We start from the raw sequence: 246810 nt of genomic DNA, 5'->3' as shown, positions 1-246810 counted from the left end.
GGACTGAACCATGGAAACCCGCCCAGCAGAGGAGGCTGCACCAGTCTCAAATGTGGATCCCATTCTTGCGGCACTTTCCGAACAAGCCACCGCTATTCATCAGCATGACCAAACTTAATCGGAAATTCTTTGCCTCTTGAATCCCTACTCTCAGACTACAATGGCCCAGGTAGTTACACCACCGTCCGTTCCCTTGTCAACACCTGAACCCAAGTTGCCCCCTACCCAGCGCTTTGATGGCAGGGGATTCATTACTCAAAGCACTTTGATCTTTCAACTACAACCCAGTTGTTTTCCTACTGACTGCAGTAAGGTGGCATATATAATCACACTCCTCACGGGCAAGGCTCTGGATTGGGCTTCAGCTTTGTGAGATAAGAAGTCCCCTGTAACCACTAATCTCCAGCTCTTCCTAGCAGAGATGAAGAGAGTGTTCCTCCATTCAGCGGACAGTGGAGAGGCAGGACGCCGTCTCCTAAGACTATCTCAGGGTTCCTGCAGTGCTGCTGAGTTTGCCATTGAGTTCCGTATTCTGGCCACCGAGAGTGGGTGGGGCGAATCTGCACTTAGAGCAATCTTTCACAATGCATTGTCTCCCAAGCTCAAGGATGAACTGGCTTTCAGAGACTCCCCATCAGACCTTGAGTCCCTCATTGGTTTAGCCATTCGGGTGGACAACCGCCTTAAGGAGTGGCAGACCGAGAGAGAGCAGGACACAATTATGACCCTTCATGACAATGTTGTTTATCCCAAACTGGATCCTGAGGAACCCATGCAATTAGGGGCTACTAAGATCTCGCTCTCTGAAAGAACCCGACAAATGAAGGAGAGGTGCTGCATTTATTGTGGGAAGCCGAGTCATTTTCGGGCAACATGCCCAGAGTTGTCGGGAAAAGTCAGATCTCGTTCCGGTGTAAGGGCCCCGGGGCGAGAGTAGGTGTAATTCCCTGTCCCATTTTCTCTGGTTTGACCATCCAGGCAGTCATCTCTCTCAAACAACCCCACAAGGTGGAGATCTTCATTGACTCAGGTAAAACAGGAAACTTTATGGACCTCAAGTGTGCTCAAGATCTTTCCTGTGATCTCCTACCCCTGCAAACCCCCCTTAAAGTCTCAGCATTAGACAGCAATCTGCTAGGCTTAGGCCACATCCACCAGTGCACCACAGCACTCCAAGTGACAATTGGAGATCATGAAGAAAACCTTCAGTTTCACATCATTCATTCCCCCAAGATCCCCATAATCCTGGGACACCCCTGGTTAGTAACCCATAACCCACTTATTAATTGGTCTAAAGTAGTTATGGTAAGTTGGAGATGTAAGGGCTCCAGTTTGAACACCATGTTTGGTCAGTCAACCAAGGGTTCCACCCTCTGCCATTGCCCTCTTCCCCTTGAGACTCAGCCAGAACCCCCCAGGCACACCGAGGCCATCCCCCTAAACATCATGACTATTCCCAAGCCACAGATTGTTCCCAAGTCGCTCAATACTCCCCCCGAGTTATCCCGAGTTCCCCCCGAATACTCTGACTTAGCTGAGGTCTTCAGTAAGACTCGAGCAGCCTCACTGCCCCCTCACAGGCCGTATGATTGCCCCATTGATCTATTACCTGGAACCTGCCCACACCGTGAAAAGTTGTTTTCGCTCTCTGGGCCTGAAGGAGCTGCTATGGAGAAGTATGTACATGAGTCCCTAGATAGTGGTTTTATCCGCCCCTCCACGTCACCAGCATTCTTCTTTGTTGATAAGAAAGATGGCTCCCTTAGACCCTGCATTGAATACAGAGGTCTCAACAGCATTACAGTCAAGAATCGCTACCCTCTTCCCCTAATGACAACAGCCTTCGAGATCCTACAAGGAGCTACCATCTTTACCAAGCTGGATCTCTGTAGTGCATACCATCTAGTCAGGATCAGGCAAGGGGATGAGTGGAAGACAGCGTTTAACACTCCCACTGGCCACTATGAGTACCAAGTTATGCCCTTTGGATTAGCCAACGCGCCAGCTGTCTTCCAGTCATTTATTAATGATGTACTTCGAGAGATGCTTAACATCTTTGTTTTCGTCTATTTGGACGACATTCTCATCTTCTCTCATAACCCCGAGGAACATGTGAAACATGTTCGGAAGGTACTGATCGAACTTCTCAAACATGGGCTTTTCGTGAAGCTAGAGAAGAGTGAGTTTCATGTCTCCTCCTTCTCTTTCCTTGGATTCATTGTTTCAAAGGGCAGCTTACAGATGGTTTCCAGCAAGACTAGGGCAGTGCTGGACTGGCCGCAGCCCACCTCTATCAAAGAGGTGCAGCGCTTCCTAGGGTTTGCAAATTTTTATAGGAGGTTTATAAGGAACTTCAGTTCTATTGCCGAACCACTAACTTCCCCGACCAAGAAGGCGAATACCCCTTTCACCTGGAACGATAAGGCCAGTACAGCCTTTAACACCCTCAAACAAAGATTCACTTCAGCACCTATCCTCACTTTACCAGATCCTGATTTGCCTTTTATCCTGGAGGTGGATGCATCAGATATAGGGGTTGGAGCAGTCCTATTCCAAAGAAGTAAAGCAGACAACAAACGTCACCCATGTGCCTTCTATTCCCATAGACTTACGCCGACTCAGGCCAACTATGACATTGGAAACGGCGAACTACTGGCTATTAAATTAGCTTTGGAGGAGTGGAGGCACTGGCTTGAGGAAGCATCTCACCCCTTCCTCATTTGGACTGATCACCAGAACCTCACTTACATACAAAATGCCAAGAGATTGAATGCTAGACAAGCTAGATGTCACTGTTCTTTAACCGTTTCAAATTCACACTTTCCTTCCGCCAGGGTCCAAAAATATCAAGCCTGACGCTCTCTCAAGACAGTTTGAACCTTCTGAGAAGCCATGCTGCCCCGAACCCATCGTGCCTGACTCCAGAATTGTGGCTCCAATACTGTGGGATCTGGAGTCCTCAATCAGAAAGGCACATCAACATCACCCTGATCCAGGTAATGGACCATCTGGGAGCTTACTTGTCCCTAACTCTATGCGTTCTGATGTCTTACAGTGGGCACATTCCTCCTCCCCCTCAGGACACCCTGGTATTAACAGAACCTACAAATTGATTTTAAGGAAGTTCTGGTGGCCAATGATGAGAAAAGATGTGCAAAAGTTTGTTTCTAGTTGCCCCACCTGTGCTCAGAGCAAAGAACCCCGAACTCGACCCCAGGGACTTCTTCACCCACTATCCATCCCGAGTCGCCCCTGGTCCGATATTTCTCTTGATTTTATTACAGGATTGCCTCCGTCTCAGGGAAATACGGTAATCCTTGTGATGGTGGACAGGTTCTCTAAGATGTGTCACTTGTTACCATTACCAAAGCTTCCCACTGCGAACCAGACAGCTGAACTGCTAATGAGACATGTCTTTAAGATGCATGGCTTTCTGCAGGATATAGTCTCTGATAGGGGTCCCCAGTTCTCATCCAGGTTCTGGAAAGCTTTTGGGCGGCTCATTGGCTCATCGATCAGTCTGTCCTCTGGCTACCACCCCTAGTCTAATGGGCAGACAGAAAGGGTAAACCAGGAAATAGAAAAGACGCTAAGGTGCCTGGCAGGAGACAATCAATTCCAGCTGGACCTCCCATTTAGTTAGGGTAGAATTTGCTCACAATACTTTACATCACTCTTCCATTAACATGTCTCCTTGTAAATGTGTCTATGGCTTTCCTCCTCTTCTGTTTCCTGGTCAGGAACCACAGGTGGAAGTGCCAGCTGCCACCCGGTTTATTCACCGTTGCCGGCGTTCCTGGCAATAAGCTCGTACTTCTTTGAGAAGGGCTGTCCACAATCAGCAGAAACAGGCCAACAGATATCGCCGAACTGGCCAAAGAGTATGGCTCTCGACCCGAAACCTTCCTTTGCGGGTAGAGTCAGTAAGTTGGCTCCACGCTATATGGGTCCTTTTAAGATTATTAAGAAGATCAATCCTGTATCCTACCGGCTTCTAATACCCAGTGCCCTGAAAATACATCCGACATTTCATGTTTCTCAGCTAAAACCTGTTCTTTGCTCCACCCTGCATCCCAACAGAGCACCCACACCTGCTTTACGCATGGTTGATGGCCACCCGGCTTTCACTGTCCGCAGACTACTTAAGTGTCGCCAGGTACGAAGGAGGACACAGTACTTGGTCGACTGGGATGAGTTTGGTCCAGAGGAGCGCACCTGGGTCTCAGCTAAAGACATTTTGGACCCTTCCCTCATCAAAGAATTCCACCAGGCACAAAGAGAGCACCAAGGGAATGTCAGGAGACGTTCTTAGAGGAGGGGCTGCTGTAATATCTCAGCATTTTATCACATCCTCCAACCCACCAGGGGGCGCACAAATTGCCCTATACTCCTCAACATTAGATGGCAGTAGTGACTCTTGTTCCTCTAAACTCTTCTGTAATCAGCGTAATCACCACCACCTGTTCTTTGCTCTACATAAGACTGCTTTGTATCCTGCTCTATGTTCAGTCCTGAACCCAACCTCTTGCTGCCTCGTCCAGTTTCCAGTTAAGTTGTTTTCAAGACTTTTTTTGCTTGTTCTCAAGACTTTTTTGCTTGATATTTTGCTGTTTGATTGTTATGAGACCCTCGTGTCTATTTTATTTTGTATGTATTTTCAGGAAGCTCGGCTTTCCTATTTTTGTTGTACTTTTTCAACCCTGGCTGTAGAGAGATATTATCTCTCCTTTTTGTCAAATTCACCTCAGTAAAGACTATATTATTTTTTTGAAATTCATTAGTTGTGGACTAACTTTGTTCCTCCTCTGCTCTTAGGTGATCAGTTGCAGACTTAGCTCATCTAGTAAGACCTACTGCTAACCACACCGTAGACCCGGGTTCGATCCCCACTCAGATCATTACACCAATAGTGGCAAAGAGCACTTCCAGCGGACTTGCACCTCCAATTAAATGGATCTGGCCCATGGGTAAAACATTCCTTTGCGGTTGCGGAAGCTAGAAATTGACTACCCCACTCTGAGAAATGCGTAAGACCTGACATGCAAGTGAAAGTAAGAAAATTGTTCTGCCATATTCCAACTTTATTAAGGGCCATTTTGCCAAATTTTCCATAAAATCACCCAAATTCAATAAAATACTTGTGTCTATGGCTGAAGGAGATGAGATAGACTCTCTGTCACAAAAGAGGTAAGCTGTCAAGGCTGTACTTTGATTCTGAAAAAAGGGAGAACATCTCTTCGTCCGATCTTAGATCTAGGGATGTAAACAAGTTCTTAGGAGTATACTCATTCAAAATGCTGACCCACTAGTTGCTTTGTCGATTGATTTGCCCAAACAACTGGTTCATAATGATTAATCTGTCAGCTGCACATGTGTGGAAGCTGCTCTTTTAAGAAATACAAATATTGCCTTACACAGATGATTATCTGATATGCTTCTCATCGCAAGCAATCATAGATGCAGACACAGTATTAATCCGTTTATGCAATTTGGAGTTCAAAATAATGAGAAAAAATGTTTAGAGCCCTCTTAGTGCTCAGAATATCTGGGGCTCAGATTTAACTCCCTTTCCCATCTCATCACACTGACACAGAAGAGAATCATGACTTTCACACAATGTGTCTCCAGTTTTTAGAAGGTGAGAGTGATCCCGTTCAGGGTATGCCTACAAATGCTGGGCCTAATGGCATCAGTAAGTTTGGTAGTTTATTTGGGACTTCTCAGAATGAGAGATTTTCAGCGATGGGCTTCACATCTATGACTATGCTCAACAGGCACGTGCACACATAGAGCTCAACCTGTGCGGTGCACATGCCCTTTTTAGTCTTGGATAGAAAGTGCCCTTCCAAAATTATCTTAAGTGGCCCCCCGACAAACCCCGCATCACCCATGGGTGTGGATGCTTTAGCCCAGCAAAGGCCAAATGTACTACTATACACTTTTCCTCCACTGACCTTAATTTCCCCCACTTTAGTGAGAGTGAGGGAAATGGGCCTTTCACTGATACTAAAAGCCCCTATCCAGGCAGTGCGTTGCTGAAATATTGCATATGCTGTCAGGTCAGCCGTGATCAGAGCCTTATCCACTCGCACACGCAGTGGCAAGGTTTTAAAAAATGGTGTGAACTGAGTCATATTTTCCTATTCTAGTGTTCAGTTAGGGACATATTATGTTTTTTCCAGGATTTCAACCTTTCTTTTTCTACTTTAAAGGTGTATTTAGCAGCTATTTCTGTTTGTCACGTTGGCTTTAGTAATGAATCTGCAGGTCGGCACCCTTTGATAAGTTGCTTCATGAAGGGAGCACGCCGTAAGAGGCAGACGTTGTAGACGATGGTGCCAGGAAGCTCAGGTGGTGGCGTCCCTTCAGGGAGCTCAGGCGGCGGCCATTCAGAAAGCTCAGACGGGGGCGGCGGCTCTGGCAGTGGTGGAGGCTCTGGCAGATCTGGCAGTACTGGTGGCAGTGGCTTTGGCAGCAGCTCTGGCAGTGGTAGCGGCTCTGGCAATGGCATCGGTTCTGGCAGTACTGGCGGCCGTGGCTCTGGCAGCAGCTCTGGCAGTGGCAGCGGATCTGGCAGCGACTGAGGATCTGGCACTTGCCGTTCGGGGAGTAAGAGGCGGCGGTGACCGATCCGCAAGCTCAGGCGGTGACGGCCGATCAGGAAATTCTGGCGGCGGAGATGAACAGTGACGAGGTACTAATGGCAATTTTGTGAGAGGGTGATATTGTGGATTCATTGAGAATCAGGGCAAACTCTAATAAATTGTAAAGAGAACCCCAAGGACCATAACGGGTGAGGGTGGTCTTTAAAGGTTCGTTCAGTCCACAACAGAAAATCTCAATCAACACAAAATCGGGGAAATCTGTTAACTTTGTCAGGGTTAACAAATCCTTTATATGACCCTCGAGGGCAAGGTCACATTGGTGTGTTCTCATAAGCCAGATAGCTGGGTCCATTTTCAAAAAGCTGCTTCCAGAGTGGGGTACAGGGAAAAATAAATGCCGCTGGATCCTAATGTGGTTTGTTGTTCTGTTACCATCCGGTGTAATGTTCAGAAGAAAAGCACAAAGAGCGGATCCAAATGCAGCATTTAAACATTTAATGAAAGAACTATGACAAAACAAGACAAACTAAAATAAAGCAAAACAAACCAGGAACACACAGACATCATGGGAGCAACTTAAACAACAGACAATTAGAGGGGCAAACAAACTAAATTATATAGTCCTGGTGATCATTGGGAATGAGCTGCAGCTGTGAATGTGTGTGCGTGAGAGTGTCTGGATGACGGTCAGCTGGAGCAGGTGTTGATTGGTGCATTGAATTCTGGTCATGGTAGTTTATGTGGTGTGTGTAGTTCATGTGAATTTTTACCAATGATCTCTGGATGCTGGATCGTGACAGTGACACCAGGTCTGTGGTCTGTCCATATTAGTCTGTCATTGGAGAGCATGTGGAGTCATAAAAAAAAGAAGCAGGGTCTTCTCATAGGATACGAAAACTCAGCTATGAATAATGAGAAACCGATGCATCATCATTCCACTAGCAGATGCGTGCTACGTCACCATTTTTGATCCTGTCCCAATAATTATTTTAATTATGCTACTCCACTGACACGCACATCTATGCTGAGTCTTGTTTCTCTGTAGTGAGCATCACATAAGCGTTTATTCAATTGTCTGCTGTGTTTAAACCCTTGATTGTTTTATTGTTTCTGTTTGTTTTGCCACCTGCCTCAACCATTCGCCTGTTTACCGTTTTACCCCGTGTCAACAAGCTTGGCCCCCCTTTGGCCCCCCTAAATTTAGACGCGTATTTTTGTGTCAAAACGCCTTGGAGAAGCGAGATCAACCATCGGTGGCTCGCTCTCTCTGCTTTCGCGCGCTTTCTTTCTCTCTCTCTCTCTCTCTCGTTCTACCTCTGTCTGTCTGTCAGTGACGGTGCTGCGCACAGTTCCCCGCATTTGTCAGAAGTTAACCCCCAAATTGAAACAGGTAATAAAACGATTCAACTTCAGTCATGCTCATGTTGTGAAACACTATCAAAATGTCCACTGTTTATGATATTAGGCTTCTGTTTTCAATAACGATTTCAAAACTTTTATTATAGGAAGTGCTCGGCTTTGCAGAGGCTATTATTAATCAGAAATTGACTGTACATAGTTTTACATTGGGAAATGCAGTCTTGAACTTACAAACGGCAAGTACAGGAGAACAGATGAAACAGTGATCCAGTTTAGTTTTCAGTCACGCTCATGTAAAAGTCATATTCAACTTGTTTAGTTTTGCCTTCTTCATTAGTTTTTGATTTCAGCCGTGACATAAAGCACGAGTCATCAGGACATGATTTATTACAACACGTTTTTAAACATAATAGTTTAACTAACCAATTTTTATAATAACTACTTTTTACCTTTCCCAAAGTGACAGTGCACGATATTTTACTTGTTATTTAGCAAGATAGTTGTATACAGACAATGTCCCTTTAAGTATTCTAGTCTTTGATTCAGATTAAAGTGTAATTTAAAGACTTCATTAGGTTATGTTAACTAGGATAGTTGGAATGATTGGTCAAGCTATTGTATAACTGGTTTGTTGTGTAGATGATCAATAAAATAAACAGTAATTCTTTCTTAAAGAAGCTAATAACACTGACTTAAAATAGTTTATTAAAAATTTAAAACTACTTTTATTAAAAAAATAAACTATAAGAAGTAACACTTATTATGACTCCAGATTAATTATTTGTGTTATAGGAAATACTGTGAAAATCTCCTTGGTTTGATTTAGATCACTTGAGAAACATAATTTTAAATTATTGGGAGGGCAAAAAAAAATTGACTTTAACTGCATCTGTTAAAGTTTACAGGTGTAAAAATGTGCCTTGCTGTACTTGAATGTTAGAAATGTGTTATCCTACAATACAAAGTTACTTGTCAAATAAGTGGGTAGCACAAACGCCTCACAGCAAGAAGGTTGCTGGTTCGAGTGCCGGCTAGGTCAGTTGGAATTTCTGTGTTGAGTTTGTTTGTTCTTTCCGTGTTGCTGTGGGTTTCCTCTGGGTGCTCAAGTTTCCCCCACAGTCCAAAAACATGTGCTATAGGTGAATTTGTTAAATTGTCCAAGTGTATGAGTGTATGGGTGTTTCCCAGTGATGGGTTGCAGCTGGAAGGTCATCCGCTGCGTAAAACATATGCTGGATAAGTTGGTGGTTCATTCTGCTGTGGCGACCCCAGATTAATAAAGGGACTAAGCCGAAAAGAAAGTGAATAAATGAATGTTTATGAAGACTGCAGAGTGATGCATGAAAAATGACTGAATAATTGTTTTAATAGTTTGTGATGTATGATAAAGTGTGCCCCCTAAAAGTAGAAGTGGCCCCTGCCCGGCCCCCCCAGTTACTCTGGTCCAGAACCGCCACTGTGTAACAGTGAGATTAATTGTAAATTCAAATATATTTGGTTATGTCCACTTTCATGAACTCAGCTGTGGCTGGATGCCTGATAATCTGTCATCCATTTTTTTTTACAAATAATTTGGCTGTTTTACACTAGTGTATCTGCATACACTGTCACTGGAACAAATCTTTACTAACCAAAAGTGTTTGCGACATCAGGGTTGTCTGTCTCTTAAGAAACCAGACATGCCACTTTTGTTTTTAAAATATCTGTAAAGTAATTAAGAACTTTAAAGATTGGATCAGTGAACCTCACATGCTGACATGACAATTTTCATGTTTCATTAAAGTCTATTTGGACTATCTGATGGACACTTATTTGGACTGATTTATTGTTAGGTTACATTTTTGTTGTGCCTTAAGAGTTTGACTGTTAAAGAAAAAACTTTTGTAACTTATTTTATACATTTGGTATGGAAATGGTATTGTTCAGGAATCATTATCCAATTTAAAATATTGTATAGTTTTCAAACATTTCTGAATGATACCCAGACAGATGTCACACACCTTTGTAAAATCTAAAGTCAATCTTTATTGCATTTTATTCCATAGGTGACAGGTAAAATAATGATAAAAGCCCCCTTTTGTGGGTAAAGTGCCAAATTAAGATCACAGTATCTGTGGAAATAAACAATAGTTATGGATAGATAACTGTGTTATGGTTACTAGTGGTGTGAAAGTTCCTCTTCTGAAGATTTTCTTCTGCCATAGTCTGGTCAAAGGTAGAGATAAAAACATTTCAAGTGCATTTGTAAAGTAAAATATTTAAATAAAAGATATATGTTCACCCTTTGTAAAAATATAAAGGGGTAACAAGAACAAATTTAATGGTAAAAATTAAGGAACAATTTGACAGAGCTCTAAGCACAAACCCACACACAATTATAAGAAAGCTTTTGCACATAGAAAACACAGCAGTAAGTTTTCTAATGTATAAATGGTTTTACAGCTGGTTGGTCAAATATACCCCTGAGACAATCTTTATACCCCTTCATGAAAATAAATAATAATAATAACAGAAAAAAAAACTGAAAGAAAGATAAAATGACAGATATATGAAATATAAAATAAATATAGTAAATACAGTCCCTGACAAGGTAAATGTTAAGTTATAAAAAAGCAGATGTGCTTAACATATAAACTTTGTTATTACATGCAAGATGCATGCTGATATTAACTGTAAGAAATAAACAAATTCAAGAAATTGGTATGTAATTTCTATTTGCTGTTAATTGCAAAAAATCTACATCATTTTTAAACAGCAAGTACATAGCCAAGGCCCAGAACAATGCTGTTATGGAGATGGTCACTGTGAGTCCACCGTGTCTAGTGCTGAACCGTCCTAGCCTGGAAAACCTGCCATACCCTGTGGAGAACAGAACTAATGGGTCAGATAGCCCTGAACATTGCACTGCTGCTGTAGCTACCATTGTTTGGGAAATCATACGTGATTTAACCATATAAAATGTTTTTATAGCCAATCCAGGCTGCAAACCTTTTGAATTACCACTTTAATGTTTTAAATATAAAGGCAATTTTATTTAATTTTAGTACTTTGTTCATGTGTTGCTAACATTGTACTAATTTTTCCAATAGCAAGCAAATAATTTTATAAATAAAATTTATTGTTTACCCTGTCTGTGGTGAAAGGTTTGTTGGTATGGGTAAGATTAAGGTTGTGTTTTGGTGTAAGGGGTGAATCAACAATGTAATTATAAATGTAAAATATAGAAATTTTCGATGCACATTCATGGAGAGGCAGAGAAAGAGACTATTTGTTAAGTTTTCAAAGGTTTAATTCAAACAAAAATGTTCCCTCAATTGGTTCTAAGCCTTTAAAGGTTTATTCATTCTGTTGGACACTACAGAGGATATTTTGAAGGAAGCTGAAAAATGTTAACCATTGATTTTATAGTATGAAAAGTATTTTAACCAGTTCTGTGATTATCTTTGGTTTCAAACTGCGTTAAAGTTTACCCATCATTTGTTTCTTTGTGTTTTTTTCTGGTTTCAGCAAAATGATGTAACACTTTGGAGCAAATATGCAAAATAGTAAACCAAAACTTGAAACTAAAATGGCAAAGATCTCCACAGCTACTGTATACTTTCCAGGAGAACTTACATATGCTGGAATAAATGTAAGCCAGACAGCACAGAATATGAGCATACTAAATGTAATGAACTTCGCTTCGTTAAAGTTATCCGGGAGTTTTCGAGCAAGAAAAGCTAAAACAAAACACAAGGTTGATAGCAAACCAGTATAACCCAGAACAGCCCAGAAACCGAATGCTGAACCTAAGTTACATTCAAGGATGATCTTTTCTCTGTAATAGCTCAAATTCATATATGGGTAAGGAGGAGATAATGTTAACCAAAGCAAACAGACAATAACCTGTACTAATGTTAAGGAAACAACACTGAGTCTTTGTTGAAGAGGCCCAAACCATTTCATGACATTACTGCCTGGAAGTGTAGCTCGGAATGCCATCAACACCACTATTGTTTTCCCCAGAACACAGGAAATACAGAGGATAAACGTGATCCCAAATGCTGTGTGACGCAACATACAGGACCACTGAGTGGGACGACCAATGAATGTGAGTGAACAGAGAAAACACAGTGAGAGTGAGAAGAGCAGCAAAAAGCTCAGCTCTGAGTTGTTGGCTCTGACAATAGGTGTTTCTTTATGAAGATAGAACAGACAAGTTACCATTACTGTTAATAGCAACCCAATGAAAGAGACAATACAAAGAATTATCCCCATGATTTCTGCATATGAAAGGAATTCAACCACTTTTAATATACATCTGTCTTTCTTTTCATTTGACCAGTACTCCAAATCACATGAAAAGCAGTCACTAGAATCTGTGAAAGAATTTTCAGAAAAGATTATTGGAATATAGAGTGGATCAGGAATCATGTGGCCTGTGTGCATACTTTATAATACTTTTATCACAGTTATTTCACTTGTATAATTTTACCTGTGCTGTTACTGATTTCTCCCTCTGCACATGGAATACAGTCATAACAGCAGACAGGGCGTCCTTTTTGTACAGCCTTTCTAGTTCCTGGGAGACAGCTCTCAGTGCACACGGACAATGGTAACTACAATAAAATATAAGTAAAAAGTCAATAAATTGTCCAAATTTGCCGGATGCCTTCATGGAAAAATTATAATATTGATGTACCAATCCACTTTTCCCTGCCCACAGCATGATTTCCTGATTGACTTGTAGACGTTGCTTTGAAGGCAGTGAGCTGTCATAGATGCCCACATGCTTAAACTGCAGACTTCCATCCTCAGCAGTCTGCCAATTCACAAGGTCATATCTTGCCACTGGATCTCCACTTGCATCAAAGAAGATGTTCTCACCTGTTTTTATTGTGAAACTCAGATTTCTCATATACTGCAATACCTGACAGTAAAGGTCAGAAACATAATTGTTTTATTTATTACTACAGTATTCATGTAATTATTTATTCATGTATTTATGCATTCATTCATTGCCTTTTGTGGTGTGGGTAGCTCTCTTTTGCTGTTGTTGGGGGCTTTTACATCTTTAAAAACATTATGCAGTGTGTGTGCAACTGCATACACTGCAGCATACGCTTTGTGTTCTATCCGTAGCTCTGATACATCAGTATATTCATTCTTCAACTCTCCAAGTTTCTCAGAACCAGTACATAGAGCACTGTCACTGTTGCTGAAAGAACACTGAAAAGCTGTTTCCCAAAATTCTTTTAAAAGCTTGTTTTTTGGTTCTTGATCTGGGTGCACATTTACCAGGAACTCTTTTAAACCTACAAGTTTGGCATTTACAATGGCAAAGCCCACAGCTCCAGAAAGGAAACTGTATTCCTTTGTTTCTGCAAGATTTCGAGATGTTATCCAAGATTCACTGCCAACCCACTGCAGTCCTGTGATGTTGTTTTCTGCAATTACTTTTACAAGGGGAGCAAAATCTCCGAATGAAATAAAGGCTACCACCACCTTGGATGTGCCCTTTTTGATCACTTCCACTGTCTTTCGAAACTGTTCTTGTGGATCAGTTCTTAATATGGCCTCTGAGTACTCAATGCAAATCCCTTCTTGTTTTGCTGCATCCTCGAATGCTGTGATGCCATTATTACCATAGTCACTGCGACTCCTGACTGTCCCAACCCAGGTCCAGCCAAAGTGCTTGACAAGCTGAGCCAGTGCTCTGCTTTGGTAATAGTCACTCGGTATAGTTCTGAAGAAGGAGGGATATCTTTTCCTGTTACTCAGACATGCACATGTTGCAAAATGACTGATCTGCAAGAAGAAGAAAAGAAAAATAAATTATACAAAAAAAAAAAAAAACTGTAAATCCTCAATTTTTTCTACCTTCCCCACATACATATATTTTAGGTGTATGCTTCAGTAGTTTGTCATGTACATTGGCTACTTGCTATCATGCTGATGTAAAATATGATGTCTTACAACGGGTATGTTAAATGGACCAACTAAAGCAGCCAAGGCCGTTGTGGGACTGGATGATGATTCTCCAACTATAGCCTGAACAGCAGGTGGCTGAGAGCAGGATGTATCACTCAAAGTATTTTCATAGCCATTTATTAAAGCCATGCCTGAGACAAGAGTCGGAGAAATTGCATTACAGGCATCATAGATTTTATAACCCAAAGTAACTCCAGGTAACAACTGTGTGTTGTTATTTATTTCCTCAATAGCAAAAATAAATGTCTGGGCAAATTTAAATTCACGCAAGTTTAACCTGTGAAATTAAAGTGAGTCATTTAAAACTGCAAAAAATAATAATAAATTAATTCTAAAAAATGTTTTGTTGTTTGATTTAATTTAATTATTAATACCATCATACAGACCTGACACATGTTGTTGGCTCTGGTTTGGAAGTAAAAGGATACAGCCTTAGCAAAGCATTCCTATGAATTGAGAAAATTGCTCCAATGTTGATATCTCTTTCTGCAGACAGTACAGGCAAAGCAGATTGACCTACCAGATCACATATTTGCACTGTTGCTGGAAGAAAGTGACCATGTAATAACAGTAGAAGTAGCAGCAGTGACAGAGTATTTGCCATGCCAAGTGTAAACATGAACAGCAGATCCTCTGAGGCAAAACTGAAATAGTGTTGCATTTTATTGTTAAAGTGCCCTGTGGGACTGGAATAGAGAATCATGTAATGTTTGAGTTTGACCATTTCAACAAGCTTTAATCACAGAAAAGAAACAAAAAACATACCTCTGTGCACATAGCAATACTAAAAACATTTTGAGTATATACAAATCTTTTTGTTTTTTTCTCATAAATTATTAAGTTATGTTATGGGATGTGCATTTACTTGTTTGAGCTGCTCAATTGCATGATGATCAAAGCCGTTGTGCAGCAAATGTGCTGATTTGGTGGTAACATATCAGTTAATGACATGGTTTGATGCAACATCAAAGTAAGTCACAAACATCTTTTTCTATTAAATTCATGGACAGTATTGTGTAAAATAAAAAATACAGACAAACATGGTGTTTTGTGGAGATTGAAACTTACAATGTAATGGATTCGGATTCCTGCCCAGCATAGATCAATGTTTATCCTTTTTCACATTACTTTATTAATATGATTATTTGAATAAGTATTTAGGTTTGAAATGATTTTGACTAATGAATCAAGTTAATACATAGTTTATTATAAAATAAGAATGTTCAGTGCATTTATCTGTCTAGTTTAACTATTTTCAGTAGCCACCAAACTAGGTCAGAGGTCATGGAGACCTCGAGTGGAACTGAAGGGCTTAATAATTGAAAACATCTATTTTCCTATTTGTAAAATTATGTGTTAATACTGTCTAAAGTGATTTTGATATTATTGTTATTATGTGTATATTCTGTTTTGATTGATTTATCTTTTTATTCAAGATAGACTTTGTGTAGTAAGAATATAGTAGTCTGAATGCTGTTTATACACTCAAAAAAATTTTGTTGAATGAACATGATTTAATCGTGGCACTCTTTATGCATCTAATCCAAGTGTGCCGCAAGCCTGCGTTTGAGTGAAGGTCTCGGCCGTTAGATCGCCCCCTGGGGGCTGGCTGCAGTACAAGTCATAAAGCCCGCCTCCTCCGTGTTAATGAAGGAGGCTTGAGCCCAAATAAAAAAAAATATTACACTTGCAATAAAATGTCCCGAAAGATAGTTCTGGTCGATTAAGGCACTGGTTATTGTGCTGAAATAGGTGCAGATCTTCATTTTTGTAAACAGTTTGTTTTTAGCAGTAATTTAATGCTGGGCGTGTCATCGTGATTGACAGCTGTGATTGAGTTTCTCAAAGCGCGGCGTCTGAGCTTCGGCAGGAGACTGAAGTAGACTGAAATGTTATTATTCGATTTCTGTGTTATTTTACCATGACAAAATGAGTTCAGCAGTAAACTATAGTTTCTGACATACATGATCCTGGTGGAACACTGTTTATTCGCTAAGGTCAGGGCTTTTTTCGGGCTTTATTAGTTTGCTGATACACGCCTAGCCACCCAGATAGCAAAACACAGTTCCGGCTAGATTCTCGCCTGCCGGAGACTTATCTCTTAGAGCTCAGACTGACTAATGTTACCTCTGCTGGACCTACTCCGGATGCCTGGACTCACTACCCAATTCCAGCCCGAGTCAATCGAGCCAGATGCGGTGGCCGAGCGAGCAGGCGCTGACGCATGCGAGCCGGAATCAGCCCGCGACGCCGCGAGTAAGTTATGCAATGCGGCCTGGAGCTGGCGCGATTGAATATATAAAACCCTCATATTTGTTAACGTTATTACATCCATTTGTGTTGATATGACAGCAAACGCATGCTGAGAAGTTCGGGGGGCGTGGTTGATTTTACATAAAGCGTTTGGTTGGAAGCCCGACTCTGCTCATTTTCGCGGCTCCTCCTCTGGCTCCATCAGACAATCCTTCTGCGCATGTCAAGGCTCCAATTTCAGCAGTCTTTTGCGACAGTTTGTGCCCGTCAAGCAGGCGTTTTGCCCTCAAGGCGTTCAATGGGAAAAAGGGCTGTCGCGTCGTCCATATTTTTTACAGTCATTGATCTAATCCAATCAAGTAAACCTGAACTGCTTTGAACATGTTGTATGAACACAAAGCACATTTGTAGATAAAAAATGGTTTTAATATGTCAGTCTAACTTCTTTGCAACTAATTGACTCAAAATGTTTGTATTGTGTTATTCTAATTAAAATGATTAGCTTACCCAATTCACCTGTACCACATTACTTTGGACTGTGGGGGAAACCGGAGCACCCCGAGGAAACCCACGCGAAGGCATGGAGAACATACAAACTCCACACAGAAACACCAACTGAGCCGAGGTTCTAACCATCGACCCAGCGACCTTCTTGCTGTGTGGTGAACGTGCTACCCACTGCGCCACTGCCTCGCCCTGTTGTTTAAATTACATTTTTTAAATTACAATACTATGAAGCAAGATTTAAAATTAAATAATTCAACACAAAAAGGACAGAAAACATGTTATATATATATATATATATATATATATATATATATATATATATAATTTCTTTTGTGACACCAATCACATTTAATTATATTCTGATACAAAATGTTATATAATATCCAAAATTGTAATATGTAATATAAAATAACCAACAAAATAACCTTGGCTCTTAAGAAAACTAATCCCCAAGCAATACCTGTAGGACGTTAACATCATTTTTTTTACCAATTGAGTTTAAACAGCTTTCTTCACTTTAGTACTCCTATTCAAATGTAAAAGTATAAAATGTATAGGAAACATATAGCCAACAACATAACATGCATAACATTCAAGCTCTTGGGAAAACCAATTCCCAAACTGTGCCGAAAACACGCGGTGATACTTCTTGTTGTTTTCGTATGGTGACATCCAAACGCACTACCGCCACCTACTGATATGCGTGAAGTGACTCTCCAGAGTGAGAGTTGTCGATTTGAAGCGTCTCAGTCTCATTGAATCAACATGTTCTGATCAAATTCATTTGATTATTTCTTGATTCAGTTTCAAATAACATGAATTAATCATTTAACATACGTAAACTTGATTTGTTTTTTTCAATCTGACAAATTTTTATTTTGTAAATCCAATACATGCCTAGTTGATTTTTTTGAGTGTACCAGTTTTAAACTTGTTTGATAAGACAGCTGAGAGTACGAAGAAACAACCTTGGGTTTTTATAACAGATTACACAGTCTCTTGTGTGTGTATATGTATTGTGAGTGTTAAAGCTGGCTTCTGCTGATGAAACTGAAAAAAAATCTAAAGTAAACTTTATTTATCTGAATCTCTGACTCTGGCTCTTTGTCATCTGATAGAATGGTTATTCTTTGAATTGAAACTGTAAATTATCCCTACAAATGTAAATAATTCTACGTTATATTCAGGAAGCCTGACATGCAAGCAAAAACTGTGGTGTACCATGTTCTTTAAATGAAAACGCTTTTGAAATTACACTAAAAGAAGAGAGTATATATAGTTTTGCTTGATTTAATTGCTTCTTGTCCTTGTGTCCTTCACTCAAACCATGAAGGAGTGTAGCCAGGGCTTAATTTGTACCAGAACAAGCCAGATCCGGCACCTCTAAAAACTGATCTGGCACCTCATTTTACTGATCTCCCTCCTCATGCACCATTGAAAAAAATGCTCTGCAGAATTGTAGCTTGCATAAACTTAATTTTAAAAACTCATATAATTAATCACAATATCAATAACTTAGAATGTAACTTAATATTTAAAATAGCTGTAAACATGCAAAAAAATCTGTGCTTAATTTGAAATGTAAAACAATGGCTAAAATACAGATATAAGAAATTATTTTAAACATAGTACACCAACAATGTCCAAAACAAAACAGGCTAAAATTATAAGCTGTAGATGATAGCAAGGGTTCAAATACACCTGTTGACAAAAAAGATGAACCAATCTGTGATGAACAGAAAAAGTTGATCAGGGTCGTGCACAGGGGGGTGGCCCGGTGGGTGGAGTTACTGCCCCTCTGCACTCATTGACTGAGGTCCCCTTCTCAACAGACACTTGCTCAATCGCCCCCCTAACAGCCATTTTTAATGCAAGCTATTTTTTTTTTTTATTATGCTTGAGCATCTTCTTTCTCCTAGGTGCTAATGTGCTTTTATCTTCTTAGTCACGCTCGTGGCGATTTCAGGGCCAGGTGATTACCAGACCTGTTTACTTGTCCCAAAAACGCCTATTGCCAGCTGTTTTATTCCCTGACCGAGGCCCCCCTCAACACAGATGCGCTGGCTCACAGCTAGCCACTGGGCATGCGCAAATACGCGTTTCCCCCAGTGAGCTTAATTGCACAGACGCTGTGCAAAGTCAGAGAGGACAAGCAGCAGGTCTTGTTTGTTGCGCCTCTCTGACCCAACCCTATTCTCTCCCTGGGACGGAGCACCCTCTGGCACCCGCGCACAGATCTCTGGAACCTCCAAATGTGGTCCAGAGCGTGGAAGACTTAGGTGACTTACCGGCGTCAGTACATAACACCATCACTCAGGCTTGAGCACCCTCTACGAGTCATGCCTACGATCTGAAATGGAGTTTATTCTCTGAGTGGTGCGCTTCTCACTGAGAAGTCTCCTGAACTTGCCCCCCTCTTATGCCCTTTTGGGATCTCTCTGCAGTCCTGTCTCTTAATATTCTGTCAATGAAAATGAAGACAGCTCTGCTGATTGTGTTGGCATCGTTCAAGCGAATCTGGGATTTGGTGGCATTTTCAGTCAGCAAATCGTGCCTGGATTTTGTGCTGGCTTACTCTCACGCCATTCTGATACCCGATCCTGAGACCTCTTTTAACAGATATCTGCAGGCTGTCAACACCCAACACATTCGCCAGGCTTTATATCTTCTAGTGGAGCCTGTTCCCTCCTCATTATTGGGTAACCCCAATCAATCGGGAGATAATTAAGTTCGGTGTCAACAAAAACTTACTGTTCCATGCTAGATAACCAGGACATACATGTGCCATACATACATACATACATTTTTATTTTACTAGTGATTTTTCCCACTCAGGTAAACCCTAGAGCAGGGGTGCTCAATCCTGTTCCTGGAGATCTACCTTCCTTTCAGATTTCAGTTGTTACCCATATCAAACACACCTGCCTGTAATTATCAAGTGGTGTTCAGGTCCTAATTAATTGGTTCAGGTGTGTTTGATATGGGTAGCAACTGAAATCTGCAGGAGGGTAGATCTCCAGGAACAGGATTGAGCACAACTGCCCTAGAGAATTCCTCCGAGGCCCCCAGCACTCGACTCAGCAGAGTTGTCGAGTACCTGGCTCAGTGTAATGTCTGGTATGTGTCACAATCAAAAAAAAATCTTAGAGGATCCAATTGCAAGTGTACACAGGAAAAACACCAGAGTCATTTTTCAGAGTTATATTTTTTTTACTCAAAAGTAGTTGTTTTTGGTCTATTTTGAGTGTTCAGAGTAAAATGTGTCAGTAGAGTGGGAGCAAAATTACAGAGTATTTTTTAACAATCCTGCCAGAGTCCCCGTGCACCATTAAGGAACAATGAAAACAGCATAAAATTTGTGGACATTTCATAAATTAAATTTATATGGGAAATACACCACATTATAATTTAAAAGAGACTACAGTCATACTGCCAGCTGTGAAATGTTACCTATAATGAAGACCTATTTACAGTCAGATTTATAAATGAAAGTCATTCTCTTCAAATTTGAGTTGAACTTTATAGACGCTCCCTAAACATACATAGTCTATATAGGTTAAATGTATTGTTTTAGGTTTGGCAAAACGGCGAAAAACTTTTAAAGTTTGCAGCACAGATGACAACAAAAGTATGTTCTAATAAAATTGTATCCACATGACGGAAAACGTGTGAAGGACGTGACGTTTGTAACTCCTCCCTAAACTGCCCAGCTTGAGAAGTTTCTATTCTCCGCCATAACTTCGTCACGGTCTTTGATCGGACCTGCTTTCGGAGGAAACGTACGCTCCTGCTGGATATAAAGTAAGTAAGGTTACAATGTCTTAATATTCATTTTAATAGTATCTGTATATACATGTTTTTCCGTTTTGGATATATTTTTCAACTATGGCAGGATGTGTGGAGCGCCTTTTCAACGGTCATCGGACGTTCAAATGTTTGCAGGGAACCTAAGACCTAAGGCTTGTTAAAACTAAGATAAATCTTGAGAAATTGCTAGTTACTAGTTAGGTGCCTATCAAAAGTTTGTCCACTAACGTTAAACTAAATGATGAGCTGCTCGAGATGTGGGCCACATGTAATTGACTCTATGAAGAGCCAACGTTATGATAAAGCTAACTTAGCATTAAAAGAATCGATTAAAGCCATTTGTACGTTACGTCATGTGTTCGAACTAAGAATAATCTTGAATAAAAATCTGCTTATAGATTATAAACATGAGTTGATACCAGTGAAAAAAGTTAGGTGCCTATTAAATATTTGTCCGCTAACTTGAAACTTGACTTGAAATTTAACATGCAGCTCGACTTGTGGGCCACATGTACTTGACTCTATAAAGAGTCAACGTTGTTAACGTTAGCCGTTAATAAATAGATGACGGTGCTTTTATGCGTTAGAAATAAAAGTATTGTTAATCCTAAATAAATATCTGCCAATATTAAGTTTAATTGTTAATTGATATCAATGAAACCAGCTTACGTAGGTGCCTATCAAATGTTTGTCCATTACATTAATGTAAATCTAACGTTGGGAGATGGAAGGTTCGAGTTGTGGGCCACATGTATTTTACTCTATAGAGAGTTAATGTTAAGTTACATTAACGTTAGTCGCTGATTTCATTGCATTCTAAATTCAGAACGTGGATGTTTCAATTTAAAATTCACCTTTTTGTAAACACTAATGATATGAAAATTGATAAACTTCAATGTAGTTTGCATGTAGTTTAATCTGGCCTTTTATTATTGAAATGTTAAGTATTTAAAAGAACAATATTTTACCATAACTTACATTTAGCAAAGTAAAAAATATGGTTGGGGGATTAAAAAAAAAGTTTGAAATGGGTTGTTACAGTAATTAAATGTTCATTTTATATAGTGTACGGGTTAGCTTATAAACATTCTATATACTGTATATGTAACTATTTGATTAATTCCTGAAAATAAAAGACTTTAGTTTATTTTTGTTAATTTCTTATTTTTAAAATTGCATCCATCATTAAAAAAATATAAAAGCACAGTCAAACTATAAGTCATATTTTGTGAAGCAATAATGAGCAATCTTTTCATCTGACCATGTTGTTCTTCATCTTATCCCCTTATGTTTAACATCATCTTTCTGGTCCCTTTAGGATGCAAACCAACGTTGTCAAAGTGAAGTTTAGAGAAATGAAGAAATATGTGTTTTCTTCAGATCCTTTCACATTTGAGACATTTTTGGAATGTGGTAAGATATAACAAACTTTCACATTGTTTACATTAATATGTTTTCACTGAAAATTATTTGTTATAATAATACAGGGTGTCCGCAGAAGTTTTTAAAATTCTTAAATCTTATAGTATAAAAATAAGATCTTAATTAGTCTTAAAATGTCTTAAATCTGTGTTTCAGAGGACTTAAAAATGCAATCAAGCCGACCCCATAAGCAAGATTTGGTTTCTTTTTGAAATATGCTTAAATCTTACAATCTATTATAACACATAACAACAGGTGGAACCAAAGTTCATTTATAGTCTTTGGCAGAACCCAATAAAATACACTCTCGCTGGGATTCTATTTATGTAATTAAAGTTTGCTGGAATTTTGCCTATATAAACAGTTTGCTGGAGTTTCACTCTATAATAGCTTATAACAGCTGTAGTAACGTGTACATTAACAAATAAAGAAAGAGATGCACCAAGGTCTGGACTCTGGGATTTTTTTGCATGAGCTTGACTGATGGCAGCGCTTAGTGTTGTTATAGAAACACCTGCAGACACTTACAGCCACGTATAATGTGTCTATGGTGCTAATAATGCAGTTTGGTGAAACACATGTAACATTTAGGATAGTCAATTAAGTTATTCATTAGTTAAGGATGCTGCATGCTTTTTTCTGTCGCAAATTCTGCACCATAAAGTTGGTCTTAAATTTCATTCTGCGTGGTATTAAAAATTTGTGTTAAAAATAACTTTTAAAAACCTGCAGGTACCCTGTAATATTTGTATAATCTTATAATATGTAAATATGACTTTTACTTACTTTAACTTTACTGCCCTTTGTCTATTTGCCAATTGTGTGTCTTTAGTTTCCAAGAAATTTGATCTTCCAACAATGGACATTAAAGTCTTTGATGACACAAAGACAGAAGTTGACGAGGAAGCATTTGAGCATCTGCTGACATGACCAGACATTGGAGTCCTAGAAATTGTCATCCCAGCAAGTCTGGATGGTAAATTTATTGTCATGCTTATCAAGTTTTGTTTATTATCAGCAATGATCACTATTTCTGTTTTGCATAATCTAATATATCTTTTGGACCAACTGTCAGTATCTGTAAAGTATACCATCAGAGTAGTAAGAACATATAATGAGACCACTTTTTTTACAGATACTTTAAGCTCAAGCTCACTAGGAGAAACTGAGTGCACATCAGAGTCTGATGACACAGCAATGCTAAGCCCTCCACAAAAAAAACAAGCTAAAGACCGTCATCTTGGCCAAGTAGGAGTTACACATTTTGCCTCTGATTTAAATGTATTTATATGATGATTAACAAGTGAAGATATTAAGCTAAAATATATACTTCTCAGTTGTTAATTTCTTGTATTTGCTCAAAATCACATTCGCCCTCAAGATGATTTCAGGATATTCTTAGGAACAGCCCTGGAGTAGAGAAAGTCATCAATGAATACTCTCGTACCAGAAGTCTGTCAGATTCACGAAGATGTGACATGGTCAAAATATTAGTTGCGCATTTGACAAATGAACATGGGTAAGTTTTTTATAAGGTAATTTATAAATAGATGTTTATGGTGTTTGTGTTATAATTGGTTTGTTTATGTTTGTGTGTAGAACAAGACCTTCTCAACGTTTGAAGGAAGAATATGCAAAGGGAATCATCTCCCTATTCCCACTTTTAGCTGACCCCATGAGTAAGCGTGGTTATGTAAGTATTTGTTACTTGTCAGTCTTTTAAATTACAGGAGGAGTATATACCTTTTTATTACAAAGTAAACATGATCTATTTTTATAATGATCTATGTATAACTACTTGATCTGTGTATTGTTCTGGCTATAGGAGCATTATTACAATGCTGAAGATGGAAGTGGATACCTGGCTTGGAGAATCAAAACATTGCAGAAATACACATCTGGTGGGAGGTTGAAAAAGCCTCAAGAACCACAAACAGGTACTAGATCTAGAGCTACATGATTCATGGTTTTGTAGATTTTTCATTTTAGTTCAAAATATTTACCCCAGGTAAATATGACATAATACTATTTCCTTCAATCAAATTTAAAGAAATGTAATGAAAAACAACATAATGTGTACATAGGAGAGCAACACTGCAGCCATCAATCTAACTAAATAAGGCAGGTGTGAAAGCACCTTTAAACTAAGCATTCTAAAGCGTATTTTACAAGCAAGGATTCTTACACAGCAACTGTCTTTACAAAAGACGACAGAAGTTTTTAATTTAAATAAAAATAATGTCAGTATTATTAGCCTCCTTAAGAAATATTTACTTAATATTTTTATATACACAAATCAGTTACAAAATCATTTGACTAATTATTTCAACTTTAACTGATTAAGTCTAAATTCCACTTTAATCTGAACAAATAACTATAAAATACTTAAAGGGACTTTGTCTGAATACAACTGTCTTGCAAAATTCGGTACCCAACCCTAGTTATAATATGTTGGCTGTTGGTTAAAATGTACAATTTTGCATAGACTTGGGCTAGTGGACTTAAATATACTTAAATTACGATTGTGTTTGTGACCTGTCTTTGAAATGTTCCTGTGTTCCAAACAAATAGGTCTATTTTTAAGTCATAGTGTGAATGAGTACAAATTGTAATTGCAGTTCTTCTTGGATGCAAGCAGGTTTGAGATAATCAGCAATGCTGGGCAAGTACTATTGAAAGAAAACAAACGGGAGATGTACTTTTCATTTATTTTATTTTGTCCTAAACACTTTTAGGTGGGCCAACAGCTGACAGAGATCCCTTAAGCCTTAAATCAGGGATGTCCTAACTCGGTTCTGAAGGGCCGGTGTCCTGGAGAGTTCAGATTTAACCCTAATCATACACAACTGAACCAGCTAATCAAGCTCTTACTAGATATACTAGAAACTTCCTGGCAGATGCGGTGAAGCAAGTTGGAGTTAAATTCAGGAGAACACTGGCCCACCAGGCCTGAGTTTGGACACCCCTGCCTTAAATTATTTAGGAGAATGTTACACATTTATAAGTCATCATCATAGTATTTCATTGATAGTTACGACCCTTTGTGCATGGATAACTCATATGCAACATAGACTTGCAATAGTTAAACGATCACAATTAAAATCACCGGTTTTTGTAATATTTCTTTCCAAAACTTTTTTCAAGAGCCTAGTACAGAGCTTACAGATTTAAAGTTCATTTTTGTTTTTTTGTTTTCATTTGAGACCATGAAATACAAAATCCTGACTGTAAATCAGGAATGCCTGAGCTTCATGGCTGGTGTCTTGTAGCGTTTAGCTCCAATCCTAAGTAGACACACCAGAATCAGCTAATCAAGGTCTTACTTGTCATACTAGAAGCTTCTAGGTAGGTGTGTTAAGGCTACTCCTGGACGAAGTTTGAGCACCCCTGTTGCAGATAAAGATCAATTATGTCACCTCATTTCAATATCTTTACATTTTTTTCCCTTAATTTATCAACATATCTGTACTCACGACATAATCATGAATCTGCTGTTAATACTGAGGGTATAATGTATGGAGTACAATCTTAAAAAGAAAATAAAAATAAAAATTTCCTATTAAGTTACTCATCCACAGGTCATCCAATATGTAGGTTTCTTTTTTTCTTCAGTCTAACATAAAGATGTTCAGCTAAATCTGTAGTCCATGATGATTCATGTAGTGGCAGACAATGGGAATTTGTTTTTCTGATTAAAACTAAACTCATGCAAATGATTGAAAATCAATAGCCATGACTCGTGATGATACACTGAGATTGTGTGAAGCTAAACAATCAGTCTGTGTAATAATATTTACAATATTATTAGCTTTAATCCACAACATGGTCAAACAGATATTGGCCATGTGCAAATGTAGTCAGCTTGAAGTTCTGTCACTTTGATTATGTGAAAATGTGAGCCAATATCCATCAACAAACTGCATCACCTGACCTCACGGCATCATGCGTCCTCATGCTTTTGCAATCAAAAGTGACAGAACTTTAAACTTATACATTTACACATGGCCTATATCTGTTTTACCAGGCTGTCGATTAAAGATAAGATTTTAATGTTACATTTTTTACATGGACTAATGTATCACTTCACAAGACCTCATTGTGTCATTAGGAGCCAAGGCTATTAATTTGAAATGGTTTATATGTGTTTATTTTTATTCTGAAAAACCTATCTCCATTGACTTTCATTATGTGAATCACCATGGAACACAGATTTATCTAAAAAATATTTTTTATGTTCTATTGAAGAAAAAAGACACCTATATCTTGGATGTCCTGTGGGTGAGTAAATAAAATGAAATTTTAATTTTTGGGTATATATAAATATTTGGGTATATTTAGTCTCATCTATCTAAAAACCAATCTTAAAAGCCCTAAAAACAATTTATTTGTTTTCTGTTTCTTCAGGTTGGGACAGTGATATGTCGTCGATCCTGTTATTAGTTCATCTCTTGCCACCCTCCAGCCAAGGTGGCAAAAAACCAGGCAAAATCTCAGCAAGACAGGCCTGTGATTGTCTTGTGAAATTCATCAAGGTAAAGATACTGATACAACTGAATAAATTACACTTTCTGTTAGTTCTATAATTTTTAACTTGTCTATTCTTAAAGAACACCCATCCTCCAAATTGTTGTTAATTTTAATATGTGGCACAAACATATTAACAATCTGATGGAGTTCTTGAAAGTATCTATACAGAAACTCTAGTTAAAGTGTTTGTTCATGCTATATTTTTACTTTTTCAGTTAAATCAAATTAATACTTGTATTTTATTCTTCCAGACTGGTACCAGTATTCAAGGACACTTGGATAGCATCAAAGAGAGTCTCCAGCCATATCTTCTTGCTGTTGGGCCATGCCTGCATGGCATCTAATTCGCTGGCCTGCGTTGATGAGCTTTTTAAAGCTCACTTTGTCTTTGGCACCTCATACTGCAAGGAACTCACCAATCTGTATTGCTTTCTGCAAACCACTGTCTATGATATAGATGTCGAAACCACCAAGGTGAATCCCAGAGTGGCTGAGTTAAGAGCCAGAATGCTCCAGTAAGCAGATGATTTGTTTCATTTGTAAAAAGAAGCATGCTAATGCCAATGGCCTAATAAAGCACTTTAAGTTAGTTCATGGTCTTTGCCCAGGAAAAAGACTAAAGTTAAAATGTGGTCAAAGTCGTTGTTTACATGTTTACCATAGTTTTTCTGGATTACGAAAGCATCTTAGCAGGTGTTGTGATCTACCAAACCCAAGTTCCAGTTCTCAGCCTGAAGGCCTAAAAAGGAATATAGTTAACAGTTGTGCAACTGTTGTTGCTGAACTTAAAGTGGCTGGTGTCGCAGAGACAACTATTAACTATGTTGTTAATGCTTTGGAAGAAGTAATTCGAGACATTCATAATGAAACTCAAGAAACTCTGAAAAACAGCCTATCTATAGAACAGCCTTTAAAAAGCATTGTTGAGTCACAGATTGATCAGTGTTTTGAAAATATCCAAAATCCATTTGTTGCATTAAACACTGAGAGAAAGAGAATGCAGTACTTTTCAGACAAATGGGGAAAAATAGATCCTGTTGAATATGTTCTTGGAACAAGATTTGCTACACGGCGTAACAAAACAACTGGGACTTATTCTTAAACAATTGTCAAGGATAAATTGGTTTATTTACCAATTCTTAAGACTTTACAGTCCATTTATAAGAACCCTAACATTAAAGATATGATTGCAAGAGATTCAGAACAAAAAACAAATTTTCTTTATGACATACAAGATGGAGAATTCTTTAAGAATCATCTCCTTTTCTCAAAACAAAGACATGCAATTCAAATCCAGCTTTTTTTTGATGAGTTTGAATGCTCAAACCCGCTTGGATCGAAACGGGGTATACATAAGTTAGGAGCCATCTATTTTACTCTCAGAAATATTTCCCCAAAATACAACTCAAGTTTACTAAATATTCATTTAGTAACTTTATTGCATGCACAAGATATCAAAACATGGGTTTGATAAAATACTAGAGCCTCTTGTCAAGGATATTTCATCACTGGAAACTAATGGAATTCAGATTCCTTTATTTTATCATGCCGTTTATGGAACCATTGTCCAAGTTACTGGTGACAACCTTGGTATTCATTCATTGTTTGGTTTTGTGGAATCATTCAGTGCTAGGTACTGTTGCCACTTTTGCCTGCTAGAGAAAGAACACTTTCAGACAGTGTTTTGTGAAGATAGTCCAAAAATTTCAGTGCGAACTAAAGAACTTCATTCAGAGCATTGTGAGAGAATGCAAAGCAATCCCAGTCTACCTTATGTAATGGGAGTAAAAAGGTCTTGCCTTTTAAATTCTTTAGAATATTTTCACACTACTGCTAATTTCTCAGTTGATATTATGCACGACATATTAGAGGGGGTTGCGCAATATGAGATGAAGTTACTCATTCAGCACTTGATTGACAATTACACCACATCAGCAGAAGTACAGAGAAGAATTCAGAGTTTTAATTATGGCTTCTTGGAACAAAACAACAAACATCCTGGTGTGGAATTAAAAGAGTCTTCCAATGACCTGGGCTTAAATGCCATTCAGAGCTGGTGTTTACTGCGCTACTTACCCATTATGTTTGGAGATCTTGTGTGTCCTAATGATCAGCACTGGTATTTGTTTATTTTATTGCTTCAGATCATCAACATTGTATTTTCTTCAGTTATATCCAGTGGAATAACCATTTATTTGAAGCATCTGATTTCGGAGCACCACAGTTTATTTAAGCATTTGTTTCCTGATCGGAACTTGTTGCCAAAGCGTCATTTTATGGTGCACTACCCCACTTGTATGCAGAAAATTGGACCAGTGTTACATTGTTGGTTTATGTGCTACGAAGGAAAACATAATGTTTTCAAAAAGCAGTTAAAAAACTTTAAAAACATAACAAAAACATTGGCAAAGAAACACCAGTGCCAAATGGCATATATTTGGCAAACATTTGATCCAAATTATGTGAAATTAGGTCCTGATAAAATGGTTCCCCTGAATGAAATGGAAGTTAGTGTTGAGATGGCTGAGAAACTTAATGTTCCTTTGTGGACTAAGGTCCTAAGTGTGAAATGGGTCAAGTTCTGTGGAAATACTTATCGCTCAGGTTTAGCAGTTTGCGTTAAATTTCAAAATGACATGCCTGTTTTTCATGCAATTCAGAATGTTGTTACCAGAGATGAGCGAATACTATTTATTACAACTGCACTGGAAACATCATGTTTAGTTGAACCTGTTCATGCCTACAAAGTTGCACAAACCATAGAAACGTGTTATGTTTTGGAGCTCAATGACATTTTGCAACACAAGCCGTTTGACATTGTAATGTCTTATGGTGGTGATTTTGATTTGTTTATTGTACCATATACTTTTATTTGATTTTTTTTGTTTGTTTTTCCGGGGTTGTCACGATACTGAAATTTAGTACCAATCGATCTGAAATTTTAAAAATGTCCTTTTCCCACTAACATTTGTTCACTGTTAGTTCAAGTGCTGATTTGCCATTGTGTATATGTGCTCAACAGAAATGAATTTTGATTGGCCGTGAAGGTCATCAATTCACCGAACTCACCGCTGTTTACTCAGTGTAACCACAGATACAGGGACACTGGAGCATTTCAAAGTCTTGTCGATCAGGTTTGTCTATAATCTGATATATGAATGATCCACTAATGAAAATGCTCCAGTGTCCCTGTGTCTGTGGTTACACTCAGTAAACAGCAGTGAGTTTGGTAAACTGATGACCTTCAGGGCCAATCACAGTCATTTCTGTTGAGCACATGAACAAAATGGCAAATCATCTGTGTTAATCACAGAATTAGAGGTAAAATAAATGTACTCAAATTGAACAGTACTAGAGACAGGTTAACTACAGAAAAAACAAACAAGCAAACATCTTAATGCTGATTTATACTTTTGTCTGGCGCCACATCGCACATCTCACGAAACAGACGAAGCTTTTATACTTGCTCGCTATGCACCGATTTCCTCTGTTTGTGGACAAAACTGACAAAAATGCTCAAATATAATACGCTGCGCATGTGTAAAATTTTCACACGCTTTCAAATATGCACTGCTCTAGCAAAATGTCTTGTGCGCTCTTAGTACTCTGCTCCTTCCTCCTTTCATGCTTTTTGATATGATTTATATTAGTACACTATTTATTACCAATAACCAAAATACTAAAATATACTTGCATATTACATTTTTAATATAATAAACCATAACTTTTTTGCCTGTATATGAGAAATTTCCAGTTTCAAACACAGAAAGTAGTTTTATTTTAAAAACATTTATTAAACATCCAAAAGGTGCATTATACTAATCAATTAAATAAAAAATATAACTAACACAAGCAGCCAGTGTTTTGAGGGCTCACGAGCAATTTTGTCCACAAACACAGCGAACCTCCGCAAACACAGCGATGACGTCACATTCGCCGCGTGCACAGAGTCAATAACAGAAAGCTTATTGACTATTGCATGTTGACCCTTATTTGAAGTTGTAATACCACAAATTACAATTGGACTAGTGAAATAAAGAACTACAACACCACGAAAACCTAGCAACAACAACAAAAAATAATTTAAATGACCATTAGATGTAGCTTCACATGGACATCGGAAAAATAAGATAGGTGCATAAATATTTAAGACCTAGAACAGCGAATTTAAGACTTTTTAAGGCCTTAAATTTCGATGTTCAAATTTTTTACTTTTTAAGACCCCGCGGAAACCCTGTATTTAGACAATTTAAAAATACTGTCGTTTTAAGAAATAATATGTTAATATTCAGTGAGATTTTGCTTTAAGTGAGTTTTTTTATTACGTTTGCTTATTATGCTTCTTGATTTAAGAATGTGTAGGTAATTGGACTAAAGCAGCAACTCTAATAAGGAAAAGCTTTTTTGCAATGTTTGTGTGTGCATTTGTGTGTGGATTAAGAACAACATCACACAAGTCATATTATTCATTCATTCATTCATTCATTCATTTTCTTTTAGGCTTGGTCCCATTATTACAATTCATATTACATAATTCAAAACATGTTTCATTTATGTTTTTATAAGACTCTTGGGGGTCCTTTACCTATCAAATGTTTTTTAGAATTCTTGTCTGGTTTTAATAAAATAACATAGCATTTAGGAATAAATATGCAGAACAAAAGTCCATAAGTGGAGGCTAAAATAGCAAAAATCTCCACTGCCACAGTGAATTTTCCAGGCGAACTAACATAAGCTGGTATGAAAGCAACCCAAACTGCACAGAATATGAGCATACTAAATGTGATGAATTTGGCTTCATTAAAGTTATCAGGGAGTTTTCGTGCCAGGAAAGCCAAAAAGAAACAGAGAATAGCAAGTAGCCCAACATAACCTAACACAGCCCAAAAACCTAATACTGATCCAACATTACACTCTAGAATGATCTTTTCTTTAAAGTATTTCACATTTTTAAAAGGAAATGGGGGTGATATTGTTAACCAAAGCACACAAATAAGGACTTGAATAAGAGTAAAGGCAAGAACACTGAGTCTCTGTTGAGGAGGACCAAACCATTTCATGACATTACTTCCTGGAAGTGTAGCTTTGAAGGCCATTAACACCACTATTGTTTTCCCCAGAACACAGGAAATACAGAGGACAAAAGTGATTCCAAATGCTGTGTGTCTCAACATACAAGACCACTCAGTGGGGCGACCAATGAAAGTGAGGGAACAGAGAAAACACAGCATCAGTGAAAAGAGAAGCAAGAAGCTCAGTTCTGAATTGTTGGCTTTCACTATTGGTGTATTTTTGTACTTGAAAAATATGACTGCAATTAGCATTGTTAAAAATGCACCAGCCACTGAAATAGTTGTGAGCAAAAGCCCCATGATCTCCTCATAAGACAGAAATTCAGTTTGCTTCCTAATACACTGATCCTTTTGTAGATTTGACCAAAAGTCTTGATGACACCGAAGACATGTTACTGAATCTGTTAATGGATAAAAACATGAATGCCAATTAATGGTCATGGTTAAGATCACGGTTTCGGTTTTATTCAGTTTTCATTGTAAAAAATCCCTATTTCAACACTTCGAAATCCCAGCTTTATAAGCTAACATTAACAGTATAAAAAATAAGTTATTCTCAAGCCCATGTGATAAAAAAATAAAGGAAAAAGGCAGCTTGACCTTATTAATAGATGCATTGTTTTAAAGAGATATGCCTATGTGTAATTTTGGGTGAAATGTATTGTCAGTGAGTACTTTCACTTTACACTCTTAACTGACAATTAAATATGGGTATTCTGAGGTGATGTTACATACATCAGATACTGTTTACGTATTGTGTCTTTTGCATGCATAAGTTTGTTGTTTCAAATGGAAATGTGTGACTTGTTGCATCATGTGGCTGTAATGAACTTGTGGTGAGTGAGTGGCTTTGATGAGGGACAGGCAAGAGAGAGAGAGAGGCACACACACGAGGTATCCATCTGATACACAGTTGAAGTCAGAATTATTAGCCCCCCTTTGAGATTTATTATTTGTTTTTTGTTTTTTTATATTTCCCAAATGATGTTCAACAGAGCAAGGAAATTTTCACAGTATGTTTGATAATATTTTTTCTTCTGGAGAAAGTCTTATTTGTTTTATTTCTGCAAGAATAAAAACAGTTAACAGTTTTTTTAAACACTAGTTAAATGTCAAAATAATTAGCTTCTTTTAGCTCTATTTTTTCATACAATATCTTGCCCACTTGTGTATTTATTTTTAATTTTTCAAACATTTCACAAGTGATGTTTAACATTGCAAGAAATTTTACTTCTTGAGAAAGTATTATTTGTTTTATTTCGGCTTGAATAAAAGCATTTTTAAACTTAACAAAAACATTTTAAGGTCAATATTATTTGCCCCCTTAAGCAATATTTTTTTTCTTCGTTTTTATGACTTACCTAATGACCCTAACTTGCCTAATTAACCTAGTTACACCTTTAAATTAAATACTTTAAGCTGAATACTAGTATCTTGGAAAAAAATCTAGTAAAATATTATGTACTGTCATCATGGCAAAGGGTAAAAAAAAATCAGTTATTTGAAATTGGTTATTTAATCTGTTATGTTTAGAAATGTGCTGAAAAAAAATCTTTCCCTTAAACAGAAATTGCAGAAAGAAAACATTAAGGGAGGTAATATTTTAGAAGGGGTGATAATACTAATTTTTTTAACTGTATGTGTGTTTGTGTTGTTTTATTTTTTATGGGTTTTGTGATTTAAATGTTACCTGTTGTATTACTGATCTCTCCCTCTGTGCACGAAATGCAGTCATAACAGCATATAGGTTTTCCTTTCTTAACAGCTTTTCTAGTACCATGGGGGCAGCTCTCACTGCACACAGACACTGGAACCTGTGACAGATTTATTAATGCATGTATGTATGTATATATATATATATATATATATATATATATATATATATATATATATATATATATATATATATATATGAACGCTTGTTGTATGTATGTAAATAAACAACTGTTTTTCACCTTTGTTGAATTAATTGCCCAGAAAATGGATGACATATTGACAGCTAAACGATCCATCCCCATAAAAGAAGCATCATAAAACCCAACAGTCACAAATTCGTAATGTTGTTTTGTACTTTGCTGCCAGTTAATGATATCATATTTTGCCACTGGATCGCCATTCTCATCAAAGTAAACCTCCTCACCATCTTTGGTTTTGAAATGTACCTTTCTAATGTGCTTCAGAAACTATTCAGTGAGAGAGAGAAAGAACGTGAACATCAACAAGTGTTTAATATATTTAGCAGTCATAGCAACAACAACAAAAATGCAACTTATTTTGTTTGAAATAATGAAGTATTAGTATAGTAATTAAAGAGTGTTACCCACAGTTACAGGATCAGGCTGTTTCTTTAAGGCACATTTGTCTTTGCAGCCTAGAAGTTCATGAAGTGCATGAGCAACAGCATACACTCCTTTGTACACATTACTGAAAATAGGCATGAGCGACATATCTGTGAATAGGTTTTCTACTTGTGACAACTCTTCCTTGCCTGTACATGCATTTATGGAAACTGAAGTATCCTTGTTGGAATATTTACACTGAAACAGGGCTTCCCAGAACTCAGAAAAAATTGCACCACCAGAAGACTTTAGTGGTGTTATATTTAAAATGAATTCTTGTAGACCTGTCACTTTTGTTTTGGGTATAGCCAGACCAACAGCTCCTTGTAAAATGTGATGTGTATCCATGCTGGCAATGACTGAATCAGAGATCCAGGCTTCAGTGCCTACCCACTGGTATCCAGTAATATTATATTCAACAAATTTATGCAGCAGCACCTCCAAGTCCCAGTGAGCAAGAAATCCTACAATAACTCGTGAAGTAGAGCTTTTAATCTGTTCAATTATCCTCATTACTTTATCTTCAGTATATGTTCTGAAAAATGGGAGAGAATATTCCAAACAGATTCCCATCTGTTCAGCCACCTTAGTAAAAGTTGCCATCCCACTGTTGCCATAATCATCATCTGTTCTTAAGGCTCCAACCCAGGTCCAGCCAAAGTGTCTAACCAGTTCTGCCAGTGCTCTGCTCTGGTAGTGGTCACTTGCAATAGTTCGAAGAAATGAAGGATACTTCACCTTGTCACTAAGACACTCACAGGTGGCATAGTGACTGATCTAAGACGTTAATTTACAAAGAAGAAGCAAAAAAACAATATATTTAATTATAACATGCAGTGTTTAATTAATTCAATAATATGCAGTATTTTCAGCTTCAAAATATCTTCATTAGTGTACAACAGAATAAAATTCACAAAAAAATAAAAATAAAAAATTCAAAGCACATTGCACATTGTGAAAAAATACATTACAGCTTATTTTTATATAATGGATACCAATGGAAGCTTGAATGGCCCGATACTCTTTGTTATTGCCATGCAAGCTGATGAAGTTGTGTCCCCTAAAATGGCTTGAACTTCAGCATGCTTTGTGCAGGGCCCTTCAACAGATATTTTCTCATGCCCATTTGCAAGGGCCATAGCGGCTCGAACCCCAACTGCCACTGAGCCACATGTGTCATAGATCTTGTAGCCTAATGAGACCCCGGGTAGCAAAGTGGAACTGTTATTAATTTCCTCTATGGCAAAAAGCATTGATTGTGCATACTGGAAGTCTCTGAAATTAAGACTGGTTAAAAACAAAGCAAAAGTATTAAAAAACTGTGGACTATTCATGTAACATTAAACATGTACAAAAGCTTCAACTGATTTACTTACCTGATGCATTTTAGTGGAGGTGGCACAAAGGTGTATGTCAGCTGCCTGACTTCCCAGCTGCTATGGAAAGAGAAAACACCTCCAACTATGATGTCCCCATCTTTCCATAATTCAGGGAGTACTGGCTCTCCTTGTAGTGTACAGGTAGTTTCATTAGCTTTAGAAAAAGTCATGATGGCTATCACCATATGCAGCAGTGCAACTAGTGGCTCCATACACCTAATAAAACTATCATATGACAAATATACCTTGCTCTGGTATTTCAGATAATAGAATGCATCAGAGGTCTTTATAGGGATCTTATAGTCCTTAGGGAAATGACATAGGCCATAGTAATGCGAAGGAGGTCCCACATTTTGACCGACTGATGACACAAAATAATATGAATAAAATAAAACATTGTTTTAAAATATGTTTTAAGCTTTGCTGATCCAAAGTTAAACTGTTTTGAAGGTTTGAAGCAATAGCAAAGTAAATGTCTGTAAAGGTGTGATTGACAGATTGATAATGGAGCGGAGTTGCAGATTTAGTTCATACAACACTGGAAAACCCCTGTTTGATCGCTGTGCTTTTTTCCTCACATTACCTGTAACAAATGCTGCAGGTGAGTGGTCATTCACAAAAACTGGCCTAAGCTGCAATCAGTGATGGGCAGGAAAAACTTCTGAAGCCACTTGAAAAAGTACAATAGTCATGTATATATATATATATATATATATATATATATATATATATATATATATATATATATATATATATATATATATATATATATGTGTGTGTGTGTGTGTGTGTGTGTGTGTGTGTGTGTGTGTGTGTACTATTAATCACATTTAAAAGACTAAAACTTGTAATTTTGGCTATTCAAATGCAAAATTAATACAAAAGCAAGACAAAAACTATTTAAATTCAAAATATAATTGTTTATTAGAATTTGTGTTTAACTTGTAACACAGATTTCTTCATGTAAACAACAAACCCACAATAAACCATCAAGATCCTGGCTTGACAGCCATATTTATTACAGAAATTAAAACAGGCATGTTAGTGCCATTTGAATTTCAAACAATCAATGCCAATAAAGAAAAAAAAAATATTTCCAAGTTAAACTCTAAGTGGACTGCAAAAAAAATGCCAAAATACAGGCATTGCAGACATGGAAAATGGAAAGTTATAATAATAATAATAATAATAATAGTAATAATAATAATAAAGTATTGAATACAGACAGTTGTACTCATTGTAAAGTTGTATTGCTGTGAGTTGAGAATATTAATTATAAAGTAGAAACTATTTTTCTCAGTCCTTTACATTCATGTATTTGCTAAGACTAGGAGTATCCCGCAAATGCACTCTCCACCGCATCACTCCTAGCTCTTCAGGTAAGTCACACGCAATTCAATTCAATTCAGCTTTATTTGTATAGCGCTTTTACAATATAGATTGTGTCAAAGCAGCTTCACATAAATGGTCATAGTAACTGGAACAGTGTGGTTCAGGTTTTAGTGTTTTAGTTCAGTTCAGTTTAGCTCAGTTCAGTGTGATTTAATCATTACTGAGAGTTCAAACACTGAAGAGCCAATTCATCGATGCGTAGCTCTACCAATCCTGAACCATGCGAGGCAGTGGCGACAGCGGAGAGGGAAAAAAAACTTCACCTGATGGGAGTGAAGAAAAAAAACCTTGAGGGAACCAGACTCAGTTGGGCACGACCATTTTAATTTCTCCGCTGGCCAAAAGTCTTGTGCAGAGCTTCATTCGCTGTGGTTAAGGCTGGAAGATGGCCTCAGCGAAGGCTCGTCTGTCCCTGGAACGTCGCTGGAATCAGACTCATGTTCTCCACTCCCCACGACCATCAGCGCAGCAGCAGCTCAGGATATGGCCTGGTCCCCGATATGGAATCCTTGGGATCATCACGTCGCTGGTCTTGGATCCAATCAGTGACTCCGCATAATCTGAGGACCTCGGGATGAGTATCCCCAGGTGAAAATAGAGAATAAAGAGAATAATTAGCGTAGCTGCTGTTCATAGTGTATATAAGCAAGATGCAGAAGCCAGTGTGGAACCCGCTAGTTGATGCATTGAGTGTATGCTTTACTAAACAGATAGGTCTTTAATCTAGTTTTGAACTGGGAGAGTGTGTCTGAGCCTCGGACGTTATCAGGAAGGCTATTCCAGAGTGTAGGAGCCATGAAAGAGAAGGCTCGACCTCCTTTACTTGATTTTGCTATTCTAGGTACTACCAGAAGCCCTGAGTTTTGAGATCTTAAAGAGCAAGTTGGTTTGTAGCGAGACAGAAGGTTGGCTAGATAAACAGGAGCTAGATTATTTAGAGCTTTATAGGTGAGAAGTAATATTTTAAATTCAATACGAAACTTAACAGGCAGCCAGTGTGAGGAGGATAAAATTGGGGTTATATGATCGTATTTTCTAGACCTGGTCAGAACTCTGGCTGCTGCATTTTGTACTAATTGAAGTTTGTTAATAGAGGATGCTGAGCAGCCAGCAAATAGAGCATTACAGTAATCCAGTCTCGAAGTCATAAAAGCATGGACTAGCTTTTCTGCATCTGAGATGGATAGCATATTTCGTAATTTAGCGATATTTCTCAGATGAAAGAAGGCAGTTTTTGTGACATGGGATATATGGTTTTTAAAAGTTAGATTGCTGTCTAATATGACACCCAGATCTTTTATAGTAGAGCTAAAACTAACTTTGTATCCCTCTAATTGTAAATTGAGTTGCGAGATCAATTGAGTTGCAAGATCACTCTCCCCCACCGCTCTTCAGTTACGTCGCATGCGCACAGGCCTCTACTTAGATTCGTCGCTCACTCAAGCCCTGACACCCCTCAACGGGCCTGACAGACACACACACACACACAGACAGACACACACACAACACGCTTGAGCGACTCCCTACTGATTGAACACGCATGATCGCGTTGCTAAATGCTAGTTGCTAAAACCAAGCCATAGATATATACATTAGATATCGCATAGCGACCCTGAGCATGCGTCAATAGTGCCGCCACATTGGTACAGTGCTCCCAGGACGAGTGTCATTCAACCGCATTAGTCATGAAGGTGTTATTACGTGAAGATGTGGGACTAGCACTGTCTACATGTGTAGTAACGAGCAAACAAAGAAAACAAAGTACAAAGGCAGAACATTTTATAGGTAATATTAAGGTTTTTTTTCTGTTTTTGTATGTTCTGAACTTTTGTGCTAATCAGGTAACGTTATTGATGATAACAGTCACTTACTGCATTCACCATACGGCAAAGCAGCTTCAACTCGCACTAAACACTCGGCTTATGCTAGTTTTGTTGAATAAAATCAGCAAACAATGCAAAAGAAATATGACAACGAGATGCTGCGCTGCCAGAAACTTGTATTATTGTCCGCTAACGTTAGTGAAAGAGTCGTTCGGGAGATTCATTCACAAACGAATCACTCCCTCCGTCAGTATGAGAAGTGAAAGCAGGAGAGGAGGTGTGTTTCAGGACACGAATTAAGTTAGATTAAATTTAACAGGGAGGGTGAATAGTACATTTCTGTAATTAGAAAAAAATTACATACTAACATCCAGGAAAACTCCCGATCATAGATATATGTGTATATCTCTGGCTTTGGATGGCCACAGTCCTCCACTGTACCTTGGTCCCGCATTCATTTCAAAGGAGCGGTACCCTGTAGCAAGATGGCGGCGCTATTGACGCATTCCATCCAATAGACAACAATAGGCCAGGCGACATTTAGTGTACATATCTATGAAACTAAGCGTTCTTACGTATGCCTATATTTCACAAGGATTTTGACACAACAACGTGAAGTAAACGCTTTTGTTGCGTTTAATGAGGAAACACGTTAAACTTAATGAAACATTGGAGGGCTCATGCTGAAAGGCAGAGTCTTTGACAGCTCGCGACTTCACCAGAGACTTTCTGAGAACATTTACATGAGACACCAATTCTCTGATTTTAATATGATTAAGATAATACTCTTATTAAGAGTCCACTGTGTAAGCAGCGATTTGATTACCTCAAAGGAACACCAAGTCACGAAATTCTGAGGTTTTTCTTTCCGTTCACCATGCGGTATCAAATTACATTAAAACAAAAGTCGAAATTTCAAAATGAAACATCCCAACTTGCATGAAACTCTGGAGAGCCTGGTGATGCCACATTAATTGTTTTAAACTAAAACTTGCCTTCAAAAACTGCTTCCTTGATCTTATACATATTTCTTTGGATGTTGAACACACGTCTACCACAATAGGAAGTAAAAAAAAAAAAACCCTGCAACTGCGTTAATTGCGTAATTTTTTTTTTATTTTAATGTGTTAATTATTTAAAACTGATTGCATGCGTTAACGCACTAATTTTGTCAGCACTAATATATATATATATATATATATATATATATATATATATATATATATATATATATATATATATATATATATATATATATAGGGGTGTAACGATACACAAAAGGCACGGTTCGGTTCGGTTCACGGTTTTGGAGCCTCGGTTCGGTACGGTTCGGTTTCTGTTTGCTGTGGGGTTAGGGTTGATGTCATGTTAACAGCAATGCTAAGGGACAATTTACTTAATAAAAAGAACATCTTAACTTTTTCTTTATTAACTTTGTCATCGCATTTTTAGTACAGTCAGGATACCCGAGTAAACAACTAGAATTAAATAAATACCTCCAATATAGACTAGTCAGAAAAAAAACTATTCTCTTTAGTGCAGCCATCTTAACTAAGTAAACTAAAATTAAATAAATAACTGCAGTGTAGACTAGTGAAAGATCTTCTTCAAAAACACCATAATATCCACATTCTCCGATGAGAGACTTGATCTCTGTGCAGACACAGACGCTCATTTTTGATTATATGGTTTCATTTAGATAGATAGGTTTCCGTTTAAATTGACGAAAAATATACATATAATGTGTTTGTAAAGTGTTTTTTCATGACATATTCACCAGTAAAATATATTGCGGTTGTGTCTGAAACTAATGTTAGGGTTGTAGCCGGCTGTATGTTTGCCTCCCGATCTCTCTCTCTCTCCCGCTCCCTCTATGCCGGTCATTTATGTAGGTCCGCCTACATGACAGCTGATGCCTGTCATTTCTGTAGGTCCGCCTTTTTGACAGCTGATTGGTCAGGAGACCGATCTATCATCATTTGGTGACGCAGCGCGGGAATGTAAAAAGCATGTCAAGAAGAGCGGGAGAGAGAGCGCTTTTTCCTTTGATCTCGTTTTTCGTGTATTTTTCTGACATGATTATGATTTTCGTTGTTTTTGCTTAACTTTCGTTTGGGTAAAATTATTTTGCATTACTTTTGCCCACTTTAAGAAATTTTGTGAGGTTTGTACATTTTTATTTCAATTGATTCGTATATTATCCGCTCCTTCCCGACAATATAGCTGTATCTCCTCAAGTTCAGTCTTAGTGTAAGGTGGATAGGGAAATGTCATACGATTTCCATTTTGCAAACACGTAGAAAATGTCATCAGGTAAGAGGTGAAGGTCATCTTTGTTTATTTTATTCAGTATATGGAAGAATGCGGCACACGGCGCTGAAGACCTTTTTTTCCTTTTCATCAGTTTTAGCGAGGTAAGAGGGGTTATTCATGAGTTAGAATTGTTTTATTATATTTATTTCTTTTGTTTGTCTTCACTATCACCCCCTTACACCCTCACATTGTGAAATTACCACACTTTTTAAATGTTTTTCCCTACAAGTAAGTTTCGTGAAACAGTTGAGACAGACAGGCAGGCGCTTTGTCTACGACACGAATTCTATTCCTGTACTCAACTGGAAAACCAAAATGTTTCCACACAGATGACTTAAATGTGTCTGGGGGATCTGCAATCTCAGTACTATGTGAAGCAGCCATCCTGCGTCCAGTAGTAACGAGTGTGATGCTTACTCAAGTCACATGACATATTATGCACTAAAATACTAACTTTAGAATATAATATTTAGAACAAATCCTCATCATTACTAAAACAATTTAATCAAATATGATATTAAAGATGTGTTTAAATAAGTTCAATTAGTTAAAGACAAGTGATGTCAACCTCAACAATGGGCAGCAGGGGGCGTGAGAGTACCGCGGTACGCCACGAGAGTTTTGCGATACGTATCGTGGTTGGTGTATCGCGATATTTCGGTTCGGTTTTAATATCGTTACACCCCTAATATATATATATATATATATATATATATATATATATATATATATATATATATATTATTTTTTTTTTTTAGTGCGTTAACGCACGTGATTAATTTGAATGCAAATAACCCAGTTGCAATCTTTTTATTTCCTGTTGTGGCCGATGTGTGTTTAACGTGCAAAGAAATATGGATAAGATCACCAGGCTATCCATAGTTTCCTCCAGAGTTAATTTCGGGTGTTTCATTTCTTCATTTCATTTTATATTTTAACTGCAGTTCAGCAATTCACTTTCATTCATAAACATGTTGTTCATGCTCCCTGACAATTATTGGATGAAAATATGAAGTAACAGCTGCTGGAGTGCTGGTTTAATGGAATTTGAAACCGGTGGGTGGGGAACGGAAAATAAAACCTATGCATTTTGAGACTCAGGTTGTCCTTTAAGGCAATCAAAAATCGCTGTTTAGATAGTAGACTCTTAGGGTGCTTTCACATATGAAGTTCGCTACATTTGATCAGGACCAAGGGCAATAAATGATACATTGAAGCATTTTCTGCCGTCTTTGGGTCATTTTCACACCACACTGCTGGCTTTGGTCCGAACCAGATGAAAAGAACAAAAATACACTCATCTGACAAAATCCACATCACTCATTGGCAGTGGCGGCTGGTCAATAGGGGGCGCTGGGGCGCCGCCCCCCCTTCAAGTTAGCCTACTTTAATATGTTAATATTTATTATCACAAATATTAACAAAATAAATTGATTTAATGATAACACTCTACAGTTAGTCATACTAACATTTATTGAAAATAAAAAAAATGTATGAACAATATTTTTTCATATGTGTGCGGGGCGCCGGACTAATGAGTGTCTATGTAGATACACGAACTTTTGCAATACATGTGATATGACAAAAAGCTCTAATTGGCCCGTTTTAAATTGTCCTTGGGGCGCAGCACTCTGCGCCCCGAACCCGCCCATTTATGTTGTCAGAACGAATCATATTTGTTTTTATATGGTTGGCCTTATGTGATTGGACCATTCCCACTTGGACCTTTCACTTAGCAAGCAGCTCCTCAGTTAACTGACGACTATTAATCATAGTGGAAGCAAGTGCAATTTCTCGAAATGAAGGAAAATTCCGTTGTATCTTTGCAAAGATATCCATTCACAAGGCGTTTGGATGAAGAAAAAAAAAGAATCAAGGAGCTTGGACCAGATCGACCTTCCTTGCAAATTCAACAGCAGTCAAGTGATCGTGGGCGCGCGTACACTCGGGGCTTTTCCAGCACTTGTTATGACAAACGGAGCTGGCTGGCAGGTTGTGATGTAAGTCATGCCTTTTACTGTTTCCCGTGTTTGCTGTTTCAAAGTCCTGGCACCGAAACGTTGTGGAAAACAACAGGGGTTCGCGATTTAAAACACCTTTCTGAAAAGTGCAAGCGTCATGAAAGTAGCCGAAGCCATCTTGACAACGCTATGAGGCTCCAGTTTTTTGGGAAGCTTAGCATTGCCCAACAGCTAGATGAGGGCTACAGGATTGGCATTAGAAGGCACAATGAAGAGGTTAGGAAAAATAGACACATCCTGTCTAGAATAATAGACTGTGTTAAATTTTTTGGTGCGTTTGAGCTGGCTTTGCGTGGCCATGATGAGAGCGAGAGCTCGGATAACCCCGGTATCTTCCGTGGCCTGGTCGATTTTGTTGCTTCCCTTGACGGAGTTTTAAAAGAGCACCTCGACAATGCCACTGTGTTTAAGGGAACTTCAAAAACCGTGCAGAACGAGCTGTTGGACTGTATGTTGTCTGTTGTGAGGGAACACATAATTGAAGAGGCACAGAGCAGCAAATTTCTCTCAATCCAGGCCGACGAGACCACCGATATTTCCACACAGTGTCAACTTGTGCTTGTGTTGCGGTACATTGACTCAAAAAACAACGTACAGGAGAGATTTTTTGAGTTTATTCCTCTGCGTTCAAGTACAGCTGATTCCATCTCCACAGTACTTAAAGAACGTCTTTCTGTCATCCTTCCTGGGGATCAAAAGAATAAACTCATCTCGCAAGCGTATGATAGAGCCAGCGTGATGAGGGGTGCCACGGCAGGTGTTCAAAAAAAAATCCAAGATGTGTACCCAAATGCCCATTACATCCACTGCTATGCACATCAACTCAACCTAATAATGCAACAGGCCACTTCTAACATTTCCAAAGTGAGAATTTTTTTTTCTGACCTTGGAGGATTTTCCAGCTTTTTTTCAAGTTCACCCAAACGCACAGACGTCCTTGATAAAGTAGTGGCCCATAGACTACCAACATCAAGCAATGTTAGGTGGAATTTCCACAGCCGTGCCATCAATACAGTGTTTGAGCACAGATAGGACCTCATGCGCTGTTTTCAAACATATCGAGACTCGGGGGACTTTGACCCTGTTGCTGTCAGAGAGGCAGGAGCCTTTGCCATGCTGCTGGAGAATCAGGATTTTAATTTTTTCTTGCGACTTTTCCACAACATCATGCCACATGTGGACATCCTTTATGCCAAACTCCAGAAGAAGGACATCGATTCAGTCCACATCAGGGGGAGCATCCAGCAATTCCAGCAGGACATACAGAAGATCAGGTAGTTGCTGTTTTTTTTGTTTTGGATTTATTATGATTATTACTAATATTATTATTATTATTATTATTCATACACTTTCTTATTCCTTTACAGAAATTCTCTCCATTCCCTGGTTGACCAATGCAGTGAAGGTGGTTTTCAACAGAAGAGGCGGCGGTCCCTCAGTCCAGAGGTTCATGAACAGATAGCAGCAGAAGTGAGTTTTTATTTTAATCAAAATAAGTCATTACAAACAAGCTAAACTGTATTGTTTAATTACCTTCTATGGGAACTTGTAAATATCCTTTTCATTGATTTTAAGATAAAAATAATAATAGAGCAATTCCCTTCAAATGTTAACCTTTTCATGAAAAAAATTAAGTTCTCAACAAAATACCGAAACTGTTTCTGTGTTTTTTGTTTGTGTGTGTGTGTGTAAGCAAGTATTTTACAGTTCTTTAGACATACTCAAATGTCTCTGTCAATGTTTTTAAATTTTTTTATTTATTTACCCAAGTCACATAAAAGGCAATTTCACATCCGTCACACTCATAATACAGAGGTGTCAAATCCATAACTAAGCTTTTTCCTCATAAATGAAAAATTATCAAATAAAATCAATCATGTTTGTTTTATAGAAGAAAAAAAACCCTTAACCTCCTGCTTAGCATTATTTTGGGGGGTTTTGCAGTTTAACAGACAGAATTTCTATTAGGCCTGTTGTATACTGCAAACTCACAGACTTCTTTTAGTTACATCCATAACTCCTTTGTTTATTTTCCTCTTTTAAAGTACAAAACATGTTTACAGATTGATATTAAGCTGATCTTATAGCTACGTGGTCAGTAGTTTTGGAAAATATAAACAGATATTTCAATATAATGTTAACATACTTTCTCTGTGAATTTATGTTTTGAGTTTTTACTGCAAATGCCACATCCATAATGCTGGAACTGCTCAATAATAATTTGAGGAGTAATAATATTGTAGTCACCAAAACATTTACTCAGAGATAGTAAATGAAACAATACAGTTTAATTTGTTGCAAGCACACTGGCTTGTTTATATGATACAATGACCAGGTCTTTTTCAAATAGGAGTCTTTAAGTGTCTCATTATAGAAGCATTATATAAAAATAGTTGATAAGAATTTTGAATCTAAGTGTTGTTGATTTATAAGCTGGGAATAGTGGGCTGTATAAAACTATGATAAATGTAAATGCATTTTTATGACTAGGTGATCTTCTTAAACGTATATACTCTTTAAACTATTATCTAAAATGATTTGTTATTCTTCAGTTTCTTCTAGAGGAGCTTGACATGTTTACTAAGAATGAATGTGTTTATGAGGTTTTGAGAAAGTATGAATTTAACCACTACAACTGGTCTGCCTTTATAACTCAACCTGGTTATTTTAATGTAGCAGTTGAAATTGACACATAATTACATCATTTTTGTCTTTATCCTTTAGGTCTGTGATACCATACTCACACACACACTGGAGCGGTTCTCCTTCACAGACCACCTCGTTAGTGCCACATTGCTGCAGGCAGACAGGTTTGAGCAGTATACAGTAGCTTTTCCAGAAGATGCACTTAGCAGGACTCTGAAAGCCTATTCTGTGCTCGATGGAAGTAAGCTAAAGACAGAGCTCAGTCTCATCTACTCCAAGGATGAGTTCAGAGCCTGTTGTGGTGCTTTGGACCTACTCCAGCTGTTTATGGAGAACAATCTTGAGGAAGTCTTTTCAGAGACTGTAACTTTCCTAAAGATTCTGGTAACTATGCCTATGACCACAGCAGAAGCTGAGAGGTGCTTCTCAACTTTGAAAAGAATAAAAACTTTTCTGAGAAACAGCATGACCCAAGAGAGGCTGAATGCATTGGCCATGCTGTCAATAGAGAAGAGACTAGTGACTGAGATGACTGACTTCAACCAAAAGGTCATTGAGAAATTTGCAAGCCAGAAAGAAAGGAGAGCAAAATTTATTTTCAAGTAGTGCTACTGGCCAGTGATTAGGCAACATCTATGTGTGTCTGTGCATGTGTTTATTGATTACTTCATTACTGATAATAAACCTAAATTGAACTAAAATTTTCTGATTTATGAAGCATTTGTTGTATGCTTTAGTCATATTTTTGTTTTTTCATACATCACCTGATAAATGGCTTTTACACTGTTGCATTACCAACCGTTAGGTCAGTTCTGGTGTTTGCGCCCCCCCACATTTTTTTAGCACCAGCCGCCACTGCTCATTGGCCAGATGATGTTGAACATAATTCCTAAACTGCTTATCGATTGGTCAGAATTTATGTGCCGGAAAATGTCAATGAACTCCTCCAAGTAAACAAAATGTCAGGCAAAAAATGTTGCTTTTTACTATTTAGGGAAGACTGTTCTGACTGATTGTATCCCTGGCCATAGTATACTACATAGTTTGCATACATCACTTTAGAAAAACTATACATTTTAAGAATGAAGCACGGCTGCGGCTGGAAAACAATGTTTTAATGCATCGCACGTCACTTCAGAAGAAGCCGTGAATTAATTTGACTAAACTGCGACATGGTCATCTTGCGGAAATATTACCAACGATCCATCAGGTAACACTTTCCCTCTTTCGGTTGGTAAAGCGCTGTCAATAAATATTTTTCTCCGTATCCCATAATGCACAGCGCATCGTCCTACAGCAGCTGGATTAGTCCAAAAGGGGCAGTACTTTTTTTCGGTTGGGCCTATTTTAGTACGAATCATATTCTCACCGCAAACTAACTGCTACAGGGTTCGTTTGAAAGCGTACCGAGACCACCTCTTCCAGCACGTCTCGGTACGCTTTATTGGTCCGCTTTTGGTGCGCACATGAGTATGATTGCTGCATTCACACCTGCCCAAACGAACCGCACCAAGAGGGAAAACGAACTCTAGTGTGATGCAAACAAACTAAATTTGGCAGGTGTGAAAGCCCCCTTACCCATTACCGTAATCATCGAAGTATTGGTGTCCATATTATTGTACTCAGTAAAAGTGCCAGATGATGTCACAAGCTGTCAAAGACAGCCCATTTATCTGCCTTTAAGTTGATTCCAGCACCCTCAAATGTTTCATGGTAACACTTTACAATAACAGTAAATAAATAATGATGTATTAATATGTAAACTAAACATTACTTTATTATGAATTAATGACGAGTTAAGGTATGCACTAATCATGAATTAACTTTTTCTAGAACATGAGTTCATGTGTAAATAATGACTACCTTAATTACTTTTTAGTACATGCTGTTAATTAATGTATTAATTAACATTTAAGTTTAAGCTAAATGTAACCAACATGAACTCATGAGCTGTTAATGTATAATTATGTCATGACTTTACTCAGAGGGGCACATTACTATTAACTCATCCTTAACTACTCATGAACTCCTGTTCATGTTGATGTTGACAGAACACTTTTCTATTGTTGTTTAGTGTAAACTCACTAGTTGGACGTGCATAAGGAGTTCATGAGTAGTTAAGAATCGGTTAATGATGATGTGCCCCTCCAAGTGAAGTCACAACATAATTATACATTAACATATCATGAGTTCATCATGGTAAATTAGGCATAAACTAGTGTGGTAACATTCATGTACTAAAAAGTAATTAAGGTAGCCATCATTCACACATGAACTCATGTGAATCATGTTGTAGTTAAAGTTAATTCATGATTAGTGCATACCTTAACTCATCATTAATTCATTAAAAAAATATGTTTTGTGTACATATTAATACATCATTATTCATGTACTATTGTAAAATGTTACCTGTTTCATTAAGTTTGACGCGTTTCCCCTCTACACGCAACTTTTGTAAATCGCCTGCTTCATGTTGCTGTGTCAGAATCCCTGCTTGTAATATACAGCCTTACTTTAGAATACTTAGGTTAAGCAAATTTGATGAATGCAATCGTGCGTATTGATGAATCTGCCACTTCTCTACAATCGCTGAAAAATGTATTAGTAATACTAAACTTTCCTTCTGCCCTAATGATATCATCCACCCTGAATTTATAAAACAAATCATTCACACTGTTGACCAAAACTTGACTTCCTTTTTCAATAAGTGCCTCTCTACTGGCTCTTTTCCCAATGAACTTAAAATGGCCACTGTCACTCCTCTTTTCAAAAAGCCTTCACTGGATCCCTATATTCTGAATAATTTTCGCCCTATGTCTGTCTTACCATTCTAAGATTTTAGAAAAAATTAAACTCGATCAACTGCAATCGTTTTTAAAAAGCAACTATATCACTGAAATTTTTCAGTCGGCGTTTAAAATGGCTCATAGCACTGAAACAGCCCTCCTCAGAGTGTTGATCACTCTTTTCTGCTGTCCAGATTAGAGTCAGTTGTGGGCTTGAAAGGCATAGTCCTTAAGTGGTTTAAGTCTTTTCTTTCTGAAAGAAAGTTTTCAGTTAAATTAGGTTTCTCATCCTCATTTGCTGATCTCACTTGTGGCCTCCCTCAAGGCTCAGGCTTAGCTCCCTCACTATTTTTCATTATATATGCTTTCGCTAGGGGCCATTCTAAGAAGTCATGGGGTGGCTTTCCATTTTAATGCTGATGACACCCAGGTTCACTTAGCTATAAAGAGGGATGACCCTCTCGCACTTAGTACCTTACTAAGTTGCTTAAGCCTAGTTCACACTACAGGATTTTAAACATCAGCAGATCGCTGTGCCGTTCACACTACATGACTTGACTTTGTGTCTTAATCTCTTTGGTGTTCACACTAGGCAACACTCTGTGAATGATCCACAAGAGGGGGGTCACACACTACATGATCTGACAACAACTCATTCCCCAACAGCTCATTCAAGCTACCAAACCACAGCCCATGAAATTTTGAGGGAGGAGTCATCAGAAAAAGCTGAACACTACTGGCTGCTTGTGTGCTGATTACATCACTGACAGCGTTTCAAGCTTTGGAGAAATCATTTAAAAACATTGTCAAATCAGCTGATTTATCAGTGGATTAATCACTCATCTGCAAGGTTCGAGTGGATAGATACACAGAGAGTTTTTAATTTTTGTAATTGTATAACTCTTTGAAATAAAACTAACAAATAACACCCTGCCGTTTTCTAACTATCAGTGTATTTCTTTCTGACATTGTTGTATATATTTTTTTATTACAAAACAATAAAGAACTGAGCATTTCTGCCTTAAATTACCATATTGGTCAAAATGACTGCATGCATGTCTGATACGTTTCGTGACTTTAAATATGTGTGCTTTTTTTTGCCAAGCAACTTCCTGCTAACATAACCAAAACTTTCTGATGTCAAAAACATCAATTTACTTCAGATATCTTTCAAAACAGCATATTCTGTGATGCGAAATAGCTCCTGTTTGAAAGTGAAAATGAAAGCCAAGACCTTTGCATGTTCTAGTATCTTAACCACATATTTATAGGCTGTATTACCAAAAAAAATTATACTTTTAGGGTAATGGTGTCATTAAATATGATCCCAGACATTCAAAGCTTAATTTTAATATCTCAATAATAGCTTTGAATGTAAATATGTTGTGACAATATGGCGTTTTATATGAGAACGGTCAGAATGAGCAGTATGGTAATTCTAATAGTTACAGAATTCTAGTTCCACTGTTAATATACCCTACTCTCATGTCTGTGTTAACACAAAATGAAGCGAGGGCGTTGATGCCCATTCTGACCAATCACAGATGTTTCTGTTGAGCTCCTGAGCACACAGGCATTCAGCTCATGCTGATATGCTCTCTCATTGGCTGCAGCTCCTCACTACATCGGACCACACGTGGGGTTGAGTTGGCCGACTGCTCTGGAATATTTAGCATGCTAAATGTTGGATTTCCGTCTGCGAGGTGTCGGCGACACGTCAGCGAGCCTCGTTGATGCGTTGTTCAGTAGTTCACACATAAATCACAGCCCGATCTGTCGGCGAGCTCGTTAACTTACAAATCGGGCTCAAATCAGGCTTAAAATCTTCTAGTGTGAACTAGGCTTTAAATGAGATCAAAATCTGGATGTCCCCCATTTTTTATCATTAAATGAGAATAAAACAGAGGTGATTGTCTTTAGCCCTACTGATAACGTTCAGGCCTCTTGCCTAGATTTGGGCAGCTTATCTGCCTTCAGATCGCCCCGTGTCCGCAATCTGGGTGTCATCTTTGATAAGTCTTGAAACTCGGCAAACAAATCAATTGGCTCCAGTTTTTTATCAACTACATCTGCTGTCTAAAGTTAAACACTTTTTAAATCCCATCACTCTTAGAGATGGCTGCCCACGCATTCATTACATCACGGTTAGTGTACTGCAGTGCACTTTACTGTGGCATGTTAAAATCCCAGGTTTCTCGCCTTCAGTTGGTCCAAAATGCTGCTGCTATAGATTTTTTTTTTTTTTAATTATTATTATTATTATTATTTTGCGCTTTGCAAATTTATGTTTGCTTTTTTGGCAAAACTTTTTATGGGGCTGTGCTTACCAGTGATTCATTCTTATTGGCTCTTGAGATTTTGATTGGCAGTTTGTTGAACTAAAAGTGTTGTTTCAATGCTTGCAAAACATCCAAATAAGAGGTCTTGAGAATTGTGTACAAAGATATTATGTCCAGCTATAGGAAGGCTCTAAAATTTGGCAGGGCTGAGCACTTCTGTAAACTGATAGAAAATAACCGTAACAATCCTAGATTTTTAATTGATACTGCTGCTAAACTAACATATTATCAGTCATCATCAGAACAAATTTCCCAGTGATGGGATGCAGCTAGAAAGGCATCCAGTGAATAAAACATATGCTGGATAAGTTGGCGTTTCATTCATCAGACTAACGCCTGTTTCACACCGCAAGCGTCAGCGGCGCGTGAGCAGAGCGTGAGCAGCGCGTATGTCGAGCAGTAGCAGTACGCAGGCTTTGCCTTTCACACTAGCTGCGTCTGCAGCGCGCAGCTCTTCGGCAGCTGCTGCTGAGATTAACCTATCTGTCTATTCTATCTAGTTACCCATGTCTCTCTATATACAAATACACTTTTTAAACTTTTCATCTGCACCAAGGCCCCTCCTATGCTGTTTCATCAACCTGCAAATGTTTATTTTACAAATTTTATAGATCAAATAGTACTGTATGCTTCTCAAGAGAAGTGTCTACAGTCAGAAGACAATCGCCTGTGATATCATGTCATTTGTTTTTTGATTATCAGGTTGCTGTAGACCTAGTTATAATCATATTTATACAATATAGTTATAATGATATTTATACATGATCAAACTAGTGTTACTTTCTCCGCTTCAGTGATGTCCAGCGGCAGAATAAAAGCTCGTTAATTCATGCTCGTGCAGATGATGAGACGGACAAAAGTAATTAATGCATGCCATTCTTTTACTTATTTTCGTGTTGTCAGATTCACAGTGCAAACAGCTCCCGGTAGGAATAATTCGAGTGAACATATAACAAAGCCGATTAAAACTTTCTTGCTCTGCTCAGCTGCACAGAACACAGCGAGCTCACATAATCCAGCATGCGTGTCGCACTACACTACCCACAATACACTTCGCTATGGACTACAAATCCCGTAAATATTCTATTTCCCCTCTCCTACAACACTAGTGTGCAACTTAAGCAAAACTGATACTAAAATTGTTTTACATTCGGTTTTGTAGTTCGGGCCTAAATAAATGTTTGTTGCCGTTTTTCATCGTTTTAAGTTAATTTGAATGACTATATATAAACCATTTGACATTATTAACGCATTTATTGGGTAAAATTGCTACTTTTTACTGTCATTCAATGTGTTTTGGTCATTATCAATGCACTGTCACTTTAATTGAGCGTGAGCAGCGCGTCAAAAATAGACCCAGCGCCGAAACTATCGCTGCACTGCTGCTTCGGCGACGCTCACGCCTCGCACTGACGTGCTGCTGCTGCGTGCGGTATGAAAGCTCTAATCTGTTAACATGGACGCCGAAAACACACGCGCTGCTCACGCTCTGCTCACGCGCCGCTGACACTTGCGGTGTGAAACAGGCGTTAGCCTCTTTAAAATGAATGAATGAATCAGAACAAATTGACCCACGGCAAATTATTAATGATGAATTTATGATTTTTTTTAGTAATAAAATAGTCAGATTCAGACAGAAAATAGAAAATATTAAAGAAGATGTTCTGCACCATCTTATAATTTAGATTCATTAAATATTCCACTAAATCAAAATAATGTACAGTGCTTCAAGATCATAGGACAGGAAGAGCTAGATAAACTTATGAATATGTCTAAACCAGCTAATATGTATGTTAGACTCAATTCCAACAAAATTACTGAAAGTGTTGCTACCTGAAGTAAGAGAACCTCATCTTAATGTTGCCAACTCCTCTTTATCTTTAGTTTAACATTAGGCCATGTTCAAAATTCTTTCAAGCTAGCTGTATTTAAGCCTAATATTAAGAAACCACAACTGGATCCTAGCAACTAAGCTTATTATAGGCCTATTTCAAATCTTCCAATTATGTCTTCAATAGTTGAAAAAGCTGTTTCTGCGCAATTACGCTTCATTTTACAGATGAATGAAGCTTAATATGAGATGTTTTTGAAGTGTTTCTGTCACAGTATGGAAACTGTAATAGTAAAAGTAACCAAATATTTACCCTTAGCTGCTGACCAAGACTGCATCTTGTTACTACTTTTACAGACCTGAGTTCTGCTTACGACACTATTGATCATGATATTCTCATAGGTTGCATTGTTTCCTCTAGGTTTACATTTTTTGTTTTTGGGGAATGGGGGTGGGGGGTGCAGTACTTTTTTAGTCGGCAGTATTGAGTTCTTGTTTAATGTTAACTTCTCCCCTCTCTCCATCCGCTCCGCCACATGTGTGTAGACTAGTCAACATATTTATTTCATTTGAACTTCATTTATATTTTATTTCACTTTTTTCATTATGGTCTTGCATATGCTATAAATAAAACACTCGCAACTAAGCAGTTGGCTTGCTAAATGGTTTACTTCAGTTTATTTAAAGAAATCAGCTGATAATATGGAGTTTGTACCTAGTGGGTCTACGCATCCTATTGATTGAGTTTACTATAGAAAGATCATAATCAATCCAAATACATGACATGTATTTTTAGACATGGCTTGTATTTAACAATTTATTTTAAATTAATTGACATGTATCTTACAAAATTTTTATATAAACATCAGATTAAACTAGTGCTGGGTGATAAAATGGTATCAAATTTATTGATGGTACGCCATTGGAAATAATGATTAAAAATAACAATTTAAGCTTAGGGATTGTGCAAGTTTTTCTTATTTTTATTTTCAAGGCATGCTAATTTTCCAGGCTCACATCTTATATTTTCAGATTGACTCAAGCGGACTGAGATTCGTGTAAGTAAAACCAATCAATCAGCTTCAGACTTTGTATGGAATATACACATTTTAGTAATAATGGTAGAGCAAAAATAACTCAAACAAACAAAGAGCCCTAACACTCCAGTACTGTTTCATTTTTATCAATAAGTAAAACATGTATTAGACCTGCAGCAACGGTGTGTCCATTTTTCATCATCTAAAAAAAATGGTTAATGGTCGCCTAGGTACCACAGATGCCAGGAAAGCACATTGAAGCACATTGAAAATGGCAAAGCTCATGCTTTTTCACGTGCTTTTAGATGCAATTTGTTAATGGACTCGGGTTGAGTTTCATCATCGCCACCTCAGGTCATAATAACACTCGTGAAAATGAGTGCCTTGGCTAGTAACAGTAAGGAGAAGAATAATAAAGCCAGAGTGGCTTTATGGTTTCTTTTCTTGTGCATCCCAGCCACTAGCACCCCATCTAAAAGAAATTTTAGCATCATGTACTGTACTCTAGCACTATTTAAACCAGAGAGAGTTTAACCAATTTGTCTTTTTTGCTCAAAATTTGTATTGTTGTAATATGTATTTGAATATTGAAGGTTGGTTCCTTTAATTGAAAGCTCAATCAAGAGTTTAGGGTTTACTGTATTATTGTTATTGACACCTTACAGATGTTGATCTACCTTAAAGTTTGCCTACCATTGGATACTCTTTGTAACATTTTATTTATCAAATTAAAACTCTCTTTTACATTTATGTTTATTTTATTTATTTTCTTTTTGGCTTAGTCCTTTTATTAATCAGGGGTTGCCAAAGCAGATTGAGATGCCTATTTTATTATAAGATGTATCTAAATGGATTGTTAAAAAGTATTCAATAATCCTCAATACAGAATGATATGAAATATACAGTGAAATATATATATATATATATATATATATATATATATATATATATATATATATATATATATATATATGTATATATATATATTTTTTTTTTTGATCGTGCACCCAGCCTTAGATTAAACGTTAGACACATTTTCCTGGTGTGATTTTGATACAAGAATACAAGAATGCCTTCATTACACTATTCTGCAAGATCAATGGCTTAAAATTCCTCTGGCAACTCTTAAGTACTTGTATCGGTTACTCCTAAGATAAATAGATACTGTAGTAGTCGCAAAATGAGGCCCTACATTATACTAATGAATTAATGTGGTATCAGTTTCATTGTCCAATCACTGTATCATATTAAATGTTCACATCCATATCCAAAAGTGTAGGTCACAAGAAATGTCAATGACATATTTTTATACATGTAAAGCATTAAAATAATAAGTGTAAAGCATACAATTTTACTTATTAATATATAATAATAGTAATTTAAATCAAAAAACCCTTGAAGACACTTTACCCATGATTTTTTTCTTAGAGTTCAAGTCTGGTTTTAGTAAAATAATGTAGCATTTAGGAATGAATATACAAAAGAGCATTCCATAACTTGATGCTAAAATAGCAAATATCTCCACGGCTACAGTGAATTTTCCTGGGGAACTGATATAAGCTGGAATAAAAGTGATCCATACAGCACAGAATATGAGCATACTGAATGTGATGAATTTGGCTTCATTAAAGTTATCAGGCAGCTTGCGGGCAAGAAAAGCTAGAATAAAACATAAGATAGCCAGAAAGCCAATATAACTGAGTACAGCCCAGAAGCCAACAGCTGAACCTGAATCACACTCAAGAATTATTTTGTCTTTATAATTGTTTGTAGTTTTGTTGGGAAATGGAGGTGACATTGTTAACCAAAGCATGCAAATTAGCAATTGTATAAAAGTAAAGACAAAAACACTTAATCTCTGTTGAGGAGGTCCAAACCATTTCATGACATTACTTCCTGGCAGTGTAGCCCTGAATGCCATTAAAACAACTAATGTTTTACCTAGAACACAGGAAATGCAGAGCACAAAAGTGATCCCAAATGCTGTGTGACGCAACATACAGGACCATTCAGTGGGCTGACCGATGAAAGTAAGAGAACACAGAAAACACAAAGTGAGCGAGAAAAGCAGCAGGAAGCTCAGCTCTGAGTTGTTGGCTCTGACAATTGGTGTGTGTCTGTGGTAGAAAAAAATCAGCCCTACTGTGATTGTGAGACATCCACCACACATAGAAAATGTTACAAGTATATTACCCATTACTTCATTAAATGTCAGGAATTCAATGTTTTTGAGGACACATTGTGTTCTATTCCCATTTGATTTGTACTCAAGAGGGCATGGTATGCATGTAACTGCATCTGAAAGCACAGAAAGATTCAAGAGAAAAACAACTTACTTTCAAGACAACGAAAAACCACACAGATTTCAGGTTATCAACACAGCAAAATGACAAGTGTCACTTTTGATAAAAGATGCCTATTCGTCTCACTTGTGGTGTTGCTGAACTCTCCATCTGCACAGTCAATGCAGTCGAAGCAGCAAATAGGTTTTCCTTTCACAAAAGCTTGTCGAGTGCCTGGAAGGCAAGTCTCACTGCACACAGACAGAGGCACCTACACACAAAATCACATACATACAATTATGTTTTGAGAGGAACTATAGAAAAATATAGGTTTATGGGAGATTACTAGTTTACTTCCTTCCTTAATAACTCACTTTTTTCTGGTTTCCTGCCCAGATTGCCTCAATATCATCTCTCATTTGAATCTCTTGTCCCTCTGGCTTGGATGCGTCATACAAGCCAATGGATTCAAATGTTATTATTCCTTCATAGCTCATCTGCCAATTAACCAGTGTGTAACGTGCAACTGGGTCACCATGTTTGTCAAAGTGAACATTTTCTCCATTTTTGGTCGTAAAGTTCACCTGAGTTAGATAATACAGCACCTGCATAAAACAGTTTCCACCTGAATACCCATAGCCTTTGAATAACAGAGAATGACTTTTAGTAGTACACACCTGCCAAGGCTGTATTTTCCCTTTCTCTGCACATGTTTTTTTGTGGAATGGCCCCTTCCCTTTCTCACAAGTCAGCAGTTCTTCAACAGCATGAGCAACGGCGTAGACTGCATTGTAGACATTGTTTAAAAGACTAGCATCAGACACATCTGTAAAACGTGTATTTATATTTGCTAAGGACTCCTGCCCATTGCATATCTTGGAGGCATTGTGTGTTTGTGAATTTAAAGTGCAGTCAAACACACTTTCCCAAAGTTCAACCAGTCCTGTGTTGCCTGGTCTCAAAGAAGGCTGGCTACCTGTAATAAACTCCTTTAACCCAGGAATATAAGCGTTTGGCACAGCAAAACCTATTGCCCCCCCAACCACAGCATAGTTAATCGCAGTTGCTAGAAATCTGTACGTGATCCAACCCTCACTTCCAACCCACTGATAACCAGTTACATTTTGGTAATAAAGCTCTTTAATCAGCATGTCCAAATCGTTGCCATCTGCAAAAGCCACTATGACTTTAGATGTTGATTTTTTAATTATGTCTGTAACCTCCAAAATCTTCTCTCTTGAATTTGTTCTGTAAATGGACACAGAGTATTCGACACAGATACCCTCTTTCTCAGCTGCTTCTAGAAAAGTGGCCATTCCATTGTTACCATAATCTCCCATGCTTCTTACAGCTCCAACCCACTTCCAGCCAAAATAGGTGACCAGTTTAACCAGTGCTCTGCTCTGGTAGTAATCACTTGGAATGGTCCTGAAGAAAGATGGATATTGCTGTCTATTACTGAGACATGCACAGGTTGCTGAATGGCTAAGCTGAAAAAGACAAAATAAATGTTTTAAATCACTGTAATATTTGAAAAATGATTCCTGACTCACACTAGAGTAACAGTAGACACAAAACAATGTGATTCTGATGTATGCAGATACAATTAGTCAGTTTTTAAAAATAGAGTAATCTAAAATCTAATCTAAAATCTAAAAAATGTATCTAAAATGTGCAGTGCTAAATTTAAGAATAAAGCAATAATAATTTATGTTATTAACACTGACTTACCACTGGAATTTTAAATGGACCAATAGTCCTTGCGATGTCTATGGTGGATGTTGATGTAGTTTCTCCAATCACAGCTTGCACAGCAGATGGACTTGCACAGCTTTTTTTAGTCTCCATTTGCCCATTCATCAGAGTTAATGATGCTCCAACAGAGAGAGGGATACTTGGGCAAGAGTCATAAATGCGGTAGCCAAGTATAAAGCCAGGAAGTAGGTCAGTTCTATTGTTTATTTCCTCAATGGCAAAAATCATTGTGATTGCATATTGCAGTTCCCCAGGATCAAGTCTGAAAAGGAAGTTTTCACAAAGATGTATTTTTTTAGGATTATATTGGCAACCTTTAAAAACAACACTTCGTTTTTGAGTAGTATGAAATAACACAGCCACAACTTTACCCATTGCATCTGATGTTTCCTGGATTAGTTCTGAGTGTTGGATTTACTCCAACTGGATTTTGGTGGAATGAAAAAACACCCCCAATAGAGACATTACCTTCTTTTGAGAAATAAAGGAGTTCATCTGTCATATAAGCTTCGCATTCTGGTTCTGCAGCACTCAGAGTACAGGCAATAGTCGTCAAAATGGTTGCAAGCAACAGCATGACTCTGTAGTATGTGAAAATATATTTCTGAAGTTGAGGTTGTCAAGAGAAAATGCTTTATATGTATAAATTGACTGTGCTTCACACAACATGTTTACCCTTTCCAACCAATAATAAATGCAATTAGGATGAGTGACAGAAAAACTGTCCAATAACCATTCTTTTGCTTGGGTTCAATCTCAAGCCTCCTTTTTAATTTACTGGTTAAGAAAACACTAAGAAAGAATTGTGAATATTTGTAAAGTTAAGTTGTACAATCTTAACTAATCAAATTGTGTAGCTGGCCTTTAAATTAATATAGTTTTGCTTTTGATAGAAGGTTATTAAATAAGTTTGCTTTTCCATAAGACTACACTTATAGCATGTGAATGGTGCCTGTGGTGCAATACTAAATATACAGTTTGTTAGAATTTCTAGCTCCCTTTTGATTTTTTTCTTTTTTAAATATTTCCTAAGTGATGTTTAACAGAGCAGGGAAATTTTCACAGTATGTCAGATAATATTTTTTTCTTCTAGAGAAAGTCTTATTTGTTTTATTTTGGCTGGAATAAAAGCTGTTTTCAGTTTTTATAAAGCCATTTTAAGGAACAAAATTATTAGCCCTTTTAAGCTAACTTTTTTATAGTCTAATGAACAAACCGCCATTATACAATAACTTGCCTACTTACCCTAACCTGCCTGGTTAATCTAATTAACCTAGTTAAGCCTTTAAATGTCACTTTAATTTGTATAGAAGTGTCTTGAAAAATATCTAGTAAAATATTATTTACTGTCATCATGGCAAAGATAAAATAAATCAGTTATTAAAAATTAGTTATTAAAACTATTTTGATTAGAAATGTGTTGTGTCTTCTCTCCTTTAAACAGAAATTAGGGGGGGGGGGAATAAACAGGGTGCTAATAATTCTGACTTCAACTGTATATGAATTGATATGAGCTTTTAATTATATGTAATGGGCTACTTGAACAGCGAGTGTTTTTCAGCCACCAACTGGTTCCGGTGAAAGGTTTATCAGACTTTTTTTTTTTCATAAGGTTCCTTTTACAGTATCAATAATTTAATTTAACCCTGTTATAAAAAATCCACTGGTTAACACCAAGTCAATCTACAGCATTTGTCACAACACTTCTCCCATTAAAGTCAAAAACAAAGAAATTACTCCTGCCATGTGAACTGTTTTTAGTGAAAATTTGCAAAATAAGCATTTTTTTCATATTACACTCTAAGAGCCCTTGTCTTTTAAAAGCTTTGTGCCATAAAAACTATTTAGTATGTTATTAATTATTTTTACACACGCATGGTCTACTAAATGGTTGAATTGACACTTTATGGTAAACAGAGAGAAAAGTAAGTCTAATGTTTTCATATGATGCATTTCTGCAGTCAGAATAGACTGTTTGCTGAGAAATATTAACTTTTTAACAATAACAGGATATGACACATGCTTATTATTTATTTCTGTAAATACTAGATCATTTACAATAGATAATTACCTAAGTATATATGTTTTCAACACTTTCTGAATTTGTATTGAGTAAATATAATGAATTTATAGAACTAACGTGTGGAAACCATAATTATCAGTCAGTTGCCTCTTAAATGACAAATGTTGAGGTACTAGCTTTAGTAGAATTGTGAGATATATATTTGTTATTTGATATAAATGAGATTTGTTTGTTCTTGCAAGATTACATTCTTCAAGCTTTTACCAGAAAAGATCTTTACTGATGAGAACATTCAGCAGGTTTACTCATACATTTTCTCTCTCTCTCTCCCTCTCTCTCTCTCTCTCTCTCTCTCTCTCTCTCCCTCTCTCTCTATCTCTCATATACACACACACACACGTTTTCATTCAAAAGTGCACATTTAATTTATGTGCAAAAGACGTTTGAATTAAGCAGCATTTCCATCCAACGAGTCAAAGAAGACAAAATCGTCACTTCCTGATTAACTGGCACCAAATATCAACAGTAAAAACTGAATTTTCTGTAGTAGAAGCTTTGTGATTCTTTTCTTCATTTAAAGGTTCAGTATGTAAGTTTGACACCCAGTGGTTAAACTAGGAATTGCATGCCTGATTTCTAGATCAGGCAAGCACAGGTTTCTAGATTGACAGGAGCGAACCTGACTATCTAGCCTAAAGGCTAATTTAAGTTGTGTTCTAAATAAAAGCAATGGCATGGAATAGAAGGAACATTTTCCATGAAAAAGGGAGTTTTTGCTCTAATCAACACATGAAATTTATATTTTCATGACTGTGATCACTGTGATCATTATAAACTGCGATCACCTCATGTGCTTTATTCAGTGTTAAATGCTAATAATGCAAGTTTTAATGCAATTTTACACAAGTAATATCCTACAACTGAAAGCAGCAGCAGAGCTGCTAATAAAATTAAATAAAATAAAAAATTAAATAAATTAAATAAAATTAAATAAAATTAACCATTTAAAATTGAACTTCAGAACTGTGACTGCAAGCAAAGTTAACATATACTGTATCAGTGATTCAGCATGTACATTTAATAATGTTAAAGAGATTTAATATGTATTAGCAGACCTATAGCCAGCATACTGAAAGGGCTGGTTCTTTTTGCAGTTATTCTCCTCAATTTCTATTAAATTATGAGATTCAAATGCTGCATTTTAGTCACATTTTAAGCACTAATCTTTGCTGTTTACAATTAGGTTAAACAGTTCAAATGGCACAATAGATTTTGCTGCAATAATATTTGAATCGTCAGATGTGGGTGGCTATAGACATGTCAAACAAGGAGAGTCACCTACAATTCTCTTTAGTATTAATGCCGCACATTGAAGTGGATGTGAGATGCATATAGCATTGTTTGTAATCCATTTTACTGCTTTTTGGTGATTGTCTGACTGTAATTTCATCCTCTTCGCTACTCGATAGTCAAGACAAGGGCCATCTTGGACCATGTTTACATCCGTTAGGTCATCTTATTGGTCTAGCAGGAAGCACGTGACGCAAAGCGACGCAAATCTCTCACCATCAAAAAACGATTACATGAGGATGGGACTGTTGCCAGCTTTAAACACTTGTAAAAAAAAAATAACTGCAGAATCATACACAGAGAACTGTGTATCCAACCTTCAATACAACCTTCAATTAAACTCCATATCAATTGATCCATTTTTTTTTTAAATAAAAAGAATGTAGTGCCCCATGTGTGGGAACGGAATGAAAAGAAAAGGTGCTTCACCTTACGGCCTAACAAGGGTATAATAGTTTTGGATTTTTCATTAGTTTTAGTTTCTATTTCGTTTTGACATTTTATGTTTAAATTCAGTTAGTTTTAGTGTTTTTGGTTTTAGAGGTAGATTTCTTAGTTTTTATTAGTTTCTATATTTTAAAAATGTCTTAGTTTTAGTTTAGTTTTTATTAGTTTTAGTATTAGTTTCAGTTTTTTTCTAAATGAGGATATTTGTTAGGTACAAGATTCAAAATCAACAGTATAAATATTGTATAATAACAACTCAGCCACACAATTTTTTAAACATGTATTCAGAGAACAAATGAACACTATCATTTACCACAACCATCTACCCATCCTCAAGTTAGACACACAGTAGTGATGGACAGGGCCGGATTAACCTTTGGGCATTATGGGCACAGGCCCAGGGGCCCGTCTGCACTTAGATTTTGTCTACTTTTCATCACAAGAAAGACAAGTGGGAATCATTGATAAGTGTGTGTATTATGGAGGACTCCAATTCCTAGAACCGGATTGGAGAGGTGTTATCCAAATCATGTGCATTATAAGTTTGTAGAAGTTATACATTAAAAATACCTTAAATATAAATTTTAGTACTGCTTTAGTGAACTTGAACAAGTATATTAAAATGCATTAATTTCCCCTAGTTGTTTTAGTACTTTTTTTTTCAAAGTGTGAAATAAGTAAAATCTTTGTAAAATCTTTGTAAACTAGAAATATGTGTAGTGTGTATCAATTATTTTAAAAATGTGGGCAATATATTATAAATTAATTTTATTTAACAAATATTATATTATCTTATTTTTTAATTTAACTATGGGGTGCGGCAATAGGGGGCCTTCAAGACATTGTCCCCAGGGGCCTCTAAATTATTAATCCAGGCCTGGTGATGGGAAGTTCAGATTTTTAACTCGTATGTTAGGACTCAACATTATGTAGTCAGCAATAGTAATTTCAGTCAATTAAAATGATCAGAAAAGTGTTACAGTAAAGTTTTGCAACCCAACTGCATCATGATTCACTTATTTAAAATCCATTACGATTGTCTGTTATGAAATAAACTTACGTTTTTCAACAGATCCTCTCATTTAAGCCCTCGGTTTACCCATTACCGGGCACAAACGTGTTAAAGTAATACTTTTAAGTCTCTTTATTTATTGCGTTCACCGTGCTGCTGTCATGTCCACTCATTGTTTTTGTCGCGGGAGCAACAGCGAGGATGACTGGAGGAGAGCCGGCTTAATCTGGCCAATGGCAGCAGCAGACACTGAGGTGCGAAAGGGTCAAACACAAACACCCACGCGCGGATTATATTTTCTTCTAAAAGGCTTACAGTAAGATTATGTATTAAATACATTTACAAACATGAAAACGAAGGAGGTTTTTGCTATCATTTTAGTTAGTTTCAGTTAGTTTTGTATGTACTTTACAGTTTTAGTTAGTTCTAGTTTTTGAAAAAACTCTTGTTTTTATTTTTATTTCAGTTAACAACTATTATTTTTACATTTTAGTTTTCGTTTTTTCGTTAGTTTTCGTTAACTATAATAATAATTAACCTTGTGGCCTAACAGTTTTGAGAATATCGGCTGTACCCTGAGAAAGTCCCAAAGCAACTGAGAATATTATAAAAAGTAATTAAAAGGTAGCCTACAATCAGTTATTTAACATCTAATAACATAAATATTGTAATACACTCATTTACATTTAAAAAATAAACTTTTTTTTATTTTAGAAACATTTCAACAAATAGGCATACATGATTCAGGCAGCGGAACAGTAACGTGGCAGACACAAATGTCACATTCGGCAGATGCAGAAGTCACGCTCAGTGAGACGAGTGCACGTTGCAGTCTCATGTTAATGACCCCTTGCGAAAGCCATAAGAGTAGAGCCGCTGATTGGTTATCAGTTGTCTAAAACTGCGTTCACATGGGAAATTTACACATGAAGGCTGCCACACCAGCATGGTTGCACACTTCACATTTTTGATTCATTTTATGATTCATTTACAAAACATGTCAGCGTCAACACGTCGCAGCTGACAACAGCCAATCACATTACTTTTCCAGTGTTACATAAATGCAATTAGCTAGCATCTGCTCAAACTTATTTGCATGGTGTGATCAAACTGGCTAACACCTGTTTTTAGGTTAACTTAAATTTGATGTGAATAATTAATGCTGACATCAGAAAAATAACATTTAAATAAATTTCAGTAATCCATGGGCAGCTTTATTCAATTAAACACTTTCTGTTGTAAAAGTGCCTTGTAGTTCATGTCAAAAACCACATAATCTGCGCAGCATGTCTAGTCAATATCAATCAAAAATCATCAGTAATGAGTGCAGTAGTGCAGTAATCAGCTATGGGAGTCTAATCAGTGAAGATTTGGAGCAGGTGTGTTTGTGTGTGTGTGTGTGTTGCATGATTGAATACGTAGTTCATAAATTGCTGATTTGTAGTCCTTTAGCGATCTGCAGCTACTAGATCGCTGGTGATCATGACAGAGCCCCAACCTCCAAGGAGCGAATTCCAGACGCTCCTAACACAGTTTAGGCAGGGGGTGAAGAGAAGGCGGAACAGGGGGAGGGATGGAGAGCCACGACCATGCGGTTGAGGAGTACTTGGTGTGTGGAGCTGCGGAGGCCCAGGAGCATGGAGCTATGTCTGGGGGCTTTGATTCAGCAGGCATTAGCGGGTCAAACACCCACAGTGGGTCAGGAGTGTTTGGTTTAGGAGGCACTGGCATGTCATTAACCCACAGTGGGTCAGGAGGCTCTGGTTCGAGAGGCACCGGCAGTTCATCAAACCCCAGTGGGTCAGGAGGCTTAGGTTCTGAAAGCACTGGCAGTTCTTTAAACCCCAGTGGGTCAGGAGGCTCTGGGAGGTCACACGACTTTAGGAAATCGCATGGCTCTGGCAGTCATTCGTGGAACTCAGGCAGCAGCAACCAATCAGGAAACTCAGACAACGGCGGCGGCCATTCGGGAAGCTCAGGCCGCGGCCATTCAAGTAGCTCAGGCGGCGGCCATTCAGGAAGCTCAGGTGGTGGCCATTCAGGAAGCTCAAGCAGCGTCAGCCATTCGGGAAGCTCAGGTGGCAGCCATTCAGGAAATTCAGGCAGTGGCGGCCATTGGGGAAGCTCAGGCGGTGGCAGCAGCAGCTCAGGCAACGGTCGCTCTGGTAGCTTTGGCAGTACTGGCAGTAGTGGCTCTGGCAGCGGCGGTGGCTCTAGTAGCTCTGGTGGTGGCAGCTCTGGTAGCACTGACGGTGGCGGCGGAGAATCTGGGAGCTCTGTAGGAACTGGCAACTCTTGAGGTGGCGGTGGCAGCTCTGGCAGTAACAGATCTGGTCATGGCAGCAACTCTGGCAACTCAGGTGATGGTGGTCATTCTGGTGGCTCAGGTGATGGCATTTCAGGAACAGGAACAAGAACTATGGCAAGAACAGACTCGGAACAGGAAGCCATCTTGTGAGCTGGTGGCAGACTGCGCTTACCATTGTGTGAGCTGGAGGGCTAGTTGTGGCCACTTTTTGAGCTGGAGGCGGCCATCTTGTGAGCTGGAGGACTGGAGGCGGCCATCTTGTGAGCTGGAGGTGGCCATTTTGTTAACTGGAGGCGGCCATCAGGCTGTGGTCTAGGCTGATGGACAGGGTACAGAAGTACAGGTGATGCCAGCATTTTGGTGTTAATGGAGGGAAGAACAGGGAAGCCCCGTTGCTGGCGGGTCTTGCTGTCTATTGTTGGAAAGTTGGGTGGAGTGACGGTAAGTTTAAAAAGGAAAAGCTCCTTCTCTAAAGCTAAATCTAGCTAATTATTTGAATTTGGTACCTCTTTTCAATGGGTTTTAAGGCACTCTAAGAGTGAAGTGATATTGAGTACACTCTGCTAATCCTGTGCGGTCTGACTGGTAAAGTTATGGAATGTTATTTTTCTTTATCACCTGCAGAAAGCCACATTCATAAGAATGTTAAGTTGGTAGTTTTAAAGGTTTATGACTGTCTCTGAAAGGTATCAGCAGCAGTTTTAATCAAACCAAAAACAGGTTGAATTGGGTAGAGACTTAACTTTGCTTCTAATTCCTGTATGTGTTAGAGGATGTTATGACATTGTAATGTGAAGAAGGTTTCCCATGCAACGCTACTGGCCGATAAGTGAAAACACATTTATAAGTCTTATGTAGATGGGTTCATTTGTAAATGCCCTTCTGCAGTAGTGAATGCCCCATCTGTTCCTCTAACCCAAATAAACCATTTTGTTAATAGTCCATCACTTAGGCTACGTTCACACTGCAGGCAAATGTGGCCCGAATATGATTTTTTCCCTCTCATGTGACTCAGGTGATGACAGTGTGAACAGCCCAAACTGCATGGAATCTGATCTTTTTAGTTCAGATTTGTGCCACTTTCATATGTAGTCTTAAATAACTCACCAAACAGAGATAAACCAACTCCGGCTTCACAGTTCAGTCTGTGGCTGCTCATTTACCCTTTATGAGTTCACTACTCTACTGGTCAAAGCGCCACGCACAGCAGATATCATAAATCACAAATGATCAGTGTTTTCAATCACAACCCTACTGAAAAAAACAGCTTAAACCAGTCTAGGCTGGTTGGCTGGTTTTAGCTGGTCAGCCAGGTTGGTTTTAGAGGGGTTTTGGCCATTTCCAGGCTGGTTTCCAGCCATTTTCAGCCTGGTCTTAGCTGGTCAGGCTGGGAGATGACCAGCTAAAACCAGCTTGACCAGCCTTGCCAGACTGGGAGCCTAGCCAAAACCAGCTATGTCCAGCTTAAACCAGGCTGGTCAAGCTGGTTTTTGCTGGATTCAGCTGGTCATTTTCCAGCCTGACCAGCTAAGACCAGGCTGGAAATGGCTGGAAACCAGCCTGGAAATGGCCAAAATCCCTCTAAAACCAGGCTTGTCAACCAGCTAAAACCAGCCAACCAGCCTAAGCTGGTTTAAGCTGGATTTTTTTAGCAGGGAAGAGACTTATTTTAGGTTTCAAATGCCGAAATTCAAAAATTTAAAAAAATGAAATGGATAATAATAATATGAGCATGATCTGACATTGAGGTTACTTTTATACAGTATACATATTGTGTGCATAATTAAGACATTTTGTGCTCTCTGTAATGTACTTTTGTGCATGCGGGTCAGTTTAGTTCAGTTAGTGTGAACAGCCATGCAAAAAAATCAGATCTGAGAAAAAGTTAACTCCATTTAAAACTACTGTTTGGAGAAAGGACATTGCAATTTCAGCTATCCAGTACTTAAATCAAGAGGTTTAATGCTTGTATAGGTGGGGGAGCCTATGGATTTATATTGTTTTATTAATCTGTTATACATCCTTACTTTAGGGCTGCATGGTGGAGCAGTGGGTAGCACAATTGCCTCACAGCAAGAAGGTCACTGGTTTGAGCCTCTGCTGGGTCAGTTGGCGTTTCTGTGTAGGTTCTGTTCTCCCCGTGTTGGCTTGGTGCTCTTGTTTCCCCCATAAGTCCAAAGACATCACTATAGGTGAATTGGATAAGCTAAAATTGTCCATAGTGGATGTGTGTGAATGAGTGTGTATGGATGTGATGGGTTGCAGCTGCATATATGCAACATATGCTGGATAAGTTAGCGGTTCATACCGTTGTGGTGACCCCAGGTTAAAAAAGGGAGTAAGCCGAAAAGAAAATAAATGAACATCCTTTTTTTTGGTAGAAATCCCCAGCGGATTGTAGTAAGAGTTTTCTTTTTTAGTAACATATATTAAATGTATGAAACTGTGTTCTTTTTTTTTAAGGGGGAGGGTGTCACAGCTGCTGCTTTTTGCTGCTCGTCTACCATGTCTGTGCTCCTTCTACAGGTATGCTGCAGGGGTGTAATCAGTTTGATTGAGCACTATATCCTATATCAACAGTTTTTGCTTGGAAGGCAGTGAGAATTTACTCTTTGATTGTTCCTGGGTTAGGATGAAGACCAGAGACTTGTGGGGTTGTTGCAGGGGTTTGACAGCCTAATGTTTGGTTCACAGTGGTTGAAAATAAACGTTATGTGTTGCACTTTAACAACACATTTCCATTCTCTTCATGCAGCATGGAGATCATTAATAGTTACCTTCACAACCAAACTCTCGTGTCTTGAGCATTCTTGTTTATAGTTGCACTGACACCATGCAGCATAAATTAGCAGTGTAAATTCAGTGGGTGAGCTTTTATTTTCAGACTTCATAATTAGTCACTATAAATTTTTCTTAATCCATGTGAAAATATGACAAAGTTTATGACGTCAACATTCTAATATGTTAATTATAAGTGAGGTCCCCAGTGTCCTCTTATTTGACATTTCCTATCCATTCTTGATTACACTCCATTAGCCAGCTGCTGTAACTCCAAAAGGCCTCATTTATACATTTGGACTTGTCCTCTTTCAGTTCACTAGACAGGGTAGGGTAGGTACAAATATGTCTCACCAGAAAGAGGTCTAAACAACATTTTCATTCCCATATTAGTTACGTATTTTATTTATTACAACTGATAATAGCTATGCAGAGCATATATATAAATTTGGTATGTGTTTATGTCTATTATGAATAATAATTAGACTTTTTGGTCAATTAAACCATTTTAAACAGTTTTGTAGTATATTAACATGTTTATGTTTTGCATATTTCAAGCTTTACAATAGTAGAAAGCAGTAGCAATAAAACAAAATGTTTTCTTCACATTTTATGTTTCCAGAATGACTGCAGCAATGTCTAAATCATGATTCCCTGTATAGTACTTGAAACAGCATGAGTTTATTGTGATTTACTGTTTATAAATTTAAGTTTTGCCCATGATATGTTTCCTTGTGTTTTGTTCTGGCTTGAATATGATAATGTAGCATTTTGGTGTAAATATACAGAACAGCAAACCAAAAGTAGAAGCTAAAATGGCAAATATTTCAACAGCTACTGTAAGTTTTCCAGGAGAACTGATATATGCTGGTATAAATGTGATCCAAACAGCACAGAATATGACCATACTGAATGTAATAAATTTGGCTTCGTTGAAATTATCGGGCAGTTTTCTAGCCAGAAAAGCCAAAAAGAAACACAACACCGATAACAATCCAATATAACCCAGCACAGCCCAGAAACCTATAGCCGAACCTAAATCACATTCAAGTATAACTTTATCTAATGAATACATGCTATTTTTATATGGCATTGGACGGGCCAGTGCCAGCCACAGGATACATATCATCACCTGAAAAACAGTGCAACAGAAAACACTAATTCTTTGTAAAGGTAATGAACAATGAGGAAGCCCTGAACCAGGCACTGTGGTCTTGAAGGCCATTACCACGGCTATTGTTCTTGTCAGAACACAAGACATACAAAGAGCGAAAGTGACCCCAAATGATGAATGACGCAACATACAGGACCCCTCAGTGGGCCGACCAATGAAAGTAAGTGAACAGAGAAAGCACAGAGACAATGAAAAAAGCAACAAAAAGCTCAGTTCTGTATTGCTGGCCTTCACAAGAGGTGTGTCTATAAATTTGTAAAACACTATCGCAACTGCAATTGTTAAAGTAACCCCAGTTAATGAGAATGCAGTCAAAAGAATTCCCATGTTTTCCTCAAATGAAAGGAATTCCACCTTTTTGAGAACACAGATGCTGTGGTTTTTATTTGACCAGTATTCTAATGGACATTTGATGCATTCAGCTGAATCTAAAAATACAAAAATAAAGAGATGAATAGCAAATAAAAAAAAAAATACATATCATAATACATGCATCATTCTCTAGTATGGCATTGAGGAAATATTAAAAACACTATTAGTTGTGCACCACATCAAATGTAAAACTTGACATTAAATGGTGTTTGTGTTTTTATGAATCAAGTTACTGGTTGTCTCACCAGTAGTATTGCTAATTTCTCCAGCTGGGCACTGCAAACATTCAAAGCAGCATACTGGTCTTCCTTTTATCACAGCTTGCCTGAATCCTGGCTGGCAGCTCTCAGTGCACACTGAGATTGGTTTCTGTCATGTTTACACATTCTTACTTTGTTGGACAACTTTTTTTTATTTTTTTTATTTGTGTTGACTTCAACATAATGCATTTACTATGTACATACCGTGGGACTGTCTCCTGCCCAAATTATATCGAACGAATTAATGACAAACTGCTGTTCACTGGATAGCGAGGCATCATATTGTCCTACAGTGATGAACTTTGTTTCCCCTGCTCCATTTTTCTGCCAGTTTACTAGCTCATATTTTGCCATAGGATCCCCATTTTTGTCAAAGTACACTGTCTCACCTGAGTCCATTGTGAAATTGACATTTTGAAGTGAATGCAGGACCTGTGATTTCATTATTATAGTTCTATTTACTTTGTTAAAATGTGTTAGATATTTCATAGTATTCTAAATATTTACAAGAATTACTTACTTGGCTGGAAACCAATAAATCCACATCTCCACATGTTATGTTTTCATTTCCACCATTTGAGTTTTTGCAAGTTATTGTGTTATGCAGTGCATAAGCGATAGCATAGACTGCCTTATAAACATTATTTGAAATCCTTAGCTCAGAAACGTCTGTGAACGCATTACTAACATTGGTTAGATTTTCAGATCCATCACAAAATGTTGCATGCTCAGAATTAGGGCAGACTGTAGGAGAGAGACAACAACCAAACACCATCTCCCAAAATTCCCCAAGAAGAGCATTTGAAAGGTTCTGGGATGGACCAACTTTAAGTAGGAATTCTTTCAGGCCGGGAATTTTTGACTTGATAATTGTAAAGCCAATTGCACCACCAAGGATGTTTAAAGTTCTTTCAGTTGCCAAGTAACTTGATGTAATCCAAGATTCACTGCCAACCCACTGTAGTCCAACGACATTTTGCCTGATAAGCTCTTCCAACAACACATCCATTTCACCCTGTGCCAGAAATGCCATGAGAACTTTAGCAGTGCCTTTTTTTATTACTTCAACAACCTTGGCAATCTTGTCTTTGGAATTTGTCCTTGATATGGCCTCTGAATACTCAATACACACTCCTTCTTTCTCAGCTACCTCTACAAATGTTGCCATGCCATTGTTTCCATAGTCATTGTCACTTCTTACTGCTCCAATCCAGGTCCACCCGAAGTGTTTCACTAACTGTGCCAGTGCTCTGCTCTGGTAGTAATCACTTGGAATAGTTCTGAAGAAAGATGGAAACTGCTTTCTACTGCTCAGGCAGGCACAAGTAGCAAAATGGCTAATCTGACAAACAGAGCATATCAATTATTTGTATTATATATATATATATATATATATATATATATATATATATATATATATATATATATATATATATATATATATATATATAGACACAGAGAGAGAGAGAGAGAACGAGAGAGATTTCTACCATACAACACACATAAATTACCACGGGAATGTTGAATGGCCCTGCTGCTCTAGACAGTACAATAGTTGTGGAAGACTCAGATTCTCCAATAATGGCTTTAACTGCTGGTTTTCCAGAGCAGGTATGTTCTGCTGTCAGCTCCTGGCCATTTATCAAAGCCATTGATGACCTCATAGAGGCTAATGTGGAACCACAGCTGTCAAATATTTGGTATCCAATTGAAATGTTTGGAAGTAGGCTTCTCTTGCTGTTAATTTCTTCAATTGCAAAGATCATGGTTTGAGCAAAGTGGAGTTCTCTCAAATTCAGGCTAATTCGAGAGAAAGAGATCATTGAAAGTGCAAAGATTCTTTGTGTAAACATGTAACGATGACTAATGTAATATTTTACTAAATTAATTCTAATACATATTAAACATGTATTACATACGTTTACTGCATATAATCATTTTCATAACACTGTTACATTTATAAAAAAGAAGATAAGTAACAGACCTGGTGCACATTAGATGATGAGGTTTTTCTGTAAATGATGGTATTATTAAATTTATTTTGTTGTGTATTGAAAAAGCCCCTCCAATGATAATATCTCCATCCTGGGAGAGTAGAGGGTTCTCTGGTTTGCCTATCATATTGCAATTTGACTCTACCTCCTTGGCTTTAATGCTGCAGAGCAGTAAAAATCCAAAACCAAACATGACAGTGACTCAGAGTGCCCGCCCTTACTCTTTTTGATGGTGATGTGATTGTTTATATAGTGTTTGTCAGACGCAACATTCATTATTAACATAACTATGTAATGTTTTTTTTTTTTCTCAGAATCTGTAAGTCCTCCGCAGTGTCAGAATAATTGCATGAATAACTGAATTGCATGTAAATTTTCTTGTTTATCTTTTTTTTTTTCTTGCATACATATAGAAGGTCCAAAAACAGTAAAACCAGAAATCTTGTTTTTACTTTTTATAAATGAAGTTTATTATGAGAAAAGAAAGCACACAATATTTAAAGATATAACAAACATTATATTATACAAATTAACAAACAGCAATCATTCACTGAAAAACACTGAAGATTGATTCCATGTTGACAGCCCATTTAACGTTGGTGTTCCAGTGTTGCTTCTCTATTTGGAAAAAGTCTCTATGATCCAATGTAAAATACAAAAAAAATCTAAATTGTAAAATTATATTATTACAAAGTATGCAAACCACTGCAATATTAGTGTGCGAATGTAAGCCACTCACACACGCATATATATATACATATATTTGTTTTTATTTTTTTCTCTCTTCTTAGGTTTACTTGCTAATTTTCAGGGCTCAGAAGAGCAGAATGAACTGCCATCCTACCCAGCATATTATGCAGCGGAAGCCCTTGCAGCTGCAGCCCAGTACTGGAAAACACCTATACATATTCACACACACATACACACTATGGCCAATTTAGTTCATCCAATTAATCTATTACCCCACATCTTTGAACTGTGGTGGAAACCGAAGCACCTAGAATAAACCCACATCAACATGGGGAGAAACTACACATAAATGTCAACTGACCCAGCCGGAACTGGACCAGCGACCTTCAGTGCCACTATATTCAGTGCCATATATTCATTCATTAATTTCATTTTCTTGTCTGCTTAGTCACTTTTATTAATCTGGGGTCGCCACAGCGGAATGAACCGCCAACTTATCCAGCAAGTTTTTATGCAGTATAAAAGTATATTTATATTTTTAAAGACTTACTTTATCTTCCCCATTATATGTTGTTTTGTATTTTGTTCATTTTTGAACAGAATTATATAACATTTTGGCACAAATATACAAAATAGTAGACCAAAGCTTGAGGCCAATATGGCAAATATCTCCACAGCAACAGTAAATTTCCCAGGAGAACTAACATAAGCCGGAATAAATGTGATCCATACAGCACAGAATATAAGCATACTAAAGGTGATGAATTTGGCTTCATTGAAGTTATCAGGGAGCTTACGTGCTAGAAAAGCCAAAATGAAACATAAGATAGCCAGAAGGCCAATGTAAAATAAAACTGCAGAAAAACATATTGTAGCACCCAGACTGCATTCAAGAATGATCTTTTCCTTATAATACTTCATATTTTTGTAGGGAAATGGAGGTGATATTATCAACCAAAGCACACAGATGATAACCTGTATGAGTGTAAAGGCAAGAACACTAAGTCTTTGTTGTACAGGCCCAAACCATTTCATTATATTGCTTCCTGGAAGTGTAGCTTTGAAGGCCATTAACACCACTATTGTTTTCCCTAAAACACAGGAGATGCAGAGGACAAAAGTGATCCCAAATGTTGTGTGTCGCAACATACAGGACCACTCAGTTGGGCGACCAATGAAAGTAAGTGAACAGAGGAAACACAGAGTCAGTGAGAAGAGCAGCAGGAAGCTCAACTCTGAGTTGTTGGCTTTTACTATGGGAGTATCTTTCTTGTTGTAAAAGAGAATGGCCACCAGCATAGTTAATCCTACTCCAAACAGTGAGAAAAAGACTAACACTACACCCATAACTTCTGTGAATGACAAAAACTCTACAGATTTGAACACACATTTATTTTTCTCAGTGTTAGACCAGTATTCCAATGGACACTGCTTGCAGTTAACTGAATCTGGAAGGAAAGTTGGTTGTTGTGGTTAAGAGGAAAGAAAAAAAAAATATTTATTTATGAAGTCCTTTGATTAAAAACTGCATCTTAACGAATAGAAAAAGAACACAAAAAGAACAACTAATACATTTTATTGGAAACTTTGAGATAATCTGAGTATTACCTGTCTCGTTACTGATTTCTCCCTCTGCACATGGTATACAGTCATAACAGCAGACAGGTCTTCCTTTCTGTGCAGCCTTCCTGGTGCCTGGAGGACAGCTCTCACTGCACACAGACTTTGGCTTCTACATTCAAAAAATATATTATACAGATAATGTTATTAAATGAATGCAGTGACATCATTGCGGCTATTATGTGTGTTAAAAAGGATGATCATTCTTTCTTTTTTACTCAACAATGATCCAGTCTCTAATTTTAAAATTATTTATATTACTTGAGCTTCTTTAAGAAACAAGATATTGCCATTCACCTTTAACTTTCCCCCAGCCCAGATTATGTTTTCAGTTTTAACAACAAAACGCTTGTCAGGGGGCAATGAAGCATCATAGTATCCCACTGGTTTAAATTGTATTAATCCATCAGAGTCCTGCTGCCAGTTCACAACCTCATATTGGGCAATTGTGGCACCAGTACTGTCAAACCATACACGATCCCCAAATTTTATTGTAAAATTGACCTTCTTTAGAGCCTCAACCATCTAATAAAAAAACACGTTTAATTTTAATAAATTGTAAAACATAAATGTGTCTCATTAACATTTATATCTTTTTTTTACCTGGTACGGTTGTATTGTGAGGTTTTTTTGACAACCTTTTTTTTCTTTGCAGTTGAGCAGACTGTGCAATGAATGAGCTACAGCATAAACTGCTTTGTAGACATTGCTAGCATATCTCTGCTCAGGCACATCTTCATTGTCATTTTTCAGCACAAGAAGGTCCTTATAACTACTGCAGTTAACTTTTAATTGAGAAGAATTCACTATTAAGCATGGAAAAGCTGAGTCCCAGAATGATTTTATAACATAATCTAAAAAACCCTCAGTATCAATTTTTCTCACTGCAAACCCCAGTGACCCTCCAAGAATATGAAAACTGTTTGGAGTGATCAAACTCTTTGCAGTTGTCCATGCTTCCACACCAATTACTTGAAAGCCTGAAATGTTCTGAATGCTTAGTTCCTCAAGTAGATTGACCATCTCAACACGAGATAGAAATGCAATGATTATTTTTGTGGTGCTTCTTTTCATAGTCTCAACGACTTTTTGAAGCTTTTCCGGCTCTGTTCGGTAGAATTTAACAGAGTACTCCACACAAATCCCTTCCTCTTGTGCTGTTTTAAGAAATATGGCCATTCCATTGTTTCCATAGTCATTATCACTGTTCACAGCTCCCACCCAAGACCACCCAAAGTATTTTACAATGTATGCAAGTGCTCTGCTCTGGTGATAATCACTAGCAATGGTCCTGAAGAATGATGGGTAATCTCTTCTATTGCTGAGACATTCGCATGTGGCTGAGTGACTTATCTAAAAAAGAAAACCCCCAATACATTAGACTAATTTATTAATCAATAAGTATTGTCAAGCATAATAATCTTTGATCCTTACCACTGGAATTTTGAAAGGTCCTGTAGTTCTGGACAGAATCACTGTGGCAGAAGACTCAGTTTCTCCTATGATAGCATGTATTGGATATTGTCCATTGCATATGTTTCCTTTTGGAAACTCCTGATCATTCATCAGTGACATGGTTGCACTAATAGAAGATAGTCTTGAACCACAGCTATCATAAATTTTGTAACCAATTGAAACATTAGGAAGCAAACTTTCACTTCTGTTAATCTCCTCAATGGCAAAGATCATAATTTGAGCCATCCGGAAATCTCTTAGATTAACACTGTCACAATATTTCAGATGTTATGTTGATTTATAAGCATGAATTCAACATACTAAGCATAATATGCAGTAAATTATGTTAATATTGAGTACTTATTCTGGAATGTTCTTGAAATCATTTCCCAAATACAATGTTACAAACCTGGAGCATGACAGAAGCTGGGGTTTTTGTGTAAATTCCAATGAAGGTAATATTTCTACACTGCGGATTGAAAAAATACCCCCAATAGTTACGTCTCCAACTTTTGAAAACAACGCATACTTGGGATCTCCCATTTTTTGACAAATAGTGTCTTCTGCCTTTGTAAAAGGTTCATTAAAAAGCAAAAATATAGAAAGCAAGATAAGCATCCTGATCGAGTTGCACTGCGAATGTCAAATGCGTTGAAATGATAGAGCAGATGTCCTTTTATTGACAAAATTAATATGGATGAATATCTGAGAGTGTAAGCAATGATGTCATGGAGCAGGAAAGGACTGATGTCATGTAACAGTAGAAAATAGTCAGACAAATTTGATGGTGGGATGGTTTCAATCTATTATCAAGGTATTAATTGCTAACTATTATATATGTTGGAATACACAGTATTATTTAATAAGTTGTTTATTTATACAGTGACTTTAAAGCTGGTTTTCCACTATCGTGCTAAACCGTTCTTTATGCTGAACCGTTCCATTCGGTGCCAAACCGAGCCAGACAGCACAGATATGGTTTCATTTTCCAGTGTCAGTAGTTGCCTGGGTAACGCAATGTAAACGGCTCACTTTGTTTAATTAAATTTAAATAAAAGCTGAAACTAGAAGCGAAAGTCACAGTACCGTATTCATCTAAAGGTCATATTGCACGGCTCTGGGCAAATTTTTTTTGCAGGGAAAATTACTAAAATGTAATGTGATGATTGGAAATGATTGGAGGGGAAACAAATAATATATTTCAAATCCCCTAAACAATTATAATGCAACAATAATAGTGAATTTGTATTAGTGGAAGAAATATATTTTTGGACAGGCCATCTCAAAAGTGAGCAGGTACTTTCACTAATAAAAAATATAGCATTTATTTGACTTTTAACAATCAATTAAACTACACAGCGGTTTTTATCAGAAGTCGATAAGGATATAAAATATACTACGTTTTGATTGTAAAATATAACCATTTGAAAGGTGGCTGTTATTTCTTTCAGTATACAAACATTAAATAACAAATGCTTCAAGTTAAATAAAAAATGAATATGAAACAACATAGCATATCAGGCTATAAAGCACAATTATATTTAGAATTTTATATTTGAATTTTTGTTATTTGATTTTTGTTTATTTTTTTTGTCTTTACAATTAACGAATGAGCTATAAAGAAATTCCTGCTTGAACTTTTAGAAAATATATTAAGCAGCCATCCAGTGTATATTAATGATCACAGAGAACAGAAAACATCAACACAGAATCATGTTACATGGCCCCATAAATGTCCAACTTATATTTAACTTACTCATAATGGCCTATACCTAAATGTTAAAAATTGTTCGTTTAATTTTTGTAAAACATTTGTCAAAGCATGTTGATATTTTTGGAGTAAAACACTACCGACATTTAAGAATCTATATTTATTTTAATTTTTCATTAATTTAACTTGTTTATTGGTGCATACATAGACTATAATTTAAATCATACAACAGTACCTTGGACAGCTTTCACACAGAAGTCCAAAAAAATGAAAAGATTTGACTTCTATGGTGACAGACGGCCGACATTTACAACACGTCGTAACTGTCCTTCAGGTGGTATAGCCAGCATTAAATTACAAAGCTCTAATAAAATACTATTTTTAAAATAAATGCATCGTAGTTTAGGTGATGCACTGGCGTAGTAAATAGTATGTTGCCTCACAGAATGTCACTGGATCGCTGGTTCGATCATAGGCTCAGTTGGTGTTTCTTTGTGGAGTTTGCATGTTCTCCCTGCATTCGCGTGGGTTTCCTCCGGGTGCTCCGGTTTCCCCCACAGTCCAAAGACATGCAGTACAGGTGAATTGGGTGGGCTAAATTGTCTGTAGTGTGTGAGTGTGTGTGAATATGTGTGTGGATGTTTCCTAGAGATGGGTTGCGGCTGGAAGGGCATTCTCTGCGTAAAAATGTGCTGGAATAGTTGGCGGTTCATTCCACTGTAGTGAACCCAGATTAATAAAAGAACTAAGCTGACAAGAAAATGAATAAATGAATGTAGTGTAGTTTACTTGTGAATGTCTGATGACTAGCGTGCTTCCGCTGAGCCAGCTGTCGTAGGTTGGCAACAGAGCCGCGACGTCAATTACTTTAACTGATGAAGCCCAATGCAGCAAAGGATTTTGTTTTGTTTTGTTTTCAAAATGTGATGTACGGTAGCTACACGTAACAGTATAGCTTGTTCATGTGTTTTTTTGCTTTATGTACAGTGAAATTAAATGTCTGGACTTCTGCTGGGAAATGTCTTTAGGGCTTGTTTAAAGAGGACATATGCATAAAGCACTCGTATAAGATGTGACTAGTATTCCACTGAAAATGATTTCATCTTATACACTGGAAATTAAAATGCTGTTACTTTAGTGATTTTTTTTATGTAAGTGAGATTAATTTAATGTGAGAAGTCAGTACAGTTGACAACCAGTAGGCTTACACACATGCACAGTGCAATGTTCACATACACGTTTTAAGAATGGTGTCGGGAGGGAAAAATGGTCTATTATTCGCTAAACTTATTAAAAGAGAAAAAAAAATATTATGAACAGAATGGATGAAAGAAAGGTGCACATGCAGCAATGATCTATTTAAGGTGTTTGAGGAAATGCAGCTTTAAACCTTCACTAGAACAATAGAACAAATCAAAAATAGATGGGTGCTTCTGAAAACTGCATTCTTCTGGGCAACACTGGTTCTTGGCATTGGCACAAGTGACCAACGGTTTGGTTATAGCAGCCCAGCCATGTATATTGCATCGTGGAGCCCCTGATGAACAGTTTTGGTGGAAAAAGGAGAGTTGAGGTGCACATTTAATCCTGCAGTAGCTTTCTGGCAGTAATATGTTTTTTGTTTTGAATATAGTTCGGGTTAGCACTGAACATGGATGTGGTTCATCCTTCTTGGTGGTATGCTGGCATTACCCTGGATACTGTGGCTCTTTATACATCACAAAGACTTGCTGTCTTGGTCAATGATGTGCATGAGAAAAGCGCACAAACAATTTGTCCTCTTTTAAACTCTGAAATGTCACCCATAATGTTGTGTTCACTGCAATATTTTAAGCAAAACTATGCTATTACCTTGTTAATTAATCCTTCATACTCTGTTCTTACTGTTGGAGTGAGCAATCAATGAAGGTTTGGAACCATATTCTTATTTTATAATCAGAGATGGCAAAAGTACACACATCCTTTACTTAAGTAGAAGTAAGGTACTCATGTTTAAAATGACTGGTAAAAGTAGAAATTCTGACTGCACTTTTGTACTAAAGTAAAAGTAAAGTACAGCCTCAAAAATGTACAGAAAAAAAGAAAAAGTACCTATTTTAACCACAGTCCAAAGATATGCGGTATCTGTGTATAATAGGTATTAGGTAACTAAATTGTAAGTAGTCTATAAATGTTCGTGTGTGAATGGGTGTTTCCCAATACTGGGTTGCATCTTTAAGGCTGTTGTGAAAAACATGCTGGAAAAATTGGAGGTTCATTCTGCTGTGGCGACCCCTGATAAATGTCCAATTTTTATGTAAAATATTTATTGCTAATTTTATGAAAGTAGCCAAGCAGCATCAAACCCTGCAATAAATCCTAACAACATTGCTCAAAAAGTTGGTTCATGTATCATCATCCTGACACAAACTCACAGTGTTTATCATGTAGTTTTGTGCCTGCAAAATGACTGCATGCAAACAATTTTTTTGCATTAGGCTAAAGCTGCTTTATTTTCTTTAAAAAGTAGCTCTCATACATAACCCATTATTTCATTGTGGTTTTTTCCAGTTATTGTGGTTATTTTATTTAACGAATAAACATTAATTGTGTTAAAGTTTTTCCTCAGTCACCTTAGTCCAAATTGAAATTCTCAAAACTACCTGTTCAATCTTCAGATCATCATTAAGTCACTTGTGCACAGCAGAAAAGCAAAGTCTCATTATGAACATGTCACAAATGCTTTTGCACATCCATGCAAATGATTATGTGCATTTCTCTCCTGTTTCCTATCAGTTGCTCATGTCATGTAGTCATGTCAATAGTCTCACTCCCCACAACATTTAATAATTTGTTCATCGATTAAGTCTTTACATGAAAAATGGCTGACCAGGTTGTCATAGTATTTTGTCTTAATGACTTTTTTATACATCATCTTTAGACTTTTTCTAATTTAGGTCTAAATCGAGGTTGTCCTATGTTCACATTTTTATTTTGTTTATTCTTTGTGCTGTGCAGTGCTGTTGTTTTCCTTATATATGTATGTGTGTGTGTGTGTGTGTGTGTGTGTGTGTGTGTGTGTGTGTGTGTGTGTGTGTATCTATTATAATAAACTTTCCAATATCTAGATTTATTTGATTTTTTGTTTTTGTTTTCATATTTAGTATGATCTTTTGGATAATATTCATTTGTTTCTGTTTGGAACAGCTGAACTTAACAATGAGGTGCCTCAGTTTTATTGATTTTATTGATCAAAATAGAACTGACTTAGATTGAAGTTGGTTCAATTTAAAAATTAAACAAAAAAAGCTTAGATGTAGCTGAGCTACTTTTGACATGTGAATCCATTCCTGGAAAAAAAAAATATATTACATGCAAACAAATAAGGGTAAAATAATGCTAAAGTCTGATAATGATCCATAAAAATGATCTTATACAGCTTAAAAGGGACAGTTTATCCAAAATGTATTTACTCATTCACTCACTTGTAACAGGCATGTTTTACTTTTTCTTTTATGTTGAACAGAAAAAAAGGTTATTTTGAAGATAGCTGAAAACCTGTATCTATTGACTTCCATAGTATTTGTGTTCCCCTTCGGATATGGAACTTCTATGCTATTGGTGGATTTGAACTATAAATCCACGAATGGGAGGTTTCGGTTTAGAAAGCCAATTGTCTGAAAGAGTATGGAACGGCCCAATGAAATGCCAATGAATTGGCAGCGTAAGCTTGCGCACCTGGAACTTATTGCCAATTATCTCCGCATATAAGCACAGGTGGAGCAAGCACACGCTATCCTTTTCGCTTCAGAGACTTCACAGCCTTCTGATTGAGTCGATGAGGGTTCCTCCTGCTTTCTACAGCAATTCGAGCGAACGAGAATTCTCCCGGTCTCGAGTGGGTACACGCGGCGGCAGACGGTCGAGCTGGGATTCTCCCTTGCCTGGCATTCTTTGGGTCCGGTCCTCCAGAGCGGTGCGTATAAGTTGCTTATTTTCTAAAAGAGCAATACAGTCGTGCAGCACGTCCTTTTCAGCATGGCGCTCCGACTGTGCGTTTCTGGATGCGGTATTTTCTGTCTTCTGATGATGGGCACGATCACTGCATTGCATGTTTGGGGGTCCAACATGTTAATGCGGTGCTCGCGGGCAGTCCATGTCGTCATTGCGATGCCATCACTGTTGCGCAATTAAGATCGCAGCCAGCCCTTGCAAAGGGGCGAACCACCCCAGCTGTCCCCTGCTCTGCAGCGGGCACTCGGGCAGATCTGAGGGTTTCAGCGGGAGATAATCCGTCGCCCACGGGCTTGCGGACCTCCAGCTCCTCCAAGCGCTCCATACAAGCTTCAGGTGGGGGAAGCGATCCGTCTAACCAGATAGTAGCCCTTACGCTCGATGACACCGGAGATCAGACGACCGACTAGATGGGTGCTACGTAGAGGAACAGAGGGTGAAGCCTTCGAAGCCTCTCGTCCCCTTCTTCCCGGAGATGCACAGTAGGCTCACGCAGTCTTGGGGGGCACTTTTTTCTGCCCATGATGCGTGTCCCTCCGCCCTCACCACTCTTGACGGTGGAGTGGCCTGGGGGTATTTGGCGATTCCTCAGGTTTAGCGCGCTATTGAGGTCAATCTTTGTCCGTGTGGCACCTCTTCTTGGCGGGGTCCGCCTCGTCTCCCGTCCAAAGCCTGTTGGTTATCTGCCTCCCTCGGAGCTAGAGCTTACATGGCTGCGGGCCAGGTCGCTTCCGCCTTGCACGCGATGGCCACCTACCAGTGCTACCAAGCACAGGCGCTGCCCGAGCTGGGCGAGGGTGGGTCCAACCCAGGCTTGTGAGCTTCGTACCGCATCCGACTATGCTCTTCGAACCACTAAGTCCGCTGCGTGTGCGTTGGGGAGGACGATGTCCACATAAGTGGTCCAGGAGCGCCACCTCTGGCTAAACTTGGCTGATATGTGCGAAGTCATCAAAGTCCGCTTTCTTGACTCCCCCATATCCCAAGGATCATATCACCCAGGAATTCAAGGCGGTGAGAGAGCAGTCTGAGGCGATGGGTAATGTCACCGCTCCGCCCGCCGTACCATACATATCTCCTGCTCCTCGCCGACGGCGCCCACCTACGAGAGCTGCACCGACCCCGCACACGCCTCTGGCGAACCGAGCGTGTCGAGCACCTCGGAAGCAGGCAGCCCCCCTGCCCAGAGTGCCGCTAAGTCCGGTAACGACCGCGAAGCATCCCTGGGACAGGTCATCTGGAGAAGAGGAAACTTGCTCTTTCCCCGCTGGAGGGCGGGGCCCCATTTCCAACGGCACTTTTTACTGCAATGAAAACATGAATGAAAGAGCACTTTTCCACTTCCCCGTATGTGACAGCCCGAAATCTGCCAGTCTGAAACACTATGCTTTCTAGCTCGCAGGTTCGGTGCGTTTCGCCAGTGGCTCACGAGCGCTGGGAGGACGGTCTCCTTTCTCCCACCCCTCGAGCATCCCCTCCGGAGTTTGGTTGCGGGGTGAGAGTAGATCTCTCGCCTCCAGCTCTTCCGCAGGACCCTCGCACTTCCCGGATCAGCACACCCACTCCACGCTGCCCCACTGTGGGTATGTCAGCGATTGTAGCAATGAGTCCATTAGCAAGGGCTCTGCCTGCCTGGTAAGTGCGGGCCAGCCCTTCGCGGTGGCTCATATGCACATTCAGACTCGGCTATGCGATTCAGTTCTGAAATGGCCTCCCAAGTTCAGGGGTGTGTATTCACCTGGGTCAGCCCCGTGTCCGCCCCTGTCTTGCGAGAGGAGATTGCTGTCCTCCTGGCGAAGGATGCAATCGAGCCGCTCCCTCCAGCCGAGATGGAGAGCGGGTTTTACAGCCCGCACTTCATCGTGCCCAAAAAGAGCGGTGGGTCACGGCCAATCTTAGATCTGCGCTTTTTGAACCGCTGTCTGCCCAGGCTGCAGTTCAGAATGCTCACGCAGAAGCGCATCCGCAGCAGTGCGTTCGTCCCCTGGATTGGCTTGCAGCATAGACCTGAAGGACGCGTATTTCCATGTCTCCACTCTTCTCCGCCACCGTCAGTTCTGCGGTTTGCGCTTGAAGGTCGAGCTTGGCAATACAAAAGTCTTTCCCTTCGGGCTCTCTCTGTCTCTGCGGGTCCTCACCAAGCTTGCGGAGGGTGCCTTAGCACCCCTTCGGCTTGGGGGCATCCGCATACTCAATTATCTCGGTCACTGGCTGATTTTAGCCCAATCTCTGAGCAATTGATTATGCACAGAGACAAGGTGCTCCGGCACCTCCACCTGTTGGGGCTTCAGGTCAACCGAAAAAGGAGAAAACTCGCCCCCATGCAGACGATCTCTTTTCTCGGGCTGGAGCTGGACCGGAGAGCGCGCACAGCTGATGCTGAACTGTCTGAGAGAGCTCGGCAGCAAAATAGTGGTCCCACTGAAATTATTTCAGAGGCTCCTGGGGCATATGGCATCCGCAGCCGCTTCACGTCGCTCGGATTACTCCATATGAGACCACTCCAGCACTGGCATACGATCGAGTCCCCAGACGCGCATGACACGCGCGCACACCGAGTCTCTGTACTGCACTGTGTCGCCGCGCCCTCAGCCCTTGGAACGACCCCTCGTTCCTACAGGCCGGAGTGCCTCTAGGACAGGCGTCCAGTCATGTTGTTGTTCAACAGATGCTTCCAGCACGGGCTGGGGGGCTGTGCGTTGCGGGCATGCAGCTGCGGGCCTGTGGAAAGGAACTCAGTTGCATTGGCATATTGCCTGGAGCTGTTGGCAGTGTTCCTTGCTCTCCACTGTTTTTTTCAGGTGCTGGAGCAGCAACACGTGCTGGTCAGGATGGACAGCACGGCGGCGGTGGCGTTTACCAACCGCATGGGGGGTATTCGCTCTCGCCGCATTTCTCAGCTCACCCGCAGTCTGCTCCTCTGGAGTCACCCGCGGCTGAAATCGCTGTGCGCCATTCACATTTCAGGCAAGCTCAACCGTGCAGCCGATGCGCTCTCACGGCAGCCTTACGTCCTGGAGAATGGACACTCCACCCCGAGTCTGTTCAGCTGATATGGGCGCGATTCGGGGAAGCCCAGATAGTTCTGTTTGCTTACCTCGAGAACGCTCATTGCCAGTTGTTCTTTTCCCTGACCGAGGGCTCTCTCAGCACGGATGCACTGGCTCTCAGCTGGCCTCGGGGCATGCGCAATACGCGTTTTCCCCAGTGACCCTGCTCGTGCAGTTACTGTGCAAGATCAGGGAGGACGAGGAACAGGTTGCTGGTTGCGCCCCTCTGGCCCAACCGGACCTGGATGTCTGAGCTCTCCCTCCTCGCGATGGCCCTCCCCTGGCAGATCCCTTTGAGAGAGCACCTACTCTCTCAGGGACAGGCACAATCTGGCACCCTCGCTCCCATCTTTGGTACCTCCACGGGTGGTCCTTAGACGCGAGGAAGACTTAGGTAACCTACCGATTGCGGTGGTTAATACCGTCACTCGGGCTAGAGCCCCCTCCTCGTGTTCGCCTATGCCCTGAAGTGGAGTCTATTCACTGAATGATGCGTCTCTTGCTGAGAAGACCCCCGAAAATTGCCAGATCAGCGTTGTGCTTTCTTACGCCAAGAGAAGCTGGAGAGCAGGCTGTAGCCCTCCACACTCAAGGTTACGTGGCTGCCATCTCCTCTCTTATGACGCGGTGGCTGGCAGCACCGTGGGAACGCATAACCTCATCATCCGGTCCCTCAGAGGCGCTAGGCGAACTAATCCACCCCGCCCCTCTCTCATGCCCTCTTAGGATCTTGTCCTTGTTCACACGAGCCTGCGTCAGATCCCTTCGATTCTCGACTCAGTATCTTTAAGATTTCTGTCCCTGAAGACAGCTCTGCTGGTCACGTTAATATAGATTAGAGGGTCCAGGAATTTTGGTCAGTGACTCGTGCCTGTAATTCGGGCTGGCTTACTCTCACGTTCCTGAGACCCCGCCCAGGATATGTGCCAAGGTTCCTACCACTCCGTTTTAATACCAGGTAGTGAGGCTGCAAGCACTGCCCCCGGAGGAGGCAGACCCAGCCTGACTTATCCAGTTAACGCTTTGCGTTTTATCTGGACCACACTCAGAGCTTAGATCATCTGAGCAGCTCTTCGTCTGTTATGCGGTCGGCAGCAGGGAAGTGCCGTATCGAAACAGAGTTGGCCCATTGGTTAGTGCATGCTATCTCTCTCGCTTATCAAAGCCAAGGTGAGCCGTGTCCCCAGAGAGTGCGTGCACACTCCACTCTGAGCTTCGCATCCTCTTGGGCGCGTGCACGCGGCGCCTTTCTAACAGACATCTGTAGAGCTGCGGGCTGGGCGACACCTAATACATTTGCAAGGATTTACAATCTGCGAGAGGAGCCGGTTTCCTCAAGGGTATTAGGTAACCCTTGGTGATTGAGGAAACAATTCGGTTTGGTGTTGAAACACGCTTGCTGCGCCATTCTCCCTAACACGGAGATACGTGCAACTTTTTATCTGTCAGTAAAGTTCCCCGTCAGGTGAGCCCTGCAGATTCCTCCAAGGCCCCCAGCACTGACTCAGCGGAGGATTCACTTGATGGCCCACTACGTTGTAGGTCTGCCCGCTGGTCAGCCCGCGTTTTGGGTATAGGTGCGCGCTATGCGTGATCCCCACTAGGCGATCCCATATGCTTATTCAGCCACGGTGCAATCCCCTTAGGTGTGCTTGCTCCACCTGTGCTTATATGAGGAGATAATTGGCAATAAGTTGCAGGTCCGCAAGCTTACGCTGCCAATTCATTGGCATTTCATTGGCCCGTTTTATACTCTTTCAGACAATTGGCTTTCTGAACCGAAACCTCCCATTCGTGGATTTATAGTTCAAATCCACCAATAGCATTTAGTAACCAGAGCGTTTCCTACTATGATAGTCAATGATTACATGTTAAAATAAACTTATCAAGGGTTGCAACCGCTTGAGTATGAACATCTTTTGAAACAAAAGCACAAAAGCAGAATTACAATTACTTCTAGGGTTATTTTGGTAACTGTAAAATAAAAGTAATACAAAAGTATTGTAACACATTACATTTTAGAGATAGTACAATTGTAAATGTAACAACTTAAAGTAAAAGGACAGTAACCAGTAATGTATAACATTACATTTTTACTCTCTCTCCATTTCTCTCTCTCTCTCTCTCTCTCTCTCTCTCTCTCTCTCTCTCTCTGTGTGTGTGTGTGTGTGTGTGTGTGTGTGTGTGTGTGTGTGTGTGTGTGTGTGTGTGTGTATGTAAAAATAAATTAATATGGAATAATACAACATGGCTAAAGGTGGAAAGGTTTAGAATTCTTTATTTATCTCACCAAGCAATCAAACAACATTAAAACACTGTAACATTGGAATAGTTGTAGCATTTAGTTGTTTTTTCCCATTATGTGTTGCTTTGTATTTTGTTCAGGCTTACACAAAATAATATAACATTTAGGAGCAAAAATGCAAAATAGTAAACCAATGCTTGATGCCAAAATGGCAAATATTTCCACAGCTACCGTTAATTTACCAGGAGAACTGAAATAAGCTGGGATAAATGTGATCCATACAGCACAGAATATGAGCATACTGAATGTGATGAATTTGGCTTCATTAAAGTTATCAGGCAGCTTCCGAGCTAGAAAAGCTAGAATGAAGCACAAGGCAGCCAGTAGGCCTATATAACCAAGCACAGCCCAGAAACCTACAATGGAACCCAGACTACACTCAAGAATGATCTTTTCTTTATAATATTTCATATTTCTGTAGGGAAATGGAGGTGATATAGTTAGCCAAAGCACACAGATAATTACCTGTATAAATGTAAAGACAAGAACACTGAGTCTTTGTTGTACAGGCCCAAACCATTTCATGACATTACTTCCTGGATGTGTAGCCTTGAAGGCCATTAACACAACTATTGTTTTTCCCAGAACACACGAGATACAGAGGACAAATGTGATCCCAAATGCTGTGTGACGCAACATACAGGACCACTCAGTGGGGCGACCAATGAAAGTAATTGAACAGAGGAAACACAGAATCAATGAGAAGAGCAGCAGGAAGCTCAACTCCGAGTTGTTGGCTCTTACTATGGGAGTATCCTTCTTGTTGTAAAACAGAATGGCCACCAGTGTTGTTAATCCTACTCCAAACAGTGAAACAAAAAGTAACAATACACCCATAACTTCTGTAAATGATAGAAACTCTACAGCCTTTAGCACACATTTATTTTTTTTATCATTAGACCAGTATTCCCCTGGACACTGCTTGCAGTTATTTGAATCTAGAAAGGAAGTTATAAATGTTAGCATTGAAGAAAAGTTGTGTACTATAAATGTAAAACATAAGTAGGAAAAGAAGCAGACTACCTGTATCAGTACTGATTTCGCCTTCTGCACATGGAATACAGTCATAACAGCAGGCAGGTCTTCCTTTCTGTGAAGCTTTCCTAGTGCCTGGAGGACAGCTCTCGCTGCACACAGATCTTGGCTTCTGAAATGGAAACATGTTTGTTTATTTTAAGTTTTCTTTGCTCATTTTAAACTAACACTGTTCTCTAAGCAGGCTATTTACCTCCAACATTCCTCCAGCCCAGATTATATTTTCAGTATTGAGCAAAAAACGCTGGTTAGGGGGCAATGAGGCATCATAGTATCCCACAGTTTTAAACTGGAATGATTCATCAGAGATGCGTTGCCAATTCACAACTTCATATTGGGCTACTGTGGAACCAGTACTGTCAAACCACACACGATCTCCAAACTTTACAGAGAAATTTACTTTCTTCAGAGCCTCAACTACCTAATGAAAACGAGTAAATATAATATGTTAAATTGTTTTTGAGACATTTTAACACAATAATATTTCAGTTTCTGCTTTTCTTGGTTTTATCCTTACCTGCTGTGGTTGTATTGTCATGCCTTTCTCACACTTTACTCGTTCTTTGCACTTTAGTAGACTATGCAATGAATAAGCTACTGCGTAAACTGCTTCATAGACGTTGCTTGAATATCTGTGTTCAGTCACATCTTCCTTGTAATTTTTCAGCATGAGTAAATCATTATATCTGCTACAACTTGATGCATAATTAGAAGCATTTGGCTTGGTTTGTGAGCATTGGAAGTGTTTTTCCCAAAATGTTTTTAATGCAAAATCCGAAAACCCTTCAATATACATTTTTCTCATAGCAAACCCCAGTGACCCTCCCAGCACATGAAAACTTTTTGGAGTGATATAATTCTCTGAAGTTATCCATGATTTCACACCAATCATTTGAAGGCCTGTAATGTTCTGAACACTTAATTGATCAATAAGTAAGCCCATTTCAAGAAATGAAACAAATGCTACAATCACTTTTGCAGTGCCTTTTTTCATTGTCTCTACCACTTTCTGAAGTTTTTCTTGTTCTGTTCGATAAAATTTTACAGAGTATTCCATGCAAATCCCTTCTTCCTGGGCAATTTTCTGAAATATGGACATTCCATAGTTTCCATAGTCATTGTCACTGCTTACAGCACCCAACCAAGTCCATCCTAAGTGCTTGACTATATGCACTAAGGCTCTACTCTGATGGTAATCACTAGCAGTAGTCCTGAAGAATGAAGGGTAATCATTCCTATTACTTAGGCATTCACATGAAGCTGAATGACTTATCTGTGGGGATTAAAAACCACAACAGCAAGAGTGAAACAGTCATCAGTAATTGTGTCAAACATTTCTGGTATTGCTATTTACCACTGGAATTTTAAAAGGTCCTGTAGTTCTGGTGAGAATCACTGTGGCAGAGGACTCTGAATCTCCTATAATAGCTTGTATTGGAGTTTGCCCTTTGCATCCATCTTCAGCATCAAATCCCTGACTATTCATTAATCCCATAATTGCACTCATGGTAGACAGTCTTGAACCACATGTATCATAGACTTGATAACCGATAGTTACATTTGGGAGCAAACTTTCACTTTTGTTAATCTCCTCAATTGCAAAGATCATAATCTCTGCCAGTCGAAAATCTCTTAGATTTACACTGTGAAATTAAGCATTAATCAGACATTAACAAAATTAACTGCTTGTTCAGTTGTATATATCCATGCTTAAACATAAACACACACACACACATGCATATTCTTTCAACATTAGCATGTTATTTAATTTAGTGATCAGTATATGCAATTAACAAACCTTGAACATGATATAGGCTGAGGTTTTCGAGTAAATTTTAAAGAAGTTAAAGTCTCTGTGCTGTGTATTGGAAAAAGTGCTCCAATGGTTATGTCTCCATTCTTTGAAATCAGAGGGTAAGTAGAGTCTCCCATTATCCGGCACTGGGTGTTTCCTGCTTTTGTATGAAGCTGGTGGAAAAGCAGCAATATATAAATAAACAGAAGCATCTTAAAGGACTAGACCCACAGTAAATATCAAATGCAAATAATCAGATGCTGCATTTGTGCCTTAATAGACACAGCTTTTTTTTTTTTTTTTTTGGTTGAATGATCGAGGGCAAAACAAATAACCTCATTGGGTCAAGACAGATCAAGTAGGAGTGGATTAAAGTTAAATAAATTTGATCATTTGAGGTTGTAAAACAATATTTTTGTTTTTTAATCAAACATTCTATGCATTTTATATATATATATATATATATATATATATATATATATATATATATATATATATATATTCATTCATTCATTCATTTATTTTCTTGTCAGCTTAGTCCCTTTATTAATCTGGGGTTGCCACGGCAGAATGAACCACCAACCTATCCAGCAAGTTTTTACGCAGCGGATGCCCTTCCAGCCACAAACCATCTCTGGGAAACATCCACACACACACACACATTCACACACCACAGACAATTTAGCCTACCTAATTCACCTGTACCGCATGTCTTTGGACTGTGGGGGAAACCGGAGTACCCGGAGGAAACCCACGTGAACGCAGGAAGAACATGCAAACTCCACACAGGAAAGCCAACTGAACTGAGGTTCGAACCAGTGACCCAGCGACCTTCTTGCTGTGAGGCGACAGCACTACCTACTGCGCCACTGCCTCGCGCATATATATATATATATATATATATATATATATATATATATATATATATATATATATATATATATATATATATATATATATATATATATATATATATATATATATTAGTGCTGTCAATTGATTAAAAAAATTAACTAATTAATCGCACTCTTTTTTTGCTGAGGAGCAAAAACACAAATGTCATGATATCTTATGCGATTGTCTTCTGACCGAGTGCATCTTAAAATACATGACTGACACCTCATAATAGAGCGTGAGAAGCAAACATTCTTTATAATTTGTAAAATAAAGACTTGCAGCCTAAGGAAACAGCATAGGAATTTGCAGGGGGCCGTGGTGCAGATTAAAAGTTTTAAAAAAGTATATTTATATGGACAGATTGGTAACTAGATAGAATAGACAGGAATATGTTGATATGTGCCCCACTGCAGAGTGCAGATGCAAAAGCCTGCTCTCCCGCGGCGCGAACCCGCGCGTAAAAAAGAGGCGTGACTCTCAGCTATTTTGACAAATACACACCTACGTTACACAGAGCCCAACATGGAAGTTTGTGATTGGGTCAACCCAATGTCAATAAAGAAAAGAACCAATGGGCTGCAGATTATGTCACACGGCTGCTCTGTCCGGAAAAGAAGCATCTTACTTTCAGAGCGTGACAGCTCACAGCACCGTCAATCACTGAGGCAGAAAAACATGACAGTCTGCTAAGTGTTTTATGGGCCAATCAGATCATAAGAAAGATGATCAGCCCGGCCCAAAAAGTACGTCGAAACAGCAGGAAACTGCCCGGCGTCTGCCCCTGGCCACAACAAGAAAAAAAAAATGCGTTAATTGCGTTAAAAAAACGCGTTAATTATTTCAAATTAAACGCATGCGTTGAGCGCTAATTATACATATATATATATATATATATATATATATATATATATATATATATATATATATATATATATATATATATATATATTTTAGTGCTGTCAATCTATTAAAAAAGATTAACTACTTAATCACTTTTTTTTTATTAATCACGATTAATCACTTTTAAAAGACTGAAACTTGTAATTTTAGCTATTTAAATGAAAAATTAATTTAGGGGGCGCATGTACAGAAAGTATGGAGTAGTCGAGTTTTTTTGAGCTGCTCTCTGATAACATTGAATTTGAAATATAACTCCATCTTTCATGTCTTTATTCCATTTAATAACTATCGTCAGATTTTGGATTTTTTCTTAATAGTTGGAAGTAGGATTTAATTTATTTTCTTAACTTTTTTGGTGTCTTTGCTGACTTTTCCTGATTCATTGTGTATATATATATATATATATATATATATATATATATATATATATATATATATATATATATATATATACAGTTGAAGTTAGAATAATTAGCCCCCCTTTGAATTTTTTTTTTCCTTTTTTATATATTTTCCCAAATTATGTTTCAAAAGTTCCCACTTAGATATCCTTAACATTTATAGCAGGTTTGGCATGCTGTCCCGGGAGAGAACTCTGAGCTCGGAGATATTTGAGCCCAGGGCTCCTGCCCGGTCATTAAGCATATCAGAGGATCCAAGATCAGGTAGGTCTCGATAGTTCCCCCTTTAGAAATGAGATAAAAAGGAGGAGAAGGGGTGGTAGGGGGGATTTTTCCGAAATTAATATAGGGAAAAAGCCAGATAGTGATCCATTTATAGTAAGCTAGGATCACTCGGATTGGATTATTACTGATTACAAATGAGTGGCCAGCTGTGCTCAATCATATCATGTGCTTCTCTCGAAATTAGTTTGTGAAACTTCACTTCAAGTGTTCCCACTTAGAAAAGCTTAGCATTTATATCAGGTTTGGCATGCTGTCCCGGGAGAGAACCCTGAGCTCGGAGATATTTGAGCCTAGGGCTCCCGCCTGGTCAATAAGCATATCAGATGATCCAAGATTAGGTAGGTCTCGATAGTTCCCCTAAAAATGCTTTTAACTCAGGACAGCAGCCGAGTATTTCGAAGAATTCCCCCCAAAAAGCTAGAAAGTTTTTTACTATATCCGGCTGCTGGATATAGTGATTAAGGAAAGAAAGAAAGAGTAGGGGGCTCCAGATGGAGCAAAGTTTGAAACAGACTCTTGTTGGAGCCTGAGCTGGGGAGGGGCTTGGGGAGATTAGTAAAGGGGGGCCAGAAGGGGTGGGCGGGGTTGGCTCATTAAGAGTCAAGAAAAAATGTTCGAGGAACACTCCAAACAGAGATAGAGCTGGGAAGTGACAGCGCTATATATAAATATATATGTATATTATATATATATGGGTAATCTAAGGCTTGGAGGGGGTGATCTGGAGACTCCTTTGAGTCAGAATAGGCGCAGCCAGAGTTGGGGGCAGCAATTATTTTACTTTGCCGTCTCAAGCAGAAATCGTGAAGAGTGATTTAGGCGGTGGAGATTTCTGTTAGAGGGTGAGCAGCAAGTTTGGCAAGACTCCTGCTGGAGTCGATGGTTGAGGAACACTCCGACTGGAGATAGAGCGGGGAGTGACAGCGCTATATATACTGTGTGGGTCGGCGCCCGGGGAACAGGGCAAGCTGGCCTTCTCTAGCAGGAGTATTTGGCCGGTGAAGACTCCTGTTAGAGGGTGATGATATGAGTTAGGTGCTCGAGGAACACTCCGTGAGGAGATGGTGCGGGGAGTGACAGCGCTATTATAAATATATATCTGTGTACATGCGTTTGAAATGAAAGTGTGGGTGAGGGGAGGTTGAATATATAGATGAAATGACCCTTGCGTGCCTGGTCTGTTTTACTTTGTTTAATGAGGAAGGAAAAAGTTCTCTCATCTAACAAAGTAAGTTCTGAGATGGTAGGGTGAATGTTTGGATTAAATTTGGAAACTATGTTAATTTCAGAGCATCTAAGAAATAAAAAAAAAAGACAGATTAAACATGACGTCAAGAGTGAGGTCTGTATTTGTGGAAATGTAACCTTTGCGGAAAGTGGAAATGCATTTGGAGAGGACTCTTTGTGTAATGGGTAGCCTAGGGTCTGGGGAGGAGGGATGTACTTTCAGGATGCCTTTAATAAGAAAGCCTGTTTGGGAGTTGGAAACAGAGTCTGCTGGGGAGGCGTATTTCAATTTATGAAAGAAATTAATCCCGCTTAAGTAACTCTTAATGGTGCTAGCTTGAATGTTTTTGGAAGTGTGTAGGTATGTGATAAAGGATGTGATGGTGAGGAGGGAAAAATTGGGAAAAGGTGTGTTGTATTGGGTGTGGAAATGTTTTAATGCATTCCATGCTGGGAGGTAAGACTGAAGAGTTCAAGGGGCTACTGCTTCTTAAATGAGGGAGATGGATGCTTGGTGTAAGTTGTGCATAGGGTGATTGAGGGCAATATCATCTTTGAATATGGAGGGATGGGTGTAGGATAAGGATCCGCTTCTGGGGCCAACTGCCGAAATCTCTGGAAAGAAAAATGAGAAAGAGAGTCAGCAATTTGATTTTTGAAACCAGGTACATGTTTTGCAGTTATAATGAACTGTTTTTTAGCAGATGTCCAAACTAGACGATAAATGTAAGGCATTGAAGTAGGGGAATGAGAACATCCTTTGTTAACACATTGTACAACTGCTTCGTTATCACTATGAATTAGAATGCTAGAAGCAGACCATTCGTCACCCCACATGATAGTAGCGGCCACTAGGGGGTATAATTCGAAAAGAGCTGATGATTAAGAGGGCAAAGGGATTTCTAGCATTTGCGGGGGCCATGGAGAAGCGAACCAACGGCTCTGATAATATCCTCCGAAACCTACTCAGGGGGCAGCGTCAGTGAAAAGATGGATGTCTATGGGAGCGGAAACCAAATCACTATAGAAAAACGTGCAGCCATTCCAGCACTTAAGTGTAGGGGATCAACCTACGTTTTAATATCGATCAGGGATTAATTAGCTCATTTCAATGAATCGGATCCTAAAGATTCGAATCATTGATTTGACTCAAATGAGTCAGATTGAATCCGATCAAAAGATTCACACTTTATCTACCATTTGTCCCGCAAATAGAAGACATCGTATCTTACCAATCTTGTTAATATTATTTACGTGGCCAACGATAATAACATAACACAGTATTGGATGATCTTTTAGCAAGGTAACAAGATCTACAGCTCGAGGCAATGACTTAGAAGCACATAAACAAGAACACAGTTCTTACAAAATGAGTACAAAGATTTATTGAGCTACACTACGATACATGAAACTAACTACGTAATAAGCAAACAACAAACAAACGCACACACACACACACATTCACACATACACACAGAGGCAGTTCAGAGGATGCAGAATGAGTTGACAACGTCCCAAATTAATTCTAATACTTCTTACAAGATCTTAGAATAACACCTGAGAAACCACAAAAGCAGAGATATGGCTTATCTTTAACTGCTTAAGATCAATCTGCACAAGATCAGCAAGAGACAACATTAGTTTGTTACTTGCGCCCTTTTTGCTGAAGTCGAATCTCCCTCGCCGGCTGGCCTTGGGGAAACACGGTGCTCCTGATTGGGTGGTTTCTCGCTTCGATTACGTCTTTGGGATTCACACGCTCGTGAATGGCTGTTGTCCTGGGTTACCGAGGTGACAGACTGCTGAGAGTCGGTTTGCGGAAGTTCATGCAGCTTCGGGAGTCCCGAAACTTAAGAGGTTTGCGTGGAAGTTCGTAGTGACCCAATCGCGTGGCGGCGCGGTGTCCGGGCAGGCGAAAGGGGGCAGAAAGCAAAAGCATGCGCAAGCTAGCTGATGCAAAAAGCAAAGTTTCTTTGTTGCAGGGCGTTTTTAAGTGACCTGGTCTGGTTCGTCCCCATGGCACTGTCTGCCAATGAGCAGCTGCCATGAAGGGCGGGGCCACGCCCCGTACTGACGTAGGAAAGGTCAATAATTAACAGACTGCATGTAGATTTAACGTGGTAGAATTCTTGCAAGATTGAAACTCTTACATCAAACGTTACAAGATGGATACTGTTTGTACTACTAGGTTTTCATTTACACCAACGTATTGCAAATGTCACTAGCTTTCGTTCAATACCAGACATCATACATTTCAGACACATACAGATTATTTTACTCTGTTATAAGGGTTAAAACAACACATTGATTAACCTAGTTGATTGGAATAAACAGCATATGAGGAACATTATGGCATATTATTCAAAGATACATCTGCCTTAGTTCTAACATTTTAAGAGATTGTCTTTTATTCATATACATTAATGTTTCTAGAGATCTCTTTGTCTCTACGAAATTGTGCTTCTAGCAGGATGTGCCCAAGGCGAGCACATGACCAGGAGTCAATTAAAAGTCTTGTGAAATGGTTTCCGCTGAAGATCCTGTAAGGGGCATTGTTTTTAATTTAACTGATTTAATTAATCATTGGCTAGTTAGCCGAAGGGTACCAGAACATCTGCGGAGAAGTACTGGTCAGAGGAGCCCGAAATCAATTGGCGCTCTGTTATCCTGATGGTATAAGCCCTCAAGCTAGTTCAATGAATGAGACCATTGGAGATGCCCAAGATTTCAGATTCAACTTGTGTTGACCACTGAAAAATGCCGATGAGTTCCTACAGTCCCCCTTTGTCTGGTGATGTTCCCGGTGTGAACATTGGCAGGCACTGGAACAAACAGGCAGAAGCAGAGAGAACAGGCAAACACAAGACACAAACAACATCATCACTAACTGAATCTTGGTGCAGGGTTTAGGAACTTTGGAGTGCTCGGGTTAGCAATGCTCAAGGTGTAGAAGAGCATAGTTTAGTATGATCAGAATTTAGGCTTTTAAGACTAACCGAGGTATTGAAGGTTCAACGAAGTTGTATAGGCATTATCTCAATCAGTAAAGAATTTAATTTTTGGTCAGCGTTATCGCATCTAAGCATGCGCGAGATGTGGGGCGTGCACATTTGAACAACTTTTGGATGGCCTTTACTCGCTCGTGGAGGAAGAGGGCAAGTGTCAAAGTCAACGTATACCCTACAATGCTATTTTGACGAGAGTCAAACCAATAAATTTCATTCTTTACCCTCAATCCCTTTTTCGGTTCTGGATTGAAGATGAAGAAATGTGGAAAACGAATCTTTTGAATTTTTGCCTAAAACGTGTCGTCAGACAGGTGCTACAACGTTAAATTACCAATACAGCGATCACACCTTTAAGGCATTGATCCGTGAGGCTTGGTGAAAGGAGTCAATCCTAATTCTGAGCTCTGGACTTAAACATCATCTGTGGGGGTTCCCTGATGAGGCAAGAGAAATTAAAAGACAGAGAGAAAGAGAAAGAAAAGAACACTGAGACATAAGGACATTGAGTGAGGTTAAGGCAAACAAATGTCACATATGTAATAGCTCCTCTCTACTAGAGATTGGTCCTAGTAGTGCAGTGGAGGGGAGAGTGCATGTATTGGGTTTAGGAAACATAGCTAGGGCTAGGTGTCTTCCTAAAATGGCACAAATGACAAAAACAGGTTAGCATTAAAATAAGAGTTTAGGATAGTGGGTCTGTGTCAGCAGGTTGGTTCCTCCCCCTTTCTGGTCACTTGGAGTTGAGGGACTGGAGTTGACATGGGACAGGTAGGATTTGGATTGATTCTGAGTTCAGCTGTGTGGCAAACGATCAAGACAGCACTCTTAGGAATTGGAAGGGTTTCATCCACAAGTGGTTGTGTGATGCAGTGGTGACCTGAGGCATCAGGTGTTGAGTTAGCGTCTAACTCTGGTGTTCAGGTACAGTCTATTGAGTCTTTGAAGTTATGGTGCTTACAGTTCTCTGTAAGTGAGGTGAAGAGGTGCTGTTTAGTGAGGTCGTTGCTTGTCAGGCAGAATCAGGTTTTCCTTTCCTTTGCCACTTCCGATCCGCTTCCCTTCGTTGGAAGAACTCTTTCAGGATCATTTTCATCAGTTCTTGAGGGTCAAAACATGGTGATGTTGTCCCTTGTGGGGATTCAGTTGGAGCTTGATCAGCGTGGAATCTTTGTGAGTTCTTTCGTTGACCTCTTGGGCTGGTTGCATCAAGGTGGGGTTGCTTTACCTTGGAAGTACCACTTGATTCCCACGAGCTTGTCCCCCTTTGGTTTACAAATGAGGTGGACCTGTTCCACGGTCTCTCCCGGTGACGTTCAGGTGAGTGTTGTCGTCCAGACAGTCCTTTCCAGCGACGGTTCCACTGTTTGGGTCTGGTATCAGCGTGACAGTCTCGTTGTCTGTTGTAAGACGACACATTCCACTCACTGGGAGGTAGTCTAGCATTGTCTGGGCCTTGGGCACCCTCAAGGGCCAGATCTTGACTTTGAGTGTTGAAGTCATAAACAGCAGGGATTTTGGCACTCTTCTCTGAAGCCGTCTTTTGTTTGACGTAGGCTTTGTGTGCCAAATCTCGTAATTGCTGAGTGTTCATGGTGTGGGGGCATGCAAGAACCCCAAGATGGTGGCTTACCCCAGGATGGAGGTTTCTCAGGAAGAGGATTTTGAAGTTCAGGTCCTCTTCCATCTCAGGTTCATTGCGGGTGCCGAAGTAGGCTCGTCTGAGTCTGCTGTAGTAGGCTTGAGAAGACTCATGGCGACCTTGCTTTGTCTCCAGGGCAGCTACAAGTCCTTGTTCAGACTCAATGTCATCAAACTCTCTGATGAGGGCTTCTCGGAGCAGGAGGTAGTCAGTCTTTGTGTGAGCTGGCTGACGGTCCAGGAAGCTGCGCACTTCAGGGCTGGAGGTTGCTCGGAGCAAATACAGTCTATCTTTGTTAGTGACATTGGGTCTCATTTCCAGGTGGAAGTCAATGTCTTGCAGATAGGCGTGAACATCTTGGCTACCTGGCAAATTCGGCGTGAACTTGCCCAGGTTCTTGACTAGCTTGTCAAGGTCTCTGAGGTCCAGGCCAAATGGTGATACGTGGTTGTCTGGAACAGAAGGAGATGGTGAGGGTTTTGGCAGTGACCCCTCAGCTTTCTCATTGTGTGTCAGTTCATATGCATGCTTGAGTTCATCTTTAGTGCTGTTGGACTCTTCTTTGATGTAGTCCAGCTGCTGCGTTAGTCGTCTGACCTCATGTCTAGCTTCACTCAGGTGAGTTTCGAGGGCTTTGATTCTGCTGTCCTTGTCTTTAGAGTCAGCATTTACCTCTTCCAGTAGCTGTTCAACATACTCAAGCTTGTTAGCGACGTCAGCCTGGTCGGCTTTGGCTTGCTCCATTTCTTGGGTGGTGGCGGCAAGAGTCTCTTGAAGTTTATCGATCTCCTCTTTGGCAGTTTGATCAGTCTCATCTGGCTGTTCCGGTCGTTCCTGAGCCTCCAGTTCTAGCTGGTTGATGCGGGTCTGCACATGCGTCAGCTTGTGCTGGAGCTGGGCGGAATGCCAGTCACTCAGCTTAAGGGTGGCGATGAGGACGTGACTCAAAGTACCTGTGATCTTGGCTAGGTCTTTGTGATTGTAGCTTTTGCTCGGGTCTTGCTTCATAAGGCTGTTCAGGTTCTCATCCAGCTGGTCCTGTGTCAGATGCTGTAGCGTTTCGGCGGCCTTAGGGAGGAGGCTGTCCGTTGCAACACTTAGCCATGCTTCTAGGTCCTTCCAGTGGCGAACAGGGTCTTTAGGGCGAGCCATGTTTGCGGTGGTGAGGGGGAAGACCTATAACCGACACTGACACAGACCTAGAGGGGAGAGAGAGAGAGGACAAAAGAAAACAAAACAAATGGCAAACAAAAAGTGTCAGGGTGTAATGTCAGGTGTGAGCTACTGTTGAGTGACGAATAAACAGGTGGGTGTTGTTCTCTGTGACTGTGATCCTCTAGGGGGCGTTCATCTAACTTGTAGTCTCTGTGGGGACAGTCAGTAAACACACACAGTTAGAGAACAGGGGAAGAGAAGAAGACTGACAAGGAGTAGAGTGATAATTGGCTGCTTCCAGGTTCCTAGTGAGAACAATTCCTTTAGCTGTCAAGCATGTGAAAGGATGCTTCTCGGCCGGAAGTTGGAAATGGGGAGCTCTAAACACCAGGACTGTGATTGTTATTAAATTTCCTCCGCTGTGAAAGAAAGTACAATAACAATGACAGTATTGGTTTCTTACTCATTAGGATTGACACCATACACCAAGTAGACCACTTTTAATGTGAATCTAAAATCAAATTTGAAAACACCTGTCTTCTGGTTGACTCGTTTCGTCCTTAATCAGGTAGCGTCCTATGGCGAGAAAGGGTAGAGAGTCAGATAATTATAACATGAAATGTTTAAGTTTCACAACTTCTGTTAAATGTTTCTAACGTTTTCTGCTTTCATGATTCACACAGGTACAATCTCAAAAGGGCAGCGGTAGTCAACTCGGAAGAAGACAGTTAAAAGAAACAACAGAAAGTGAAGCAAGTTTTCAAATTACAAAGTTGACAAAGTGGTGGCACTGTTGAGTCAATACATCAAAAGGAGTTAGTTTATAGTGTTATCAAGATAACTAATTAGCCTAAGTAGACAGGAAAATCCTATATTTCCTTCTGGGTTTGGCTAATTGAAGGCTACTGCTCGGCTATGCTTGGTTTAATGATGACTAGAGTTCAGTTGTAGCCACCTACAGGCAACACTGTCTCATTGCATCAACCAAACACCAAGGGGAGCACTGTCCTGTGAGGTAATTTAATACCTAAAGGATAATAATAAGAAAAAAAAACTTGATTGCAAATTAATTTAGAACTAATTCAAATTAGTAATGACATTAAATGATTTAGAAATATGATTTTTATCAATAACATTGATTAAGAGTTGCTATAATTAAATAAATCAATAATTGTAATAGAAAAGGGAAACCAAACACCAATTAACTATTAATGAAATTAAAATTTCCAAATAGTAATAATGTTGGTTGAGACTAACACTCAGTGAGGTTGTCATTAAAGTCATAAACACAATTATGATTAATTAATCAGCAAGCATTCCTGCAAATCAGTTATGAGAACAAATCAATTTCAAAATCAATGATGATAGGGAATGCGTGGTATTCCTGATGTCATTAAATTTGATCAAAAGTGTTTATTTAAAATTAATCAATAACTGTTATTGAGATAGGGCAGCCAAGCATCAATGGACTATTAAATGAAATTAAAATTTCAGAATAGTGATTGTGTTTGTAAAGTCCTAGGACAATAAATGTTATAATTTAATTAATCCGTAAACACTGTGCTTATAAATCAACTTCAAATATCAACAGTCATAGAAAATGGTTGTTCCTATAATGTTGATAAGTTTCAGAAGAGGAAAGCATTAATCATTAATTAAGCCTTAAGCATTAATTTGATTGAGCAATCAAAAGCATTATGTTATAGTCATAAACTATAATTCATTGCTAATAAACCAACAACTTATGAGCATTTGAATTTATAAAACAGGCCAGGTTAAACAGGAAAAGCATTTGACAATTGTGATTAAACTAGCGATGAGATCGCGTACAATGGGGTTTACTAAATCTGCATTAGTCAAAGCCTTTTCCAAGAAAGGGAGAAAAATGAGAAATAAGGCAAATAGCCTATAAAGAGTAAGAAATCAAGATTCAAAATCTCGCTAGCGTGAATTAGGTTGTCACTTCAACTTAACACACTGCATTCAAGACCACAAGAAGAGCGCTACTACACTAGCCTTTAATGCTATAATGGCATAGCCATACTACACACTTCAATGCAACAGCGTGAGCTTCAGTTAGCTTAGCCTTGTGCTAATGTCTACAGCCGATGCAAGCGCGGAGGACTGCGCATGCGCACTTGAGAGTACTCTGAAAAGTCTTCCAGGACTTTCGGGAGGCTGTTACTATGACGACGTACACAGAATGAACTAATATGCGGTTATGCACACAAATTTACATGCATCACGTGAAATAGCGGCGCATTTCACACTGCTCAACATAATATAGCACTATTAAGATCTCGGCGGATCCTAGCGCTCTGTGTCAGGACTATTCACAGTCAAAGACACGCGTGGATTCAATCACGCACACTTTACTTGATCAAGATAAGTTCTCCCGTGAGAATACGCTCTGCCGCTCTCTTGAGCGCGGCGCGCTGAGTTCACTAACTCTGTTGTTAGTGAATTAAATGGCAAAAAGACAGTTAGCTACTCTGTGCTTAATTTGACCAGGGAGAAATGCACAGTTAGTCTTTAAAGCTGGGACACGCACCTTTAAATCAACTGTGAAGGCCTCATAGGAGAAAGAATAAGGAACACGCTTATTGTTTCTCAATCCGTGCGCTTTACAGCGACGTATCGTTTTTGTCTCGTGGACAAATAACTATTTACTGCAGTTCGCTTTCTCAAAAGCACTCGAGTTGCGCATTCGTGCGTTTCAACACACTGGGTACCACAATAAATCATACAGTAACACAACAACTTTGTTTCTCTGTCTCTGATCTATTCTTCCAGACAAAATAGAAAAGATAAAAAATGTTTTTGTGCTTAAAAGTCAGATCGTGCTGTGCCTAAAAATTCTCCACCATTAATATGTAGGGGATCAACCTACGTTTTAATATCGATCAGGGATTAATTAGCTCATTTCAATGAATCGGATCCTAAAGATTCGAATCATTGATTTGACTCAAATGAGTCAGATTGAATCCGATCAAAAGATTCACACTTTATCTACCATTTGTCCCGCAAATAGAAGACATTGTATCTTACCAATCTTGTTAATATTATTTACGTGGCCAACGATAATAACATAACACAGTATTGGATGATCTTTTAGCAAGGTAACAAGATCTACAGCTCGAGGCAATGACTTAGAAGCACATAAACAAGAACACAGTTCTTACAAAATGAGTACAAAGATTTATTGAGCTACACTACGATACATGAAACTAACTACGTAATAAGCAAACAACAAACAAACGCACACACACACACACACATTCACACATACACACAGAGGCAGTTCAGAGGATGCAGAATGAGTTGACAACGTCCCAAATTAATTCTAATACTTCTTACAAGATCTTAGAATAACACCTGAGAAACCACAAAAGCAGAGATATGGCTTATCTTTAACTGCTTAAGATCAATCTGCACAAGATCAGCAAGAGACAACATTAGTTTGTTACTTGCGCCCTTTTTGCTGAAGTCGAATCTCCCTCGCCGGCTGGCCTTGGGGAAACACGGTGCTCCTGATTGGGTGGTTTCTCGCTTCGATTACGTCTTTGGGATTCACACGCTCGTGAATGGCTGTTGTCCTGGGTTACCGAGGTGACAGACTGCTGAGAGTCGGTTTGCGGAAGTTCATGCAGCTTCGGGAGTCCCGAAACTTAAGAGGTTTGCGTGGAAGTTCGTAGTGACCCAATCGCGTGGCGGCGCGGTGTCCGGGCAGGCGAAAGGGGGCAGAAAGCAAAAGCATGCGCAAGCTAGCTGATGCAAAAAGCAAAGTTTCTTTGTTGCAGGGCGTTTTTAAGTGACCTGGTCTGGTTCGTCCCCATGGCACTGTCTGCCAATGAGCAGCTGCCATGAAGGGCGGGGCCACGCCCCGTACTGACGTAGGAAAGGTCAATAATTAACAGACTGCATGTAGATTTAACGTGGTAGAATTCTTGCAAGATTGAAACTCTTACATCAAACGTTACAAGATGGATACTGTTTGTACTACTAGGTTTTCATTTACACCAACGTATTGCAAATGTCACTAGCTTTCGTTCAATACCAGACATCATACATTTCAGACACATACAGATTATTTTACTCTGTTATAAGGGTTAAAACAACACATTGATTAACCTAGTTGATTGGAATAAACAGCATATGAGGAACATTATGGCATATTATTCAAAGATACATCTGCCTTAGTTCTAACATTTTAAGAGATTGTCTTTTATTCATATACATTAATGTTTCTAGAGATCTCTTTGTCTCTACGAAATTGTGCTTCTAGCAGGATGTGCCCAAGGCGAGCACATGACCAGGAGTCAATTAAATGTCTTGTGAAATGGTTTCCGCTGAAGATCCTGTAAGGGCCATTGTTTTTAATTTAACTGATTTAATTAATCATTGGCTAGTTAGCCGAAGGGTACCAGAACATCTGCGGAGAAGTACTGGTCAGAGGAGCCCGAAATCAATTGGCGCTCTGTTATCCTGATGGTATAAGCCCTCAAGCTAGTTCAATGAATGAGACCATTGGAGATGCCCAAGATTTCAGATTCAACTTGTGTTGACCACTGAAAAATGCCGATGAGTTCCTACATAAGGAAGGAAATCCACAGGCTGAGTTCCTCGCGGCAAGCTTCGGAAAGGAGGATAGCTTCTTCTAAGCTGTTAATGGAGGCTGCGGTTTGGAGAAGGTGAGAGACAAAGGGGCGTCCTTGAGGAATTATGCGCATAGCGATATTCAAGTGTCCCAGAATGGACAGGAGTTCGCGTTTTGTGTAATTTTGCTTCTCAAGGAAGATGGATGACAGGGAAATGATTCAGTCAATTTTTTACTCAGGAAGTGATGCTTGAAAGTTTTTAGAATCCAGCTTAATGCCTAGGAACTCTAGAGAAGTGCTAGGGCCGGACGTTTTCTCCTCTGCTAGAGGGATGCCAATATTAGCGAAGACTTTGAGTAATCGCTAAATGTCTGGCAGGTGGCTCACTAGGGGGGGAAATGATGAGAAAATCATCTAGTAAGTGGATGAGATGCGACACGCCGTAATTATTAGCGAGAATCCAACATATAGCCTCCGAAGGCATGTTGATTATTTTGGGGCTACTTTTGCATATGAATGTTAAATGGACTGCAAAGTAGAATTTGGATCTTTAATTAATGCTGACCAAATGCCAGAAATCGGGATGTAAAGGCATAATTTTAAATGCGGAGGAAATGTCAACTTTAGCGAGCCATGCATTACGGCCAACTGATTTGTTTAAGGATATTGCCTGATCGATATCGTGGCAATGGAGCGAGAATTGGTCTGATTTGATTAAGCTATTGATACTTGAAAATGGGGAGTTATGAGGGAATGATAGATCGATTATGAGGTGTTTTTGGTCAAAAAAATTTCTGGTGGCTACACCGATAGGTGTAATACGAAATGAGCTGAATGGGGGGGGGATCTCTTTTTTGATTGATGGTCTACAACTCTGGGTTCAGCGATGGTGGATTGTAGGTTAGGACAAGCGAGGTTGTAAGAGGGCAGGGTCAAAACGCCTGGATGGAATCCGTAGGATAAACCTGAAATGAGAAATTCAGAAAAGTTAGCGTCAGGGTGAAAACAATTGAGATGCAAGTTGAGACACATTGACAGGAGTCGATAAGTAATTTCTTGATTTTTTTATTAGCTTTTAGGATTGGGCAAACTACTCGGGTGTGCGCTCCACCACAATAATTGCATGTATGTGGAAATTTGCAGGGGTGACGGAAGCATCTGCCAATATTGAAACCGAAGCATGGGTTAGAGGAAGAAGAACTCTGGGAAGAGGAGGAAAAAGGAGGTAGTAGAGCAGGGATTGCTAAAGTAGAAGGATGGGGAACATAGCTAGTGGATCTTGGGTTAGCAGATTCTTTATCTGAGGAGGGAATAATAAAAGGACAGTAAGTGGTAGGGTGAAGACAGGAATTGCAGACCACGCAGGAGAGATTGCGGCAACCTAGAAAATCCCTGTTGTGGAGATCAGTGTCCAAAGCCCCCAGTAAGGACACTGATTCCACTGAGTTACTCAGATAGCGCATTTGGCGGAAAATATTTTGTGATATGCATAGAAATGCATACCCCCATAGGAGAGCGCGAGCTCCGAGATGATGGCCATGTAGTCGATCAGCTCGCGTCTCCTATGGGGAAATACAGAGCAAATAATGTCAGTGAACAGGGGTGATAGCGTTCTGGCACCACGCCGGATTTCCGGCGTACTGTGGCTGCGGGGGGAAAAAAATCAGGTTCACGGATATTGATCTGTCATTTCTCTAGATTCACAGAATTCACTCACTGCTGAAAGCGGCGGATTGGTTTTTATTAAGTGCCATTTTGTGTGCTCGTGAATCATCTTTTGAGTGTAGACGCCATGTAAATAAAAGATTAATTGTGTAATTTAGAGAGCTTTATAAATTATAACGGATCTTTGTGAGATCTCTATGAACTAAGATTAGTGACGCTTTTTAGTGATAATAAGAGGAGCGTGCTTTGCACTTTCCAGGCTATAATCCATTCAGAATTTGTATGAAACTTTCGTTTTCGGCACATATACGCTGATATGTTTTGGGAATGACATCTGCATATTTACGCTGGGTTTATTCTCGAAATAACGGTGAAGCAATAGACGGGACAAAAATATATTTCCCCCTTCTCCTTAAACAACTTAGTGTTTCAGCTATGAAATAGTTCAGTTTTGTATGTAGCCTAATGGCAAAGTGTTTATATTTAGTTTCGTTTTTTATTCAGCTTATTTAGAAAAACGTTTGGAGCATTTTTTATTCGTTAAAATTAAGTTTTTTTTTTAACGAACAGCGCCCAGCGGAAGACCATCATTGTCTGTTTGATCAGTTTGCCTTCTCAGATCATCACGACTTGCCTAAAATAAAAGATATAAAACAGTTCAAGTATAAAACAATGGTAGCTTAAACGTTAAAGAATGTGTGCTATTAGGCGCATAGTTTGCTTATGAAAAGCTTGCAGGACATCGAGGCGCCAGAGCAATCACTTGCATTTTTTCAGTGGGAGCAATTTAAAGTTATCCGTCATTTTTGCTCACAAAGTACGAGTAATACATCAAAAAACGTTACAGCGTTTTTATAAAATAAAGAAAACCAAAATGATGCGCTTTCTGTCGTCTGGTTTTTGAACAGGAGCGCTTAACAAAATGAAGCAAAATGTATATGCCTCACAGACATAATAAATATATTTATAGAAAGCTTTAAATTATTACTTAACGAAATAAAACAAATCGAAAACAAAAAAACTCCTTCATGTAATCCGTAAAGATGAATTTCTTTCTAAAGGCGAGTCCAAGAGGAGATTGCCAGTCAGGATCTTTACGACACTGACTCAGAATAAGTAAATAATAAATTAAAATAATAAATAAAATAATAAAATAAAATAATAAATAAATAATTAAGATATGTCCTTACTCTTTCCTCGACACATTCATTGTTATTTGTTTTTGCCGGTGCTTGGGGCGAGTTTTAGCTTATTGTGTGCACTTGAACGCGGATTCACAGTAGCAGTTTTAACATGGAGTGACACGACATCTGACGTACAGATGACACTGGCACAGTCCGGTTTTCCACTGTCATGTGTCACTCGCTAGTGGCATGTGTAGTGACCTGTGTCACTCAGAGTGTCGCGCTGCATGTCACTGCAGTGACATCGACACCCGGCGAAGCTTATGACATTAATTAACACGAGCAAAACCATATTTAATCATTACGCGACTTTTAACCTAATTTATCGCGTCGCAAGTTAGTTTATTTGCTGAGCTACTCCACGATGTTTTAATTTAAACGCATTTATTTTATGTATTCGTAGTCATACTTCCGTACGTAATATAGTCATTTGACAGTACATGTCAGTCAAATTTATTGTGGCATGCTTATGTATGGAAGGGGTTACACTTATCTGTTGTACTGTATATTATTGCATCCTGGCAGTTCCTTTGTTCCCTACAATATGGACTTCTCTATGTTTTTAATTCATTCATTTATTTTATTATTTAACTTATTTTCATTTTAAGGTATTTTAAATAATATCCTTTAAAAAGTTATAATAAAATGCATGTTGAAAACTCATAACATTTATGCATGTAAGATAACAGGTGTCATTTGCCTAATGATTTTTAAATATTAAAGCAAAGAGACTTATAAGATTAATGTGCTTATAACGTGCTTATACTGACACCTACTGGCACATGTCACAAGATCACTGACACTGGCATGTGTCACTGACATTACTGGCATGTGTCTAAAAAGAGCCACTTGACAATAATGATGATCAGGGTTACACATAGGCTGTTAATATATTTGGGCCCAGGGGCCCACAAGTTATGTGTTAAAAGTGCGTTGCATACATATTACCCCCACCCCTACTCACCTCAGGGGCAAGGAAAAAAAGTTCAGGCTCAGGAATTTTTTCCACTATCAGCCCTGCAGTGAATCTAGAAAAAAGCTACCTGAAATTCTGCTAAAGATAGGGTTTGTGATTGAGAGGTATTTTAATATTGAGCGTGAGTGTGAATTATCTGCAATTCACCTGTCGTTCTGCCGTAGGTGGTGTAATAGGTGCAAGAAGTGTAGTAAGATCTATGTCAGCACCTGATAATATAAGTTTTTTTGCAGCATTCAAGATGGGTGGTGGTTGTGAGAAGGGTGTATGGGGGCGTGATGAAGAAATTTGTGAAGGGACAGTGGGATGTTGAGCTGGATCAGTGCTGGAAGAGAGAGTGAGTGCTTGGTGATAGGAAGAGGGGGGGAATACTAGAGAGTGTAAAGGGGTTAGGGAGAGGATCAGCGTTGGGAATAGAGCTGTTATTGTTGCTGATTTGGTCCATTTTGGTCGATATATTTAGTTGGTTAGTTGGATGTTTGGTTGGTTAGTCTGTTGGCAGGCTGGCTGGCTGATTTGCTGGTTTGCGAAGCTTAGATTGCTATAAAGCGTTCATAGCTTGTGGTCTTCTAAAATGAAGATAAAAGGCAGAAAGTGATCCATTTATAGTAAGCTAGGATCACTCGGATGGATTATTACTGATTACAAATGAGTGGCCAGCTGTGCTCAATCATATCACGTGCTCTTCTCGAAATTAGTTTGTGAAACTTCACTTAACAGAGCAAGGAAATTTTCACAGTATGTCTGATAATATTTTTTCTTCTAGAGAAAGTGTTGTTTGTTTTATTTTGACTAGAATAAAAGCAGTTTTATATTTTTAAAACACCATTTTAAGAACAAAATTATTAGCCCCTTTAGGCAATTTTTTTTTCGATAGTCTACAGAACAAACCATCATTATACAGTAACTTGCCTATTTACCCTAACCTACCCAAATAACCTAATTAAGCCTTTAAATGTCACCTTAAGCCGTATAGAAGTTTCTTGAAAAAGATCTAGTAAAATATTATTTACTTAATCATGGCAAAGATAAAATAAATCAGAAATTAGAAATTAAAACTATTATGTCTATAAATGTGTTGAAAAAATCTCTCTGTTAAACAGAAATTGTGGAAAAAATAAATGGGGCTAATAATTCTGACTTCAACTGTCTATACATATATATATAAAATTCTGATTTCAACTGTATATATATATATATAAAAAGGGTGGAGCCGAACCCGAATACGGTATTCGGAAAGGCACGAATAGCGTGTTTTTACGAATACTTATTTCGAACAAATACTTGAAAAATTATTTGTATTCGGGAGCAAGAAAAACATTATATCAAAAAGCAGCATTTCCTCATGAGACCACAGTGCATGCCCGTGTGAGTGAGTGAGTGAGTGAGAGAGAGAGACAGAGAGATAGAGACGCTCAGTCCGCAGTCAGAGGGCGGGGCGGAGGTAAAAGGTGTCTGGCACAAGCTTCTCCTTAGCAACAGACAGAGAAAGCTCGGCTGAGCGAAAAAAAATACTTCACTGCATCACTTTTTTTGTTAAATAGATTTTTGTACCTTAATTGGGTTCCAGATCCAGTTTATACACTTGTAGCGGAGTTTGATCGGGATATTCCATTACGCTGCATTTTTTAGCCGTCACTTTTTATTAACTTGAAACTCTTCAAATACATTTGGGCACCCAGAAAAAGAGTGAGCCATTTCTTGGTCCTCCACCAGTCAAAAAAAAAACAAAAAACTTCATGTTCTTTGTGGAAGAATTTTACAGTCAGTGGAGCTGCAACTAAAACAAAGTGATACTGTATAATGTGTGCAAAAGTGAAATCAGCAGAGGCAGAGATATTAAACATCTGTCAACATCTTCTATGCATAATCATTCATTCATTTCTTTTCGGCTAAGTCCCTTTATCAATCTGGGGTTGCCACAGTGGAATGAACCACCAATTTATCCAGCATATGTTTTACGCAGTGGCTGCCCTTCCAGCTGCTACCCAGCACTGGGAAACATCCATACACTCTCTTTCACACACATACAATAGAGACAATTTAGCTTGCCCAATTCACCCGTATTGCATGTGTTTGGACTGTGGGGGAAACCGGAGCACCCGGAGGAAACCCACGCCAACATGGTGAGAACCCAGTCGGGGCTTGAACCAGCAACCTTCTTGCTGTGAGGCGACAGTGCTACTCACTGTGCCACCGCGCAACCTTCTATGTAATGTATTATCAAGTGCACTAAAAGCATCCTCTCCTGATACTGTCTGTGAACCCCCCACAAGCATCATTCCCCTCAATCAGCACAGCTATGTTCTGCTAAATCCTCCACAAGCACCAAACCATCAACACAGCCACATTCTGTCCCAGCAAGTCAGTTTCAAACATAAAAAAAAAAAAAAAAACTTTGTGTCTGTTTTGTGGCAGACAGATGACAATAGCAGGGCTGTATCTTTTAGTATTATATAGAATACTTTTGTTCTGCCAGATCTCCCAGGCAGGGTTTTATTTAGATTTATTTAGTTAATTTTAGTTTTTGGAATTCTGTCCATTGGAAAGAAGTTCTTTCAGAAGAAGAACAGTTTTTTGAAGTATTATTTGTTTTTATTCTGTCTTTTCAGTGTCCTTCAACAAGAACAGTGGTGGTGGGGTTCATAATATTCACAATGGTATTTTATTAGTTGTTTGTTTACCCATGGATGAGATAATGGCTTCTATGTTATTTTCTATTCAATGACATTTCTTGTCACATGTTCAAAAACAACAACCAATATTGCATGTCTATAATTTATATAATGGGTATAATTAAACAATACTTTCACTATAACGTAAATTAGAAGTGTAATAGAAAAAAATATATATTTTTGCGCCATTTTGAATTTTACTCGAATACAAATACAAATACTTTTCCCTCCTCAACAAATACAAATACAGATACAAATGCCGGCTGCTCCGCACATCCCTAATATATATATATATATATATATATATATATATATATATATATATATATATATATATATATATATATATATAAAGTTTTAAGAAAAGCGTATTTCTAAATGCCTTTTGATCACCTGTTAATTTATTGCATCCTGTAATATATGTGAATTTAAAACAGTGACTTTTTTCTAAGAAAACACACAAACCATTGCTTTGCATTTTTTTTATCAGTTCAAGATCTAAAAATTCTAAGAACAAAATATTTTTGGCTACATTTAGACCTTCACCTCTCTTTATTCCATGTATTCCCCTTTATGTTTTGGAATGGTCTAGACACCAACATCAGTTTAATCCTGCCAGAGGAAGACACATGGCAACAGACAAAAAGAACCTAGAGGGGCTAGAAAGGGACAGGTAAATCATGCTTGACCTACCTGTGTATTTGCCTGTGACTCCACATGCTCCATGCTCCATCAGTCCGGCCACTCAATCTTACCTTCATGGAATCCCCACCATTTGTGTGCTGCTGATTGAGTTTCTCAATTGGCTGCCTCCTCAGATTTCAGAATCCCTGAATGACGAGTATCAGACCCTCTAGAATCCCCCGAAATGGTGGATGCCAGATTCTACTGATTCCCCTGAAGGTTGGGTCCAATAAAGTCCGAATTGTTGCCAAAGCTGTGTGACTTCCCAGTGCTGCCAGAGCCTTGTGACCTCTCTTTGCTTCTTGATTCAAAATACTCCTGACTGACTGAGTTTGTCTGATCCACCAGAGCTTCCTGACCCAAGACCTTTCAGACCCACAGGAGTTGTCTGACCTGCTAGTGCCACAACCCAGAACTTCTTGACCCACTGGTGTTGCCTGACCTACCATTGCCTCCTGACTCACTGGGGTTTTCTGACCCACCAGTGCCTGCTGACATAAAGTCTCCAGACCCTCCTTAACTCCACACTCAAGGCTCTCCTTACACTCCTCACCCTCTTCAGTTCTTTACGCAGCTTTGATGTAATATTGCTCCACTTTTCTTCCAGTTTCCATATAATTTTACCAAGATTTCCAGACATTTTCAGCCAGGTTTAGTTTAGATTTTAGGCTGGTCCTTTTATTGTTTAGTTTATTAAGCTTTAAGAAACTGCTTCATCCATTCTATTGTGTAACATCCTGCATAAATATTGTTAAAGTATGCTAAATATGCGAAATGCAAACAGAGAGAAAGACCTACATGTTGCTAAACATGTAACTCTACAAGAGTTCCTGCACCTGTTAAAGAAAACATCCAATCAAATCATAACAATTTCTTCTCCTGATTCCAATGACACATTAGGTTTAGTTTACATAATGTTTCATATAAAAGCCTGAATAAAACTATTTAAACTTGCTTTTATGAATAACATACATTTTCAAGAATAAAGCAGTCTAAGGGCGTACTCACACTATGCTATCCTAACCGTGTCAGGCCCGTTTGAGCAGTGTGAGTGCTCTGAATTGGGCTCAGGCACGATTCACTTGTGTGCCAGAGCACGGTTCACTTGGGCTTTGGCATGGTGCGCTTGTGTGTGAGTGCAAAATGCGCCAGAGCCCTAAACTGAAAGCGAGAAGTGACTTTTAAGGGGTGGTTTTATATGGATTAATTAATCATTCTTACTATTCAATAAACACAAACAGTCATAGTTTATTGAGGACGCAAACCCTTCACTGCACAACAGCTGCACCTTCATTAAACCAATTCCTGTTCCAATTCCTGCAGCACACGGACTTTATGATTGTTTATGAGTGTCAAATGTGGCTGATCTGTTCAGCTAAATATTTGACTGCATCACCGCTTCCCAAACGACTAAAACAATATAAATTAATGTCCACTGTGCTGAGCTAAAGCGCTTACTGAACAGCGTATTATCGATGACATAAGCGTGCCAAGGCCCGAATGTAATGTGAGTGCGAGTGCAATTAGTCTTTTGACTGTATCCGAACTTGTGTCAGTCTCTAACCTTGGGCCATGAAACCCCACCCTGTCTCAGCAGGGTGTTTCCACACCTCTAGTTTGGGTTTGTATGATAAGGGTGGTTTTATTACATGCACGTGCTGATTTTCACAGTTGCAACACAGACACAGGGGAGATAGACAATGACAATGTTTACATAGACTTTAGTAGTCAAATTATTTGTGGTAATCTGAATAAGACAAGGTCGAAGCAGTGGCGCAGTAGGTATTGCTGTTGCCTCATAGTAAGAAGGTCGCTGGTTCAATCCTCAGCTCAGTTGGCGTTTGGAGTTTGCATGTTATCCCTTTATTCGCATGGGTTTCCTCCGGGTGCTCCGGTTTCCACCGTCCAAAGACATGTGGAACAGGTGAATTGGGTAGGCTAAATTGTCCGTAGTGTATGAGTGCGTGTGAATGAGTGTTTGTGGATGTTTCCCAGAGAGGGGTTGCGGCTGGAAAAACGTAAAAAAACGTGCTGGATAAGTTGAAGGGATTAATAAAGGGACTAAGCTGACAAGAAAATAAATGAATGAATGAATAAGATAATAACATGATTAAGGTGTTTACATGAGTTCCTGATCCCAATTTCCGTGACCCCATTTACATGCAGTTATAGCATATAATTCGATTAACGTCATTCATGTAATTTTTTGTGTTTAATTTTTAATTTTTTGTCGAAAGCGGATGAAAGTGAAAAAGGGGGGTGGGGGTCGGTGGTGATGATCGTGGATGAAAATGAAGAGTGGTAAGTCGGGGGTTGCGGGTGAAAGTGAAGAGCGTGGTTGGGGGGTGAACGTGAAGAGTCTGAAAAACTGCTTTTAAACTTTTAATTAATAAAATAAAGTGCTTTACACAGACAAATTATCACTACATACATAAATGATTGAAACACTCAAACAGTAACATGATGCAAGCATTACATAAATATATAACCTTAATGGCCGCCTAATAAAATTCTCTGCATTATGTCCTCTAGGGCATCACAGTGGGTAGCAAGAAGATTGCTGGTTCGAGCCTCGGCTTGGTCAGTTGGACTTTCTGTGTGAAGTTTGCATTATTCTCATGCTCTCGTGGGTTTCCTCCAGGTGCTCCAGTTTCCCCCACAAGTACAAAAACATCCCGTATAGGTGAATTGGGTAAGCTATATTATTTGTAGTGTATGTGTGTGTGAATGAGTGTGTATGTATGTTTCCCAGTGGTGGGTTGTAGCTGGAAGGGCATCCGCTGCGTAAAACATATACTGGATACATTGGTGGTTCATTGTGGCGACACCAGATTAATAAAGATATTAAGCCGAAAAGAAAATGAATGAATAAATAATGTCTTCAAATGCATTTGTTTTAACAGTACACAGGAGTCACAGTTCGATACATACCTCGGTTCTGGGTCACATTTCCTTGTGGAGTGTGGTGCAACAGGAATAAAAACAAATGGGTATTTGCTTTTCTGAACAGAATTTTAATTTTGAATAGGCTGAAATCTATTTTGAAGAAAAGGCTAGTGTTGTGCCATTCATATCAGCAGGTGTAGCGGAAAACAAGTTATGTGTGTGTGTGTGAGTAGATAAGTCAGTTGCTTACAGACTGACTTACGCGCTCACATAATTAGACAGTATTTTATATTTTCATTGTTTGATGGACGTGAATGACCATTATACACTTGCGTCTTTTGCAGCACCGCATGTTTATTTCAGTTTCCACCCACAAGAGTCCTCATTTGTCATACATACTTGTCAATTTCCATGCAGTGGATGGACCAATCAGAAAAACTTTAGAAAGTTGGGATGACAATGGCAAAATAACGGAACAACTACCGAAAACTGCTGTCATGTTTTCAGACACCATCAAGCATCCTTTGAAAATGGCTCTTCAGTTGTTGCACTGCTGTGAACTTTTCTGTCTAGCAGACACTGTACATCTGGACTGATTGTATTTGTTGTGGGAAAAGGTAAACAGAACCGCGAGCCTCGAACCGTCTGGGACAAATATATGTACCGTAACACCCATTTTATATATTAATTTTATGATTTTCCTTCGGCTGAGTCACTTTATCAGGGGTTGCCACCGCCAACTATTTCGGCATATGCTTTATGCAGCAGATGCCCGTCCAGCCACAATCCAGTACTGGGAAACACTCATAGACTCTCACATTCACTATGACCAACCGAAGCACTTGAAAGAAACCCACAAAAACACAGGGAGAACATGCAAACTCCATACAGAAATGCCAACTGGCCTAGCTGGGACTCGAACCAGTGACCTTTTTGCTGTGAGGCAACAGTGCTAACCACAGAGGCACCATGCCACCCCCATTATTTTTTGGATTGGCTACAAAATAAACCAATGTTATCCAATGACTTAACTAATTAACCTAAATTGCCTGGTTAACTTAATTAACAGGACTTGGGGGACACATTTTGTCAATTAATAATCAATAAAAAAAAACAACAATCTAGAGAAAATGTTAGTTTATTTCTCAGTTCTTGGATATTGTTTTTCCCATTATATGTTGCTTTGTATTTTGTTCAGGCTTGAACAGGATAATGTAACATTTAGGTGCAAATATGCAAAAAAGTAAGCCAAAGCTCGAGGCTAAAATGGCAAATATCTCCACAGCTACAGTCAATTTTCCAGGAGAACTGACATACGCTGGAATAAATGTGATCCATACTGCACAGAATATGAGTATACTGAATGTGATGAATTTTGCTTCATTAAAGTTGTCAGGCAATGTGCGAGCCAAAAAAGCCAAAATGAAGCACAAGACAGCTAGCAAGCCAATATAGCCCAGAACAATCCAGAAACCTATAGTAGAACCCAGACTGCACTCAAGAATAATCTTTTCTTTATAATATTTAATGTTTTTGCTTGGAAATGGAGGTGAAATTGTCAGCCAAACCACACATATAAGAATCTGTATAAGCGTAAAAGCAAGAACACTGAGTCGTTGTTGTACAGGACCAAACCATTTTATCATATTATTACCTGGAATTGTAGCTCTGAAAGCCATTAACACCACTATTGTTTTTCCCAGAATACAAGAGATACAGAGGACAAAAGTGATCCCAAATGTTGTGTGACGCAACATACAGGACCACTCAGTGGGACGGCCAATGAAAGTGAGTGAACAGAGGAAACACAGAGTCAGTGAGAAGAGGAGCAGGAAGCTCAGCTCTGAGTTGTTGGCTTTTACTATAGGAGTGTCCTTCTTGCTGTAAAACAGGAAGGTCACCAATACAGTCAATGTTACCCCAAACAGTGAAAAAATAACTAACACGATGCCCATAAGCTCTGTGAATGAAAGAAACTCTACAATCTTTAACACACATTTACTTTTCTCAGTATTAGGCCAGTATTCCTCTGGGCACTGTTTGCAATTATTCGAATCTGAAAAGAAAGTTACACTAATTAGAAGCAGAGTTAAAAATTCATTTATGAGCAGCTAACCAGTTTTTTGTGGAACTGTAAAATAGGTATATTACCTGTCTCATTACTAATTTCTCCATCTGCACATTGAATACAGTCATAACAGCAGACAGGTCTTCCTTTCTGTGTAGCTTTCCTGGTGCCTGGAGGACAGCTTTCACTGCACACGGACCTCACCTTCTGCTTGAAGAGATGATTTTGTAAAAAAATAACTATTTTGAATTAACCAAACCTTGGCCTGAAATATGTAGCATTGTTAACTCATCATAAAGTAACCTAATTTCTGCAACACTCAGTTTTGCTGTTTAAATAAAGCTTATTTGCATAGCGCTTTTCACAATAATTATTGTTCCAAAGCAGCTTTGCAAAAAGGTGTGTCTTATTACGTTACAGTCAAAATTGGAAAATTAGGGTGTTGTGTATAGGGTGAACAGTGTATATAATGTGTATATGTGCCTTTTATAATTGTGTGTTCCACTTTCTGGAGATTGTCTTTCTCTTTTGCATTGAATTTGGCATAATACTAAATAAACAAAAGAGAGCTATTTTGAATTTAATAAATTACAATTTTTTTGAGTTTTTTTATTGTTTAAGTTGTTTTAACTACTTCTGATTAATTGAGATATATTGTGTAGTGTTGATTACACCATGATGGCATGGTATGGAGTAGTAAATTGTTTTTAAACCAAAGAACAGTGATGTAACATAATCCTGTGTTCTTTTTTGTGATGTTTAGTTCAAATGTTATAGAAAAAATGGGTTACTGCCTTATACCTCTCCTCCAGCCCAAATGATGTTTGTAGTGTTTAGCACAAACTGCTGTTCAGGGGGCAATGAAGCATCATAGTATCCCACTGATTTAAAAAGTGTTGAACCATATGAGTCCAGCTGTAAATTTACAACATCATATTGGGCTACAGCGGCACCAGTGCTGTCAAACCACACATGATCCCCTGTTTTTATGGTGAACTTGACCTTTTTTAAAGCCTCAACAACCTGCCAATGAAAAGTATTAGCATTGTCACTAAGGCAGTAAAACATTTTTCTTCATTTTATCCATTTCATTTCACCAATTGTTTGTTTTACCTGCTGTGGTTGTATTGTCAGGTCTTTCTCACAACCTTCGTGTTCTTTACAATTGAATAGACTGTGTAATGAATGTGCCACAGCATAAACTGCTTTGTACACGTAGCTTGCATATCTTTGTTCAGGCACATCCTCACTGATTGATTTTAGCACAAAGAGATCCTCATATCTGCTACAACTTAATGCATATCGAGATGAATTAACCTCACTCTTTAAACATGGAAAACCTTTTTTCCAAAATTCGTTAATGGCATATTCAGCAAAGCCTTCAACACTGATTTTTTTCACCGCAATCCCCAATGACCCTTTAAGCACATGAAAGCTGCTTGGAGTGATGAAACTTTTTACAGTTATCCATGATTTCACACCAATCATTTGGAGTCCTGTAATGTTCTCAATGCTTAACTGATCAACAAGTATGCCCATTTCTGGAAGTGAAACAAAAGCAACAATTACTTTTGCTGTGCCTTTTTTAATCATATTCACTGCTTTATGGAGATTTTCTGCCTCTGTTCGGTAGAATTTGGCATAATATTCTACACAAATCCCCACTTCTTGGGCTATTTTCAGAAATATGGACATTCCATAGTTTCCATATTCATTGTCACTGCTCACAGCTCCCACCCAAGACCAGCCTAAGTCCTTAACTAGATAAGCAAGTGCTCTGCTCTGATGGTAATCACTAGCCATAGTCCTGAAGAATGATGGGTAGTCTTTCTTATTACTGAGACATTCACATGAGGCTGAGTGACTTATCTGCAAAAAAAATAAAATACAGAAAACAGTGATACCACCATCTGTGATTGTTAAAAACTAAAGAAAACATTAATAAAATTGTATTGCTTTTTACCACTGGAATTTTAAAAGGTCCCGTAGTTCTGGACAGTATCACTGTTGCAGAAGACTCTGATTCACCAATGATTGCATGTATAGGAGACCGTCCATTACATCTCTCACCTGCTCCAAACTCCTGACCATTCATTAGTCCCATAATTGCACTCATGGTAGACTGTCTTGAACCACAGGTATCATAGATTCTATAACCAATTGAAATATTTGGTAGCAATTGTACACTTCTGTTTATCTCCTCAATGGCAAAGATCAGGATTTGTGCCAGACGAAAATCTCTCAGGTACACACTGCAATATGAAATAAGAAAAGATATATAAGGCTAAATATATAGGCTTAACTAAATAATTTGAAAATATAATTAATTATTTTGTGACTTTCCCTATAGCATATTCACGCTTGATACACCAAATTCATTTGTGGGTATTATTTTAATCCTGAAAGCATTTTTGTTTAAAATAGATATTGGATCTGCTCTAATATTTGAAATGAAACAAACCTGGAGCATGATAGAAGCTGAGGTTGTTTTGTAAATTCAAATGAAGGCAATGTTTCTGTGCTGTGGACTGGAAAAAGAGCTCCAATAGTTATGTCTCCATCTGTGGAAAGCAGTGGATATTGAGGGTCTCCCATTATTCGGCAAAGAGTGTTTCCAGCCTTAGTGTGAAGGTGATGGAAAAGCAGGAGTGTGTAAAGAAAGAGAAGCATCTTCAAGGTTTAGCTCATTCGTGACAGCCAACTGCAAATGACCTGATTGAACACTTGTGCTTTTATAGTGGTAATCACTAGGGCTGAATAGTTCAGAACACATTAAATGATAAATAAAAAAAAATTAAAAGTTCAAACCATATTAAGAAACTCAACAAATAGCTAAACTAAGCAGATCATAGTATTGTTATTTAGTATTCACACATTGCCATTATAGAGTTGGATTTGCAAGGAATTTGAGTGTGTTGAAAACTATGGGTGTGTTCATTTCACTAAATCAATAAATATTTGTATGTACTGGTGTTAAACTAACTCAGGAATTATCAGTTTTGTAATACTGTTAAAAAATATTTTTTAAATATATTTTAGGGATGTAGACAGATGTTAGAAAAGGTCATCTTTTTTTTCTTTCTTTTGCAATACAAACAAAAACAAAGAACAACAGAAACAATCAGCACCCCTCCTATACAAAAACATAAATTTGTAAACTCTAGTTCCTTTTAATCTAAGATATTGTATATATTGGTGTTTGCTTGTTTGTTTCTGTTTTGATACTAATCACAAAATAATAATAATAAAGACTGAATTACTTTAAAATTTAATGACACTTTAAACCAAAAAACTACTTCAATTTGTAACTGCTAATGTTTCTTAAATTTAATATTTTAGACAAAAAATGTTCCCTTACATCAAAGTATATATATATATATATATATATATATATATATATATATATATATATATATATATATATATATATATATTTTTTTTTTTTATATATATATATTAGTGCTGTCAATCGATTAAAAAAAAACTAATTAATCTCACTTTTTTTTTAATTAATCGTGATTAATCGCATTTAATCTGAAACTTGTAATTTTGGCTATTCTAATGTAGAATTAAGGTAATCACAAGACGGATACTATTTAAATCCAAAATATAATTTATTATTTGAATTTTTGTTTAACTTGTAACACAGATTTCTTCATGTAAACAACATACCCACAATAAACCATCAAGAACCTGGCTTGACAGCCATATTTATTACAGAAATTAAAACACAGGCATGTTAATGCCATTTAAATTTCAAAACAATCAATGCCAATAAAGAAAACATTGATTTCCATGTTGGATTCTAAGTGGACTGCAAAAAAATGCGGAAATACAGGCATTGCAGATATGGAAAATTAAAAATTATAATAATAATAATAAAGTATTGAATACAAACAATTGTACTAATTGCAGGGCTGGACTGGGACAAAATAATCAGCCCTGGCATATAGGAAATAACGAGAGTTGACAAATGAAAAAAAAATATATATATTTTATTATTAAAATAAAATTATAATTCACACTGGAAATGTGGGTGCCTATGGGTTTTGTGGGAGCCAATAAATAATGATCATGACAAAAACTGCCTGCTGATGCACACAATTAATGTTAATTAATAAAATAAAGATAAATAATAAAAGCAATGTATCAGAGACCCTAAAAAATGTTTAACTTAACAATGAAACATCAAACGTAGCTAAAAATATTTTACATTGTCAATCAAATGATCTTAAACAATTAAAAAATGCAACAAATATTTGTTTGGGCAGAACTAATAAACTAAGTGTAAAAAAAAAGTTTCTTAATTTGTACACTAGTTTGGTCATGTATAAATATTATTATAACCATATTGTATAAATATTATTTTCACTATAAGCCTACATCAAGCTGACAATCAAAAACACAATGTCATGATATCTCATGCACTTGTCTTCTGCCCGAGTGCATCTTAAAACACATGACTGACACCCCTCATAGAGCTTGAGTAGCAGACATTCTTTATAATTTGTAAAATAAAGACTTGCAGGTTAAGGAGGGAAGTTGCCGCGGGCCGTTGTGCAGATTAAAAGTTAAAAAAATTATTTTAAAAAAGTATATTTATATGGACAGATCGGTAACTAGATAGAATAGACAGGAATTGATCTGTGGTCCGCTGCACGCTGCAGAGTGCAGAGACGCAAAAGGCTGCTCTCCGCTTCTGCTCTCTCGTGCGTAACAAACAGGCGTGACTCTTGACTATTTTGACGAATACACACCTACGTTACACAAAGCCCAACATGGAAGTTTGTGATTGAGTCAGCCCAATGCCAATAAATAAAAGGACCAATGGGCTGCAGATTATGTCACATGGCTGCTCTGTCCGGAAAAGAAACATCTTACTTTCGGAGCGTGACAGCTCGTCAATCACTTTGGGAGAAAAACATGACAGTCTGCTAAGTGTTTTATGGGCCAATCAAATCATAGGAAGATGATCAGCCCGGCCCAAAAAGTACGTTGACCCAGAGGGAAACTGCCCGTTCTGCCCCTGGCCACAACAGGAAAAAAAAACTGCAACTGCGTTAATTTTTTTAACGCATTAATTATTTCTAATTAATCGCATGCGTTAACGCGTTAATTTTGACAGCACTAATATATATATATATATATATATATATATATATATATATATATATATATATATATATATATATATATAATTTAAAAACAATTAAGCATTTTTACGAGCCATGCCTTGTATATTTTCTCTCTAAAGATCTGTCGAAAAGCATATGTAACAATAGAACAGAGCTGTTAAAATAGTTGCACATTTTTACTGACAGCAAAAAGTGACAACATGTGTACTTTAATAGGGCCATTTTTTATTAAACTACAAAAAAAAAACAAAAAAACATCATGAACTATGTGTTTATTTGCCTTTTCACAGTCTATAGCAAATTTGAGAGGCAACCACTCGTCTGTGTAATGATAATCCACAAATATTTTATATGTACATATATTTTATTACATAACTACATATATTATCAAGCTTGAGCAATTGTTTATTTAAATTAGCTGTTTTTAAATATTTCATAATATGAATTAAAAACATTATGATTTGGCTTTGTAAAATGATGCTACATAGAACACCCGAAGAAATCATTTGAAAGGCTGAATAAAAATCCTAAATGCGTTCTCTGCCAGTAGACATGGTTTATTAATCTGCTGGTGCAAGTTAAATTTTCAAATTCCACAAAATTATCTACACATTTACAAAGCACAAGTATATTGATTTAAGCCCATGTAAAGAACATGTATAGTCATAGTTTTCTTTAACTTTCAGAAAAGAAGTAATCCAATCTCCAAAACAATAAAACAAAGCTATACATTTTTTTTAACAAAATATAACAATATATTTAAAGCTGTGTTTATTGTTGGACTATTAAGAAGTTAGAAAAAAAGTGCCGTTATAGACAGTGGAATATATCTATACATTTGAAATCAGAATTATTAGCCCCCCTGAATTTTTTGCCTCCTGTTTATTTTTTCCCCAATTTCCGCTTAACGGAGAGCAGTTTTTTTCTACGCATTTCTAAACATAATATTCTTTTTATTTTATTTCATTTTTTATTTCAGTTTTCAAATTCACAGACAGATAGGGTTTTCCACAATGTATTCACAAAACAATCAAAGATTCTCAAAATTGTTGATATAAATGAAATTATAAAATACAAAATATTTCCATTATAAAAATGGAAGTTACATTATTGATTTAAGGACATTATAAGAAACAAGAAAAAAATTACACTCATAATTGCTTTGTATATCATCAAAAAGAAACATAAGAAAATTAATTTGTTTCTTTTCTGTCACAATTCAATTGTGTACTTTTTTGTTATATTGTGACATGCACGCAGTCAATCTTTTTTTTTTTTAATTATTATTATTATTACCTGAACTATGTACATTTGTAACTATGAGGATGGTACTTTTAGGATCTTAAATGTACAATATTTAAAATAGCTAGTGTTCTTCTTTCTATCTTTCTGTTATGTTTTCTCACATTACTAGAAATAATACACAACATAAACAAAATAAAATTCACATCTTTCTGACTATTCATGCATTCTATAATAAATCTGGTCTTAAGGCAGAATATATTTTACCTATTTTCTCCATGTCTAATTTAACTCCTCAGTCTGTAAACGACGGGTCATTGTTTGCCTCTCCAGCTTATAGATTTCCTAACTTATGTCAAACCAGTCACTAATTTGAGGTATTTCAAGCTGTTACCATTTTTTGTTATGGCTTTTTTACAGGCTATCAGCAAAATTTTCAGCAGTTTTTGTCAGATTTTTCTTCTAACATAGGATGTTTTAGGCCTAAGTATAAAGTTGAGAAAGAAAAATCGATGGGGATATGGAATACATTTTCTAAACATTTTATGAAACTTCTTGCCAAAATGCCTGGGTTTTTAACATTTCCAGAACACATATAATTGATTTGATTCAATTGAACCACATAAACTCCAGCAGACTGGCTTTTTGTTCAAGTATCTCTTTTGCTCAGGGGTGATGAAAAACGAATTATGTTTTTCCAACCAAATTCCCTCTAGAATGAAGACAAATATTGATTTCCACTGTGTTTTTAAAAAAAATCTTTTCCACTCTTCCTCAGTAATTTCAATATTGCACTCTTTTTCCCATTTAATTTTTATATGTGTTCTCTAATTTATTGTTTTGTAGACTTTTATATAGTTTAGTAATTATTTTGGTTATGTTGGCTCCTTTATAAGCTGAAATAAATACTGTAAGAAGACTATTATTTTAGTTTTTATTGCCGTTTCTAATGTTTTTAATTTTGTGTCTTATCTGTAAATTTCTATGAAAGTCATGATCACTAAATTAATTTTCATTTTTGAATCCTTACATTATGTATTTTTGAACACTTCCATTATGTAGAAAAGTGCAGTATGCTATAAGTCCCTGCTTATTCCAAACATTAAAACTGGTGTCTATTTTGTTTAAGGCGAATGTGGAGTCAAATGCTGACCATCTCAGTATTGATACTGATTCTGTTAAATCATATTTTTTAAATATTTCTTGCCAATTTTTAGTGAATTTAATTTCTTTTTCATAGATTTTAACCAAATTGTCATTAGCCATTATAGCTTGAATTGGGGGTCTATTTGCACTGTAAAAAATAATACCCCATATCTACTCAATAAATTTGAGGCAACAGATTACAAGCAATATTATTAATTAAATTCAACATATATGGATTGAGTAATAATTAATCAAATTATCTTATTTAAAATTAGTCATTTAAATTGAGTAACCACAAAAAGTACTTAAAGAAATTTAAGCAAATTTTAAACAAAAATATTAATTTAATTTAACAGAAAAACCGTCAGGATGTTAATGAAAACTACTCAATGTTTTTATTTAGATTTAACATGAAATGTGTGGAGCCTGGTAATCAGAAAATAATGCTTTATATCTACACAATAAAATTGAGGCAACAGATTACAAGCAATATTATTAATTAAATTCAACCAGTATGGATTGAGTAAAACTTAATCAAATTTAGCTCAAATTAGTGGAGCCTGTTCAGCAATGTGGAGACATACAGTAAACAGATTAACAACAATCTCACAATAGATAATACATCATATAATATACAATAGAACATGTACATTTTAACAAACTGATCATCTTAACAAGGACTTTGATAATCTTTTTTTAAACAGCAGTTTCAAACAACTGGGTATTAAACAATATTATTTAATACACTTTAAGTGAAATTTATGTGATTTAATGCATGAAAGGTATTATTTGCCAGAATAATGCAGATTCATTGAAGCAAAGAGGACGGGGGCCCAGGGGGCCCTAAGCAAGATTTTATTTGGGGGCCCCTTGGTGCAAACAATATGACAAATTATCATCAATCCTTGATAATTCGCACACTATAAATTTAAAACACACATTATCGATTTTATTCGCTGTAGCTATGTTGCTTACATGATAAAATATATGTTTTAAGACAATTCTAAATATTATTCTGCCGAAACAACTTCCTATTGATCCAACTTTTTATGTGACTACTTGCCACAAATCTAAATAACTAGACACTAGGGATGTAACGGTATTGTAAATACCGTCATACCGCAATATTAAATTTTTTCGATATTACCGAAGTCGCATGACTCGGTAAAACTATAGGTCTTCTGAGAAAATTTGCTCAGGCGAATGAAGCGAACGGGAGGTAGCTGGAACTTCATTTCCCATCAGCCCCGGCGTGGCCATAATCCTTTGCGGTCTGTTGTCGCTACAGATCCAGTAATGCGGAAATGGAGTGTGCTGCTAGTAGCGGAGATGAAAAAAAGATGGAAATGATCGAACCTAAAGCGGGTGTTGTCGCCGCGCGCGTGCTGAATAGCGGTGCTGTCGCGCGCGTTCTGATCAGCTGTGTTGTGGCGCGCGTATTGTAAAGCGCCGAGGGGGGGTTGAGCGCGCATACTCAAGAGAGGTGTTATCGCGCGCCTACTGAAGGGCTGGACTGGACGGAGGTTGTGTCGCGTCGCGGGGGCACTTTTGATCGTTTTGGAAGGGCATTTTCTATCCAAGACTAAAAAGGGCATGTGCACTGCACAGGTTGAGCCCTATGTGTGCACGTGCCAGCAAGTTGGGGAATACGACTAATAACAGTCATGGGGACTGCAGAAACACAGCACACTGTTCAGATTGATGCAGACATTGACTTGTACCGCAAAGAGATCTCTATCTCACTCATGGTTTGTCCTCTCAAGTGGGGGAAAGACAATGCACAACGTTACCCCACTGCTGTCAACATGGGCCAAGTCATATCTCTCTTGTCCCAGAATCCTCAGTCCCAAATGAGAGGGGTTTTTTCTGTTGCAGGGGACATTGTAAATACTCAGAGATACCAGCTTTTACCAGATTATAGTTATATGATAATTTTCCTTTAAACCCATCTCTATCTAAGTGAGTGATTAAATGTTAAATGTGATGAATTTTTAACAATACTAAATTGAAACTTTATTTTTTTACATGGTTTAATAATTTTTTGTTATTAAAATTGAAGTTCCTGTTTCAAAGCTAACAGATAGATGGCTAATTTGTATGTCATTGACACTTTTGGCACTTTTTTGGAGTATTTTCAAAAGTTTTTTTTTTCCTGTAAATGATTCAATAAATACCGTACCGTGACATTCATACCGAGGTATTACCGTACCGTGAAATTCTGATACCGTTACATCCCTACTAGACACAAAACAATAATATGGGCTGGCAAAAACAAAAGCAGCTGGAAGTAGCCAAAAACATACTTATTTTTATTATTATTCAGGCACAAGACGCTGCCAAACAGTCAAACATAGTGACAATAAAGATAAATTTTTTATTGGATATAAATGTAACACTGAAAAAAATGTCATATTGTATTTTGTAGTTCAAATAACTTAAAACATCTATTTAAATTAAAATCAAATTAAATCAAGAAGCATTTTCTAGACACTCGCATATCAATCAAATTAGTTAATATGTACAAAAATTGTTCAGTTTTCAGAAATAATTCTAAATTAAGTGATTTTTTTTTTTGTAAAACAAATTAATCTGCCAATGAGATAAGAAAAAAAATCATATTTAAAACCTAAAACAATATTTTTTATTTAACTAATTGGCAGATTATTGAGCTTTTTTAATGAAAAATTCACAAAATTTTGAATCAAGTCTGTCTAGAAAATGTTTATTGGTTTAAGAATTTTTAGATATTGGGACTAAAAATTACACAAAAACTATAAGAAAGAAAATCATTTTTGCAGTGTATTTACCAACTGTCAATTGTATAAATCAGAGGCTTATTTTTTATCATTAAGTTCATGAAAAAGCATTTTGCTGCTGTTCCGGGCACTGCTGCTTCAATCAGGATATCAGTGATTCTGCGATATGTTGATAGATTACAAGAAAACCAGCCACAATATATCACAATTTTGGTAAATGAAGGGGGAAAATGCATCAAAAATGTATGATGAATTTCTTTTATAAACACGAATTTATAGAATTGCAACAATGTAAAACAAGTGCACATCTGTCAAACAAGCTTAAAAATGCTGATGTGCAGTGAGGAGTTTATGACTGAAGAGCATCTACCACAGCAGCAGAATCCCAATTTAGTGCAATGTGCATTTAAGAAAAAAACTGTCAAAATAGTAATTTATTGCATTCTGTAAACTTAAAACACTAATTACAACTTGACCAACTAATTTTATGTAAACATGAAAACATTTTGTGCTTAGCCCTGGTTTATTTTTAATAAAAAATGTATGTATTCCCACTATTTTTCAACTGATCAGAATGCTCTGAGAGGTGAGCACAGACTCCTCTAAGCACGTATGTTTTCAGCTTTGCATGGAGAACATTAGTTATTTACTCATCTATTTAAGTTTTTTAATTTCCCTAATATTTTTTTGCCAAAATACCATCTACAAGCCTTTGACAAGTTCTGTAAGAGTCAAATAAACATAAGGCCCTTCTAATTAAATGTTCATGTCCTATTGATATCTTTATATATTTTGGCGGAGTTAAAAAGTTTGAGCACATAAGAAGTTGCACTGGCCGCGGGCACGCGCGAGCAATATAGCGAAGTGAAAGTGCGTCTGTAAGAAAGAAACTAGTGGCAAATTCGGGAGAGCTGGATGTCTGAAATACACAAATACCTTGGCCCAGCTTGGACAGAAGAAAGTGTCTGTATGCCTGAGATTTTCACCATTGCAATGGCTCATCTGCAGTGGTTTACATGACGCTGATGTATGTCTAATGATCCGCCATTACAGGAAGCGTCACCTGGTGGCGGCGGGGTGTACTGTAGCTAAAGCGGTTATCTGCTGCAGTCAGTGTGGAAAATTGATTAATTAAATCAGATCTTTTGTAAATTTAGGTAATATCATGGCGCCTGAGTATGTATCGCGGTCAGAAATAAAACTATAAATGGGCATATATTTTGTCCCACCACTAATCCACAACTTAAACTAAAACGAAAGTCACTCAATAATTTCAAGCACTCTTGGGGGGCCCCCTGGTGGCCACGGGGCCCTAAGCAGCCGCTTAGTTTGCTTATGCCTTGGGCCGGCTCTGATTGCAGTTCATGTGAATACTACCCTCTAATATCTTCCAGTGTTAACCAGACAGTCACTTGTAAAAACACCACTCTTTGTCACAGTTAAAATGCATAGGTCAAACCCAGGTGAACACAAGCTCTGGGAATGTAGTCAAGAGCTGTGTTTTTACTCTCGCAACTTATGTAAGCGTGCCAATGCGAACCAGGACCAGTCAAGTTTCCATAGTCACTTCCGGGGCCTGATCAGATACCCTGGGCCAAAACAGCCCAGCTTGGGTTTTGGGCGGAATGAAAGCAGAATTTGCCTGAGTCTGCTAAAGTCTATAAGAACTTTAATGCCTTTAATGATGATGATGATTCCAGTATCTTTAGGCGGTCACTTGTAGAAGGCCCCTGTTCAGGTCAACATTACTGCCCTCACAAGCCGTTCAGTTCCTTGTCGGATCTTCATTAGCCGCATTTCCACTATCGGGCCAGTGCGAGCCAGGGCTTTAATCGGGCCGGGCCGGGCCAATAGCCCGGGAGGTTTAGAAATGAGGCTGAAATCATGTCGCGTTTCCATTGTCGGCTAGTAGCTCACAGCGCGTCACACAAACACCGCCCACAGAACGTCCCCGAATCAAACGTCACACAACCCGCCCACTTGAGCGGGAATGAGGCAGACAAAGCACACCATAGAATCATCACGAAACGAAACCATTAAAATGAAGACAACCGAAACAAACAAATGACACGTTACTGTACAGCAGTATATGAAATGTCTATACGCACAGACCTGTGTATTTCCATTCATTACATTTGTTTACTCGCCGACCGACTGCATTGTGCATGGAGTGCTCTCGCCACTAACGCAGGGACCCAACACAGAGAGCGCACACATCCATAATATAAAGCCACAGAAATTCTCCTTTATAACTCAATATGGCATGTATTTTTTAACATCCTCGTTTTGATAGAAGTCGTGTAAAGTTTTCAGCACAAGAGCGAGTAGCCTAATAAAATATAGCCATATTTGTTGCGCTCGGCTATTCACTAAAACTCTTCATTTAAAGTTTCATTTATAAATTTAACCACGTCATATAAAAACATAAACAGTTGTTTGAGAATATAGAACACATTTTGTGTTTGGACTTTCCCCCATATGCGTTTAAAGCAGCGAGCGCTGCGCAGGACTGAGTGACAGAAAAAAGGTATAGGAGATTCTGCTTTCACTTACCCAAATAATGCTCTGTTTGCGCGATTTGATTAATATCATCGTATCCAAATACTTTATAAATATTTACTTATATAAATATTTACTTTATATAAATATTTCAAACCTTCTCCTGTGTTTATTGTTTTTAGAAAATATCGAAAATCTTTTTTTTCCAGACAGGTCTTTGTAAAATGAAAGTTAGGCTATATGTGGCTTTAAAACGTTTTGATTTATGTATTGTATATAGGCTACCTACATTGTTATAGCTAGCTTTTGTTTATTTTATATTGGTTAATTTATTTAATGTGATATTATATATATCCGATATTTGTAATTCTTTAAATTATATTTTAATATAGTTTATCAAGATATGACAATATATTGTTTAAAGTCTACGAAAGTAGGCACGTATTTTGTTAAGTTTTATGTCTTTCTGTTGTATTTATATTGTGTATTATCTCCAAAATAAAGAAAGAAAAAAGCCGCTCGCGGCATAACAGAGCTGTGAAGGAGCGCTCTTGCCCGGTCTCACACACATATACAGGCATCTAAACACGCACAAACAAACATTTTAAACTTGACAAAAACTCTCGAAAACCTTTACTGTCTGCTGTGTTTTTAATATGGTGTAAAGATTATTATGCGCTATTGAAACATAAAGGAGGACGCAGCAAAAAACGTCACTATAAATTAAAACTAGCTACTTTATTATTTTATGCAGCAGCCTTACATTTAAAAGGGAAACGTAAGGGTGATTATACGCAAAAAGACCCCAGACTATAAGGCCAGGTGTTTTCTTTCCCTTATTTCTTTATTTGTTTGGCGAATGTACTCATGTGCGATCAGAAAACTGGCCACCTCTCCTTTCACTCCCCCCCGAAGCCCCAGCTGGCCCTCCTTGGCCCAAGGTATTCGGCGGGCCGAAAAAGGCCGGCCGCTGGCCCCAAGAAAGCCCCGCTTTGGCCCGATTAGGCCCCGGAAGTGACAGTGGAAACCCCACTGGCCTTGGCTCGCCCGCTTTAGGCGCGATAGTGGAAACGCGGCTATTGTCCAACTCCACTGAGCAACAGTAAGAAAAATATGTTAACAATCTGTTATCATGTTATGACATACAGTCAGAAACTGTAAACATGATAAACATAATTGTGGAGAGGTAAGAGTGATGGAACACCCAATAAGGGGGGAGAGCATGCTAGGAGCCCGGCGGCTAATCAGCAGGTCCATCAGAAATGATAAATAACACCTGTCTTTCTAGTGATTGGGCCGGAGAGAATCCCTTCTTAAGCCTGATTTATACTTCTGCGTCAAACACCGGCGTATGCTACGGCGCTGACGCATAGCCCTTCGCCGTGGCCATCGCCGTCACTGACGTGCACCTCTCAAAAAATGTAACTACACGTCGCAACGACGCGTAGCATAAGCTCTGTGATTGGTCGGCTTGGTAGCGCTGACGAGTCTGGGCGGGACCGAGAGGCGCGCGAATGGCGCGACGCCGCGCGAGCGATTGTTTACAAGTGTGGAGTCCCGTGAAGGAGCTCCGGATGGAAAGTTTTGTTTTGTGTTTACCTCATAGTTAAAGTTGTTGCACGTCCGCCGGTTCCTGCCTCAAAATGAGCGAGTTTGAGCCACTTGTACATCCCGGAAGTGTTCAGGAAATGCAAAAAAGTAGCAAAGAAACTCGACACAGAGGAACATTTACACCTCACTGCCAACTAGCGTTTCGGAAGTGTTAATGCAGACCGGCAGAGACAGCGCGCAGAAGTATAAATGCACAGCCACGCGCGTTGCCTGCGCCGTGGGTTACGCCGGTCACCTGACGCAGAAGTATAAATCAGGCTTTAAGGAGAACGGGAGGAGCAGTCGAGAGAGGAGCACACACACACACACACACTGCTACATGTGTGGTGGCATTTAAAAATAATAAAAGTATTTGTTTACCTAAATTGCTGACCCTGTCTTCTTCTTCCCTCAACAACAACGAACATTATTACAATAATAAACTATACCTTTAGTCTCAGATCTCTGTCTTACTCCAAGAGCTCCTTAGCAGCTGTAAAGATCCACGGTGCACAGTGGCATCTCTCTCAAATTCAACGCTCACCATAAAAAACAGAATGACAAAAAAAAAATGTTTACCTGAGTTTTATTGATACACTGAAAAATATTTGACCCAAATTAACAGTAAATTATTGATTAATAATTGTATGACTTTCACAGTAAGCCACTGTGATTTGTTTTACACTAAATAACTGTGAAATTACAGCCATATGTGACTTCAAGGTAGATAGTAAGGCCCATTTCTGTGATTTCACTGTATTCTCTTGTAGAATTAACAATATTTTACTGTGATTTAACAGTATGTTGTAGCTGAAATACTTAACTGTAACATGTATGTCCTGCTTGCAACCTAGACAGTCATCCATTCATAGTCAGTAATTTTCCTGACACACACTTGCTGGTTGATGTGTCTCCTCTGCCTCTGACACTATGCAATAAGTTCTAATTAGTAAATAATGTTAGACAATATAATTTTTGTTTTGGTTCGATAATGAGGTTCATATTAAAGTGAAGGCCAGTGCTTACCTTGCTTACTTTATTTCTTAAACCTATGTGGTCACTTTAACTCAATGCTGTGCTGAAATAGAACACACTAAGTTAACAGAAAATTACCTTTTTAAAATCTCAAACACTCTCTAATACCTCAAAATTAGCATTAACGTTTTCACTCATTATAGCGCACGTGCTGCTGATGATTTGACAATAAAGTTATTTGGTAACTTGCTTTCTAAAATGGCTAAACAGCGTGACAAAAGAAGCTAAAGTTACTTGCTGAATTACATATTATACAGAAATATATAACAATCATTTAATTAACAGAGTTGGACATTTCAAAACTTACCGATAAATCCGTTTGGATGAGACAAGTTCACAATGCGGGCTCTCTGCGTTGTTTGGTGAAGCGAGTCGGCGTTGTTTACGACAACGTGTGACTTGGATCGGATCTAGGAATTGGCTCACTTACTGTAAGTGAATTGTAAGAGTCGGATCCCACCCGAAACCGATTGCCTTTTTTGTATAATTACCAACACAACTGATTAGCATTTCTCTATAACTCAGTCACACGCACTTAAACTATACACCAATTACATGTTGATGACTATAAACTTTTGAACACGTGCGATAAAAAGATTCCCGATCTCCCAGCAAACAGTTCAATCTAAAGACGGTTCAATCCGATTCAATCTCACACTGAACAGAGCCAATACAATAATCAAATACTGCCCTAAATGTACCATGAAATAAAGTTTTAACGGTTGTTCATGCGAGAATGTAGTTGTTTAATACTCAAATTTGTGGTTGGTTTATTTCTAAAGATTGTGATTATTTTAAATGTCCTTTGACAATTGCTGAGATGTCCACCTCCAGGTCCTGACGGGCGCTCATCACTCGTGTACCCGGAGAGGGCAGCTGGTCCTCAGCTAACATACTGACTTGGCTAATTTGAAAATGCTCATTTTAATCAAGTTGGATTTAATTATTATTTTCTCTTTCTGAAATTATTCAAAAACAAAAGCTAAATTCTTATAATAAAATTGATTACATTTTATTGCAGACATTTTTAATTTATTTCAAAGCAAAAAAAAGCCTTAAAATCAGTAAATTAATTTTATTAAATAAAGTGTACATATTAATATTAATGAAATCTACAAGGCCACAAAATTACTTTTTTACAGTGTGGGGTGGCATTTTCTATTTTCTTCCATCTGGCTTTAAAATTAGGGTTGCATAAGCACAGTAATGGTCGTATTTGGGCCGCTTGGTAATATTTTTCCAAACACGGCAATGAAAATCCTCCTTTGTTTTTCTTTAATTGTAACGTTTTAAATTTTGCCATATAAAACGTGAAATTAATCTATCCCATTCTGAAAAATGCTTTTTACTTATTTCTATAGGTATTGTCTGGAATAGATATACAAGTCGTGGGATTATATTCATTTTAATTGATTCTATTCTAGAATGTAATCCTAGGTATGGTAGTAGGTTCCATTTTACTAAGTCTGCCTTTATGTTTGAATACAGTGGCCTTATAGTTTAAATCAAACAAATATGTTAAATATTTAGGAATATTGACTCCTAAATATTTCAATGAATTTTCTTCCCAAATAAAAATGTATTTTTGCCTTAAAAATTGTGATGGTTGACAATTTAAAGCTAGAACTTTTTGACCATTTAATTTATATCCTGACAATTTTCCAAAAGACTGTAATGTTTCCATAAGTACTTCTAATGATTTGTGTGGTTTACTTAAATAAATTATTTAGTGCTGTCAATCGATTAAAAAAAATTACTAATTAATCAAACTTTTTTAAATTTTAATTGTGATTTATCACATTTAAAAGACTGAAACTTGTAATTTTGGCTATTCAGGTGTAAAATTAATATAAACGCAAGACAAAAACTATTTAAATTTCTAAATATAATTGTTTATTAGAATTTTTGTTTAACTTGTAACACAGATTTCTTCATGTAAACAACATACCCACAATAAACCGTTAAGATCCTGGCTTGACAGCCATATTTTCTACAGAAATTAAAACACAAGCATGTTAGTGCCATTTGAATTTCAAAACAATCAACGCCAATAAATAAAACATTGATTTCCATGTTGGATTCTAAGGTGACTGCAAAAAAATCCCAAAATACAGGCATTGCAGATATGGAAAATTATAATAACAATAAATTATTGAATACAAACAATTGCACTCATTGAAAGTTGTATTGCTGATAGTTGAGAACATTAATTATAAAGCAGAAAAAATTTAGCTTAGCCCTCCTTTACATTCAGCCAGTTGTTAAAATAGTCCAGTCTATTGACATTATTGGGGGACAATGTGGCCCTTTTCTTTTTAATGATGTGAGCTGAGAGTACAACGCAATCTCATTCATTACTTTTTGATTTAGTGGCTACGGACAACAAAGTTTAGGAAGGTTTGTTGCTGGTAGGCTTGTCATGTGCGCGCACAGACACAGACACACACACAAACACACATACACTCACAAACACACACACACACAACGCGTGCAGAAAAGGGCAGCTGGAGCGACTCCCTTCAGATTTAACACACACATAATAATTATATCTTCCAGTAATTATTCTTCATTTAGGCCTTTTTAAGATTTGGCCTTTTTAAAATTTCCATTTCGTTCTCGCCCAAACCGAAAGTCCCTTAAACATAATAGTTTTAATAACTCTTTTCTAATAACTGTTTTATTTCATCCTTGCCATGATGACAGTAAATAATATTTGACTAGATATTTTTTCAAGACACTTCTATACAGCTTAAAGTGACTTTTAAAAGCTTAACTAGGTTAATTAGGTTACCTTGGCAAGTTAAGGTAATTTGGAATAACTTGGTTTAATTGCAGCAGTTTTGTTTTGTTAAGTGCAACAGAAATGTCGCTTAGAGAGGCTAATAATTTGACTTCAAAACTGTTTTTTTTATTTTTATTTATTTAAACTGCTTTTATTCTAGCCGAAATAAAACAAATAAGATTTTCTCCAGAAGAAAAAAATATATAATATATATAAATATATATAAATATATATATATATATATATATATATATATATATATATATATATATATATATATATATATATATATATATTATATATAAAAATAAAAAAAAATCAAAGGTGGGGCTAATAATTTTGACTCCAACTGTTTATGAACAGAAAGCTAAAGTGGCAGTGTGTCGATTTTTTTATTTTATTTTTATCTTTATCTACTGTTTATTTTTGATCGAACACCTGCCCTTGAGAATCTTAGATGTGCGCCCATTTCTGTTTTTTGTCAACACAATAGTGTCACATTATTCTAGATAAAATAGCCTAAAATATATTAAAGGCATTTAAATAAATACAAAAATCATATATAGTAAAAATAAGTAGCCTAAAAATAAACCTATATAAAACAAACAAAATCTATAACAATTTAATTCTAACTCTAAAGTAAATTAATAAGTTTTAAGCCATTTTGAAGTTTCATTTTACAAAGGTCTATCTTTAAAAGCAGTTTGAGCTTTGCCACTTTATACAACTGCTGTCCAGGGGTCCGTTCTTCGTACGTGGATTACTTAGCTGGATTTGGATGTTGGCGATTTGACACGATCCAGGATCGTTTCTTTCTCCAAAGCTGATCCGAGAGTTGTTGTCATAGCAACAGTTCAGGTAGATCAAACCTGCTCAGCAGCAGGCTCAATTCATATAACCAGGATTAGATCGACTCAGTTCATGCAAAGAAAATACTGAAAGTATGTACCAAATGCTGATATTTTCTTACAGTAGTAGTTATATGCACTTGGGAAAATAATAACTATTTTTACCAATATATAAATAAAGTTATAGTTATTAACAAAATAAATAAAGTTATACATATTAATAAAACGTATGCAATCTGCACCCTCGAAATGAAAGTACAAAGACTGCCACCTGATGGTGCAAATAGAAAACTTATTTATATGAACTTTTTAGATCGCTTTAGAACAATTTGTGTATAATAGAAATGCACAATATGTGACTTTTTTAAAAGCAATAATACATATGCAGTCATTATGTTTTGACAGTTAATATGCCGGTGATTTGATGGTCCACAAAAGTTGCAGGCACCTTTACCAATATCAAAATGCTTTTGTAAACATCCAGTTATTCTTTACGACGATTAAAAAAAACGGCTACTATAATAAAGAACATTTTTTCTAAATGAAGAACTAAATACACTGATATGCATTGAAATACATGATGAATACTCTTGACACATAAAAGTGTAAAGCCTGCAGCTCACAACAAATGTGGAAGGTTATTGCGTGTCATATTTAACAAATTGTTTACTGCTAATTTGATGTAATTTTGCTCACATGAATAATTGAATATTAATCAGATGATGTCATTACGCTGCCAATTGTTGCATTGCTGATCATGATTTAGAGGATCGATAGATCAGTCTAGAGGTCTGCATTCCCGCGGGACCCGACCAGATTTCTGTGGCGTGGAAATACATTTCCAGATAAATCGCGGGAGCAGTCGGTAACGGGTTTAATTTGGGACGGGAACGGGCTGTCTAGCAATATCGCGGATATTGCTATGCAAATGAAAGAGAGAAAGAGCTTTGCCTGTGTGTGTGCTTGGTGCTTGTGTGTGTGTATGTTAGTGCGCGCGCGCGAATGAGAGAGAGAGCTTTCCCAGATAGCAAAATACAATCGGGTCAGTTCCGGCTAGATTCTCGCCATCAATTGGGCCAGATGCGGCGGCCGTAAGCGAGCCGACGCTGCCGCATCCGCGCCGGAATCAGCCCAAGAGTAATGTGCGCTGCGGCCCGGAGCTGGCGTGACTCAGTATTTATATACCTTTATATAAAACTTTTTGGTATTACATTGGTACTGGATACACGGTATTACTAGCCTTTTAGTTGATATAACAGCAAACACCTGTGTGTCTGCTTGGTGCTTGTGTGTGTGTGTTAGTGCGTGCGCACGTATGAGAGAGAGAGAGCTTTGTCTGTGTGTGTGTGCTTGGTGCTGTGTGTGTTTATACAGACAGCTTGGCTGTCTGGACTGTATAGCTGGGTGATTTTCGGTTTTGTTCTCCCCCGATCTTTAGCGGGATCGGGTGCGGTGGCCAGAAAACGGGGCGGGTCGGGCAGCGGGACAACAAATTCTTAATATAAGCGGGAGCGGTCGGGTTCGGGCTAAAACCTGGCGGGTGAGGGCAGGAGCGGGATTCAAAATTTAGTCCCGCGCAGATCTCTAGATCAGTCCTTCACAACACACGCAGCAATCTCAGACAATTCAGACATTCTAATTTGATGCGCGAACTTGTTTGAAGAACCAAATTAGCGAGAGATCAGTTATCGAGATGAAAAGATCCATGATCTGCCAAATCATATTAGATCATTTATGGTATGAAGGTATGGAGGTATGAAGAACAGACCCCAGGGGCCTGCAATTGATGAAATTAAGCTACATAATTAAATAAATAAACAATAGATATCGCAACAGCATCAAGGGTCTGTTCGTACCTCGCTTAAATGATCTAAGATGATTTGGCAGATCCTGGATCTTTTAATCTTGATAACTGACTTCTGGTTAATTTGATTCTTCAAACAAGTTTTTGAAGTTTTAGATTCTTCTAAAGCGATCTAAAAGGTTGAATAAGTTCAATAAGTTTTCTCTTTGCACCACCAGATGGCAGTCTTTGTACTTTCATTTCGGGGGTGCAGATTGCGTAGGTTTTATTAATATATATATAAACTGATAAACTGATCTGAGATTGCTGCGTGTGTTGTTAAGGACAGATCTATCGGTCCTCGAAATTATGATCAGCAATTCAACGATTGGCTGACAGCAAAGCAGCGTAATTACATCATCTGATTAATATTCAATTATCCATGCGAGCAAAATTACATCAAATTAGCAGTAAACAGTTTGTTAAATATGATACGCAATAACTTTCCACAGTTGTTGTAAGCTGCAGGCTTTACACTTTCATGTGTCAAGAGTATTTATCATGTATTTCAATGCATGTCAATATATTTAGTTCTACATTTAGAAAAGATTTTCTTTATTATAGTAGCCGTTTTTTAATCGGTGTAAAAAATATCTGGATGTTTACAAAAGCATTTTGATATTGGTAAAGGTGTCTGCAACTTTTGTGAAGCATACAATCACCTTAATATTAGCTGTCAAACACTGTGTGCATATTATGACTGCTTATGTGTTATTGCTTTAAAATAAAAGTAACATTGTGCACTTTTATTATACACAACTTGTAATAAAGCGATCTAAAAAGTTCATATCAATAAGTTTTCTCTTTGCACCACCAGGTGGCAGTCTTTGTACTTTCATTTCGGAGTGCAGATTGCCTACGTTTTATTAATATATAACTTTATATATAGTTAAAAATAGTTACTATTTTCCCAAGTGTATACACTACTGTAAGAAAATATCAGAATTTGGTACATACTTTCAGTATTTTCTTTGCACGAACTGACCTGATCCAATCCTGATTATATGAATTGAACCTGCTTCCGATTAGGTTTGAGCTAGCAGAACTGTTGCTATTACAAGTCTTGGATCAGCTTTGAGGAACGAAATGATCCTGGATCGTGTCAAATCGTCAACATCCAAATCCAGCTAACTGAGTAATCCATGTACGAAGAACGGACCCCTGGGGTCCGTTCTTCGTACCTCGCTTAAATGATCTAAGATGATTTGGCAGATCCTGGATCTTTTAATCTTGATAACTGATCTCTCGCTTATTTGGTTCTTCAAACAAGTTCGCGAATCAGATTAGAATGTCTGGATGAACTGATCTGAGATCGCTGCGTGTGTTGTTAAGGACAGATCTATCAATCCTCGAAATCATGATCAGCAATGCAACGATTGGCTGACGGCACAGCAGCGTAATGACATCATCTGATTAATATTCAATTATCCATGTGAGCAAAATTACATCAAATTAGCAGTAAACGGCTTGTAAAATATGACACGCAGTAACTTCACATTTGTTTTGAGCTGCAGGCTTTACACTTTCATTTGTCAAGACAAGAGTATTCATCATGTATTTCAATGCAAATCAATGTATTTAGTTCTACATATAGAAAAGATTTTCTTTATTATAATACAGTTTTTTAATCGGCGTAAAGAATAACTGGTTGTTTCCAAAAGCATTTTGATATTGGTAAAGGCGTCTGCAACTTTTGTGAAGCATCAAATCACTGGCATATTAACTGTCAAAACATGTTTATGACTGCATAAATATATTATTGCTTTTAAAAAAAAGTCACATATTGTGCATATCTATTATACACAATTTGTACTAAAGCGATCTAAAAAGTTCATATCAATAAGTTTTCTCTTTGCACCACCAGGTGGCAGTCTTTGTACTTTCATTTCGAGGGAGCAGATTGCATACGTTTTATTAATATGTAAAACTTTATTTATTTTATTAATGACTATAACTTTATATATATAGTTAAAAACGTTCGAGGTTACTAAAGTAACCCTTCGTTCCCCGAGGAGGGGAACGGAAGCACTATAAGTGGATTTGATTGTAAAATCCACGCATTGGGAGGTTCGGTTCAGAAGCTACTCGTCTGAAAGAGTATTGAACGGGCCAATTAAGAATGAATTGGCAGCGCAAGCCTGCGCAGGTGAGCGGCATAAGCAATCAACTGAGTATATAAGCTCACCTGGCGCCAGCAGACGCTATCCTTTTTAAGCTGAAGAGACTTTCAACAGCTAAGGGACAGTCATTATGGCGACGGAGTATAGTGCTTCCGTTCCCCTCCTCGGGGAACGAAGGGTTACTTTAGTAACCTCGAACGTTCCCCTTCGGGGGGAACTTCAGCACTATAAGTGGATTTGATTGTAAAATCCACGCATTGGGAGCCCATTGAAAGCGCCATAATGACTGCACCTTACCAACACCCCCGATGAGGAGATAGTCAAGCAAGCGTGACGCACCCACATCATGGGGGGCGCGGTCCTCCAACGTGTCCCTGGCCCTAATTTATCCTACTTCAACAGAAGTTTTACGGATTTATATATATTTTTTGGGAAGTCGTGAGCATCTAGATAATTCTAGGAAAATACGACAGTACGTTGGGAAGCGTGCAATCCCGATAGGGAGGACGCTGCGGAGGCCATCCGTTACCCAAGGGGGGATAGATGGCAGAATTTACATATGGACTAGCCCTAAAAAGGGGGAGTATGCATAGCAAAAGAGTGGTTAGCGGGGAGGGAAGACACGGGTCCGCCCAGGGGGGGGACTTAACCGTGGCGGAATAAGCATATGGGATCGCCTAGTGGGGATCACGCATAGCACGCACCTTTACCCAAAACGCGGGCTGACCAGCGGGCAGACCTACAACGTAGTGGGCCAGCAAGTGACTCCTCTGCTGAGTCAGTGCTGGGGGCCACGGAGGAATCTGCAGGGCTCACCTGACGGGGAACTTTACTGACAGATAAAAAGGCGCACGTATCTCCGTGTTAGGGAAAATGGCGCAGCAAGCGTGTTTCAACACCCTACCGAATTGTTTCCTCAATCACCAAGGGTTACCTAATACCCTTGAGGAAACCGGCTCCACTCGCAGATTGTAAAACCTTGCAAATGTGTCGGGTGTCACCCAGCCCGCAGCTCTACAGATGTCTGTTAGAGGGGCGCCGCGTGCGCGCGCTCGAGAGGATGTGAAGCTCCGAGTGGAGTGCGCACGCGCTCTCGGGGGACGTGGCTCAGCTGCTCAGATGATCTAAACTCTGAGTGCGGTCCGGATAATACGCAAAACGCGAACTGGACAATAAGAAGGGCTGGGTCTGCCTCCTCCGAGGGCAGCGCTTGCAGGCTCACTACCTCGTATTAAAACGGAGTGGTAGGAACCTTGGGCACATATCGCGGGCGGGGTCTCAGGACGTGAGAGAAGCCAGCCCAATTACAGGCACGAGTCACTGACCGAAAAATGCCTCCGGGTCCCCGACCCTCTAATCGATATCAACGCGACCAGCAGAGCTGTCTTCAGGGACAGAAAGATACTGAGTCGAGGATCGAAGGGATCTGACGCGGCTTGTGTAGCGAGGGCGAGATCCTAAGAGGGCATGAGAGGGGGCGGGGTGGATTAATTTGCTTAACGCCCCTGAGGAACCGGATGATGAGGTTATGCGTTCCCACGGTGCTGCCAGCCACCGCGTTATGAGAGCGGAGATGGCAGCCACGTAACCTTGAGTGTGGAGGGCGACAGCCTGCTCTCCAACTTCTCTCGGCGTAAAGAAAGCACAACACTGATCTGGCAAATTACGGGGGTCTTCTCAGCGAGAGACACACCATTCAGTGAATAGACTCCACGTCAGGGCATAGGCGCGCTCGGGGAGGGGGCTCTAGCCCGAGTGACGGTATTAGCCACCGCAATCGGAGGTTACCTAAGTCTTCCTCGCGTCTAAAAATCTCTTCAAAGATCGGCGAGGGTGCCAGGTGGTGCCCTGTCCCTGAGAGAGTAGGTGCTCTCTCGAAGGGACTGCCAGGGGAGGGCTATCGCGAGGGAGAGCTCTGACATCCAGGTCCGGTTGAGCCAGAGGGGCGCAACCAGCAACCTGTTCCTCGTCCTCCCTGACCTTGCACAGTAACTGCGCGAGCAGGCTCACTGGGGGAAACGCGTATTTGCGCGTGCCCCGAGGCCAGCTGTAAGCCAGTGCATCCGTGCCGAGAGCACTCGGTCAGGGAAAGAACAACTGGCAATGAGCGATCTCGGGGGAAGCAACAGATCGATCTGGGCTTCCCCGAATCGCGCCCATATCAGCTGAACAGACTCGGGGTGGAGTCTCCATTCTCCAGGACGTAAGGCTGCCGTGAGAGCGCATCGGCTGCACGGTTGAGCTTGCCTGAATATGAATGGCGTGCAGCGATTTCAGCCGCGGATGACTCCAGAGGAGCAGACGGCGGGCGAGCTGAGACATGCGGCGAGAGCGCATACCCCCTATACGGCTGATATACGCCACCGCCGCCGTACTGTCCGTCCTGACCAGCACGTGTTGCCGCTCCAGCACCGGAAAAAAACGGTGGAGAGCGAGGAACACTGCCAACAGCTCCAGGCGATATGCCAATGCAACTGGGTACCTTTCCACAGGTCCGCAGCCGCATGCCCGCAACGCACAGCCCCCCAGCCCGTGTTGGAAGTGTCTGCTGAAACGACAACAAGACTGGACGCCTGTTCTAGAGACACCCAGGCCTGTAGGAACGAGGGGTCGCTCCAAGGGCTGAGGGCGCGGCGACACATCGCAGTAACAGAGACTCGGTGTGCGCGCGCGTGCCATGCACGTCTGGGGACTCGATCGTGAAGCCAGTGCTGAAGTGGTCTCATATAGATCTGAAATAGTTTCAGTGGGACCACTATTTTACTGTCGAGCTCTTTCTCAGACAGTACAGCATCAGCTGAGCGCGCTCTCCGGAGAGGCGCGCTGCCATGGTGACCGAGTCCAGCTCCAGCCCGAGAGAAGAGATCCTCTGCACGGGGGCGAGTTTGCTCTTTTCTCGGTTGACCTGAAACCCCCATAGGTGGAAGTGCCAGAGCACTTTGTCTCTGTGCATAATCAACTGCTCCGAGAGAGGGCAAAAATCAGCCAGTCGTAAAGAAATTGAGTATGCAGATGCCCGCGAGCCGAAGGGGCGCTGAGGCACCCTCCGCGGGCTTGGTGAGGACCCGCGGAGACAGAGAGAGCCCGAAGGGGAGGGCTTTGTATTGCCAAGCTCGACCTTCAAACGCAACCGCAGAAACTGTCGGTGGCGAGGAAGAGTGGAGACATGGAAATACGCGTCCATCAGGTCTAATGCTGCAGACCAACCCAGAGGACGAACGCACCGGAGGATGCGCTTCTGCGTGAGCATTCTGAACGGCAGCTTGTGCAGGCAGCGGTTCAAAACGCGCAGATCTAGGATTGGCCGTGACCCACCGCTCTTTTTGGGCACGATGAAGCGTGGGCTGTAAAACCCGCTCTCCATCTCGGCTGGAGGGAGCGGCTCGATTGCATCCTTCGCCAGGAGGACAGCAATCTCCTCTCGCAAGACAGGGGCTGACCCTGGTGAATACACACCCGTGACTTGGGGGGGCCGTTTCGCGAACTGAATCGCATAGCCGAGTCTGATTGTGCGTATGAGCCACCGCGAAGAGCTGGCCCGCGCTAACCAGGCAGGCAGAGCTCTCGCTAATGGACTCATCGCTACAATCGCTGACGTACCAGCAGTGGGGCAGCACGGAGTGGGTGTGCTGATCCGGGAAGCTCGCGGGTCCCACGGAAAAGCTGGAGGTGAGATATTTGCTCTCACTCCAAACCCGAGCTCCGGAGGGGAGGCTCGAGGGGTGGGAGAAAGGAAACCGTCCTCCCAGCGCTCGTGAGCCACTGGCGAAACGCACCGAATCTGCAAGCTAGAAAGCATAGCGTCCCAGACTGGCAGATTTCGGGCTGTCACATCTGGGGAAGTGAAAAGTGCCCTTTCATAATGTTTTCATGGCAGTAAAAAGTGCCGTTGGAAATGGGGCCCCGCCCTCCAGCGGGGAAAGAGCAAGTTCCCTCTTCTCCAGATGGCCTGTCCCAGGGGCGCTTCGCGGTCCGTTGCCGGACTTAGCGGCGTTCTGGGCAGGGGGGCTGCCTGCTTCCGAGGTGCCCGACGCGCTCGCTTCGCCGGAGGCGTGTGCGGGGGCGGAGCAGCTCTCGTAGGCGGGCGCCTTCGGCGAGGAGCAGGTATGAATGGCACGGCGGGCGGAGCGGGCTACGGACCGCCGATAAGACATCACCCACCAACTGCTCTCTCACCGCCTTGAATTCCTGGGTGAATTCACAGACAGTGTCGCCGAACCTGGCTGGGGATATGGGGAAGTCAAGAAAGCGGACTTTGTCGACTTTGCGCATATCAGCCAGGGGTGGCGCTCCTGGACCACTAATGTGGACATCGTCCTCCCCAATGCACACGCAGCGGACTCAGTAGTCCGAAGAGCTAAGTCGGCGGCGGTGCGAAGCTCGTAAGCCTGGGTTGGACCCACCCTCGTGCAGCTCGGCCAGCGCCTGCGCTTGGTAGCGCTGGTAGGTGGCTATCGCATGCAAGGCGGAAGCAGCCTGGCCCGCAGCTATGTAAGCTCTAGCTCCGAGGGAGGTAGATAACTTACAGGCTTTGGATGGGAGACGAGGCGGACCCTGCCAAGAAGAGGCGCCGCGCGGATTTACCGCCATCGCGCACTCAACCTGAGGAATCGCCACATACCCCCTGGCTGTTTCACCGTCAAGAGTGGTTAGGGTGGAGGAACACGCAGCACGAGCAGAAAAAAGTGCTTTACAAGACCGCGTGAGCCTACTGTGCACCTCCGGGAAGAAGGGAACGCCCCTCTAGTCGGTCCGGCCGCGGAGCTGGGGGATAAACCATCTCCAACCCACGGCCGAAGCAGCCCGGGAAAGCACGGCTAACATGTCCGTTTCAGGATCCGTAGTGACAGCGCTCACCAGCCCGAAGGGGGCGAGCGGGTCTGGATCATCATCGGACAATGAAAGCCCACCCTCCGATGCCGCGGTGGACATCTGGTCTCCGGTGTCATCGGGCGTAAGGGCTACCATCTGTTAGACGGATCGCTTCCCCCGCCCGAAGCTTGGATGGAGCGCATAGAGGAGCGGGAGGTCAGCGGGCCCGTGGGCGACGGATTATCTCTCGCTGAAACCCTCAGATCTGCCCGAGTGCCCGCTGCAGAGCAGGGGACAACTGGGGTGGTTCGCCCTTTTGCAAAGGCTAACCGCGATCTTGCGCAACAGTCATGGCATCGCAATGACGACATGAACTGCCCGCGAGCAGCGCATTAACATGCTGGACCCCCAGACATGTAACGCAGTGCCCGCGCCCATCATCCGAGGACAGGAAACCACCGCATCCAGAAACGCACAGTCGGAGCGCCGTCCTGATAAGGACGTGCTGCACGACTGTGTTGCTCTTTCTGTGAAGTTTGCAACTTTATACGCACCGCTCTGGAGGACCGGACCCAAAGAACGCCAGGCAAGGGAGAAACCCAGCTCGACCGTCTGCCACTGCGTGTACACACTCTGGACCGGGAGAATGCTCTCGTTCGCTCAGAATCGCTGGCACAGCAGGAGGAACCCTCATCGACTCGATCAGAAAGTCTCTGAAGCGAAAAGGATAGCGTCTGCTGGCGCCAGGTGAGCTTATATACTCAGTTGATTGCTTATGCCGCTCACCTGCGCAGGCTTGCGCTGCCAATTCATTCTTAATTGGCCCGTTCAATACTCTTTCAGACGAGTAGCTTCTGAACCGAACATCCCAATGCGTGGATTTTACAATCAAATCCACTTATAGTGCTGAAGTTCCCCCCGAAGGGGAACTACTATTTTCCCAATTGTATATAACTTTTACTGTAAGAAAATATCAAAACTCGGTACATACTTTCTGTATTATCTTTGCTTGAACTGAGCCGATCTAATCCTGTTTATATGATTTGAACCTGCTACCGATCAGGTTTGACCTAGCAGATCTGTTGCCATGACAACAACTCTCGGATCAGCTTTGAAGAACGAAACGATCCTGGATCGTGTCAAATCGTCAATATCCAAATCCAGCTAACTGAGTAATCCACGTACGAAGAACGGACCCCTGGATCGTGTCAAATCGACAATAACCAAATCCAGCTAACTGCGTAATCCAAGAACGAAGAACAGACCCCAGGAATGCAACAATTGGCTAACGGCAAAGCAGCATAATGACATCATCTGATTTATATTCAATTATGCATGTGAGCAAAATTAAATAAAAAGTTATAGTAAACGGTTTGTTAAATGAAAAGTCATCATTCGGTAAATACTTTTTTAATATTACCTTTCCTTTAAATGAGCCAATCTAATCCTGTTTATATAAAATAAACCTGCTCCCGTGCAAGTTTAAGCTACCAGAACTGTTACCATGACAAAAACTTTTTGGAGAACGAAACGATCCTGGGGTCCGTTCTTCATACGTGGATTACTCAGTTAGCTGGATTTGGTTATTGACGATTTGACACGATCCAGGATCGTTTCGTTCTTCAAAGCTGATCCGAGAGCTGTTGTCATAGCAACAGCTCTGCTAGGTCAAACCTGATCGGTAGCAGGTTCAATTCATATATACACGATTAGATCGGCTTAGTTCAAGCAAAGATAATACAGAAAGTATGTTCCAAATTCTGATATTTTCTTACAGTAGTAGTTATATACACTTGGGAAAATGGTACATATTTTTTAACTATATATATATAAAGTTATAGTCATTAATAAAATAAAATTAAGTTATACATATTAATAAAACGTATGCAATCTGCACCCTCGAAATAAAAGTACAAAGACCACCTGGTGGTGCAAAGAGAAAACGTATTGATATGAACTTTTTAGATCGCTTTAGTACAAATTGTGTATAATAGAAATGCACAATATGTGACTTTTTTTAAAAGCAGTAATACATTTCAGCAGTCATAAACATGTTTTTATAGTTAATATGCTGGTGAATTGATGCTTCACAAAAGTTGCAGACGCCTTTACCAATATGAAAACGCTTTTGTAAACAACCAGTTATTCTTTACACTGATTAAAAAACGGCTACTATAATAAAGAAAATATTTTCTAAATGTGGAACTAAATATATTGATTTGCATTGAAATACATGATGAATACTCTTGACACATGAAAGTGTAAAGCCTGCAGCTCACAACAAATGTGGAAGGTTATTGCGCATCATATTTAACAAGCCGTTTACTGCTAATTTGATGTAATTTTGCTCACATGGATAATTGAATATAAATCAGATGATGTCATTACGCTGCTGTGCCGTCAGCCAATTGTTGCATTGCTGATCATGATTTCGAGGATCGATAGATCTGTCCTTCACAACACACGCAGCGATCTCAGATCAGTTTATCCAGACATTCTAATCTGATTCGCGAACTCGTTTGAAGAACCAAATTAGCGAGAGATCAGTTGTCAAGATTAAAAGATCCGGGATCCTTCAATATTCACCTACACAACACATTTACAAAATGAGAGAAGTAACCTCGTCAACCACTATATAATTTCTTTGACATAAAAAGGACAACATAAATAGCAAATAATTTTGTATGAAGAGGCTAAACAATTTTGTCTACATTTATTTATTTATTTTTAAATTTTATTTTTGGCGTCTTTGCATTTTTTGTAGACAAGAATTGGAAAACTCTTTAGAATTCAGTAAAAATTGGATAAGATTCGAATGGTGTTCTAGAAATGACGCTGTACTCAAAAAGTGAAAAGAAAACTGCTGTACTTAAATCTAAAGTGATAGAATCAATTCAAATGATAGAATACATAACAAACATTAGAAAAATAAAATAAAAAGTTTAGCCTATTAAAATCAATTTACTGATCACATCTGTGTTATTCTAAGCATCAAAGGGTTAAAAGTGTGTTAATTTGCATGTCTTTGGACACAGAGGAAACCCACATAAACACGGGGAGAACATGCAAACTCCACACAGAAAAGACAACTGACCCAGCTGAGGCTCGAGCCAGTGACCTTCTTGCTGTGAGGCGAACGTGCTACTCACTGCGCCAACACGTTGCCACCATTAAGACTTAAATTTTATTTATATATTTATATAGTTGAAAAGCCTGCAGAACCTAGTTTTGAAATACAACTTTTGATATGATTTGTCTGTGCTTAAGTTGTTTGGATAATTTTATAGTCTTTATTTTATTTAGTTTATTCATATCTAAATTGGTTGGAATATTTTATTTATTTTTAAATACTCTGTATGGTCAAAACTGATTGAATTTGTTTCAGTATTACAATGTCAATCTTGCATACCACATTGCAGCCTGCAGTGAAACAGACAGAATTTGAAAAAGGTAAACAAAATCCTTTATTAAGTAGGTCATGCCCTGTGTTGTTAAAATTAATCCCATTACAATCTGTTTAATTCATTTATTTGTTTACATATTTTAAGATTATTTTTGTTATCCTGAAAAAAAAACTAAAGGATTTAGAAATCAAACATCATTTTTACCCCAACGCAATTTAATAGGGCACTATAAAGGCTGAAGAACTTAAATCCTTTATTTGCAGACCATGGGCTATTCTTTTCACCATCTATTGTAGACATATTTTCTTTTCTAAACCATGCAATATAGTGTAAATTACTTAACAACCAAACCAAATTCTATTTTAAGCAAACACATCACATCACCTGCAGTACCTGTGTATGTGATACATGTACAGTACTGTCCTATTTTGTATTGTGAAAGAGCAAAGTTGACCACTATGAAAATTTCATGTTGATGTTGTAGCTGATGAAGACTATGGTTAAAGCGCCACCCAGTGGTCAAAAGCTACAGGTACATTTTGCAGATATTACCACCACAAAGATGGCTGTTTTTGCAAAACATAAAAAAAAAAAATTTGGAACAGTACAGCATTTACCACTTTGTAATGTTTCCATTCCTTTTCACAACACTTAAAAGACGTTTAGGGACTAAAGACACCAAAGTAATGAAGTGTTTTAGGTATAATTTTGTCCCATTCATCCTGCAAACAAGTCTTAAGGTGGGCAACAGTACAGGGTCTTCGTTATCGCATTTTGCACTTCAGAATGTGCCACATATTCTCTATTGGAGATTGCAGAAAGGCCAGTCAAGTAACTGTATCCTCTTCTTCCACAGCCAAGACACTGTAATTTGTGCGGAATGTGGTTTTACATTGTGTTGTTGCATGAGCGTCTCTGGAAAAAAAGGCAGCATATTGTGCTTCAAAATCTACTGTCATTTTCAGCATTAATGATGCCATCACATAAGTGCAAGTTACCTTTGCCAAGGGCACTGACACAACCCCATACCATGACAGAGCCTGTCTTCTAAACTTGCTGGTAACAGTCTGGATGATTCTTTTCGTCTTTGGTCCAGAGCATATGGTGTTTTTCAAAGCCCGAAAAAGTCGATAGTGCTTCTGGACACTTTTAACATAGGGCTTTCTTTTGGCACATGGCAGTTTTCACTGGCATTTGTGGATGTAACTACATATTGTGGCACTTTATAAAGGTTTGCCAAAGTATTCCTGAGCCCATATGGTGATATTGCTTTTAGATGAATGAGGATGCTTGATGCAGTGCTGCCTGAGGGATCAGAGATCACCGTTTTTCAGCTTAGGCTTGTACCCTTGTCCTTAACACACAGAAGTTCCTCCAGATTCCTTAAACCGTTTAATGATGTTATGCGCTGTTAAAGGTGAAGAATCCAAAAGTCTTCCTATTTTTCTTTAAGGAACATTGTTTTTAAACATTTTAATAATTTTCTCACTTATTTGTTGGGAAACTGGCGACCCTCTGCCCACCTTTCTCGGATGCTGCTTTTGTAAAAATCATAATTACAATCGCCTGTTGATGTCACCAGTTTCAAATCACATCATTATTAAACCAATTTACCTCATTACTACCCCTAAATTACTCCTGGTTCAATTTTTCTTTTTCTTTTTTTTGCACGAACCAAAATTGGAATAAGTGTTTATTTTGAAATAAAAAAATAAATAATTAATTAATAAAAATCACGAGGAACACATTAAATAATGTTTTGTTGCATTGTCTGCAATAGAATACAGGTGAAAGCAAATTTGGAAATCACTACATTCTTTTTTTATACTGTCCCAACTTTTTTTTTTTTTTGCGGTTGTAGTTAAAAGCTAAACAGAAATTTATTCACAAAACAAAAACTAAGCTAAAACAAAACCATAATGAATCTTGTTATTGAACTAGCCTTAGAACATTTCTGTGACAATGCGATGAATGTCTAAACTTGATATTGTTTGAATACCCTTTTTTTTTGTATTTGAAAATAAATATTTTGCTATTACAGTACCAGTACAGATGACATTTTATTTTTTTAATATGACTTTAAAGTTTTTCCCATCATATGTTGCTTTGTATTTTGTTCAGGCTTAAGCAGGATGATGTAACATTTAGGTGCAAAAATGCAAAATAGTAAACCAAAGCTAGATGACAAAATGGCGAATATCTCCACAGCTACAGTCAATTTTCCAGGAGAACTGACATAAGCTGGTATAAAAGTAATCCATACAGCACAAAATATAAGCATACTGAATGTGATGAATTTGGCTTCATTAAAGTTATCAGGCAGCTTCCGAGCCAGAAAAGCCAGAACAAAGCACAAGACAGACAGTAGGCTGATATAACCCAAAACAGCCCAGAAGCCTAATGTAGAACCCAGATTGCACTCTATAATAATCTTTTCCTTATAATATTCCATATTTTTGTAGGGAAATGGAGGAGATAGTGTTATCCAAACCACACAGATAATAATTTGTATAAGTGTAAAGGCAAGAACACTGAGTCTTTGTTGGACAGGCCCAAACCATTTCATGACATTACTTCCTGGAAGCGTAGCTTTAAAGGCCATTAACACCACTATTGTTTTCCCAAGGACACAGGAGATACAAAGGACAAAAGTGATTCCAAACACTGTGTGACGCAACATACAAGACCACTCGGTGGGTCGACCAATGAAAGTGAGTGAACAGAGGAAACACAGACTCAAGGAAAAGAGCAATAGAAAGCTTAGCTCTGAGTTGTTGGCTTTTACTATGGGAGTGTCTTTCTTCCTGTAAAACAGGACAGTCACTAGTGTGGTTAGTACTACTCCAAATAGTGAGAAAAAGACTAGTATTATACCCATAATTTCTGTGAATGATAGAAACTCTACAGCTTTTAACACACATTTATTTTTCTCAGCATTAGACCAGTATTCCTCCAGACACTGCTTGCAGTTAATTGAATCTGTAATTGAAGTTGTAATAAAAGTTAGAAAGCAAATTAAAATGATTTCACTTATATGCAATAAAAGAAAAACTAACCAATTCGGCTGAAGATTACCTGTCTCATTGCTAATTTCTCCCTCTGCGCATGGAATGCAGTCATAACAGCAGACAGGTCTTCCTTTTTGTGCAGCCTTCCTAGTACCTGGAGGACAGCTCTCACTACATACAGAATTTGGCTTCTGCATGTAAAAAATATACATAAAGATATTTAAGCTGAGACTAAAGGATAAAGATTGTTTTGTCAATAATTTTAGTTAATAAAATTATTAAAATAACGTCATATTATATGCATGTGTTTTCCTGTGATACATCATTCACAACTGTTAATAAATAAAGCCATTTGGCATCACTAAAAATGCACAGAGAAGCAGAGTGACTGTTTAATGTGATGAAACAAATAATAACTGTCCTAAATGGTGCACCTCATTTGCACTTTCAACTTAGAATATTTGCATACAGTGGCCATCATACGATTTTAGAAAGGTGCTCACAAAGCAACTTTGTCACAGCTGTTGTAAACTATTGATGTGTATTTTGCTACAGCTATTTTGCTTACTTACATTGATTTTCTTACCAGCAGCTGGCAGCTTTCTGCCTCTAACACCCACATCATTATCCAGAACCAATTCTTTATTTTTTTTACCATGTGCGTAAGCCCTACTTAGGGTCAATACGATTACCTCACGTTACATTAAATGTGACGTTAGAATCATTATAAAGTGTTGACCTACTTATATGTAACTCATTTTCTCATTTCTATTTCTTTTGATCTTTCTACATTTCAGAAAAGTCTAAATACAAGTTGTGAATGTTTTGATTACACATTGTTTTAATTTAAAATCAAATGGCAGTATAAAAAGTTTAATAGGATTTACCTTCTGCTGTCCTCCAGCCCAAATTATATTTTTAGTATTTAGCATTAAGCGTTGCTGAGGGGGAAGTGAAGCATCATAGTATCCCACTGTTTTAAACTGGAATGAACCATCAAAGTCCTGCTGCCAGTTTACAACTTCATAATGGGCCACCGTACCACCAGTGCTGTCAAACCACACCTGATCTCCCATTTGTATGGTGAAATTAACCTTTTGTAGGGCTTCAACCATCTTTTTAAAGAAAGAGACAAAGACCAATTATTTTGAGAGAATCGAAATTTATCATACTTTCCGATACCGATGTTTTTTTTTTTTTTTTACCTGTTGCGGGCGTATTGGCTTATTTTTATCACACAATCCTTGGTTTTCGCACCCCAATAGACTGTGTAATGAATGAGCTACTGCATAAACTGCTTTATAGACATTGCTTGCATATCTTTGTTCAAGCACATCTTCAGTGTAGTTTTTTAGCTCAAGTAAGTCCTCAGATCTGGTGCAACTTATTGAATATTGAGAAGAATTACCCTCAGTCTTGGTGCATGGAAAAGCTGTATCCCAGAATGCTTTTATAACATAATCTATAAACCCTTCAATATTGATTTTTCTCACTGCAAATCCCAGTGATCCCCTCAGTGAGGAAAAACTATTTGGAGTGAAGTAATTTTTTGTAGTTATCCATGATTCCACACCAATCAGCTGGAAGCCTGTAATATTCTGAATACTCAATTGATCAATAAGTAAGCCCATCTCAACAAATGAAACAAATGCAACAATTACTTTCGCTGTGCCTTTTTTAATTTCATTTACCACTTTTTTGAGTTTATCAGACTCTGTTCGGTAGAATTTCACAGAATATTCAACACAAATCCCTTCCTCCTGTGCAATTTTTTGAAATATGGCCATTCCATTGTTTCCATAGTCATTGTCACTGCTCACAGCTCCCACCCAAGTCCAGCCAAAGTGCTTGACTATGTATGCAAGTGCTCTGCTCTGGTGGTAATCACTAGCAATAGTCCTAAAGAAAGAGGGGTAATCTTTCCTATTGCTGAGACATTCACATGTGGCTGAAGGACTTATCTGAAAAAGAAATCATGAATGATGAATAATGCACTCTTCATTAAGGTGATTTGTTAATTTTTGTTACTGTTGCTTATTACCACTGGAACTTTGAAAGGTCCTGTAGTTCTGGACAAAATTACTGTGGCAGAAGACTCTGATTCACCGAGAATAGCATGTAAAGGAGGCTGATCATTGCATCTGTCTCTTGGCCTAAACTCCTGACCACTCAGTACTGCCATTGTTGCACTCATAGTAGATAGCCTTGAACCACAGGTATCATAAATTCGATATCCAATATAAATATTTGGAAGCAAACTTTTACTTTTGTTTATCTCCTCAATTGCAAAAATCATTATTTGTGCCAGCCGAAAATCTCTCAAATTCACACTGTAAAATCAAAGATTACATCAGAGGGCTCAACAGCAACTAAATTAACAGATACTTAAGGTGGAGAAATAAGTATTAAACAGTTTTATTATTGTTGTTTTTAACCATACTATATTAATTATCTTAAAACTATATCATTTAAAAAAATACAAACCTGGAGCATGACAGAGGTAGTGGTTTTTGTGCAAACTCAAAAGAAGGCAATGTTTCCTTTCTGTGTATTGCAAAAACTCCTCCAATAGTTACATCTCCATCCTTCGAAAACAGAGGATCTTTAGGGTCTCCCATTGTTTGACAAGGGGTGTTTGTATTAAGTTGATAGAGAAGCGGTAGTGTGTGAAGAAAGAAAAGCATCCCAATAATTGAGCTCCACAGTGAATGCAAAATGCAAATTACTTCAAGAACTGCCCTCTTATACTCATAATGATGATGGTTGAATGATTCAGTACGTAGCCAATGACCTCATAGAACAGCAAATTAACCAAGTTAGGCAGGCCTGTAAAAGAGTTAAGCTAATTGACCCTTCACTAAGCCACACCCAAAAAACCTACATTCTCGGCTTAGCAATAGTAGCTAAGCGCAGGGGCTCTGTCAAGCTTTCGAGTGAAAGCAACAAGCCAAAACTTTATGCATGGATTGTGCAAATCGAATACCCGGTACCTTAAAGTTTGGACAGGGTCTTGGAATTTTTTTTCTTTTTAAAAAACCTTAAAACCCAAGGGGAGAAATGGCAGCTTGGATCAAGCTCTGTGAGGGTCGCTAAAGGAGTGAAGTGGGTTTTGTTTTGATATTCCTGACACATTTAGTGATAGACCGACAGCAATAACTCACACACCTCTTACCCTAAAAAGATCTAAACTGTGTTTCCTACGAAAATACAAAGCAGGTTATGCTTCCCAGCTATCTTTATCTTTTTTTTTTCACTCAATATTATGAGCACTGCTCCGTTTAAGCCTTCATCATAGTAGTCATACTAATCGCAGTCATATTTCCATCTGTTTCAAGCTGTGAATATTTGAAATTACATGTCAACAGAACAAAACCAAGATGCGATCACAGTCTAAGCACTTGCGATCAATATACTTTACCCACAGCTGTTTTTCAGTAATTTATAACCCTCATGCCCATGTCAAAGCTAAAATGCACCAATGTTTTTGTCAGTCTTTTGGAGATTTAGTCAGTGGTGACCTGTGGTTTTACCTGTGCAGCTGCTGGTGTCTCTGGAGCAGTGCTGGATCAGGACACTTCATCTTCTTTTGTCACATATTTCAGCATTAAACCTACATGTACAGAGTACATACAGAGGAAATTAGTCATTAAAAGAAAGGTTCATGACATACCATTAAGATAATGGGTTAGTCAAGCACTCTTCATAATGTGTCTAAGGGTGCTTTCACATCTGTAGTTCGCTTCATTTGGTCCAGACCAAGGGCAATAAATGATACATTGTTGCATTTTCTGCCGTCTTTGGGTCGTTTTCACACCACACTACTGGCTTTGGTCCGAACCAGTTGAAACAAACCAATATGCAGTCATCTGACAAAATCCACATCTCTTATTGGCCAGATGTTGTTAAACATATTTCCTAAACTACTTATTGATTGGTCAGATTTCACGTGCAGGAAAATGCCAATGAAACTCCCGCAAGTAAACAAAACCGGCAGACACAAAATGTCGCTTTTTACTCTCGAGCAGGCGTGTCCAAACTACGGCCAGGAAGTGTTCAGGAAAAGCAAAACAGAAGCGAAGAAACTCGACACAGAGGAACACTTACATCTCACTGCCAACTAGCGTTTTGGAAGTGTTAATGCAGACCAACAGAGAGCGCGCAGAAGTATTTATACTTCTGCGTCAGGTGACCGGTGTAACTCACGGCCCATGCAACGCGCGTAGCTGTGCATTTATACTTCTGCGCGCTGTCTCTGTTGGTCTGCATTAACACTTCTGAAACGCTAGTGGGCAGTGAGGTGTTAATGTTTCTCTGTGTCTAGTTTCTTCGCGGCTTTTTTGCTTTTCCTGAACACTTCCGGGATGTACAAGGGGCTCAAACTCGCTCATTTTGAGGCAGGAACCGGGGGACGTGCAACAACTTTAACTATGAGGTAAACACAAAACAAAACTTTTCATACGGAGCTCCTTCACGGGTCTCCACACTTGTAAACAATCGCTCGCACCATTCGCGAGGCTCTCGGTCCCGCCCAGACTCGTCAGCGCTACCAAGCCGACCAATCACAGAGCTTACGCTATGCGTCGTTGCGACGTGTAGTTACATTTTTTGAGAGGTGCACGTCAGTGATGGCGACGGCCACGGTGAAGGGCTATTTGTCAGCGCCGTAGCATACGCCAGCGTTTGATGCAGAAGTATAAATCAGCCTTAAATGCACAGCTGCGCACATTGCCTGCGCCGTGAGTAACGCCGGTCACTTGACGCAGAAGTATAAACCAGGCTTTAAGACTATTCCTGCCTCTATGTCCCATGTGGAGAACCCCCTCTGGTAACAATTTTCAGTGTGTGTTCTCCAATGTCTTGCTGGTCTATTTCCCCATTAGCATCCTGAAACAAAACAATACAACAAAATGTATATTTTACATAATTTCTTGAAAAAGTCATGCAGAGCCAAGTAAAAAAATAAAATAAAAACAATCCTAAGGGACAAGGTAGAACTTAGCTTTACATTTCAACATTGCTTCTTAAATGAATAGATAGTTCTCGGATATTTATACCAAAAGGGGTAACTATTCATTTGCATAATTACTTTGTACATGTGTTTCATTGTATTTTGAGGCTAATTGGAGCCATCCACTCAGTCATTCAAATGTAATTTGACACCATCAGGCCACCTAATGCCTGTTTCACACCGCAAGCGTCAGTAGAGCGTGAGCAGCGCATGCTTTTTTGGCATCCAAGAGCTTTCATACCGTACACAGCAGCAGCGTGTCAGCGCGAGCGTCGCTGAAGCAGCAGTGCAGCGATAGTTTTGGCGCTGGGTGTATTTTTGCCGCGCTGCTCACGCTCAATTAAAGTGACAATTCATTGATAATGACCAAAAACACAATGAATGACAGTAAAAAGTAGCAATTTAACCCAATAAATGCGTTAATAATGTCAAATGGTTTATATATTGTCATTCAAATTAACTTAAAACAATTAAAAACGGCAACAAACATTTATTTAGGCCAGAACTACAAAACCAAATGTAAAAAATTTTAGTATCAGTTTTGCTTTAGTTGCACGCTAATGTTTCAGGAGAGGGGAAATAAGAATATTTAGGGGAGTTGTAGTCCATAGCGGAGTGTGGGTAGTGAAGTTCGACATGCATGCTGGATTATGTGAGCTGTCTGTGTGCTGTGCAGCTCAAGCAGAGGAAGAAAGTTTTATTCGGCTTTGTTTTATGTTCACTCAAGTTATTCCTACCGGAAGCTGCTGGCACTGTAAACCTGACAACACGAAAATAAGTAAAAGAAGGGCAGAAATGAATTACTTATGTCTGTCTCATCCTCTGCACGAGCATGAATTAACGTGCTGTTACTCTGCCTACTGGACATCACTGAAGCGGAGAAAGTAACACTAGTTTGATCATGTATAAAAATCATTAGAACTATATTGTATAAATATTATTATAACTAGGCCTACAGAAACCTGACAATCAAAAACCAACTGAAATGATATCACAGGCGATTGTCTTCTGACTTTAGACACTTCTCATCCCAGATAGCACACATGCGTCGCAGAGACGTCTGCTGGACATCCGTGTTTTCATCTGGGAGACGTCTTATTCAGGGCGTTTGCTCATCTGGAAAACGTTGCATAGACGTTCTTGTCATACATTCAAACAACGTCTATGCGATGCATTACAGATGTTCATTTTTAGAATGTTAGGTCTGTGAGACATCTTATTTATGTAGCATAGACGTCGTTTTTTGATTTGTTTATTTAGACATTCCCTCATTCATACTGCTATAAATAACAGTTACAGGTACTTTGATTATACCTCCGTCTCCACATATATGATAAGCTCAAGTATATCCACTCAAAAAGAAAAACACAACGGCTGAAGAATCATTTGTAGAATTTTATTATATTATAATTGATTAGAATTCATATTTTTTGAAGCAAACAAAACCAATTGCAGCAAAAAAATAAATAAAAAATAGCAACTCGCTTAAGAGGCCATTCTTCCTGGGGCCAAGCGGAGAAAGTCTTTCAAATATTTTTCGGCTTCTGCCTCTGTTGGAGACGGAAGCACGGGGTTCCTCATAGCTGCACCTGTTGAAAAAGAAGAAAAAAAAAAGAAATTAAAATAAGGCGGTTTTAAGGAGGCTCAAGGGGTGTTTTATTTATTGTGAGCCTTTTATTTTTTATCTGACCAAAATTAATACACACCATGTTAATTATTGCATTTGACTACATAATAATAATAATAATAATAATAATAATAATAATAGAGTGGAAGAAATAATACTATGATTGTTTGAAATTCGTTTAGCTAAATTGTATATAGTCTATTTTTGATAATCGTTAACACCATTTTTTAAATCAGTTTAGCCTACCTTTGTTTGATTGCTGTTCATTTGTTTTTGAAATACGGCTTAGATTGCAAATATTTTTACTCATTGCTATTCGATCATGCACCGTCCTCATGTAATCAATATAATATTCTTTAAAATGTTACTCTCAAATAAATTAAGCTATAGCTTTAAAGATTTGATGTCAAAGAGAAACGAGAGGTGCAAAAGCTTAAATCCGCCATAAAATGAATAAAGAAAAAATAACAACAACAAACACAAGTGTACTTGCATTAGTATGCACTTGGACAAGTGGTCAAATTCAAGGAATCGACTCTTTTGTGTTCGAAACTTCATCACTATTGCGCATGTTTCCCCAAAGCATCACACTCAGCACATAGAAGACACCAGTCCACGTGGGAATACTGAGGTAAGCAGTCTGATTCATTGTTATTGATATGTGCGGTCAGTAAAATACTTATTCCATTTTGTTTGTAGTAAATTTAACAAGGTAATAACTTTTTTAGACGAATAAAGCTATGTTTAAACACGTTGTGATGACAACTGACCAAGCAGCAGTTTAAGTGGATTAGGGCTAACTTAAATTTCGGAAAATCTGTTCCTTAAATTTATTAGATTAATATCATACGACAAATTGACTGCAAAATAATGAATACTGTAAAAGTGTACATATGCATTATACAGTAGTGCTGGGAGATTAATCAAAATCAAAACCTAAACCCATAACCGACATATATCCCCACGTGGCGATTTAAATTCAAGTTATGTACCATCCACATGTACTTCAGCAAAGCTCAAGCGAATGCAGGCAATATGATTAAAGGGCCATGAAACCCCCTCGTTTCAGCAGGGTGTTTTCACACCTCTACTTTGGAAAAAGTCCGAAAAGTGGGCGTGTCCAGCTCTGTTTAGGGGGGAGTGTCGGAGGAACTAAAGTGGGATGGTGTGGGAGTGTCTATTTGGGCACGCGCGAGTTTCAGTCAAAATACACACACATGAGAAAGTGATGGTGTTTAACCTACATTGACATCTGTAGTCGAATTATTTGCCAAATTATTAAATGGTGGACTTTAACTGCAGTTTGGCTCTTTCATTCAGGGAATTCATTCATGCCCCTCGCGACAAACACGATATTTGATTCGAGGATCTGCTCTAAGCGTGTATTTTTCATGCAATGTTTGATACCGCACGGCGAATGAGAGAAAAAAAACCCTCCGCATTTCCCAGAAACTTAGATGCACACGGCAGGTAGCGTCAGAAAGCCGCGTGTGTTATTCCGGTCACAAAATGCGGTGCTATGTTTGCACTCAGTGCAATAGTTAACTTAATTCAATACGAACAAACTGAATAAACAAAGAGCCCTGGTCGCTCACTTACCAAATCTGTAGAGACAGGACAATCACCAGCAACTAGAGCCGCGTCTTTATGAAGAGGAGACTAACGTTACAAGCGAATCCGGATTTCAGCGTTTGCAGATGAGAACAGCTCTCAGGTAAACAACGTTCCTCCTTAGACACGTAAGTTATTGTTGTCGAGCGTCGCGTGCACTGTTAATCCACACGTGATCCAGCTGAGCTCTCACAAAGAGAAAATGAAAACGAAACTTAATGGCAGCAAACTATAAAAGCAACACTTCACGCTTGTTTTGCCAACACAACGTGGCGTCTCTGTGGCGTAAACACGGTGACACTAATGAATATTAATGAAGTTGCACAATAGAGCGTGCTAATTGGTTTGAACCAAGCCTTACTCATGCATTAATGCATCACACTGTAAGACGTAATAAGACTCACTCTGGCACAGACGCCCAGTCTGCACGCTGGAATACACGCTATTATGTCATGACCGTGACGCAGCTTCAAAAATTCGTTTCAAACAGGAAGTACGAATTTGCTTGAAATAACGCAAAAACAACCAATTTACACTTTTTAGTGAAATATAGGTGTCCTAATAGTGTTTTTAGCAGTGTGGGACTCATATACGACTGTAAACAGCTTAAAAAATGTGTTTTGGTGTTTCGTGACCCTTTAATGTTCAGAGGCATGACAGATTTTCTTTTTCATTATTATATGACCTATAATGTGTGAAGCATAACTCACTTTTCTTTAACCTATATTAATAATCAAATCGACTGAGATTTTTTTTTTTATGATTTCTAGTTATCACATACAACGTAGGTGCAGTAATCAGCACTATCGCCTCACAGCAAGAAGGTCGCTGGTTCGAGCCTCGGCTGGGTCAGATGGCATTTCTGTGTGGAGTTTACATTTTCTTCCCGTGTTCGCTTGGGTTTTCTACGGGTGCTCCGATTTCCCCCACAAGTCCAAAGACGAGGTATTGACCTTATTCTAAAATGCGCAAGTGCGCCTGTTTTTGCGATTGTCTTAGAACTTCCGTTTCAGTCGCCTATGGAAGAAATGACAAGGAATTATAAACGGCAAAAAACGGTCAAACTACTTGCTCTACAAACAAATGTTTGCATGACTATACAGACCAAGTAGAATAATATAACAAGGAAATATCAGTTTGCAACATCAAACAGCGAAACGAGCAGTTTTTAATGTATAAAAATGAATGGAAGTGAATGAGACCGGAAGTCTCGTGCCAAAAAGATTCAAATGGCAGCACCCACTCGTTTGCGAAGAATAAGGTCAATAGGTGAATTGGGTAAGTTAAAAAAATGGTCCATAGTGTATGAGTGTGTGTGTGTGTGTGTGTGTGTGTGTGTGTGTGTGTGTGTGTGTGTGTGTGTGTATCCCAGTGATGGGTTGCAACTGGAATGGCATCCACTGCGTAAAACGAATGCTGGATAAGTTGGCGGTTCATTCAGCTGTGGCGACCCCAGAATAATAAAGGGACTGAGCCAAAAAGAAAATGAATGAATGAACAAACAATGTAAGCTGTCTTTTCGTAAAGAAAAGCATGCACACATACGCACTTAAAATATTATTGTGAACAGCAATGTTCACATTATGTACTTTTTCACATTGCTTTATTATTTACTATTTTCCAGACACAAGTTATGCTTGTTAAAGATACGAGTCATTTTCCACTTTTGACATGGAAATATTTCTTTAAGGAAACTTTCTTTTAACACTAAAACTAAAATGTTTAGTAAATGAATAAATGGAACTTGATTAAGTAGCAAAAAATACTTGGAAAAAAATATATATAATGATTCAATATTTCAAAAGTAGGTAAAGTGTTCAATCAATCAAGGTTTTGATTTAAGGTTTAATCTCCTCACCCTAATATACAAGAATGAACAATTCTCCACTTAAAATAATGATCTAAATTTTATTTCTAAAACACTCTTGTGTATTAAATATCATAGTACAATATACGAACAGCATATGCTAGCTCGTAAGCTTATAGCACACTGATAACTATATTATGTGTGTACAAGGTAATCATGCTATAGAGATATACTGGCAGTTCTGTCTTTAAAGGGATTGTCTAAATTGCAAGACAATTGAACATACCTATCACAAGTGTCCCAATATTTGTGTTTTTTAGGCCTCTTTTATCTCCTCTTCCACACCAGTTGAGCTGTTTGGCCACTGGACCAAACACTTTGGAGCATACACGCCAAATGTTTTTTTTTAGAGTTTGTCCTCCTCTGATGGATAACCTCTTCATCTTAAAAATAAAAGGTAATATTAAATCTTTACAGATAAAGTGCAAGGACTATGGCCCAGTTTTACAGACAAGGATGAGCTTAAGTCTTGGTTAATGTTAGATATAAAACTTCTTTTATAAAAATGCATGTGAAAGAAAATATAAGCACGATACTAGCCTGGATCTGGTAACAAAATAATGGCAATGAGATATTGTAAGGCATCACACAGCTCACACATACATTTTTAGTTTGGGACTAGCCTTAAGTGTTGTCTGTGAAACTGGCCATATAATAAAGATTTACTTAACAACAGCTGTAAAACCTTTAAATCTTAAATATTCGTACCATCTTCTCCATCATTGGTTTTTCAGCTAATTGCCTTTTCAGTTGTTCAAGGTCCTCCATTGTTTCAATAGGAAAGGTGTCATCCTCAGTGTCCACCTCCATTTGACCACTTTACCGAGGGGCAAGGGACTGGACCACTGAAGTTAGATGGGTAATCTTCACGTCCAGCTCATTAAGCTTCTCCAAAATTACCCTCTCCACAGCTGCAACACAGTAAGTGGGTTAATCTCTATTCAACTATATGTAAATATTTTTAAATTATTATTATTATTTTTTAGCACTTAAATTTCACTCACGTGTGTATTGACTGGAGATGCAGCTCCATCAGCTGATACCAGAAGCATCTGCAAGCAAAATCATTTTTAAACGATTCACAAAAATGTTATGAGGATATTATAATAATATGCTTGAAACCTTAAACAATAAAAAAATATATATCCTTCTGAATACTCATTGTTTTTCTATGATTAAAATGACTTAAACTATTCACAGAATTCAAAAGCAAAATTGCAAAACCTAATTAAGGGGAAATAAAACTGAATTTAAAAAATCAGACAGAAGCCAACCCCCTCTTGGTCTGTGCTTTTACGTATAATAGTTTTTATATTAATTTTTCTGTGCATACAAAATTGTTAGTTCCCCAAAGTTATTGAAAGCATAAATGAACAAAACACTTCAAAATAATTTTCAAACTATTAATTTATAGGTAATGATAAATTATATATTGTACTCTAATACATTAATATTCTGAATACAGTGAGTTTTTTTACTGTCACTATAATTAACTAAAGTGTTATTGATTTATTAGGTTACAAGGAAATAATTTGATGTTTTGCGAACAGCTTATTAACCATGTAAAATTTTCACAGAAAATTGGAAAATGTCATTGATTAGTTGCTTTGAACAAGTTTCATATTCAGTGTTGATTAATATGTTTACAAATAAATTAAAGGGATGTAAATTTACTTACGTTTTACAGACCATTAAGTGGTTATAAACATTTGAAGTTTTTTTTCTTCTGCTAAACACAAGGAAGGTATTGTGAAGAAAGCTGAAAGCCGGTGACCATTGAATTCTATAGTAGAAAAAACAAATGCTATGGAAGTCAATGGTTACTGGTTTCCAACTTTCTTCAAAATATCTTTATTTGTGTTCGGCAAGAAGGAAGAAAGTTTGACTCACACTGAATCAAGCATTTAGCATTAGCAAATTGTTAATTAATTTGTAAGAAATTTAATTCATTTGTTAAGATTTAACTACATTAATAGATGTTGGTTAGCAGTATATAAATACAACTACGAATACTGTATAAAAAACATAATAATAATAATGATAATTCATAAGAAGTAACTGTCAATTAAAAAAAAAACAAATTACTTACTCTTCGCTCTTGCCTGGGTACTTGAGGGTCTCAGCTCAGAAGTTGTGTCTTCTGTGTGATTGTACAGACAATGTAACATTACCATGTTAATAATTAAAAACTAATTTGCTGTGTATTTTTTATTGAATGTTGTTGCACCTCGATAGCTCGATGGGTGGTCCCCCCAAGCATTTTCTTGCTCATTTACATGGGACATGCTTATTGGAAAAACTGGTGCTGAGAAAGGTCAAGTTGGTAAGTTGCATTTGCTACTATGACACTACATAAAATGTATATAGTTTATTTATTTTTTACACTTACTCTGCATTTTTCTTTGATCTGCTGATGGCTTTGGATCTTGGACAGAGTATGTTGTCTAAATAATAAAAAAACAAACAAACAAAAGTATAAAAAGGTTGCAAAAATTACAATAAATGTGTTTAGGATTTCCTCTGTATACTTTATTATTGTTTTATTTAATCATGATGATCAGGTCACCCATATAGAAATCTGATGCATGTAAATATACAGGGTGACTCAAAAAGAATACCACAACTTTTAAAATCAAGAACTCTACAAAGAAGAGGGGGTCATATTGAACATCTATGAACTTGTTTACTACTAAAACTTTTAAGGACTTCACACTGATTATTTACCCAAGGTTCCATCATGTTTCTTTGATTAAATACAGATTTAGAAATACAGAAAGTTCATATTTAGACTTCACATACAATATTTGTCGTTGACCACTTATTGTTAAACAATTAGAATGACAAATATGTATAGATATGTCAATTTTATATAAATAATTAATATTTTTTGGTTTTAATAATTAAATTTAATAAGATTTTTTTATTATATATATTCGTGGTCTTACCACCCAAAGAGCCACTGTTGGCTTTGACAGGCCCCAGAGAGATAGAGATAAGCCCAGATACACTAAAGATGGTCAGCCTATTTGTTTAAAGTGTGAGGGAGAAGGACATTTAGCCCGCCAATGCACAGCACCACGCAAGTCGGTAGGCTAGGTAGCGATTCCTGCAGAAACACACGTGACGGGAAACGACAACCCTCCATTGCGCGGAGCCGAGCAATGAGAGGGGTAGCTCATGGCTCAGTCAGTGATACTCTGACCAAAGAACGATTCTTAGAGCGGGCACTGGGTCCATGCCCTGAAGTGGAAATTACTATAAGGGAAATACCTGTCAGGTGTCTTTTAGACACGGGTAGTAATGTCAGTACACTCGCTGAAAGTTTTTTTCAGGGAACACTTGCATGGCGAGGATAGAGATATGCACAGCACCTCCAAGTGTTACGCATTACCGCAGCTAATAAATTGCCTTTGCCATATTTAGGATATGTAGAGTTGGATATCCAGGTGATGGGTGTAACCATACCGGGCTATGGATTTTTGATTGTCCGAGACCACCTGGAGGAAGAATCTGATCTTTCACCTCCAGGTATTCTTGGAATGAATATTGCACAGCGATGCAGACAGCTAATCTTAGTTGAATTTGATAATGCGCTAAACGGAGCATTAAACTCAGATTGGCGGTATGCATTGAGTAAAGTTCAGGAAGCGACATCTGAAGGGTTGAAATCCACGGTTCGAATAGCTGGAAAGTTAGAAACGCATGTACCTGCAGGCTCTGTTACAACAGTACAAGTTCGAGTACATAAAGAGTTGCCTAAGGCTAATGGGGTGGTCATATTTGAACCGGGGAAGATGTCATTGCCGGGGGTTTTAGTTCTCTTGCCTATGATAGTGCCTGCTAAGCGAGTGTTTCCTGTACAGGTCTTAAATCTGGGGTCTGAGGACCTGTGGCTGCCGCCAAAGGCGAGGTTGGGGGTTTTATCCCAAGGCTATCAGGTGGAAAGTGATCCCTGCAGTGTTGCTTTTCAACGTATTTCTCAAGACCATGAGGAAGTAACAGTTAGCTTGAGGTCAATGACAGACACATGGAAACTCACAGGGTCCTTTAGATAAGGTGCGAATGGGGGGAACTCCAGAGCAACAGGCTGAATTGCAAGCATTTTTGAACCAGTATGCTGATGTGTTTGCAGTAGGTGACGAAGATCTCCCGGTAACTGATGATGTGCCCGTCTTCCAGCCCTACCGACGTATTCCACCAAGTTAAGGAGCACATTTCTGGACTGCTCAGGAAAGGAGTCATTCGGGAAAGTTCCAGCTCTTATGCGTCACCAGTAGTCTTAGTGAGGAAGGCTGATGGAAGCCTACGGCTATGTGTAGACTACCGTAAGCTGAATCTTAAGACCCGGCGCGATGCATTTCCCTTGCCAAGAATTGATGAAAGCCTGGATGCATTGTGCAAGGCTCAAGTGTTTTCTACCATTGACTTGGCAAGTGGCTATCATCAGGTGGCCGTTCATGAAAAGGACCAACATAAGACCGCCTTTGTCACACCATTTGGTTTATTCGAGTAATCACGGATGCCCTTTGGCCTCTGTAATGCACCAGCAACGTTCCAGAGACTTATGCAGGCTGTAATGGGTGATTTGTTGTTCCAAATAGTTCTCGTTTATCTGGATGACTTGTTGGTCTATTCAAGCACGTTCAAAACTCACCTGGTTAATCTAGAAGTGGTACTACGCCGCCTGAGGGAGTCTGGATTAAAAATAAAAGTGGAAAAATGCCATTTCTTACAAACAGAGGTGAGGTTTCTTGGACACCAAATATCAGCTCATGGTGTTGGTCCTGATCCTGACAAGGTCAGTGCAGTAGAGAAGTGGCCAGTGCCAAAGACAGCAAAGGAACTGCGGTCCTTTTTGGGGTTTTGTAGTTACTATCGGCGATTTATCGCAGGTTTTGCTAAGGTGGCCGGGCCTCTGCATGATGTCGTGAATGAATTCACCAAAAAGGGAAGTGGGGTTCAGAGTGATCAGTCCTTTCAGGCTGCTTGGACGTCAGAATGCCAAAAAGCATTTGAACGTCTTAATACAGAGTTGACCTGTGCTCCGGTGCTAGGATATGCCGACTTTTCACTTCCATTCGTATTAGAGACAGATGCAAGTAGCTGGGGTTTGGGTGCTGTCTTATACCAGTATCAGGGTGGGAAGAAGAAGGTAATAGCTTACGCTAGTAGGAGGCTGAGAGGTGCTGAACGCAATGATCATAATTACAGTAGTCTGAAGTTGGAGCTTTTAGCTTTAAAGTGGGCTGTAGTGAAGAAATTTAGGGGCTATCTGCTGGGTTCCTGGTTCATGGTGCTTACAGACAACAACCCATTATGCCACCTCAACACGGCTAGGTTGGGGGCGGTGGAACAGAGATGGGCAGCCAAGTTGGCTGTGTTCAATTTTGAAGTTCGCTAACGACCAGGACGGTGTAATACAGCAGCGGATGCTTTGTCCAGGAGAGCAGGGTTGGAGGAAGAGGAGGAGCCATCTGAAGATGCCGAATTTGATCACTGTGTGGCCATCTGCAATGGGGTACATTGTGGTACCACTGTAGAACCAGACCTTGGCACAGCTGGACCAGTCTTGGGAAGGCCTCTGGAAGAGGAAGTTTGGCCAAATTCTGACTTTGGAAACACCCCAACATTTCTGGGGTATTCTAGGGAACAACTCTGTCAATTTCAGGATGCCGACCCCTTCCTAAAACTTGTTAAACAGTTTTGGCGTAGTCAAAAGAAACCTTCCTCCCAAGAGAGACGAGGGCTACCCCGGCAAGTGAGATCATTACTCAAGCAATGGGATAAATTCAAGGAAGATAGAGGACTGTTGTATCGAGTGGTTGACGATGCTTTTCTGGGAGAGTGTCAACAACTGGTACTTCCTTCTTGCTTAATTGAAGCAGTGCTGCAAAACGTTCACGAGCAAATGGGGCACCAAGGGATTGAAAGAACGCTGAGTTTACTTCAACCAAGGTGCTACTGGGCAGGAATGTATGAAGCCGTAAAGACATGGGTGAAGAACTGTCAACGGTGTGTGCTTGCTAGAATGCCACAGCCTAAAATTCGACCATCTTGGACACCTTTCTTGGCTTCTAGACCATTGGAAGTGGTGGCTGTTGATTTTACTACACTCGAGCCAGCTTCTGATGGTCGGGAAAACGTTCTAGTGATCACCGATGTCTTTACTAAATTCAGCCAAGCATTCCCATCCAGGGACCAAAAAGCTGATACCACAGCCAAAGTTCTTCTAAAAGAGTGGTTTCTTAAATATGGGGTTCCAGAGAGACTACACTCTGACCAGGGGAGAAACTTTGAGAGTGCAGTTATAGGTGAACTTTGCAAATTGTATGGGGTTCGGAAATCAAGGACCACCCCATATCATCTGCAAGGAAATCCCCAGTGTGAGCGATTTAATCGCACCTTGCATGACTTGTTACGCTCGTTGCCACCTGAGAAGAAAAGGAGATGGCCTGAGCATCTGTCAGAGCTGGTATATGTTTACAATGTAACACCACACTCTTCAACAGGATACTCCCCATTTTATATGCTGTTCGGGACACAACCACACCTTCCGATTGATGCGTTGTTGGGGCGGGAGCCTGACGAAGGCACACAATCAAGTTGGTTGTCAATACACAGAGAACGACTCCAAGAAGCCCATCTGAGAGCAAAGGAGTACGCAAAGAAGAGAGCGGAAGAACGAGCTGCTAGACATGAGAGCGATGTCTATTGCCCTGAAGTCGAAGTTGGACAAAAGGTGTACTTAAGACACCGCCCTATGGGAAGACATAAAATCCAGGATGCATGGGCACCGGATGTTTATATCTTGAGAGATGTTCAAGGAACTACGCACGTAGTAGAACCTGAGGGAGGGGGAGAGCAAAAGAGGATACATCGGTCTCACCTGCGACCTTGTCCATCACAGATTCCAGTACCAAAGCCACGTAGCAAGGTACCTCCAATGAAGAAAAGGGTGGGTCAACGTGATGTGGAGATTCAGTTGCCACCAGATGTTGAGTGCGTAGTGGTGGAAGAGACATGGCCAGCCTTGGAAGAACCGTCAGCAATGTTAATGAAATACATTGAGGAGCGTAGTTCACAGGTGGAAGATTTAGAGGAATCAAGGTTGAATGAACTTGAAAATGAGGAAATCCTTGTGTCTGAGAATTGTGGTGTTGATATCCTACCTCCGAATCCCAGTCCAATGACAACTAGTGAATATCCAGCTCCTGCTCCTAGGACTCGTTCACTTCCTTAAGTGGAGCAGAAAGTACCTCCACCAGTGCCGCGACGTTCTCAAAGATCAACTGCCGATCAACATAATAATCCTTACAATTTGCCTAAGTCAGCTTGCAATGCAGTATTGTTTAGCCCTGACATTCTGTCTCAGGTTTTAGCAGGCATAGTGATGTACACATCTGAAAAACTGAAAGGTGCTGTAGATACTTAGTAAGAAGTCCCCTAAGACATTGACTTGGGGCAGGGGAGAGTGAGGCCAAGTGAAAAATAGCTGGTAATGATGCCTCCCTGCCACTAGAGGCTTATTGGTGCGTTCATACAGAGTCGTTGTGAAAGAAGTGTGCCCTCCTGAGAGTTTAGCTACGGTAATCTGTTGTCTTTTGGGCCTGCAAGATAGGTACTGTAACAGTTTTATTTAGAGGAAAAAGAGGAAGTCCTCGCTGCAGTTTTGAGAGCAGCTATTTCTCTTCATGTTTGACTGGTGATCGGTGGGATTTTGCATGCTTTCGGGTGCAGAAATATTCACGTGGTGAGACTGTGTAATCTCCAGCAACAAAGATTGAGTGTGAGTAGTTATTGATGCTGTTCTTTTACTGGTTAATGATCGTATGTGAGTGTATTATTTGAGTAAACGTGAGGTGATCGTTTATTGTACCTCTCTTTATTTTTAGGCCTAATTATATCAGAGGGGAGAGCGAGTACACGCGAGTGCGCACGTGATCGGAGGCTTTGTGGATCATTCAGAGTGCGGTTCAACATTCAACAGAGTGAGTTCCACTGTTGGAAAATGCAACTTTAATGCCACATTTTTCTATTTAAACGTGGTCACTAATAAATAACCCTTTGTTTATAGATGACTGAGGATGCTTGATTTATTTAATTAGGAAGAGCAGTATCCCGGCCACATATATATATATATATATATATATATATATATATATATATATATATATATATATACAAAAAACTTCTAAAATACAGGAAAAAATCAAGAGAAACTTAAAATAATATTACATTTATTATTATTATTATAAATTTAAAAAAATGTAGTTTACTTTTTTGTGCAAATACCAATTTGAATTTAAATGTTTTGTTTTTTTTATTCCTAAAGATGTTATGTGGCCAAACTTGTATTTTAGTGCACATAACTGTTTAATAAACATCTTTTATTTAAATGAACAAAAATATTATCTCTGTTCACTGAAAAATAGATGACAATATTCCGATTCAAAAGGTGGTGTACTCATATGTGCTGAGCAGAGTGTGTGTGTGTGTGTGTGTGTGTGTGTGTGCTTGCGTGTGTGTGAACATATCTGTACATATAATTCCAATAGTTGAAAAACAATATTTGTAAGCAGCACAGCCATTTTTACAATATTTCAAAATGTATATTGCATAAATAAAATATATTGTATTTGTAAAATCCAAATAGGAACTTGCATGGCATATATGTAATTTGCGTAAATTTAAATGCAACAGATTTCAATATGGGCAGGTATCGCATTGGTGATCTGCATATGAGAAGCTCTGTCTTTATTGAGCTTTCTTGACATTTGACAAAATGGTACTCTTTTTTTACTGTTGTAAATGAATTGTGTTCTCTTTTTTTGTATTTTAGTCTTAGCTTTACAGTCTTGTTTAATCATTTTCTTTTTTACAATACAGCTAAATTAAATGTTACTGTAATTACCCGAAGTGAGACATACAACTTACGTGGTGCTCTGTCTTGTAAAGGCCGCAGCACAGAAAATGTGTCCTCTGTTGGATTGTACAGAAAATGTTGAGTTACCTAGTGTGGGTATGTGCAGCAATTTTCCTTCTGGGTTCTTATTTCAAATACCAATGAATCTGTTATTTATTTTGTTTTTTACCTTAATTTTCAGGTTGGGGTTTATCCCAAGTGTCTTGGTGCTCCACTTCCTGGCAGAACCTCACAGGTACATCTGGAGCTGAAAATGCAATTATTTTCTTTGCAATTATGAAATGTTATTTGACATTTTCAATTGTAATACCTGGTTCAGAGAAGATTCAGTCTTTAAAGAGGCTTTCATCTTTTGGCAGAATAAGCAGATCATGAAACATACAATTTGTGCACAATTATTATGGAAGTCGATATCTGGTTATACTGACAGTGATAAGGGAGTCATAGTTTTACCTGCTAGTAACAATGAAAATTTAAGGATAGGAGAAGGATTTACAAGATTCTGAAAGATAATATCTTTTAACATTTACAAGAAGAAGTGGTCCTGTCCTTCTAGACCAGTTCTCATCTTATGCCTATGAAGTTCTCAGTGTATTTCAGCTTGTGGTTATTTTTGAGTGGATACATTTTGAGACATTGTATCCCATTGTGTCATTCTTTGACACAGAAGCTGACACATTGTACTTGCCAGTGACTAAAGGGTTCCTGATGCTTTCAAACCTAACTCTTTCAATGATGAAGCGGATGAATCTTTCAGTAAAGGAAATTGATTTTGAAGTGAGCACTGAAAACTTCTGGAAGATAAATTCTTTAAACAGATACAAAGGGAGTGGTGCTTTCAACCTATGCCTATAAAAGTCTCAGGGCATTTTACAACATTTCTGCGTGTGATTCTTAAGTGGGTACAATTGATACATTGAGTCAAATTGTGTCATTCTTTGACACAGAATCTGACACATTGTATTTGTTTTGGCTCTGGCAAACTGGGTTTCCTAAACTATTCACCTTAATTACTGAAATCCTATTTTATAAAATTATTTTCTTCTCGGCCAGTTTATTGTGACCCATTATGTTTAAATGTTAGTTTCCCCTATGAGCATTTCTTGTCCAGTGGACTCAATTTAAAAGTTAGCTTGTGTTAGACTTTCTCCTAGCCATATAATATACAGTTGAAGTCAGACATATTATCCCCCCTTTGAATTAGTTTTTCTTGTTTTTAAATATTTTCCAAATGATGTTGAACAGAGGAGGAAGGAAACAAGGAAACAATCCTTTAACAAGGAAATTTTCACAGTATGTCTGATAATATTTTTCCTCTAGAGAAAGTCTCATTTGTTTTATTTCAGCTAGAATAAAATCAGTTTTTAATTATTTAAACCCATTTTAAAGTAAAAAATAATTAGCCCCTTTAAGCTTTATTTTTTTCTGATAGTCTACAGAATAAACCATCATTATACAATAACTTGCCTAATTAACCTAATCTGCCTAGTTAAACTAATTAACATAGTTGAGCCTTTAAATGTCACTTTAAGCTGTATAGAAGTGTCTTGAAAAAATATCTAGTCAAATATTATTTACTGCCATCATGGTAAAGATAAAATAAATCAGTTATCAGAAATGAGTTATTAAAACTATTATGATTAGAAATATGTTTTAAAAAATCTGCTCTCTGTAAACAAAAATTGGGGAAAAAATAAACTGGGGGGCTAGTAATTCTGTATAATATGTATAATATATAACTGTATATATTATTTAAGTGACTTTTACTTAAACTAAATATATATATATATATATATATATATATATATATATATATATATATATATATATATATATATATAGATTGATTTGGAAGAGGTACAATGTACTTCTATTAAAAATAGGTTCAGAATATTACATTTATTTATATTTGTGCACAAACTGTAGGTGAGTGATGTCTATTCAGCAATCGGAATCATGAACGAGCCTGTAATTGAGTCAGCTTTTGAGTCATGAATGCTGTGAAGCTTTTACAGTTTGTTGTTACAGTATTCATGTAAAGCGAGTTACCTTGACTAGTGGAGGGAATTTCAAAACAGGCCTGCTGTTGCTTTTCTGTAGCTTTTTGGTGGTCACGGACAAATGCTGTTGAAACATTACAGATGAAACAGATGTTATATCTGTCTAACAAACAAAAATTACATTGTACTGCACAGATCTTTATAGCTTGAGAGTGCTGTTGCTTCTAATTAGCAATTAAAAGTTATGTGTGCCTCTTAAAATGTAATACTCAATTTATGAATGTAATAACAGTAGTTTTTTTTGCAAAATGTTAAAATAACAATATTACTGGATTCAGCTGAAAACATTATGGTAAAGCACATGTCACAAGAGCTTGTGCATTACATTTAATTTACTGTTATTAAGGAACATTTTTGAGCATATCACAATGTACTTAAAACATCAAATATCTGTTTTACTAATTAAAACTTACAATTACATTTACATTTACAGCATTTACATGATGTTAGCTAAGGTCGTACAAAAGGACCTGAAAAAGAAAAAAACTGCTCAGTGATCATACATACACTTTTGTCTGGCAGTAATACAAGTGGTGTATTTTTACCTTTTGCCCTGATATGTTTTCGGGGTGTTGGAGCTTTTGGTGCAGGTGGGACCCTTGGTGTTGGTAGACTTTTTTCTTTATTTAGTTTCTTTTTTTTTGTAGGAAGTATCGCAAGGCTCATCATCTGATGTGTATATTTTCTTTCTATGATCACAATCAGGGTAGTTAATTTTACAAAGCATGATTGGATTATAACAATGTCTTGTTTTTTTTAAATGTAAGAAGAAGAAAACACAAACAAACTTAAAAATAAGTTCAATATAATTTTTCTAGTAAAAGTTTTTTTCCATCATTCTTAAGAAAGTTAGGAAATGGCCAAAATATAATAGTAAAAATAACGAAACCTTTGCTTGTTTAAATCTGGCATAATTGTGTATTTTTTCATGTTGCAAAAATACAAACAAACAGTTGATGATACATTTAAAACTAAACATACCCGATTTACCTGATAAGTGTGATTGAGATGTAAAAACTACGGCTGAATTTAATATTATAATTAAATATATTTACTTTTGTTACTCACATGAACTTTGTTTAGCTTCAGAAGACTGAATATTTTTGTTAAAAGTAAAATGTGTGTTTTGACAACTTACTTGGGAATTCTTTTTGCAGGCATTTCAGATTCCGAGATGTCAGATGTGTAGCATGCCTGTTTCCATTTCTTTGAAATCTTGTCAAAAGATGCTGAAAGAAATAGAGTATGTAACAATTCATGAATGTAATAGTCTATGGAATGTCATGTATTATTGAATTCATCCATTGTTTAATATTGTTTATTTACAATTAACTTCTGTGTACCTGACTCGTAGAATTCTGGCCTGATGCTTGGTCCAACCTTTATCTGGTTGTGGTGCCTCCATCAACCGGACACTCTTCAATCTCCTTGTATGGAGGCCACCACGAGTGACCCTCTGAGTACCAAGACTTTGCGACAGGTCCGGTACTCCCTTCGTGAATGAACTCCACTATCAGGTAATTTTTTTTTAAAGCTGCAAGAACCTAGAGCCCCATAATGTTGAATGACACATATTAAATTTCGGTTGTTTATGTGCATGATTCAAATACACAAACTACATATTATGCAAAATAATGATGCAAGTTAATATTCAGATACATTGAACCACTGCTACTTTTGTATTTATCATTCATTATTGATTTATAATTTTCTGAATACACTCAAAGTGAAAAATGCTTTAAATTAAGGTGTTTTACTGATAAAAATATAACTTGGACTGAAAAGTTGCAAAATTATTAAATGACGGTGAAAAGAAGGCAATACTAGAAATTGCAAAGTGAAGTAATGACAACTATTTTGGACCATTTGAATCAAGCGTTTTTCACTTTCTGCCTTCATATAATATTACATAGTATTACATAGTGATTATAGTTGTGATTAGGGCTTGACATTAATACTTACCAAACCACCAAATGCAGGTAGATTTCAGCTGTGGCGGGTAAAGACAGCCATTCCCACTAGCCACTTTGGCTGGTTGAAAATATTTTTTTAATTGTAGTTTTCTTAAAAGCAGGGTTCAGCAATAAGGATGTCCAGTTATTGGGACGGTAGACATGATTGTCAGTGTCCTGACCAGGTCAGTGCTGGCTTATTACTGAAGATTATAATTTTAGTTTTTGACCGTTTGTCAATATGCATGCAAATGCGATTTAAAAAAAAATAAAAAAAATTTTCAAAGTTAGTTGTATACACAGTAATGAGTGGAACAGCAAATGAGATTTTAGAATCGAGAAGCAGCATGATTGACAAAAACAACTGTGTTTATGCAAAACAAAAGATAGCAGATGAATACCAAATGAGAGCTTGATCATACACACTGTGAGACACAGGCTATTCTTACTCACTGAGAGCTGTTTTTGAGAGCCGAGTGTTTCAAATACTTGTGCACTACAGTTTCCTTGCATGTAGCAACCCTGCTTGGAAATGAAACGTTCGAGGTTACTAAAGTAACCTTTCATTCCCCGAGGAGGGGAACGGAAGCACTATAAGTGGATTTGATGTTCTAAATCCACGTATGGGAGGATTCGGTTCAGAAGCCGCTCGTCTGAAAGAGTATTGAACGGGCCAATGAAAGCAATGAATTGGCAGCGCAAGCTTGCGCAGGTGTGCTGCATCGCCAATTAACTGAGCATATAAGCACACCTGGCGCTAGCAAATGCTATCCTTTTTAAGCTGAAGAGACTTTTAACAGCTAAGGGACAGTCATTATGGCGACGGAGTATAGTGCTTCCGGGTTACTTTAGTAACCTCGAACGTTCCCCTTCGGGGGGAACTTCAACACTATAAGTGGATTTGATGTTCTAAATCCACGTATGGGAGCCCATTGAAAGCGCCATAATGACTGCACCTTACCAACACCCACCATGGGAGGGCAGTCAGGCAAGCGTGATGCACCCAACGCGGTCCTCCAACGTGCCCTTGGCCCTAACTTATCCCCACTTCAAAAGAAGCTTTACGGAATAGGTATATTTTTTGGGAGTCGCTAGCGTCTAGATAATTCTAGGAATATACGACAGTACGTTGGGAAGCGTGCCATCCCAGTAGGGAGGACGCTGCGGAGACCATCCGCACCCAATAGGGAAACAAATGGAAATACATATGGACTAACCCTGAGAAGGGGGAGTGCGCATAAGAAGGTGGTTAGCGGATAAGGAAAGCACGGGTCCACCCGGGGGGGGAACTTAACCGTGGCGGTAAAGCATATGGGGATCACCAGCGGGGATCGGCCATAGCAGGCACCTGTACCCAAAAACGCGGGGCTGACCAGCGGGCAGACCTAACGTAGTGGGCCAGCGAGTGACTCCTCCGCTGAGTCAGTGCTGGGGGCCTCGGAGGAATCTGCAGGGCTCACCGAATGGGGAACTTTACTGACAGACAGGAGGGTGCACATCTCTCCGTGTTAGGGAAAAAAGGCACCGCAAGCGTGCTACAACACCCACCGAGTTGTTTCCTCAATCACCAAAGGTCCCTAACACCCTTGAGGAAACCGGCTCCACTCGCAGATTATAAAAATGTGTTGGGTGTCGGCCAAATGTTCTACAAATGTCTGTTAAAGAAGCGCTGCGCGCACACGCCCAAGAGGATACAACGCTCCGAGTGGAGTGCGCACGCACTCCCGGGGGGCGCGGCTGACCTCTGCTCAAATATGCATATGAAATGGCCTCCACAATCTAGTGGGATAAGCATTGTTTAGACACGGCACTTCCCTGCTGCCGTCCGCCATAACAAAGAGCTGCTCAGAAGATCTAAAGTACTGAGTACGGTCCACATAAATGAGCAGGACGCGAACTGGACAAAGTAAGGAAAGGGCTGGGTCTGCCTCCTCCGGGGGCAGCGCTTGCAGGGTTACTACCTGATCTCTAAAGGGAGTGGTAGGAACTTTGGGCACATAACCCGGGTGGGGTCTCAGGATAACGTGAGAAAAATCCGGCCCGAATTCCAGGCACGAGTCACTGACCGAAAATGCCTCCAGGTCCCCGACCCTCTTAATGGAGGCCAATGCGACCAGCAGAGCTGTCTTCAGGGACAGAAATCTTAAAGATACTGTATCGAGTGGCTCAAAGGGATCAAATCGCAGGCTCGTGAGAACGAGGGCGAGATCCCAAGAGGGCATGAGAGGGGGGCGAGTTGGATTAATTCGCCTAGCACCTCTGATGAACCGGATGATGAGGTTATGCTTTCCCACGGTGCCGCCAGCCACCGCGTCATGGCAAGCGGAGATGGCGGCAACGTAAACCTTGAGAGTGGAGGGCGACAGCCTACTGTTCAGCTTCTCTTGAAGGAAAGAGGGCACAACACTGATCTGGCAAGATCGGGGGTCTTCTCTGCGAGAGACACACCATTCAGTGAATAGACTCCACTTCAGGGCGTAGGCACGCCTCGTGGAGGGGGCTCTAGCCTGAGTGATGGTATCAACTACTGCGGGCGGCAGGTTACCTAAGTCTTCCTCGCGTCTATGGACCACACGTGGAGGTTCCAAAGATCGGGGTGAGGGTGCCAGATGGTGCCTTGTCCCTGAGAAAGTAGGTCCACTCTCAAAGGGATCTGCCATGGGAGGGCCGTCGCGAGGAGGGAGAGCTCTGATATCCAGGTCCGGTTGGGCCAGAGGGGCGCAACTAGCAGAACCTGCTCCTCGTTCTCCCTGACCCTGCACAGTAACTGCGCGATCAGGCTCACTGGGGGAAACGCATACTTGCGTATGCCCCGAGACCAGCTGTGGGCCAGTGCATCCGTGCCGAGAGAGCCCCCGGTCAGGAAATAAAACAACTGGCAATGAGCGTACTCGGGGGAAGCAACAGATCGATCTGGGTCTCCCCGAACCGCGCCCATATCAGCTGGACAGACTCTCCAGAGTCTCCATTCTCCAGAGTGAATCTGCTGCCGTGAGAGCACATCGGCTGCACGGTTGAGCATACCTGGGATGTGAATGGCGCGCAGCGACTACAGCCGCGGGTGACTCCAGAGGAGCAGACGGCGGGCGAGCTGAGACATGCGGCGAGAGTGCATAACCCCCCAAGCGGTTGATATACGATGCTGTCGCCGTATTGTCCGTCCTGAAGAGCACGTGTTGCTGCTCCAGCACCGGAGAAAAACGGCGGAGAGCAAGGAACACTGCTAACAGCTCTAGGCGATTGATATGCCAACGCAGCTGGGCACCTACCCACAGGCCCGCAGCTGCATGCCCGCGACACACGGCTCCCCAGCCTGTGCTGGAAGCATCTGTTGAGACAACAATATGACTGGACGCCTGTCCCAGAGGCACACCGGCCTGCAGGAACGAGGGGTCGTTCCAGGGGCTGAGGGTGTGGCGACAGCGTAGTAACAGAGACTCGGTGTGTGCCCGCATGCCATGCGCGTCTTGAAACTGGATCTTGAAGCCAGTGCTGAAGTGGTCCCATATGGAGCAATCCGAGCGGCGTGACAGCCGCAGCGGAAGCCATATGCCCCAGGAGCCTCTGAAAATATTTCAGTGGGACCACTAATTTGCTGTCGAGCTCCCTCAGACAGTTCAGCAGCAGGCGAGCGCGCTCTCCGGAGAGGTGCGCTACCATGGTGACCGAGTCCAGCTCCATTCCGAGAAAAGAGATCCTCTGCACCGGGGTGAGTTTGCTCTTTTCCCAGTTGACCTGCAACCCCAATAGGCGGAGATGCCGGAGCACCTCATCTCTGTGCGCAGTCAATTGCTCCCGAGAGTGGGCTAAAATCAGCCAGTCGTCGAGATAATTGAGTACGCGGATGCCCGCGAGCCGCAGGGGCGCTAGGGCACCCTCCGCGAGTTTGGTGAAGACCCGCGAAGACAGAGAGAGCCCGAAGGGGAGGACCTTGTACTGCCATGCTCGACCTTCGAACGCAAACCGCAGAAACTGACGGTGGCGTGGAAGAATGGAGACATGAAAATACGCGTCCTTCAGGTCTATGGCTGCAAACCAATCCTGAGGACGAACGCATTGGAGGATGCGCCTCTGCGTAAGCATTCTGAACAACAGCTTGTGAAGGCAGCGATTCAAAACGCGCAGATCTAGGATTGGCAGTGACCCACCGCTCTTTTTGGGTACGATGAAGTATGGGCTGTAAAACCCGCTCTTCATCTCGGCTGGATGTACCGGCTCGATTGCACCCTTCGCCAAGAGGGCAGCAATCTCCTCTCGCAAGACAGGGGCGGACAAGGGCTATTGACCCTGGTGAAATACCCGCCCGTGAACTTGGGAGGCCGTTTCAAGAACTGAAGTTAGTAGCCGAGTCTGATCGTGCGTATGAGCCACCGCGAGGGGCTGGCCCGCGCTAACCAGGCAGGCAGAGCCCTCGCTAATGATGTCATCGCAGCAATCGCTGACGTACCCGCGGAGGGGCAGCGCAGAGCGGGTGTGCTGATCCGGGGAGCGCGAGGGTCCCACAGAAGAGCTAGAGGAGAGCGATTCGCTCTGGCTCCGCACCCTGACTCCGGAAAAGGGGCTTGGGGGCTGGGAGAAGGGAGACCTTCCCCCCAGCATCCATGAGCCGCTGGCGCAGCATGTAGACCCTGCGAGCTGAGAGGCGGCGCGTCCCAGACTGGCAGGGCTTGCAGTGCTCGTGAGCCACTGGCGGAGCGCACCGAACCTGCGAGCTAGAGAGCACAGTGTCTCAGACTGGCAGATTTCGGGCTGTCAAATCCGGGGAGGTGAAAAAGTGCCCTTTCATTTCATGGCAGTAAAAGGTGCCATTGGAAATGGCGCCCCGCCCTCCAGCGGGGAAGAGCAAGTTCCCTCTTCTCCAGATGACCTGTCCCAGGGACGCTTCGCGGTCCTTTGCCGGACTTAGCGGCGTTCTGGGCAGGGGGAGCTGCCTGCTTCCGAGGTGCTTGACACGCTCGCTTCGCCAGAGGCGTGTGCGGGGGCGGTGCAGCTCTCGTAGGCGGGCGCCTTCGTCGAGAAGCAGGTATGGATGGCACGGCGGGCGGAGCGGGCTACGGATCCGCCGATAAGACATCACCCATCAGACTGCTCTCTCACTGCCTTGAATTCCTGGGTGAATTCACAGACAGTGTCGCCGACCAGTTTGGGATATGGGCGAGTCAAAAAAGCGGACTTTGTCGACTTCGCGCATACCAGCCAAGTTCTAGTCAGGGGTGGCGCTCCTGGATCACTAGTGTGGACATCGTCCTCCCCAAAGCACATGCAGCGGACTCAGTAGTTGTTGTTAATTTTGACGTCTCATCAATTACAAATTATCAGACCAGAGGTTTTGAATATCAGAAAATAGACTTTATTCTCCATAATAAAGCCGAGAAAGAGCAGAGCAGACCCCAGAGCATTCTGAAGTCTCTCCTGGACACCTTCTGAAGTCTCTCCTGCACCTTCTAAAGTATCTGTGTTTGTTACAATTTTTATACAGGATTATTTGAAACACCCCTAAGTCTCTTTTTAACTCTTGACCATTTTTGAATAGGTTTTTAGTCTAAGGGGTTCTGCTATTCTTGGCTCTCAGCCCACTAGCTCATGTCAACAGAGATGTTACAGGTCTATGTCAGCAAAGTATAGATGCAACTTATGCAAAGGAACTAAGTGTTTACATACAATGTTATGATAGGATAATAACTTGATAATATGTTACTCATTCTAACTTCTGACACATATAGCTTCATAGAAGTATTTAACATATATAATCAGTGCTTTACATATTCAGTTATTCTACACAATCAGTCAGTCAGCCTTCTCCTAGTGTTGCTCCTGTGCAGGCATACTCATCTTACACAGACATATCACTGTATTTTTAACACATGCTGGCATGTTTGCTGCAAACACTACATACATTTTGTGAAGAGAAAATTAACTGCTTTACACTTAGAAAATACTTCACACTGAGAGAATAGAAATCTTCTTCATAGTCCGAAGAGCTCAGTCGGCTGCGGTGCGAGGCTCATAAGCCTGGGTTGGACCCACCCTCGTGCAGCTCGGCCAGCGCCTGCGCTTGGTAGCGGTGGTAGGTGGCTATCGCTTGCAAGGCGGAAGCAGCCTGGTCCGTAGCTTTGCAAGCTCTGACTCCGGGGAGCAGAAACTTACAGGTTTTGGATGGGAGACGAGGCAGACCCCACCAAGAAGAGGTGCCGCGCGGACTAACCGCCCTAGCGCACTCAACCTGAGGAATTGCCACATACCCCCTGGCCGCTCCACCACCAAGAGTGGTGAGGGTGGAGGGACACGCAGCACGAGCAGAAAAAAGTGCTCTTTAAGACCACGTGAGCCTACTGTGCATCACTGGGAAGAAGGGAACGCCCCTCTAGTCAGTCCGGCCGCAGAGCTGGGGGATAAACCATCTCCAACCCACGGCCGAAGCGGCCCGGGAAAGCACAGCTAACACGTCCGTTTCAGTATCCGTTTTGACAGCGCTCACCTGCCCGAGGGGGCGAGCGGGTCCGGATCATCGTCGGACAATGAAAGCCCACCCTCCGATGCCGCGGGGGACATCTGATCTCCGGTGTCAGCGAGCGTGAGAGCTACCATCTGATTAAACGGATCACTCCCAGTACCCGAAGCTTGGATGGAGCGCTTGGAGCAGCGAGAAATCTCTCGCTGGAACCCTCAGATCTGCCCGAGCGCCCGCTGCAGAGCAGGAGGCGACTAGGGTGGCTCGCTCTCTTATGAAAGCTAGCCGCGATCTCAACCGCGCGACGGTCATGGCATCGCAGTGACGACATGAACCGCCCCCGAGCATCACATTAACATGCTGGACCCCCAAACATGTAATGCAGTGAACGTGCCCATCATCCGGAGCCAGGAAACCCCCGCAACCAGAAACGCACAGTCGGAGCGCCGTCCTGAAAAGGACGTGCTGCACGACTGTGTTGCTCTTTTAGCTGCAACAATACGCACCGCTCTGGAGGACCGGACCCAAAGGGACGCCAGGCAAGGGAGAAACCCAGCTCGACCATCTGCCGCTGCGTGGACTCGCTCTGGACCGGGAGACACTCGTTCGCTCGAAGTGGCTGTAGATCAGCAGGAGGAACCCTCATGAACTCGATCAGAAAAGTCTCTGAAGCGAAAAGGATAGCGTTTGCTGGCGCCAGGTGTGCCTATATGCTCAGTTAATTGGCTATGCAGCACACCTGCGCAGGCTTGCGCTGCCAATTCATTGCTTCTGAACCGAATCCTTCCATACGTGGATTTAGAACATCAAATCCACTTATAGTGCTGGAGTTCCCCCCGAAGGGGAACTATAATTGTAGTGTAACCCATGTTCTGTTGTCATTGATATTTAACTTTAATAGGTAGAACTGTCCGAGATATGAACAAAAGTGAGAGATGCATCAAAGTTTGATTTAAAAAATCTTGAATAGTTATAAAACTTTATAATCATTCATTAATATTCTTTTTGGCTTAGTTCCTTTATTAATCAGGGGTCGCCACAGCAGAATGAACCGCCAATCTATAAAGCATATGTTTTATACAGCGGATGCCCTTCCAGCTGCAACCCATTCTCATTTACAACAGCAGACAATTTAGCTTACCTAATTCACCTAAAATGCATGTGTTTAGACTGGGGAAAACCAGAGCATCTTGAGCAAACCCACGCAAACACGGGGAGAACATGCAAACTCCACACAGAAATGCCAACTGACCCAGCTGAGGCTCGACCAGCGACCTTTTTGCCTTGAGTCGAGAGCGCTACCCACTGCGCCACCCCGTCATCCAACTTTGTAATCATAATAAATTATAAAAAAAATTAAAAATTATTCTTTTTAAAATCTTTAACAATATTAATGATATGACGTAGTTTCGGTCTGACTTTACGGTGGGATCCTTTTGACTGGCCCCTGATGTTTTAAAGAATATCATAACGACAAACGTGTCCAGTATTAAAGCATCGTCCATTTCGTGAGGTGCGCGCACAGTCAGCGGAGGTGTGCAATGCGGAGCCAGACGAAAGTTTAAATCAGCCTCAAAATGTTTGATTCTTTGTTTTTTTCTTCCTGTACTTCAATAGTGCATCTAACCTGTCTTCAGTACTGTTCAATGTAATTAATTTTATTTTACCACAAATTTTGAGTTTTTGCATTTTTTCTTGTGTGCTTTTGATATTGTGATATAGTTCTTAATTGAATACTTTATGGTCTTAAAGAGTCTTAAATTTGACATTATGATATCTGCAGAAACCCTGTTACAAGACTTCAGTCTATAATCTAAAAAAACACATTATGGTAAGAAGACATAATTTCATTTGTGTGATATTTAATTTATTGTTAAGGCACTAGGCAGTGTTGTTCTGTGGTTTCTGACGGTTCAGTTTGTGAATTAGATAATTAACAAAGTTTCTCCATAATTTTCAAGTGTTTTTTTTATTTTTATTAAATCATCTATTGACCGTACATATAAGAAAGGCATAATTTGAAATTATAAAAAGTCGATTTTTATTTGTGCATATTTCTGTTGTCTTTATACTCAAAATAAAAAAACATTGTTTTTGTCAAATAATCATGGTGCGCAGTGGGTATCGCTATCGCCTCAAAGCAAGAAGTTTGTTAGTTCAAACCCTGGCTGAGTCAGTTGGTGTTTCTGTGTGGAGTTTGCATGTTCTCCCCATGTTGGCGTGGGTTTCCTCTATAGGTGCTCTATAATTATGATCTATAATTAATGCTGTATACACAGTTTTAATAGAGTTTATAGTATCTTTAAATGTGTTATGTAAAATGTGTTTTACTGCCTGGATCTTGACTGACTCCGCATTTATGGATAATTGCACCAATACCGAGAGCTAAAAAAGTAATTTGTAATTTGAGTAGTTTTTATGAAGAGTAATTTGTACTTTTACTTGAGTACTTTTTAACACCAGTACTTTTACTTGTAATTGAGTACAATTTCAGCAATGTAACAGTACTTGTAATTGAGTAAAAAAATGTTGTACTCTTGCCACCACTGCTTTTATATTAGTTAACATCAGATACCTGTCCTGATCCCAGGGGTTTTGTGTATGATCACTTTTATATACATTAACATCAGATACCTGTCCTGATTCCAGGGGTTTTGTGTATGATTACTTTAAATAAAAATAGAAAATAAATATAAGTTATGTTAATTAACTAAGATAGAGAAAGAAAAATTAACCACGGTTTATTACAGAAAAATGTGGTATTAATTTGTTTAAACATGACTGAATACCATATTTTTGACTACAAAAACACAGTTAATCTTACCACAGTCATTATTATTTGGCTTAACATGGAAATATAAAAGCCCAGCTGTTTTTGCTAATGAAATCTTTAAAATATAAAAATAACCTGTATGATTGTTTTTTTCCTTCGTTATCCACCGCGGTAGGTTCTTTATCAATAATCATCCTGTTTGGGGGCGTTTCCCAAACACCGACCAAGCCACGCCCATTTTTCGTCGTGGTAATGAAACCCCTGGAATTTAGTGCATGCCGTGGACAAAACATGGTTGGGCACATCTGTGACTACACCCACATGTGATGTCATAGTAATTCGAAATAAGAGTTCAACAGTGATTTTATACAGGCATATATGAGTAAAGGGGCTCAGATAAACTACCACAAAAGATTATCATTAATACATTATTATTAACAGGATGGTCAGGCAGTCAAACAGATGTTTATAGACAATTCAGAGTTGTAGTCATTAAACAGGCAAATGGAAGGGGAGTCACATCTTCAGTATGACATCAGAAGAGAGGAGACAGATATGACAAATTAACAGATGCAACAGTTGAGGAAGCAGAGGAAAGACAATTTTCAGACTGCCCTGCACCCCTTCAAACAAATGTCCGGATAGGCAATTTCCCAGATCTGAGATGAGTAACAGGCACTTTTCAAAAGCCTAGGCAAGGGAAGGCAAGGCAAACTTTATTTATAGAGCACAATTTTACACAACTGTGGTTGATCCAAAGTGCTTTACAATAAAATAAAATAAAAAAATATTGAGCGAGACTGGTTGTTATACTGCAAAAAAAAAGAAAAAAGCAAATCAAGTGTATTGCTTTGCATGCACATCATTTTGTGGAGCCAAAGCAAGTGACAAATGTCCTGTGCTTGGATACAACTGGCAGTGTCTTTCAAAAACACTATATAGATGCTTATCTTTCTGGGAAGGAATTAGCAAGTCACTTGCATTTAGGTAAAACAATTCGCAACAGAAAAGTCATACTAGAGAAATGTACTGACCGGAGTGATTGACTGCATTCTTTTTTTTTAGCTGAAATTAAAAGAACAGTTAGGGAATCCTAAAAATGGCAGTTTTGCTGGCTTAACTAAGCTGCTAGCAAGTTACAGTGTTACAATGGCAGAGCATCTAAGATAAATATCGTCCACTTATTCCTCACAGAAATATCTTTACACAGCAAAATATTTTTTTGTTGAATTTGATTGTGCTCCTGACATTTTAAAACAATATTCTGTTATTATAACTATGTCCACACAGATTAGGAAAAAGCCAGTGTACATGAATAATTTGTTGAATCCACTGCTGTGAAAGACACAACTGGTAAAGGCTTAGCCATTATCTAATTCAAGTAATTGAGCATAATTGGAGTTTGGAGTTAATTAACTGCTGTGGGCAGTTACGATAATGCCTCCATTTTCAGCAGAATTCAAAAATCGGTCCAAGTCTTAATTCTAGAGAAAAATCCAGAGGCATCATTCCTTTCTTGTTGCAGCCACAACCTTAATCTGCTTTTATGTGATGCAGCATCCTCTATGAGAGACTGTTTTACTTTTTTGAGGACTTGTTGGAGATTGTAAACACTCTATCAGTCAAGAGATGGGACATTCTGAAAAAAAAATTGTGGAAATTACACTGAAGCCACTGAGTGACACCAGGTTGGAAGCCAAACTTAATTCTGCTAAAGCTCTGCACTTTCAGCCTGGCTGAGATGACACATGTAAGCAAGGCACTACAAGCTGCAGATGAGTCTTGTGACACAGCTGTTATGCTGATTAGTTCTCTCAAAGACTTTTAGGTACAGTGTTGAGAAAAGGAATTTCAAAAATCCATGTCTGTAGCACACAGAATGGTAAAGTCCTGCAACTAAAATAACTCACGTTCCCTAAAGAAGGGAATGGAGACATGTGTCTATACACTTTTGGGAGCTCGCTAAGTGACTAATCACCATGAAGAGTAAGAAACCAAGCTAATGAATTCCAATGAGCTTGCAGGACTCAGCTCTGAAGGTGCAAATGCTTAATAGAGTTTAGTAGATTAGACTAGTAGAGTATATAGCTAGCATGTGCTGAGCAAGCAGTTCGATTTTTAGCCTGCTGAAGAGCAGAACACTCAGCTATCAGCTAAAGATCCCCTTCTTTAAGGAACGTGGGTTACTTTAGTAACCAGGACGTTCCCCTTCAGGGGAACTTCGATGTGTGTCTTCACACTTTGGCAGTGTATGGAAATCGCCACAATAGTTGAGCCTGTCGCACCTCTAATGCGAAGTTTGCCAAGCATAGCATGAGCGCACAAGCATCACCAAAGGAGCAAATGGGACAAAGCAGTGAAAAGGCTGGGTCTGCCCAAGGGGTGGTAGTAACCTTAGGCACATAGCCGGACCAGGGTCTAAGGATAATGGGAGTAGGTTGACCTGGAGTTTAACTTGATCGATGCCAACATGACCAGCAGAACTACCTGTGGTTCGAACTAAGTGGTTCAAACCGAACTTTCTGCAGGCCCATCAGGACAACAAAAAGATTCCAAGAGGGCATGGGATGGATTTAATCTCAGCACGCCTCTGAGGAACCAAATGATAAGATTATGCTCCCTGAGCATCATGTTGAGTGGAGATGGCTGCAACCTACACCAGTATGGAGGGTGACAGCCTACACTCCAGCTTATCCTGAAGGAAGGATAACACAATGTTAATCTGTTAAGTTTGGGGGTCTTCTCCACTCAACTAATAGACTTTACTTCAGAGCATGGGCATGCTTTGTAATGAGTGATCTGGCCTAAGTGATGTTGTTAACCACCAACACTGGTAGGTCACCTAAGTCCTGTGCGCTCTGTCCAAAGACTACATGTGGAAGTTTTAGAGATCTGGGTGCACGTGTCAGAGGCTCACTGCGGGTAATGCATACTTCACAGGTGTCAAACTCAGTTCCAAAAGGGCCGCAGCTCAGCACAGTTCAGTTCCAACCCTAATTAAACACACCTGATCAAACTAATTGAGTCCTTCAGGCTTGTTTGAAACCTACAGGTAAGTGTGTTGGAGCAGGGTTGAAACTAAACTGTGCAGGGCTTCGGCCCTCCAGCAATTGAGTTTGACACCCCTACTTGCATCCATTCCAAGGGGAGCCACGGTCAGGGAATAAAGCAACTGGCAATTGGCCGTATAGGGAGAATATATAGGCAGAAATTTTCTCTAATGCCTCCCTATTGCTATAGTATGCTGCGACCTTAGTCGCACAACAGTCAAGCCCTCACAGTGAGGCCAAGAGCTGTCTATGTTCATGGCCTCAACATGCTGGACCCCCAGACATGTGATGCAGTACTTATGTCCATTATCGAGGGCAAGGAAACCACCACATCCAAAAACGCACGGTCGAAACGACAACTTAAAAAACATGTGCAGCTCGACCGTGTTGTTTTCATAGACAATCTGCTCTTTCAGCTATCATCCAGGGAATGGGAAAGCAGCCCAGTTCAACTGCTGTTGTCACCTGCACTGGTAGGAAAACTGGTTTCTGGTAGAAATCAGGTTAGCAGATTTCTACAGTGTGAGGCTTAGCTCTCAGTTTAGCTGCATAAACTTCTCCATAATTATTATTCTAAAAAATATGGTTGGGTAACGTAACTTGGTTTCACAATTTTTGTTCAAGACCCTTGAAAGTGGAGTAAATAGTGCAGGCTAATAGGGCTTTTCTGCATAAATTTAGCAGAATTCAATTCTGCAGAAAAAAAGTATAAAACAGTAACAGTACAAACTACACATACTTTACAGTTTAAAGGGCATCTAGGTTACCCCTTTTTTCAGATTTAATATCTCTCTTTTTAAAGTCTTTTGCGTCTTTAGATTGTGTATATAAAGTTTCAGATCAAAATACCCATCAGATTTTTCATTATACCTTTTACAAGAGGCTGTTTTATACTGATTTCCAGCAGGGGGTGGTTTTGTCGTACTGTGCCTTTAAGCCGAGTTCTGCCCGCCCACTGTTTCTACATGTCTCCTCCCTCAGCTGCGTCAGACAACAGACAGACTTAAAGAAAGGAGGTCTCACGTAGCGTTTGTGAGATACTACAGTAAGAACTAACTTTTACTAATCAGTATTGTGAAGTTGCATTGATGAGTCAAACACAATATCGTTGCGCGCGCACACACACACACACGCACATCGCAGATGACACACACACGCACGCAGGCAGGCAGACAGACAGAGCGCGCTTAGCTTAGTTAAGGCTAACCTCAAGTACTGTGTGGATATCTGTTATGCTAATGTACAAAATAAACCTGATTTAACTTCCACAAACCGGGATTGAAGCGTCTTCTTTCATAATTGTTCTGACAAGCGGCTGTGCTGATGAAGTAAAGCTGAAGTAAAACGCTGTAATTAATTACACACATACTCTGTTTTAAAACACTTTAAACATGTGAAACTCACTCTTAATCACATTTGATGATGATTGCTGATCCTAGCGAACAGAACAGACCTTTTATTCCCGGTTGCTTTGCGTATGTCTGTCTGGTCTTGTTGACATATACACACGACTACCGGAACATGTTAATGCGCGCAGCTGTCAATCAATTCGGTGGGCGGGGGGATCGCAAACCTACGTAATGGTGCGATCGATTTGAAAACAGCTCCAATTGGCCGACCCTTTTTTTGTAGTTAAATTGAAAAAAAAGCACTGGGTGTGTTCATATAACCCCAGTATGAAGGTCTATACACTATACCAACACACAGATCTGTCCAAACAGCTTGAAAAGTAGATTTTTTACCATAGGTGCCCTTTAAAATAATAAAAAATCGGTACTCACACTTTTCTTGCAATCCATGTCGTCCATCTTATTAGAGCATATATAATCCAATCTGTTAGGTGGCACTGTGCGATGTTGTGAACCCATAGTGGGCCCACTAGGAGGCTTGGGAGGCCTGAACACCACAATAAACCCCTCAAAAAAACAATGGCAAAAATCCAAAAATAAGTGTGCCATCCCTTCGCTCGGCTTGGCCGGTCTCGCGCGCAAACCCCCTAGACAAACAAACAGACAGACAAACAAACCATGCAGACAATGTGTGTGTGTGTGTAAGTGTATGCTTTGTGTGAGACTGGAAGGGAGAAATGAAACTAGAGGAATGACTGTATGCTGATGAATGGACGCGTGCACTCATGTTTTCACAGCTGACGGAGGAGAAATGAAGGTAAGTGGTGTATGTGTGTGTGTGTGTGTCGGTGCGGCCGTCAGAGACGGAGGGGAGAAGTCTCACTTCTCCACATTATCCTCCCCCTCTCCAAGCTGCGTACTGTCCAGAAACCTGGACAGGAAGTCGGCTACTAGATTTTTCCTCCCAGGGCAATGACTTATCTTGAATTGGAAAGGTTTTAATGTCAGGTACCACCGGGTCACTATGGCAATGGTATCTTTCATGGAGTTTATCCAGGTAAGTGCTCGATGGTCCGTTTCCAAGTCAAATTCCCACCCCAGGAGGTAGTAGTGGAGGGATTCCAGGGACCACTTAATTGCTAGACACTCCTTCACTATTGTAGAGTATCGAGACTCCCTAGCCAACAGCTTCCTACTCAGAAATACCACAGGTTGCTCTTGTCCAGCTGGTCCTTGGGCTAGTACCGCGCCAATCCCTCTATCCGATGCGTCCACTCGCACCACAAATCTCTTTTTCAACACAGGATGTGTACATAGCCTCTCCTTCAAAGTATTCCACGCCTGTTCACAGGCATCAGTCCATACGACTGGATTCTTTATTCCTTTAGTGAGCAAGTCTGTTAGGGGTGCTGCTGTTGATGCGAAGTCTGGGATGAAGCATCGGTACCAGCCCATCAATCATAGGAAGGAACGTACCTCCTTTTTGGTCCTAGGTTTTTGGCTCCTCCGAATCGCTTCTACCTTGTCCACCTGTGGTCTGAGTCCACCATTGCCCAGTCTGTATCCCAGGTAGTTGGTTTCTTTCTGGCCCCACTCGCACTTAGTCACATTTAAGGACAGACCCGCTCCTTGAATTTTCTTCAGGGCCTGTTTTACGTGCTGCAGATGTTCCATTCACGTGTGACTGAATATCACCACGTCATCTAGGTAAGCAGACGCAAAACTTTCCCAGCCCTGAAGGACACGGTCCATGAGGCGCTGGATAGTTGCAGTTGCCCAATGTAACCCAAACGGAAGTATCGTAAACATATATAGGCCAAGAGGGGTCCTGAAGGCAGTGAGGGGTTTCGATGAAGGATGGAGGGGCACCTGCCAGTAACCTTTGCACAGATCCAGTGTGGTTATGTAGCGAGCCTGCCCTATTCTCTCCAGCAAGTCATCAATCCTCGGCATGGGGTAAGCATCAAACCTGGATTGAGCATTAAGTTTCCTAAAGTCAACACAGATCCTTAAAGATCCATCCTTCTTAGGGACGATGACTATGGGACTGCTCCACTCCGATGACGACGGTTCAATTACCCACAGTTGCTTCATGGTTTGAACTCCTGGAACAATGATGGGTAAGCATCGAGTACCTCCTTTAACTCATATTTCTTGCCCTCCTCCAGGTGATCCAGCTTTAGCTAAGCAGCTTGTCTAGGTGTAACAATCTCCTCAGCATGATCGTCTTAATCCTCCTTCACCTCTCTCACCATCAATACTTCTTCAGCTTTCTTCTTCGTCTCTTTCCACTCTTTCAGTAGGTTGATGTGGTAAACCTGTCGACTTTTCTTCTTCTCTGGATGGAGAATCTCATAAGTGACTGGCCCCATCTTCTTTGTCACTTCATATGGCACCTGCCATTTCGGCTGAAGTTTGTTGGTGGAGGTGGGTAAAAGTAACAGTACCTTTTGTCCTGGCTGGAACTGGCGAAGACGACTTCTTTGGTCATACCATGTCTTCTGCTTTGTTTGTGCCTCTTTAAGGTTTTCCACAGCCCTGTAGGTTTCCAGCCTGTCTCTCCCTGTAGGTTTCCAGCCTGTCTCTCATCTTTAGGATGAAACAGACGATGCTGCTGTCCTCCACTGCTCCAGAAGGTCTCGTCCATGCCTTCTTCAGAATATCCAGCGGTCCTTGGACTGGCCAACCATACATTAGTTCAAATGGTGAGAACCCAGTTGACGCTTGTGGTACCTCCTTGTATGCAAACAGCAAGAATGGCAACCATTTGTCCCAGTCTTGTCCTGTATCAGACACACACTTCCTCAGCATGTTCTTCAAAGTCGCGTTGAAACGCTCCAACAGCCCGTCTGTCTGAGGATGGTATGGTGTAGTTCTCAGTTGCTTGATGCCCAGCTGCTGCTGGAATATTTTCATCACACGTGACATGGAGTTTGTACCCTGATCGGTAATGATCTCGTCCGGGATTCTTACTCTGGAAAACAATGCAGTAAGAGCTTGAAAAATTTTAGTGGCAGTGACTGTGCAAAGTGGGAATGTCTCGGGGTAACGAGTGGCGTAATCACAAATTACAAGAATGTAGCAATGTCCAGCATTACTCTCCAGTGGTCCCACGACATCCATGGCAATACAGCGAAAAGGGGTTGAAATAATGGGGAGTGGTTGTAATGGAGCTTTGTCTCTATGACGAACCGCACTGGTTGTCTGACAGATGTTGCATGTGTTTGGACATCAGAGTACATGGTTGGCCAATAGAAACGTGTACTGATGCGGGTGTATGTTTTCTGGAATGCCAAATGTCCTGCCCATGGAAGTGTGTGTGCAAGATGTAACACAAGGGGATTGACAGACATGGGTACAACCAAACGTTTTTCTCCTACTTGCACATATAAAACATCGTCAATGACAACAAAATGTTCATCTTTCAAATTGATGTTATCAGTTTTTTCAGCTCTCACAAAAAGTTTTCTCAAAGAATCATCATTTCTCTTTAATTCTGAAATGTTTTCAGGAATCTTCCAGTTTTCTGCCTCAATACCTTTCATACTAGGTTTCTGAACTGGAGACCCTAGCCTTTTTAACAGTCTTTTCTGCTGACGCGTTTTCCTTTTGCCCTTGGTTTCACCCTGCAGCAGACTATCATCAAAGTCTGGCAGTGGCTGCAAACCAGCTTTTGTTTGGGCACGCGTTACTACAGAAAACACATTTTCAATGTTATTTAAACCTGCAGAGCCCTGCTTGGTAGAAAAATAGCACAGTTCATTCAACAGACAAAAAAGATCTCGACCTAAAACCATGTCAGCTGGTAAATTAGTGACCACAGCTACATTCAACATGTACATTTTATTATGTATTCCCACAAGTACATAAGCTTTAGGATAACTTCGTATATCCACATGTCTGTATTGTACGTTAGTGGTATTAGCATAGTCAACATTGTTCACATGGCAATATTTTATCAAGGAAATAGAATTTACAGTGTCAAGTAGTGCTTTCAGCTCACGACCATTAACCACAATGTCCAACATTTTAGCATTCACATCACAGTCACTGTTAGCATTGCCCTCTCTTGGTGCATAAAAAACCCAGTTAGTTTTGATTTTCTAGCAGGGCATACCGATGCTTTGTGTCCTTGTTGTTGACACGCATAACAGATCAGTGTATGTGTTTCTTCAGTCTCAAGTCCATGTGAATGCTGGTTGTCAGTATTTTGTAAATTGTGTCATGCTCTACCTTTTGCAGGTTGCGTGCGCAGACCAGAGCAATGAGCGTTAGCATACTGCTGAGCTAGTCGTGCTGCTACCAGTCCTGAGTCCGGCTCATGTTCTTTGACCCATGTCCTGGTATCTGGATCCATAACCCTCAGCACTTGCTCCATGATAATCAGCTCACCGATCTCATCCTTGGAGTGAAGATTTGGTTGAACCCAGCGCTGATACAGGTGTTTCAGGCAATGATATGTTTCCGTCTGTAACTCTCCTTGCGGTGATGTAGACGCTCTGAAGCGTTGACGGTAGGTTTCTGCAGACACGTTGTATTTCTGCAGAAGAGAGTCTTTTAATTGTACATAATCATCAGCACTGACCTCATCCATTGCAAGATATGCTTCCAGCGCTCGACCAGTCAGTAATGGCCCCAGCCGACAGATCCATTCCGCTCGAGGCCACTGCCACGTTCGGGCCAGACGTTCGAATCGCTGCAGATAACTCTCGATGTCATCATCAGCCTTTAAGGGTGGTAATGGCGTTTCTGGACGACTCGTCCGCTGGACTTGGAGTGGTAAAACTGCGGGTGGTGGTGAGGTAGGTGGGGGTGAAGTCTCCATTGTGGATACTCTACTGAGCGATGGCATTGTCAGCTCAGTCGGCCATATCGACTCACAAAGTCCCCGCAGCTCAGGAAGAAACAGCTCCTCTCTTGTTTGCTGCGCCTTATATATACAGTGTGCAGTGTGCATGTATATATATATATACAGTGTGCATAAAGTCCAAAAAATTTACAAAAATATATACACAAAAATACAAAGTATCAAATCAACAAATCAAATATAAAGACGAATATGTATAACACAAAACCAAATCAAAGGAAAAAAGTCAAACGTAACCACTGTATACTAGTATCCACTTACAATAATTGCTCATGGCTCTGCCACAGCATGCTCGCTCGCCAGGTAAACTGACCCTGAGCTGGAGTCTGGCGTCCCTCTTTATACGCCAGACTCCACCCATTGATTGGCGCATGCCATACTCCAGGAGGAATATAAAATATACTTTCTTTAAATTCACCTTAAATGGCATTGTTTAAACATTAATAGTTCATGTCTGCTTAACAGACACCTAATACATGAAACATTAAACACAAACAACCATAACACATCTTCTTTCCTGTAAAACAGGACAAACACCAAAGCTGGTTATACCCACAGAAAACACAAAATGGTACTGTCGGACGTTCAGTGCGCGAACCACCATGGCGCGGCTTCTGATGTAATTAGCGCGCGCCATCCCTTCGCTCGGCTTGGCCAGTCTCGCGCTGAAGTCCGAACCCCCTAGACAAACAAACAGACAGACAAACAAACCACGCAGACAATGGGTGTGTGTGTAAGTGTATGTTTTGTGTGAGACTGGAGGGGAGAAATTAAACTGTGGAGGAATGACTGTATGCTGGTCAATGGACGCGTGCACTCTTCATTTCACAGCTGACGGAGGAGGAATGAAGGTAAGTGGTGTATGTGTGTGTGTGTGTGTGTGTGTTGGTGCGGCCGTCAGAGACAGAGGGGAGAAGTCTCACTTCTCCACACACTGTCACAAAAAAACTAGGGTCCTACAGATGTAGTCCTAGAAATGCGGTCCTGAAAGTGTAGCTACTCCAGTTTTGCAGGAATACCCATCTCGAAAATGCAATTTTAAAGGTCACCTTTGATGAAAATAAACTTTTGTAAGCTGTTTGGACCGAACTGTTTGCAAGTGTAACCGTACTCTCTTTTGCTCTGCGTTGTGTAGTGAATGACGAGAGGACACCATTTTGAGTCTGCACAGAGAATGTTATTATGGAAGATCGGCAGCTTCAGCTCATTACATTAAATGTACACTCCTTAGTTCAAGGAAAAGGTGGAAAAAAAAAAGGCGAATGAAAGATGGAGGAAACGAGCGAGAGGCGCCGCGGAAGGACGCGAAGACAGGAAAGGGAAAGAAAACTAGTTCTCACAATTACAATCCACATATTACATTGTCTAAAATAAAAATCATAAATGCATACCTGCACAGAGAATGTTATTATGGAAGATCGGCAGCTTCAGCTCATTACATTAAATGTACACTGTCAACAAAAATAACATTCTACAATATAACAAACTGTTTTTACATCAGTAACTATAACAAATGATTAAAATTAAACTTAAATATGCATTTGTGTGTGTGTGTTAATTATGGCCAGAGCCAAGTTCAATTTGGAACAGGTAGAGCATACCTCCTTAGTTCAAGGAAAAGGTGGAAAAGACCGCTCAAGCAATAGTGCAACAGGTATGGCTGCTTGGACTATACCACCTTGACGTTAACCCAAGGGGGGGGGGAGAGGTGAAACCACTGTCACTTTACAGACTCTTTTTACATTTATATTGTGAACACAAAACAATTTTATATGAACTAAGTAAACAGGAGGAAAATATAGTGAAATCAATATATCCAAAATAATCCTGTTACACTCACCCCACCAGATTTCACTAAATTTTACATAACATCCGAAACACTATATAGAAGTGTAACACGTACTCTGAGAGAAGTTAAAAGAAAATAAAAATTAAAACAACAGAACATAAAACAAATAGCATCAAGAGAAAAATATCCAAAAATATAGACAAAAATACTCAACTCTACAGTCAAGTTACCCAGCAATCAAGTGTGATCATTAAACTACAGACTGAAGAAAGTCTACCAACAGTATTGCTGTCCATTGAAGGACTAGAAAAGACAAAGGTTAGCTACTCCTTTACCCAACCATAGGAAGACATGCCATATACACATCTTTTCAATAGATCACATCCAAGATTGCATGATTATTTATCTCAATACCCTACACACAAACATGTATTACTCCATTTTGAGATAAGATTGAATACATAAATAAAAAAATAAATAAAAAAATATATATATATATACACAATAGCTTAAACATTGTTTCCTTTTTTTTTTTTTCCAAGGAAACTCATAAACATATTAGACATTTCGAACATACCCATTTAACGGCATAACAAGTCTTTGAAGACTTCACTTCAATGTTATCCTTTATAAGGTAACAACAATGAAGAGCGAGAGAAAAAAAATAATAAGAAAAAAAAACGTATTTTCAATGCTTTCACAGCAAACATGTTTCTAATGTTGTTTCACCCAAATAAGTTCTTAACAAATTGATTGGACATGGTCTGAATAAGCCTATTTAACGGCTTTACAAGTCTGCCATGTCTAGTGCGAAAACCCTCACTCTGACTAGGTCTGTTCAAGAGCGACTCGGTCTGTTCCGAAGCTGATGGGTGTACAAGACGAGAAGCCCCACTACCAGAGCCCTCATGTACTGATCGAACCCCAACTTCAGAGTCCACATCAGCAACATTAGACCTGTCTGCGGCAATTGCAGTGAAATCTCCTTCATCTTGCGTACAATCACTTGCCTGGTCAATCTCCTCACACATCACACTCCGATCATCTAATTCATGACTGACTGAACCATCGCCTCCAGTGCTGGTAGAAAGATCAGCTACCCATTGAGTGGTTCTATCCTCCGCAACATTTTCAATGCTGGAGTCCTCAAGTTCATCATCACTCACATTGGATAACTGTTCCTCAACAGCATCTGTATCAGGCAATGGCAGAAAATCAACTGGCATATTCAGATTCCGATGCACAGTTTTAACCACACCCGAAGGGTTTCTGAGTTTGTATGTGTTTAACAGTGAGTTTTTGCCAACCACAACATACACTGTACTCTCCCAACGGTCCGCAAGTTTCTTTTTCCCTCTTTCACCCTTGTTTGCCAACAAAACCCTCTGACCTATGTCAACTGATTGTCCCTTACACCTCTTGTTGTACATGTCTGCTTGTTTACGTTGCTGCTTTTCTGAATGTGACTGTGCAAGTTTAATCGCCTCACAGAGGTCCCGTCTAAGTGACTGCACATACTTGTCAATGTTAACGGTTTCTTCATTCAGAAGTACACTTTCAAACATAAGATCCACAGGTAGTCGCGGGGTACGGCCATACATCAGAAAGAAAGGTGAAAAACCTGTTGTTTCATGAACTGTGCAGTTATAAGCAAATGTCAAGGTATTTAGCAGTTGTGGCCATTTGGCTTTAGATCTGGGGGGCAGCGCACGAATCATGTTACCAAGAGTGCGGTTCATCCTTTCCACCTGGCCATTGCCCATTGGGTGATACGGCGTAGTGTGCGTTTTGTCAATACCAGCCAACTGACACAACTCCGCAATCAACAAACTCTCAAAATTGGCACCCTGGTCGGAATGAATGCTCACAGGAAAGCCATAAATGCAAAAGAAATTGTTCCAAAGAACCCTCGCAACTGTTTTTGCAGTTTGATTAGGACAGGGATAAGCACAAGCCAACTTTGTGAAGTGGTCAGTGATGACCAAAACATCAATAGACTTGTTGTTTTGGTCCTCAGCCGACCAAAAGTCTATACAGACCAACTCGAGAGGCGACGAAGTGGTAATGGAAACGAGTGGTGCCCTAGCCTCTGGCTCAGGAGCCTTGCTCAAAATGCATCTTTTGCAATTATGGACATAGTCCTTTACATCCTTCTCCATGGTTTCCCAATAAAACCTTTGCCTGGCTAAACCTAATGTGCGCTGCTGGCCCTGATGCCCCACATCATCATGAATACCTTTCAACACTGTCATTCGCAGAGATTCAGGAACAACATATTGATACATTTTTTGTTTTGTCACTGGGTGTTTGGACACACGATAAACAATCCCTAGACGCACAGTTAGTTTACCCCACTGTTTCAGTATCTTCAATGTGCCACGTGCCTCATGAAGTTTTTCACGTCTTGAAGGAAGACGACCACGGTCAATGAAAAACCTGACTCGACTGACAACAGCATCGTTGGCCTGCTCAGCTAGAAGTTCATCATGGTTAAAAGCTGGCACAGGGTTCTGGCTCATAGCCGTAAGAGACTCCAAATATTGCACATGTGAAATGGCTCTCACCGTACCCGCATCTTCCCAATGCTGGTGTCTTTGCATGACAGCAGAAATCTCCTCACTATGCACATAGACACTTGCTGCAGTACAACTAGCCTTCAACCCAGCCTCCCCATACTCCTGACCATGTTCATCCCGCAACTCTGAAAGCTCAGCTGAAAGCCGAAACATGTTCTGAACATCATCACTTTTGAAATTTGCTGCCTGCTTGAGAAGTGTGGAATACGGAGCCCTAGTTAATCTATGCAATATTTTAGGCTGCACAAAAGGCTCCCTACTGAGGGCGTCAGCCACCACATTTTTAGTGCCAGGGATATACTGGATGTCAAAGTTGAACGGTGCCAATTGCGCTACCCAGCGCTGCTCACAGGCATCTAACCTGGGCTTGGTCAGTATGTACTTCAGGGGGTTGTTGTCTGTCCACACAGTGAACCTGTGATCCCGTAACCAATGGCTAAATTTATTACAAATCGCCCATTTCATCGCAAAAAATTCAAGGCGATGCGCAGGGTATTTTGCCTGTGCATGATTTAGGGATTTGCTTGCAAAAGCTATTGGGTGTGCTTTGTCACTGTTGTTATGAATTTGGGACAATACTGCGCCAAGTCCAGCTGTAGATGCATCAACAGACAATATGAATGGTTTGTTAAAGTCTGGGTGAGCTAAAAGTACTTCCTCAACGAGAGCTGCCTTCAGGTCCTCGAACGCCTTTTTACACTCCACAGTCCAATCATCCGGGCCAAGTTTGCGGTACAACACCGGTCTCTTTCTGCCTTTCAATTTTCGAGGCCTTTTTGGTCCACCAATCAGAGAAAATAAAGGTTTAGCAAGCACTGAACAGTTTTCAATGAAGTGCTGATAGTAGACTACCATCCCCAAAAAGGAACGTATTTTAGATGGCGAAGGAGAGACACCATCTAACTCCATCAAATCTGCCTCTGTCACTTTAACTATGGACTCCACTTTATCCGGATCCCTTGAAATTCCATGCTGGGAAATAACATGACCCAGAAATTTGACTGAACGTCTCAAAAACTGACATTTAGAGGGTGACAATTTCAAATTATGGACTTTAAGGCGTTGAAATACCATCTCCAATCGTGTCAAACTCTCTTCTTCAGACTTCGCAAACACCAACAGGTCATCAAGATAACACAGAAGACTTAAAAAGTTCTGGTCACCGAATATAGTCAGCATCATGCGCATAAAGGTGGCTGGGCTATTACATAGCCCTTGTGGGAGACGATTGTATTCATGCAATCCCAGTGGTGATGAGAATGCAGTATACTTTCTGTCAAGTTCATGTAAGGGAATATTGTAATAGCCAGCCGTCAGATCCATGGTGCTAAAAAACATGTTTCCCCCCAATGCAGCAAGGACATCGCTTTGATGTGGAAGAGGATGGGCGTCTTTAACAGTTCTGGCGTTAAGCCATCTGAAATCTGTGCAAATTCGCAGATCGCCATTCTTCTTCCACACCAAAACCAAGGGGGAAGCATACTCGCTACAGGACTTGCGGATTATGTCTTTTGCTTCCATCTCGTCTAACGTTTCTTTTAATTTCTGATAATGGCCAGGTGATATTCTACGATATGGCAACCTGAATGGGCGGTCATCTGTTAACCTGATGCGATGACAGAAATCCTGCGCCTCACCACAATCCAGGTGATGTCCTGAAAAGACAGACTCATAAGTCTCAATCAGATCAACAAGCTTCTCTTTACACTGTGCAGAAACTTCACAGTCACCAATCGGAATAGAGCTTAGCCCTAGCATTTCCAGCTTCTTATTCACATCACTGGGGTCACTGCAAAGACTTCTGGCAGTAAGACTACAGCAGGAACTACTGCTTTGCATTTTTCCCACATTCTGCTGAACAGTGAAAGAGTTAGCTGACTGGTCAAAATCCTCAAAAGCAATGCAGGGGGCAACATCTGCAACTTTTGAGTTTCTACGCAAAGTTATTTCAGTGGAAGTGGGGTTGATAATCTTTATGGGTAACCAACCATCACCCCACAAAGGAGAAACTATCCGGCCAACCATTATCTGTTTATTTACACAAGGTGACGTACATGGCTCAATGAGTACCGTACTGCCTGCTGATAACACTGTGCCCATAGGCAACCTACCCCACACCAAATGCTCAGTCATAGGCTGAAGAGTTACAGCGTTCTTTAACTTCAATGTGCCAACCTTATCTGGGATGGACTCCCCTCGCCATCTCTCCAGGTTAGACAAAAGGCGAAGAAACTGACTACTGTCACTCTGGCAAGCTGCATCAGGTTTACCCATAACACGCCAAAATCCGTCATTCGACTTGAAATGTCTGATCAGTGGTTTAAGCACATTTGTACCCAAAATAATGGGATCAATCTGTTCTTCAACAAATAAGACTGGGACTACAAACTTGTACCCATAAACCTCGAATTTCAAATCACAAAGTCCTAATGGACTGGTTTGCTTTCCCCCACAACCCACTAAAACAATATCCGCAGACGCCAGCGTGTCATCAGTTATTATGCCTGCCTGTTTTAACATGGGTATTGTGTCTGCACTGATGGTAGTCGCCATCGATCCAGTATCAAGCATTCCTTTTAACTCAATTTTATCCTGCACTAAAACATTAGTGTAAAATAAACTTTCACTTTGAGCAGTTCTCATTGTATTTTGCAAAATTACTTTGCTCGACTTCGGAGCGTTTTCCCACACGAAAGCGTATACAGATTCAATATCATCATCATCAACGGAGGTTGAATTTATGTGCCTACCATCGCCCTCCTCCAGATGGAGGCTCAACAGTTTCCCTGAGAGGGTTTCTGCCTGTGACCGTCACCAGCTTCAGTTGAACTGTTTGGCACAGGCTGTGATGCAGACATCTCGCACATATCACGTGTATGTCCAGGTAGGTAACAAATAAAGCACAGCCTGTGCAGTCTGCAGTGAGCAACTGTGCTGTGGTTATTACTCTGACATACTTTGCACACTTGTGGTCTTCTAACATTGTATTTGTGATGCCCTGTAGCTCTGCTGGACTGTGTGTGACATGACAATGCCTTCTCTAGCATATTTAACATTTTGTCCATTGTGTTATTTTCGCATACTGCCTGGTCAGGTTCGAACGCACTTCCTGATGGTCTAACAGTTTGAGGCTTACAAGTCGGTGTGCCATACACATCAGTATTGACAGCACTAGCTGCTTGTTGTGAGAACTGACACTCATAAACTTTACGGTCTCTCACAAATTCATCTAATCGGTCCTGTACCTCAACTGCTGTCCATTCACGCTGTGGTTTGCTCAAAAACATCATTGATAGACCTTTATCAGGACAATTACGAATGAACATTACAGCGATCTCCATGTCCCGATCCTGCAAACATCTACCCTCACTTTTCAGATGCTGTTCAGCTAAATCGGCAGCTTTATTCAATCTGATCCAATAATCATAAGGACCCTCATTATGGAATGGCTTGGTGGCGTAAAAATCAGCCAGGGGGAGACCTGTGGATATTACACCACTAAAGTGCTGTTTGAGGATACGAAACACCATATCTACTTCAACAGTTCTTGAAACTGAGGCACTGTTGCGCAACCAAATCTGAATAACATCCCTCGCTCTGCCCATTAATTTGTTTATGAGCTCATCAATGCATTCTTGTTTGGAATAATTCCCTTTTTCAAGGTAAGCTCTCATTAAATCTTCCCATTCAAAGATCGAAAATTTATCTGCACTGTCACCACGAAAGTATGGTGGTTCTTTTCCACTCTTCAGGACAAGATTCATCTTTGAAGCATCAATGATTGTGGTACCACATTGATTCACATGTGAGCACTTTTGACAGTCTAAACACGAGTTTGATGTAGGTAGCTGATTGCTAGGGAATAAACTAGCTTTTATCGACTGACTAATATCAGCGCTCAGTTGTCTCACTTGTTCATTGGACAAAGTCACAGTAGGTTCAGCTATACTCATCTCAAGAGGTGGGATATCATGAGACACTGGGGTAGAAAATTGTACTCTATTAGCATCAGAATCTGTGTTAAACATTTCCCCAGGAATACACAAACTACTGAATGGCAAAACCCCTCTGCCCCTCCCCAAATGATATTCACCCAAACTGCCAGTATCTTTGTTAGAGTGCATCATATGTTATTATGCATAAAATAATAAAAGAAAATAGTGAAATACAATTTTTTTTTCAATAAGCCCACAGCTGTATAATCAGGGCAAACTTAAACTAGTCTGGTACACAATAAATCAATCACTTAAAATTCGAGAGTTCACCTAATTATACTCCATATAACACATTTAGTCCAGCTGGTATGAGGATACATTGAAACATGCGTTCCCTCGACGACGCGATCAAGTAGCAAAGTCTGACGTCGTCTAATCACCGCAACTTTAGTCCACGAGTCCCCTCGTTGAAGCGGAAAGAGCACGAGAAGTCCGACGCCTCACGGTCCGTGAATCACGAGAAGTCCGATGTCTCGCGGTCCGTGAAGCACAAATCCGACGTCTCGCGGTCCGTGCAGCAATCTTGGGTGTTCGGCAGCCGCTGAACAATCGCGCGGGTCACGGCACCAGTGTAACCGTACTCTCTTTTGCTCTGCGTTGTGTAGTGAATGACGAGAGGACACCATTTTGAGTCTGCACAGAGAATGTTATTATGGAAGATCGGCAGCTTCAGCTCATTACATTAAATGTACACTCCTTAGTTCAAGGAAAAGGTGGAAAAAAAAAAGGCGAATGAAAGATGGAGGAAACGAGCGAGAGGCGCCGCGGAAGGACGCGAAGACAGGAAAGGGAAAGAAAACTAGTTCTCACAATTACAATCCACATATTACATTGTCTAAAATAAAAATCATAAATGCATACCTGCACAGAGAATGTTATTATGGAAGATCGGCAGCTTCAGCTCATTACATTAAATGTACACTGTCAACAAAAATAACATTCTACAATATAACAAACTGTTTTTACATCAGTAACTATAACAAATGATTAAAATTAAACTTAAATATGCATTTGTGTGTGTGTGTTAATTATGGCCAGAGCCAAGTTCAATTTGGAACAGGTAGAGCATACCTCCTTAGTTCAAGGAAAAGGTGGAAAAGACCGCTCAAGCAATAGTGCAACAGGTATGGCTGCTTGGACTATACCACCTTGACGTTAACCCAAGGGGGGGGGAGAGGTGAAACCACTGTCACTTTACAGACTCTTTTTACATTTATATTGTGAACACAAAACAATTTTATATGAACTAAGTAAACAGGAGGAAAATATAGTGAAATCAATATATCCAAAATAATCCTGTTACACAAGTATATGTATCATATTGGAGTGATATAAACCCAACAAGTCTATTTTAAAAATTTCCTGACGTTAAAATAGAAACCACATCCCAGTGATTTTGAGCCACACCGCAACGTAATATGAGAGTGCAGTTTTCCCTGTCCACCAAATTGATTGACAGGTGACATGTTTCTATAATAACATACACGTCAAATTTTTTTTGCAAATAAACTTCAATTAAAATATTTGTTACAACTCTCTGCAATTTTGATTAGTTTTATAAGCTTAAAATGTTTTTAAAACAGAGCGTTGTAATAAAGACAGTAAAATCGCTATGTAAATCTTAATCACTATAATCAGCATGGCTGCATGGTGTCAGTAAATGCAAAAACGTGTGTGTGCGTGTACCACAAACGGCATTTGTGCAGTGTTGGGCAAGCTACTTGAAAAATGTAGGAAGCTAAGCTATTAGCTACTCTATTTAAAATGTAGCTTAAATACACTAAATGCTACCCTCTTGCAAATGTAGCAAGCTAAGCTAAAAGCTACTTGGCAAAAGTAGCTTAGCTACATCTAAGCTAATTTTGCAATATTCATTTTTAAATCAAAGCAACTTAAATCTAAGTCAATCACATCTTAGTGATCAATAAAACTGTCAATGAAACATATAAGGCATAAATTGTTCAGTTTGGTTATTTACTGCAAATAATACGCTGTACTAAACAGAAACATTTTATAGTATTTAACAGCTAAAACAAAAAATCCAATAAAACTAGGTGTTACACAATTAAAAAACTATAGTAATTTAGAGTAAAGATGCATTATATTGTGTGTACATATGTTTACAACTCTTAATTAATAAATTACCACTACAAAATGTAGTATCATTAATAACTATCATGAGCAAATAATAATTACCATAGAATACTTTAGCCTTTACTACAGTAAACAATATATATATATATATATATATATATATATATATATATATATATATATATATATATATATATATATATATATATATATATATATATATAGCGACGCAGTGGCACAGTAGGTAGTGCTGTCACCTCACAGTAAGTAGGTCGCTGGTTCGAACCTCGCTCAGTTGGCATTTCTATGTGAAGTTTGCATGTTCTCCCTACGTTTGTGTGGGTTTCCTCTGGGTGCTCCGGTTTCGCCCACAGTCCAAAGACATGCAGTAAGGGTTAAGGTAGGCTAAATTGTCCTTAGTGTATGTGTGTGTGTGGATGTTTCCCAGAGATGGGTTGCGGCTGAAAGAGCATCCGCTGTGTAAAAACGTGCTGGATAAGTTAACGGTCCATTCTGCTATGGTGACCCTGGATTAATAAAGGGACTAAGCCGACATGAAAATAAATGAATGAATGAAAAAAAAAAAATATATATATATATATACATACAGTGAGGTCAGTAAGTAAATACCATAGGTGTATTTCCACTTTCAGAGACAGAATTTAAAAATAAAAATCCAGAAATCATTATGTATGATTTTTTTAACAATTTATTTGTAAATTACTGTGTCAAATAAGTGTTTGATCACTTGTGTCAAAAATGTTTAATATTTGGTACAGAAGTCCTTGTTAACAATTACAGAGGTCAAACGGTTTCTGTAGTTCTTCACCAGGCTTGCACACACTTTAGGAGGGATTTTGGCCCACTCCTCCATGCAGATCTTTTCTAGATCTGTCAGGTTTCTGGGCTGTCGCTGAGCAACACAGAGTTTCAGTTCTCTCCAAAGATTTTCTATTGTATTTAGGTCTGGAGACTGGCTAGGCCACTCCACAACCTTAATGTGTTTCTTACGTAGCCACTCTTTGGTTTTCCTGGCTGTGTGCTTTGGGTCATTGTCATGTTGGGGAAGAAGGTTTTTGTTCAATATCTCACAATACATGGCCCTGTTCATCCTCTCCTTCATACACTGCAGTCGTCATGTCCCCTGTGTAGAAAAACACCGCCAGAGCATAATGCTTCCAGCCCCATGCTTCACTGTAGGTATGGTAATATTGGGATGATACTCATTCTTCTTCTTCTTCCAAACATGGCGAATGGAGTTAAGACCAAAAAGTTCTACTTTGGTCTCATCATAGACCATAGGACTTTCTCCCATGACTCCTCTGGATCATCCAGATGGTACCTGGCAAACTTCAGACGGGCCTTGACATGTGCTGACTTAAGCAGGGAAACCTTCCTTGCAATGCATGATTTTAAACCGTGACTTAATGTATTACTGATGGTAGCCTTGGAAACGGTGGTCCCAACTCTCTTTACGGCATTGACCAGCTCCTCCCGTGTGGATCAGGGCTAATTCTTGACCATTCTTAGCATCATTGATATCCCACGAGTAGAGGTCTTCCGTGGGGCTCCAGTCCGAGGGACATTGACAGTCATCATTAGCCTCTTCCACTTTTTGACAATTGCTCCAACAGTTGTTCTTTCTTCACCAAGCTGCTTGGCAATTTCCCTGTAGCCTTTTTCAGCTTTGTGAAGCTCTACAATTTTGTCTCTTGTATCTTTTGACAGCTCTTTGGTTTTGCCCATGTTGCTACTTAGACTTTTGACTGATTGTTGGGGTGCACAGGCGTCTTTATGACAGCTAACGACCTCAAACAAATGCTACTAAATTAGAGTCATGACCAGTATGTAGCTGGACTATTTAAAAGAAAAATAACAGGTCTTTGAGGGTAAGAAATCTGGCTGAAAAGCAAGTGATCAAATACTTATTTGACAGTAATTTACAATTAAATTGTTAAAAAATCATCCAATGTGATTTCCGGATTTTTATTTTTAGATTCTGTCTTTTCAGCGCTGTCACATATTGATCCACGATCGGTGTAGCTTGTGTGGACGCTTCTGCGCTACTTGCTTAAAATAATAGCTTTGCTACTGAAAAGCTATTTAATTTAGAAAGTAGCGATTCTACCACCAAGCTACTGAGAAATGTAGTTAAGCAAGTAGTGTCACAACTTGAAGCGACGCTACTGCCCAACACTGCATTTCTGTGTGACTTATCATTTTAGAAAGGCTTGAATAAACTACCACAAATAAATAAAACAAACTTACTTGGTGTTCTTCTGCAGATTCACAGTTACCTCACAAAGCACTGTATTGAACACACAGAATAAAACCTATTCAAGTACGTAAACAATACATATAAGCAAAATACACATTCGAATCAATTTAAATTGATGAATATTTGTTCAAACTTACAGATTTTTGCATTCTCTAGGGCAAAACATGTACATTGGGTGTGTATGCACCAAGTGTGCCACACACCTGCTTTTTAGTGAAGGTTCCAGCTGTTAGATCACCCCCTGGGGGCTGGCTGCAGTACAAGTCACAAAACCTGCCTTCACCGTGTAAATGAACGAGACTATAAATGTGCAATAAAATGTCCCAAAAGATGGTTCTGGTCAATTAACCTTCCTGTCATGTTCGTGTTTGGTCAAATCTGACCAATTTACAATGTAAATCACTCATTATGATATCCTCCGCACTATGCATTTGAACATATAAAAGTGATGATCATCTCTTTCATTGAATTTTGAGTGTTTTAATCAACCTTGTTACACCTGTGGTCCGGGCAAAAGTGACCGCCATAGGAAATGAATAGGTATCCAGACTATATTCATCCATCAGACAGAAAACATCCCCACAAACACTACCCCAACTTACTCTCACATTTCAGACTGAACAATGTCTTTTGCAGGTACACATCTCTTTTACGTAATCCTTCAGCCTGATCTCACAAGGAAACATAACTATTTTAAGTTTTGTCAGTTTAATGGCTAACTCATATGTTCATTCGTAAATTTTTTTTATTATTTTTAAAAGGAGGTGTGGCATTCAACCCCACCCCTATACCCAATGGTCATTGTGGATAAGCAAATTGTACAAAACTGCATGAATGAGATACAGTACAAATTTATATGGATTAGCTACTAAACCAATAAGTTATGAACTGCCATGAAAGTGTTGGATCCTTCAACATGACTCAACTTCCTGATAAAACAGTGTATCATATCTTTACATAGACTAGAGGCCCTATCATACACTCGGCGCAATGCAACGCAAGGCGCGACACAATTTTTGTTTGCTAGATTCAGCTTAGTGCAAGAGTCTGTTTGACGTTTTGCACCACGCTGTTTAAATAGCAAATGCATTTGCGTTCATATGTGCGCCCATAGGCGTTCTGGTCAAAAAAAGGAGGTGTGTTAAGGTGCATTGCTAGCACCTTGCTATTTTGAGGAACTATAATAGGCTGCACAATAGACCAGATCAAAAGCTGAAGGTCAGTGTGAGCGTGCAGTACCGAGCAGATGTGGTTTTTAAACAGCTTTTCAAACCACTTGCTGAAGATGGGCTACAGAAACAGAGAGTGTGCTGGCTATTTATGTATCTGACGCGTCCTGGGCGTAAAACAAGTTGAGCTCGTTTGGGAGAGACGCAGCAATGTTCACTGTGGCGGGTTTGTTACTTTTAAAATCTGTGATGTAATTAAGTCCCTGCCACATGCTCCTTGTGTTATTGGTGCTAAATTGACCCTCTTCTTTGTCTTTGTATTGACATTTTGCTGCTTTAATCATTTTTCTGAGGTTGTAGTTAGCTTGTTTTTGTTTCTCAGCATTTCTGGATTAATAGGCTTCACACTGATAGGGCTGTTTCAACTTAGCCATTGATCCATAGTTTTTGGTTGGGGTAGATACACACAGTTTTTGCTGGGACCACGTCTTCTATGCTTTTTCTGATGAAGTACGTAACTGTGTCTGAATTCACTTTGATGTTATCATCAAAAGCTGCCCGGAACATCTCCTAGTCAACGTGATTAAAACAGTTTGAAGTATGGAATCCGATTGGTCTGACCAGCTCTGAAACGTCCTGAGGGTGGGTGGTTCCCGTTTCAGTTTCTGTCTGTAAGCAGGCAAGAGCACAAAAGAAGAGTGATCTGATTTGCCAATCGATGGGTGGGGGAGGGATTTGTAGGCATTCCAGAATGGAGAGTAGCAATGGTCCAAAATACGATCACCATGCGTGTTTGTGGTGATATGTTGAAAGTATTTAGGAACGATTTTTCTGAGATAAACACTGCCTCTGGGTGTGTGATTTCCTGATCGCTTATGCTCCCATACAGTTCACTGACCGCCTGCTCTGTGTTGGCTTGAGCAGGGATGTAAACAGCCGTAATTATAACAGCTTTGAACTCCCTTGTTAGCCAGTATGGTCGACACTGAAGCATAAGGTATTCCAGATCAGGAGAACGCTCTGGTTACTAAAGTAACCCTCGGATATGCTATCAGTGGATTTATTTAATCCACAAATGGGGATTTCATTTCAGAAAGCCAATTGTCTAAAAAAGTATATAACGGGCCAATGAAATGCCAATGACTTGGCAGCGTAAGCTTGCGCATGTGTGCCTTATTGCCAATTAGCTCCGCATATAAGCACAGGGAAAGCAAAGGAAACGCCATCCTTTTAAACTAAAGAGACTGACACTTACAGCTAAGGAACAATCATTATGGCAATGCTATATAGCATTTCCGTTCCCCTCCTCGGGGAACGAGGCTTAATTTAGTAACCAGAGCGTTCCCCTTCGGATGGGGAACTTCAATGCTATCAGTGGATTTATTTAATCCACGAATGGGGAATTGTCTGGAAAACGCCATAATGACTGTTCCTTACCTTCGCCTCTGATGAGAGGATAGCCAGGCATAGCCTGAGCGCTCCTGCATCAAAGAGAGACGCGGACTTCCAACGTGATCCCTGGTCCTTACTTATCCCACTTCAGATAAGTTTTACTGATTTAGATATATTTTTAGGGAGTCGCAAGCGTCTAGATAATTCTAGGAAAAAAAGACAGTACGTTGGGAAAGCGTGCAGTTCCAATAGGGAGGACGCTGCGGAGGCCACCTGCTCCCCAATGGGGAGAAATGATGGCAAAATATATGGACTTGCCCTGAGAAGGGGGAGTATGCATATAATGAGATGGTTAACAGAGAGGGAAGACACAGGTCTGCCTGTGGGGATCACGCGTAGCGGGCACCTATACCCAAAACGCGGGCTGACCAGCGGGCAGACCTACAACGTAATGGGCCTGCGAGTGACTCCTCCGCTGAGTCAGTGCTGGGGGCCTCGGAGGAATCTGCTGGGCTCACCTAACGGGGAACAGATGAAAAAGCGTTTGTATCTCTGTGTTAGGGAGAATGGTGCAGCAAGCGTGATTCAACACCTTAACCGAGTTGTTTCCTCAATCACCAAGGGTTACCTAATACCCTTGAGGAAACCGGCTCCACTCACAGATTTGCTAATGTATCAGGTGTCGCCCAGCCCGCAGCTCTACAGATGTCGGTTAGAGAGGCGCCGCATGCACGTGCCCAAGAGAATGCGATGCTCCGAGTGGAGTGCGCACACACTCTCAGGGGACACGGCTCGCCCTGGCTCTGGTAAGCGAGGGAGATGGCATCCACTATGCAGTGGGCTAACCTCTGTTCAATACGGCACTTCCCTGTTGCCGACCGTTATGGCAGACGAAGAGCTGCTCAGATGATTTAAAGCTCTGAGTGCGGTCCAGATAAATACGCAAAGCACGAACTGGAAAAAGAAAGAAAAGGGCTGAGTCTGCCTCCTCCGGGGGCAGCGCTTGCAGGCTCACTACCTGGTCTTTAACGGTGTGGTAGGAACCTTGGGCACATATCCCTGGCAGAAAATCTCAGAAATGTGAGAATAAGCCAGCCCGAATTAAGGCACAAGTCACTGACCGAAAAATGCCTCCAGGTCCCCGACCTCTAAATCAATATCAACGCGACCAGCAGAGCTATCTTCAGGGACAGAAATCTTAAAGACACTGAGTCGAGGATCAAAGGGATCTGACGCATGCTAGTGAGAACGAGGGCGAGATCCTAAGAGGGCATAAGAGGGGGGCGGGGTGGATTACTTCGCCTAGCGCCTCTGAGGAACCGGATGATGAGGTTATGCCTTCCCACGGTGCTGCCAGCCACCGCGTCATGAGAGCGGAGATGACAGCCACGTAACCTTGAATGTGGAGAGCGACAGCCTGCTCTCCAGCTTCTCTTGGAGTAAAGAAAACACAACGCTGATCTAGCAAATTTCGGAGGTCTTCTCTGCGAGAGATGCACCATTCAGTGAATAGACTCCTCTTCAGGGCATAGGCGTGCTGTAGGAGGGGGCTCTAGCCCGAGTGATGGTATTAACCACCGCAATCAGTAGGTTACCTAAGTCTTCCTCGCGTCTAAGGACCACACGTGGAGGTTCCAAAGAGCAGGGCGAGGGTGCCAGATGGTGCCCTGTCCCTGAGAGAGTAGGTGCTCTCTCAAAGGGATCTGCCAGGGAGGGCCATCGCGAGGAGGAAGAGCTCTGACATCCAGGTCCGGTTGGGCCAGAGGGGCGCAACCAGCAACCTGTACTAGAGATCTGCGTGTGACTAAATATTGAATCCTGCCTGCACCCGCCAGGTTTTAGCCTGAACCTGACCGCTCCCGCTTATATTAAGAATTTGTTGTCCCGCTGCCCGACCCGCCCCGTTTTTGGCCCGCCGCGCCCGATCCCGCTAAAGAGCTATACAGTCCAGACAGCCAAGTTGTCTGTATAAACACACACACAGCACCAAGCACACACACACAGACTAAGCTCTCTCTCTCTCTCTCTCTCTCATACGCGCGCGCACACACACAATCACCAAGCAGACACACAGGCATTTGCTGTTATATCAACTCAAAGGCTTGTAATACCACGTATCAATGTAATACCAAAAGGTTTTATATAAAGGTATATAAATACTGAGTCGCGCCAGCTCCGGGCCGCAGCGCACATTACTCTCGGGCCGATTTCGGCGCGGATGCGGCAGCGTTGGCTCGCTTACGACCACCGCATCTGGCCCAATTGATTCAGGACGGAATCGGGCAGTGAGTCCACAAGCATCCGGCCCGAGTCCGGCAGTCGGACCTGGGCTGAGTGGTAAGTCTCTGGCAGGCGAGAATCTAGCCGGAACTGGCCTGAGTGTATTTTGCTATCTGGGAAAGCTCTCTCTCTCTCTCTCTCTCTCTCTCTCTCTCTCATTCGCGCAACACACATACAAGCACCAAGCACACACACAGGCAAAGCTCTCTCTCTCTCTCATTCACATAGCAATATCCGCGATATTGCTACCAGCCCGCTCCCATCCCAAATTAAACCCGTTACCGACTGCTCCCGCTATTTATTCGGAAATTTATTCCCGCGCCGCAGAAATCTGGTCGGGTCCTGCGGCGTCCGCGGGACAGCCGTGGGAATGCAGACCTCTAACCTGTACCTCGTCCTCCCTGACCTTGCACAGTCACTGCGCGAACAGGATCACTGGGGGAAACGCATATTTGCGCATGCCCCAAGGCCAGCTGTGGGCCAGTGCATCCGTGCAGAGAGAGCCCTCGGTCAGGAAAAAGAACAACTGGCAATGAGCGATCTCAGGGGAAGCAAACAGATCGATCTGGGCTTCGCCGAATCGCGCCCATATCAGCTGAACAGACTCGGGGTGGAGTCTCCATTCTCCAGGACGTAAGGGCTGCCGTGAGAGCGCATCGACTGCATGGTTGAGCTTGCTTGTGAATGGCGCGCAGCGATTTCAGCCGCGGATGACTCCAGAGGAGCAAAGAGTTTGCTCTTTTCTCAGTTGACATGACACCCTCACAGGTGGAGGTGCCGGAGCACCTTGTCCCTGTGCATAATCAATTGCTCCCGAGAGTGGGCTAAAAATCAGCGCGGAGTGAGTGTGCTGATCTGGGAAGCGCGAGGGTCCCGCGGAAGAGCTGGAGGCGAGAGATTTGCTCTCACTCCGCACCCGAACTCCGGAGGGGTTGCTCGAGGGGTGGGAGAAAGGAGACAGTCCTCCCAGTGCTCAAGAGCCACTGGCTAACCACACCGAACCTGCAAGCTAAAAGCATAGCGTCCCAGACTGGCAGATTTCGGGCTGTCACATCCGGGGAGGCGCTAAAGTGCTCTATCATTGATGTTTTTATGGCAGTAAAAAGTGCCGTTGGAAATGGGGCCCCGCCCTCCAGCGGGGAAAGAGCAAGTTCCCTCTTTTTCAGATGACCTGTCCCAGGGACGCTTCGCAGTCTGTTTACCGGACTTAGCGGCGCTCTGGGCAGGGGGGGCTGCCTGCTTTCGAGGTGCTTGATGCGCTCGCTTCGTTGGAGGCGTGTGCGGGGCAGCACTTGTAGGCAGGCACCTTAGGCGAGGAGCAGCAGATATGGATGGTTCGGCAGGCGGAGCGGGCTTACGGTCCCGCCGATAGGTGACATTAACCATCGCATCAGACTGCTCTCTCACCGCCTTGAATTCCTGGGTGAATTCACAGACTGTGTCCCCGAACAGGCCAGCTTGGGATATGGGGAAGTCAAGAAAGTGGACTTTGTCGACTTCACACATATCAGCCAAGTTTAGCCAGAGGTAGACTCCTGGACCACTAGATCTGCCCCAGTGCCCGCTGCAGTACTGCAGACAGCTGGGGTGGTTCGCCCTTTCGCAAAGGCAAGCTGCGATGTTAATTGCGCAACAGTCATGGGATTGCAATGACGACATGAACTGCCCGCGAGCACCTGCATTAACATGCTGGACCCACAGAAATGCAATGCAGTGCTCGTGCCCATCATCCGGGGGCAGGAAACCACCGCATCCAGAAACGCACGGTCGGAGCGCCATCCTGAAAAGGACGTGCTGCACGACTGTGTTGCTCTTTTTGTGAAGTTGCAACTTTATACGCACCGCTGTGGAGGACCGGACTCAAAGAATGCCAGGCAAGGGAGAAACCCAGCTCGACCGTCTGCCGCATCGTGTACACACTGTGGACCGGGAGAATACTTTTGTTTGCTCGAAATCGCTGGATCACAGCAGGAGGAACCCTCATCGACTCTTTCAGAAGGCTGTAATAGTTTCTGAAGCTAAAAGGATGGCGTTTCCTTGCTTTCCCTGTGCTTATATGCGGAGCTAATTGGCAATAAGGCACACATGCGCAAGCTTACGCTGCCAACTCATAGGCATTTCATTGGCCCGTTATATACTTTTTAGACAATCGGCTTCCTGAAACCCATTCATGGATTAAGTAAATCCACTGATAGCATTGAAGTTCCCCATCCGAAGGGGAACAAAATGATCTAACTGAGTGTATGTTTCTCTCATCACACCATAAGTTGTTAATAAAGAAACAAACACCTCCTCCTTTGCTTTTACCTATGAGTTATTTCGTTCTATCTGCACAGTGCACAGAGATCCACGAAAGTTCAGCAGCTGTGTCTGGTACCTCCACACATAGCCAGGTTTCTGTGAGGCAGATAATGCTTCAGTTTCTTGTTTCTCGTAGAAAGGAAATGTGTGGCTGTAGCTTGCAGTTTGTTGTCAAGTGACTGAACGTTAGGCAGCAGAATGGTAAGGAGCGGAGGTCGGAATTACAGAGTCTTAGTCTGATGAGGACGCTGGCTCTCTTTCCTCTTTTCCAGCTGCATTTCCGTCGTCGCTTCTGTTGTGTGACCCAGACAAAGGGCTCTGTTGCTGTGTTTGTAAACAGAGCATCATTAAAGAACTCAAATCCGGTCTTTGATGTGCAATGAGGGAGCCAATTTCCCGAAGTGTGTGTCTGTCATATGCAATAAGTGTGTACATCCAGCATGAAAATCAAATATATAAAATACAAATATAACCCACAAAACACAACAAAGTTTGCTGGGAGCTTGCAACACGACAGCCATGTTCGGCGCCATCTTGGTTAAACAGAAGAGACTCTTTTAAAAGTATTTATAACTAATGAGCTGTATTTCGGCTTCATCTGAGTCTGTCTCTGTCACTGTCCTGTTTAACTGTTGTAACAAATGATGATAAGTGACCACGTACATGGGAACAGTGGGTGGGGAGAAACAGCTCATTTAGATTTAAAGCCACAGGCTATAGAAACAGCTACAATGTATTCAGAGACAGACCAAAATTGGTAGATTCTGGCCACTATATTTGTCTTGGTTGCAGGTGCTTGCACTCTTTCTGTCTTGTTTGTTATTTTGACCTGGGGTTGTTTTGCCTTTCCACGTGCACTGTTGCGTGTGTATGTTGATCATGTGATCTTGGATCAGCTGTTCTAATCAGCAGTAATTGCCGGAACTCTCGTCAGCTTGTTTGGACTTCCTGATCTGTGCTGTGTCTGCGTTCCCTTTGTTTCCGGGGCTGGTAGCACCTTTGATCTTCACCTTGTTTATTTGACTAACTGTTATTAAATTACTTGCAATTGAATCCTTTAGACTTTGGCTATTATTCTTTGATCATGACAGAACGAACTGATCATATAATGGATCCAGCAAGTGTCACACAGCTAACAGAGATTTTAGCACACAACATTGCCAGAAATTATTACATAGAAAAGCAACGCAAATCACTGCACTTACCACACAGGTTCAGCAGCTTCAGGAGAAGTCCTCGCCGCTGGAGATATGCCTCTGCAATGCATGCCCTCTGTTTGGGAACTGGGTAATCCCTCAGCTTAACTGCGTTTTCCTCCACCGGTGTCCTATTCAGGGGCTCCTTTGCTCTGCCGAGTCTTTGTTACCAAATGCTCCCTGTATATAGAGCTAGAAGCTTCTCACTTTTCCACAGAATGCGCCATGGTTTCCTTTGTGGTGAACCTTCTTTCTGTTAAGGACTGGGGGACTACGGTGTGGGAACAACAACTTCTTTGTTCAAGTCCTTTATAGATGAGTTAAAAAGGTCTTTGACACAGAAGCTTCTGGGAGAGGTGTTGCCTTTTCTGGCAGAATTATGTCTGGTGGTCATATCGTGGTGGACTACGCTATCGAGCACTTTGCTGGTGGAATGTGGCTGAAACACAGAGGCCCAATGTGACATGTTCCTGCATGGTCTTTCAGATCGCATTCATAATGAAGTGTACACTTTGGAAATCCTTAAGACTTTGTATGGCCTCATCAACCTGGCCATTTGAGTAAGTGGCCGATTTAGGCATGAGCAATATGGACGTTCGCCCAGGGTAGCATGTTACTGGGTGCGGCATGGTGAAATGGTGCCAAAAAAATAAAAACATGCCCCGGTAAAAATCCTATGTGTCAATTGAGATATGTTTACTTTATGCAAGTGTATTAATACCAAGAGTGGTAATGCCAGAATAAAGACTTTGTGGCTATCACATTTGCCGCCTTTGGTACGCACAAGTTTGTCATTCTCTGTGTGCAACTGAAACAACACTTGTACAAGCAAACTGACATATGCGCTCAGAGAACCATTCCCGGGTCCCTCCTGGTGTGAATCCCGGTTGTTTACATGCACGCCAATAAAAAAAGTGCCGCTCATGTACTCTGAATCCAGAGTAACAGCCTTTTATGTTACTTATAACACGAGGTGTCTGCTCGCAGCAAGTTTTGCTAATTGACAAAACTGAAGTTGATATAATATGATGATGAGTTTATTTTAACCCTCTGGGGTCGAAGACCGCGTAAACGCGTTTTGACCTGTGGTGTCGTCAAACTGCTGAAATTAACTTAAATAACACTTTCAGTTTTGATCGTACAGATAAGATCAATACATCAATCGAATCTGTTATGTGTCTACTTTTTGTTGTGTACACTCACAACAACAAACGTGTGTGCTTTTGCAAAATAAGGAAAACAAACAGTGTAGGCATTCTGTCTTTTCTCTCTCCGTGAACTGCTTTTAGAAACGCGTTGGTAAAATGCGCTAAAACTCAGCGAATACAAAACGCACACAGATGAGAAATGTATTTCTAGAAAGCTTAAAGTGTCTACTTTTAAACGCAGCTATGCATGTTGAAAACAAACATTGCTTGATAAAGTAATCGGTATGAAACCAACGCTATGTCTAGTTTCTCAGTCTGATCTCATTAGTTTAAATGCGACCACGCCCACGGGGCATTGTTATTACAAGCGTCTGAGGCGTGAGCAGACTGTGGTCAGAAAAACAAGTCACTAAAATGAAAGGAAACTCGGCAAATAGTCAACAAAGATGATGATTTATGATATCTATATAAAGCTTGATATGTCTACTTTTGCATTAACCAATTCAAGTCGAAAACTAATGATCTCCTTTTATGTAATCCATATAAAAGTAAGGACTTTTCGCCTCATTACAGCAGCGTGGTCCCGCCTCTCAGTAAGCGCGCTTCATATGTAAATCCAGATGTGAAAACAACGGAGGTAAAGGACCTGCTGCAAAGAGAGCTAAAGTAGACAAGAAGTACTCTGAGTTTGCTCAGTAATGAGAGTAATGTTGCTCTGTGTCATTCCGACAAACTATTAGATGAAGATGTAGCCTTTAACTTCACAAAATGTTTAAAAACGCTACAAAAGTGGACCAAGTAATCTTGCGTCTGTGAGTCTCCGCTGATGTCAAGAAGAAGGCCAGCGGTTACAATGAAATACTGCCTTTTTCCTGCGCTGCTCCCCATCACAGGATACCTGTCTGCAAGGTTACATTTCTAAGTGTCCTTTGTAAGTTTATTCTTTAAATAATTACTGTGAATACCGAATGAGAGGATGATCACTTGTGCCAAAAGCTGCTATGATGCATGCGCCTGTTTAAAAGATTTCATTATCGCACATGGTGTGTTCTTCACCCACTTTCTTGTGCTCACAGTAATTTTTGTTAATATGGATTAATCATCATTCTTTAAAATAACATTGCTCTAATATGAGATTACCAAAACTAACTCAGAATCTTATTATTATAATTCAAACTTTGTATATACTATTCCATATATTATAATGTATTGTTTTTTAACCAATTTAAGATGTTTGACAATGTTAAAATAATATGTTGCATTTCGGCACAGTTTTGACTTATTTATAAACCATTTATAGACATAAAGTTAAATAAAAATTTATATACAGTACACTTTATAGAGTGTACTGATTCTCACAAGTGTATCTCCAGTTATTTTGTGTGATTAACATATTTTAAATAAACTGCAAACAAAAAAGTAAATAAACTTTCCTCTGATTCCTTCTTGAAACTCTTCCCTCCTAGTCACATACCTGTCTGATGGCTCATTATGCAGCTCAGTATGCAGGTCTTTGTCTTCTCAGGTGTGACTCACTGCATAGTAATGATAGTTCACACCTTCCCGCATAAACCAATTTCACTCAAAAAGTGACTCAGAAATTTTAATTCATTATATATTTTTTTTTTCTGTGAGCAAGTGAACAAGATGATTCTCACATCATTTTGAAGCAAAAACACTAGACTACCAGATACAGTTCTCAAAAGTCTTGTGCACAAATGTTCTCTGTGTTTCACGGCCTTGTTTCAGTGACTTCAAAATTTTTGTTTTTCACTAACCACGCATAATCATTTCTTTCTCTAAACCACAAACACATACAAACATGCTGCTTAGGTATTATTGTAGCCCAACTGTTTACAGTGTTATCACACTTTAGCCATTTATATGTTTTTAAGATACTGAAAACAACACAAATGTCAGTGCATGTCAAAACTTCTCCAGAGCCCCAAAATACCCTCAGACACCAGAGGGTTAACTAAGTAAGGCTATAGAAGCAGAAAGGATGGATAATGAGGCAGGAAGGGAAGACCCAGCTAGGGATAGTACTAGCGTGCTTCATGCTGTGAGGAGATTGTGCTACCCACTGCCCCACCATGTTAATGAATTAATGAAATGTTTTTATGGTTATTTTATGGCCTTACCTTATTATCATCTTATATATGCTGCATTATTATTATTTTCATCCTTTTTCTGATTGACCTTTATACTTTTATAAAGAATGTTCAAGCAGACTGTAGTCTAATGAGAAATGCAAAAATACTGTGCAAACACAGCTAGAAAGAGGAAAAGAATTTTAAAAAGAATTAAAAGAGCAGCTTTTTATGTAACTTACCGAATTACATGAGGTGTCGGCTCGCAGCGAGTTTTGCTATTTGACAAAACTGAAATTGATGTAATATGATTATGATTTTTTAAATAAGTATAGCTATAGAAAAGAAAGATGGATAATGAGGGAGGGAGATACTACTTTGTAACATTAATTCTCGGCCTTGAGTCAAATCTAATATTAACAGATAATTCTGTAAAACATATATATTTTGTCAAAATGAATTGTTTTCCAGTTACATTTAGGATTGATTTCTGTTATTTATTTATAATAATAATAATAATAATCATTATTTTTATAAAAACTATAAATATTTTTAATAATTTCAATTTAGTTTTTTTTCCATATTTTACTCAAAGTTTGGTTAGGTGGGATGGTCCCGTCTCTCTCTACAGCAGTAGCAGTGACATCGGTCTGAGGGTTTGTGTTTTTACTGCGGAGGAGCTGGGCACATCGTGGCATCATGCCCTTTAAAAGCCTCCACCCATCAATAGGTAAGAGGTTACTGATGGGTAGGGGTATAATAATTGTTTCTTCGTTGTACCGCGATGCATAAGCTGACAATTTGGTATCGGTTCAGTAATAATCATAAACTGTTATGTACTAACGTAATTTATATCATAAGCGCTATTCCGCCGCAAGTATTTACACTGCAAAATTTCACTTCGTGTATGCTTGCTGGACAATCTTTTACTAACACAGCATAAGCCCCTATGTCACTGTGATTGAGAGAATGAAAGTAAACTCCATTTCTCTCTTACTCACAGTGGCCCATTTGACCTGCTTGCGTGATGTTTCCTCTCCTCTTGGCTGTTACAGCGATATTTCTGGATACAGACATGAGCGCACGTCTACAAGGTTTTCTCCACCGTGTCTATCATGAATAAATTGTGATCGCCATTTCTGTTATCAGTGTCACTCATCTCTTAAAATAGCGGCAGCGCGTAAGAGTCAATCGCAATCCTTTCTGTTGAGCGAGTAACCAATCAAAGGGGTGTAAGAAAGAACTTTCTAGACAAGGCTAAGAAAGCGAGCGGGATATTTATATTTGTTTATTTGCTATAAATGCTTGTGTTGTTTAAAGGCACAGTTTATATAGATGACTGTATTAAAGGACAACATTGTATTACAAATAGTACATAAATATAAATATATTTATATATTTTAATACATTAATTGCTTTGCTGTGAAGAAAATATAAAATTGTATGGAAAGCATGAATATACTGTGATGCACCGAGATATCGAATTGAACCAAATCGATTGCAAGATAATCAAGACCGAACTAAACCGTGAGACTAGTGTAGGTTCACACAGTCGATTGTTCATGCCAGAAGAGGTACGGTCTGACGTAATTTGATGTGATAATCTTCCAAAGTGCCTTGTCATCCGGATGTGAGTCACACTTTATTCCTTGTTAAACAGCGATTCTGTTGGCCAGCTATGGCTTGGGATATTCGGGAGTTTGTTTTGGCTTGCTGTGTTTGCACTATTTCAAAGACTTCCAGTCACCATCCCGCTGGGCTCCTTTAGCCGCTGTCTGTACCATCAAGACCCTGGTCACACATATCACTAGATTTTGTCTCGGGACTCCTGCCATCCAGTGGCAATACGGTTGTTTTGACCTTAGTAGACAGGTTTATTGGTGGCCATTTTACGTTTTTCCTCTGGTTTTTAACCTCAGAGTAACAAACAAACAGAGAAAGCTAACCAAGATCTTGAACGTATGTTGCAATGTTCCTCCTGGAGTCAGCTGCTCTCATGATTTAATTTAGTACATAACACATTACCAGTGTCAGCCACGGGCCTTCCTCTGTTTGATTGTAGTTTGGGGTACCAGCCACCTGTCTTTCCCAGTCTGGAATCCGAAGTCGCGGTTCTCTCCACCCACGCCTTTGTTCAGAGTTGTCAATGCACTTAGATCAAAGCCAGACAGACCCTCATCAAAGTGGGTGCGCACACTAATGCTAAAACCAATCCCCACTGGTCTAAGCCTCCCGATTATGTTGTTGGTCAAAAAGTGTGGCTTTCATCTAAGAATATTCCTCTCTGCTTCGTCTGTAATAAGCTCGCTCCTAAATTTATTGGCCCATTTACTGTTACTAAAATGATCAGTCCAGTGGCTGTTGGCCTCAAACTTCCTCCCGTGTACATAAGAATTTATCCTGTATTTCATGTTTCTAAAATGAAGCCCGTTTTTCGTATGGCTATTAATCTGCCTACTCTGGGCACCCCAGGAGGTGCTCCTACAGGAGGGGGAACTGTCATGGTTGCAGCTCATGTGCTCTTTCTGTCTTTTTTGTTATTGTCACGTTGGTGGTTTTTGTCTCCCCATGTGTCCTGTTGCTTATGTATGTTGATCATATGATCTTGGATCAGTTGTTCTAATCAGCAGCTGCAGCTGTGCATACACAGCAACTCCTATATTAAGAGCTGGATCAAGCTCTTTATTGTCATTTTGTCACTTATGTGTTCATGTTGTCTCTGGCTGTTTCTCAGTTCCAAGAACGCAGAGAACAGACTTGCATTCTTGTAAAGACCAGTCATGTCAGGTGTCCTCAGAAGAACGAACTCGGGAGACTGCGAGAACAGAGAACACGGCCTGTGAGAAATGACATGCAGCGTTCTTACCTGTTTTTTTTATATGGTTTTATGGTTTAATTATAAACCTAAATAAAATGCTGCGCTTCCCACTTCCAGAGGCAATGATTTTTGGGACTTTTCTGGGAAGTTTCACGGGTCCTCTGTTCTTGCGGTCTTCAGTAGTGGAACTGAAATTTGGCAGCTGATGATGACGTTACATGAGAACACAAGGATGCACATGCTGAAGAATGCATATTGGGAAACAGCTTCTGTGTCTCGCCAGGACCCTCGTCAGCTTGTTTGGACTTCCTAAGCTGTGCTGTGTCTGCATTGTTTCCGGTGCTGGTAGCACCTTTGATCTTTACCTTGTTTATTTAAGTAACTGTTTTTAAATCACTTGCAATTGGATCCATCAGACTTTGTCTATTATTCTTTGATTGTGACATGGGTATTTGGTAAAACAATTTCAATCAACAAATTACTGTGTGTGCGTGTGTCCCCTATTTGATTTTCTGGTGGTTCTGCAGTTTGTATGATTTCATCACAAATATAAGAGGGGCATTTTTTGTCTCACAAATGTATTCTCATCTTTGTGTGTGTCTGTGTGTACACATGAGCGTACAATCAACAAATTTCTCTGTGTGTGCCAGTGTCCCAAATTAATTTTTGTGGTGGTAATGCATTTTGTATCATTTTTATTTGACAAATCATAAAAGAACATTTTTTTTTTGTCTCATTGGAATAAATGTATTCCACTCTGTCTCATGGTGGGATCTTCAGAGACCCCGAGGACCATGTAATTTTATTTAACACTAACACAAACACTTTTTTTGTAGATTTTGACCAATGTACCAAGTTTTATGGCATTTGAACCAAAAGAACAGTTTTTAAAATTTTTGCAAACATCATTTGTGGGTCAAAAGACCCAAAGCACCGCATGAGAGTTAAAAGTACTTTTTGCAATTTGATTCTTTTCTCATTTACCACAATAGCATATAACAAATATCCATTCTAAAAAATAATAATGATCACATCTCATTCCTTTTAGTGGGTAATTTCTCACCCAAATAAGGTGTTTTATTAAATTGTGATTAGTTTGTTCCCACATTGTACAATTAAATTAAACATTTTAATCGATTGACAGCCCTAGAAATCGTCTTACAATAATAATTTAATGAATATGTTCTTTTTTATGATTCAAACATATACAGAAAATGTATGTTCTTTCCCCACCATATTCTACAGATATGTGGTAAAAGTAAAGAAAAATAAGTACTTGTATTCTGGTTTATTAGTTACTGGTTGCCACAGCAGAATGAACCACCAGTTACACGGATACCCTTCCAGTCACACGAAAATAATTAAATTATTCACATTCCAATAATTAAACTATTAAAACACTATTACAAATAAAAACACTATTAAAAGTGTAATTAATATACAAAGCAGCATTTTTAACAATATACAGTAAATAAAAAATACTAAATTTCAAACCAATAGTCTATGCAGCTTATGTAAGCAAATCTGAATATAAACATTAAAATTTATTATCTTTTTTTATTTACTTTTTGTAATAGTTTAAAAGTAAGGGACTATTTTCAAAATGTGTAATCAGTGTTTTTTAAATTTTATAGAAAGTTTGAATGGATACTGTTTTATTTTTTTTTAACATTTTTTCAAGTTTTAAATATAAAATCAAATCACAAAGCCACATTAACATTCACATTTCCTTTCCAACAGTTACAACTTTTAGCAGGAGTAAGACATATGAATAAGCTCAGCTTTATAGCTTTTTCATTGATAACATCTATCACCAACATTTGGAAGTTTATATTTAAAAATGTTCAGTGCAAAATCTTAAATTAAATATGATTGAGACATGCACAGCCTCATCCCATAACAAGTCAATTTTTACTGCATCAACATCAAACCTAAATCTACGTTTCTTTCATTTTTACAATTGAAGTAGTTAACAGACATAATAATTTTGTAAAGAGCTGAAATTTGACCTTTGGGGGTTACAGGGATCTGCACATTTGTGAGGTGGGAGGTAGATTAGGAAAAGTGGAACTTTGAGACTAGGTTGAACTTGACAGTAACGGAACTGGTTAGACTGAAACAGATAGTATTATCTTTAAAAATCACTATACTTAGTTTACTTATTGAGATGCCATTGTGCATAGTCTATTTTATTAGCTGGGAATTCGAGTATTGTTACTGAAATGACTTATCATCGAAAAGTCCTTAAGCTTGTAAGTTTGACTAAATTTATACCATATTTTAAATGTTTTTTTTTTTTTTTTTTTTTACTTACAACTAAGATCGAAATATACTTAAAGGTGCTGTTTTTTATTGTTACTTTTTGATTTACCAAAAGTAAATTTATAATTTACATTTCACAATGTATCCTGCATAGTATATCCTAAGAATTGATATTGTATCACCAGTGAAAGGCAGTAATGTTTAATGGATCATTTAATTAGTTAAATGTGAGTAATTTGTTAAAATATTTGTAATTATATATTGAATTATAATATATAACTAATTTGTATTTCTAAATATTATGCAATTTAAATAAATTAAAAGAACACAAACTTTTGCAATATTCCTGTAGGTATGTTGATTTATTTCTCAGTATGAATGTAATTTTTCCCCATCATATGTTGTTTTGTATTTTGTTCAGGTTTAAAAATGATAATATGACATTTAGGGACAAATATGCAGAATAATAAACCAAAGGTTGATGCTAAAATAGCAAAAATCTCAACAGCTACAGTGTATTTCCCAGGAGAACTGACATAAGCTGGGATAAATGTGACCCATACAGCACAAAATATGAGCATACTGAATGTGATGAATTTGGCTTCATTGAAGTTATCAGGCAGCGTACGAGCCAAAAAAGCCAAAATGAAGCACAAGGCAGCCAGTAGACCTATATAACCCAAAACAGCCCAGAAACCTATAACTGAGCCCAGACTACACTCAAGAATGATCTTTTCCTTATAATATTTCATATTTTTGTAAGGAAATGGAGAAGACATTGTTAGCCAAAGCACACATATGAGTACCTGTATAAGTGTAAAGGCAAGAACACTGAGTCGTTGTTGTACAGGACCAAACCATTTCATCACATTACTTCCTGGAAGTGTAGCCTTGAAAGCCATTAACACCACTATTGTTTTCCCGAGAACACAGGAGATACAGAGGACAAAGGTGATCCCAAACGCTGTATGACGCAACATACAAGACCACTCAGTTGGCCGACCAATGAAGGTAAGTGAACAGAGGAAACACAGAGTCAGTGATAAGAGCAGCAGGAAGCTCAACTCTGAGTTATTGGCTTTAACTATTGGAGTGTCTTTCTTGCTGTAAAATAGGATAGCCACCAGCACAGTTAATCCTACTCCAAACAGTGAGAAAAAGACAAGAACTATACCCATAAAATCTGTGAATGACAGGAACTCTACAGCTTTTAACACACATTTGTTTTTCTCGACATTAGACCAGTATTCCCCTTGACACTGCTTGCAGTTAACTGAATCTGTAAAGGAATTTGTAATCAATATATTTAGAGACCAAAAAAGTCAATTATTTACTTCTTTGAAAAGAAACTGCATCTTTAACAGTAAAATCAGGAAACAAAAAGAACAGCTTACCAGTTTTCTTTGAAGTGTTGAGATGAACTGAAGCTTACCCGTTTCATTACTGATTTCTCCTTCTGCACATGGAATGCAGTCATAACAGCAGACAGGTCTTCCTTTCTGTGAAGCCTTCCTGGTACCTGGAGGACAGCTCTCACTGCACACAGACCTCGGTCTCTATATATATAAATACAGATTACATACTATTTATATATATATATATATATATATATAAATATATATATATATATATATATATATATATATATATATATATATATATATATATGTATGTATGTATATACACACACAAACACACACATATATATACACACTTTCTGATGTGCTCTAGCAATTAAAAGAAAATAACTTATTTATTGACATTTACCTCAAGTTGCCCTCCAGACCAAATTATATTTTTAGTGTTAAGCATAAAGCTTTGGTCAGGTGGCAGTGAGGCATCAAAGTAACCCACTTTTTTAAACTGGAACGATCCATCGGAGTCTTGCTGCCAGTTGACAACTTCATAGTGGGCTACTGCCCCTCCAGTACTGTCAAACCAGACACGATCTCCAAATTTTAAGGTAAAATTCACGTTTTTCAGAGCTTCAACCACCTATCGAAAATAAATAAACAAAATCAACAATCCAAAGACAAAATAAGTAAACATAAAAAAGTACATTACCATGAAGCATGGTTTCCTTTACCTGCTGTGGTTGCATTGTCAAGCTTTTCTCACAACCTTCGTTTTCTTTGCACTTTAATAGATTATGCAGTGAATGAGCCACAGCATACACTGCTTTGTAGACATTGCTTGCATATCTTTGTTCAGGTATATCTTCATTGTAGTGTTTTAGAGTAAATAGATCCTGATAACTGCTGCAAGTTAATGCATACTGAGAATAATTCCCCTCATTCGTTAAACATGGAAAATCTCTTTCCCAAAATGTTTTTATAACATAATCTGCAAATCCTTCAATAATGATTTTTCTAAATGCAAATCCCAGTGACCCTCCCAGCACATGAAAACTCTTTGAGTTGATCAGACTCTTTGTAGTTATCCATCCCTCCCCTCCGATCACTTGGAAGCCTGTAATATTCTGAATGCTAAGCTGATCAATAAGTAAGCCCATCTCAACAAGTGAAACAAAAGCAACAATAACTTTTGCTGTGCTTTTTTTAATAGTCTCTACAACTTTTTTAAGTTTTTCTGGCTCTGTTCGATAAAATTTCACAGAATACTCAACACAAATCCCCTCTTTCTGAGCTGTATTTAGAAAAATAGCCATAACATTGTTGCCATAATCATTGTCACTGTTCACAGTTCCAACCCAAGACCAGCCAAAGTGCTTGACTATGAAAGCAAGTGCTCTGCCTTGGTGGTAATCACTAGCAATAGTCCTGAAGAATGATGGATATATTTTTCTGTTGCTCAGGCATTCACATGAGGCTGAGTGACTTATCTGGGAGGAAGAAAAGTGTATGAATGGAGTTGGGTTACTCAGATGTATTTGTTCCTCATTTTATTATTACTTACCACTGGAATTTTAAAAGGTCCCGTAGTTTTTGACAGAATGATTGTGGCAGAAGACTCTGTTTCTCCTATAATAGCATGTATAGGTGATTCTCCATTACAAATTTTATCTGCTGTAAACTCTGGTCCATTCATCAATGCCATAGTTGCACTCATAGCAGACATTCTTGAACCACAGGTGTCATAAATCCGGTATCCAATAGAAACATTTGGAAGCAAACTTTTACTTCTGTTAATCTCTTCAATTGCAAAAATCATAATTTGAGTCATCCGGAAATCCCTTAAATTCACACTGTGAAAACAAGATTGCAAAATTAGATATTAGTTGCTAAAAAATAAACATTAGTTGCATTAATTGAAAAAAAAAAAAAAAAAAAAAAAAAAATATATATATATATATATATATATATATATATATATATATATATATATATATATATATATATATAATAAAAAGTCTGTAATATTATATATATATATAATAGTCACTCATATTTACAATATCTTATTTTACATTATTATCTTGTTTTTAATGTAACAAACCTGGAGCATGACAGAAGCTGAGGTTTTTGTGTAAACTGAAAGGAAGGTAAAGTTTCTTTACTGAGAATTGCAAAAAGTGCTCCAATGGTTATGTCCCCATCCTTGGAAAATAGTGGGTACTTGGGGTCTCCCATCATTTGGCAAAGACCATTTCCAGCTTTTGTACGAATTAGAGTGAAATGTAGGAATATATAAAGGAAAAGAAGCATCACAAAGATTGAGCTGAACTTTGACTGACAAATGTAAATGGCTTGATACACTATTTGCATTAATATACGCATACTATAATGAGTATGGGTAAATAATTATGAAATGTAGCCAATAACTTCATAGGGCAGGGCATGAATTAAGTCAGTCACATTATGTGACACCTGGTGGCTTGAACGGGCATTTCATTATTTATTATTTAATTTTCCTTCAGCTTAGTCCAAGGGTGTAGGTTTGCGCTTGACATTGGTGGGAACTGGGGACGAGTCACCCCCGCCAAGAATGAATACTGTTTATATATATATATATATATATATATATATATATATATATATATATATATATATATATATATTGCTATTTATTATTTAACTGCTATTAAAATGTATTATTAAGTAATCCTCTCTTCTTACAATTTAATAAGTTAAATTAAATAGACATGCGTGTAGCCAAGGGGGGTCAGGTGGTTTTAAAGACCAAAAGTTGGATTATTATTATTATGTTTGAATTTATCTTATTATTCAAATGGACAAATTTTTACTGAGGAAGGTTGAATGCGCCGGCCAGTTTGTTATTTGCCTATAGGCTTCAGTTTTTAATTTAAATCAAGTTTAAACAGATTTCCCAAAAAAATTATAATAAAAAAATTGTATTTTAAAAATAAGTATATTTACATATTTGAAGAGTTTAGATGCACAAACCTCTAAATGCCATTTAATATTTTCTTCTAAATTGAGCATTTTTCTCCAACTACTGTGTGTGGACTGTGTGTGTGATTTTACTTTTATAGTGACAAATACGTTCTTTTCATTGCCTTTAAAGTGAAATAACTGAACATAAATATACAAGGCTGAGGAAAATGCACATTTTACATGGCATTTAGAGGTTTTGGCATCTGTACTGTAGTTCATTTCTTTTTTCTAAGAATTTAAAGTCCCAATTTCTACTTTAAAGTATTTTTATTATTTATAAAACTGTAATAAAACTTACAGTTTAAATGTGTAAATGAAGCAATTTGACAAAACGGTAGGAAATAGTTTTGGTACATCAAAAAGTGTAGTTGTAATAACTATCCAAAAAGATTATCCAGCAAAAATTAGTTCTTAATATGTCATTAAAATGTATAATTTATACCTCAATTAAACAGAAAATCAGGTGAATAACTGCAAAAAGATTCAGTTTTTCAGAAAACAAATAACCCCTTTTAATAAGCTGGCTACAGGCCTGAAAGTGTTATGTTAAAATAATGTTTATTAACTGATAAAGAGAGAGTTTAATAAAGGCTTTACTTCATTTTTCGTACAAATTAAACATGCCTCATAGTATTATTAAAAAATAAAGCACAGGCTGTAGTTTTTCTGACAAATTGTTTCAACCAAAATTGGAGATGTTACTCTAAGAGATTAGGAGAACTGGCAGGGTCATATATGTTTACATATAGGTGTTTATTCTGCAGTTAGTTTTCAGGGAATATTGTTCACAGACTAGTCTGCTTTAACGTTAGACTGAACGTAAAAGCAGTGAAAACACTAGCATAACGGCGTTATCATGATGGACTCATTCAGTAGCGAACTTGAGTTTATGTGACTTACACTTTTCGTTGGAAAAAGCTCTTTATGTCCACCTCTTCTTGCTACACGTCCCCACCGTCCACCCTAAATCTACGCCCCTGGCTTAGTCCTTTATTTATCAGGGGCCACCACACAGAGGAATAAACCACCGGCATTTTGGTATTATTAAAGAAAATTTAAATCACATTATGTACCCACAGGCAATGATAGATTTACCAGTCCATGAAAACCACTATTTTCTGTTTCAAACTTCCCCATAGGATCTTTGGGTTATAATAAAATTAAAAGATCAAATCCTGACTTTGATATTTAGATTTATTATAAAAACAATTATTTTCCCTATTTTTTTCTCCAAAGTGCAATCAAATTATTTAATCAATATAAAAATACTTTTTCATTTTGAAACTGCTGAAGACACAAAAAAATAAGTTGATCCACAAATATGGCACCCTCTGTACTTACTAATCCTAATCTTATACAGGACTAAAAATACATTTATTAAGACATGGTTTTCGTTTAGGTTCATTTAGTTAGCTAGGCTGTTTTAACAAAACATTATTGGTAAAAATAAAAACACATATTATTCATATTATAAATGTAAGTAAAGTAAGATTCACTTATTATAGTATGGATTTTATATTTTTTGGGTGATATTTGGTATTTGTTTGTGGCCTCCCTATTCTCCTGTTTATTGCGGAAGTCAAACTCGGGAGGCGAGGGTAAACTTTATATTAGTCAGAACACCATATAATCATGCATTCTTAATTGTTTTTCCCTCTTGTAAAATGGTAAAATTAGTTTTTACTGTTGATCATCAGTTGGCACCATTAACCCTTTAGATGTTCTATAGAATAAATCAGCAAATTATGGTGTGCATGCATAAATATACTTACTATGTTCTGAGAGCTGAGGTGCTAATTTAGATTTTCTCAGACATATCAAGGTAAATGTGCGAAGGTCTCTCTTAGGGTGCTGTCATATCTGTAGTTCGGTTCATTTGGTCTGGACCAAGGGCAACAAATGATACATTGAAGCATTTTTTGCCATCTTTGGATTGTTTTTACACCACACTGATTGCTTTGGTTTGAACCAGTTGAAAAGAACCAAAATGCAGTAATGTGAAAAAATCCATATCACTCATTGGCCAGATGTTATTGAACGTATTTCCTAAACTGCTAATCGATTTGTCAGAATTTACAAGTGGGTAAATGCCAATGGAACTCCCGTAAGTAAACAAACCGGCAGACACAAAATGGAAGTTATGAAAGTTACAAAGTTATGAACAGTGTTGGGAGTAATACGTTACAAAAGTAATGTATTACAGTAATGTATTACATTTTCCTGTAACACAGTAGTGTAAGGCATTACTAAAACATTTTCAGTAATATTTTACTCGGTACATGTTCAGTAACGCATGCTTTACAACACACTTTTTGCCCGCTAGACATTAACAAATAAAAAATAACGCAGTTCTACTTCCTGTTCGTGGCTAGAGAATATATGTGCGTGCTATCATTAATCTCCCTCTGGCTATGGGACCTTTTTACTTTGAACGTGGAATGATTTCAGCTTCTGAGCTCAAGGTCCGGGGCTATTGGCTCAGCCCGGTTCGCAGTACGCGCAGCGGAAAATAGATGAAAATGGCATAAGACAGTGCATTCGCGAGACGGACGTAAGTGCATATGGCGTTATTTCACTGACAAATGTCGAAAGCTCATTCATGTAATACGAGCGAGTGAACATGCCGGTTTCCTCTGTGGACAAAACTCCTCGCGTTCACTCAACACTGGCTGGGCTGCTCACGTGCTAACGACCTGCTCTTGCTCTGTCAGATGATGCAGACTCACAGTCTGTGCCTTGTGTGTTCTTTTTTTTTGTTCTGTTGCTCTCCAGAGATCCTTCTATTTAATTGTTATCCCAAGAATTTTTATACGGTTTATATATTGCTACACTATTTACTTACAGGTTAAGATAATTCTATAATAAATACTAGTGTTTTTGAGTGTAAGGTATACTGCCTATGTTTTAGGCTAGCATTTACAATGAATGCTTAAGCATACTGTCGTATTAAGAATAGTGAACTCATAAAATTAAATATAAAGTGTAGTTTTACTACAGTAAAGTGTCGTATATTGTAGTACAATCTACCCCATATTGTAAAAAAAACTACAGCACTGGATCATTTGTTTATATTACACTTGTTGTGTTACCATAGCAACTATAGTATTACCACAACAGAGTAATTAAAGTACTTAATGACAATATGTGTGTTCAGGGGCCCTGTGGAACAGGTTCTTCTCAAAATGAAGATGATGGCAGGGAAACTGTCCTCCACAATCTCATCAACAATGTGGAAGACAACAGATACTAGTTCACTTTATTTTAGTTGCCATAAAAAAATGTGATTGATAATGAGATTTATTTGAAGAGTGAATAGTACAGTAGGCTATAATACCTTATCAAGTGTTTCTATTAATTACATTTCTGACTGCGTTAGTTTTTATTTTTGTCTAAATTCTTTTTATTTGAAATATCTCATCATATAACATACAGCCAACAATGTTATGGTTTATTAGATAAAAAATTATAAGTCTATTTTAGTATTTTGGTTATTGTTAATAAATAGTGTACTAATACGATTGATATCAAAAAGCTTGAAAGGAAGAGGGAACACAAGACACAAATTGTGAGTTTGCATATAATCTCACTGAGAGAGCAGTGTACTGAGAGCAAGAAAACTTGTGCGTGAGCAGTGCATATTTGAGAGATCGTGAGAATTTGTGCGCGAGCAGCGTATGTGAGAGCTCGCAAGCAGTTTTGTCTGAGAAAGCTGTCCATCATGCTCACTTTGTGCTGGACGGTTTTGTGTTGTAAACCACTTGAATGGAAAGTAAATACAATAATGGCAACAATAAGAAAAGAAACAAAATCTGCATTTTGTCATGGCATTGGAGTTTACATATCAGCCTATTGTGTCTAGTATTAATATAACCAAGCCATTCACAGATATTGCCAGATAATCACTTTACCTCTACCATACTTTAAACAGATCATTTGTAATTCTGGCTGTCATCCTTTCTTGCATTGTCTTAAAACATCACATTGCCAATTATATACTATATTGTTAGTAACCTGGAGAGGTCACAGTCATTCTGCTACATCAAATCACTTTCTAATCTATGTAAAATGCTCATTATAGAACATTATAATGAATTTTATAATGTTAAGTTCTAATTCTGTAGTTATTTTGGTGAAAGTAACTAAAAAGTAATATAAGAGTAATGTAACATATTACAATTCTGAGACAGTAATATTGTAAGGTAAGGGATTACAGTTAAGTACAGATTACATATTAAATAACAGTAATAAGTAATCTGTAATGTATTACAGTTTGGAAGTAACTTGCACAACACTGGTTATGAAACTATGGAGCTACAACTGCGCTGGCTGATTGTATCCCTGCTCATAGTATACTACTATATAGTTTCTATACATCACTTTAGACATACTATACATTTATAGAATGAAGTGCAGATGAAAACAATGTTTTAAGCATTGCAAACGGTGATGGTGCATTGCAGGTCACTACAGGAGGCGTGAATTAATTTAGCTAAACTGCAACATGGTCATCTTCCGGAAATATTACCAACGATCCATCAGGTAATGTTTTACCCTGTCTCTGTTGGTAAAGTGCTGTCAACAAATGTTTTCCTCCACATTCCATAATGCACAGCGCATTGGTCTATGGCAGCTGGATTAGTCCAAAAAGGCGCATTACTGTTTGCGTTTGGTATTCAAACCCCTCCAGGGTTGTTTGAAAGCATATAGAGACCACCTCTTCACCTCTTTTTTTTTTCTGCTTTTGATGCGCACTCGAGTATGATTGCTACATTCACACCTGTTCAAACGTACCACACCAAGGGGGAAAACAAACTCTAGTGCGATTCAACTAAACTAAATAAGGCCGGTGTGAAAACACCCTCATGGTGCTTTTACACCTGTGAATCGATTCATTTGTTCCAAAACAGGGATTAAAATAGTTACATTGTTGCTCTTTGTTCTTGGTGCAGATCGCTTTCGCATGGCAACATTTCTAAATGGACCCAAAAAGCTAAAACAAGTCATATGTGAGTAAACTCCTCATTGGTCAGACCCAGATAACATACGAATGTGGGCTACTTTTGCAGCACTGGTGGAATTCCTTCAGCGCAGACAAAATTAATGTGCACCTGAAGTGGCCCACCTGTACAATGGCAAAGCGGGGCCAAAGATTCAAATTCATGTATAGGCCATTTAAAGGTTCAGGCAACACTGGAGAAAATTTTTTTTTATATTAACAGATTTGTGTGTGTTGAGAATCAGTTAAGACAATTTTAGCACCCGTCAGCTTTAATTGTGGGGAAAACTGGATAATTTTAAGCTTTTGTCAGCTAATTTCAGCTTCCGGGTTTAAAATGATTTTTGGGGCGGGATCAAAATCGGCGACGTAGCGTGGTACTGCAAGTGCAATGATGACACGTCGGTTTCTCATTATTATTCATAGTGGAGTTTTATTATCCTATGAGAAGAGCCGGCTGCTTAATTATTCATGAGACCTGCCAGAGTCAAGCCCGAGCTGTGAGACGGACCCACGGCACACAGTATTTAGCCGTTCATGAAGGCTCATATGCGTTTGTTTCCATGATTCACTATGGCAAGCCATTTTGACTTTTATTCCTTCTCAGGATATGTATTCTTCATATCAACAATTCAGTTTTTGATATCAACAATTAATATTCTTGATGTCAGTAATTCAGTTCTTGATATCAAAAAGTTAATTGTTGATATCAAAATTGTAATTGTTAATATCAAAAACTGAATTGTTGATATCAAGAATTACATTTTTGATATCAACAATTTAATTTTTGATATCAACAATTAAATTTTTGATATCAACAATTAAGTTTTTGATATCAACAATTACATTTTCACTAGTAATAATTGTTATTTCAGATCTCACAAATTGCTTTTTGGATATGTGCTTATATAAATTCATTAATATGCATAGTAATGAAAAATTTACATTTTTGATATCAACAATTGCATTTTCACTAGTAAAAACTATAATTATTGATATTAAGAATTAAATTTCCACAAGTAAAAACTATAATTATTGATATCAACAATTGCATTTCCACTAGTAAAAAGTCACCTTAGGCTTCCATTCAAAACGAATTGTTGATATCAAGAACTGAATTGTTGTATGGCAAGCCGTTTTAACTTTTATTCCTTCTCAGGATATGTGTTCTTCATATCAACAATTCAATTTTTGATATCAACAATTAACATTCTTGATATCAACAATTACATTCTTGATATCAACAAGGTAATTGTTGATATCATAAATGTAATTGTTGATATCATAAATGTAATTGTTGATATCAAAAATTGAATTGTTGATATCAACAATTCAATTGTTGATATCAAAAATGTAATTGTTGATATCAAGAATTACATTGTTGATATCAACAATTGAATTTTCACTAGTTAAAAGTCACCATAGACTGCCATTCAAATTTAATTGTTGATATCAAGAATTGAGTTTTTACTAGTTAAAATGAACTTCTTGATATCAATAATTTAATTGTTGATATCAATAATTTAATTGTTGATATCAAGAATTACATTGTTGATATCAATAAATAATTTTCAACTAGTAAGGATGCTCATTTTTGATATCAACAATTGTTTTTTCACTAGTGAAAATGTTAATTTCTGATATCATGAATGTAATTGTTACTAGTGAAATTAGTAATTTTAGATATCAAAAATTAATTTCCTAATTGTTGATATCAAAAATACAATTTTAGATATCAGAAATAACAATTTTAACGTGTTGAAATATAATTGCAGATATCAAGAATTAACAGTTCAACTAGTAAAATTAAATTCTTGATATCAGGAATTGACATTTTTACTAGTAAAAATATAATTGTTAATATCAATAATTTAGTTTCTGATATCAGGAATCCAGATTGTTTATATCAACAATTAACTTGTTGATATCAAGAATTACATTTTTGATATCAAGACTGCATATCCTGAAAATAAAAAGTCAAAACGGCTGAACATTATTTTTTGATATCAACAATTACATTTTTGATATCAAAAATGCTGATTGTTGATATCAGGAATTACATTTCCACTAGTTCAAACCCGAATTCTTGATATCAAAAATTATGTCATGACAAGTAGGAAAACATTCATGATATCAAAAATTAAATATCAACTAGTAATAAACATTATAAAATAAAATTTCTTGATATCTTTATGTTTAAATTGTTTATTGTGAAAAAACAAACATTACATCAGTACAGATAGTTACATATCATTCTTTTTCTTTTTCTTTTTTCTTTTTTTACGAGAGACAAAAAAATAATAACAAAAAAAATATATATAATAAAAAAGAGAAATATTAATAATAATAATGATAATAATAAAAGAGGAAAAGAAAAATAGAAACATAAGTATTAAGTGTACAGAAAATTACAATCAAATGTTCAGATACATTGTCAATGTTGAAAGTAAACATTTACAATTAAACGGTATAAAATGGTATTAGATAAAACAAAAAAGTTTAATTAATACGAAATAAACTTAAAAAGTAGGGGAACTCAGGAGAGTGCATCTATTAAATGGAAGGCAATACCTTAAGAGAGTTAAAGTAAGTTATAAAACATTGCCACTTTTTAAAGAAATTAGTTTTCCCAGAGCATTTAACCTTTTCTAACTTAAGAAAATGCATGGTATTCACAAGCCATTGGGATGTAGTTGGAGGCTTATTTGATTTCCAGTGAAGTAGTATACGACGCCTGGCTATTAGTGAGGTAAAGGCCAAAACATCAAGTTGTTTGTAATTAAATTTGGACCAAATCTTTGGAACCCCAAAAATGGCAACATCAGGGGATGGGTTTATATTTACCTGCAACACCTTGGACATAATTGTAAAATAATTAATCCAATAATTCTGTAATAGTGGGCACTTAAAGAACATATGACTCAAATTACAACTTGGTGCATAACATCTGTCACATCTGTCATCGATATTGGGAAAAATTTCAGATAGCCTGATTTTTGAGAAATGGACTTTATGAAAGACTTTGAATTGTATCAGACTAAGCCGAGCGCAAATTGTACTACACTGTAAAAAATTGCTGTTAAAAAACGGTCAGATTCTACGGTAAAATAATGTTTTTTCACTAAAACAGTAATATTCTGTTAAAAACAGTGCTTTCTGGGTAACATTTTTGTTTTCGAGACAGTAACCAACTGCAGAAAACTGTGAGCTAACAGAGTTCAGATTCGATGTTTTGAAGTCTGTGTTTGAAATCACACTTTGTGTCCTTGTTCACTATTTCATACACTAGTTAACTAATATAGTTCACCTGACAATTTTAATGAACACTAATGAGGGAATTCAGACACTGATGAACACCTGCTGTTAATAATTACAATTACTGAAGAAAATAAACAAGAAACACAAACAGTGACTTGAGTTACAACATTAAATAAAATCAAATAAAATAAAACCGCTTCAGTCTCAGCAGAGGATCATTTAACAACTCCACAAACAACAGCAGACACACTTATTACTGACTGATTTGACTTCCATATTATTCTCATTGAGATCCAACAGAAATTAAGGTGTTTTTTGTGTCACCGTAATGGAGTGAGGGGCTGATTTAGTTGGGCTCTTCACCCTTGACCACAATTAAGAAGACTTTCCAACTGCTGTAATGCAGAGTTTACAAAACGTTTGTACTATAGCAATAAAGTTGGAAAGTCAATAAATAGAGTAATCTATTTGTCTGAAATTAGTTCTGATAAATGTTTTGTTATAAATCTGGATGAAGGGCCTCATGCAATAGATTTTATGCTTAGTTGCAGGTATTAATTTAATTAATGAGAAGTGGAAACAGAAAAGATACCTCTGTAATTACTTAACAGTTAAGAAATAACATACAAAAACAGTTCAGTTATGACAAATACAAACTCAGACCTCATCACTCGGACCTTGTATCTCAACAATGGTAACATCTTAAATGTTTCATGCTGCAATGCATGCTGGGAGTGGCACGGTACAAATATCCCAGCATGCATTGCGGTATAAATAAATGTTGTATAATGGAAAACAGTTTTCTTTATTTGTGTTTGATTCTGCTGTTGTTTATGTTTAGACTTTCAGTTGCCTGTTTGTGAGTTAAACTGTTAATTTTTTAAGTCGTCACCATTATTGAGGTTCATATGCTGATTATTGATGTCTCTTTGAGTGCGATTTACACCGTAGAGCAAAGTGTTATTGTCCAAGATATTCTTAAAAACTTCCAGAAATCATTGCCATATATAGATATACAATGTAAAACAATAGATTTAACATTGAACAGGAGCAGTAAATTTTATTATGCTAAATGAGAACAGACTCTGCCATTTATTAGCAACATGAACATCACCAGATCTTATTTAGGTTTTTGGCTGGCTTGCCACAACAAAGGAGCTTTTTAAACAAAGTTCTTAACAATTGCAGCAGCCAAAATATATAAATGTTAAAAATGACAGGGCTAAGAGCCCAACTAAAGCAAACTCTGTTCTCCATGATGGTGACGTAAAACTTTAACTTTTTCTCAAGAAGAACTTTAGTAGATGTTATACAGAAATACATGTATTAAGTAATAAGTGTAGCTGGTGATGATGTTTGTAGAGTTGTTTAATCATCCGCTGATCATTTAAATGATTTAATCATTTGTTGTTCTTCAGGTTATTTCATTATAAAGCTGTGACTAAAGTTTTGTATGTTCTGTTCTTGTTTTTTCCTATCACTATTTCTTCATTTGTTCATTGTTAATCCTCAATTATCATTTAATTAGTCAGTTAATTAATGAATTTACTTCAGCTTTGCTACATGTTTCTTGAACACTCAGTAGTGTGGACACTTCAATAAAAACTGAAGTATATGCTCTGGGGTTTAAAGGGTTAAAGGTGTGAGAGGTAAAAACACAGTGTAAAAATGTATTTTAACAGTAATATACTGTTAATTTACACTACGGAAATAGACTGTAAAAAAACAGTAGATTGCTGGCAACCACAGCTGCCAGTAGATTACTGTTAAATCAAGGAAAAAACAGTATTTTACTGTAAAACCTGAAGCTAATTTTCTCTGTCTGTCACCGTTGTGGAGGAGAGTAGAGCCAGTGTATGAGTTAAAGATGAACAATGAACTGCTGATGTTATTCTGCATGTTTCTCTATTTAAAGATAGCGGCTGTTTAGTTGCTGATGCAGTCAGAATCTCACTGGTGATTCCAGATTTACATGTATGTGTGCTGTTGTGAAAAATAAGACATTAGAGTTAAACCGAACTTTTCTAATTAACTAAAATAAGTTATCATTATAAGTATGCTTCTAAGCATATATGGCACATTACTTCATAAACTCATTCAGCAGTTGACCAAGTTGAGGCAGTTGCTTTCAGTGAGCAAAATGAGTTCACTAGAGTATTGTGTAAATCAATGTAGTTCATGTATTTTTACAGCAACATACTGTAAAATAACAGTACATTGCTGGCAACTGCAGCTGCCAGTATTTTACTGTTTTTTAACGGGACAATTTTTAACAGTGCGTATTCTCTGCAGTGCACCAAGCCACCATTCTTCCTCAAAACATATTCCCAATTCATTTTCCCAAGTTTTTTTTTTTAATTTTAGTAAGAGAACCATCATCCAAGCTCAAAATGCACCCATAGATTTTAGAAATTTGTGATTTGTGTTGCGGGTTTAGTTGCAGTAGCTCTTCCCATACCTGTAGTTTAGGTAGGGATGGGTAGCCTGAGAACAAGGTAGCAGAGCAATGTCTAGCCTGTAAGAATCTAAAAAAAATGTGATTCTGAAAGCTCCATTTCAGAAGAAAGTTGTGAATAGCTGCAAAAAGTGCCATCCCTATACAGGTCCTGGAAATTTCTTAAACCTTTCGCATACCATTGCTTAAATACAGGATCTGCAAGGGATGGTGGAAAAATGTGATCTCCCTGTAGTGGCATTAATATTGAAGCAGAGGTAAAATTAAAGTGTCTTCTGAATTGGCACCAGATCCGAACCGAAGCAACAACTACTGGATTTTGTGTTAGGGAAGAAGAGGAGACATTGAAAGATAAGGGAGAAGTAAGGAGAGCCAACAGTGAAGTAGATGCGAATGAGTTGGCTCCCAATCTGCACCAAGGCGCAGTAGATGAACTAGACCAGAATGTTAATTTATGAATATTTACGGACCAATAATAAAACATAAAATTTGGTAAGGATAGCCCACCACTTAGTTGACATTGCTGCAGCAATGATTTCCGAATTCTAGGAGATTCCCGCCCCCCCCCCCCCCCCCCCCCCACACAAAAAATTACTAATTATTTGATCAAGGGATTTAAAGAAATGCTTGGGTAAATACAAGGAACACACTGAAATACAAAAAGAAATTTGGGCAAAACATTCATTTTCACAACATTAATACGACCAATCAATGATAAAGGGTAAACTGCTCCATCTTTGAAAATCAGACTTGGATTGCTCCAACAAGGGGAGAAAAATTGCAGCTAGTAAAGAAGGAAATGATCTAGTTATATTAATGCCAAGATATCTGATATCTGAATATCTGATTGCAACAGATTCATAGCTAATGCGTTAACTGGGAAACATTCAGTTTTATGAAAATTTATTTTATAACCGGAAAAAGAGCCAAATTGATTTAATATAGATAAAATAGTTGGAAAGCTAGGAATTGGATTAGAAATATATAATAATAGGTCATCTGCATATAAAGATAATTTAACTTCAACACCTGAACGCACTAGACCATGTAGCAACGGGGAAGACCTGAGAGCTATTGATAGGGGCTCGATGACCAAGGCAAACAGTAAAGGGGAAAGTGGGCACCCTTGACGTGTGCCCCGTCCCAATTGAAAATAGCTGGATCTAATATTATTGGTATGCACATTTGCCAGAGGGGAATTATATAAAAGTTGTATCCACTTCAAAAAATTGTCCCCAATCCCAAATTTTTTAAGGACTGCAAACATAAACCCCCACTCAACGCGATCAAACGCCTTTTCAGCGTCACATGAAATCACCACTTCAGGTGTATTTAAAGAATGCTTGGAATAAATTACATTTAAGAGTGTACGAACGTTAAAAAATAACTGTCTCCCTTTGATAAAGCCTGTTTGTTCCTCAGATATAATTTTTGGAAGTACGTTTTCAAGACGAGAGGCTAATACTTTGGCCAATATTTTGGCATCTACATTTTGCAAAGAGAGAGGCCGATATGAACTACATAATTTAGGATTTTTATCTTTTTTTAAAAGGAGAATTATAGATGCTTGTGTGAGTGTTTCTGGTAAGTAACCATTCTCTAGAGATTCTATGTACACTGATAAAAGTAGGGGGGTTAATTTATTTTGAAATTTCTTTAAAAATTCTACCGGAAAGCCATCTGGCCCGGGGGGTTTATTGCAGCGCATAGTTTTAATTGCCAGATTTATTTCATTAATGTCTAAGGGGGCATCAAGAATTGTGGCATCTGCTAAATCAATTGTGGTGACATTTAAACTTTGAAGAAAAGAAATCATAGCCTGTGAGTCAGATGGAGCTTCAGATGTATAAAGAGTTGAATAAAAAGATTTGAAAACTGCATTAATTTCTTCAGGCTCAGATACCAGATTACCAACTGGATCCTGAATTTGTGGGATTGAATGACTAGCTACCTGACATCTTAATTGGTGCGCTAATAGACGACTAGCTTTATCACCATGTTGTAATAATTACTACGAGAATGCAATAAAAGCCGCTCTGCATCATTTGTCAAAATAAGATCCAATTCAGCCTGCAGGTCAAGACGTTGTTTAATCTGAACTTGTGAGGGAAAGCTGGCCAACTGTTGATCAATATTAAATATGTCAGAAGTAAGCTGACGTATTTTTTCTGTACGAAGTCTGTTTAAATGTGCAGAATAGGAAATGATCTGGCCACGTAGGTAAGGTTTAAGTGTTTCCCACAATAGCGAGTAAGAGACCACGCCATCTTGATTAATATCCATAAAATCATCAATAGAAGTTGAAATAAAATCAATAAAATTTTCATCCGACAAAAGGAGAGAATTTAATCTCCATGGGGATGAGTATCGTGGAGTTGCAGACAACTGCAAATCAACAGTAAGTGGGGCATGATCAGAAATAACAACGGGGTGGTACTGAACAGATTTTACTTTAGGAATTAAGGAGCTGTCTATAAAAAAAATAATTGATACGGGAATATGTTTGATGGACTTGTGAAAAAAAAGAAAATACCTTATTTTGAGGGTTGTAAAACCTCCAAGGGTCAACATAACCGTTTCTATTCATAAACTCTATTATTGATTTGGAAATAGATGAAGGGGTAACTGTTCGAGAGCTGGATCGGTCCAAAACTGGGTCAATCACACAATTGAGATCACCAGCAAAGATAAGCAAATGAGTATTTAATGAGGGAAGGATTCCAAATAACTTATTAATAAAGTTTGGATCATCAAAATTTGGTGCGTATACATTAACAAGCAGCACAGGGGTTTGACATATTGTGCCCACCACAATCAAATATCTTCCATTTTTGTCTTCAATTTTTTTAACAGCAGAAAACTGAACCCTTTTATTAATTAATATCGCAACACCTCTAGCTTTTGAATTGAAATTAGAATGGAACATTTCACCAACCCAGGGACATTTAAGCTTTGGATGATCTTGATTTCTCAAGTGAGTCTCCTGTAGGAAAACAATATCGGAATTTAATCTTTTCAAATGTGAAAATATTTTTGACCTTTTAATAGGGCTACCCATCCCTTTGATATTACAAGAAATAAATCTTAAATCTGCCATCTACCCTACTTTACACTGAAATTTGAGAAAGCGTGTAGATGCACCTCCTGAGGAAAAAAGAAAGAAAAAAAGAGGAGAAAAAAAAAAGAACAGAAACTACACACCAACAAGAACACCCCCCCATAGCACATCCAATAACCACATCCCCAAATGATGCGGACATGTGCGCAGACTCCAACAGGAGCCAAATTGTACAGTTACTGCTCACGATTAGGAACTATCAAACACAGTATTAAGACCTGCAGAATTTAACACTTCAAATTATTTATAATGAAAATGCACATAAATTCGGTTATTGCAACATAAGTCCTGCTTCGGCCATTACTATCGCACATATTGTATAACATCAGCGTATATATAAATATTTATTTTAATAATAATAAAAGAAAACATTGAAAATTGCCCTGGTTTTACTTCTTAATTCAATAAATTTAGAATTTGCACATATGTTAAACACTATAACAGTATCAGAAATTATGCAAACTAAACCTCGTTTAAAATTATCCAGTCCGGTACCTAGTAAGGCTATCGCTGAAATTAAAGCATTAATGTTAGATCACTCCGATGGCAAAGTCAAACCTAGTCACTCAAGGCTGTTCATCTGCTCAGTGGAGGCTTGATGGCATTGACATATTCTCCAGCCAATTCCGGCGAACTAAACTGTTTCTCCACTCCGTTATAAGTAACGCGTAATCTTGCTGGATGAAGAAATCCAAATTTCACTCCAGGAATAGAGCGAAGTTGCTGGCGGACACCATTAAAGGCTGATCGGGGATGTGCTGTTTTGGCAGTGAGATCTAGAAGGATAGATATTCTCATGTCACCAACACGGACCTGTTTCATCTCACGTGCGCGCTTCAATACTTCAACACAGTCCGAATAATAATGCAGCCTTGCCACAATAGCTCGTGGTCGCTGCCCAGGTCTGGGTTTTGGCTGCAATGTGCGATGCGATCTGTCAATTAGGATGTCCTTATCCATGTTGAGTGCGTCTTTAATCAGCTTGGAGACCGCCACAGCAGTAGAAAGTTGGTCTTCCGGAACACCAATAATCCTTACGTTGTTCCGGCGAGATCTGGCTTCCAAATCTTCACACTTTTCTTCGATTTTTACCACAGTAGCCGAAAGAGACTCAACTTTTTCATGTAGCACCGTGATATCATCCGAACATGTGGAAAGAGGCTGTTCCATATCCTTCACCGTACTTCTCAGTGTCGACATTTCAGTTTGCATCGATACCATCGTGTTAGAGAATTCCGCCTTCACGGCTTGAAGTTCACTTTTGATGGTCGATAAGTCATCGCCAAGCACGGATCGTGGTTCGGAGCGAAATATTTGTGCCAGATCCGGCCGTAGTGATGAAATTATTTTAGTTTTAAGAGTCTGAATGTCGCCTGAAGCTGTATCAAGCTCAGCCCGTTGTCCCCCCGTTTTATTATTTTTTAATGCACTAATTTCCTGCAAATTCGTGAAGTAGACTCTTTGTATGATGAAATCGCGACACTTTCAAGCATGCTAGCGTGCATGAGTAAAATGAAAACTCGCATTTAAGTTACTTACAAGGATTACTCCAACAGACCGTGTAAATCTATATCCAAAATGTTTAAACATGAAAGGTGGCCAGTTGTTTTGCAAACAATGTAACCTTGTCGATTCCCACTGTGTACTGTATGTACGTTTTTATATCAATGTAAAAAAGGCACAAAAAAAAAACATTGTAAACTCAACTCTGTCAACTGATTTTAAAAACATGCATAAAATAGTAATTTTATGCAAAGAATATCATTTGATTACTTGTCTTTGTCAGAGAGAATAAATAATCAAACATTCTAAAGTAATTACTTAACTTACCTAATTACCTTACCTAACCCCCCTGTAAGCAAATTAAAATCTTTTTTTAATAGAACAGTGATATGAAATTTGCTAGGCTATACAGTTTAATACTTTGTTTCTAAATACTACTGATATGTACTGCTATGTAAGCCCAAATATTGAAAAAAAAAAAAACATTAAATCTAATACATGCTAAATCAGTCACTCACTTTACTAAATTTTACCTTTGAACTATCAATACAAACAATGCATTGAACAGTCATGTAATAAGTAATGTAGGTAGAACAGCATTGTAAACAAATCTTTGCCTTTGGCCAGAGTTTTCTGTGCATTTAGACAATTTTGACCAAAATTATGTATTTCTTTCCTACATCGCTAATCTACTCATTGACAGCTGTATCTGTCAATTGTTGTTCAGTCGTTTATTGATACTTTATTTTTTATATAGGTGTTCCTGGAAGACCTACCATTAATGTTTCAAAGCAGCATATTGAGTTTCTAATAAAACAAGGAAACACCATTAAGCAGATTGCCAAGATTCTGGGCTGCTCATCTTCATATCTTTATAGAAAAACTAAACTGCTAGAAATTCCTGTACGAAGCCTTTGCTGGGTCAGATGGTGTTTTTGTGTGGAGTTTGCACGTTCTCCCTGCGTTCGCGTGGGTTTCCTCTGGGTGCTCCGGTTTCCCCCACAGTCCAAAGACATGCGGTACATGTGAATTGGGTGGGCTAAATTGTCATTAGTGTTTGAGTGAATGAGTGTGTATGGATGTTTCCGAGAGATGGGTTGCAGCTGGAAGCGCATCTGCTGTGTAAAACAGATGATGGATACGTTAGCGGATTATTCCACTGTGGCAACCTCAGATTAATAAAGGGACTAAGCAAAAACTTAATTAATGAATGTTAGGTCCACACGGAATCTGCGTGCTCAGAATTCCACAGATTTTTAACCCATCATTAATTTTGTTTATTTACTCGTGTAACTGTGTGCAAATTTATATTTATTCAGTTTATAAATTAATTACAGTGCTATTATTGACTAATATGAAAATGTTATTATGAGTTATTTACAATACAGTTTGTAAAGTAATATCTTCTGCCTTTTAGAATATTATATAGAAGACTTGATTTGTTTACTAAAAGTGAATTTAATTGGATTTGCATTGTAAATATTAAATGCAAGTTAAAATATATTACTTTTTATTTCAGATATTCAGGTTTTAGTTATGATACTGTCACCGACTCGGTCCCAGTCATTCCCTTGCTGGCCAGCAGAGGCCGCCATCTCCGGACTTCTAGCATTACATCATCCACTTACACTGATCGTGCACACCTGATTCACATTCCAGTTAACGACCCACGTACCCTTTATAAGCGGCACTCAATCATTCAGTCAGTGCGAAGTCTTGTTCAGCCCCAGCCAGCATTACTGAGCATTATATCCTGCCTGATCTCCTGTGAATTACTCCAGCCCGTTTCTGGCTCTGCTTTGCCTTCTGCCTGCCCACGACCCAAGCCTACTACATGGACTCTGATACTCGCTGCCTGCCCTCGACCCAAGCCTGATACACAGACTCTGAATCACGCCGCCTGCCTTTGATCCATGCCTGGTAAATCACTCTGTGTCTGTCTGCCGCCAGCCTTGAGACCATTGTTACTACTGTTGATGTGTGTTTGCACCTTCGTACATATTGAATGTTTGAGTAAGAGTGTGATTAATAAATACTGCATAATGAATCCCTCCGTGTCAGTCTCCTCGTTACAATACTATATTCACTAAAAGACAGAAAATATTACTGTACAAACTGCATTGTACATAAATGAGAAACATTTTCATACTAGTCAATAATATTACTATAATTAATTTAAAATTGAATAAATATAGATTTACATGCATTTACTCAAGTAAAGAAACAGAATTAATGATGGGCTAAAAATCTGCGGAATTCTGCTGAACTCTGTGCTCGCAGATTCCTATGTTCTGCAGTGAAGTCCATTCTTTGTGTAGGAATTCTCTCTGATTACACCCCCGGAAATGCCAGATTAGTGTTGTGTTTTCTTCCTTCAGGATAGCTGGATCATGCCTGTTCTTGCTGGGGATGGAAGCGCGCTGGGAAAGCATAACCTCAGTTATCCATAACCTTATCAGCCGGTTTCTCAGAGGTGCATGGCACGAGATGGTTAATTCCATTCCCGCCCCCTCTCTCACTTTCTTGGGATTTCTTTAGCCCAAGCGGTTATGATTAGATCTATTGAGCCACTCGATCAGTATCTATAATGTTGTGTTCACATCAGACACAGAAGCGTCAAGTGCAAGTAATTTATATGCTGTCAATGCAAACGCACAAATAGACATCCTGCGGCGTGGCGCGAATTGAGCGTTTTGCGTGTTTTATACGTGAATCGCCGTGTTAACCAATCAGGAGCTTGCTCTTTTGGGGGCATGATTGTGACGTAGCGCCTGTTGTTGGTGTCCCGGGGGAAATCCTTCAGCCGACAACAGTTCATCAAACTGGGCTCGGCTCAGTCAGAAGCACTGCTGAAAGCCTCCATCACCCAGGTTAAGTTTCTGGAGGAGTTTATAAGCTCACAGAGCTGAATCCACCTCTGAAAGGATCAAGTGCACTCCGACACGGCCCTAAACATATCGACGCTGTTTTTCAGCCTTCATAAAGCACATAAACACTATTATTTTCTTTAAAAAATCCATGTTAGCCATTTAGCCATTTTGCTAGAGTCACTGAAGCCCTGCCCATCACGCGAATCCGCGTCTGTTTTGAAGTAAATTTGACACGCAAATGAAGCGGATTTGACGTGCGAATGAAGTGAGTAAACTCAAATGTTCACACAGCTATTTACGCGTGAATAGCGTGATTTATCTCCGCGTTCTGAGTCTGGTGTGAACACAGCATTAGTTTTCTGTCCTTAGGCAGCTCTGCTGGTCGCGCTGGTATCAGGAGGGTTAGTATTCCAGTGGCATTTTTGGTCAGCGTATTGTGCCAGTAATTCGGACCGACCTACTCTCATGTTTACCTGAGACCTCGGTTCATCTTGTGCCAAGGCTCCTACCACCCCCTTTTAATATGAGGTGGTGAGCTTGCAAGCAATGCCTGCTGAGGAGGCAGACCCAGCCTTTACATTGCTATGTCTGCGCACTGAGCTTAACGTGACACAAATGCATACGCAGCTCTTTTCTGTTTTGATCAGCAGAAGGGAATGGCTGTATAAAAATAGAGATTGGTTCATTTTTTAGTTTATGCTTATCATATGTACCACTCTCCCTCATTAGGGCTAGTCCATATGCTCTATAACCATCAAGTCTCGCCTCATGGATAGCAGGTGGTCTCCACGTCATCCTCCCCCTTCAGGGACTGGCATGCTTTCCAACATACTGTTGTATTTCTAAAATCTTTAGTCTATATTAGCTAGATAAAAGCACATTTACGATCCCCGATCTAAATTCTTATTATTCCCATGTAATGGTAATATTTTTGGCCTAGGGGACGTTGGAAGGTTGCGCTATTGGTGATGTCAGTGTGCCCACACTGCGCTTGGCAAACTCCACATCAGGAGTGTGATGGGCTTAGCTGCTCTAGTGTTTTCCATACTGTCTCCCAAGGTCTGTTTATATACAGACACACGTTGGAGTTCCCTTATGATGGGGAATGTCCTGGTCACACCCTGTAACCCATTTTCCCAGAATAGGGAACGAAGACTTGTGTCTCCACTGCCACAGCACCTGAGTCTCCAGCTGGAAGCTGAGTGATTGGCACTTCAGCAGGTAAATTCTGAAGAGCTGACTCCAGCAGCTGACAATTATAGCATTGATGAGCTCATCAGGTTCAGCTGTGGAGCTAAGCTCCGCCAATTCAATTAGCCTTTCATTGTCCCGTTTTTTTCTTATTTGGAGAAGTAATTGGTCGTCTGACGCATTCCCAAAGTCTGTTTATATACAAAGACACGTCTCTGTTCCCTATGTGGGCAACATGGGTTACTTACATAACCAGGGGGCTATTCCATAAACCAAGCTTACAGAAAAAGCCAGGCTTATTTTGGTAAGTCAGGTTTATTAATGGTGGATTCGGTTTCTTAAATAAAATTTACGATAGTTCAAACTTAGTTATCCTGGCAACTTATGTTGGGAAACTAGCCTGGTCCGGGGCAGGCTAACTCTCAGGCTAAGTCTTAAGTTCAACCCTGCTGAAAAATCCAGCTTAAACCAGCCTAGGCTAGTTGGCTGGTTCTGGCTGGTCGACCAGCCTGGTTTTAGAGGGGTTTTGGCCATTTCCAGGCTGGTTTCCAGCCATTTCCAGCCTGGTCTTAGCTGGTCAGGCTGGAAAATGACCAGCCAAATCCAGCTAAAACCAGCTTGACCAGCCTGGTATAAGCTGGATATAACTGGTTTTGGCTGGACTCCCAGCTTGGCTAGGCTGGTCAAGCTGATTTTAGCTGGTCATCTCCCAGCCTGCCCAGCTAAGACCAGGCTGGAAATGGCTGGAAAACCAGCCTGGAAGTGGCCAAAACCCCTCTAAAACCAGCCTGGTCGACCAGCTAAAACCAGCCAGCAGGGAAGCCTAATCAAAGTAATGTTAACATTCACCTGCCATAATTTGATGACATTTTAATTCACTTAACCTCTTAATGATGATTAAAACTTTATAGTCACTTAATAGCAAAAAAAAATAAAATAAAATAAATATATATATATATATATATATATATATATATATATATATATATATATATATATATATATATATTTACAAATTTTGCATTGGTACTGAATAATCTAATGTATATGCACAAATATATTATTGTAAAGCATCCTGTAGAAAATATTAATTTAAAAAAGAAATCTGTGATGAGTGTTCTTAGCTCTCTCTCTCGAAGTGTGTGTGTGTGTGTGTGTGTGTGTGTGTGTATATATATATATATATATATATATATATATATATATATATATATATATATATATATATATATATATATATATATATATATATATATATATATATTTTTTTTTTTTTTTTTTTTTAGACTTAGTGCCTTTATTAATCTGGGGTTACCACAGCGCAATGAACGGCCAACTTATACAGCACATGATTTATGCAGCGGACGCCTTCACTGGGAAACATCTATACACACTCATTCACATTCCTACACTATGGCCAGTTTACCTTATTCAATTCATCTATAGCGCATATCTCATGTCTTTGGATTTGGGGGAAACCAGAGCACCTGAAGAAAACCCACGCGAGCACGGGGGTAAGAAAGACACTGACTAATTTAAAAAAGAAGACTACATTTCTTAAATAATGACTTTAAAGCTGTAAAGTGAGATGAATAATCAGGAGATGATCCGAGCTGTGCAGCAGTGTCACTTTAATGTAAAGATTTTTGTCACGGGCTGCGGGAAACAAGTGGCAAAGGGAAAGCAACGATTTGCAGCAGATTCGGGAGCAAATTAAAAATCCCACCGCTTGTGCGTGCACGGCTCTTTATTTATTTTAAACCTATATGCTAACATTTAGAACATTTTGTATGTTACAGTGAGCCTGCAATGCATTAAAACTTCTTTGCAAGCAACAATTGTCAGTAAGCACAAATCCTCTCTATCTCACGCACACGCGCGCGGTCAAGCACAATTACTGTTTTATTACAAATATTTAATTTCATGTTAATAGGTCTAAATAATAGCCTATATTTAAAAATATACTGCTACTAATGTAGCCTATTAAACAATCTGCAGTTTAGCAGCTCACTCGCTGTGAACAGCTGTGTCTCATTTCAGAGCTCTTTCAGTTCTCGAAGTTGCCATGGTAGCACACAACAAAATCAATGTATCTATGCTCGACTTTTAAGGTTTCACGACAGAAACGTGCATGAGCAGTTATCTAGATTATTTAAACTGAACTCAGACTAGTTAGATCAAATGATCTTCAACTTGCTGTTATGGAACCAATTTAAGCGTGGATGTTTAGTTCAGCTCATTGAAGTCAGGCTTTAGACTTTAATCCCCTCTTTTCTTAACCACTTTTATGAAATAGCCCCCAGGACTTTTTTTCTGCTATAACATTTTGAGTGTTTGTAGGTTAACGTCGTCATGCATTTCTGATGTATCCTTTGATGCAAATGGACATTTAAAAGACTTCTCCTGCTTTAGTGACGATTAAAGAGTATAAACAAGGTCACTTTAGCAAGTTCCTTCCAGTTTAATGACGAAGGCTGTTACTTTAAGGCAGAAAGTAATTTCTGTTGTTTTTCAGACCAAAAAAAAAAAAAAAAGCAGTTTTTGGATGTCCTCTATAAAAGGTCAATCTGTGGAGAATTCCACTTTGCCTGATTTAGTTGAATTAGCGATTGGCTTGTGACATCAAATTTCCAGCTTTCTTGATAAAGTGCTGTGGAATCCTCACCATCTTTGGCAGTCTCCTTATCTTTCATCTTCAAGCCCTGAGATTTAATGAGCATACATAAAGCATGTAAGCCAAGAACAACTTTCCAAGCAAGGGATGGGCGTTTGTATTTGCCAGTTTCACTATTAAATCCAGCAAGGCATCCTGCAGCTCTGACAAAACAACTGT

At 39.2% G+C, this 246810-nt stretch overlaps 11 protein-coding genes, 1 long non-coding RNA gene and 1 pseudogene across 17 annotated transcripts; 3 read left to right on the top strand and 10 right to left on the bottom strand.

The window, feature by feature from the left end:
* Positions 1 to 9961: 9961 nt before the first annotated feature.
* olfcd2 (olfactory receptor C family, d2) lies at positions 9962 to 15594 on the bottom strand. Of its 2 annotated transcripts, none has more exons than XM_087292638.1 (6): positions 14321 to 15594; positions 13920 to 14211; positions 12966 to 13751; positions 12646 to 12873; positions 12439 to 12562; positions 9962 to 10823 (listed from the first exon to the last, which is right to left on the bottom strand). In XM_087292638.1, the coding sequence occupies exons 1-6, from the start codon at positions 14656 to 14658 to the stop codon at positions 10654 to 10656; spliced, it is 1938 nt and encodes a 645-aa protein (XP_087148764.1). In that variant the 5' UTR covers positions 14659 to 15594; the 3' UTR covers positions 9962 to 10653. The 2 variants fall into 2 exon arrangements, with proteins under 2 accessions (XP_087148764.1, NP_001074079.1); NM_001080610.1 differs by lacking the exon at positions 9962 to 10823 and adding an exon at positions 11424 to 12322 and having other exon boundaries at positions 14321 to 14538.
* Positions 15595 to 20444: 4850 nt separating this feature from the next.
* LOC141378720 (uncharacterized) lies at positions 20445 to 27101 on the top strand (annotated as a pseudogene). Its single transcript, XR_015945109.1, has 10 exons — positions 20445 to 21914; positions 22756 to 22899; positions 23059 to 23177; positions 23315 to 23442; positions 23523 to 23616; positions 23749 to 23860; positions 24659 to 24688; positions 25429 to 25436; positions 26333 to 26455; positions 26702 to 27101. The product of XR_015945109.1 is annotated as an uncharacterized LOC141378720, transcript variant X1 (transcript).
* Positions 27102 to 30232: 3131 nt separating this feature from the next.
* Positions 30233 to 35501, bottom strand: LOC103909158 (extracellular calcium-sensing receptor-like). Its single transcript, NM_001443461.1, has 6 exons — positions 35238 to 35501; positions 34857 to 35148; positions 33847 to 34638; positions 33478 to 33705; positions 33213 to 33336; positions 30233 to 31923 (listed from the first exon to the last, which is right to left on the bottom strand). Exons 1-6 carry the CDS (start codon positions 35450 to 35452, stop codon positions 31010 to 31012), a joined length of 2565 nt encoding a protein of 854 aa, NP_001430390.1. The 5' UTR covers positions 35453 to 35501; the 3' UTR covers positions 30233 to 31009.
* Positions 35502 to 43827: 8326 nt separating this feature from the next.
* LOC101882592 (zinc finger MYM-type protein 1) lies at positions 43828 to 46136 on the top strand. The gene is made up of 3 exons (XM_087293293.1): positions 43828 to 44063; positions 44157 to 44259; positions 45514 to 46136. The coding sequence occupies exons 1-3, from the start codon at positions 43828 to 43830 to the stop codon at positions 46039 to 46041; spliced, it is 867 nt and encodes a 288-aa protein (XP_087149419.1). The 3' UTR covers positions 46042 to 46136.
* Positions 46137 to 54812: 8676 nt separating this feature from the next.
* Positions 54813 to 58042, bottom strand: olfcj1 (olfactory receptor C family, j1). The gene is made up of 6 exons (NM_001110291.1): positions 57837 to 58042; positions 57442 to 57727; positions 56388 to 57200; positions 56085 to 56315; positions 55858 to 55981; positions 54813 to 55726 (listed from the first exon to the last, which is right to left on the bottom strand). The coding sequence occupies exons 1-6, from the start codon at positions 58040 to 58042 to the stop codon at positions 54813 to 54815; spliced, it is 2574 nt and encodes an 857-aa protein (NP_001103761.1).
* Positions 58043 to 61279: 3237 nt separating this feature from the next.
* Positions 61280 to 128626, top strand: LOC147832882 (uncharacterized). Its single transcript, XR_015515109.1, has 3 exons — positions 61280 to 61428; positions 61687 to 62129; positions 127156 to 128626. It is a non-coding gene; the product is annotated as an uncharacterized LOC147832882 (long non-coding RNA).
* Positions 68090 to 71376, bottom strand: olfch1 (olfactory receptor C family, h1). The gene is made up of 6 exons (NM_001110290.1): positions 71174 to 71376; positions 70701 to 70989; positions 69710 to 70531; positions 69394 to 69621; positions 69175 to 69298; positions 68090 to 68985 (listed from the first exon to the last, which is right to left on the bottom strand). The coding sequence occupies exons 1-6, from the start codon at positions 71374 to 71376 to the stop codon at positions 68090 to 68092; spliced, it is 2562 nt and encodes an 853-aa protein (NP_001103760.1).
* olfcg5 (olfactory receptor C family, g5) lies at positions 72420 to 75566 on the bottom strand. The gene is made up of 6 exons (NM_001109943.1): positions 75358 to 75566; positions 74928 to 75216; positions 74097 to 74846; positions 73791 to 74018; positions 73482 to 73605; positions 72420 to 73321 (listed from the first exon to the last, which is right to left on the bottom strand). Exons 1-6 carry the CDS (start codon positions 75564 to 75566, stop codon positions 72420 to 72422), a joined length of 2502 nt encoding a protein of 833 aa, NP_001103413.1.
* Positions 86044 to 89049, bottom strand: olfcg4 (olfactory receptor C family, g4). Its single transcript, NM_001128562.1, has 6 exons — positions 88841 to 89049; positions 88397 to 88685; positions 87560 to 88315; positions 87236 to 87463; positions 87031 to 87154; positions 86044 to 86945 (listed from the first exon to the last, which is right to left on the bottom strand). The coding sequence occupies exons 1-6, from the start codon at positions 89047 to 89049 to the stop codon at positions 86044 to 86046; spliced, it is 2508 nt and encodes an 835-aa protein (NP_001122034.1).
* On the bottom strand, positions 112367 to 117790 carry olfcg3 (olfactory receptor C family, g3). 2 transcript variants are annotated; one of them, XM_087291350.1, is made up of 6 exons: positions 117547 to 117790; positions 117049 to 117337; positions 116199 to 116954; positions 115887 to 116108; positions 115169 to 115292; positions 112367 to 115073 (listed from the first exon to the last, which is right to left on the bottom strand). In XM_087291350.1, exons 1-6 carry the CDS (start codon positions 117753 to 117755, stop codon positions 114163 to 114165), a joined length of 2511 nt encoding a protein of 836 aa, XP_087147476.1. In that variant the 5' UTR covers positions 117756 to 117790; the 3' UTR covers positions 112367 to 114162. The 2 variants fall into 2 exon arrangements, with proteins under 2 accessions (XP_087147476.1, NP_001103412.1); NM_001109942.1 differs by having other exon boundaries at positions 114163 to 115073; positions 115169 to 115295; positions 117547 to 117755.
* A 19344-nt stretch (positions 128627 to 147970) lies between the features above and the next one.
* On the bottom strand, positions 147971 to 151989 carry olfcg2 (olfactory receptor C family, g2). 3 transcript variants are annotated; one of them, NM_001110289.1, is made up of 6 exons: positions 151790 to 151989; positions 151347 to 151635; positions 150511 to 151266; positions 150193 to 150420; positions 149373 to 149496; positions 148366 to 149276 (listed from the first exon to the last, which is right to left on the bottom strand). In NM_001110289.1, the coding sequence occupies exons 1-6, from the start codon at positions 151987 to 151989 to the stop codon at positions 148366 to 148368; spliced, it is 2508 nt and encodes an 835-aa protein (NP_001103759.1). The 3 variants fall into 3 exon arrangements, with proteins under 3 accessions (XP_087147474.1, XP_087147475.1, NP_001103759.1); XM_087291348.1 differs by having other exon boundaries at positions 147971 to 149496; XM_087291349.1 differs by lacking the exons at positions 150511 to 151266; positions 151347 to 151635; positions 151790 to 151989 and having other exon boundaries at positions 147971 to 149276; positions 150193 to 150438.
* Positions 151990 to 155695: 3706 nt separating this feature from the next.
* On the bottom strand, positions 155696 to 174432 carry LOC141378706 (uncharacterized). Its single transcript, XM_087293286.2, has 13 exons — positions 171745 to 174432; positions 171540 to 171630; positions 170947 to 171090; positions 170391 to 170465; positions 168511 to 168588; positions 168353 to 168397; positions 161808 to 161862; positions 161646 to 161723; positions 161508 to 161558; positions 160423 to 160470; positions 160127 to 160329; positions 159645 to 159801; positions 155696 to 155902 (listed from the first exon to the last, which is right to left on the bottom strand). Exons 11-13 carry the CDS (start codon positions 160226 to 160228, stop codon positions 155799 to 155801), a joined length of 363 nt encoding a protein of 120 aa, XP_087149412.1. The 5' UTR covers positions 160229 to 160329; positions 160423 to 160470; positions 161508 to 161558; positions 161646 to 161723; positions 161808 to 161862; positions 168353 to 168397; positions 168511 to 168588; positions 170391 to 170465; positions 170947 to 171090; positions 171540 to 171630; positions 171745 to 174432; the 3' UTR covers positions 155696 to 155798.
* Positions 174433 to 220593: 46161 nt separating this feature from the next.
* Positions 220594 to 223896, bottom strand: olfcg1 (olfactory receptor C family, g1). The gene is made up of 6 exons (NM_001159840.1): positions 223688 to 223896; positions 223148 to 223436; positions 222318 to 223073; positions 221999 to 222226; positions 221664 to 221787; positions 220594 to 221510 (listed from the first exon to the last, which is right to left on the bottom strand). Exons 1-6 carry the CDS (start codon positions 223894 to 223896, stop codon positions 220594 to 220596), a joined length of 2523 nt encoding a protein of 840 aa, NP_001153312.1.
* Between the last annotated feature and the right edge of the window lie 22914 nt (positions 223897 to 246810).

The sequence above is a fragment of the Danio rerio genome, chromosome 18, assembly GCF_052040795.2.
Source record: "Danio rerio strain M-AB ecotype USA chromosome 18, GRCz13ab, whole genome shotgun sequence".
NCBI lineage: Eukaryota > Metazoa > Chordata > Actinopteri > Cypriniformes > Danionidae > Danio > Danio rerio.
The sequence above is the reverse complement of the archived record's forward strand: the minus strand, read 5'-3'. Positions and strand labels throughout refer to the sequence as shown.

Coding starts and splice junctions, on each gene's coding strand:
- olfcg4 (NM_001128562.1), bottom strand. CDS start 89,049: ATGCTTCTGTTTATTTATATATTGCTGCTTTTCCACCAGCTTCATACA. Junction 88,686..88,840: donor CAGCCTATATCATGTTCAAG/GTTTGTTAATTG, acceptor TTAATTTCACAG/TGTAAATCTAAGAGATTTTC. Junction 86,946..87,030: donor CGAAATCAGTACTGATACAG/GTAGTCTGCTTC, acceptor CTTCCTTTCTAG/ATTCAAATAACTGCAAGCAG.
- olfcg3 (NM_001109942.1), bottom strand. CDS start 117,755: ATGCTTCTCTTTCTTTACACACTCCTGCTTTTCCATCACCTTCACACT. Junction 116,109..116,198: donor TGACAATACAACCACAGCAG/GTAAAACAAACA, acceptor TTTCATTGGCAG/GTTGTTGAGGCTTTAAAAAA. Junction 115,296..115,886: donor TCATTTGGGCTGGAGGAGAG/GTATAAGGCAGT, acceptor CATCTCTTCAAG/CAGAAGGTGAGGTCCGTGTG.
- LOC101882592 (XM_087293293.1), top strand. CDS start 43,828: ATGCGCTGTTTTCAAACATATCGAGACTCGGGGGACTTTGACCCTGTT. Junction 44,064..44,156: donor CAGGACATACAGAAGATCAG/GTAGTTGCTGTT, acceptor ATTCCTTTACAG/AAATTCTCTCCATTCCCTGG. Junction 44,260..45,513: donor ATGAACAGATAGCAGCAGAA/GTGAGTTTTTAT, acceptor TTTATCCTTTAG/GTCTGTGATACCATACTCAC.
- olfcg5 (NM_001109943.1), bottom strand. CDS start 75,566: ATGCTTATCTTGCTTTCTATATTTTTGCTTTTTAATGAACCTTTTACA. Junction 74,019..74,096: donor TCACAATACAACCGTACCAG/GTAAAAAAAAGA, acceptor TTTTTTTATTAG/ATGGTTGAGGCTCTAAAGAA. Junction 73,606..73,790: donor GGGCTGGGGGAAAGTTAAAG/GTGAATGGCAAT, acceptor TTTTGAATGTAG/AAGCCAAAGTCTGTGTGCAG.
- olfcd2 (NM_001080610.1), bottom strand. CDS start 14,538: ATGGCAAATACTCTGTCACTGCTGCTACTTCTACTGTTATTACATGGT. Junction 14,212..14,320: donor GAGCCAACAACATGTGTCAG/GTCTGTATGATG, acceptor TTAATTTCACAG/GTTAAACTTGCGTGAATTTA. Junction 13,752..13,919: donor GTCCATTTAACATACCCGTT/GTAAGACATCAT, acceptor TTCTTCTTGCAG/ATCAGTCATTTTGCAACATG.
- olfcg2 (XM_087291348.1), bottom strand. CDS start 151,989: ATGCTTTTCTTTCTTCACACACTACCGCTTCTCTATCAACTTAATACA. Junction 151,636..151,789: donor CTACCTCTGTCATGCTCCAG/GTTTGTATTTTT, acceptor TTGATTTTACAG/TGTGAATTTGAGAGATTTTC. Junction 150,421..150,510: donor AGCCAATACGCCCGCAACAG/GTAAAAAAAAAA, acceptor TTCTTTAAAAAG/ATGGTTGAAGCCCTACAAAA.
- olfch1 (NM_001110290.1), bottom strand. CDS start 71,376: ATGTTTGGTTTTGGATTTTTACTGCTCTGCAGCATTAAAGCCAAGGAG. Junction 69,299..69,393: donor GGGCAGGAGACAGTCCCACG/GTATGTACATAG, acceptor TAAACATGACAG/AAACCAATCTCAGTGTGCAC. Junction 68,986..69,174: donor AGAAATTAGCAATACTACTG/GTGAGACAACCA, acceptor TTGTATTTTTAG/ATTCAGCTGAATGCATCAAA.
- LOC141378706 (XM_087293286.2), bottom strand. CDS start 160,228: ATGGAGGTGGACACTGAGGATGACACCTTTCCTATTGAAACAATGGAG. Junction 159,802..160,126: donor AACCAATGATGGAGAAGATG/GTACGAATATTT, acceptor TTTATTTTTAAG/ATGAAGAGGTTATCCATCAG. Junction 155,903..159,644: donor TATTGGGACACTTGTGATAG/GTATGTTCAATT, acceptor CTTTTTCAACAG/GTGCAGCTATGAGGAACCCC.
- olfcj1 (NM_001110291.1), bottom strand. CDS start 58,042: ATGCTGTTGCTTGCAACCATTTTGACGACTATTGCCTGTACTCTGAGT. Junction 57,201..57,441: donor GTCCATTTAAAATTCCAGTG/GTAAGTCAGTGT, acceptor TGTCTTTTTCAG/CTTAGCCATTCAGCAACCTG. Junction 56,316..56,387: donor GGAAAATACAGCCTTGGCAG/GTGTGTACTACT, acceptor TGTTTTATGCAG/GTGCTGTATTATCTAACTCA.
- olfcg1 (NM_001159840.1), bottom strand. CDS start 223,896: ATGCTTCTTTTCCTTTATATATTCCTACATTTCACTCTAATTCGTACA. Junction 223,437..223,687: donor CAGCTTCTGTCATGCTCCAG/GTTTGTTACATT, acceptor TTGTTTTCACAG/TGTGAATTTAAGGGATTTCC. Junction 222,227..222,317: donor TGACAATGCAACCACAGCAG/GTAAAGGAAACC, acceptor TATTTTCGATAG/GTGGTTGAAGCTCTGAAAAA.
- LOC103909158 (NM_001443461.1), bottom strand. CDS start 35,452: ATGGAGCCACTAGTTGCACTGCTGCATATGGTGATAGCCATCATGACT. Junction 33,706..33,846: donor AACAGCCTGATCCTGTAACT/GTGGGTAACACT, acceptor CTCACTGAATAG/TTTCTGAAGCACATTAGAAA. Junction 33,337..33,477: donor GGGCAATTAATTCAACAAAG/GTGAAAAACAGT, acceptor AATCTGTCACAG/GTTCCAGTGTCTGTGTGCAG.